This window comes from Pleurodeles waltl, chromosome 2_2 (assembly GCF_031143425.1).
Source record: "Pleurodeles waltl isolate 20211129_DDA chromosome 2_2, aPleWal1.hap1.20221129, whole genome shotgun sequence".
In the NCBI taxonomy this organism is placed as follows: Eukaryota; Metazoa; Chordata; class Amphibia; order Caudata; family Salamandridae; genus Pleurodeles; species Pleurodeles waltl.
In genome coordinates this window covers 1,120,416,045-1,120,637,251 of record NC_090439.1, presented here as the reverse complement: position 1 = coordinate 1,120,637,251, position 221,207 = coordinate 1,120,416,045, and the positions used below count along the sequence as shown (strand labels likewise).

General features: G+C 46.0%; 2 protein-coding genes across 3 annotated transcripts; one reads left to right on the top strand and one right to left on the bottom strand.

Moving 5' to 3' along the window:
• Positions 1 to 645: 645 nt before the first annotated feature.
• Positions 646 to 170,652, bottom strand: FAM83H (family with sequence similarity 83 member H). Of its 2 annotated transcripts, XM_069220934.1 has the most exons (6): positions 170,172 to 170,652; positions 72,718 to 73,205; positions 62,200 to 62,364; positions 37,864 to 37,988; positions 8,437 to 11,300; positions 646 to 1,326 (listed from the first exon to the last, which is right to left on the bottom strand). In XM_069220934.1, the coding sequence occupies exons 2-6, from the start codon at positions 73,171 to 73,173 to the stop codon at positions 1,316 to 1,318; spliced, it is 3,621 nt and encodes a 1,206-aa protein (XP_069077035.1). In that variant the 5' UTR covers positions 73,174 to 73,205; positions 170,172 to 170,652; the 3' UTR covers positions 646 to 1,315. The 2 variants fall into 2 exon arrangements, with proteins under 2 accessions (XP_069077035.1, XP_069077034.1); XM_069220933.1 differs by lacking the exon at positions 646 to 1,326 and having other exon boundaries at positions 8,217 to 11,300.
• LOC138278490 (uncharacterized) lies at positions 165,880 to 166,419 on the top strand. Its single transcript, XM_069219255.1, has one exon. It carries the CDS (start codon positions 165,880 to 165,882, stop codon positions 166,417 to 166,419), a length of 540 nt encoding a protein of 179 aa, XP_069075356.1.
• Positions 170,653 to 221,207: the final 50,555 nt, after the last annotated feature.

Below are 221,207 nucleotides of genomic sequence, written 5' to 3'. Positions count from 1 at the left end.
AAAATAGTCCCTCATGCATTGTAAGGCAAGCACCCAACGTGGGCGGAGTGAAACACCAAACAGCCAATGAGATGAGATAAATATATTGCTCTGAGCTTAGCCTGAACCAACTCTATATAAATAGGAAACACGTGGTAAATATGTAGCCAGGCCTAATAAAGACCAAAAGGAAAGAAGTCCTTCCAAGAAGGACTCAAGCATGGGGGCGCGGGATACCGAACATCCATTAACAACGCTATTTGAAAGGAAAAATAGTTGAAGGGGAGAAAATAAAGAATTGCCTTCATATGTATTTCAGAAACTTGAAGATTTTCTAGGGAAGATATCACAAATTAAAGCTTTGTTGTCTTGGACCCATAAGCAGCGAGTAAACAAATTTCAAACTTGCGATCCTAATTTTTTCAGTCTTATTGTTATCTTCAGTCAGAAACAGCTGTGTCAGTAATATCAAGGATATGCTACTTTGAATTTAGATCTCCATTTAATTCTACCATTCTTACCAAATATACAAAAATGAACAAACATATCAGGAGTCATCAAAACTAAGCACAAGAGCACCAGACTTCAGGCTCAGAACAAAATCCAAGGATAGATATGACAACGAACAAGGGTATTTTTTTTAAAAAATGTATCTTTATTCAGGAACAGTTTTAAAAATGCTTCTTTATTCAAGAACATGGTAATTGTGCAGTTTTGACAATGTACAGATTTAAAGCCACCCCTGCCCCCGCCTCGCTTCTGTTTTCCAAAGAACACATCTCTGGTTTGGTCCATGATACAAGGCCCACTTCCTCCAGGGCTGCTCCATAATGAGCACAGAAAGGATGCCAGCCGAGGCAGCAGGGAGCTTGCGGGGTTATGGTACGCCACGTAACACTGTAAGAATGGCTTGCGTGTCCCTTCCCAAGATCAAGTCATGCGTGCGCTCTCTGAAAAAAAATCCCAGGTAATTGCAACTCTTCTAACACCTTGCGGTTCCTCCCCGCCAGGGTAGCTGTAACAAAAGTGGTCCAGACCGACGAATATTCACACCTTTTTCTTTAGTCTTATGTTACAGGATACAGTTAAGCTAAGACTGGAGGCCATGTTTGCCTTGGATAACAAAGTACGTGTAGTGAAGAAAAAAGGAGACCAAAAAGAAGGATCAGGGGGTCAATGGAGTAATCATTAGTAGAGGAAGGAGGTGGAAAGAGTGATCTTCAGACACACTTTGACAGGCAAGAAGATGGAGCAGCAAAGGATGTAGTCCCAGGTGATCACAGGGAGGTAAGAGTTTGAGCCATACCGGAAAATCTTTAGGTTGAAGTTCTTTAGCTTAACTATACCCTGCAACATAAGAATAAAGAAATTATTTGTATCTGTATTTGTACCTGGACCAGCTTTATTACACAGTTCTTCAATAGCTCGTTCATGCAACCCCTTTAAACACGTGACAGCTCTGCAGTGCCACAATGTGCCCAGTCAAAGCTAGAGTAACCAAAGATTAACGCCAATTCCCTGAAACGTGCAGAACAATGGAGACGTGGGCAGACGGGAAGCAATATGAGCCGCCTTACGCCATGTTGTGCAGCAAGGAGATGCCCTCAAGTGCAACCACTGAAATTGAATTATGTTTTAAGGCAAGGTATCCCTGTATGCACAAACCTCGTTACGCCAAGATCGGTGTGTATACAACCTCAATGTTTGGAGCGATCACATAGATTGGTGTCACTTGAAAGTTTGGGATATCCTCTCTTACCACTTGAAAGTTTGGAAAGCCTTCCCTTACCCAAACCTCCAGCAAGCCTGTGCCTTGTCATGTCCATCTGGCCCCAGTGCACGTCCAAGACTACTGCTTCCCCAAACTACTTCACTGCGACGCAAAGACCTCCTCCCATGTGCTCCAATCCATGTCAATGGCTCTTCTGCCTGAATCCAAAACATGTTCTTGAGTTACATTTAAATGTAAAGTCTTCCCATTTCATACCCCCTTTCAGGTGGCCAAAGCCCATGGAATCATGAAACCAATCACAAGGTCCTCCGTGATGAAATCAAACTTATTTCTAACTTTCCTTCTTCTGCAGTCTGGTTACCTAAACACTCATTTTCACCTACAATATATCTATCCATTGGTATTTATCAATACATCTACCTACATAGCCATCTGCTTACCTACCTACCCTTCTAAGTGTGCGCCTATCTTACCAGGGGACTCTGTCTAACAGTAGAACTTCTACACACCTTTAAACGGGAATTCATCTAGGCATGGGTGAACACGGCCTCTTAAAAACTTTCTAGTGACTCCTGTCTTACAATGTCAGAAAAATCAGTGTCCAGAGTCTGAAGAAGAGGCGGGGTCAACTTATATTAGCGCTTCTGTGCACACTTCCATCACACACAATCTAGCCTGGAACTCGCAGCCGAGCCGTTTGTGGCGCATGAACTGATGCCAACTGGGTCATTTAGGGTTCACTACAGGCTGCAGCTGTGGGCCCTTTATTATTCTTAAACCTGCCCTTTACTAGCTAATTCAAAGGCTTGAACTCATTGGACAGTTTTAAACTTATTTGGGGACATTTTATCCAGCTATTTAACCCAGGTCATGGGCTGTGTAATGTCATTTTTTGTTGTTCCCTCATTAGAGTCAAAGGTCCTCTGGGGATCATGTGTAATGCCACTTCTTCAACCCCAATGATTCTACTTATATGCTGACAGTGAAAATTGGTCAATCGTGCTCTAGGAAGGCAAAATGACAGGAGTAACTTGTGATTATCAAGATTATAGGCTTGACAGAGTTCAATGGGCCTATCAACATCAACAAAATACGCATGAACTGGCGGCAGCAAGCACTTTAAACAGGAATATGGTTCAAGCCCGCAGGAACTTAATTCAATCCTGCTGAAGGCCAAGGAAGGACATTGTGGACCGAAACGCTATTTTTACTTTCACTTTTAGATGTTTTCCGAAACGTCACATGACGCTTCATCATTTTACGAAAGTGGTGTGTGTTTCATGTTTAATCCCTTAAAATGTCTTCTCTGATCGGTTTTCAAGAGGGCACATGTGACTCTCGCTCAACAGATGCTGTAAGTAATCTCTTGCTACCCAACCCTATATGAACTACTCCTTTTTAACTCCACCCCCACTGATGTCAGTTCCTTTCACAGGCAACTCTCCTGCAAGAAACCAGTGTTAATACGACAGCATTGTAGTGGCTGAACTGTCCTCCCCCTCCAACACAGTATGGGCCAGATGTAGCAAAGGTTTGTACCCATTCTGTGTCTATGGCAAAAAGTGTTCGTACATATGGCCCTATGTGCCTATTTACTTATAAACTGCATTCTTACCTAGGGAATTCTCCCAACACAATATCCCTTAAGCCTGCCAGGACTCCTCAGTAAATAAAACCGACAAACAATATACCCAGTACAATCCATTATGGCAGAAATTACTCACAGAGGACTCAATTCTGGGCTTTGGCACCAGTGCTGGGTTCGGAACCATCATTCTGAGGTTTACAGAAGCCTGGTGTATTTGCAGTCCTAGTGGCAGTCACCTCAAGGCCCTACCCACCCAAGTATCCCTGATGATGTCTGGAGAGGGATTCTGGATTTAAAAGACCTTCTCAAGAATGCTACAGAGCACTTAATGTCATTATTAAAATATCTGATTGTTTCTGAGTAAACGCTTTGCATGAGGTGCCTCCTTGGACCAGTTACTTGCGAATGGTGCCTTAAGTGAACCATGCAACCATCATGCCCTCCCCAAACCCTTTTTTAATTATTTTGCTTTTTTTTTTACTTAGTATCGTAGGGGACAGGCTAGTTTACCTTTAGGGATGAGCAAACTGTGCTTGGCATTTCAGCTCAGGTAAGTGATCTATAAAACAAAATGTGTACTTGCTACAAACATGCGAGCAACTAGGACTGGTAAAGATATACTCATAGCAGGCTCTTGTAGGCGCTCTGGTAATGGAGGTTCTCTGCAGCCTGACCAAGAAACACCCCGGAGAAGGAGTGATGTCAACTCAAGTCCACATGGAGAATTAAGAGGGCACGCCTTTTATGCCAACAAAAAGATAGCGCTTCGTGAATCAAGTGGGAAGAATCTGCATTTAGGAGACTGTTGAACAAAATTAAAAAATAGTCTGCGAGAGGGCCAACATTTCACATTGCACACCATATGTGGTCTTGTAAACAGAGTACATTAGAGCTATAGGGATGTGACAACATGCACATTTTGACTACCAAATCAAAGACAACTTTGGCCCCTTGTCCATCCTTGATCACTTAAGAGTCTCATGTTTGCTGCTGAGGTGCTATGGAAGGAGCAAAAACTGTGCATTAAAGAATTGACAACTCTGTTTACTTTCTGTTCTTGCAGCAGCTGTCAGGCCACCTGAGTCAAAGGGTAGCGAGGGTTGTGACAAGGGCAAGCAAGGGTTGGCATCTGCTAACACTGGCTCCCACTCATGAACCTCTACACCTGTAAAGAGGAAGCACCTTGGCCCTCTCCTTTTAGCAGGATGGGATTGTCTACTACAGATAGTAGCCACTTCAATGTCCCCTTTGGACATCATCCTGAATTTGGCTGCCAGAAAGAAATGTGTTTGGGGTCAGGAGGTCGGGCATAGGTCAGTTACTGTCTGGAGAAGCTTGCTAAATGTTCACTTCTTTTGAGTTTTTTGACCCTCCTGTATTGCATACCTCTTTCCTGGTTTGATGCCCAAATGTCTGTGAAGCAGCCCTTTTCTTTTTCTTTTTCTTTTAGCTCCTCCATGAAAAGATAACCTGCAAATATATATTTACAAAAATGCATCCACTCACAAATATAGACTGCCAATACCTTCACCTTACATGAGCATCTCACTACAAAAATATTGAGCCGGATTTCATGCCTAAATCAATCCAAACTCATTTTCTGTTTAAAATAGGATTGGATTAAATTACTGTTCTAATCTCAATCCTTGTGCCCCCGAAGAAGCTAGAGAATTATGCAGTGCATATGTTTACAAAAGATCTTTCTGCACTGTGGAATGCTTTCATGTTTAAGCCACCAGTCAGGACCTTGGGCTGCAATGTTCAGATGAAGGAAATCACTGGCCCACAAGAGCTCGTAGGATGTTTGATGTGGCTTGGGCAAATAAAACGTGACAACCCCAAGCAAAGATGGTAGCTGGCACGTTCTCTTAAACAGCAGGCCCCAGAAGAATAAAGGGGCACACACTCTTAAAATGTAGATTTTTCCTTCCAGTTTCTCCCAGAGTGTGGGTAATTTGTATTGATGGACACGCAGATTGCATTTACCTGGGAGGCAGGGATGTTGTCCAGGATTTAATAAATGTCGCACCCATCTCTCCGATGGCACAGCTGGCCGAGCCTCCCTGTTTTTCAACAGTAAAACAGGTTATCCGAGAAGGCCACAGTACGTCTCTTGTTTGGGCGTCCTTGGGTTGTGAAAGACAAAGATTTGGAGGCTACATTTTGGAAGCTGGTCTTACAAGAATATACCCACTGGGTGAAGAAAATCAGCAACCTGTTAAATTTACTGGAGTTGGAGATTCTGCTTGGCTACCAAGATGGTAAAAAATTCAATATATGCTCTTGGGCGTCGGTTTCATCTACCAAACCAGTAGGACGAGTGTCCAAGATCCAACCAGCTGGCCAGGCGCCTTTCCGCCAACCTCACTGGGCGAGCACTTCCCAACAAACAGCTGGTCCATGGCGGGAGTAGAGAACAGCGGCTACCGTTCCCCAAGGACTGGCAAGTCATCTCTTCTTCAGCCCACCATAACAGTCGCCTTTCTCTTTTATCTCTCAATAGCTCCAAGATTCCCATCGTGAGAGCTACTGAGAGACAGCAGACGTCTACTGTGATCCATCTTGGTGGGTCTCATGTTATTAACCTTGAATGGATGACAATGGATCCACCAGAATCCACCATGCGGGTCAAACACTGGTCCCTGCATTAGTTCACTGAGCTCCCAGACGGGGCATCTACACACCCACTGCTCATTTCCTAGAAAAATGGAATCCATTGATGGTAGAAGTTGGTAGTGCATTCAAACTGCCTTATAGGAATGCATGGGAGCGTTGGTTTCTCACCAGAGGCTAGTGCCTACATACTCAAGGCAGTTTCACAGATGCTGCCTTCGCAAACGACTGCGCTTTCTTTGAAAAACCGATGGTGGGCTCCAAAAACAGAGATATTTTATGGATCGGCAGGTTGGACCTTGCACTGTGCATTTACATATGCTGCAGTGCACTGTGCATTTGTATGTAGGGCTCTGCAATGTTGGATTTGCACACAGCACTGTACATATTTCCACGTGGTACTTATTTTTCTTTGATGGGACACCTTCAGACAGGAGATGGGCAACATATGCTTGACTGTATTTGTTGAAGACTCTCGTCCCCTATTACCAAATCCTATAGGATTTTATACAACTCTAACCTGTTGTCATCAAAGAGAATCCTGAAACTGGCACGAACCCCATACAGCCGAGACCACTGGATTCATGCAATTATGTGGCTGTGTCGTTTTACGCATTATTAAGGATTTGGCGCATTTGCCTCATAATTCATCATCTGCTGCATAATTTGAAGATTTTGCACAAAAAAAGAACTTGTAGCTCGAATGGATCAAAAGTTACTGTGCAGTGGAAGGCCTTTTTCTAAAGCTGACTGGTCAACTTTCAAGTACCTATTTCTGTGTTTGAGTGTTAAACTGTTACTAGTGAGGAGGGGCTTTGCCTAGACGGATCATTTGGCTGTTCTTCCCAAATAATTTAGACAACCGTGCAGCGTATTTTGGTCATCCCCTATCGCATAATTCCAGTGGCCCTGCATAAGCACAACATGTCGCAACGCCGTCACATCCTTCCTGCGCGTCAGGCTGTGGCTCTCGGTTGACTGGGATAGTGCAAGAACTGTGTTTAGCTTTGGCAACATTGTAGGACACCTGAGAATTATTCCTAAATGAATCTGCCTTAATTGTTTGTGGTCTGGGCAGGGGCTTAACACAGGCCCCCGCATAACTTGCGGTACAGGTGGCCCACATTATTCTAGGGCCCCCAATTCAGCCCGAGGTCAATGAATGTCTATGAGATATGGGAGTCTCAGGGGGCCCTCGACAGTTGTCCACCCCAATCTATTGAGTATGAGGCTTCTGCCAAGTCACCAGTCAAATGACAGAAGGCTTTGTGCCCCCTTCCACCTCACGACCCCCCAAATTGGGTGTAAACCTGGCCCTTACTCAGTGCATTAAGTGAGATCCCATGGCATAGCCCCAATGAAGACTGACTGAGCATCAGAGGGCGCTGGGTTACCCACTGCGTTGGTTTCTGCATCACTTTCTATCCTTGAATTCAATCTTTCTGTCCGGTTTTAAAATTAACATGAGGATAATACATTATACATCTCTATTGAACCTACCCATCTTTATATATTAATTTTTGAGTTTCATAAAGCGCTACACCTTGGTAAGTGCATTTAGCTCAACAGCTCTAGGTGACGTTTCGGTCCCATTGATTCACTGGGTGTTCATTACAAATGTCTGCATCAGCACATCTCATACAGTTAATGATTAATGCTATGTATGAATTCCATATTGGACAATATCTTCTAGACCTAGGCATTGCATAGTGTTGCGTCTTATGACATGAGTGACCAGGGGTTGTCCGGTGACTACAAGTATGTACCGCAAAGCATCATCATGATAGATGTCAGACTAGGAGTGATGGAGGACATTCTTCTGGGATCTACAGCGAAGCTTCAATTCTTCCATTGCGAACAAATTACAGCTTCTCTCAGAAAAAACACATATTATGATCATGGAGGTAGGCAAGGTAGCCTAAGCATCTCTTGGTGGCAAAACACAGCAATGTGGCAAACACGGGGAAAATCGCAAACCCAGACACAGAAAGGCAAGGGGATAAGCGCTTGGGATAAGGGTTTTGGACAAGGCAAAATATGTTTTCAATTACTTGTGGATTTCCCAGAAAGATTACCCATTTCCTAGAAGATATGTTCCTCACGCTCATGGAATACAAACAAGGCCCTGGTGGGCAGTCTCTCTTGAAGGTGGCCACTTGAGGTTCATTTACATATTCCCTTCCAAGTCACTTGACGTAAACATCAAAAGTGATCATGCGATATCATAAATAGCATTATGCTTCAAGTAGGCCTCCAGTGAAAAGCTGTGCGCCCGCGCTACCTGACTGGCCCGTTCGGCACTCGACAAGCCTCAGTAAGCCTGTCGTAACTATGGCTTTTTCAACAGAAGCACCTAAATACAATTATATCTAGCCAACCCACCCCCTTCCCATCATCCAATAAGATAGTTACGACCCTGGCGTTGTCAATGGACAAGGTCGCTTAGATCATTTTTTGTTTTTAAAGGTGCCTAGTAGCTTGGGCATAAATTTGCTAAGCCTCTTCTCTTTGTTGTCTGCCTCACCATCAGATTCTCCATTGTTTGGCTGCTCGTCTTTCTTGCAGAAAACCTCGAACCTGCTGTAGACCCGTTTCTCCTTGCGCATGCTTTCCATCTTCTTCAAGATGGTGTCCCGGTCCTCTGTCGATGTTTGCGGCCTCATGAATCGACTGCGACTTAGAAAGCTGTCAGTTCTAGCGAGGGGCTCCTCCTTTGGAGGAGCCTCTTCCATCTGCTTGTCCAGAGAACTGTTGCTGCTGGTCAGTTTGGACTTCTCATCATCGTTGTTGGCCGTGAGAGCCTGCTGTGCTTGTTTGGCCATCTCGGCACGGTTTTTCTGGCTGTGGGCAGAGATTTGCTCCAGGATCACCTTGGTATCGTCACGCAGGTTGCTGCTGTAAATTACATTGGATGCTGAAGAGGGAAATCGGCTTTGGGGAGACTGGCTGGTCTTTGGCGTTGGAGTTGGCGCTGGCACTAACGCTGGTGTTGGTGCTGGCACCGGTGTCGGTGCAGGTGGTGGTGATGCAGGTTTTTGGAACTTATCATTGTCTGTCACTGCTATAGACTCCTTAATATCTCCCTTTGAGTGGCGCTTATAAGCCAAGCCTTGCTTTTCTAACTTGGCGTTATCAGAAGACGACTCTTCCTCTGCTTTTTCTGCTTTTTTATCAATTTTTTGATTCAAGAACTGTTTGAACTTTAATGATCCTTGCCTCAAAAACTCCATCGGCGTCTGGTCCTGCTTATCCTCTTCAGACTTATTTCTAGCGTTTGATGAATCTGGATTTCTTGACAGACTTTCCAGCGCATTACCAAAAATCAATGCAGAATTTGGTCTGCTGGGTGGCTTCTTTAACTCAAGATTGGACTGTTTTGGAGGTTCCTCGATTTCTGCCAATGGGGTCCGACTTTCTCTAATCTCTGGGAGAGCAGGTTTGCTGTTGTCTGTGGTGAAGAGTTCAGAGGCAATCTTTTCAACTCTGCTGCTCGTGTTAATTACATGCTTGTCTGCATTTGGAAGATCTGTAGTATGGGAGCTCACTGAGGACATGCTGTACTGTGCATTCAGAAGTGTACGGCTAAAGGACTCCTTCGTGTCCAGCACCTTGGACTCAATGGTTTTGTACTGCATGGTTTCGGTGCTGAGGCTCTGTGTGCCCGGGGAGTCTTCTTCTTGAACCCGGGAGACTGTCGCCCCTTGGCTCACTGACATGCTTTCTGTGTCTTTACTGATGGATTTGTACTTCTCCAAAATTTGTGCTACTTTGGAGGACATGATTCCGGCTTCGGTTTCATTGGTGACCTCGCTGGCCGTTTCCTCCTTCTGGAAGCGGTGTACTTTGACAGATGCTGAGCTATGCTGTTCAACTTTGGAAGAGCTAAAGATCAGAGAAGACCTCAGCCTCGAGCTCCTTTGGATCATCGGGTTCATTCTGGATCTAAAGGAGTCGTGCCTTGATACTGAGGTTTCCTCCCCGTCTTTCTCCACCACGGCCACCTCTTTTGCTTTTTCTGTCTCCAAGGCTGTGGTGTTGAACATGCCGGTAGGTCGGTATGGTGGAATTGGGTCAATGGAGTACTTCGCCAGGGCTTCACTAGTATTCATTGTTCTCTCCATTGACACCATACCTCCAGAGTACTTTGCCAGTATTTCACTAGTGTTCAATTCTCTTTCTTTTGGCATCACAGATCCAGAGTACCTTGCCAGATTGTCACTAGGGTTCACTGCTCTCTCCATAGGCCCTGCTGCTCCGAACGTCTTGTAGGGGGGAATGTCATCCACTGAAAACTTGGCGAGTGTTTCACTACTAGGAACTGCTTTCTCCATAGGAACCAATGCATCGTCGTCATATTCTGGCTCTATTGCCATCTGGAGCCCCTCTTCTGTTTCATCAGGCTGGTAGGCACTCATGTAAGATGAAATTCTCCAGTTCCTGAGACCCTGCTTGTTGTCTTGAGGCTTCTTCTCCACATCTTGGTCTTGTAAGAATTGTCTTTGCTCCAGATTCTGCTTCTGAGTTGGAGAGGTCTGGCACATGTACTTCTGGCCCACATTTTGCCTCTTCTGCATCCTGTAACCCAGTATACCATCTGGTCCAAGGTTCACCTTGTCTGAGCCAAGTTGAGCTTCTCGAGAAGAGCTAGAGTGCACGTAATCGAGTCTCATTGGGTAACCTTCCTGTGCGTAATTTGGTTCAACTGGCAGAGGCTCCTGTTGGAAGCGCGGATCATTTCCATATTCGTCCAGCTCTGGGAAACCCTGACGGCCAGCTCGGATTTTCTCAAATAGACCCTGTGGCCGTGTGGGGCCCAAATGGCGCTCAGCTTGGTAGAACTGTTCTTTCTGGAAGTGACTAGACTGGAATCGATACTCGTCGTTGTTGTTGACAAACATCTGCCGGCTGTACTGTTTTGCAGCAGAATAGTTCTCGTAGGTGCCCTCTGCAAAGCTGTGCCTCTTCAAGCCTTCCACATCCAGCTGTCGGGTCCGTAGAAAAGCTCTGCTCTGCTCCATCTCCATCTTCTTCTGATCCATCCGCATAACGCTGCCCTCCATGGTGTGCCGCAGCATGTCGTCACGCCGAAAAGCTTGCAGGTAGTGCCGGTCCAGGTCGACCCTCTCTGCATATGCAGGAAGGGAGTTCATGGAGCTATCATCTCTTGGGAACATCATGTGAAGCTTCCTTTGATACAACGGCCGGGGTCCACCATAAGGTGTCATCGCAAATGGGTTATCTAGCTTTATAATGGGTGCGCCATCCGTAGGAACCAAGGGTTCTGACTGGGCAAAGAGTATCCGAAATTCCTCATCGAAACTGGAAACCAATTCGCCTTGGAAGACATGAGCAATGCTGCGGTGGATCTTCTCAAAGGACCACATGAAACTACAAAAGAGAAATAAAAGAGAAACTTAAAATGCTGCAGACCAAGCAGTTAATAGTTCCATTAGATCAACACACCAAATGCATAAAATCTTATATTTCATAAACCTAATTAGTTGCCTTCTTCATCAGTGCAGATATCAGATACAACTCAACCTTGGATTTGAAAAGAGATGGGGCAGAATCAGTTCAGCCATTCGGAGCTACCAGGATGTTGTAATGCTTATCAGTAACTCAAAAGTGGTTGAACCAACCCACCCACCTAAAAGAGACAGCGGAACTCAAATGCTTTTGAAGAACACCAAAAAAAAACAGATCTCCTTCTCTTGGAAAATTTCAGAGTTAAATTTCCCTATCTGCACAGCAACGTAAGCAACTTTGCATAGCCTTCTCTAAGTGCCAAGAAAGTTAAATTTAGAGATGGGGCATAAAGCGCTCTATTTGAGCTGCATTGTGTCTCCATCTACAGAAGCAGGGACTTCCCGAAGGGCAGTGAATTGCAAGGAAGACAGAGCAGGATGGTGGGTTCATGTGACTTGCACACCAGTCCACCATCATTACTGTTCTGGTGTTTACACGTGGTGGCTGGTGACATTTGAAAGTGGTGGGGCGTAAAAGTTGCTGGCGTTGGCTCATTATTTGATATATATGTATAAATATATATATACCGGCTTCTTTTTAATCACTGATGGTGCAGTCGGAAACGCAAGCTGATTCCTGTTTTATTGGTACAGGCAGCGATCAGCACAGGAGGCGTTTCAGGCATTTAAGTCTTTGTCACGCTGAAACAGCACCGCATTTAAAACAGTATATATTCTATGCATGTGACTGAAAATAAACATCATAGACTAAATGCTTCTGCATTCTTGTACCCACCCCATAAAACGTTAATTATTTTAAAAGAAATGCCGCATTGGGACTTGTGTGAGTGGCACCTTTAGTGCTTAATTTGAACTAGTGGTTTGCGGTGAGGGGCACCAGCACTTATATTTGAGAGCCGGGCTGGCACTCAGTCTTCTGCATCAGGCATTTACTGCGAGCAAAAGACACACAGGGAAAAGGCGAAGTAAGAGAAAAACGAAATAGCAACACAAAGGGAGAAAGCAGAAAGCTGCAAGAGTGAGCTGAAGGGGCAGGGAGTGGCTGTAGATGGATTATAGAGGCCAGAGACAGCTTTAGGATTACTGCCTCAGCAGCATTCAGTGCTCACACATTTAAATGCAGCAGCCGCAGGTTTCAAAGGAGAGCTTTGGGCACCGGTACGTTTTTATTTACAAATTAAGCACTGGGTACCTATACTGGAGAAATACCAAAACGCTGATTCCACTTAGAGGTACATAAAATCAGATAAACACATGATGTTGGCTAAGTTCAGAGGCCAATATATTTACATTATCAAGTCTGAGTTACAGTTTAAAATAAATATTGGCCACTAGCTTGTCTCTTAAACATTAACTAAAAGTAATGCAAACACTCTCAATCGATAGAGCAAAAGGAGGGTGAGATCAGATGTTAGCTGTAGGTGATTCCACTAAATCATGCGTCACACTTTGAGCGACAGTGCACCTCTCAAAAAAGTGCACAGCGCAAGCACAGGGGGTGCATGATCAGAATGGCAAGGTCATGCATCCTAGAACGGGGGTGTATTTATTTGTGCCCGCTAACTATAGTAAGGCCTAATGAAGTCCTCAAGGAAATGCTCGTTTGGAATGCACACTCCATGATGGCTTGGGGTTGATGAAATACTTGTAATTCCAGTAGGTAATAGAACACTGCCAACTACACCCCTCTGGACCGCTGTAAAGAAATGGCTCCCTGTTGCAGTTACCCCCCACTTTTTGCCTGATACTGATGCTGACTTGACTGAGAAGTGTGCTGGGACTCTGCTAACCAGGCCCCAGCACCAGTGTTCTTTCACCTAAAATGTATCATTGTCTCCACAATTGGCACAACCCTGGCACCCAGGTAAGTCCCTTGTAACTGGTACCCCTGGTACCAAGGGCCCTGATGCCAGGGAAGGTCTCTAAGGGCTGCAGCATATCTTATGCCACCCTAGGGACCCCGCACTCAGCACAGACACACTGCTTTCCAGCTTGTGTGTGCTGGTGGGGAGAAAATGACTAAGTCGACATGGCACTCCCCTCAGGGTGCCATGCCAACCTCACACTGCCTGTGGCATAGGTAAGTCACCCCTCTAGCAGGCCTTACAGCCCTAAGGCAGGGTGCACTATACCACAGGTGAGGGCATATATGCATGAGCACTATGCCCCTACAGTGGCTAAGCAAAACCTTAGACATTGTAAGTGCAGGGTAGCCATAAGAGTATATGGTCTGGGAGTCTGTCAAAAACAAACTCCACAGATCCATAATGGCTACACTGAATACTGGGAAGTCTGGTATCAAACTTCTCAGAATAATAAACCCACACTGATGCCAGTGTTGGATTTATTAAAAAATGCACGCAGAGGGCATCTTAGAGATGCCCCCTGTATTTTACCCAATTGTTCAGTGCAGGACTGACTGGTCTGTGCCAGCCTGCTGCTTAGAGACGAGTTTCTGACCCCATGTGGTGAGGGCCTTTGTGCTCTCTGGGGACAGAAACAAAAGCCTGCTCTGGGTGGAGGTGCTTCACACCTCCCCCGTGCAGGAACTGTAACACCTAGCAGTGAGCCTCAAAGGCTCAGGCTTCGTGTTACAAAGCCCCAGGGCATTCCAGCTAGTGGAGATGCCCGCCCCCTGGACATAGCCCCCACTTTTGGCAGCAAGTCCAGGAGAGATAATGAGAAAAACAAGGAGGAGTCACTGGCCAGTTAGGACAGCCCCTAAGGCAACCTGAGCTGAAGTGACTCTGACTTTTAGAAATCCTCCATCTTGCAGATGGAGGATTCCCCCAATAGGGATAGGAATGTGACCCCCTCCCCTTGGGAGGAGGCACAAAGAGGGTGTAGCCACCCTCAGGGCTAGTAGCCATTGGCTACTGCCCTCCCAGACCTAAACACACCCCTAAATTCAGTATTTAGGGGCTCCCCAGAACCTAGGAACTCAGATTCCTGCAACTTAAGAAGAAGAGGACTGCTGAGCTGAAAAACCCTGCAGAGAAGACGGAGACACCAAATGCTTTGGCCCCAGCCCTACCGGCCTGTCTCCCTCCTTCAGAAGAAAACTGCTCCAGCGACGCTTTCCCCTGGACCAGCGACCTCTGAATCCTCAGAGGACTGCCCTGCTTCAAAAAGACCAAGAAACTCCCGAGAACAGCGGCCCTGTTCAACAAAGACTGCAACTTTGTTTCCAGAGGAGCAGATTTAAAGACCCCTGCAATCACCGCCAGAAGCGTGAGACTTGCAACACTGCACCCGGCGACCCTGACTCGACTGGTGGAGAAACAACGCTACAGGGAGGACCCCCCGGCGACTCCAAGACTGTGAGTAACCAAAGTTGTCCCCCCCTGAGCCCCCACAGCGACGCCTGCAGAGGGAATCCCGAGCCTCCCCCTGACCGCGACTGTCTGAATCCAAAATCCCGACGCCTGGAAAAGACCCTGCACCCGCAGCCCCCAGGACCTGAAGGATCGGAACTCCAGTGCAGGAGTGACCCCCAGGAGGCCCTCTCCCTTGCCCAGGTGGTGGCTACCCCGAGGAGCGCCCCCCCCCTTGCCTGCCTGCATCGCTGAAGAGACCCCTTGGTCTCCCATTGAAACCTATTGAAAACCCGACGCGTGTTGGCACACTGCACCCGGCCGCCCCCGTGCTGCTGAGGGTGTACTTTCTGTGCTGACTTGTGTCCCTCCCGGTGCCCTACAAAACCCCCCTGGTCTGCCCTCCGAAGACGCGGGTACTTACCTGCTGGCAGACTGGAACCGGGGCACCCCCTTCTCCATTGAAGCCTATGTGTTTTGGGCACCACTTTGAACTCTGCACCTGATCGGCCCTGAGCTGCTGGTGTAGTAACTTTGGGGTTGCTCTGAACCCCCAACGGTGGGCTACCTTGGACCCCAATTTGAACCCCGTAGGTGGTTTACTTACCTGCAAGAACTAACATTAACTTACCTCCCCCAGGAACTGTGAAAATTGCAGTGTCCACTTTTAAAATAGCTATATGTGTTTTATGTGAAAAGTATATATGCTATTGTGATTATTCAAAGTTCCTAAAGTACTTACCTGCAATACCTTTCAAATTAGATATTACATGTAGAATTTGAACCTGTGGTTCTTAAAAAATACTAAGAAAATATATTTTTTTATACAAAAACCTATTGGCCTGGAATTGTCTTTGAGTGTGTGTTTCTCATTTATTGCCTGTGTGTATGTACAACAAATGCTTAACACTACTCCTTTGATAAGCCTACTGCTCGACCACACTACCACAAAATAGAGCATTAGTATTATCTCTTTTTGCCACTATCTTACCTCTAAGGGGAACCCTTGGACTCTGTGCATGCTATTCCTTACTTTGAAATAGCACATACAGAGCCAACTTCCTACAACCGCTAAGCGCTAACAACCAAAACACTGCCTGCAAAGCACACGATACGAGAGCAGAGTGGACAGTGGGACTCAACACAGGATACATATTATTTTAGGGTGCAATCAACGTTAGTTCCATAGTCGAACCATCAGGGTTTGATTAAAATCCATTGGTTCACTTGCTAACTACGGTATACGTGAACAGTGGCTGATTAAAACCTTGCTTAACTTTACTCATTTTATTTTGGCACGTGCCTTGAAGTTAACATTTTTATAATGAAGTTACTTGCAGCTCTGGGGGAAAACCATGGCTACCAACTTGGTAGCAGTGAACTCTGGTATGGAGATTATTAGATCGTGGAGAGCAGGGGTGAGGTCATCTAGCGCCAAAGACAAATTTAGGCCTATTAAGGGAAGGGCTCATTCTAAGCACTGAAAGATGCTAGGCAGCCCCATTGGGGAGCATGTACATTTAGAGTTACATCGTAGCACCTAAAAGCTTCACAAATGATCCTTGCCAAAGGAAGAAACTGTAAAATGGCCCTTTGCCTAGCATGCCCAAAATGTTTGCATCAGCCCAGTGAGCATCAGTCACTTAATTATTTGAAGTGTTTATGTAGCGCTTCTCTCCAATCAAGTCACTTCCAAAGTCCTTGACCTTTCCCTGCAACACTGCGAGCTTGTGATGTGCAGCAACGTTTACTCCGTCGTAGATGGATCAAGGGACCAGGGGCCGGTCCGTGGTAAAGAGACCTGAATACCTGTTTCTCCCTCTTCCCCCACTAAACACTCGCCAAGTCACCTTTGCTGCCGCTGTATACAGAATAAATAACAATATATTATTTATTTCACAGTTACACAATATATTGAGCCAAATACTGCCACCTACTTTTGCTCAGGGTAGGGTTCAAAGTGGTGGCGTTGCCTGCCTGTTCCATGGAATGTCCACTTGATGGAGCGCTTGGGAACTTCGTCATTGGTCACAGAAAGACGCTCACCTCCAATGCCACAGGAGGCAGCAGCATAAATTTTGGTCAAAGGTGTGGTGCGTCTGGCTCTGGTGCGCCAAGAGGAGGGGAAGGAGACACAGGGTGGCCGAGCACCCCAGCAATGGTAGAAATGGCCAATCACTGCACGGTTTGACATAAGCCATTGCAGTGACTGGTCATGCTCTGTGGACAAACCCTCCCACCCCATAATGACGTGTGCACAAGTCTGCACCCAAGGCGTAGACTGACTAGGCCCAGCAACTGCGTTGCTGAGTCAATCCAGGCGCTGCTCCCTTGCGGTAACACAGCATACGAGCAGTGCCAGGATTGGCTTGAGCGGGCCAATCCACTGCTCATTAGGAGACTGGGGCTCTGTGGTTTTGAGCAATCCCCACTCCATGATGTGCAGTAGAGAGAAGATCTAGTGCATGTCAGGCTGGCCGGAGAAAGGCAACCGTCCAACCCGACATGCGCACTTTGTGGCCTAGATGCCATGCACTGGCTGCTACTATGTTGTGTGTCTATCAAATGGAGGCCCCGCCCCCACCCACCCCCTTCAGAGTCACCACTGCACACACAACTGGAAGGCTGACTAAGTTGCGACTCGCGCATGAGTCGCGCTAATATGAATGATGATGGCTGCTGCTGTACTGATTTCAAAGAAATGTAGTGCATATAATTTCCATGTAATGGGGGGGAGGGGGCAGAATATCAGTGGGTCAACGCTCCAATGCCCTAAAGCAGGAACGGCCCCCGTGTTTACAGATGACACTGTGACATTCAGCGTCAAAGTGCACCCCCAGATATAATCGAGCAACTGACTCTTTACCCTTCCCCTATCAAACATGTTGCATCATCGATGAAAGTAAAAAATCAATACCGGTGAGACAAGCAGCTCAGAACTGGAAATAAGGTATAATGTGCCAAGCATATAAGAAAATTCTACAAAAAAATTGCCTTCACATCTGATATCTCCAACAAGGCCAAACCTTCAAGAGAATTATAAACGTTTATGTCAGCAAAGCCCAAAGGTGCTGAGGAATGAAAAAGTAACTTTGCAGCAACAACTGTTTCTCGGCTTGAGGTTATATTGATTCACCTGTTATGCCTTATTCTGCAATTTAGTGGTTTGCTGCATCTGTTATCCTTCGGTGCCAAAGTATTTCGTGTCCAGCCCCCGAACCCCAGCCAGCAGCAGGAGCTGCAAACCTTTAAAAATAAAACGAAAATAAACTATGTTCATTATCGTTTTATTTTTAAAGGGATGGGCCAAGGGGGTGAGGAGCACTGAGAGAAGTGCACTGAGCAATTGCGCATGTATGTTTGTCCGGCCGCCTCGGGATGGCCAAACACACATGTGCACAGGGCCCTCTACAACCCGGCACTGTGTTCCCGGGTTGGAGAGAGCAGGCCCAGGCTCCTAGTCTGCGTTGGAGCACCCAGCCAGGGTGATCCAGCCAATCATAACGCTGCTCTGAGCAGCATCATGATTAGCCGCAGGGCAGGCTGGGAGCCTGTGCCTGAAATGCAGTGGTAAGGTTCAGGTACGTTTTTTTTTTAAATACATTTTTTTACATTTTTGTTTTATTCCCCCGTCCCGCCACTTTGCCCAGTCACCAGCCACGACTGATTGAAAGTCGATGTCCTCACATGTCATGCAAACTGCGCCGAAAACCTAAAAGGTTTTACTTAGATGCTTTTTAGGGTCGAGCTCGCAAAATGCTCTGTTTTTCTTCTAATCTCTCTATGGGCTTTTAACCACACCTATATCGCACCCATCAGTTTGGTTGGTTTGTGGGCTTGCCTTTTAAAATTCGTGTCATTTAATTAGTGAAAGGCATGCATACGTTATGCCTTTTCCAGTGTTTAGCCCTCCATGAGTGCACCGGCCAACTACTGAAAACATAAGAGGCTCCATGTTTTCCATATGGTTTCTGGACTACTTTTTCTCTTTATTTCATAGGTAGCACGATCTCACTGGGCAGTAGTTGAGCGCTTTGCATGACATCAAACCTGTTACATGGATATTTGCACTTTTGCCAGTTACGTGGGTAGTTGCACTTTTGCTGATTCGTTTGACTATGAGCGAACTTCTGTTTCCTTTTGTGTGTCTGCTTCGCGCTCATGGCAGCCGTCGGCTTGCTTATGTGAAACTTTTACTTTTGATTTCCAGTTTATGTGGCAAGAAAAGTCCAGTTAGAAGTTTACAACGCCAAGTGGGACCGCTAGATGGCAGTGTAATGCACAGAATGTGAATACAGAACACCTCTCCCAGTATTACCTGGTAGCAGTGAAGAGGTATTGCTGGTCTATAAGCTAAACTCCTCTAAACAACCTCCACATAGCACCATTCCGTCAATCAACCCAGACACTGCCATTATTCTCTAACTTCAACCCAATGGAAACAAGCCCTGATAATGCCAAAAGGTCTGGCTTTCAGGGAGCACTTCCCTGATAGAGGTATCTTTCGTTGTGTATGTTGCTGAGGCTGTACAACCTAGAGCTACTGCACCGAATTCACATTGTCATAGGGCGTTGAGTTAAGGAAAAAAAAGAGATTTGCTTTCTCTCCAAACAGACAAAGAGTGTGTCCCGGTTTCTTCAATATCAAATGAAACCCTCCATGCATTGCATCACTACTGTCCTCCCCCCACCCCCAAAAACAAGACCCACCTTCCCTGGGCTTTGAGCTGTTTAACCTATTCTTGAGAAATGTTAAATAGTTCGCAGGTTAGCTTTTTTCAAAAAGCAAAATATTACGGGGACGCTCACGATGAAATTGTTAGCTACCTGTAGGTGTAGTTTTGCAGCTTGATGAATTTCCCTGGATTTATGTGCGCTGCATTATTCTGCCATCTAGTGGTTGGGTCCAGAATACTTCTCTTTTTGTCCTCTTACTCTCTCCATCTTTTTTGGTGTGTGCGTCGTTGTCACCATTTGGTGGCATGACTGCCCCATTGTGATTTCCGGCGTGCGCCCTGCTGCAGCCCTAGGTGCTATACTGCAAGCCTGACCACAATATAGCGAGCTGGAGGAGTTTCAGTAAGGCGCTATTATACAGAAAGTGCACCCGCGCTAAATGGGATGGCGGGTTCGGAACTTCAACAAAGCCGGAGGTGATATATTTCAGGGAAAGTGATCATCCATTAAGGTTCTTAAGCGAGATGAAGGCTGTGCAAAGATATTCCCCTATCTCCTGAGAGGCGTTAGGTTAAAAAGCACTACAGTAAAAAAAAACTATTCAAACAGATAGTCTTAATGGGTTACAACAGCGCCCCTCTGAGCCTCTGGAACAGGCAGACTTAAATTGGTTGTCTGTTAAGACTGCATTCTGGTCACTATGTCCTCGGCAAGGAGATTTGGGAGCATTGTTTTTTTTACCTTTCACTACTTGTAGTTCTTCCCAGGCAAGGTAGTTCTGAGACGGGAACCCAAATGTATCCTCAAAGTGAACTCCGCTTTTCATCTTTCACAGGAGATCACATTGCCTTTCTTAGCGCCAGCCAATAATTCAGAAATTCCATCTTCCCTGGACGCAGAGGACTTTGTCCCTCTATTTGGCCTGGACAAAGGAATTCGGGGTTTCTAAATCCCTCTTTGTGTCACGTGGTACAGCGAGCAAAGGCAAGAAGGCCACTTCTCGGACGATCAGTAGGTGGGTTCGCCGGGCGACCTCACAGTCATACAAAGTCCTGGATGAGTCCCCTCTGTCTATCATTGAAGGGGTGATCCACAAAGAGTGGGACCAGCAACCTGGGGTGAAGGAGGTGGTGGTCCCTACAGGAACTTTGCAGGGCTGCCACGCGGTCCTCACATCACACATAAAGCACTATAAACTACATTTTGCCGATCGTAATGAATGTAATTAAAATCGGCAATGAAGCAATTGTCTACTGAACAAATATGATTTATTGCATCACTTGTATGGTGCATATTTTTTTATGAAGCTTGGTATATCCTCATTACCTTTTCGTCCCCTTCCCTGTTCCTCGCATTACAAACTGAGGTCTTCATCCCTCCACAGACACTTTTCTAAGCCCAAATTCCTGTAAAAATTATACTTAACACAAACCCCACCCTCCCTCCTGGTACATATGGCTCTGGCCTACCTGGAAATAGCTTGTAATATGCCAACCTTCATAATCATTTGAATGAAGTACCTGAGGTGGGACGGAGGGATGTAATGATCAGAACTGGGAAGTCTGGACTCAGAGTAATGACATTACCAGTAAGTAATCTATGCATTCAGTTATGACTGGGCGAGATGAGAGGCTAATGTTCATTACCGTGATTCATAATCATTCCCTCCCTTCAGTACTTGAACCTCCAACTAGAGGTTGTGTAAGCTACAGGAGGAGGGGTGGAAATAAAGGAAGGACACAAGAAGTGGGATCGGAATCCCAGAGCGTGTTAGAGCTCTGCCTGGAGGCAGGGTCGCCGCATTCTGATACATCTGGGACAAGGCGGACTACGAATCCAGGTAATGAAGATTACTAGTAAGTAATTGGATCATTTCCATACACCCAGGTGCAGACTGATCGAATGCTGATCCCGCCCTCTCCTCCACGGGTCAGACTCATCACAGGTCCCATCGTTCCTGGTTAGCGAAAACCTCCATAGTAAGACTTGTAAACATTAGCCTACAAGACAAATGAAATGGCTTACGCACCTGCCATATAGGGATCTTGTGTGAGCAGTCCATCACAGGCCTGCCACAATCCCGCCAAGTACGTTAGTACCCGAGTAGGAGACACCTGTGAGTGTGGCCAGCTGGATCGAATTCCAGTGACACTGTTGTGTGTATGTGTAACCTGCCGATTACAACTCCGCCGGATGCCGATTACAACTCCGCCGAATGCCGATTACAACTCCCCCGAATGCCGATTACAACTCCGCCGAATGCCGATTACAACTCCCCCGAATGCCGATTACAACTCCGCCGAATGCCGATTACAACTCCCCCGAATGCCGATTACAACTCCCCCGAATGCCGATTACAACTCCGCCGAATGCCGATTACAACTCCGCCGAATGCCGATTACAACTCCCCCGAATGCCGATTACAACTCTGCCGAATGCCGATTACAACTCCCCCGAATGCCGATTACAACTCCGCCGGATGCCGATTACAACTCCGCCAAATGCCGATTACAACTCCGCCGAATGCCGATTACAACTCCCCCGAATGCCGATTACAACTCCGCCGAATGCCGATTACAACTCCCCCGAATCAGCTTTTTACCCCATTAAGAGTGAAAAGATAATTGCCACTCAGTCAGGTAACTGTAACAGCTATTAAGGAAATCACCAATAAACAACTGTATACTGTGCAGCAGGTGAACTGTGCAGAAGACGTCAGTTCTGAACGATGGCGATATTCTTGGCGCTTTACGCAGTCTGACCCCCATCTCGCCGATCCACATACTGCTGAATGATGGAACTGGACTATTTCCAGATGTTGCATAAAAAATATTATTTTAATACTTTTTTGTTTCTTTTCAGGATATGACAAACTTTGTTTTGATTTTGTAAGCAATACACTAAAAACAAATAAATCTCTCAAAGAACTTGTTGGTGGTTCTAAGACGGATGTTTATGCTGTTTACGACCGACAGATGCTGAACGTGTGGGTTCTGCTGGGTGCAGAAAGGTTGCCCGGCAGAGGAGCAGGAAGAGGATGGGTGCGGCCCGCCAATGGGGGGGACCAGCACGGAATCGCTGTTGGTGAGCCCCACCCTCTGCAGCCCACAATGGGGGTCCTGGGGTGAGGGGGTGAGCCGAAGCCAGTCTCCCCCTGTGTATCGTTGTGTAAATGGCACAGTCCGCAGGGACAAGGGACATGGGGATAGGTTAAGGATGGGGAGGGCGGGGTTAGGTGACACGTCTGTTTAAGGGTTGTGGGGCAGGTGTTCAGGCTTTTGCTGACTCCAGTACCCGGGGGCAGATAGAGCAAGTTTGGATCCACCCGTTATGTAGCCAAGGAGATCAAGTGTTTTTGTTGAAAGAGTATCAGTTATAGCCATAGACGTTTTTATGACTGAATAGGAATTTGATAGGTTATACCACAGAAGGACAGGTGTGGGACAGGACAATAGGACATGTGGGACAGGACAGTAGGACAGGTGCAGGACAGGACAATAGGACAGGACAGTAGGACAGGTGTAGGACAGGACAGTAGGACAGGTGTAAGACAGGACAATAGGACATGTGGGACAGGACAGTAGGACAGGTGTAGGACAGGACAAAAGGACATGTGGGACGGGACAGGTGCAGGACAGGACAGGACAGTAGGACAGGTGTAGGACAGGACAATAGGACATGTGGGACAGGACAGTAGGACAGGTGTAGGACAGGCCAATAGGACATGTGGGACAGGACAGTAGGACAGATGTAGAACTGGACAGTAAGGCAGGAGGAGGTCCTGCTACACAACCAAGGACCCACGTACATCAACCTCCACCACCCGTCGAGAAGACTACGCTCTACCTCCCTTTCACTTTCCCATATTTCCCGGATCTACTAAAGCAGAAGCGGAGGACGCTCCTTCTCTCACATCGCAGCAAAAACTTGAAAAGCCTGCTCACACACTTCCGAGCCATCACCTCACTTCCAGAATTACAAATGGCTCTCAAGACCTGGTTGTTCGAATAAGCCTCCAGAAACTGCAAGTACCTGGATACCCTATTGGGCTTTAGCCGGGCTTTATAAATCCCGATTGATTGACTGATTGAATAGGGCAGGAGTAGTGCAACAGAATGTTGGATGAGGCAGCGGGTGGGGGGCTGCTGAGTCAGGTACAAGTATATCCACCCATTGCGAGTTTGAAAGATGTTTGATGGGACGTGGGCAAGAGATTGCAGAATTCAAGGGAAGGAGGCAGAATGGAAGAAAAAGCAAGGATGTTTTGTGGGGTAAGGATGAGTTTTTTGGAGACTGTTCACATTGTGGGGAGGTTTAAGGTAGCGGGGGTGTCAGGAAAGTAATGTATTAGGAATGCTGGTTTATTCGTGTATTATGTTTAACGAAGCGGAGGAGCGTCGCCCCACTAAAAAATGCCCCAGAGCAGAAAAATAAAATGGTAATAAGGTTTATTACCATTTTACTTTTCAGCACCCCATCCTGAACCGAGTGTCAGGGCGTGGCGAGGACATTGATGCTGATGCTTTAGTTTAAAGTGCTCATGTCCCTTTGACCAGCCGTCTTGCGACGGCCAGCCAGACATGAGCACTTTAAACTTCTCTAACCCAGCTGTCTTAAGAGCGCTGAAAAAGGCTGCTCCTTCCAATCCTGATGCTTCTCTAATGCTCTTTAGCAGCATGACAGCAGCACCAGGATTGGTTAGTGCAGTTTCCTGGGTCCCGCATTGGAGCTTTCAATATAGACGAAGAGGACGCCGTGTGGCATGTCATTAAGGTAAGTGCCATTTTTAAAATTATATTACCACCCATATTTTTCCCACCCCATCACTATGAATACAAGCCAGCTGCTACTGCTTTTATGCTAACAAAATGGGTTTACAGTTCATGGTATTTTGCACGAATTCCTTATACAGCATCCCCTCCTGTGTGGTGAGGGAAGAAAAGAAAGATGACCGCTGACCTCTGTGATGTGTTGCCATTATAGTGCACTCTACTGCATCATAATGTCTCAATGTGGCGGCCATCTTAAGTGAGTGAACTCCGCTTTTATAGGAGTGTAATCAGCACTCTTTCAGCAGTAGCATACACATACTGTTCAATCAAATGGTGTACCCAGATGAAACAGCATATATATCGAAGGAACCCCCCCCCCCCCCCCCCCCGTCGTGCTGCTTAAAGCTTGTTTTTCTGATGAGTACATAAGGCCTGGGGACAGCTGTGCTGTTAAGCCAGTCCTAGAGAGAGGAGATGACAATACTGGCCTCAAAATCCGGTGGAACCTTTGCCTTGATGCTGGCTTGAAGAAGACGTGCCCTGCACTTGCTGCAGATGTGACTAGCCTGACAACCATTTCTATACGGTGCACTGCCAAGCCGGAGGAAACATGCAGTCCTAACGCTCTTCTAGGACCCAGATGGCAGAGCCAACATTATCCAAAATACTGGAGAGGCCGGAACAGGACAGCTGCAAGATTATTCCAGAGTTAAACCACCTTCTTAACACCTGCAAACTTAACTCGGACCGCCGAATCGGTGTGGAGTGGGGGCTGTAAGAACGTCCTCGGCCTAGTCGAAGGCCAGCAAGCTCTGACATCCATTTGGCACGGTGGACCAGTAAATCCAGCAGCCAAGACTCACGGGATGGGGAGCATTGAACAAAATGCACCAGAATGGATTTTACTGCTTACTCTCGGAAAAACAGCTTTGAGGTTTGCATAGGATCCAAAGAATGTCATTTGATTATTTTAATTATTCATGTATTTAGCACACCGTGAACAGGTTAGCTGTTTGGGAACATGAGTACTCCGAAAACACAATGGTGGCCCATGATGGTAGGAGCAGAATTCCAGTGGAAGGGTTAGAGCTAAAGATCAGACATGGTGTGCTTGATACTGGTCACACAAAACGGAATCAGTATCATTTGCTTGCCTAAATACTGTCAAATTGCCAGCTCAATCGAGAGTGAATGGAAAAGTATTTAAAATTACACATATTGAAGATCTGCATTCGGGCAGCAGAGGGCGCAGTTGAGCTTTGTAACCAATATTAGGCGCACAAAGCAAACCCACAATGTTTCATAAAGGGACCAGAGAACAGGCGGGGCTCTATAGCCTTCTTTGGCAAAGGCCCCAGGAGTTCCGAAACCAAATGGTACCATGTCAGGCAACCAAACAGGTTTAATGTTTTGATTTCCTATAAAATGTGTTTTATGTGTCGCGGAGTAAAAACACCGAATGTTTTTACAACAGCTGTTCCAAGTGGGAATTGCCACCTGCAGGTGGATCAGACCTGCCAGTCATGCACATTCAAAGAGTGTTGCAACCTCACAGGAAATTAGTCATTTAAATAGCTTAAGATGTGCTCCATCCACCGCCCTGAAAGTCTAAAACATAGGAATCATCTTTCACGTCCTCTAACACCCCCACCACCCAAATAATACCTGTTGTCTCCTCTGCTTGAAACCTCCCATTGCACTGAGATTACACGAAGCCAGATCATGGGGCGCACAGACACAGGCTTCCCAAAGAGGATATTTAGTAGTCTTCAAAGACGCTCAGGCCAAGCCATCCAGATGTGCCCAACGTGAGAACGTTCGAGGTTGCAAAACCAGCCTTGAAAGCAATACGCTGGGTCCCCTCGGAGGCTGTGAGGCAATATGGTCTGTTGCAGCACAGGGCCGCCATACCTACAGAAACTGGCCTCACTCTACATTCTCACCAGGAAACTCTGTTCCACCTTGAAAGATGTGACCACATGCCCCATTCAAGCGCCTAAATCCCGCGGGATGCTGTGGGCCATCAAACCACAGCTGAACCAAACCACTTCTAGTCAGTATCCTTAAAACTAAACTCTCCAAGAGACAGTCACCTTAATCAAGTCTTCTGAGTATCAGGCCACACAGTTAAATCAAGATAACAAACAAAGCTTTACAAAGCCCCCAAATAAACAAACGGGCTCCCATAAGATCCTGGTGTTACCTTGATAAGTTTGGGTGTTCAGTTTAGAGGGATTTTCCCGCCTCCTCTCATGACCTATGTTGTGGTTGGTGCTGAGCATTGCTGAGACAGAGAGAGGGAGCCCGCCTCATTTAGCGTTAGATGGGGTCTCGGTCTGGAAAACTCCTGAGCCACAGAATCCATCAACCTTTTTTATTGCTAAAGTTGCCACAAGTGGCCAGGGTATGCCCACATGTGAGTCCCCTGCTCACTCTGCCACCGGATTCAAGCTAGCCTGGCTGATGAGGGGTGATACCCCGAAACCGGTCCCGGGATGCTTGTCTCCAGTCCAGGGAGGACCTGGCCCTGAGGTTCGGGCTGGATTGTTCCCATGGGGAGCTGGGCCAAGATGTCTTTGCATATGGCTGGATCCAACCTGAGGTGATATGGTGAGCAACAAAAACTATGGATTTAACCCAGGTCTGTGACATGGGGTGAATGTTGGAAAATGTTCAGCATTTCGTCCATCATCTTTTTGTGTTGCCACAGAGTGAGAGCACCTGACCCCTTAAGTTCCAAGTGTGTCCTGGTCTGGGGAGCACCTGCTTCCTTGGGGCACAGGGGTGCCCAAATCTGGAGAACTTTGAAGTCAGAGGGAACCAAATTTTTTGCATATACCGTCACCTGCACCTGTGGCAAAAAATATGTGAGTTCTACTATAAGAATGCAGAGAGCGAGAGATGGATTCAATATTTACCAGCTCTACAGACTGGTGATGGGAGACATTCAGTGTCTGTACACTTACAAGAACAGCATACCAGAGAAAAATGGAAAATAATATGATTTTGTGGATTCCAGCAGCTCAATAAACCCCGCAGAATGGGGAATCAAGGTTATCCATTAAGACGCAATGAATGCTATTGGATCAGAGGGTTCCGCACAGCAGAAGTTGGTTTGAATATGGACTCTGAACCGCAAGTATTTTTAAAAGAATGAAGTCCCATTGATTTATAGAACTGGCAAACTATAAATGCGCTGCTGTGAGTTATATGGAATGTCAAATGTTCACAGTGCTGGAAGTGTACTTGACATGAGAAATGTGTCAATCATCTTCAGTGAGCTCTAGGGTAGAGTGACACATGCACAGAATTCTTCCCATCAATAAATCACGAGGGTGAACATAAATAAAAGACAAAACGTGCATTGAATATTGAGAGGACATTAGTCGTGAGTGAAGTCATGGTAATAAGGGCAGATAAACTGTTACATGATAGCAGTAAATATGTACTAAAGTACGTGACATTATCACAAATCTATTACCCGTTATCTTCACAAAGACGTAGGGTGGGGTGACACATATGGATAGTTTTCGTCTACGAGTAATAACTTACACTGAAAAATATAGTGGAAAGGCTACTGTTGTACCAATCGTTAGGGGAACTAGACTTACAAGACTATTTCCAAAGCAAGTTAATATAAACATATATAAGGATTGTAACAAAGTAAGCAAACAGGATTAAGAAAACTACAACCATAGAGTAGAAAGCTAGCAGTTTTGATTTTATGTGAACCATGGAGGCACAACCATAGAGTAGATATCATGGGCCTGATTTGTAGGTTTGCGGACGGGTTGTTGTGTCACAAACGTGACAGATATCCCGTCCGCCATATTAAGCTCTCCATAGGCTACGATGGGATCGTAATACGGCCGACGGGATATCCGTCACGTTTGTGGTGGAGTAACCCCTCCGTCAAGCTATAAATCAGGCTCCATGTTACGCTTTTTGCCACCAGCTGCCATTTTTATAAGTTCCCTGAAGTCAACTAAGGTAGCATGAGGAGAAAGACGCCGGTGCAGACCTGCACTAGAGGTGTAAGCAATTCTTCGGGATAATCGTAACAACTCTGACGTGGGTCTTTAAAAGCCCTGACAGTTATGTTTATTATTCAGGCGAAAGAACAGTGGCAACATAGGCGGACGCCATGCTAATAATGATTGGATGGGATACGAGATGGCGGTCCTGGGCCCATCAATGCCCATACGACGTATGAGCTACTTAACAGAGAGGTGAAGGTGTAATAATTTTTAATCAACTTCCTACTGGCTGGAATGGTGTTTTGAGATACATTGTGCGTGGACAGATTGTAATTTGGTTGTGAAAGCAACCGTGGTAATTCTTATAGAAACCCTTACGATTGTCTGCTAGAATTCGCGTTTATCATTGCGAGTTAGAAAGTGAGAACTATTGAGTTGTGATTATAAGAACGTTGTTATGTCATTGAGACAAATTCCAGTAGCCGTCTTTCCAAACAGCGTCCTAAAATACAAAGTAAAGGGGAATAGAAAAGGGATGAACACAGGTACGACTCATATTCGAGTAATACCCTACAATGACGTATATAGGTCTAAAGTTCGATGTCATAATAGAAAATGCCCGAATAGTTCATTACCCCAAATAAGGCTGCCCACTAAAAAGTAAACATGCCGGACCGATATATCCATGGGTTTACAAATGGTAGATAAGTAGAAGCCACCATGTACAAATTGGATGCCAATTTTATGATACTAAAGATCAATCATTCTGATAGATTTACAAAATGATGTATTAACATTATTGCACATGTACTAATGGAGGTTAAAACATAATTTGGATGAAAGAGATGAGAAGAGAAATGACTAAAATATGGGTTAAATAATCTTTATTACTAAATTAATGTACAAATAAAATGTGCATGTTATTTAGAAAAAAAAAACAAATAATAATGAGAATCTGAGTCCTATGGCACTGAGGAATGACGAAACATATTTTGCGATGATTACAAACACGGGGGTGACCCTCCCTTTAAAGGCCAGTACGGTGTGACAGAGCCTGCTGTTGCCTACTTTAGCTGTTTGTCTTTTTTCTGTTCCTTTACACTGTGTGTGACTACAGAGGACATCGTCCTATTCCCAGATCGGAAGCCCCTACCCCTAAAGTTTAGGATGAGGAGGTCGATTATCAAGTAGTTACTATATGGGTATAACACCCTTGGGCCAGACTACGATGGTCCATAGACCTATTAGTACGACCTGTCCTTAGCACAGGACGCATGAGTTGGTGATGATGGTTGCAACTATTCAGTCACTAGTGTTTGCAGTGTTTTCCAACGTGCATGTTCACAAAGTGTGTATGTCAGCATTATATATGTTATAAGGGAGATTTAATCCTGCAGTTTGTTTTGTTTTCTTGTTCCCTTCAGGTGCCTAATCGGCACACCAACTGCGATAACGCTTTTTTTCCTTACTACTGGACAGTTTTTATGATCACTTATCCACATTAGCCTTGAGAAAGTCAATGTGACGAAACACGTGTCAGCTGTAAGCTGTATACTGGACCTAATATATCTGGATAAGAATAAAACTATATCATCAACAACTAAGTGGCTTTGGACTTTAAGTGATTTCCCACTTGGACGAACTATGCTTAACTACTTATGGAGTGCCCTGGGCTATACTGACACTCAAACCCCACCTGTAAACACTGCTGTTTTTCTCCTTTCACCTTGTCGATGTTTCAAAATGTGTGCACCACCCTCGCCGATTTCCCACAGACTTGTAGTTACAATTAGCACACACGCGACCATCGCTGTGTGCACTCTCCAGAGAGGCCAAGCAATGGATGAGCATGTATTCTGAACACCTCTAATACCTAAATGACAGAAGAAGCCTCACACTCCCTTCATACTCCACTCCAGAGCTCTTGTGCGCCGCCATGAACACTCATCCACCTTGACTCGCCCAGACACCTCGAGGCGCCTCAGTTCATAGATTGAGGCCTAGAAGCCACATATGTTGCATGTATAAGAAAACTATAGAAACAGAAACTTATATGAAAAATGTCATCTCTTTAGGAACTAGAACACACATGCCATGCAACATGAAGTAAACTGTGCGAAAGGTAAACAGGGACTGCATTGCAGACTTTGACTACCTTATTAAGGGTTCTTACACTCACTGGCGAGAAATATCTACGTTTTTGCTGGAAAAGACAAATATATTAATATAGGCCCTGCAGGTACCCATTTCAGTCAGATCGAATTACTGCTTGTGCTGAGCACTGGCAGGACCCGCCTCACTTGAAGCCCTGGGCTCATATGACTATATAATATTTGTAGGTCTGGTGAGCCCATTTCCCAACCTTACTGGTTAGTCGCTCTTCCACCCACTGAAGTCCCGCTGGCCAGACGTCTCAAAAACCACAAGCTATGATTGGAATTCGCCCTTGAAGTTCCCATCCAATCGCATCCTCTGTAACAAATCTTGCACAGAGCTTCAACATTCGGGCCATTCACTTCCTCCAAGTGCTCAAACCGGCACTGAAAAGACATCTGTTGTAACTGAGAACGGGACTGGCGCACGGCCCACTGGGATGCAAATATGTACAGTTAGTGGCTTTAGGCTCAGTTAGCTAACAGACGTGTTTGTCTGATATAAAATATAGAGTGTAACGCCTTTAGGCGCTATTACGCTAACAGATATCCATTGGTCGCCTGCCAGTCATACTCATACAAAGGCTCAATTTATCCAGGCTTCACTGCTTCTCCAACTGCTTATTTTGAACATCCCGCCTTCCTGCGCTATGTTTCAGGTGCTGCTACTTAGTGGTATGAATGTTGTGAGGTCATAAGTGTTTCATTTTGGGTGCGATTTATGATTTGCATGTCTGTTGTGTGAGTTATGGTGTGTGGCCTCAACCAAAACTGGTGAATTTCAGTGTTTTTTTTGGTGATAATTTGTTTCTTGTACTTGAACTGGTTTGTTAAGTGAATTTCAGAGTTCTTTTTTGAACACATGTTGTGATCTTACACGTTTTCAGTGAATTTCTTGGTGGTGGTAGTGAGGGGAGGGGGGCTGGGAGAGGTTCATGATGTACTTCAACCCGCTTTATGCATAGTCTTTGGCCAGGTCCTGTGACCAACACACCCTGGGCGGCCAACACGCACTGCGCAAATCCCTGTGGTCCAAAGTGGCCACTGGGCCTGTCCGAAAGAAATCACACAGTGGGCGGCCAACCCCTGTTGTGCACATCCGTTAACAATGTGCAGCAGTTTGGCCGCATGGAAGGCCATGCGCCTTGCCTAGCCGTCCATGGGCAAACACTCGCCGCTATCCACGTCCTTCCGCCACGCGTAATGGCTATGGCTGTGTGCAGTGAGAGTTTGGCTGCAGTGCCTGGCCACAGGCCGAGCCCTGTGCCCTGCCCCAGTGGGCATCCCATCAGCATAGCGCACAGTGGTCGCTGGGCTTGGGCCCAGCCCACCACAATCAGCATTATAGGGCTCAGGAACCCATGGAGACTAGGCCTGATTTAGAGTTTGGCACAGGGGGTCACGAACGTGATGGATATCCTGTCCGCTATCCTATTATAGCCTATGGAACTTGTAATACGGTGGACGGGATATCTGTCACGTTTGTGACAGAGTAACCGCTCCACCAAACTCTAAATCAGGCCACAACTCTTTTACTGAACATTTTTGTTTATGGGGGACTACTTTTTTGTGTATTTCCTGGTTTTCTTACAACTGTGGCAGCAACCTGCAGCTTACAAACTTTTAACAATTGTTTTCCCCATTGGTGGAATTTCTAGTCATTGTCTTACACCTTCATTCCCAGTCCCCGGGAGTCTTCCCTCTGCACCAGATGTTGGTTTTGCGTGCCATCCAGTGAAGGGCAAAGATGCTGGGATGGGCACAGTTTTTTCCAGTTTCCTGAAGCACCTTGCCAGGAACGTTCCGTGGTTTATTCCTGGGAAGCTGGTGTTTCGGTTCTTCTAGGAACCTGACACAGTGTTGTCTACGTGTTGACTGCAGATGTTGAATCAACATTGAAGCCTCGTCTGATCCTCTCTGCCACCGGCTCAGTTTCTGCCCACACACTGTGCAGAAACTCACCTGGCACGACTGCTCTCCAGGTGGGTGTGTTCATTAAACCACCACACAATGGAGTGCTTTGAGGATTTTTCTCCTTCATTGTCTCACCAGTGCAGATGAGTTTGTCTTCCAGAGCTTTGCATGACCCTCGTCAGCTGGTTAATGTTTGAAGCAGCACCCCCTCTGTGAACTGCTCTTTACAAAATGGTGAAACTGCCCCTTTTGCTATGGCACAGAGACTTTTTTGTGTGTTGGAAGAAAATATGAACTCTCAACCAATGAAAACCGCGGAACGCTCATTAATTTGCTAAAAAAAAAAAATCTTCGGACCCTACTACAAGCCTTCAGGTCCGTGGACTTCCGAGGATGCCCGGCCCTGACTGCCAGGCATGTCGGGGCACAGACTCGGGTTCGAATCTTTGGAACTGAAAGAGTTTTAAACAGTTTGAGTTCACTAACAGCACAGCCTCTGGATCACAATCTGGTCTCAGGTGACTCCTAAACAAATAATTTAATGAAGATATAATGTATTTTTTTAAATATTTCAAGCGGTACCCAAATGTGTCAAAAGTTTTCAGACTTAAATTCAGTTCTGCTGACTCGACAAATCCAATTGGCGACTGTAGTTCTTAAACTCTGTGTACAGTCCACAGGGGACTTAGCGTGGTCCAGGAGTTTCCAAGTTGTGAGCTTCAGCCTTAGCTCGTGAACTACTGCAGGGCACACATTATGGGTTCAAGAAGCCAGGCACTAAAGATGGTTCCAGGATGCCTTAGCCCGTGAACTACGGCATGGAGTTAAATGTGTGCCAGCCCCGTCCACTTTATTTGGCTTTTAGATTTTTTTTTAGGGATTAAGAGACCATGACTCATGTCCTGTAAAGGTGGTCATAAAATTACATTTACAGCCAACTGCAGCCAACCAGAGATTCTGGCATGCAGGCTCAGGTTTGAGTCCTTCGATCAAAAGCTTTCTCGTCCAATTAGGTTTTATTTTTTTATTTTTATTATTTGGTTTAGGTTGGCGAACAGTTTTCATACTAACGGTCCAGCTAACTTTAACATTTATCCCATGGAAGCAGACAACACAATTTTGGAACACTAATTTCTGGAAAAGTACTGAATGGAAATACACCAAACCAAGTCTAAGTGAACTGGGCTCTTTGCAGGTGCCCCCCACTTTTTGCCCCATTTGAACTGCTAGATGCTGTGGTTTTTGATCTGAAAGTGCACTGGGACCTGCTAACCAGGCCCCAGGGCCAGTGCTCATTCCCTAAAACTGTAACTGTGACTTGGTAAACCCAATTGACAAGAACTTTACCACCCCTTTAAGGCCTTAGTAAATGGTACCAGTGGTACATAGGGCAGGGATGATAAAGGGGTCACCGGGCTGCAACACTGGTTCTGCCACCCTGCGTGACCCGAGTAAAAGCAAAGTCTGCAGGGCTGCGGTGTCAGCCCCATACGAGAACCTCACCTGCTCGGGTTCGACTCTCTCCACAAAATGTGTAGGCAGGGTCCCCTCGCTGCCATGAGATAACTCAGTCACCCCTAAGGAAGGCCTCCTATAATCCAGGAGGCAGGGTGCGTTATGTTATGAGTGTGAACATATATGTGCAAGCATATATGGCCCTGTGGTAGCATTTAAAAATTAATACTACCACAAGTGACCGGCGGTCCATAAGATAACATGCGCTGGCATCTGGGCAAAGCCCAGCTTCATAATGTCCCAGACTTATTCCATCATGTTTGGTATCAAACAGCGTGCTTTTTAACCCCAGAAACAATTCTCTTGTCCAGGTTAACCTAGCATGTGTCCAAGTGGCGTCCTTAGAGGGTGCCCACCAAGATACCAGCTTTTGCATGCCTTTGCAGGCTCCACCAGCGCTCCCTAGGACTAGAGGTGCTAGTCCCCTGATGGCAGCAGGACCAGACCACACATCCAGACAACTGAAGAACTGTCCACCGGGCTCTGAAGCGTGGCTGCCCAAAAGTAACCGGTCATGAGCCTTCAGAGAACTACAAACCTGATCCTCAGCAAGGGTCCCCCTGGTCCTCTCTAAGAAGATTTCTCCAAATGCTGTGGTTCCCAGCACCAAGGCTTGTTGGTGGTAAGCCCAACTACTACCTGCTTTACTCGATGCTCCAGGCCCAAGAATCCATTGTCACTGTTCAACTATCCACTTCAGTAGCTCCGCTGTCCAGTCTTTGCATCTCTTTTCAGCCTATGCTGACCCGCCTGGTAAAGTCAGCACCTGTAGATCCCATACAGTATCACGGATAGCCAGGAGCACCTCTGCACCCAAGACACCGAGTGTGGCCAAGCTGTTCTGCCTGGCGCTTCCTGGTCCGAGGCCAACGCCAAGCTTAAGTTCCGAAGGGTTTCACTGAACTCGACCTGCAAGGCATCTTTTGCTAAGGTGCCTATTCCAAGACCGCGAGTCCTGCTCAGCAACAAGCACAACCAGCACAGCTTTGCATCGCGATCCCGAGCCAGGTAATATTGTACTGACTGTTGAGGCTTGGTCTGTGGGCCTGCAAGGCCTTAACTCCAAGTGTGTTCCACGGAACTCACCCCATAAGTGACCGATTGCGTACCATGTTTTCTCCCATCTACTGCAATGATAGAGTTTGACAGTTCTGCAAAGCACTGATTTATTTAATGCTCTAAAATTGATAACTTCGGTTATCCTCTATGTTTCAACTTTGTTTTGGTGTCTAAAATTATATAGAAATCCCCATTATTTTTATTATAATTACTTATTGTCCACGTTGGTGCTGTGAAATACTTAACACATGTTCCTCTAAGTAGCCTGACTGCTCTTTGCCACTCTCCCAGGACTGATCTAAGGTTTACTAGTGTGAATTCTGCTTAAATTGGAATGCCCCAAAGAAATTGAAAACTCACAAATCTTCAGTTGCCTCAGAGCCATTGATCAGTGGATGACTTTTGAGCCATCTCAAACTAAATGCTTCCAAAACGGAAATACTCACATGTGGCGACTAGAAAAATTATGACCCACTGTGCGCCTGGCCTGATGATCTTGGACCACCTCCTCAATTATCTGAGGAAGTTAAAAACCTTGGAATTACCATGGACTCCAAGTTAACAATGAATGCCCAAGTGAACAAATTAGCACAAACAAGCTTCATTACCTTGAAGACTCTACGACGCATCTTCCCGCACCTCGGATTTCCACACAAGGTGCAAGCTACTATCTTGCTTGTACTATCCAAACTGGATTATGCCAATAGCCTCTACCATGGATCATCTCTATCTATTATGAAAAAACTACAACGTATTCAGAACCCCGCTGCCAGGCTACTATTACATGTAAAGCCACAAGCCCACATCTCCCTTGCCTTAAGAGCACTACAGTGGTTACCTGTTGCCAGAAGATGCACCTTCAAGCTGCTTTGTATCACCCACAAAGCTATACATGGAACAGGACCGCTTTTTATCAGAAAGAAAATAACCAAATACATTCAACAAAGAAACCTCCGCTCAAGATTGGCACCCCACCTTAGAACACTACCATACAATAAATGACTATAGGTGGCACATCATTCTCCGTTCAAGCAGCCAAACTATGGAATTCGTTACCCCCAACTATAAGAGCCACAGATAACTATCTTGTCTTCAGAAGATTACTCAAGAGTTTGCTCTTTCCTTCATAACTACCATATCCAAACAGCAATGGACTGCATATGCCTGTGTTGATAAATATTTTTAATCTGATTATGTATATATTCTAGATATGTATAGTTCTTTAGGAAATATGTATCGCTACTATGTCATAACAAATTACACACAATCTTTAAACCTGTTTAACAAATGTATATTTACTTACGGTTTTTTAAATATATATATATATATATATATATATATATATATGTGTGTGTGTGTGTGTGTGTGTATATATACATATATATGTGCATGTTATTCTATGCTTAACATATTCATAGGTCATTGCATAGCTCCTAGATAAGTTGTTATATTAGATACTTATGAATCCCTGCTCTCCTTTTTACATCACACTGATCAAATGTTTCATTATCATAAGCATTTCCCTATTCAAAATTGAGGAAAGATAAATAAATGTTGGACAAGTACACTTATTAATTAACTTTAAATATTACAACTCTTGAAAGTCTGTGTTTATACAATACTAATTTTCTTCTCATATTATTATACCCATTATTATATTCCCTCAACATATATTCCCTTACTATGTATTTACAAATCTATTTATTTATTACTCTAGTCCTACTGTACTAGAGAAACAATTTAATAAAAAATAAATAAAATAGAATCTATCAATAAAATTCAAATTATAAATAAGTAAATTAAAGTTAAAAACAAAAAAAATGATTAAACAATGTATGTATGTGTATATATCTCTCTCTCTCTATATATATATAAAAATAAGATTATAAATAAAAATTAATAATATAAATGTACTCTCTTGTGAGCTTTACTTTGTCTACCCATCACCATATGTCATGTCTCTATCAATCTAACCTCCATCCCCACTCTGACTCATCCCAAATCCATTCTACTACTTTCATCTCCTAAATAACCCTGCCTAAGCTCTTCCCTCCTCTTCTACATCTAGCTCACCCCAAACCTCAGTTTACTACCATGATCTCCCAAACAACCCTACTAAATTCTCCCTCATTTATCTCACCTTTAACTCATCCAAAACCCCTCCTGCTTCTATGATCTCCCTAACCCTTTCCTCAGACTCTTCCCTCCTCCATCCCCCCTTTACTCATCCCAACCCTAAATCCTATTACTATAAACTCCCAATTAATACTTCTCAATTCTTCCTTCCTCCACCCCTCCATTACTCTAGTCAATCCAACTAACAAACTCACATATCCGCGGCTCAAATGAATTCATAATACCACTAATACTGTATTCATATTTCCCTATGCTAATCCACCACTAATTCCTCTTGGGTTCCGGAGTAGCGTGCTACTCGCCGAAAGCACTTCAACACCTCCTCAGGGGTAGTAAGCGCTATATAAATACTATTACAATTACAATTCCAATTCCAAGGACCACTTTTGGGTATTGTGTTAGTATTACATGGTAAGACCCCCCAGTCATACGGTATAATACTGCCACCTGCTACAGAGAGGAAGAGAAAGAGAGCAGAAGAGAGAGAGAGGGGAAAAGAGAAAGAGAGAGAGTTAGGCAGAGAGAGAGACAATAGGAAGGGAGGAAAGAGAGCGAGAGAGAGAAAAAGAGAGGAAGAGAGAGAGAACAGAGTGAGAGAGAGAGAACACAGAGAGAGAGAGAGAGAGAACAGAGAGAGAGAGAGAACAGGGGGGGAGAGAGAGAGAACAGAGGGGGAAGAGAGAGAGAGAGAGAGAACAGAGGGGGGAGAGAGAGAGAGAGAGAGAGAACGGGGGGGGGGGAGAGAGAGAGAGAGAGAGAGAGAGAGAGAGAGTGAGGGAGGGTGAGAGAGAGAGAGAGAGAGAGAGAGAGAGAGAGAGAGAGAGAGAGAGAGAGAGAGAGAGAGAGAGAGAGAGAGAGATCTGACGATCTCTCTCTGGTAGTAACCCATCCGTCAAACTCTAAATCAGGCCCTGAGTGTTTTGTGCGCGGAGCACTGAGGACGCTCACCTGTAGCTCCCGCTCAGCACCACGTTGCAGTCCACCAGCAGAAACTTCTCCATCAGCTGACCCTTAAAGGACATCCCCGTCCGGCAGTAGTAGGTCGGCCCTGTCACCGTCCGCACCCTCAGGAACTGCGAAACAATGGAGGCAAGAACATTACTGCACGTCCTCCTACTACAGGGTGGACAAATAACGTGCTACGGCCTGTTCTTCACCGCAGAAAGGGAAACGGGACCTGCTCCCAACCAGCCCTTCACAGAAAATCAAAGACACTGAGCCCGGGCTGAGACATGGAAGAAAAGAAAAAACGACTGGCGTGAGACACAAAGGTAACTTACACTTTTGAGTAAGTTTAATATTTTTTGGCTGTTCAAAAAATGGGGGCGGGGGGGTAAATTTACTTCAAAAGTGTAACTTACACTCGGATTTTGTTAACAGCCAAGGAGTAATAGACTTCTATAAAAGTGTAAATTATTCAAAAAGAGTATGTTTCCTTCGTAAAGCAGGCCCAATGTCAAATAATTAGAAAGAAAACAAACATTCACTTTGTAAACTAAATGTTACAACCAATCTGTGAAGCAGTAAAATGGTTTTCCCAACATTAATTTCCTTTTATTGTGGTAATAAACTGTAAATTGATCTTTGCACTGTAGTAATAAATGTGTGTTAATCAGTACAGCTGGTATGATTGACTTATTATTCAACCACATTTATTTGTTGCCATGGTAATCCTTCAAAGGTTCAGCAAGATTTTGTGCAGATCCACCACACAGTGGCAATGTTATTAGCAAATTAACACTTTTTATTCCCCCCCGCCCAATTTTGCTCACCCCTCCCCCACCTTTGATGCACCTACACAAACGTAAGCATACAAAAGAAGACTAAATGCACTGTCAAATTGTATGCAGATCCATCAAATTGTTCCAAAGTTATTAGAGAGCCACAAGTATTGCTGATCCTACTTAAACACCCTCCCTCGATTTGATCTTCACAAAACCTGAAAGGCTTGCCCTGATTGTAACTTGCTAACTACTTGCCTCATTTGGCACAGATCATTCAAAATTGCGGCAAAGTTGTAAGCAAATCATATTTTAATACCCTCCTTCCCTCACTGTATCTTAGGCCCTCCTTGAACGATTGGCACAAAGCTTGACGCATAAAAAAGCAGTAGGAATTCCTACATATTCTATATCCGTGTGCAAAGAATTAATCCTCATTGAACACTGACCCAAAACTATCTTTAGTGAGATTATTTCATTCTATACAATTTATTGTTTTCTTTCTCTTTTAATTTGCAATATGAAAAACATCATTAGCAACTGTTTTTCTCTAACATTACATCATTCCTCATTACTTCAATAAAAACACATTACTCATTACAAACCCCACTCCCATCTACAGCCTCCAAGTCATTACAAGCACACATTCTCAACAGCCTCAAAACACGCATCCCGTCTCCCCCAGAATTGTCTTAAGAACCCAACATGAAGACCACTTTTTATCGTCTTCCGTCGCCATGTCTTAGCCAGTGGACCAAAGGACGGTCAGCATACATTTTGGTGGAATAGATAACTGTTGATCACCTTCTTCAGGGCCAGTAAGCAAATGTCTTGTTCGTTCCAACACATATATGTGTGGTTTCTTGGGCTCACATATTCCTCTTATCTCTAAAGATCACTTTTACATTCAGGTTCTTCATTTCTTCTTATTCAGTTAAAGGTGTGTGCCCATCAATTCCACAAATCGGATGCTGTGAAATTAATTAAATTGACCTCTCCGTGGAGTGGGTCCAGGCAGTGCTTAATTTGTGCTTGTTGATTCCGGTGCTGAGCACCGGCACTTGTTTTTGAGGGCCGGGGCTTAATCTTCTGCCTCAAGCATTTACTGCGAGCAAAAGACACATATGGGAAAGACGGAGGAAGATAAAAACGAAAAAGTGTCACAATGGGAGAAAGCAGAAAGCTGCAAGAGTGAGCTGAAGGGGCAGGGAGTGGCTTTATATGGATTGAAGAGGCCCGAGATGACGTCATGATTACGCCGCCTCAGTATTTCGTGCTCGCACATTTAAATACAGCAGCCGTGTGCTTCAGAGGAGGGCTTTGGGCACCCTCCCATTGTTATTTACAAATTAAGCACTGGTCCAAAGTACAGAAGCGGACGTCACTCACATCCCTCAGATACTCGGTATTCTCCTAGAAGACAGTGTACTTATTTCACTTCACAGCAGCCTACAAGTTTGTGCTGCTGTCCCTACTCCCCGATAATTGTCTTTACGTGTTCCTCTGTAGGGGCATCCCCAAAAAATTGACACAGCAACAGGAAACTAATCATTCCAAGCCTCTGCCCAGTTTTGTGCAGATTTACCACACAGTGCCAAATATTGAGGAAAATTAGCCCCCCTCCCCCGAATTGAACCCTTCTAGACGAGTCTGCATGAGTTTGAAAATGTCTAAAGTGATCTCTTCATACTAGGAGATTTCCAAATTTTATGAACATTCACCAAACCGTGCCAAAGTTATTAAAGATATGCAAAAGTGTTAACCCTTTAACCCTTTTTAATTTCAAGCCCACTCTGCACCTTTTTCAAATGATAATAACTCAAACACTAGTGAATGGATGTACACCAATCCAACAAAAGCACACTTTCTGAGTAATGTTTTACTTCCAAGGTAATCTTGGGGTAAATCTGTTCAGTGGTTTTGGCTGCAGGTGTAAGCAAAACGTCCTATGAGAGAGAAAAATGGAAAACGTATATTTTTTGACTCCCTTTCGTTTTACCTTTTTTTCAATGAACGGAACTGCACTGATTGTGGTGTGCTGAGCTCAAGAGTCTGCCAAATTTGGTGCAGATCCATTGATGGGGGTTATGTGGCAACGAAGCTCAAATTTTATTAAAGACATATAAAGGAAACTAAAATTGTAGGTACAACCAGTGCCCGATTGTAAGCTGCACTTACACTGTTTCTTTAACCAACTACCTTAAACTAAACATGAAATATAAAAAAAACATAACGAGTAACGTGTTTTATATTGTATTGTATCGTAATTGCATTTTTATATCGACTACTACCCGATGGGGCACTAAATAGCTTTGTTGTGAATAATAATCTACCCTAGAGCCCAATGTTAGTGGTTAATCTACTGGCTATTAGTTATTGGTAGTTACTGGGATTTGACTTCTGCTCTCAAGGAAACCATTCCATGCTTTTAGTCTAGTTTGTTCAATAGTAGATAATGTTAATAGGAGGTGGGGTGATTATTAGTATGGGGGATGCGAGTAAGGCGGATTGTCATCCAACTTAAAGTAGGCTCTGCTCACAGAGAGGAGGCATGCAGAGGATGGAAGGTACTGATAGGGCCATTTGGTAGACAGAGGAGGGAACAATCAATTAAGTCTAGGGCAATTATTGAAGCCAGTTTATAGAATATAGTGAGAGGATGTTTTTTGAGATAGCATGCAATCTGAGGATTTAAAACTGCAGAAAGAAACAACATTATTTGCATATGAGATAGTGTATTGTATTGAAGCATTTGTATAGGGCTTGTTACTTTTATGTGAGGCATTGAAGTGCTCACCCACACAGAGCACACTACACCATGTGAGCGTGGGGCTGGAAGTGTGTTGTTTTTGCTTTCAGCCTAAGTGGGAAGTGTTTTCATGTCATGCGTGATGTCCAGTGGTTATCACATTATAGGACACAGCACTTGGCTGTGTGAGGCAGGAGTAAAGTGTGATGTACACATGCATTTCTATAGTTTGTGGTATGCTAGTAGCACTGCTTAGCTCTAAAGTCCCTGTTAAATCAAGATGAAAAGGTGCAACAGGAACAAGCATTTGCAATGCAACGGGTCTCGCATTAGCTCGAGTTAGAGCAATTAGTGTTGTAAACTCCTAACCAGACTTTTCTTGACACATAAATTGAAAGGAAAAAAACCGAGCGCAATTGTGCTATGTAAAACCCAGCACGATCACGCAGAATTTAAAAACAACCGCAATCACGGTATGTAAAACCAAGCGCAATCACGCTGCGTGGAAAATAAAAAGATAGAGTAGTGCAGAAACCATGGAGCCTCGTATGTTTTCAGTAGTTGGCTGGTGGGCTCGAGGAGGGCTAAACACCAGAAAAGCCATGGCATATGTATGCCTTTCACTAATGAAATCAAGTGGATTTTGAAAGGCAGTGAACCAATGAAAGTGACAGACGTGACCTGGGTGTGGTCAAAAGCCCAAAGAGAGATTACAACAGGGACGGAGCTCTTGTACGCTCAACCCTAAAAAGGTGTATTGTGTAACTGTCTCCATAATATGTCAGCGACCAGATGCACAACTGGCAAGAAATTACCTGCCAACATCCTTTGAAATATATGGACCATTCTACTTAGGTTGTGCAGGCAGACCAGCTCGAGACGCTGAGGCACAAGGACACCAACATGAGATATGGACTTACAAAACCAGGAGATGCACAGACAACAAACAACACTTGTTCACATGGAGACACACAAAAGACGCTAAACTGTGCACAACACAGACCTACAAATGAGATCGCAACAGGGAAACAATAAAAGCACACAACGGAAAACATAATACAATTAAATCCACTGTATGAGAGTTAAAACTCCAAGTACATCGACTAGCGCAAGAGGAATCAAAATTACGAACAAAAACTATGCCTACATTCTCATAAGTTCTCATCTATAAACAACATTTTCTAAACCGGCCCACCTTACGAGCTTGACTGCAGGCAATGTAAAGCCGAACAACGGTTGAACAATTCCTGGAAGCACACTCGCTCTGAGGGCCATTGGACATAGACTCACAACTGGCAACATCAGGAAAACATTCAGGGGCAGAGAGAGCCACCAAAGACTTGTTCCACCATCTGCCAGCCTTCATCCATACATTAGACACTGACACCATTATTGCCTGCATTTCAGGGCCAAAATTGTGATCACTCTTTCTGACTCTGCAGGGTAGTTTGATTCTCACCTTGTCACCTACACAAAATTCCCTTCTATTAACACAGTGTAGTGCACTGTAACATGCTTGGGAAGTTCTCTATTTTGCCATCATTCTGCCTTTCAAAACCTTCACTCAGCATACTTCGCAGCTGTAAACCTTACTTTGACATTTGAGCCACTGGGACTTAACCCCAGTGTGAATGGTTTCTGCCTTGAAAGGGGTAACACCAGTGGTCAAGTGTGAGGGAGAAAGGTAAGACCCAAGAATCTCCTGAATGACCTTCTCAATTGGCAAACCTCCTGAGATAGCAAGACTGTTGCAACCAACAACTAACCTGTTTGCCCTCTCAACAAGCCCATTTCCTTGAGGATTATATAAACTTGTTCTAATGCGCTCAGCACCAATTTCTTTCAAAAACTTTCATTTCAGCAGAGGTAGACTGTACACCATTGTTGATTAGCAGAGCTGTGTGTAACCCCTGCCAAACAAAAACATCTCTCAAAAACTCACCTGCACTTCATGGCGGCTTAACAAACCTAACGTCAATATGTTTTGAATTTCTTAAACCAGCAAATGGTCCCAAAAATGCCAAAGCAACTTTCTCCCAAACATGATCAGGTAAGTTCACAGCCACTATTAGAGAATCCTTAACAACCAGATGTTTGTCAGATAGGACAAGCCTTCAGCAGAAACCTTGGCAAAAGATTGAAGGCCAGCAGTCAGATATTTTTCCATGGGCCAATTCTCAGTAAAAATTGCACACCTTCTTTTTTTAAAACAAAAACACATCCTCCAACCTGCCTTGTATCCATTATCCTTCAGAAAAGCACGACAGCTGTTCAAAATCCACAGAAACATTTAGACAACCAACATCCGCAGACTCCCTGTCTTTCGTACTTTTGTCTTTTATAAACAAACAGGACAATAAATCTGCTACATTTTAGCAGAACATGTTCAACAGGAAAGTTAATTTGCAATAATTTGGTAGGAATCTAGCAAACCTAGTGTAGGAGGCTGGCCTGGCTTGTAGTGGATACCAAGGGGTACTTACACTCTGTACCAGGTCCAGTTATCCCTTATTAGTGTAGAAGAGGTGTTTCTAGCAGCTTAGGCTGATAGAAGGTAGCTATAGCAGAGCAGCTTAGGCTGAACTAGGAGACATGCAAAGCTCCTACTATACCACTGGTGTCATATGCACAATATCATAAGAAAACACAATACACAGATATACTAAAAATAAAGGTACTTTATTTTTATGACAATATGCCAAAAGTATCTCAGTGAGTACCCTCAGTATGAGGATAGCAAATATACACAAGATGTATGTACACAATACCAAAAATATGCAGTAATAGCAAAAGGAAGTAATGCAAGCAGTGTAAAGTTACAATAGATTGCAATAGGAGCACATAGGTACAGGGGCAACACAAACCATATACTCCAAAAGTGGAATGCGAATAACATATGGACCCCAAACCTGTGTGAGCTTGTAGAGGGTTGCTGGGACTGTAAGAAAACAGTGAGGGTTAGAAAAATAGCCCACCCCAAGACCCTGAAAAGTAGGTGTAAAGTGCACCTATATTCCCCAGAGAGCACAGAAGTCGTGATAGGGGAATTCTGCAAGAAAGAACAACACCAGCAATGCAACCAAAGTGGATTTCCAGATGAGAGTACCTGTGGAACAAGGGGACCAAGTCCAAGTATCGCGACAAAGACGAGATTGGGCAGATGCCCAGGAAATGCCAGCTGAGGGTGCAAAGAGGCTGCCACCAGATGGTAGAAGCTGTGGATTCTGCAAGAACGAAGAGGACTAGGAACTTCCCCTTTGGAGGATGGATGTCCCACGTCGTGAAGACACTTGCTGAGGTGTTCCCACGCAGAAAGACCGCAAACAAGCCTTGCTAGCTGCAAGGGTCGCAGTTAGGGTTTTTGGATGCTGCTGTGGCCCAGGAGGAACCAGGATGTCGCCAATTGCGTGAGGAGCCAGAGGGGGCGCCCAGCAAGATAGGGAGCCCTCACAGAAGCAGGCAGCACCCGCAGAAGTGCCGGAACAGGCACTACGAAGAGGAGTAAACCGGAGCTCACCCGAAGTCACAAAAGAAGATCCCACGACGCCGGAGGACAACTCAGGAGGTTGTGCACTGCAGGTTAGAGTGTCGGGGACCCAGGCTTGGCTCTGCACAAAGGAAATCCTGGAAGAGTGCACAGGAGCTGGAGCAGCTGCAAATCACGCGGTACCCAGCTATGCAGTCTAGCGTGGGGAGGCAAGGACTTACCTCCACCAATTCTTGGACTGAAGAATCACTGGACTGTGGGAGTCACTTGGACAGAGTTGCTGAGTTCCAGGGACCACGCTCGTCGTGCTGAGAGGGGACCCAGAGGACCGGTGATGCAGTCTTTTGTTGCCTGCGGTTGCAGGTGGAAGATTCCGTCGACCCACAGGAGATTTCTTTGGAGCTTCTAGTGCAGAGAGGAGGCAGACTACCCCCACAGCATGCACCACCAGGAAAACAGTCGAGAAGGCGGCAGGATCAGCGCTACAAGGTTGCAGTAGTCGTCTTTGCTACTTTGTTGCGGTTTTGCAGGAGTCCTGAGCAGTCAGCGGTTGATTCCTTGGCAGAAGGTGAAGAGAGAGATGCAGAGGAACTCTGATGAGCTCTTGCATTCGTTATCTAAAGAATTCCCCAAAGCAGAGACCCTAAATAGCCAGAAAAGGAGGTTTGGCTACTTAGGAAGGAGGATAGGCTAGCAACACAGGTAAGAGCCTATCAGAAGGAGTCTCTGATGTCACCTGCTGGCACTGGCCACTCAGAGCAGTCCAGTGTGCCAGCAGCACCTCTGTTTCCAAGATGGCAGAGGTCTGGAGCACACTGGAGGAGCTCTGGGCACCTCCCCTGGGAGGTGCAGGTCAGGGGAGTGGTCACTCCCCTTTCCTTTGTCCAGTTTCGTGCCAGAGCAGGGCTGGGGGATCCCTGAACCGGTGTAGACTGGCTTATGCAGAGATGGTCACCATCTGTGCCCATCAAAGCATTTCCAGAGGCTGGGGGAGGCTCCTCCCCAGCCCTGACACCTTTTTCCAAAGGGAGAGGGTGTAACACCCTCTCTCTGAGGAAGTCCTTTGTTCTGCCTTCCTGGGCCAAGCCTGGCTGGACCCCAGGAGGGCAGAAACCTGTCGGAGGGGTTGGCAACAGTAGCTGCAGTGAAACCCCAGGAAAGGTAGTTTGGCAGTACCCGGGTCTGTGCTAGAGACTCGGGGGATCATGGAATTGTCTCCCCAATGCCAGGATGGCATTGGGGTGACAATTCCATGATCTTAGACATGTTACATGGCCATGTTCGGAGTTACCATTGTGACGCTGTACATAGGTAGTGACCTATGTACAGTGCACACGTGTAATGGTGTCCCCGCACTCACAAAGTCCGGGGAATTTGCCCTGAACGATGTGGGGGCACCTTGGCTAGTGCCAGGGTGGCCACACACTAAGTAACTTAGCACCCAACCTTTACCAGGTAAAGGTTAGACATATAGGTGACTTATAAATTACTTAAGTGCAGTGGTAAATGGCTGTGAAATAATGTGGACGTTATTTCACTCAGGCTGCAGTGGCAGGCCTGTGTAAGAATTGTCAGAGCTCCCTATGGGTGGCAAAAGAAATGCTGCAGCCCATAGGGATCTCGTGGCACCCCAATACCCTGGGTACCTCAGTACCATATACTAGGGAATTATAAGGGTGTTCCAGTATGCCAATATGAATGGGTGAAATTGGTCAATAGCCTGTTAGTGACAATTTGTACAGAGAGAGCATAACCACTGAGGTTCTGGTTAGCAGAGCCTCAGTGAGACAGTTAGGCATCACACAGGGAACACATACATATAGGTCACAAACTTATGAGCACTGGGGTCCTGGCTAGCAGGGTCCCAGTGACACACAACAAACATACTGAAAACATAGGGTTTTCACCATGAGCACTGGGCCCTGGCTAGCAGGATCCCAGTGAGACAGTGAAAACACCCTGACATACACTCACAAACAGGCCAAAAGTGGGGGTAACAAGGCTAGAAAGAGGCTACTTTCTCACACCTAGCAGTCAACCTTTCAGAGCATGCACATAGTCTTCACGAATGAAGACAAAGGGGCTTTTGATCCATCCTGATAGTGTAGAGGGTACCACGCAAACAGCTTCTGAATTTTTGCACTGCCCACATACAAGCTAACATCTCCTTTTCAATCACAGAGTAGGACTTCTCCACTTCCCCCAGCACACGAGAAGCAAATACTGTTGACACTTCAGCGTAATCACTGCACCAAAAGCCAAATTCATTTGAGGTCATGAAGACTGGAAATCCAAGGACAATAGGATGCAACAACAAAACATTCATCTAGGCTTGAGATGCCAGTGCATCAGGACACCAGCATGAGCCACAGACACACACAGCCAAGACATAACAGTCCCTTTCCTGTGCAGGTCACTTTTCATTTTCTCAATCCCAATTCTCCAGTGCTCTCTCAGAAGACCGCGACTGGTGCAATTCAACACCAGCACATAGGATACCAAGGCTGGGTATTCTTGAATTTACCTTGTGCCACTTTAATCCACTACCAGACACTGCTCTCCCTTTATCTCACTCTTGCTAGTCCCTGTTTTCTCCCTTTGTGTCTGTTTTTCTGTCTTTTGATTCCTCGTCCTTTCCAGTGTGTGTTTTTCCATCTCTTGCTCATGGTCAATATCTCATGTGGAAAAATAAATGCTGGTCCCCAATAATAAATGCCGGTGACCCCCACTGGCCCACATTAAGCACTGCAATTCCCATGCTAATTGTGGAAGGAGGTCTTCGCGTGGATAAGGGGTGATTAAGAGCCAGAGATCAGTCTGGGTAAGCTACAATACAGTTATTGTCATCTCATGGTTCTGCTGACATTTGCAAGCCATTCGCCCTTTGAACTTCTGATATATCAATATATACAAATGCACATCAAACACACGGATAGGGAGAGAGTTATATGATATTTCTTAACATTTCTGATTGTAGACAGAGACCATGGTCCAAGAAAGGCAATGCCTTTGCCCTCTCCCAGTGATGGATGATGGTAAAAATAGCATAATACAGTCAGCTGATTGACAAAGGCACAGACATATTTAAGAAATAATGAAAGATGAGCAGAGAGACAGAGAAATTCTGTATTAACAAAGGACACTAACAGAAGAAGGTGACTGATTACTCTGAAGGCACCATGAATTTGGGATTGTGGAAAGTGATGAAGCAAAGCTCACCTACTATGATTTGTTTGGCTTTATGGAGTGATTGAGGGATACAAGATAATATGTTCAAAGTTTGTTAGCACAATAAACTTGACAAGAGACTGAGACTGGGACATAGCTTGCTTGGTATGGCTCAAGAAACGGTTAAGTATCTGCAGGACACTTTACTTTTTTAATTCTGTTTATTTTGTGAGGCGTGCAAATGTTTAAAGGTGTTCTGGTGCCAACACATTAGACGAGAAAGTGGCATGCCCTGGATCTGGAAGAGCCTAGTTTCTCATGCCTCCTGAAACTTCATATAGCAGTAGATGGCACGGACCTCAGAAAGAATGGAGCTCCAGAAGGACACCAGTTTGAATGGAAAGGACCAGTCTTCTTGTCGAGAAGTTTGGATTTTCAGTATTCATAACAAGGATGCACCAGCAGGTCGAAGCGGGCAAGCAAGAAGATAATGAGTGAAGAGATGTTGAAATGCAATTGGGCCATTATTAGTCAGTGCTTTAAATCATGCAGAGGCTGTTGAACATAACAAGTTTAATGAGGGGAAGCCTGTGCAGATCTTTTAGGGGGCTCGATATTGGAGCGGAATGGAGAACATTAAGCGAAAGCTTTGCTGCTGTATCTTTGCCCAGTTGTAAGGGGTTGGGGTAGTAACTGCAGGAAAACTCAAATAACGAGCATTGGCATAGTCCAGTCTGGACCCGACCAGGGTCTATCTGACAGAAAAATTAGGCTCAGACACCAAAATAAAGTGGCCCGATTAGAGAAGCACATGACTGTAAAGTCGTAATATAAGGGAAGCTAACAGTAAAAACCAGCCCATCTACTCATAATACTGGCCCACAACTACTCAAATACCAGCCTACACACTGACCTGCCAGACCAGCTATCGGGAATGGTTTTGCTGTATAGCCATGTTTTTAGACACATTATTTTAGCAGCTAGGGCTGTAGCTTGTGCACTTTAGCCCAGTTACCTTTATTCAGCTTCATTTTAATTTTTTAGCATAGGCCACATTTGTGGTGCTGTTTTATTTTCTTTATCTAGTTGTTCTTTCGCCTAGGAAAGCATTGAGTCTTTCGCAAGACATTCTTTTCACTTTGTGCTTTCCTCAAGGCTGCAGTGATATAGAGTTGCCGGAAAAGTGGTACGCTGTGTCTCCAACATTCACAGAAACATTCACATCTTTGCGTGCGGACATTTTCTCAGAACATCAGCTGTTTTATTATAAAAACACTTCTCTGTCCCATACACATTAGAGGGAGATTCCAGCCAGATGAGCACGACCGCATGCTTATTGCTGATTGCCTTTGCTACAGCTGCTTGCTTAGACTGCCGGACCCCTGGCCTACATGGGGACGGTGTCTCTCTAGGCAACAGGCTTCCTTGCTCAGGTATGGGGAATGACGTCTTCCCAGTGGGGAAACCTGAAGGGCAGATTAGGGTTTATCATGCTGTGCGCTAACATAGCTTACGTAGGAACCACATGTATTATGCATAGTGGCAATATGGTGGGACTTTTCTTGTATTTCATTCTTCTTGTCACCATTTTGCTTTTAGCGTGTTTTATCATCCTCATTATTGCAATTCATGCCATTTTATCTAAGATGCAGTTAATTCAATAAACCCTATTGAATCATTCTCTGCCTCTGTTTGTCTTTGCATGTGTGAGACTGATGTCTGATCGACCACGATTTCCCTGAGGAGTCAGTTCTGTCATGTGCCCGGATGAGGTGCTGCTAGTTAGCCGGAAAACCGGATTAGGCCGACAGTTGTCACATGGTGGGGATTTGGACTTAGTTACCACAATTCAGTTGATTCTGCCGCCCGAATCCAGCAGCCTCATTAGGATAATGAGAGCCTATGCGACAGTTTGATTGCTGTATAGGCCAGCCTGACCCTGGAGCCGACAACTGACATAAATAATGTTAAAATGAGTGCGCTGAGGAAGGACCGAAAGCACGTTCATCTGGACTATAAAGTGACAGAAGACCATGGAGGCCGCCTTAGCATCCTGAGGTTTAAAAGACGGATTATCATTGAAATACACTACCAGGTTTTTAGCAGAAGTGGAAAGAGAAGGACAACGCCCCAGTGACTCCGGCTACAACGCAGCAGACCAGATCGTGAGTAGACCTCCCATAACGATCACCTCCGTCTTATCTCATTAAGTTTCATACATCTGTTGTTCTTCCAAGGTGCTACTTTGGTGAGGCAGGAGCAAAAGTTATGAATATAAACATCAGAGTTCCCATCCAATCTTAAAATCAGCTGAGTGTCGTCATAATAACACAGGACAGACAGGCAAAAGGAGTGAATCAATTTGGCCAGAGGAGTAACATAAATGTTAAAAAGTCTAAGCCTCAGAGATGAGCCCTGGGGTATCCCACATGAGTTGCACTGGAGAAGACTGATACGAAGCTAAGAGAACTTGTTGACTATGGTCACAGAGAAAATGGCAGCTGCAATCCAAGGCCTGGCCTCTAATGCCCACCACATGAAGTCTGGCAATCAATACACTGTGAGATTCAGTATCAAAAGTGGTGGACAAGGGCCGCTACTCTTTCATGGTCAATGATCATACAGAGCTCATTTTGCACTGGAATTGGTGCCATCTGCACACTTATGGGCTGGATGGAACCCTGCCTAGGTAGTATCTAAAACGGAATTTGAGGAGATGTGTGAGGAAAGTTGAGCAGATACCTCCTTCTCATGGCAATGAAGAGGGATAAAGAGATGGGACGATAGTTGCTCATTATATCTTTATCCAAGGAAGACTTTTCTAGCAGAGGGATACAAGATGGGCATTTTTCCATTCTACCGGAATCCAGGCAGCTGAAAAAGAACTGATCAACTACTGGACTTGAGGGGCCAATGAACAGGCAAATCGCTGAAAACATCTGGTGAGACAAGTGCGTCTGATTTGCTAAAGTTTCTGAGAAAGTCAGAAAAGAGGAACAGGAAGACATCCTAGGGCAGTTTAATGTGGGAAATGAGTTGTAAATGGCCTGAATCTTGGTTTTAGAGAACACCGACAGGGGATCATCCAACTCTAGAAGAGCAGTAAACATTCAGAGTGGGTAAATCACAAACTATTGTAAACAATTCCTGAGAAGGAATATTAGCCATTCATATCTGGGAGGCATAAAGATGTGTTCTAGCAGCTGCAATTTCTGTCTTATAGTTTCTCAGGGCAGCATTATATTGACCGTGGCCCAGATGAGCAGCCTTTGGACCAAATTTGTCTGAGACGCTTACATGCGTTTAGTCTCAGTGAGTGATTTATTGTACCAAGAGGCAGATCGCTTTGCTCCACATGAAGGCGCCTACCTGACTGGGGCCCACTGCGTCGGAGGCTGTAGTTAGCCTGCTGTACAACTTGTCAGAATTGGGTGGAGGGACACCATTCAAGAGAGGGTCTGAGGTAGATCATAGCTCCGCAAGAGTAAAGGCCTGGATGTTAAAGAAATGATGCTTACCACAAGGTCTTCTGCACCTGAGCGTGTAGCTCCAGGAGAGACTGACATGAGAGATGAAGGAAGGGGTCATCCAAACTCTTTACCAGATTAACCAAATTTAACCTAGCAATCAATGGGGGAGTTATAAATGTCACAACCAGATTCCCATCACAAAGTCATTGCTAGGCCTGCCTGACCAGGGATTGACCACAAATTCCAAAGAAAACTATACCCCCTTGTCTGACCACAGCACAGGGATGGATTTTAAATTAGTGATGAAGTCACTAATTGTGACAATTACATTTGGCATGTGACCTGCCTCGCTGTGGGGTCAGATACCAATTGGGTTAGACCTCAAGACTGCCCAGACCTCCTGTTTCACTATCCATCCCACCCAAACAATCAACACTCCCCACATTTCACTATAGAATGGAAAATCCGTTTCCAACAAAACACTCTGATGATCGCTTTGAGAAACCCTTGCCTTTACAACCACAGAAACACTTATTCAAATTCATGTGCACAATGGCCGCCTTGCACACCCATCACATAACACTTGTAGCACTGTCCATCAAGAAAAAGAGCCGACGTGGGACCTCTGGTCAACAAAGCACCCCCAACTACCCAAATTCAGACCTCTCACACTCATCCTTTACACAATTCTCCCCTTCTCCTGTAGCCCAACCTCATGTCCCATTATCCCGCTCTACGGCCTGGTCTATTCAGATTTTAATTGTTAATTTCACCTCCTTTTGTTGTCCTTTCCTCAACAGCACCCTTTAACCAGTTGACAACATCAACCAAAGCTTGAAGAATGGAACCATTAGTGACTCAACAGGCGCTGCTCACTTGGAACTGGCCCCTTCGAACCAGAATTACTTAAAGTTTTAGATAATAAGCACCAAGCGTTCAAAGATGAATCCTGTTGTTAGGGGCAGTTTGTAGGCACAGGCAGCTGTAGTCGCAGCAATCTCAGGACTCCAGACCCTCCCTACGTTTTGGATAAGTAAGATAAAGCATGAGAGACACAAATAAAAAAAATCTTACTAAAAAAGGCGCCTTAACACTGAACAGTAATGTCATACTATCATAGGAAAAGCTAGGATGAACTTGACAAGGTTTTGGATGTTCTCCCTCTTGAGGCTTCATTTGTGGTCTTTAGATGGAGAGAACACTGCTTCGCTCTGGTAGTATGAAGAATAACTTAGCTGACACAACACCGTGGGCATGGATTGTTCCCCGTGCATGCATAACCATGCTTGGTTGTTCACATTTGCCACATGCAACGACATCCATGATAAGGTCACGGACTTCCCCTTCAACTGAAAACTCTGCTTTTGCCTTCCATGAACGTGGTCTTGGAGAAAGGCAAGACCATAAATTGGATATGAGAGTCCTTAGGATTAATTCACACCCTACTAAAACAGGTTCTTATCCCCTTCACAAAGCTTAAAACATTCTAAAATTCGGATATCATCCACATCTAAAAAAAAGCAGATTTTGTTAAGGAAACCCCCCTAAGCCTCATGAGACATCCCAAAGACCTCAGCCTGACTTCTTCAAGAGGGTGTGAGAATCTCTTCTAGACATCTTGAAGCATGCAACCTCAGGGGAGGGTGGGTTGAAGGGAAAGATTCAGGTGTGAGTAGACCAGTGTTGTCCTTTTACCATCACTACTGAGGATGGGTAGGTTTTTAAAATAAAAAGGAAAGTTATGCTTTACCCATTTTTTGCTTGCTCAACCATCACCGACCAGACTAGACATCCTTGCTAGAGCTCCTATAACAGGCTTCTCCAACGAGTAGCTCACGAGCTACTGGTAACTCTCCAGCTACCCAGAAGTAGCTCTCAAGTGTGCAGCCCTACAGAAGCCAACTAGAAGCTTTTGCTCTGTTGCATTACTTTTTTATACTAACATTTAAAAGCGTCATTTTGAAAAGTAAATGTGTGTATTTTCAGAACTCATAAGCTGATGTTTGAAGCAAATGGTAAAATTTCAAAAATATATTTAATGCTAGTAATTGAGTGATTCAGTGCAGCTATGTTGTCTGGCATTCCACCTGGACAACACCTTTTTATAGCAGCACTGGCAACTGAGGTGATCACTGCTAGTTATCTTTGGTATGGTGGCCACTAATGTACTTTTGTCTTTTATGGTCATTGTTACAATACAGTAATAGTAATAATAGTAGCTCGTGATGGTTTTCATTGAACCCAAGTAGCTTCTATTACAAAAATGGTTGGAGACCCCTCTCCTAGACCATTAGAGAAGGCTCCAGAGAACAACAAGAGGTTAGACTTTTACTCCAGGTACTTTAATATCCTCCAAAAAATTCAGGGATATCAGGCAAAGTATGGACCTTTACCAATGGACCCAATACGCATCTTTCCACATGCAGACTTCGGCTATGTTCTATGGGATTGTACAGAGAAAAGACTAGATGATCCCAGTGGCCCTCCAGGATGCTGAGTTTCCCATGCAATCAAAGAGAAGCCTCATCATTATAGAGGGTTTACAACTGGAGCCCAACAGTATTATATCCGACCTTCCAGTCTAAACTCAGCCGCAGAGTGTTAAATATGCCACCAAGTGAGTGATGTTACTATTGATGTTACAGCTGAACCGGATATCATCAAACAAAGGGACCTTCCAGAACCCTCACTGTTGGGGATTGTTGATGATGTCAGATTAGGTAATAGGACAAGCTTTTTTATATTCACTTGATAGCCCCTTTAATAAAGGTTCTCTCCTTGATGGCTACACATCACCACCAACAAGGAGTTGACCTATTTTTCTGCACAGATGACTAGACTTTGGATCAATGTTTGCAGAGACTTTGCAACACTATGCACACCTGGGATCCCAATAGATTTGAAGAAATCCCACCTGATTTCCTCCCAAAAACTACAATTTATCGTGAAAGTGATAGAGTTCAAAAGTTGATTTGTTTTCATGTGGCGAGGGGTCTGATCTTGATGAGATCATTTCAATATTCCTACACATGTCCTCCAGTGTGGTTCTGGAAGCTCTAAGGCTGCATGACCTCTTGCATTCATGCCATCCCTTTGAAAGAGTACGGATGAAAACTCTTCACCAACTTCTGTCTCGAACCTGCAATCAGTCACCAAAGTCTTGTGTTCCGTGCATTGATGTGGGGTCTCTGGTATGGTGAACATGAGCTACACAGTAACACGAGAGTCACTGTGGTATGACTGGGAGCGCAGTATACCATCAAACACATGGGCTGTAGTTGGTTCAGGGCATGACTCCTCACATCAGCCTCCTACAACTCAAGGGGGACTTTCGTCTCCTCTGAGGGAAAGTTGTTAATCTTCCGCTGGTCTGTTTTGCCTTAACAAGAGGATGGCAGTGGTGAAAGATGCAGTTTAATTCTCTGGCATCAGCCAAACCAGCTCTGGAACCGGACTCTCCGGGACAATAGTTTAAAATGAAGTTTGCACATAGAGGCAAAAAGAAAATGGACGCATGTACTCTGAGCAGACTCCACCTGGGTCCCATTAACAGTAGTCCAATTACAATGAGCTACTGCCGTTTTTTACAGCCGGGGCACAGACTTTTTGCCAAAGAGATAAATCCATTGGACTTCAAATTTGAAGGGATTTGTGCAAGAAAATCAGATTTACATGGACCCACAGCTTCACGTACAAGTGCATAACAACTTGGAGAATTCAGAAAAAAATTGATTTGTCTCATTAAGGGATTTAATCCCACAGAGGTTTCTGTCTGAGTGTCTCTGTTCCTGTGATTTTGGAAGTTAGCTGGGAATTCCTGGAAAATTGTGAACACCCATAAACCTACACGTTTGGAGGTATTGGACAAACATCTTACAACCGCAATTGCAGGAGACTATTTCGGTGTGAGGGAGGGGGCTGTGAGGGGTTTTCTGCACTGGAGAAAAAGAGATAAAACTGTATCAAAGCATTTACACCTGTTGTTTTTTGCATGTTAATATACAGACACATAGGCACACTACTAAACTCCTTCCTGAATGGTGTATTTTCCTCCCAGGTGCAATTAAATGCCTTTTTGTAGATTGCAACTTCTTCATCCACTTCATTAACCACTGATTTGGTAAAAGAATTCCACTGATATTTATCCTACTTGGATATCCTGAAATTATGACATAGCTTTCACCGTTAGGGACCAACACTCCTGATCGATATATACTGAAGTCTGGACAAATGTAAGTAACCTTGTCTTTCAACAGATCCAAAAGTGTGATACTTCTGATCAGCCTCCCCTTAAACTTCAACCTTGCTCCGTCCCATTTTCTACTTTAAGCACAAAAGTAAAAACACAAAGTGGGAACTCTAGGCAAGACCTATCTTTCATACCTGAGGTTGGAGCCACCATTAGGAACACACAGTTTCAAGTAAGAACACCCCACGGTATCAGACTCCATCCAATTCAAAAAAAGAAAATAAAGCAAAACACAACCTACCGTGAATTACTCTTCCCCTTACTTTGTGTCTTTCCTATGAGAACTCAAACCACAGCGGGTACACAGGCAAACAGCCCATCTAACCCTCCATTCTGATTTTAAGGAGCACCTTGCGCTGCTCTCGAAAGAACTTTACTGGCTTCCTGCCAATCGCAGAATTTGTTCAACTCGGTGTGTCTCTTCAGGATGGATCCTGGAAATCTCTTACACGTTTTCTCTAATGCTGGATCCAGCATCATCTACCAACCAAACACCTGGGATCCAAACACAATACCCTTGACAAAGTTGGCAAGCTTTTCCCTTCTTGATGGTTGCAACGTTTACAAAGGTTTACATACATCCTCACAAAGTTCATGGTGGAAAGTTTTTTGTTGTTGTTGCAAGTGGCAAACAACGGCACTGTACTTGTGTTTTGTTATTGTAAGGCAAAAATCTCAATACAAAAAAACATCTCCACAAAGTTGTGAAGATAAGAACAACTTTACAGAACCCTATCCCAGTTTCCCTTCATCACCCACTTGTATCTTACTCCTTCACCCTGCTCCTTCGCCACCCGGCTTCATGGTGACCACTTTGTTCTGAAGGGCTTAGAAGTAACTTTTCAGCATCACAGAGCAGCATAGATATTAAAATACAAGCATAAAAAAGCCAATTGTAGGAAATGAGCAGATTCTGAACTACTGCCCTTGTTCCATCAGACACACTTCCACTTTTGGTTACCCGCTGTGATCTCAATCTGAGCTACACCTTCTGAGGCTGATGTGGCCGAGCAACCTTAGCCCAGTGGTGGTCAAAGTTGGTACAAGAGAGCAGGACCCGTCAGATGTCCAATATTTCGACTGGGGATCACTTTACCTGCAAAGGATCTAAACCAAGGTTCTTTCCATAGCAAGCGGTTATTTGAAAATGTGTCATGGATGTGGCTGCCAGACCTATTCTGGACACCCTTGTTCTACCTAGTTTACCTTGTGTTCCACGCCTACCCTCTCCTCTTCTTCCTCCTCCCACCATTAGTAAGCCACCATCCATCATGCCCTAACCCTAAGGCAGTGGTTCCCAAACTGTGGTCAAGGGACCCCTGGGGGCACACAAAGCGTCCTCAGGGGGCCCACGACTGCTTAGAAAATTCATTAATATTAACATTTTAATAAAGTGTATATAAATAAAGTTGCTAATTGTACAACTGAAAGTTTTAAAATGTACTGTAAATGTGAAGGAATTTGAAACTAGAGGCTAAAAATTAAATTTGTTGTATCCTCAGAATGATTCTTGGGAGCAGTGCAGATGCATCAGACAGAACATAGCATGCACAGTGTGTGGTTTAAATTGGTTTAAATTAAATTTAGATAGGCTCCAACCTTCCTATTAATTTTTTTATTTTATTTGCATATTAAATAAAATGTTATCATTTGTGTATGTGTTTGATAAATGCCTGTTTCTGTATTTTTTGTGTATTGTTTTGCGGTCCAAATCATCGATGATGTTTAGGCCTGGGTCCCTGGCTTCCAGTAATGAGTCAGTGGGGGGAGGGTCCCCGGATTCCAATAATGATTCAGTGGGGGTCCCCATGTTCCAATCATGATATAGTGGGGGTCCATTGCCCAAAGGTGTTATCTCTTCTCAATCATCTTCCTTTCAAGGCCAACTGCATCACATGAGAGTCCTTTAGAAACCCCCCCAGTCCCTCATACCAGGTAGAAAGGTTAAAAAAACTAACCACCTCAGGTGGTCAGCGCCAAGCCAGGAGGTCATCAGACTGGAGATTAAGAAATGCACAAAGGAAAAGTCCGGAAGGCAGACCTTTTCCACCTATGCAACCAAGAGGTTGACCAACATCCCTAGAAACTTCAGAAAGCCTTCTACCCTCCTGCAATTCACAAAGGAACCGAAAACCCATCTGTTTAAAAATCACCACCTACCTACACAATAGGAACCTATGCTAAACTCCTTCCTTCTAAACAAATACGAATCGCATTGTAGGCCTTGCGCGTTTGCTCATAGCTCCACTACTATTCACTATTCGCTATACAAATACTTTCACACACACATACAGGCTGTGTTGTAACTTGTAAATGACTTCTTGATGGACATGCAAGACATTCCTGACTCAAAGGGGTGCCTGTCAGCACTTATTTATCAGGTGTTCTCCAACATTACTCTCATTCCACACACCTCTATGCCTCCGCCCTGCCACACGCCCACTTGACCTGTTCTGGCAGGTTCCAATGGAGGCATTTTTCACATTTTTAATATAGTTTACCATTTAAAAAATGCTTGGCGTAACCCCTCCCTGGTCTCTGGCACCAACCCATGCAGGGGCTAAGGTTGACTGTGCCTTGAAATAAGCTAGTGTCCAGAATGTAGCCCTGGAGGATATAAAAACTGAACACCAGGTCCTTGAGGACATCATCACTTGCACACATTACGATCATCTTGCATGGCATATGCTTAACTATACTTTGCACTCAATGACCAGCTGCACAGCCCCAGCCAGAGTGTGCATTGGCACAACTATGCTTTGCAAAGACGTAAGTACCTCCTGAACAAACACAACTGTAATGGGCAATGGCACCAGGTCCTGTACATTCCTCCTGCAAACCTTCAGTCCAGCTCTATGCACTTTCAGGCACTCTTCTAGCACTTGCAACCACTCTCACACATGCACTTCACACTCTTAGCCACTCTCCCCTCATGTCCGTACAAGGCATCCCCTTGCAGACAAGGACATCACGATTCATCATTATTCTGAAGAAACTCAGCTCTACCTGGAAGTCTTCTCTGGCCACAACATAAATAGTTAATCTGAACCCCACAGAGGCAGACTTTGTTTTCATTGCCACCGACATCAACCACAAGAAGTGCAAGGCGGCTCCGTACAATGAATAGAGATAGCTTCCCCTCACCACTCACAGACAACGCCAAAATCCTTGGCATGGAACAGTTGTAGTTGGCAGGCAGGGTCTCCTAGCAGGAGTCTAGAGCCATTCAAGTAAGAAGTGAGATATCTATTCCATGTTGGCCCCTTGGGTTGCAGCACAGCAAGCAGGCCCTGCTAAGGCTCCATTTTTCCTCCAAAAATGATCAACCCCCAGACTTCACCCGGGACACAGACACCAACATTCCATGCATCGTGACGTTTTCAACGCATCCACGCTCAACATTCTACACAAAGCTTACTCCGCCCATAAATACACGGGCACATCATGCCACTACATCACCCCCTTTCTTCACACACAGGTCAACCCAGACATGCCACACCACTACAGGAACACAGACATCACGGTAAGCTTCAAGAACCAAAAGACCAAAACCACCTGCAGTCAACTCTCTTGGTTCTGCAAAATAAGGGCATTTCTACCGGAATCTGAATTCAGAACTGATGACCAAGCATCGGCCCTGTTCCCTCTTGACTGTGGCAACACTCTGGAGCAGGCATTCTCAAAACACACCTGACTCACTCCATGAGCACTCTCTTTGCCGAACATGTCACATCAAAGGTCATTGGACACATGACAATCCCCTGCTACTTTCAGAGAATTCCGCCAGCTCTCACTACCAACCCACATCACCTACAAAGCACATACAAGGCACACAATGCCACCTGCAAAGTGGTCAACTCAAGCACCCCATCATGCCTGGCGATCAAGAGCATGATCTCAGGTGGATCGTGCAACAGCAGCAGCACTGCCAAGCGCCAAACCATGAACCGCAGAATGGAGAAGATGAGACATCAAGCCTCTTGGAGGAGCTGTCAAAGGAGGTCATGTATCTGGAATGACATTGGCAAAGGTCTGGGTGTAATGCTTTAAAGCATGCAGCGTTAGCACATTAGAGTGAGACAGACAGGAGTGAGCCAGCAGGAAGGGCTATTGTTTTAAAGTAGTTCTTCATGCAGTTCAATGCAAACACTCTAGTGGAAGCGGAAGGATACACTCAAACGAGCAATAACATTAGGTGAGAGATGAACACTTCAGGTTGAGCAGTGGCATGACTGATAATGTCTTAAACCAATGGCTGAAAGAGGTGGTCGAAGAAAGCCAATGGTTGAAAGGGGCAGACCCAATTGACCTAATAAAGTGCTTATTCGACTCTGATACTCCTAGCTTCAAGACTACCTCTTGATTCAAAAACTGCTAATCGGAACCCCAAAATTGCCTTCTCTTGATTTCACATCATATCTATTAATTTTAAGAAAGCCTGAACAGCATTTCATATGTACTGTTTAGAAGGGTGACACCTGTACTTTGAGACTTCAGCGAGTCATGGTTACGGCAAAGGTCTGTTAGTTTAAGATTATATTTTTGACAGTGAAAATATTAGGAGTTGTGTACAGGGCAATGACTGTACATATCTAGCCACTCCCCTCCAATAACATAACAATTAATCAACGCATTGTAAAGACGTGACCCCCCTAGTGCCTGACCCACACGAGAGGACTAACTAGTCTATGAGAAGAAATATATTCAGATGATAATAGCAACATAATGATGTTTTTCCTATAACGCCTTATGCCGCAGTGTTGCCGCGTCTAAGCACTGTAAACAACAGGTATTACTACTATTTCCAGAATTACTGGTCATGAATGTATTGGGCTCTGAAACATGAAAGCTGAGTTGACCACGCTGGGGTTGAGGTCCCACCAGCTGTGTGCTTCACTCCTGCTTCTTGTCCAGCAACAAAAATCAACCCCACTCTTCCCACCAACTCTCAAACCCGCCACTGACTAACCCAAAACTACTTCATTCTCTGCCTTCCAGCTCACCAAGATTACTTCAGTCTCAGTCACTTCCAGGAAAGGTTTGACGCGTGCCACATGTTATTAGCCAAACTCTTATCACTGCAGTTGCATTCACATCTTCAACAAATCGGTGATAAGTGGGTACCCTCATCCTTCACAAAATGGGCTCAAATAAGCTGGTACAAGAAGCCCTCAAACATACCCTTCTGGGCCAAAATACTAGAAAAAGAAGCAACACCTTCTATCAAAGCAGCCACCTGGGAACTCCAAATCTAGCTTCTGATGCCTCCACAGCACCAAACCAGTACTCCTAACCATCACACATTAGAATGCTACTGGTAGGGGGTGTAGAATTGATCCAGTGTGGCCTATTGCTGGACTTGACTAAAACCTGGTTTGAGCCAGTCGCTCTGACATCGCTTCTACAGGAAAGCCCGGGTGGCTGAAGCAATGGTTTGGATAGACTTGTTCCTACAAAGCTAGACTGTAAGACTTTACCCTGAATGACACTGTCGTCAGAACCCAGAGGCCTCCTCCTGGCTCCAGGACTCGTCAATTAGTGTGGATCCCAGCTAGGAGGAATATCTGTAACTTGTGGTCAACCGGTCTCAAATAATGCCAAGGACCAACACCACGACTACAGTACAGGACATAGAAGACATGGGCTTTATAACTAGCCACCTAATGACCTCAAAACATGGAAGTCGTTGCATTCATAGGATGACTAGATTCACTGTAGCTAAGGAAGAACCCAATGGCAATGTCATCAAAGCCACGTCCAAAAAACACATGTGCCTCTATTTCATACGCACCAGGTTTCAGCTTGCAACCATATTTCTTGAAATTATTTTTGACACTACAGTTAATTCAAATCTCACAAAACGTCACAATCCTGTGTTTTGGCTCAGTAGGGCTGCCAAGAAAACCCTAAATATTGCAACTCAAAAAGTGCTTTGCAAGTCGACCACTGCAACTGTCTTTATTTGTGTATAAGACTTACAAGTGTTGCAGAGCTCGATGGCCAGACTCAGGCGGAATCAGGCATTGGGAACACATCACCCCAACACTATATCGAGAGCAATGAGTTTTGTACTCAGTTCATACATCTCTGCATTGTCCACAAGGCATTGCTAACAAGTTACATTCTTTCCACAAAACCCGAGCCACAAGGAAAGATACAAAAAGCCCACCGCTTTTTACACATCCATGTGCAGTCACTGGTCCTACTTTGAGAAGTTCATTTGAAAGATCTGGGGGCATTTCAAAGAAGGTTGCAAAGCCGTGTGTGGCAAAACGTATACCCCAGTGCTTCAATTGGTGAGCATCTATGCTGCAGAGTTCACTGATAGCACTTCTTGGCAATAGTATTGTTTAAAATGACCACACGTTGTCCACAAGCATCACAACACAATGACTGACTAGAAACAACTCTGCGAGTCCTTTGCAGAATGTGTCCCTTACCTCTGCGTAGTTAAGGTTGACCCGACACTTGGCAGCCATCTCCAAGAAGAGGTGTGAATTCATATGGTCCAGCAGGATGTAAACGGGGACTCGCCTGGCAACCACATCCAAGATGTCGCTGAAGAGGTCCACATCGGTGAAAATGTCCATCACCAAGGCAACCACCTGAAAAACAAGGAGACATGTTGTTGTAATTGGCCTTCTCGGTGACAAATGAAGAGTTGAGGTCATGACACTGGCCGTAGCACAGAAGAAACAATACCTTTGGAGTCAGGCCAGATGTGCTATATAGGGAAGTCCAGGGCTCTGGGCTGCATCCCTTTTGGGAGCCCATTATGTTGAAAAACATGCTGGAAAAATGGTTATCATTTTAATACAAGTCACTGGCAAGTGCAATCTAAATTTCTTGATCCCTTTCTAGCATGCACACACATATTTGTTTCTCTGATAAATAAAAATGACAAAATGTATTGTCTTCTCTGTTCCAGTGTCAGCTTGGTGTGACATCCCCTTTTGGGACAAGTAGAAAAGCGATGTGACGTCAGTAACAAGTTCTAATAAAAATATCTTTAAACAGTCTTAAATAGTAAAGAAAATGATGCGCTTCAGTGGCTAGATGTATAATTTATGTATTTGGCAAGTCAAGTTAAACTAGTGTAGCTGACATTGTGGACTAATGCATGTGTCATCTGTAAAGAGAAACAGGCGCCGCTTTCATCCAGATTAATCTCACATAAATGTAATCTTCCAGCGGTAGACAGGTCAAAGGCAGAGTCTGAGTCACTTGCAGGCCTGGCGGTGCTGCATACCTTCCAGAGGCCCAGGCCAGCCCAGAACTCAAGATCTCCTTAAGGGGCAATGCGGCTCAGCAGTCGTGCATTCCCATTCCAAAAACATGTGGATGTGAAAATGTCTGGTGGATTGCTTTTGTAGAGTTTCAAAGCAGTCAGCCAGTAGAGTCCTTTATAAATGCCATTAAAACAAACTATCAAAGGAAGTGGAGGGAAAGGAGCCAATGAGAGGGTGGGTATGTATAACTTTGTCCAGCCATCATTTTGTTGAATTGCTCTAGGTGGCACAAGTATGACTAGATGTGGCTCCTTATACCCCTCTCCCCTCAGGATTCAAGCTGCATCTCATGATGTGACCCAGAAAGGCCAAAACATTCGGGTTACACTTCAGAGGAGACATATCCTACTAGTGGGCAGGACTAGTACTTAGTACAACCAAGACTGATCTGCACATGCCTGTTCTGTGTCTGCAATGCTATAGTGAGCAACAAAACAGTGGAATGGGAAATTAGCCAGAGTCTTTAAGACTAATAAGGTATAGATGTTCATCACTTCAGTGTGGATCTCAACGCTGTCTCCCAGATGTCATATATTGATATGGCACCAGTTAAAGTCAGTGTTGCTTCAGTCCTGGGTGCAATGTGTTCTTGACATAGCTGTAAGGTGCAGCAAATGTGTACATAGTCACCAAAATGCTAGGGGTAGCGGAAGTGACATCATATGATCTTTGACCTTGAATCTTCCTAGGCAGTGATGTCACATGGCCTTTATCCTAATGACATCATAATAATTAACATTAGTGAAGTTCCATAACAATTTAATGATTAATGTAACACAAACAACTGTATATTTTTGCAAATCATATGTAAAGGTGTGGATATAATATGTCAAAGGAACAGTTACCTGAAATATAGTAACCAAGCAAAGTGAGTCTGATGTCTTTTTGAGGGGATTGAGGTGTTGGGTTTGGAAGTTCTCTTCCCTGGGAAAATTGTGGGGAAAAAAATTGAGTCTAATAGTGCATTTTAAGTCCGTTCATGGTGTGTCAAGCTATTGAAATCCAACAGTCCCAATGAGCCGAAGGATTACATACAATATGCCAGTGCCAGAATTTTGCTAATTGATATGCCCGTGTACTGTGGGAGGGCTACTATGTAAAAAGTTACATCTACTATGTCAAGGACCACATTTTGGCATGGATGGCCCCCTGACATATGCCACATTATCCTCCCATATATCAAGAATTTCCCCCACTGTGCCAGAGTAAACAATGTACACAGGTGTTAGCCCTGGCATCTTTTTGGCGTGTCTCCCCCGTCTTTTTGCCTTCTGACCTCCTGTTTTTATGGTACACTGGACTATGTTTTTGCTGGTTTATTGTCTCTGCACACTTTACCCCTGCTGATCAGTGCTAAAGTGCAAGTGCTCCCTGTGTAAACTGTATTGGTGATTGGTTTATCCATGATTTGGCATATTTGCTTTATTCACAAGTCCCTAGTAAAGTGCACCATGCGTGCACAGAGCCTGTAAATTAAATGCTACTAGTGGGCCTGCAGCACTGGTTGTGCCACCCACATGAGTAGCCCTGCAAACATGGCTCAGACCTGCCATTGCATTGTCTCTGGGTGCAGTTTTAACCTGCCAATTCGACTTGGCAAGTGTACCCACTTGCTAGCCTAAACCTTCCCTTTTTATACATGTAGGTCACCCCTAAGGTAGGCCCTAGAAAGCCGCATGGCAGGGTGCAGTGTATTTTAAAGGTAGGACATGTACTGGTGTGTTTTACATGTCCTAACAGTGAAATACTGCCAAATTCGAGTTTCACTGTTGCAAGGCCTATCTCTCGCATAGGGTAGCATGGGGGCTGCTTTTAAGTAATTTTAAAGCAAAGATTCCCTTTGAGAGCAGATAGAAATTTGGAGTTTAGGGTCTCTGAACTCACAATTTAAAAAGACATCTTTTAGTGAAGTTGGTTTTTGGATTGTGAGTTTGAAAATGTCACTTTTAGAAAGTAGGCATTTTCTTGCTTAAACCATTCTGTGTCTCTGCCTGTTTGTGGATTTCCCGTCTGGGTCAGTTTGACAGTTGGGCTGTTTACGCCTCTCCTCTAGACAGTGACACAAAGGGAACTGGGGTGCAGCCTGCATATCCTGATGACCCATCTGAGCTAGCGTGGAGGGAGGAAAGGGCTGTGCCTGCCTTCACACAATGCAGTCTCCAACCCCCTGGTGTGTGTCTGGGGCCTGGAATGGACAAGGAAGGATCTTACAAAGACTTGAGACTTTGCTTTGACGTTTGCCAACTTCGAAGGGAGAAAGGGGTATAAGTGTTGGGCCCAAAACCCCAGACTTTTAGAATCTTTCTGGAATCAAGCGGAACCTCTGCCCAGGAGAAGAGCTGAAGAGCTGGAGGGGGAGTACTGTCCCTTTGCTGTGTTGCTTTGCTGGACTGGCCTGCAGTTGCTGCTTCTGCCTGAAAAGAGTGCAAAGGGTAAACTTTGCTGTGTGTCCTGCTTGAGAAAGTTCTCCAAGGACTTGGAGTAGAGCTTGCCTCCTGTTGGAAGTTTCTGGGGCACCTTTAGTTTCCTCGACCTGCAGCACTGGGAACTGTGTGTTTTGTGCTGTTCAAGAGGAGAAACCACTGCGGTGCCGCCAATGATGGCCTGCACCATGACCTGCCGATGCTGCACTGCCCGCTTCGCACAGAGACCCTGGTCTCACCGATGCCATCATCAGACGACTTCACTGAGCCGCTGCTCACACTGCGACCTGGAGGCCCCGCACTCCGGCATCAACTTGCTCACACCGCAGCCCAGGCATCCCTGATGATGACGCTCGTGCTGACACCGGCACTGCTGCCTGCACCGTGGCCTGTAGACACCGCTCGTGAGGAGCACGAAGCACCATCCCGTCCCGCACTGCAGCCCCGGCCCACTGACGACAGCACCATCGACCTCAGTGTCATCACCAGGCATCCCTGCCTGCACCGTGGCCTGTGGACACAGCTCGTGCGGATCACAAAGCACCGTCCCGTCCTGCCGGCTTGGCCCACCGATGACAGCGCTTCAACAACAATGACACCGCTGCCTACACCGTGACGCCTCACATTACACCGCAGCCCTGGTCTCACCGAAGCCGCTGGATGCAGTCAGTGAGCCACTGCCTGCACCGTGACCTGTGGGCACCGCACGTTGCATCGTTCCACTTCGCACCGCAGCCCCGACGCTATCCACGGCAGCACTCCTGACTTCATCAGCCTGGAGTTCAATCTGCAATGCGTGTCACTTCAAGGACCTGATGACTCCTGCATCGACTCTAAAACCAACGCCACTCTCCAGAGCTCACCGCGAGGATCACAACGCCCTGCAATTCCAAAGGTACTGTTTGCGGGTCTTCCCAACACCGTAGCTGGCCCACGACCGGCCTGAACTGTTGGTTTTGTTGATCATAATGACATGTTAACCCCAGGTGGAGCTATCGACTTCAAGGAACTGTATTTTTTAGAACATTTTGCAGAATCCATATTAATGGATGTTGGATTTTTATCGTATTTGGTCTTGTTTTATATAGAAAATATTGGCTATTTTTCTAAAACTGGTGTGGTGTCCTTTTGTAGTGTTTTCACTGTGTTACTGTGTGTTATGTGCAAATGTTGTACACATTGCTTCTGAGATAAGCCTGACTGCTCGTGCCAAGCTACCAAGGGGGTGAGCAGAGGTAATCTGAGCGGGTATCTCCCTTATCCTGACTAGAGTGAGGGTCCCTACTTCAACAGGATGCAAACCGACTGCCATCTAGAGACCCCATTTCTAACAACAGGTGTCAACTATTCCAAGAATTTTCTCAAGTATATCAGCGCTGAAACTTTTCCACATGTCCTCCATACCAAAATTGACCTATAATGTGGCCAGCGTTAGCCTTTGCTGTGGATATCCAACATGCAAGTTTTGCCTCCAGTAGGTCAGTGCCAGCATTTTGCCAAAGGAGCTTCTACAAGCCAAGAAGCATGCCAGGCCCAACATCAGACTTGCAATCATAGCAGTTTCTCAGTCATGCACACTTACGTTCACTTACATTCATTCACTCACACTCAGTCTTGCTCACTCATTAGAGCTCACTTGTACTCCTTTATGTTCACTCTGTCTTAGGTACTCACTCTTACCTGACTCACTCATTCACCTTCTCTCAGTCACACTTACTCACTTGTATTTACTCACTCACACATGCACAGACATGATTCCACATACAAACATAAATGCTCACAGATATATAGACTCTCTCAGACAAATTCACTCTCATCATATATACAAACTTTCTCAGATAGATTTGCTCTCACCTCCATACAATCACGCAACATATATTTGAAGCCACTTTATTTTTCTTTTCCTAAATGCCAGTGAAAGTCCGTTCCACATCCTGCTGCTTCACTTTTCACTACACTAATAGTGACTAACATATTTTTCACTATCAGTGTAATAAAAATTAGCAGAAAAAGAGGTTGGAGTCAGACGTTAGGAATTTGAGATACCCCTGTACTCTTGGCAGTAATTTTGCCACTTCTGAGGCCAGGGGTTGCAAAGGCAGTGCCAGGGGTCGCAAGGGGCAAGCCAGGGGTCACAGCAGCGACCCCTGGCGACCCCTAAATAATGTCCATGGTCACCACTTTATTAGTGTTATGTTTTTTAAATACAAAGACTCTCCGTTATGCCATGCATTTGTTATTATTTGTGAAAGAAACAAGAATAAATCACCACTCAACCAAGCACTCAAATTGCAGACAGTTATAATGTCAGAGTGTCACTTAAGCACTTTATTACAGCACCTTTAAACAAGCATTTACAATAGGTCTCGCGTTTTCTTGAGTTAGAGCTATTGGCATTGAAAATTCAGAACTGGACTTTTCTTGCCACATAAATTGGTCAACCCTGTCTCATAATTTCATCTTTTCCTGCCATGTTTTTCTGGTCACTGGCGGCTACTGACATCAGAAAAATCTGAACAGATATTGGAAAATAAGGCTGGCACAGTATTTCCTTTTAATTTTACCAGAATGAAAAGTCTTGCAAGGTTCTTGCCTCCCATTTCAACAAAGCTCTAATGAAGTAAAGAATAGCAGAGCAGCTTGAGAAGATTTATGGCCCCAATAAAGGAGAAAAGCAATACCCTGTGCGCAATGTCCTAAGTGATCGCAGGGAGGGGCCCTGGAGAGAGAGACTCTGCAAGGCAAAGCAAGTTTCACATCATTGCTTCTAGGTTTAGCTATATTCTACCAGAACAGGCATTTTGTGGGCAAAAAGACCAGGTGTTTCTTTTGTAAAAATAAGTTATTTTAGGAGCCAGAGGTAAATGAGGAATGCACTGGAATGAAGCCAATACAAATGTCAGCAACATGGGAGAAGGTGGGAGGAATGGAATGCTGCAATAAAACAGGCACCTACCAGCCTAAAAAAAACAACAGTGAAAAGCCAGCAACAAAGACATAACAAAAAAAAGTCCATCACAGTAACAGATGAAGAAACCAAAGTGAAATAACACTAGCGAGCAAGGGCTTTCAAAGGACACTGCAACCAACAAATGAAATAGCTTTAAGCCATAAGAAGTAAACTAAAAGTATACACCAGGTCGAACGCTTAGGCTCAACCTAAAGGAGACTAAAAATAAATCACCATCTAACTGGGCATCCAAAGTGCAGACAAAATAAATGGTCGGTATTTGAAGTTATCATAAAATAATTCACACTTTGAACCAGCTTTGTCAATGAGGAGAAAGGAACTATTTTAGGTGGATGTGAACAATGTGCACAGGCTTTGTGTAGTCACTCACAGTGAAGGTGGACGATGGGTAAACTGGACTGACTCTGCCCTTTACAGCATGTTACAAGTGGGAAGAAGCAAAATGTGAATGACAATTTACCAGACCAATGGATGAAACCCGTTGACCAAAAGCCCCTTTAGGTTATGAATATTTTTTTTGAAAAACAATAGTCTGACGAGGAGGCATGACCTAAAAATATGGCGACATTGTCTGGCCAAAGAATGCCTCCCTCCAGTAAGTGCCTCCCTGAAACTAGGCGCCACCACGGCAGAGTTAATCCCCATCACCAACTGCTGCAAACAAGCCCAGCCTCCAGAAGAGTTTGTCCGACATACAACAACATAAAACAACATACAATAGAACGAGCTCAAACCACAGCTTTCTTCAACCACAAACTATCAACAACAAACTCTTCCTGAGAACTCACACTGCCATGAAAACTCTGAGTGTCTGGTACAAGTCACTCTTCTTCCGACAATAAAACTGTACATGCTCTAAAATCGTTCAGAACCGACTGACCAAAAGCCAAAGGAGGAAAGCGCACATCACCTCAATACCGACAGAACTCCACTGGCACAATCTACAGCTCCATAACAGCTTAAAGAGCAGACTCAATTAACAAACAAGCATTTGCAATGCAACGGGTCTCGCATTTCTCAGAGCTAGAGCTATTAGCAGTTGTAAACTCCCAACTGGGCTTTTCTTGCCTCATTAAATGGTAAAAAAGAGCGCTATTGCGCCGCTACAGTTCACTCGTAGTGAAACCTATCGGCAAAAGTGCAATTAGCTACATAACCGGCAAAAGCGCAATTAACTAAGTAACAGGGTCGATGTCATGCAAAGAGCTTGACTTCTGCCAAGCAAGATCGCGCTGCGAAAAAAAGAGAAAAAGTAGTCCACAAATCGGATGGAAAACAGCGAGCCTCGTATGTTTTCAGTACTTGGTTGCTGCGCTCGAGGAGGGCTAACCACGGGAAAAGGCATGACGTATGCGTGCCTTCCACTAATGAAAGCAAGCAGATTTTAAAAGGCAAGGCAACGAACCAATGAAAGACACTGACGTGACATGGACGCGGCTCCGAGCCCTTTTTTCTAACTACTACATCGTCTCGCAAGTGATATGCATGCGCAAGTGCATATTACGCAGGCTCAACCCTAAAAATACACAGTTCTCGTTATCTAGTCCTGTGTCTGTAATAATAACTAACAATAGGCCTTCTAGAATGTTGCTTTGTCTGCTTGGGTTTGGATACCTATTTTGACATCATTCACTGGACGGCCCCTTTAAAGATCTCCTCTGCCGTCTACAAGGCAACACCAACACTCCTTCATACCTAGATGAAAAAACAAATCACCGTCCCTGGAGGCCAGTGAAGCACACAAAGTCATGAAGAGAAAAGCAAGAGCAAAATGGAAGACCAGAAGACAAGCTCTCTGGAGCTTTGCAGTGAGGATTTGCAATAACACCCCCCCTCTCTAGTGTACTTCCCAAAGGACCAGAAACTGCATCTCATTCAGAACCATCTCCATCAATAAGTCTCTCGCAGGTCCTCTTGCAATGGGGGTGACCCTTGTAGCCAACATGTACACGATCCTGAGACCCTTCCCTCACCATCATCCCTGTAATCTGCCAACCATCTACTCCTCTCCACTTCCTCTCAAAGATGTTCACTGCACAGCCTCCCATACACTACTGGTCAGAACCATAGCAACACCATCTTTATGTATTTTATTTTTATAATTATTTGGTTTTGTATTTTATTTTTCTTTGGAAATAATGATCATTGACTCTCAAGGTTTTCACACACTATGGGTTGTTGCCCTCCTTTCTTGGGTATGCACTCTTCAAGTGCCTCATTTCCCATCGCTGGTAAATTTGGTACGGCTTAGAATGGGGCGGATGCTAGTGTGAAGCACTGCACACATAACCGGACAATGTTATAGAGGTACATGATTTATTGAAATGCCGCAAAACAAGCCACAGTGACCTCAACTGTGCACAGTAAGGATTTGGGAATGGAAAACACAGATCACAAGTACAACCACTGTTCACTCCGGGGCCTTCTTTCACCCGCTCTGGAGTTTCCAAGAGTGGGCGTGCAGCACATCTGACCATCGCATAAAGAACTCCAGACCCTTGCGGAAGCTGGGTGTCCAGAACGTTTCAGATGATGACCAACATACTTGATTTACTAAGGCTGACTGGAAGACGTTGCCAATCACATGGCTGGAAAGCCTCTTTTAGGCAATATCAATCTAACACGGACACATCTGGCCAGTTTCTGAGAATCATTTAGTCGAAGAATCCCTGATGAACATGTCATAATTCTACTACTGGCAGAATAATTTAAATTAAATCTAGTTAGCATATGCACCAGTGCAAATTCCTTTTTTACCATCACCTAAAGTACTTTCTTTCTGTCATGGGCGTACTCCACATATACAACTGCCCTGGATGAAGCTCTCTCACCACCTCAGCTGATCGCCACAAAATTGATCAACAATGAATTCCACCGCTTTCCAAACACTTGAGAAGATCTGATCAGGGAACGATTGTCAAACAGAAAGCAACTCACCCTCTCTCCAAGAACATGAAAAAACTCTTCATTCTTGACACTGACACTCTACTTCAAAAGATTATCGTGCCATGAAAGTCCAGACAGAATGAAACCATCTCTGAGGGCTGCAGAAAGTAATGTCTTCTCTCCCTGAATCAGATTTCATGCCCACTTAGATATTACTTTACCTAAAAGAACATTCCGGGTCACCCTTGAGAACTACCATTGTCTTCAAAATCTAGTATTTGACTGATGAGACACAAAGAGACACGTCATGTGCAGGAACGAAACAAAGAAAATACAAAAAGGAAACAAATCTGGAGACATGCCTTCTGTCTTTCTATGCCCCTAGGATAAGACAAAGCCTCACTCCACAGGTCAAGGATGCTACCCACTAGATTTGCCTCGACAAGGAGAAGCTCATCGGCCAGCCACAAGTCCCCTGAGAACTCCATCTCTCTCTAGATAGGTTTACACTGCATAAATAACAACACTTTATTGGTTTACACAACCAATCGCAATCACGTGGAGCAGATCTAATTGGATTGTATTTCTATAGGAGGCCTTCTTTATATTTTTATGAGTCAATGGTGAACCCAAAGAGGCCAAATCTTTTGTATCTGCCTACCTTTCTGGTAAACAGTGAGAAATGATATTGCCAAATTAGGTTAGTGGATTATGTTTGGTGAGGCCTGGTAGGGCAATATGGCTGTAGACTCGTAGAGGTACCCAGCCATCAATCTTTATGAGAAGACGGTATCCAGAACAAGAACTGGTGCTGAGAAGGTCCAGTATTGTTATCCCTGTACGACGTAGGCAGGAGACAATGTACTTTGGGAGTGGAGGAATGGACGGCGGGGGAAAGTAAGGTCAGATTTGTCCAGGATGGAGTTTAGCCAATATGGTTGGAAACTGAAGTAGTGAGTAGGTGAAACTAGGTGGGAGGTACTGAAACAAGCAATGTGGAAATGGGTAGAAATTACTGCATATGTTGGGAATACATGTGGAATCTGGGCCGAAAGGTGAGCTGGTGGTAGACTGTCGGCCCTCAGTAGGAGTGAGTAGGGTTGAGTGAGTGATACCAAATGGGCGTGTGAAGAAGAGAGAGTTCAAGGAAAGTGGAGCGAGATGAGTGCATGACCTTGTTGGACTCATTGTGGGGAGAAGGTAGGTCATGTGAGAGGTAGATAAGTTGGTAAATTCATAGACCTGAAATTGTTGGCATTCATAGTAGAGATTAGGAAGAAGCAAGCTGTATAAGGATTTGCACCCTGATCACCAATTATTTTTAACTAATCTTCCACAGAACTTTCCTCTGTCCTAAAAGCAATCCACTATCACTGTCAACCTTCATACCTGTTGAGCAGATCGGATAATTTTCCTTGCCTCCTCCTTAATGCTGGGATTGTCTGGCGGCGGTGGGTGGATGAGCGTTGTCACCTCCGTTCCCTGAAATCCATAGGTTGTTGGCCAGCCAAGGTCCAGTTCAGGGACCGCCATGTCCGAGTGCATGGGCCAGTAGGTGCCCGAAGATCCGTCCACATCCATGTCACTGTTGTACAAGGGGTCCGCAACAGAGGAGTCCTGTGATGCATACTGAGGTTTCTGCAAGTTTTTTGTGATGTGATCCACTTCTATGTCACACAGGAAGTCAGGAAGGCCCTCGTCCGTTATGAAGCCGGCATAGCTGTCCGGCCCCTCCTCGGCCAGCTTGTCGATGGCTATGCGGTAATACTCCTTGTAATGCGGTGGAAGATAGTTCGGATCCAGGGGGTTATCCCCCTGGGAGGAGCTCTGAGACCGGCGCGCCATGGCTCACCAGCAGACCGGGACACAGGTGGGACCTGGAGAGGGGGAAACAGACAAGAGATAGTTGTTAAGACTTTATCATCGAAAGAACGCTACAGCAACACTCATACTCAGAAACCAAGGCCTACACTCTTATCGAAGATTGGTAGGGGACATTCAGTAAAAAGACAGGGCTCCCTTACATATCTACCAAATTACCTGTGATTTGACACCCACCATAAAGGAGTTTCAAAGACCTGTTGGCAAGTTTGAGAAGACATTAAAAATGTCACCTCACATGCAACAAGGTAAAATGTGCCAAGTAAAATAGCTGACGTACAAAAACGGAAGGAGATTGAAGGTGAGGCTGGTAAGGGTCAATATTCTGCACAACGCTGTGCATTGCTAGTCACATGGAACAGTGAACTATTAATGACGCAAAGCCTCTAGCTATTATCACAGTGACCCAGTTGGAAATACCAAATGGTTGGTTAATAGGCAGGTTAACGGTTACCCAATGGTAAATAGGCATGTTGTAGGTTAGCCAATGGTTAACAGGCAGGTTATTGGTTTTCCAATGGTAACTAGACAGGTTACTGGTTACCTAATGGTTACTAAGCAAGCTGTTTGTGGCACACAGGCACCACCAAACAATGCTTGTTCATCATCGCCATCAAGGTTGAAGTCCCAGCATGAGGCGGTGCCAGCCTTGAAGTCTTAGGCTGGCATTTGATGCCGGTGGGTTTGCGCCAACAGCCACATGCTCAAAGAAGAGATACTCGGCTCGTCTGTCAGAGGTACATCTTACTAGAACTCACCAATGAACCCACAGGGACCAGAGGAGAGAGAGGCTGTGGGAGACCAGCTTGGGAGGAGATGGAAGATCTGTGGTCTGGGGGAAAGGAAAACATTGTACCATGGACAAGTCTTATATATCCAGCAAGACGCAGCGAGCCGAGGCCTCTAGAGAAAGGAAACTGGGATCTACCCCTGGAGAGCGGAAACTGGGATCCACCCCAAGAGACAGGAAAGTAGGATCTTCCCCTGGAAACAGGAAAGTACCACTGTACACAGGAAACCAGGATCTACCCTGGAGATGGGTAAGTACCTCCGTACACAGGAAACTGGGATCTACTCTTGGGGACAGGAAATTAGAAAGTACCATTGGAGACAGGAAAATGGAAACTATCCCTGGAGACATTCATTTGGGATCTACCACTGGGGACAGGAAACTACCACATGGCACAGGAAATTAGGATCTACTTCTGGAGACAGGAAACTAGCACCAGACACAGGAACCTGGGATCTACCCCTGGAGACAGGAAATGGAAACTACCCCTGGAGATAGGAAACTGGGATCTACCCCCCTAGAGACAGAAAACTGCCACCAAACACAAGACACCGGGATCTACCTCTGGAGACAGGCAGCACAATTATCCCTGGAGATAAGGAACTGGGTTCTACCCCTGGAGACAGGAAACTACCACCAGACACAGGAAACTGGGATCTACCCCCGGAGATAGGAAACTACCACCAGACACAGGAAACTGGGATCTACCCCCGGAGATAGGAAACTACCACCAGACACAGGAAACTGGGGTCTGCCGCAGAAGACAGGGAACTACTACAGGACAAAGGAAACTGGGATCTACCCCTAGAGACAGAAAATGTAAACTACCCCTGAAGATAGGAAACTGGGATCTACCCCCCAGAGACAGAAAAGTACCACCAAACACAAGAAACTGGGATCTACCCCCAGAGACAGAAAAGTACCACCAAACACAAGAAACTGGGATCTACCCCTGGAGACAGGAAAGTACCACCAAACACAAGAAACTGGGATCTACCCCCCAGAGACAGAAAAGTACCACCAAACACAAGAAACTGGGATCTACCCCCCAGAGACAGAAAAGTACCACCAAACACAAGAAACTGGGATCTACCCCCCAGAGACAGAAAAGTACCACCAAACACAAGAAACTGGGATCTACCCCTGGAGACAGGAAGCACATAATTAACCCTGGAGATAGGATACTGGGTTTTACCCCTGGAGTCAAGAAACTACCACCAGACACAGGAAACTGGGGTCTAATTTGGTGACAGGAAACTACAAATTATCTCTGGAGACAGGAAACTGGGAACTACACCCTGGAGACAGGAAACTACAAATTACTCCTGACGGCGGGAAACTGGGATCTAACTGTGGAGACAGAAAAATGGAAACTACCCATAGAAATAGGAAACTGGAATTATTCCTGGAGAGAGGCCACTGCCACTGAGTAGAGGAAAATGGGATCTACCTTTGGAGACAGCAGGCAGGAAACCGGATACTACCCCTGGAGATAGGAAACTGGGATAAACCCCTGGAGACAGGAAACCAGAAACGACCCCTGGAGACATGAAACTGGGATTTACCCCTGGAAACAGAAAACTGGTATTTACCCCTGAAGATAGGAAACTGGGGTCTTTCTTGCCTACTCAGCAGACTTTACACTTTCTAAACTCATTTCAGCATTTATTTATGACCATTGATTCCCCCCATCGTGCCTAAATGCATCTGTGACCCATCTCAATGGCCACGAAGCACTTTGAAGTAAATCCAAGGCCTCATGTTTGATGCTGTGTGAAAAGCTAAAAACATGGGATAAAGTGCACCTTATAGTGCATTTTATGAACCCTCTATTATAAGGTCAGAGACCTCTGCGGGATCCTTTTTTTGTACTAAGTGAGGGTATTTTAAATTCTTGGTATTCTGATCCTTCTAACCAAAATCACCTGGCTACACATAAAATATAATACATGCGGAAATAAACAATAACCACCTTGTAATTTATTGCAAACACCAACTCTTAAGCAGTTGAATGCAAGCCAGAATTAAAGCTACTTTTGCCTCTTAGAACAGGTGGGTAATACGCAAACAGATTCCTGCCCCTGAATTGAACAGTTAAATAAACATTATGCCATAAACAGTTGATTATTGCAAATTTCCGGGCAGAAGTTTTAGAAAAAATGGATCTGCAAAGCTGAAACATGTGTTTCCCATTAATTGTTCAACTGACGATTAAGTTTTCTTTTCAGTAAGCAGCTGTTCACATTGCTGGTGACAACAAATGCAGATGTCACTACTACACTGTAATAAAATATTACAGGTGAGTTATGATCTCACATAAACACATAGATACATGGAGCCTCCTGTGTCTTCATTCTATCCACATCTTCAGCGCTCTGGTTGGTCTAAACACAAAAAGATATCACTTCTACCCTGCAAGCCGGATGTGAAACAAACATGGTAGACTTAGGTATATATATATCTGTAAACATCTTGAACTATCGAGGAATGTGTGCGCTTTGCATACATTTTACCCACGGCACTTTTGAAGTAATTCACATATTTGTCACTCTCAATAGTTGGCTGTTGTCATCACGCTTTAATTATTGTCTCTTGCATACAATGGGCTCCAGGGGAGATTGTGCCTACGCAGGTGCAGTAAACATCCACCTATTACCATAAACGCGTCAGTTACTATGTACGTAACCTAGCTCCCTGAGGCCAAAAGTGTTTTCAAGGAAGAACCTCAAAGAGAGAGGCTGTGACAGACGTCACTGTTCATTTACGGTCCCACTAACGATGACATTGACTTTTACAGACAGACCCTTTGGTCTCACCCCGCGTAGAAGGCCCTAGGAGCGTGCAGCCACGTTCGATGAGTGTGGCCTTCTTTAATAACCACAGAACACTGGAAGTGGGGAGATTGAACTCTAGTGTGGAGTGTGAGGAGATTGGACCCTGGAGGAAGGTGGTGGGACATTGAACCCTAGGGGCATGTGTGGGGAGACTGAACCCTAGTGAAAATTGTGGGAGACTGAACCCCAGTGGAAGGTGTGGGGAGACTGAACCCTAGTGGAAAGTGTGGGGAGATTGAACCTCAGTGGAAGGTGTGGGTAGTTTGAACCCTAGCGGAATGTGTGGGGAGATTGAACCCTAGAGGAATGTCTGGGGAGATTGAACCGTAGTGGAAAGTGTGGTGAGATTGAACTCTAGTGGAAGGTGTGGGGAGACTGACCCCTAGTGGAAGGTGTGGGGAGATTGAACCCTAGTGGAAAGTGTGGGGAGACTGACCCCTAGTGGAAAGTGTGGGGAGACTGACCCCTAGTGGAAGGTGTAGGGAGATTGAACTCTAGTGGAAGGTGTGGGGAGACTGAACCCTAGTGGAAAGTGTGGGGAGACTGACCCCTAGTGGAAGGTGTGGGGAGACTGACTCCTAGTGGAAGGTGTGGGGAGACTGAACCCTAGTGGAAGGCACAGGCATTTTGACTGCGCCCCAGTAGAAGATGGAAGTCGTGCAGCACCCCAAGATGCACTTTCTAGGCTAGACACATCAATTGCTCTCCCGGGAACTGCCCCTGGCTCTAACTACTTCCCGCTAAATCCCAAACTAGAGGTCTTGTGTGATGTGTCCGCGCAGCTGCGGAGGGCAATGGATTGAATGCACACCAACAACTACCAGCAGTGGGACACTAGTCACCAGAGGTGGTGGGGATTGATATCTAAACACCCATCGGGGTATTTAATCTTTGGTTGCAGTGACGAGGACACAGGGTTTCTCGAAGACCAATAATTCACCTTCATGTACTAATACAAAATTATAGACTGCCACCAAGGGCATTAACGGTGTTGAAGGCCTTGAACCTGAGTAATAGGCCCAACATGCAGGCAGAATGGATAGAATGCGGTCACAGGCGTCCACCCACTGAGAGAGGAAGTTTTTAAATCCAATAGAGAGAAACAGAAAGGCAATCATTGGAAAACTGAGCCAAAGGTCTGTACCAGCCATAACTGCCCTGAGCCCCTCCACTGTCTTCAATGGAGCCCCCATCAATCCAATGTTCTAATATTTATTTGTAAGTAAGTGAAGCACAGAATCGGCACACGCCTTCAGAATATAAATAGGTTGTAGCGCCTAGAGGGTTCTCTCACAGGGTGTTTGGCTTGCAGTCTAGAGCGCTCAACCACCCACAGTAGCTTGTCTGAATACAGTAGCTACACTTTGAGGCCGAGATTAACATTTTTATTAAAGGGTTCGCGGACACAAGTTATATTTTTTTAATGAGGCACCTCAAGCCTCTCACCAAGATTCCTACCTTTCCAAAAGTCTCTAGAGTCAATCTTCAAGGTAGTCAGTTATTAGTCTCAAAGAGGGAACCTCAGAAATTCAATTTATTCTGTATCATGATTAGGGCTCCTGGTTTTACGGTGTTTAATTTTTTTTAACTTTTCAGTTTGTAATCCATATTTATTTTTTTACTTGTTTTATCCCCATCTATCCATATTTATTTTGTGAAATAGTAAACCTGCAGCTAGCATATTTCTACTTTTATTTAAGTAATAAGGGTACACTCGCACTTGGACGCCTGATGGGTATCGGTGCTATAAGAAGGCATATCCGAAGCATCACTCGTACGCAAAACGCTCATATGAAAATATTAACATTGCAGTTTAAACATCTGCACATCAGCAGCTGATTAATGCATCATTAGAAAACCTGTGGCCCTTTTTAAACCCCCTTTCCCCGTCTGTCACTTCAGGACTCCGCTGGCCTGACAGTCCTGATGGGCAGCACAGGGAATAACTCAAAAGAAGATTAAGGGTGTCATTATAAATATAGACCGCCAGCCCCCTTGAAACCCCGCCGACCGTATAAACAACATTCCACTGGGCCGGCGGACAGAAACAGTGACCTGCGCGACGGGGCTGTGCACGGGGGCCCCTGCACTGCCCATGCTAAGTGCAGGGGCACTGGAGCACCCCTTTCGCCAGCCTTTTTCTGGCGGGTGAAACTGCCAGGGAATGGCTGGCGGAACAAGGGTTCTTTATCCGCTGCTTGCAGCGCTGCCCTGTCGGATCAAGAATTCCACTATCGTCAGGTTGCCTGTTGGCGGTAGCCTGGCGGTGGTGAAGGGCACCCTGTGGTGGTCCCCACTATGTTCATTATGTGGCGTTCAAGACCGCCATACCAGTGGCGGACATCTCCGCTGCCGCCGGAATGGTGGTCTCGACCGCCAAGTTCATAATGAGGGCCTTAGTTTCCGTTTTCCCCACAAGTAAAAACAGAAAAAACAGAAGGTTTTCTGTTAGTATTTATCTGTAAAAATCAGTAAAAATGGAAAGCTGGGAGCCCCGTTTATAATGTGTGCTGCAGTCTGTGGGTCAGATGTAGTCACCACTCACCACCCTGACCTTTTAACCTTTAATGACCGGCTCCATCCTCTCACCAAGACAGCATATCACACCCCAAGTGGAAGATGAGACTGTGCCTAAATGACTAGTCTCATGAAGACTAACACAGGCAGAGGCATGGACCAAGAACGGTGCTGTCAGTTACATAAGGTGGGGAAGTGCCAATGTTATAACCGGTCCTGGTGGGTCAGTGAGCTAATGCACCCCGTCCAGGGATCTGTGTTCAACCTCATGTTCAAAGAAGTTTAAATCCCGGTAATTCCACTCAGTTTTTCATCCTTTATTCAAATATTGTGTCTGAGGTCCTGGCCCACTATTTGACACATATTTATAAACAAAAGACCCATTTTGTGTTGTATTTTGCATAGGGTGTTCGAGATACTCACCCAACATATTGAGTGCTAATCATAATTCCATAACCCTCCTTTCCTCACTATTTCAGGTCAGAAAAACATGAAAATTTGCTTTCTACAGATCCTGTCCTAGTTTGGGAAAAACACTGGAGGTGAAAGGCACTGCTCTCTGAAACTGGTTTCCTCCCTGGCTCATGACACAGCTAAGCCATCAGAAGACGGTCCAACCAATAGATTCTGGTACTATAGCAGTACAGCCCACGGCCGAGGGCTCAAATGGTTGTTAATGGCCCTCTGCCCCGGTTTTAAGTCCAAGCGTCAAGCGAGGGCCTATAGCAGGTGGGCCTTTAACGAGCACCACAGCACCAGCCATCAGGACTCTGAGGCTAATAGAGCAGTCCTCCCACTGGGGGTAGGATGTTGTCAATTAAACGAGGATGGGACAGATGCACCCTGTTGGAGCAGAAGGCCCATCCCAGCCATTATTGGCACTCTACCACGCCACTGTCTCCGGGGGGCTCCAGAATTCCATTGTTGTAATAATCCTGGTGTTTGTTTCTCGTAGATCTACGAGTTATCGTGTCTCCGAGGAGGCCCACGACCTGGGTTAACATAACCAAACGTCAGCAGTATCCCCACATCTCCTCTGTGTGTCTGCAGGACCCCCACAGACAGTCAAGCCTGCAGCTCAGCGTTCCCTGGCACCTTACAGAGACAGAGCCTGGTCAGCTCTCGCGTGAGCCAGACAGGCGCCTTCCCAGCACCCTTTAAGCTACAAGCGCTGAATGGAAGGAGCCAACAGGCCGGGCAGTCCCAAGTGAAAGGGGTTGGGAGTTCAGCTGGTGCAGTGGCTGATGGTTTTACAGGGACAGCTCGTTTGTTAGTTCTCGAGCTCGCCCACCTCTAGCTGATAGTAAGCTGAAAGTGAGGAATCTGGGCGCTGTGCATGGCGCCCACCTCTCGTCTGTGTATGCGTGACATCACCCTGCTCACTGCTGTACCCACGCAGCAACGGGCAGTGAATGTAACATGTATTTGCACACACATGTCAAGCGGCACCTTGTTTTGCAGGATGGGTTTAAAGGCTGACACAGGCACCCGCGTTTGTTTTTTTAGGTTCTCCCCTTTCAGTTGAGCACACTAAACCCTCAGTGAGTCTCATGTTCTGAAAGTATTATCGCCAGGACCACTGGAATTATGCGATTGTGCGGCCGCAACAATTTTCGCACAATTGTAGATTTGCCACATTTGCCACATAATTCATAATTTGCTGCAGAATCTGAAGATTTTAACCAAAAAATTTGCTTCTAGCTCAAATGGTTCAATAGTTACTAAAAATGCAGCAACACATGTTGCAGTACAGTGGAAGGCCCTTTCAAAGCTGAACTGGCCACCTTTCTGTTGCTTATTGCTATACTTGGGTGTTAAAATGGTACTAATAGCCAGACAGTGTTACTACTTTAAAAAAAGATGAAGTAATGAAATAATACTATTGCAAAATGTGCCACGGTATGCCCCATAATTTCCCTTTTCTTGCAGCATAATTTACTCAATCCTGCCGCATAATTTGGCCATCTTCTGCCACATAATTTATTACTCTACAAATCAGGAAAATAACATTCTTCTGAGGGACATTTTTTTCAAACTTAGAATTGTAACCACACAGTAAATTGCAGGCAGCAAGAACTGTAGGCCAGGGATTTGTTTGCATTTAGAGGGCGTTGTAAATATTCTCCTTGTTTTAAGATTTTATTCCAGTAGCTGTAACCACAACACTCTTTGCCAAAATGAAAACTGAAAACAGGTCAGCAAAACAGGAAAGATTTCCAGCCACGCACCTTACCTCACTAAACAAACCAGTTCAGACAGAAAGTTTCCGTCGCCAGCCTGAAAAAATGTAACAAGTACTGGCAGAAAACAACCCTTAGCTCCCAAAAAAACACAGCAAGGGGGTAACTGGGAAGGAATATTTACTACGTTTAGTGTGTCACTTTTTCAAGCTGCACAAAGAAGACCAGCACAGGTGAACAGGCAAGAAAAACATCAGCGATCAGACTTTAGTATTTAAAAGTGGTTCAAAGGCGAAGAATTAGACGTTTTCCTGTGATAATCTATTCTAAATTGTGACCTTCCAAGCCACAGCGCCATCTTGAGAGAATGAGCGGTGACTGCCCAGTCCTTTCTTGATGTCTATTATATTAGTCACATGACGCCCAGGAGCCTGACATTTTCTACATTGTCTCAAGTTCTTCCTACTTTTAATTTCCTTCACTGGTCTTCCCCTTGCTGTAATTAAGTGTGTATTTTTAGTTTTGCTTCAACATGACAGTTTGATATTGAGAAAGAATGCATAATTGCAGGTGTCCATTGTTGTTTTGAAATATACAATGGATTTTAAAAGGAATAGACACGCAATGAAGTTTGTGAGTCTGCAATACGCACTATTGTCCTTCAAATATGGTTATTTTGTCGACTTGAAAAAAACATTTAAAAAATCTGAGGTGAAGAAAGTGTTGGCTAAGAGTAGTGAACAGTGCACCTTTAAAACAATAACAATAAGTTATGATGACGATTTGCGTAATTTTAATCACTTAAGTCAACCTGTAAAATAGTACAGTTTTGGAAACTTGCGACTACACCTGGCACCTGCAGGAAAGCCTTAAGCACCCACACTCAGCCTGGGTCCTGAGTAGGTAGTTAAATACACTTTATAGACTTCTCACTGGTGATGTCCTTCAAAAGGGCAGGGCTGTCGGCAAAGAACTTTGTTTTCCAATAAACAAACATCATGTTTTGGGTTTAGCATCTCAGGCTTGGATTGTTCTTTACTGAGCCTTAACTCAGATTGGGGCGGCTGTGATTTATTGTAGCTTGAGACGTCCATTAGTCTGTGGTAACACTTCTGGGAGGGTCCGGTTCTTAGACGCATTGTTGACGGTATCTATTTGAACCCCGGTTCTGGCAGGTTTCGGCTCCTCTAAACCCGATCTTCAATTTAGTGACTGCACCACAACTGTCAGTGACTGCATTCTTCAGACCCTATCGATTCCCCCATTCTCCCATGCTCTCATAGACTTTAGTTCTGAGATCCTGTTTTTCTGTTTTTTTCTGTATCACTCTGTTATCCTGTTCTTCACTGGACTTTTACTATTGATTGTGGTGGGATCGGTTCTCGACACCTCCTTACTTCTTAGTCCTGATTATACCTAACTCGGTATTTTACAATAGGAAGCAAGGGGTGCAAGGTCCCAGAGTTATCTTAATTTATTTACTTAAGAAACTGGCATAGACGTTACAGTTTTGTTATTAGGATCTCCACTTAGCATCAATTGCCTTGAGAAAGCCCCAGACCTGCGAGTCTTGAGGGGGCGAAACACGTGTTGGCTGCTTTCTTTTACACTACGATCCCTCCTGGAGAAATCCCAGGAGAAATTGAAAGAATAAAGAGATATTTTTCTGTCAAACCTGGACTTTCTGTCTACATAGGAATCCCAATTGAAGTGTTACTCAGCTCTGTCCACTTTTTTATTTAACTACTCTTCGACTTGTACTGTTCCCGACTGTACCTGTATACAAGCTTCCAGTGGGGTCTGAGTCCTCCAAATGTACTCTTGCCTCCTGGCTTAGATTCCTCACTCAGCTGACATTGTTGGGAGTTGTCGCTTTTGACTTCTCAGACTGCCTTTACCAATTCTTGACTCTACCAACTCTCTCCACTGTGGTGGTCTCAGGTTTCTCAAACCCTGATCTTCTGGTTCCAGAATTTGTTGGACGACCCCCTACATCAGCGGAAGCCGGTTGTGTGCATGCAGATCAGACTGGTCCATGCTTTCAAGGAGGGGAGCTGGTGTGCTCACCCCACAGAGAGGCGTGATGGGAATTAAATCAGGCCATGCCCACTTGTGAACCAGGTAACCGGGAGAGGCAGGTGGGTCGCTGGAGGGCAAGATGGAGAGATCCAAGAAAAACACACCAAGTGTCACATCTTATGACCCACTTTCCCAACTCTGGGCACCTGTCCAAGACTCCTCCATGCGCTGGGTCACCGCCTGTGCAATGGATATCTGGGTGATTCCTCCTGATGACGTAGAGATCCAGTGACACTACGGTGAGTCACTTTCAGTGAGGGAGGAGTTGATCTTGACTTGTGGAGAAGGGCACAGGTAGATCATGATGTCTGCGTCTTTGGGGCACGTGCCTCCTATGTAATTCAGTGTCTTGCAATCTTACTTTTAAATCCAAGCTTGGTTGGAAACTTGTTGGACAAGGGACGTTTCCAGTGCTTAATTTGTAAAAATTTAAATTGAAGGCGCCCAAACTTTCTCTTCAGAGCTCTCCATTCAGAATGTTGGGGCTGCCGAATAGCAAGGATTCTTTGTCTTGATTTAATTTCATTCCTTTTCTTCCACAGTCCTATATTTCCTGTCACTCTCTCCAACATTCCTTTTTTTCCTCCTTTCTACTGTTTTTGCCTTTCTCCCTCAGACTTTGCAGCAAAGTCTGATGATGATGAAAAATAAGTCTTTGTTCCCAAAGATTAGTGCCGGTGCCCACTATATGCAATTACCAGCACAAATTAAGCACTAGCTAGATGTATATGAAGTCATACACAGACTGACAGAAAAGGAAGCCCCATGGACAGCTATAGATGAGTGTGAACAGACCGAATAGTTTGAGGCCTGCTGTAGGGCAGCCTGACAGAAAGGACACCTAACGCTACAGATAAGCTATTAAGCATTAGCAAAGCCAACAGACCTGGGTGTAATGTACTAAAGGAAGCAAGTGGCTTTAGCATTTCACCACACAACACATGGAAACCAGCAGGAGCAGAGAATGCTATAGTTCAGTGGTTCCCAACCTATTGACTTCTGTGGACCCCCGCTTTATCAATACTGGAACCCGGGGACCCCCGCTAAATCATTATTAGAATCCGGGCACCCCCTACTTAAAGCTGGGGTCCTAATCTGTTAATGTTATTTAATTTTCTCTGCAGTCACGGACCCCCTGAGGAGGCTTCGTGGACCCCCAGGAGTCCCCGGACCACAGGTTGGGAACCACTGCTATAGTTGACAAGGAGTCCCATGTGCAGTACAGTGCAAGAACTTGAGTGGAGACGGAAAGATATTCCCAAACAGCCTATAGTGTTAGGCGAGAAATGACTCAAGAGGTGATTGATAAACTCTCAAGTAAATGAAAGAGGGTGGTCAAAGAAACCAATGGCTGAAAGGAGCAGACCTAAAGCCAACTTTATGTATATTGTTAGCAATAGACCATGTTTGACAGGTGTGCTGTCACAGCCCGGAACTAACAAGGGCACTGATACTTCAGACACCCTGTCCCATGTCAAGAAATTCACTGGACTTCCAGTACTAACCATCTGTATCCTGGTGGCCACCAACATTTACAGCAAAGGACTGGGCCGAGCAGCTCATTGAAAACCACACCTCCTGTCTACTTGGGGCATAAATAAACCATCTGAGGATATGTTCAAGACAGTCCCCCTTGATGTATACCCCAAACATATGTCTTTAGTCACAAGGGCTGCAATCACCGAAAAACAAATACAACTGTTACCGACATGGCTGCCATAGAGCCTGTTGTATTATAATCAAGGCTCACAGTTTTCTGTTTTTAGTACTTTCTACAGATAAATACAGAGAGAAAACTATTTTTCAGTCTGTATTTATTTTTAAATAAGCATAAAAATGGACAGTAGGTTGCTTTTTGAGTGATTCTAAGTTCTGTCAGTCATAACTGTCTGGCCAATAGCTGTGCGGATTGATAAATGAGGGAGTCGAGAAAAGTTTCCTAATAATGCTTAAACGACCGTGAATGTACACGTTTTGGCACCAGTACGTTGGTTTGTCATTTACGGGCAGTCATGTCATTGAGACCGGTCACGTGTTTGTGTACGAGTGTACATTTATTGGTTAAATGTCGAAAAACAATAGCTTCCGCTTATTTTTTCACAAAACCTAAAAAAAATATGGATAAATACAGATAAAATTATTTAAAAAAAATAAATATGGATAAATACAGATAAAATTATTTAAAAAAAATAAATATGGATAAATACAGACGGAAATGACAAAAAACATAAATACCATATACACAGGGAGCCCTAGTTATAATTGCCCCTGAGGAGGAGGCCTCGAAACGCTTTATGCCACATCTCACCGACATCTCACCCTTCTGGGTCCGCAGCCTTAAGAGTGCTAAACAGCATGTTGACAAGTCCTGGGTGACAGCTGTAAAGCTCGGCCTCATATTGTCCCATGGAGGTCATTTAGGGGTCGCAGCTGCGACCCCTGGCTGGCTCCTCGAGGCCCCTGGCACTGCTTTGCGACCCCTGGCCTCGGAGGTGGCAAAATCAGGGCCAAGAGCACTGGGGCAGCTCCTCCTTATGGACGTTGCCTGGGTCTCCACTTTCCTTGTTTTCTGTCTGTTTTTATTTATTACACTAATAGTGAATGATACATTATTCACTATTAGTGTAATAAAAAATGGAGTACAGTTAGCTGGAATATGACCCTCCTTGGTGGCTGAGGTAAGTAAAAACCCCTTTTAAATGTATGTTGTGTGCGTGCTTGTGGGTAAGAGTGTGCTTATGTAAAAGTGTGTGTGTGTGTATGAGTGAATATGTGCATACATATGTGTGTGAGAGTGAAAGTAAAGATGAAACAGCGCGTGACGTCACTTCCGCTACCCCTGGCATTTTGGTGAATTGACGTCCATGCATTGTCCCTTCCTTTCCTGCTCAGCCATAAGTGACTGCACAGAAGGTGTTCCTTCCTCAGTCTGTCCTTGAAGACTGATTGCTCTGCAGCTGCTCTGGGAGCTGGGAGTTTACTTTTTGTTCACAGAGATGGCTTCCTACAGTCCACACATTAACCCCACGGAATATACAAACCGAGCCCCATAACATGGGCCTGTAGAGGAAGGGGTGAAAAAACTGAGGAGGCTGTGGGTGTTGGGGGACTGGCACTGATCTGGGGGGCACTGCGTTCTACAGGCTTGTCCTTACAGAAGAGGCGAGTGGAAGTTTCCACAAAGGGATCGCGCCGGATGGGGGAGGGGGGGGGGGGGGTGAAGGCGCCGGGGGTGGATTAGGTGAGTAAAGGTGATCTGAATTCCGTGGGACGCTAACAATGGACAGGAGGCTGGAGTAGATTTATGACCTCTCTCCTACCAGCCCCCTTCGCCCCCTCTACTCCCCACCCCGCCTCGGGACGTCTGTGTAAACTCCTCCACCTGGCCCGCGCGTGCTTGAGGGATGAGTCGGCGCTGCCCCTCCTCGCCCGGCAGCTCTTGGGCGCGCCTGGGCACTGCCGGTCTACTGGCACCCAGGGTCCGCCTCGGAGGCTGGAAAGGGCCTTGTGCTTGTACTGCCCGCATTGTATGCCTGGTAGTAAAAGGAACCCACAATATGGGTGCATCGGTTCCCTCACACCCCTGGGTTCTGGTGCCACTGCACCTGCTGCACCATTGGTAGCTGGCCACCGCGAAATAGGACAGACGTGTAAAAACTGTGAAAGCAAAACCCCCATTGTAGCGGGCCCCACCAGTCCTACCCCATATGCCTATGATATGCCCTGGAGTGCTCAAAGCAGGCTCCTGGGCACTTACGTAGAGGAGGATTTTGTAGTTCAACATTTGACAATGATTTGACCTCTAGGCGCTTTATGAAGTTATGACATTTCTCGAGTCGACGTGAGGGTACTTTATCCGGTCACGGTCTCTGCTTTGGGTTCTGGGATCTGTAGTCCTAATTGTGTACTGATGTAAACAGGACTACAAGTCACATAATCCAAAGCAGAAATTCGAGTTGAATCAGCCACCCATCCAGGGACCTCGGAAACTTGATAAATCTGACCCTGGGGCGTCGCAGGAGGACCTTGAGTACCACTGAATAACAGAACTATTGGGAGTTCAAAGTCAGTGGTGGAAAGATGGTATAGTCTGCTGGAAGTAGGGATCTAATCTGCAGTCATGTGAGCTACAATTGTACTCTACTTTCTACCGGTGTCGATGTGTGTTCTGCAGACACGCACATTAAAAGAAATAAACTGTGGCGGGCTCTAACTGGTGGAAGAGGCCCAGTGCCAGAGACACGAGGAAATGAGAGGAGAGATGGGTGAAAAGAGAGACAGGCAGAGGGGAAAGAGACAGACAATAATAAATCGAGTGGTGACGAGGGATGTCACTGGCGTGAGAGGGGCGGAGGCGAGTGAAAGAGGAGGGGTTGGGCGAGGTGGGAGGGAGCTAGACGGGATGGAGAGAGAGTGAACGGTCATTAAAAACAGCATGATAAAGAATCGGGGATGAGCACAAAACAAGGAATGAAAAGAGAATGAGAGAAATTCAGTGGAAGGTAGGGGGATTGAGGAGGAGAAAGAGAATCGGGGGGGATATAAGGGACCTACAGAGAGACAAAGCGACACAGAGAAAAGACCGCAGGAGAGAGACGAGGATAGGAAGAAACAATAAGATGGGACTTGGCTGCACGTCACAGTGGTCCTTTCAGCCAACATCGCTTTGCATGCTGGGAACTGGAGTCCATAATTTATAAAGTGACAGGGGAAACTACAGGCCAAAAATTCAAAGTGATTTTGGCTAAGAATTCAGGACTGGATTTCACACACGGCCTGGGGCCACCTGGCAGCAACAGAGATAAGTAACACTAGGAAAGAGATTGCAGACAGAAAGGCGGAGCGCTGACAAGATGAGGAAAAGAGACAAAGCAGAGGAGAAAAGTTGAACTTTTGGACAGCCACCAGAGAAGGTGACATTCCAGCTGGTATATCTACCCAGTGTTCCCGGCTGGCTTGTAAACAAGTGCCACCGTCTACGCCCTAGTGTCAAGTATCTATCAAGTGATACCTACCTTGAACCAGTGACTGACTCACTGACACTCTACACCCGCGCCCAGGGCCAAGGTCTGTCTCCCTGGGAAACGTCTGCCCTCCTAGAGTTCTGCCCAACACACCCAGGATCCGAACAAATGACCCCGAGCCCTGTCAGGTCCTAAAATTGGCACCCATAGTCATCTAAGCGACTGGCCGGCCAAACCTGTCGGTCAAAGGACAAAATTCATACTGCCAAAAGCAAGCATTGTGCCAGAGTTCATGTCTGAGTCCGGCACATGGTGGAAAGTCCAGAAAGACAACCCTTCACCCAACGGGAAGGCTTCAGATGGAGAACTCCTTCCTCTCTCTGTGTTCAATAAGCACATGATGTAAATAGGGCTCAAAATACTTATAAAGATAACAGAACTGACGTCTGGCCTAAGTTTCTCAGTTCTTGGCTGCAGACATCACTAGCTGCCTGCCAGGGCTCGAGTCAGACCGAAAGACAGAGCCTTAGCCTTGGGAGCGCCTGGGACCGCCCTTCAGCCCCTCAGGTGCTGTAGAGCCATTCGCACTTTGGATCAGTTCACGGCACAGCATGCATAAAACGTGAAAGAATAAAGTGTGAAGAGCAAATCAGCACAGAGCCAGCAGACCACACATCACCTAGATGGCTGATCATTGAAATGACCAACAGTGTTACCAGATTTTTAGAGCATTCTCTAGCCCAAAGCCAAAAAAAAAGTAGCCCAAAGTAGCCCAATCTTGCTACTTTAACAAAGATGGGGCAGTGGCAGGCAGTAGATGGAGCAGTAGATGGATATTTGTGGCTGGACAGTCTTACAGAAGTGGTAAGCGCAGAATTTCTGCTCTTGCGAACTGTATACCTTCTCTCATTCTTGCAGGGTTCAACCCGCACAAACTAATTTTTCCCGCACAACTGGAAGAAATATAGCCCAGTTGTGCGTGATGTAGCCCAGTCTGACAGCAAAGCCTATCTGGACTGTGAAAGAAATGCCCTTATCTAAGATGGCTGCCAACTTATCAAAATCAAGGAAAAACTTCGCAACACGAGAAGTAAAGAGAACCCGGTCCGTGCTAAGGAGACGACACATAAAATGTCGACTGGAGAGTGTGGCGGTTACCGCAGAGCATGCATTAAGCTTAAGGAAAAGAACGAGTTTGAGGCGCTCACAACTTAATAACAGCAATACAAGATATTAGGAAGAAAACAACCAATTTATAACCTGATAAGAATACTTTGACAATAGAAATACGTTTAAAATATGTTCAGGAGGTAAAATGTACATATCTGCGAGCAGCAAGAAAAGACGGCTGTTTGCAGTCAAGTTGGGAAATATGAAGGGTCGTTGGTTTCTATTGGCTGGGGAAGTTGTATTGCATGTTTTTTCCCATTGGTCACTTTAGATTCGGCCCACGGGAGTTGCAGTTTGTTATCTATACGGCTGCTATTTATTATAAAGCAATAATTGAAAGCATAATATGAGCATCCGTGTCTTTAATAAAATGAAGACTTTCCTTCATAAATTATTAGGAAATTCTACATTTTGGCCGGCGGCACTGTTTGGGAAGAAGGCAAGCTGTCCTTAGTGACTGCACACATGGTTCTGCCATGTGACTGCACACATGGTTCTGCCCAGCGACTGAGTGCAGGCTTCTGCCCAGTGAATGAGTGCATGCTTCTGCCACGTGACTGTGCACTTGGCAATGAGAACAAGAAGAACGCAGAGATGGCATTACACACATTAGTGCATCTTCTTCAGCTCTAAAGAAAAGAGGCGCGTCCCTGAGAGCTACACTTGGCTTGTCATCACCTGTTGACACAAGAGGGCATGTCGCTATGATGGGTACAGATTCCTCAGCGTTATCGTGGCTTCAACCACAGCTGGATAACACACCTCACAAATAAACACTGAGAAACAGGCTCCGACCGTAGGCCCAGGTTCTGTCCAGAGAGAGTCAAGTTTCTATCAAGAATCCTTCTCTGTACTGCCTGAAACTCAACATGGCGGGGTCTACATTGGCACCATGGCGAACCTGTGGCATGTGCTGCCCACCACATTCCACAGACCATCAGCCACATCAGGGTCCAGCCACTGAAAAGTGAGAAGCCTGTCATCTCACCTATTCATACATCATCAACCATCACACCCAATAAGGTCTCCGGAATGTCGCTATGTTTGATGACATCTGGTTTGATTTGCAAAACCTATAGTGAGGGCATTCACCAGAGGGCCAGAAGGAAGTGCAATTATAAAGGGAAACAACAAACTGGACCCAACAAAACCTTTTGACTGATTACTCAGTGTCAATCACCGCTTTTAGAAACACACATTGAGCAGTCACTAAAACTGCTTCAACAACATGTGGAGATTACATGAATGTGGCCTGCTAAGCTCCAGTTGCCTAGTTAGTTCTGCCTTTTAGATCAATTAAACAATCACATCTATTTGATAGACTATATACTAACGAGAAGAGGGTTCTAGCACTAACAGATGTGCTCATGTGAGAAATTTGCCACTTTTTACTGGATTCGGTTAATTCAGATTTTATTAGTTGGTTCTGGTACATTAAATCAGATTAACCACATGATGAGCAATGCTATATTGATTATGAGATGATTTTTGGTTTCGAAAACTGAGACTGATTGATCTGTCGAGAGATGTTTCTGTACCCAACAGTTGATATGCCTGTCATTAGGTACCCTGGTCCTGATGTACAATATAGACCAGAAACACGATGACTCTACCGGTACTAAAGATCTGCGGATGCTTGTGAAATGTTTTGAGTTTTATGTTTTGTGACACAAAAAACCACACATATATGTATTCACACAGGGGATTCGGGAAGCCCTCTAACTCCATCAAATCCATTTAATTCATCTACAATGACCCACAGGGTTTCTATCCCATACCCTGCTCTACTGTGCTGACTTTATTTGTGTTGTAAGTTAGCAGCCACACTACATGTTCCCTGCCTCTCCGCTGTGGACTGCAGCCAACCCCTGGGTCCCTTTCCAATTACGTGACATTTCCTACCACAATTACTGGATAAATTGCACTTTCTTGCCCGGCAGGTCTTTCAGTCTTTCTTCTGTTTCTAGTCTGCGGTGCCTCTGGCTATACTGACTGTACTTGCTTCCAACAACTATTCTTCTTTTACGTCTGTCATGGTCTTTCATAATTCCCACCCGCCTCCATGGTGCAGTATTACACCACTTCCTGCAAACTGTGCTAATTCTGATCCAAGGCCCACTTTTAGGAAAAGTCTTAAAATTATTTCTGTGATGTCCTCAATGTGCTGGACAAGAACCCGCCACCACACATAAATAGTAGACCTTCTACAACACATCAAGGATGTGACAAGTTTTCTCGGTTCCTAGGACCAGCAGTCAGTCGTTCAATTTTATTTTACTTCTTTTTTGGTCTCGCCAGACTCTTGTTTTTCCCCCAAGAATGAATCCATAATGTACATACCTAGCGGGCCTTTTCTCTGTGGGCGTCATCTACTCGTTGGTAAATTGTCATTCGCATTTAGCTTCCATCACAAGCTCATACAACAAGGGGCGATGGGTCAGCCCACAGTACGCGTTGGAACCCTTCACTTTCAGTGACTACACAAGTCCTGTGCACATTGTTCACAACTGTTTACAAATAGGACCTTTTTCCTACGTGACAAAGCTGGTTCAAGTAATGCTTTTTTATTTTTTTATAATAAGTTGAAGTACCTGCTGTTTATTTTGCTTGCACTTTGAGTGCCCAAGTAGCTAGGGATTTTTTTTACACCAGCTTGCAAGTTACTGTCATAACGTGTTTAAGACACATTGTAATGTTGTAGCTGCCATTGATTCTAGCGCTTTGTTAGCTTGTGATTTATTCTGGTCTCTTTCACATACACTTGAAGAGTAGCTTAATAAAAAGGAAAAAAGTAGTGCTTGGCAAGCGAGCACTGGAAGGACAAAAGTAATGTGTCTATGCTCCAGGGGAGGGACAAGTACAAGAAGCGGAAGAAAAACTCACACAAGCAGAAAAAGAAGCAAGCAAATGAGCATGATAAAGCCAACCAATGGTAAGCAGTGGGCAGGCTCTAATCCCACTGAAAGTTTACAGTAGGTTTTGCAACAAACAGTGCATGCTCTTTCTACAAGGTGAGACCTAAAAACAAATATTTCTCAAAGAAGGACCTTTGTCCAGGGTTTTTTTTTTTGTCAAACTGGTGGAAACTATTTATAAAGAAAAAACTGTCAATAATAGGTAGACTAAATACACTTGTCAGACCAGTTTCATGTTTGTTTTTCATGTAAAACACATACAACCTACATCATGACATCTATGGCCTAATGAGGGAATAGTTTAAACCTTATCTGACCAGACCAAGCGCTCGCATATTCTCACTATGAATTTACTGTCTACTTATGACCAAGATCACACCCTAGTTTAGGCCACAGACTTCAGCCCCATCCCTGATACGGTTGTACAACGTGGGCCTCAAAAGATACCGGTTTTCTTGCCCAACCGGTTCCCGGTGATGCTTTCGCTCCGAAAGCGCCCACTCCCCAGCCAGCAGGTTTCTATGCATCGCAAGTTTGACAGGCACACGTTTCCCAGGTTAGCACGTGCATCCGAAAGTGACGGTACTCAGCACAAGGCATTCATCGGTAGTGCAGAATTATGAAACACTAAATCATATAAATTAAGTTCATTGTCATCCATCGGCCCGTTTTTAATTTAAGTCTGGCTAAGAGGCAGCTTTTGCTGTATTGCCCGTCTCATGTTTTCCAAAAGTTCTTAATAAAAATACTTATAATACCGACGCACAGATGTTTCTGCCCTCTTTATCCCTGGTCTGTTTGAGTGCATTCACAGCTTGCTTCCGTCCACCATAGCAGAGCATGGGGCAATGGGACAGCACATTTGATCCGTTTGGTACCTTCCACTGCGAGTGACATTTTGTTTGATCACGTGTGCACAGCGGCTTTAAAAGGAGTGAACTTCAGTGACACAAATGGGATGCCTCGACTGCGGGGTCATTGCTTTATTTTTTATATTTTTGGCCAGTTTTCTATACATTGTTTATGATTACAAAAAAGAAAGAATACATTTAATGACAAAAATATAGTACGCTGCCACGGTCCGATCCATTGGACTTTCCAATGCTGGTTAAGTTTTTCAGCGGGTTTGCAAACTCGGGGGCAGCTGGGAAATGTCCTTTACAACACGGACCGAGCCACGCGTGCCGTTTACCCGCAAGTGGGACAACGCTTGCCTGAACCCCGACTCTGCCTTAAACACGTATATTCCTTAGCCACGCACATGCGTAGTGAAGGCAGATAGCGGTCTAGCTGTGCGGATGGGCAGATCAGGAACAGGAAGGATCAGGAGAGATAAGTGGGCCTGAGGCCGGGTTTGGGGGGGTGTTTTTAGAGGTGATTTGGTTTTAGGGCTCAGGGTGGGGGGGTAGGTGTAGTGTTAAGGGCAGGGTTTTAGGGCTCAGGGTAGTTTTAAGGGCTGTGGCCAGGTTTTAGGGTTCAGGGGTGGGGAGTCAGTTTTAGGGCTCAGGGCAGGGGGCTGGGGTAGTTTTTAGCAGGGGGCAGGGTTTTCGGGCTCAGGGTGGAAGGAGGGGAAGGGGTTGTTTTAATGGCAGAGCGGAGTTGGTTTTAGGGCTCAGGGTAGGGGGCTGGGGTAGTTTTTAGCAGGGGCAGGGTTTTCGGGTTCAAGATGGAAGGAGGGGAAGGGGTAATTTTAAGGGCAGAGTGGAGTTGGTTTTAGGGCTCAGGGCGGGGGAAGGGGCAGTTTTAAGGGCTGGGGCGGGGTGGATTGCGGGGCTGGTGTATCAGGTGTTAGAGTGCAGGGCGGGAGGAAATTTACCAAGCATATTCCTTTACCAATTATGCTTTTACAACAAAATTAGTTGTAAAGGCATGCGTGGTAAAGATGCGGTCGTGGTTCAGACTGCGTTGTTTAGGCATACGTGGTTCAGGCATGCATGGCTGTGTCATACAACCGGAGCAGCTTGTAAATTTAGGTGGAAATACTGCTTCCCATGGCTACTATAATCTTCTCAGACATAGTGAGAATGAATCAAAACATAATCAATTGTCAAAAGTATTAAAAAAAATATGAAAAATAAAGCAGTGACCCGGAGTCCAGGCGTACCGGTCGTGGCACTTCCTTTTAAAGCAGCTGTCATGTCAGCTGGCCTCTTTTTGTTTAGACAGAGCAAGGAGAGAAGTAGTCTGTTTTCGTGTTTAGTAACCTTCATTTATCAGATTTCTATCTAGAGAAGGCCTTTAACAGTAAAATCCATAGAAATATCTGCACTGTTCAAAACTATGCACCCAATTCTCAGAGCCATTTTGGAGAAGGTAAAGTAGTACTCCGGTAGTACTCTTTGGCATACTCTAAGATGCCTTTGTGAATTGGTGCCAAAATTTCTAAAATGAGAATAAAATTGGAATACTGAAGAGCTATTCATATACAATTAGTAAAAATAGGAAGGACTATGACATATTTTTTCTTTTACTAATAGGAAGTTGGATGTTCTGGGGTTGATTCACAAAGGCATGCAAGAGTACATAACAGAGTACTCCTGTACTATTCTGTGTCTTCAATTGGCTCTTGGAATGCCTTTCCCTATCCAAATTTAAAGGGGCATGTTCTAGAAGGCCTACGGTTGGTGACCGCTAGGGACACTGGAATAAGCACTGGATTGCCCCTTAAAATTAGATATCCAGTTCCCTTCACTGTCCAAATTTCTCTGCCACGAAATACACACAAAATGGGAAACAATTTTTTGTCCTCATCAAGGTAGCACTGTCAAACTTGCCATTCAGTTTAAATTTGGCTAAGATGTGGTCATAATCCTCAGATAAATAGCATCAAATAAACCACATCTGTTTGTACCCATCACTGGAAATAATGACATGATTTACAATTGTTACTGGGAATAGTCTTTTCCAAAGATACTATATAGCAAATTTCAATAACCACTCAGCAATATAAGAAAAGGGTGACCCTTGAGATCAATCTAGAAATCCAAGATTGTAATTAAAAGGTGACCATGTTCTTAAGTTAATTTCCTACCTCTCAGTTCAACTAACCCATTGAGAGTCTGCCAATCTCTCAACTAAATCTATTCTACATACCTAAAACCTTAACGCTTCCAATGTAAGGCAACTGATCTCTTAATATATCCTTAGCACACGCAGCCATCTTCAAGCTGACTAATCTCTTTCAACAAATAAGATGAAAGTTTACTATGTTCTCAGCAAACTTGCTTTGTACATGTACTGCTCTATCAACAAACCTTTTGTAAAAGTCCATCAATGAACCCGTTGTGAAATGACTAATGTTTTATCAACGCCTTTACACATTTCCTCAGATATGTTGACTGACAAATAGCATTTAAATATATCAACCTCCCAATGAATGAGTGTGTGCTTCAAATATTTCTCAGTAGGATAAGCTGTACATTACTGCGTCTTTCAATACATTCACTAGCAGGTTTGGGATCTCTGAGTAAACTAACTCCAAGGCATAGACTCGCTCCATTAAGCCAGGGTTTCGTTAATATATCAAACGTACACAATGAGTTATCGATCTTTCAATAGGTTGCCAGTGCTATTAAGACAATTATCATTGGTGATCTCACAGTAATGTTACTAATCTTAAGACTGTTGAAGAAGAAGTTTAGAAAAATAGTTTTTCTAGATTTTGATAGCACAGCTGTCATCAAACCTATTGCTCATAATATACATAGAGTGGGCTCTGTCTAACCCCACCCCCCAACATCATCACATCATTGGCTTTTTTTCCAACCAGGCTCTTGCAGCCATTGGCTGGAGACTTTTTCAATCATGTCTTGGCTCAGCCAGTGGAGAATCCATCTCTTACCTAATGCTATTGGCTGTTTGAGAGTATCCTTCCGCCTCAGTGTCTGCAGTGAAATACGCGAGGGACTACTTTACAACCATAGCGTCTGTGCTGGCTCCCTTCCCGCTATAATGTGCCAACATCACATGTTTTAACACATTCAACCACACCTAATGCTTGATAATGTTACGAATGAATGAATGAATGAAAAACTTTTTTTTAGAACGTGACTAACAACACTGAAAGGCATGCAGGACTTTTGAATACACATGGGGGGGCAGCAGTTAAAAATGCACAACGTGCGAGGCAGCAACGCAGCAGAAAAGTCAATGTATGGCAGTGTTTTTGTTTGAAAGTTTGTGGACTCTTGCCCCATCCACTCAGAATCGCGGAGCTCTGTTAAGCGCCCACCTAGCTCTAGAGTATGGCCCATCCCTGGGGATGTGGCAGGGAGGAATCTATTTTAAGATGGAGCAGAGAGTAAACTTTTCCTTTGCAGGAAGTGTAGCCGAGCAGACTAGGGCCTAAGTGATGAGGGTGGGCTACCAGGCAGAAAGTGAAACCCGGCCAATGAGTCCCGGGTGTCAAATTAGGCTCTGGTGGTGAGCAGACATTTTTCCGAGCAATAGGAGGGAACAGTGTGGTCTGACGCACTGTGCCAGTAACATTTTGCGAGACTTTAGAACTATCTCCTCTGAAGTTTCATTAGAATGAATGAATAAAGTGTTGCATTTTAATACACACTATCCGAGCAGACTTCACAGGACGTGGGGTTCTGGTTTCTATTCACTGGGACAAATGATGCCTTCAAAACTCGCTGGGTCGGTTGTGCTGGACTCAACCCAACAACACTCAACAAACCTAAAATTTACCAGAAGCAAAGATTTAAAAAAATGGACGCAAAGTTTCAAATTAAGCAGATTTTCACTTTTCATCTGTAAATGATGCAGCCAACTTTTGTATCTAGAGAAGACAATGTTGGAAGGTTTGTGCCTCTGAGTTCTGAGAACACGTGGAGAGCAGAGAAATGATGTGGAGGCCAGGAGTATTTAGGGGTCGTCCATTTATACATGAAATAAATATCTTTATAGCTCTGGTTGTCCTGTTCTTTAAAACAAATGGCGACGAGGATGGGATGTGTTCAAATTGGTAGAGAAGCAGAGGAACATATAGAGAACCCCGTTTCACCCACAACTCTTATGCAGCTTGCAGAACAAGAGGGACACCTCTTGCAATCTGGGAAGGATGCTTCCAGGCGCTACACGACACCTCCCATTCTGAAGTCCTTTCGAGTTATCAACCGTCGTTTCCACTTCTCCCTTACTCGCTTTGTTGTAACTATTGCCAGCTCCCTGACTGCTGCAGTAACCATCTAATGTGTGTTATGGTTTTATCTGTATGACCTTTGTGTCCCTGCTGTATTTTGTAAAGCGCTTTCATGCATGTCCTTGCTCGGCGCTATATAAAGCTGTTAAAATAAAAAAATAAAATTTAAGACAAAGAATGGTGAATTTCTCTGCCATGCTGCTAGATGGCACCCCGACATCCAAACCGTGCAACGTTGTAAACTGTGCTGTGCTGAGGGGCCCCCACAGCGTGAGAAAAGACTCACACTAGGGAGACGTGGGCGCAGGGACATCCATGGAGCACAGCAACAGAGCAGAGTGCGATTATCCATGATTCCCTCACAGCACATGCGCACAAACCCATGGGCACTGAAAGCAGGACGTCACAATGCACGTCACATCAACCCCCACCACTCTCACATCTAAGATTACTAATGTCACAAGACGTCATAAGAGGTTGCTGCTGTATGACGAAAGTAATCCTGCACTGGACTAATCCATTTTGAGATCAGAACTTTCAACAAACCTATTTGAAGGCTACCAAGATGTCATGTGATGTTAATTCTGTCAGAACTCTGACACATCCGCTGTAAGAGTACCCCAAAAATGACTGGTGTCTCCTCCCAGCATACAGCGGAGTGCAGTGGGTTAGACAGCTCATTAGGCTAAGTGCGTGCTGCAAGATCACATAAAAGGGCATTTGTAGCGTATTTTTGACCGAGAGTTATCCTGCTGCTTTTGACAGATAAGTGATGTCTTTTTTTTATTGTTACAAAGAGGGAAATAATGTGTGGACCAGCAAAGATTTGAGCCTGTGACCACGGGGACAAACACAGATTACAGCACTGGGCCAGCAGCCCGAATACTGATTCAGCATTTCATAATGACCTATGATTTCTATAGCGCTTCATACCACAGAACAGTCCTAATTGCTACATATAACGGGTGTTAATATCAGCTAGTTTCATAGCACATCATCCTTTCACACTTCTGAAGTCGATAAAAGGATTACAATTTCGTTGGGCCATAAACGACTACATAGAGTGCTATGAAGCAACACCGCTGCACAAGCGAGCACTAGATAAAACAAGTAATTGGCATATGACTTGTAATAGTTTGTCATTTCAAAAGCGAGCTATCAAAGATGTTATTCCTTAATTCTCACCCAGCAAAGCTGAACTCTTGTTACTGACACCTAAAGGATAAAGACTGAATCAGCCCTGTTTCGTTTAGTCACATATATAGAGTGGAGGCTGTGCTCGTGCCCGCTGAGATTAATGGGCACCGTTTTCTGTTTAGAGTTAGGCAGTCTCGGATCCATAAGTTAAAGACACCCACAACAGTCGTAGATTTTCACGAGCTGAGCGTAAAATTTCGAATTCAGAATCGCAATTTGGGATACAATCCCATAGGAGTAAATGGAAGACAAATATGAATGGAAATGCTTTTTATTTCTCCAAGTTGAAAATATTTTCTCATAGAGTAACCCTTCCTACCCTCCCTCCCAACCTCTAGGTATAATTGTGCTCACTCCTCATTCACACCCTGAAGTTACACTTACTCTTGATTCCTGACCTTTAACATGTTTCCGGGGGAGAAATATATGTCAAATGGTACGAGAAACCCACCAGCGTGTAAGTATGTGGGGTTTCACTCAGTTTGAGAAAACCACTACTGCTTCGAAAGTTTTTTTTGTGTTGAAAATATATTTATTGAGTTTTACATCGGAGTTGGGCGGTGAACTCTGCTCGGCTTGTGGAGTTTGCACAGTTTTTCCCGCTCCGCGCTCTGTTTAAAGGGTGGAGTTCCGAAAAGCTCAGGGGAGCGGAATTTTTTTCCTCATTCGAGCTCGCCAACGCTAAGTTAGCGAGCAAGAAAAATCTTACTCCGGACCACCTCCTGGCAAGATTTCTGAACGCGGGCGGTCGCAGATGGTCACCACCACTCGCATTGAGAAACCTTATGTTCGCGTTGAGGAAGCTGCCGCTCAAGTAGAAAATCTACTCGAGCTGCAGAAAAGAAGCAGCGCCCTCTTAGGCTGCGCGTGGTGACATTTGTGCTGATTTTACAGCTCCGGACAAACACTCAGTGTTGAAAATCGGCATGAACCGCGCAACCGAACATACTCTGCCACTTTGCAGAACTCCGTGTAGCGCGGCAGAGTTTTTGGTCACTTCGTGGAGTTCCGCAAACTCCACCCAGGCCTAGTTTTACGTTACATACAACAATTGCAATTGACAGATCCCACTGAAATGCTACCCATATTAATCACATAATAGGAACATATCGTCATGCAACAGAAAAAATGAATAAATGGACATTGTGTGTGGAACAACAATAATCGTGAAGGTCTAGTTATTGTGCACTAGTGGATTTCATCAGCGTACACCCGCAATGTTGTGCACTAGGGATTAAACCAGGAACTGGGGTGGGAGTTGGGCGAGTAGAGGAGGTGGCAGGCAGGAATGTTAGAAGAAGAGATGTGCCCTCATGGGTGGATGGGCATGCGGAACTGTGGTCAGGGTAGAAACAGTGGGCAGTGCAAGTGGAGGAATCCTCGTTGCACATGCACTAGTTAGCATTTAAAAGGGTGGAGAACCTGGACCACGTGAGATGATTGTTCCCCACCTCTGAGGAAGTTAGCCCTGTGGGGGGAGAGAGGTCCCTGTGCAAGTGCCGGACCTGCTCGTAGCCGAGGGCCTCTTCCCCAGCCTCCCCCCATTTGCACACCGCTCCGTGCCACGCCGCACCGGCAGAGCTGTCGGAGTGTGAGCACACGTTCGGCGAGGAGGAGCACCAGGTCCGCGAAGCGTGCATACACCCTGTGTACTTTCCTACGCTTAAAAAGGCCCAAGGCACACACCTCCCACGAGTGGGGGGCGGGTAGTTCCGTGACTTCTCTCAGGGTTGTGTGCACTGACTGCCAGTAACTCTGCAGGTCGGACAGGACCATAGCATATGTATAAGGTCCGCGTCAGGGGTGTGGCATTGCAGACAGTCAACTTGTGCATCAAGGAAGCAGCGATGCGACTCGGCTGCAGAAAGATACACTTTGTGACGTATAAAGGACTGAATATGTTTTTAACGTGAATTACAGGAGACGAGCTGGGGGAATTCTAATGCTTGTTCCCATTCCCTATCGTGCAGCACTCTCCCAAATTCGTCCTCCCACTTTTGCTGCAGCATTACAAGAGTGACAACTGCTAGTTCGCATGTGGCTTTATCCAGCCAGGCGATAAAGTGTCGGCCGTCGCCCATGGGAAGTATTGTTTGCATAACTGGGTGCGTAGTGGGTGCCCCCTCCGATGTGTCCCAGAGGGTTCGACCGTAATGCAAAGCTGCCTGCAAATAAGGAACTGCCCCGGTGGGAAGTCGTGACCCATGATCAATTGTTCAAGTGTGGGAGGTTGGCCATCAGAGAAAAGGTCCCCCAGGCTGAACAGCGAGTGCTCCATCCAAGATCTCAGGTCCCTAGGAGAATAAAAACTTTGGAAGCAGGGGAGACCGATAAAGGATAACGCCGGGGCCAACACCGGAGCCCCATGTATGAGGCGGTGTATTCAGACCATACATGATCAAGCCACCACCACTTGTACTCCTGCTTCTAAACTTGTCTACACATCATGGCTTGAGTAAATTGTATTTTAGCTTCTATGTATCGCGTCATACCCTGTAGTGGGGTGCCAAAGCACATCATGCCCCATACTAGTGTCATTTTTGCGTTCATTAAGTGCTACTTATTTAAAAAAAAGCCCAAAATTCTGTAAGTATGGAAGTTTATGTTTTGAAATTCTTTTCTTTGAGCAGTTGCATACCTTTATCAATTGGGTCCTTTCTGACTCCGATGAGTTTATGCTATAACAAACCTTTTAGCAATTACAAAATAAAAATGCTTGTTTATTCCTTTTAAATTTGTGACACTGCTCTAAGTTGCTGCATTATAATATTTCGGAGCACTTTTAGACACAGACCGGCATACAGAACTGAAATAATTGTAACAGACTGAAGCAAATCCTACCAGTCGTAGAAACAAAAGTGTTGTTAAACAGCAAAGCAATATCTGTTACATTTAGGGCCAGATGTATGAAAAACGTGGTTTGCGATTTGCTAATAACGAGTTTTTGTGTATCGCTATTAGGACATTGCAAACTGTGAAGTACTACAGTGTGTTTAACACTGTGATTCCCAAATGGGTTGCCAGGGGCCTGCCGCATCAGTATTCATGAGGCGGGTCGCAATTTGCAACCTATTGGGAATGGCTGCACTCACAGGGATGGTGGCCTGCAGTGGTCAGCAGACCACCATGTCTCTAACTGTGAAAAGCATTTTTTGGAATGCAGTCCGTTTTCCTTAAAGGAAACCGGGATGCATTTCAAAAATAAAAATGAAAAGTATTATTCTTCCTGTTTTAAGAGTGGGCAGTGGCCCGTGAGACCACTGCCTGCCCTTAAAAACTGTTGGCACCACCATTCACAAACTGGAAGTGGTCCCTTAGGTACCCCTTCCCGTTTGCGAATGGGTGACCACCTCCTTCACGGAGTCTGTTAAGTATGCATGTTTTTCAATCGCTTTCTGTTAGCAAAAACGTTCATACACGGCCTTGCGACTCGCTATTAGGAAAGGACGCCCTTTACACGCTCCTTCCATTAGCGACTTGCAAACCTGAATCACAAAATAGGGTTTGGTACATCAAAAAAAAAAAAAATTGTCGCAAAAGGCCCGATTCTGTGAATCAGGTCATTTGCGAACAGGAAAAAAGCTTTGTACGTCTGGTCCATAGTGCTTAGAAACAGGAGACTTGTTGCATTAAGCACTATATATTATCATCACTCACTGGAGCAAGGTCAGGGGGATCCGCAGCCCAATGTGGGTAAATGGTTCCTTAAAGAAGGCTGAATCATAGAAAGTGACAGCAGACAGAGGCCAACTGAGTCGGCCCCTTTTCCAATGTAGCACCAAGCAGCTTTATAAGGCCAGGAGAAAAAAAAACAATTTGGAGTTAAAAAACAGAAACCTGGTAGCCTGCCACTCGCCCCGACCGACAACACCCACCCATTCCTGACATAGGGTTTCAGAACCTACATTGTAATATTAGCTTCCAATGAAATCCTTAGACTAGGAGCTCACCTCCACACCCCGGAGTCTGAACGAAGAGGACAAAAACAAATCCATGTGAACCCAGTAATTGCCATATACATTTTTATTAACCACCATGTAGGCCATCAATGACTGGTGCCGCTGGGGAGGTGCCTAGCTTAGGGATATGATAAGCCAACCTGTAACACCAGTGGCGGTTTGCGGGGCGCAGAAGGGGCGGGGTGGAGCGCTGGGGGGTAAACATTAAATAAATAAATTACCTCCTCGCCATCGCGCCACTACCCTCTGCTCCTCTGTCTTCTCTTTGGCGCAGGCACAGTCTCCCACCCTGAATGTGGCCCATCCTGAGGCTGCTCAGAGCAGCGTCAGGATTGGCTGGGAGCGCGCTGGCTGGGCACTCCCAGGCAGACTGTGAGCCTGGGCAGGCTCTCTCCAGCCTAGTAACTGTGTTGCTGGGCTTGAGAGAGCCCTGTGCGCATGTGTGTTTGGTCGGCCCTAGATGACCGGCCAAACATACATGCGCAATGAGGGGAAGTGCTCTGCACTCCCCCCTCAGGGCACGCCACCCCCGTGGCCCTGCCCCTTTCAAAGAAAACGATAACAAAGTTCATTATCGTTTTCTTTGCAAGGTTTTGCAGCTGCCGCTGCTGGCAGGCAGACGACACATCTCTGCCCTTATGGAGGAGCAGCCCCTGTGTAACAAACCGCTCCCCGTCAAGCATGGTGCTGTGACGTGCCTCAAACATATGCACCAAACACAGTCATACAGGATGGTGCCTCCATGAATGGCATGCCTGGCCTGGCCTGTCCCGGCCTATATTAGCAGTAACATTACATATGTAATTGTAAAGCACACACTCCTAGCTGAGTGAAAGAACAAATGTTTATTGTTACCCAACTCACTAGTACTCATTTTACCAACCTCGGAAGGATGAAAGGCTGAGTGGACCTGCTGTGATTTGAACCTGTGAACATGTGGTCAAACAGAGATTCCTGCAGCAGATGCTTCAACCCACTGCACCATTGGACCTGGACCACATCTATCTACTCAGCCCTTGTTACACTCAACAACGTCACAAGTGCAGTTAATGGTCTTTCACAACCACCAGTTTCCAAATCACGGATAGGAAACCCATAAGTTACAGACTGTCAGACAATGGAAAGCCTAAAAAATAACAAAATTGTTTTTAACATATGTACTATATTTTAAGTTATGGTAACGTTTATTAAGATGTAATGATGACATCTGTAGATTCGAATGGTGTTTACATCTTTCCAGCTTTAGCCTCCTAAAGTTATGAGACTATATCATCTGTACATTGACCATCTATATCAACAATATGACATTCTAAATGATAACTTCCTTGGAGCTATTTTCAAACATCAAAAGTACATTCTTTTTATTAATCTGGGAAGGTTTGAAGAATGTACCTTCTGTGCCAGAAAATGAAGGGGCTGTCCAATGAATTACGTCACAATAGATCACAAAACCCCAGATGACATCATCAAAGCCATGGTCTAGAAGGCCAAGGGCTGGTGATTGGTAGAGATGCAGGACTAAGGCTGAATGCCCCTTTAAACCTGGGACCTACAGGATCCACAAAAAACTCCAACACAGGCGCTCAAACCACTCAGCTATCTTAGGTGCTTAGAATGCAACAAAAATCTACATATTGCTGGCAGAGAGGTGTGAATGAAACAGCCTCGGCGTGTACTACGTCCGCCACAATATAAGGGGTCTTTGGGGAGGAGGATCTCAAGAACCCCTTTTGCCTCCCCCCCCCACACACACGCACACACCACTACCACCACCATAGAAAGGTCACCTGCGGGTCCAGGTGTACGTCCGAAGTGAGGCATTTATTCAAGGCATGCATTCTGGTACCAGTAACCTCCTTTGTGAACGCATTTTTAAGATATAGTCGAATTCTGGTGTACTATCTGCCCGAGGTTTCTGGCCATCTCATAATGACAGCCTAACTAGAGCGGACGGGACATCCGGCACTTTTTGAGGGGACATTTTCATCCCACAAACTCCAAATCAGGCCCTACATAATTATTTTGTTCCTGGATTAAACAACACTTATTTACTTAATAAAGTCCACCAAATTTGGACGGCAAACCACATTTGACTCGGTACGGTTAGTAAATCGTGAAATTACATTTTGTTGTAGTTTTCCACAACTGAAGGAACCTGTCAGCAGAGGTGGGGAGGGTTTAGGAGGGAGGGGGGGGGGGGGGTGTGAGGAGGCAGCCCTACTCCGTCCGTTTTACCGAACCTGGCAGGAGAAATCGACCACAGCAAATTCTTCCCCGGAATGGGGTAAAATACCTGTGACCTGGAATTACAGAGTCAAACATCACAGGTTTTCAGCAATTCCAGGGGTCTTTTCTGCAAATCTTTTTATCCTGCTGTGGAAACCTCTGCGGATTTACCTTTGTGGTAATTCCAGGCGCAGGAACAATGGGCCCCTCAGGATCACGTGAGTGGTAATCTCAGATACCGCCCCTAATGAGGGCCCTAAAAGGTACGGACGCACTCAAGGCAGGGCTTTTTGACAGACGTCCGCATCCATCAAACTCTAAACTCACCCCACAGTCAATGCCGTGATGTGACTGGAAAAATACAGCTTTAGGGTTTTTCGAGCCCCCCTTTTTCCTCTTGGCCACGTATTTCCACAAAACTTTAAAAAAAAAAAAAAAACCTCTGGAAAATGTAAGTAAGTCTAGAGGAACCCAAGCTTTTACACTGAATAGGTCACGCCGGAGGCCCCAGGAGAGAGGGTTTCTTTGTGCAGCGGCCAGAAGCTGACGTCATCAGTTTATCCACATATGCATTTGCGGCTGGCCTCTTAGGCGCTATGTGCCTGAGGTCCGCCTCAGAGACGGGCCCGTCCACGGTTATTTTTACCGCGCGCGGCCAGGTCCAGCTTTACTTTACTAAAGTGAAGGGGCCGGTGTACACGGTTGCCATGGAGACAGCTCTGTATTTACATCCCGGCCCTCAGTGCGCTTTAGCCAGCGGCTCTCCAGCTGCCTGAGTGGATTAGCAGCGATGCCCGTGTGGAGGCGGCTGGTGTCGTTTCCATGACCCCCTGCCCACCTACGACAGACGAGGTAAAGGCGGGAATGAAGATTACCGAGAAGTAATCGAGTCAGTTCCTCGTTTTAGAGCCCGCAGCAGGGGCCTAGAGCAGGGTTCTGCAAAGTTGGTCCTAGAGAGCCGGGTCCATGCCAGATTTTTAGCATATCCACATTTAGAAAAATGTAGAATTCTGAAACATCTTGTTTCTAAACGTGGATATGCAAAAAATCTGGCATGGACCCGGCTCTCCAGGACCAACTTTGCAGAAGCCTGGCCTAGAGGGAGGGGACAGCTGTGCGCACAGAGGCGCAGTGCCTGACGGGTACAGGTCAGGCCAAGACGGGGCACTTTCACAAGGCAAAGTCCAGGCTGCTCCCCTCGGAGACATATCTACTTTAGGAACCACCCTCGGCCATTTACCAGCTGCTTAAGTATCCTGGTGCAGGAGGGCGTGGGCACACACACAAGCACACACATAAACACTCAAACAAAATCGCACAACTGTGTTTACATTTGCATAAATACGTGGGTATAAAACATACATAAGCACCCACTCACATGCATTCAGGCGAGCAAAATACATATGCAAAACGCATGCAAAACCACACTAATAAAGGTGAACAGGTGGCTAAAATATATACAAAAACTCACTGCACACAAGGGCACAAAAACACATATGGTACATTTGTTTCCCACACCCCACAAGCAGGTCACATACAATGCACACACCATGCTTACAGTGCACATTATTTGGCACCCACAATATACACAGATCATAGACACTAAGATCAAACACAATGCCCATGGATCATTCATCATACACAAGTAGATCCTAGCACTCTCTTAACCCTTGGGCAAACACACATGCACCTGTTCCTGAACGACTGCCTAGCAAGAGAATAGTACATTTTGCTAGAGCCACGGAACAATGGCTGAACGGTGATTGGCTTCAGACTTTGTCAATCATGTATTGGTTCAGCTCAGTGGAGCCCAGCGTAGCAGATGTTTGGCTGTATCCTTCCACCTCCACTCCAGTGCTTGCATTGAACTGCAGTAAGTAGTACTTTACAACTACAGCCCTCTCCTGCTGGCAGGGGCGTAGGAGACAATACATTTCTGGGGGGGACAGGGACAGCCTTGGGGACTTTCAATCAACCCTATACAAATCGCTCGTTGTTTACGAACTGCAGGCTCCAATAAATATACACAATCATATATATTGGAAGTGTAATAGGGAGAAAGGAAGGCATGTTTTCACAGTCTGAAAGTATATTTTATTGTTATTAACATTCACAAAGTAATTAGCTCAAATGTGAAAATAACATGTTGATTAACCCTGCATCTTCATGCACCAAGCAAATAAAGGTAGGAGGGTAAAAAGGAAGAACATACCCTTTGCGCCCCACACCCATCATGCCCTTCACCTCATACCAATTGGAACCTCACTGGAGATATCAAAAGCGATCAGGTACAACAGCTGTAAACTGTGCTCGGAAACCAGAGTTCTAATAACACTTCTACTCCTGTGTGTGATCTTGGGCAGCTCAGCTCCACATCAGTCATAACTAGAAGCAGTTCAACTGAAGACATTCTTGGAGTTACAGGCTATATAAACATGGATTCTCTAATCTCTGTATAAACTGCAGTCAGTTGTGATGCACCAAGTCACTGTGTATAAATAAAAGACATTCACTGATTATAAAGAAAATACATCAGAAAATGACTATGATAGGGTTATTGCAGTCGAGTTCTGACATTACAATGCCTTCTGCCAGAGCTAGCAGCCAAGGTAAAAGGCAGATCAGGTCACAGAGCATAATTAATGCACCTGTTTAAAGCAAAAAATGGAATGTTGCTTTTCTTTCTTCTGCTCTACTTTAATAGCTTGGAATGACAGAAGCTATGCACTAAGGTTTTAAGTGGTTTGTGGGAAAGTTGGTGGTGTGACCAGGTAAAATACCCCCTGCGTAAGGATATTGCAAGTCACCTTGAAGTTCATACCTTATAAACAAGCATTGGCAAAGCCAATAGGTCTCGCCTATGCAAGTTACAATTGCCTTTGCCAATGTGTTTTAGCCAAGCTGTACACTAGTGAGACTACTATTCAGCATGGCTCAAAGTTAATGGCATAAAGGAGAATGATATTAAAGTAGTATGCAAATGGAATGTTTCATGCATTTATTCAATCAAAATATAAAAGATCAAATGTAGTGGGAAAACATCAACAGGGGAAATCGAGAAAGACTGGTATTCGGGCATTACACAAGTTATCTGGATGACCCAATGTCACCAATTACAAGAAAAATGTAAAAAGTAACCTATATAGTACAGTGGTTTGCAGGAGGCTGGCCTGGTTTGTAGTGGGTAACTATGGTATGTACACCTTAAACCAGGTCCAGTTATCTCTTATTAGTGAAATGTTCGCAGTGTCTAGAAGCCAGGGTCTCTAGGGGTAGCTGTAGCCAAGGCTTATCTAGGAGACATGCAAAGCTCATGCAATACCACTGTAGTCACACAGCACTCACACACATGAAAGAAAATACTCAGTGTTACAAAAATAAAGGTACTTTATTTTAGTGACACAAATGCCAAAAATATCATAGAGACTATACTCCCTTAGGAGGTAAGTAATACACAAATTATATACACCTGTATGCAGAAATAGGCTTAAAACAGTTAGAAAACATTGCAAAATCACAATGGTTACAAATGGGCCTAGGGGAAACACAAACCATGTACTAAGAAAGTAGAATGCGAATGTCACCCCACCTAGGCAAGTGTGGTGTGTAGAGGGGCGCTGGGAGTATTAGAAAACACCAAAGGTAAGTAATAGAACCCACCTCAGAGCCCAGGAAAGCAGGAGTAAATCACAGTTACTTTCCTAGAACACGAGAAAGAAGATAATGCAAGAACCAGAAGATACTTCAAGACACAAAGGGTGGATTCCTGGACCTAAAGACCTGTGGAAGAATAGGACTAGGTCCAAGAAGCACAGAAGAGTCCAGGGAGGACAGGAGCCCCCGCTAACCCGAATCAAGGTGCAAAAGAAGAACCACTGGTGAAGAACAACAGTCAGTACTGCACCCAAGAAAATGGATGTGGGTTCCTGGTTGGTGCAGATGATATCCCACACCGGATGGATGATTGCAGTCTGGTTTGCATCGCTGGATTCCGCCAACAAGCCTTGGCACACGCAAAGCTCATGGTTAGCGAAAAACGGCAATGCCCGGGACCAGGAAGGACCTGGTGGACTCTACCCAGGAGGAGGAGTCAGAGGGGGCTCTCAGCAACTCAGAGAGCCCACAGAAGACCAGCCAGAGCACACAGGAGTCCCCCAGCACGGGGACAAAGGAGTTGCAAAAGGAGGTCCACACAGCACAAAAACAAAGGATCCCACACCGCCAGAGAAACACTCAGGAAGCTGTGCATCGCAGGAAGGAGTGCTGGGGGCCGGAGCTACATTGTGCACAAAGAATTTCATAGAAGGATGTCAACAAGCCTTGGCAACTGAAAAACACGTGGTGCACAGGGGTACTGTCTTACGTGGGAAGGCAAGCTCTTACCTCCACCAAAGTTGGACAGTAGGACGTCAGGACCGTCGGGACCACTTCAGTCCACCACCCGTGATGCAGGATCCATGCAACTCATCAGGAGAGGGGACCCACGCAAATGGTCGTCGTTGCAGAGAGGTGCCTGCTGAAGCAGGGGAATGACTCCTTCACTCCAAGGAAGATTCGTTCATTCTTCTGGTGCAGGCTGAAGACAGGCTGTCCTCTGAGGATGCACAACCGGGAAACAGTTGCATTTGCTGGCAAGAGCTGAAGATACAATGTTGCAGAAATCATCTTTTCTTCGTTGTTGCAGTTTGTGGAGTTCTTAGAGGGTCCAGATGCAGCTTCTTCGGTGAGAAGGTGAAGTAAAGGATGCAGAGGATTCCTGCTGGAGTCTTGCAATCTGAAGAACCTCCCAAAGGACAGACCCTAAATAGCCCTGAAAGGGGGATCGGTCAGCTAAACAGGTAAGCACTTATCAGGGGACGGCTCTGACACCACCTGCTGGCACTGGCCACTCCGATGCTCCCAGAGTTCGCTGCCAACTTGGAATCCAAGATGGCAAAACCCACGGACCCTCTGAAGGAGCTCTGAGCACCACACCTGGGGTGGTGATGGGCATGGGAGTGGTCACTCCTCTTTCCTTTGTCCAGTTTCGTGCCAGAGCAGGGCTGGGGTGGGGGTACCTGAACTGGTGTAGACTGGATTATGCAAGGAGGGCACCTAATGTGCCCTTCAAACATTTCCAATGGCCTGGGGAAGGAAGCTACCCCTCCTAAGCCTGTAACACCTATTTCCAAAGGGGGAGGGTGTAACACCCCTCTCCCAAAGGAAATCCTTTGTTCTGCCTTCCTGGGCTTGAGCTGCTCAACAACAGGAGGGCAGAAACTTGTCTGAGACATGACAGCAGCTGGGGCTGCCTGGAAAACCTCAGAAGGCTGGAATGGCAATACTGGGGGTGCTCTAAAGAGCCCCCAGAGTGCATGAAGTCATACAACCAATGTTTGCAAAAGCCTTGGGGTATGATTCCAACATGTGTGATACCAAACATTCCTATGTTCGGAGTTACCATTATGTAGCTGGGAATAGGTAGTGACCTATTTCCAGTACACGTGTAAAATGGCACCATGAAGTCTGGGAAAATGGTCCTGGAGGTCGTGGGGGCACCTCTGCTAGTGCAGGGGTGCCCTCACACACAGGTACTCTGCACCCTGCCCTCAGGGCTGGAGGGCCTGCCATAGGGGTGACTTATAAATGACCTGGTGCAGGGTAAATGGCAGTGAAAGGGTGCATGCACCATTTCACACAGGCTGCAATGGCAGTCCTGCAGAAGCCTTTGCATGGGCTCCCTATGAGTAGCAAAAGAAATGCTGCAGCCCATATGGATCTCCTGGAACCCCAATGCCCTGGGTACCTAAGTACCATTACTAGGGACTTATAAGGGGGCACCAATATGCCAATGTTGGGTGAAATACTGGGTTACCAGTATGCAAAAACCATAATTTAAGGGAGAGAGCATAACTACTGGGGTCCTGATTAGCAGGATCCCAGTAGACACACTCAAACACACTGGCAAACAGGCCAAATGTGGGGTAACCAAGCTAGAAAGAGGCTACGTTCCTACAAGGTTAGCATCCACAATAATGATTTACAAGCTTTTATACACCGACTTTTACATGAATGACTCAAATAGTGAATCAAGAAGTCATTAGCTCATAGTACCTATGCTTATGCCAACTTATGTACAATATTACAAATTCAAGTCAAGGTACTTTGGTCGACGATATTTCGATCCCCTAGACAAGTACCAGGATCATCCTAAGCCTTCGTTAAGCTTGAGTTAAAAGAGTTACAGAGTGCTTGTAACCAAAACGGCGAAAATAAATCTGAATCATGTCTCATATGAGTGAGAAGGCAATCAATGGAGATCGGAATCTCTAATCAAGCGCCAATGCCATAAAGTAGTGGTAGAGTGGAGTAGTGTCATAGTGTAATAGAGTGTCGTAGAGTGGAGTGGCAGAGTGTCGTAGAGTGGAAAGGCATAAAGAAGAGTGAACTGGAGTAGAGTGAAGTAAAGTAACATGAAGTGGCATAGAGAAAGTTGGGTAGAGTGTTGTTGAGCATAGTACATTGTTGTTTAGTGGAGTGGCATAGAGGGTTGTGCAGTGGCGTTGAGTAGAGTATCATAGATTGAAGTGGCATAGAGTGGGGTGGAGTGGCATAAAGTGGAGTACAGTAGAATGGAGTGGCATATAGGGAGTTGTGTAGGGAGTTACAGAGTGGAGAAAGTGTTAGAGTTGAATGGAATAGAGCAGTGGTTCCCAACCTTTTGACTTCTGTGGACCCCCACTTTACCATTACTGGAGCCTGGGGACCCCCACTGAATCTTTATAGGACTCTGGGGACCCCCTACTGAGTCATTACTGAAAGGTGAGGACCGAATCTGTTGATGTTATTTAGTTTTCTAAGCAGTCGCGGACCCCCTGAGGAGGCTTCGCGGACCCCCAGGGGTCCCCGGACCACAGGTTGGGAACCAGTGGAATAGAGTGTCAGAGTCTAGTATCATGGAGTGTAATGTCAGAGTGAAGTGTCATAGAGTGGAGTTGGGTGGTCTAGAGTGAAGTGGCATAGAGTACAGTGTTGCAAAGTAGATTGGTGTAGAGTGTAGTGGTGTAGAGTGCATTGGTTTTGAGTAAGATGGTATAGAGTGCATTGGTGAAGAGTGCACTGGTTTAGCGTACAGTGCAGTAGCATAGAGTGGTGAAGAGTAGAGGGGAGCAGAGTGGAGTGGCACAGCATAGATTGCAGTGGTTCAGAGTGCGGTGTCATAGAGTGATGCGGTGCATCGTAGAGTGGAGTGGTGCAAGGTAGAGTAGACTGGTGTAGAGTGCAGTGGTGGAGTGCAGTGATGCAGAGTGTAGTGGCATATAGTACATTGGTGTAGAGTGCAGTAGAGTGGCATATAGTAGAGCGGTGCAGAGTAGAGTCCTGTGGTGCAGAGTAGAGTGGCATATAGTAGAGCGGTGCAGAGTAGAGTCCTGTGGTGCAGAGTAGAGAGGAGTATAGTTCAGTGGCAGAGTGCAGTGTTGCAGAGAAGAGTGTCATAAAAGGCAGTGGTGTAGAGTAGAGTGGCATAGAATGCATTGGTGTAGAGTGCAGTGATGTAGAGTGATGCAGAGTAGAGAAGAGTGGCTTAGAGTACAGTGGCACAGAGTAGAATAGAGTTGCATAGAGTGCCATGGCATAGAGTAGATTGCTGCAGAGTACAGTATAGTGGTGAAGAGTAGATTGTTGCAGAGTGGAGCATAGTGATGTAGAGTGCAGTAGCATAGAGCGGTGCAGAGCAGATTGGAGTGGCGCAGGGTAGATTAGACTGGCATAGCATAGAGTGGAGTTGCATAGATTGCAGTGGCATAGAGGAGATGATTTCAAGGTAGAGAGAAGTGCCCTACAGTGGAGTGGTGTAGAGTAGATTAGAGTGGAGTGGTGCAGAAAAGTGTGCAGTGGGACAGAGAACAGTGGCATTGAATGCAGTGGTGCAGAGTAGAGTGGCGTGGAGTTCAGTGGCAGAGTGCAATGTTGCAAATTAGAGGGTCGCAGAGTACAGTGGTGTATTGTAGAGCAGCATAGAGTGCAGTGGCATAGAGTGCTGTGGTGCAGAGTAGAGTGGCATAAAGTGCAGTGACATAGAGTGCATTGGTTTTGAGTAAAGTGGTGAAGAATGCACTGGCAGAGTGCAGGGGTATAGTGTATAATGGTTAGAGTAGAAAAGCATAGATTGCAGTGGCTTAGTGTAGAGTGCTGCAGAGTAGAGTGGTGTAGAGTGGAGTGGTACAGCACAGATTGCAGTGGCGTAGAGTAGCACAGAGTGGAGAAAAGTGGTGTAGGGTGCAGTGGCATAGGGTAGATTGTTTCAGAGTAGAGTGAAGAAAAGATAAAGAAAAGATAATATACTTCAATATGCTTAAGTATGTAACGATAACAACAACATAAATAATAACGCTAGACATAACGGCCCAAAATGAAATATGGCTTCTCCCTGTTAGCCACGCTGTAATCAAGCCCTTCATTACCTAGATAAAAAAGCATTAAGCATAAATCTTAGAAAAATATACCCTTCTAATAGCTAAATTGTTGTCTGAAAAGGTAAAATCTGGGCTCAATCTCGACTTCACTGTTTCACCAACTGGTGTGATGTTAGGAAAATACAAATATTGTAGAGTGGGACTCTGTTCTCTCTTTAGATCTTCCTCATTGTCTTGTAGCTCCTCTTGAAGGCATCCTGCAGTGCTCCTCTTCAAGGCGGCAGCAGGTGATGCAGACAGTAATCATCCAAAACTCTTTTCTCCTCCTCGCGCCCTTTGTTTTTATGAGCACCCTTAATGCCCACAGTTGTGAACAGGACAAACAAAAGGGCAGAGAGCGCAGGGGGCCTCTGGACTCACCTTCATTCTGTTGTCATCAGATTGGAGGATGGTCTGTACAGGGCTATTATAAGTAGCGCTTTTGTGCGCTAATGGCCCTCTGAATAATAGATGTGAGAGGGGAAATGATGTTGTCCCCTTGTCCCCCCCACCTTCGTCCCCCGTGTCCCCGCCCTCCAAAATCTGGGGGGGGGATACATCCCCTGCGCCCCCCACACTTCCTACGCCCATGCCTGCTGGCTCCAATCCTTTGTGCCCCCATCTAAAGGCTAAAGCTGTATGCTTCAATAGATTAGGCCCAGACATGTTGGCTTTACCAATGCTTAGTTATCTTCTGGTGCCCCCTGAAAAAAAGCTGGAGTGACTGGATCTTTGGCTATGTAATTATGGTCATGTTCCAGAAAATATTAACACAATTCAGTTCAGATCTACTTTAGACTCCCGTCTAGGGTGACCACCTGTCCATAATGCGAGCCCAGTGTCCATTGCACATTGTCCACAGGCCTGAGTCACAATCTACAGTCAGCTGCTGTGACATCATCGGAACCGGCTTTGCACGTGCCAGAAAGGCATTAGAGCTGCTCCCGGTGCACTTGTTCCTTTTTACGGCGTTGCCCTCTCCTCGTGGTTAAACAGAGAACAGAGCCCCCCTCACAGGAGCCTTCAGCACCCCCGTTCCTCCATTCGCGCCATACTGAGCGAGGTTGGACGGGCTAGGAGCAGTGCCTGACGGGTTAGGGCCTGATGGACTAGAAGCAGTGCCTGACGCTAGGAGCAGTGCCTGATGGGCTTGAAGCAGTGACTGATCTGGCATCCCCCTCGCTCTGCAGGTAAGACAGGTTGCTGTGTTAAAGAACATGACTTCAGATTAATGAAGCTAAAATGCTGCAGAGGTCAAAGTTGGCGTTGGGCTTGCAATGGAATCCCATGAGGCCTGGGGGTGCTTGGAAAAGATCTGCAGAGTGGGCAGGACTCGCGGAAGGGGGAGTTCTGGAGTCCTTTTTGGAGTTTCTTGTGAACAGGGCGGCTGTCCTTGGGAGGTCCTCTGTTGGGCTGCAAGTCTGGGGGTTTGTAGAGTCTGGGGGTTTGTAGAGGTCGCTGGTCCTGCAGGATGCTGTGCCTTTTTGTAGCAGGGCTTCTGAAGCTGCAGACAGGCCAGTAGGGTTGGGGTCAAGTCAGTTGGTGTCTGAAGTCTTCTCTGCAGAGGTCAGCTTAGTAGTCCTTCGTCTTGCTTCTTTCATCTTTTCTTCCTGAAGCTGCCAGGAATCCGGTGAGTAAGGTCCGGGGTGCCCCTAAATACTAGATTTAGGGGATCTACAGGGGTCAGAAGGCAGTAGCCCATGGCTACTGTCCCTGAGGGTGGATACACCCTTCCTGTGCCCACTCCCTTTGGGGAGTGGGGCACATTCCTATACCTATTGGTCCCTCACCTCCAAACCAAGATGGAGAATTCTGCAAGGAGGGGATCACTTCAGCTCTGGGGGTGCTCCCAGCTGGAGTGGTCACTCCTCCTTGTTTTTCTTAATTTTCCTGCTGGTCCTGCTGCCAAAAGTGGGGTTTGGTCTGGGGGGCGGGCATCTCCACTAGTTTGGACCGGTCAGTCCTGCACTAAAGGGTTGGGTAAAATAAAGGGGGCATCTCTAAGATGCCTTCTGGGTGCATTTTACAATAAATCCAACACTGGCATCAGCGTGGGTTTACTGTGCTGAGAAGTTTGACACCAAACTTCCAAGTCTCCAGTGAAGCCATCATGGAGCTGTGAAGTTCATAATGACAAACTCCCAGCCCGTGGCCACACTGCACTTATAATGTCCAAGAATGGACCTAGACATTATAGAGGCATATTGCTCATGCAGCTATGCCCTCACCTGTGGTATATCGCACCCTGTCTTAGGGCTGTAAGGCCTGCTAGAGAGGTAACTTACTATGCCATGGGCAGTGGTTTGTGGGCATGGCATCCTGAGAGGGATGCCATGTTGACTTTACCTTTTTCTCCCCACCAGCACACACAATCTGCAATGGCAGTGTGCATGTGTTAGGTGAGGGGTACTTTATGGTGGCACAACACTTGCTGTAGCCTTTAGGGACCATGCTTGGCCACAGAGCCCTTGGTACCACTGGTACCTTTTATAAGGGGCTTATCTGTGTGTCAGGGGTGTGCCAATTGTGGAAAAAATGGTAAAGTTTGGGGAAAGAACACTGGTGCTGGGGCCTGGTTAGCAATATCCCAACACACATTCAGTCAAGTTAGCATCAGATATCAGGCAAAAAGTAGGGGGTACTGCAAAGAAGGGGGCATTTATGTATGGATGGATGGGTGAATGGAAAGATTGGTGCATGGATGGATGGGCAGGCTGATCTGTGTGGGTAGATTGATAAATGGTGGGTCCATGGATTAGCAGATGAATGGATGGATTCATGGAGTGTTGGATCTTGGTTGGTGACGGGATAGGTGGATGGGAGGATCTGGGTGGGTGCTACAATTAACCTCACGTCTGTTTTTATTGAAAGATTTATCACATCTGCATTTTGTATCTTTACTACAATGGTTTTATCAATATATAAAGACTTTCGATTGTAATGATCTTAAGTAATCATACAATAAAATAAACAAATCTAAAAAATCTGGGTGGGTATGTGCGTTCGGATAAATATAAACAAACTATTTTTATCAATAAACTTTAGTGGCTTTTCCAATAGAACATACATAGAATTAAGCAGATCTTGCATCATCTCGCAGCATATCTTCTCATTCTCAGTATACTGGTAGACAATGTAATGCCAAGAGTGGCACCACAAGGACAACAGGTGGTCACAAATATTATTCCATATGTTATCCTCTCAATAAGCTCTTACCACAAGTGTCTGTGCCCCCTATGTGTGTTACGGTACATTCCTCTGGAAGTCCAGGAATAATAATAATAATTCCCAGGAACATCATAAATTCTGGTGCTATTAAATGCAGCCCTGGGCATGTATACTGGGATCTCAAGTGTTATTTAGGGGTGAAGGTCTCATGCCAAGTTTCCTTGTCTAGAGGGAGTTGTTCTATGCCATGTGTGTGCAGTGTCTCTGATACCCTCTCTCACATTGATGTGTAGAAATGCTCTGCTTTACCCATTTGTTCCATTGTTAAGCAGAATGTTGATGGTGCCAGATTTGGGTGTGAGCCCAAGAGATCTCCCCAGCTCCTGCAACACTGAGTGTGTGGGTTACAATACACTATGGCCCTGATTACGACCCTGGCGGTCTTTAGTCTGCCAGAGTCATGGTGACGGCCAGACCGCCGGCAATGTGGTGGTCCGACAGCCACATTACGATTGCAGCAGTAGCACCGCAGTCAGACCGCCGGCACCACCACTCTTCCACACAGGATGGACTGGCGGTGCTGGCGGTCCTAATCTGCAAGCAGTGCTGCCCTGAGGATTACGACTCCCCTTTCCGCCAGCGGTTTCATGGCAGTAGCACCGCTATTAAATGGCTGGTGGAGACGAAGTGCAGGGGCCCCAGTGGGCCCCCTGCACTGCCCATGCATTTGGCATGAGCAGTGCAGGGGCCTCCCTGGCCAGCCCCGTCACCATGTTCTCTGTCTGCTTTGCAGGCAGTGAACATCGCAACGGGTGCTGGTACACCTACGCACTACAGCATTGCCGCCAGCTCTATTATGAGCCGGCGACAATGCTGTAGGCCTTTTCCCGCTGGGCCAGCGGGCAGAAACTCTGTTTTCACGTGCTGACCCGGCAGGAAACTCTCAATGGGGCCTGCAGGGAGGCGGCCGCACTGATGACAATCTAGCCGTTGGGACTTCAGCAGACGGTATAAACCATCCGCCAAAGTCATAATTACCCTCTATGTGTGTAGTTCATGCTATACTATATGTAGGACTATCAGGTTTTCATTTTTACTAATTTGTACAGATAAATATAAAAAAAATAACAATTTATTTCCCTGTCTGTATTTATTTTTAAATATGGAAAATAGGACTTCTTTGGATGATTTTTTTTCTACTGTCAGTCATGAGTGCCAAGAGTGAGAGTAGGGGAGATGAGAAAAAGACAATATATTTCCTAATTAAGCTTAATTAAGTGCAGATCTACAGTTATTGATGCTATTTTACAATGCAAGTGTATTCAGTTAACGCTATTGCCCTGTATACTGCTGAAACATTGTGACATTCAAATGTGAGTAAACATTTACCAGTTAAATAAATGTGGAAAATACCTATTGCAGCTTCATTTATATAGTGAACACAAAATACAAATGGATAAACACAGAAAAAATTAGCCAAAAATAAATATGGACAGAAATGTTGAAAAAATAAATACCATAAATCCGAGAGCCCTAACCATAAGTTCTGTATCTCAGGACTTAGTAAGTCATGTGGTGCAATAAGTCCTTCTCTGCATCATTGTACCTTAACAATCAAGGGGAGGAGTCACATCAGAAGCTCCGGAGCTTCTTGACTCCCAGGTAGATGTGGTTCAAGTACCTGCATTGGATTCATCTGAACTCAACACAGATTGTCACCTTTCTTGGGTCCACCACTGTGTCTCACGACTTTTCATTGACTGGGCCAATGTCTGACGTCTGACGTCTGACTGCCAAGCCTCGCACAGTGTGGAGAAAAGGAATTGGGCTGGTTGATTATGAGTGATCAGCAAAGGTGATGCTGCCCATTACACACATAAGTAGTTTGGCTTCTAGTGGGTTTAACCCTAAGACGGTGTCAATCGATTTCAGGTATGAGAGGGCATGGCAAAGAACTGATGTTTACGGAGGCCATATTCAGATTGTAGGTCAGTAAATGTGTGACTAGTGTGCATGGCACCCCCTAATTTAAAGATGGCTTTATGTCCCAACCCATATATCCTTATAGGTAATTGACTCCTTTTAATATTGTTCCCAGCTCTAGTGGAGTTTTACCTCCAAGTGCTTTATCTGACTTAATAGCCACAGTCTATCATTCCACAAACAAATTATCTTCGGGCTTGTGACAAGAGACTGGGGGTGGGGAGTTGCCCTTGTATAGAAGATGGAGTGGAGATTAATTATGCATGGCACCACCGGCTGCCTAAGTGGAATCTAAGGTGGGGTACATATCTGGAGCACTAGTTGGGTCAGCATGTCATCCAGACCCAAGCCTCCATCATACGGAGACTTCATGTATATACTCATGCCAATCCTGATAGCACCCATCACATATAAAATCTTCCACACAGCTTTGAGCCCTGTAAAAGAAAAAAAAAAAAGTCAAAGGCTTGGAGTGGGGCTAATTGTGGAGTTGGTACCATGTTTGAAGGGGTGACACCATTTACCAAGGCATCTAAAACCATCAGTCACAACCTTAAGGCCACAGCCCTGTGCATCACTGCCACGTCGCCCTCGATCAGGTAGAAAACTAATTTGACTGTATTAACCACGGACCTGGAAATGTACCCCCTATAATGCAACATTTGAAGGGCTCATGGGCCAGACAAGGCAGGATATTGGTGGTGAAAAATGAGGTCATGTGCATAGAGAGAAACTCTGTCCTTACCACTAGTGGCGGCCGATGCAAATATCAAAGGGAGGGGTGGGAGGATAGGAGGGGTGTCTGGAGACAGAGGGGGGAAAAAACCAAACCTCTCCGTCTCCTGCCACCTCGCGCTCCTCTTCCCTCCATGTGGTGTCCCAGCATTCACTGGGACACCAGCACAGGCTCCCCAGCAATCCTGGTGCGGCTTACAAGTTAACCATAGCATGTAAGCATTTTCAGGATTGGTCTGAGTGGCAGTCACTGCCGCTCAGACATAAGCCTGGGGTCTGTGCAGTTTCTCCAGCCCGGCTGTATAGACTGGTAAGAGAGACCTAAGTGTGCATGTGTTTGGCACACATGCACACTTAGTGCATTCTCCCCTCCTCCCACCTCCTGTGGCCCAGCCCTGCCCCTCCCCTGTACATCTGGCTGAGCCAGCAGATGAAAAATGAAACAATAGTGGAACTATTGTTTCATTCTTCATCTCCTGGCTCTTGGCCATAGCAAAGGAGCCACCCCTGCTTATCACTGGACCGAAGCTCGTAATTTCGCTGTCTCGGTGCAACCATTCTGCAGAGGTTCTATGACTAAGGCAAATGCAAGCAGGGATGAGTCCCTCCTTAATCCCACACCTCATACACTGCTTTATTGGGATGGGAGGGGAACAGTGATACATTAATACAGACGTCATTTGCAAGTTTGTGTACAGTAGATGGCCGTACCAGGTAAAGCTTGGGCCAAAGTTCATCATTTCAAAGATAGTGAAGGAAAGTCCCAGTTTACAGAGTCAACAGCTTCCTTGAAGTCTTTCTTGAGAAGAGCGAAGTAACCATTTGAGCAGTGTGCCAGTGACAATACATTAAGGAGTCTACAAATATTATGCCTTATGGACCAGTTTAGCATGAATTTTATTTAGATCTGGGTGCACCAAGGTGCTTTTCACCAGAGTACAGCAGTTTGCCAGGACCTTAGCAAGAATGTTATCTCTGTGTTTAGTAGTGAGATGGGTCTGTACGAGGCGCAAAACTCTGTTACCCTGCCTGGCTTTTGGATTACGGTGATCTCAGCCCCCTCATGTCAGATTACAGCCACAGTCGGTCAGAGAGATCTTGAAAAGTGCAAGCAAATGTGAGATTAATTTAACAAAGCCATCGGGACCCATTGGTTTCCCTGTTTGGAGAGGCTGGTCTCCTCATCGAGCTCTGTAAGGCCGACAGGGTGTCAGAATTGGCTGTGGCAAAGAAAAGCACTGCATGGAATAGTCGTAAACAAAGTCCTGCATCGCCTCCACGCGGGACGGCTGCCCACTGCCCAGAGGGTTTGGTAATAAGGAGATCACTGATACTCGGTGATTGGGCTATCCTCCAGGAATAGAAGTTGTCCAATGAGGTGACTGAGCCCAGCTCGTTAAGCGAACTGACAAAGGAGCTTTCCTATTTTGTTTCTCCAGTGGTAGATGTGGCGTTGTGTCCCCAGCCTGGATTCCCGATCTTCATTTAAAGGAGTCTGCCTTAGGGGATTTGTGGTGGGCTTTCTGTGAAAGTAGTTCAGGTGTGGGTGAAGTAGGAAATTATGTCTCCATGGTGAGGACCCCTGCCTCCATCCGCGCCACAGTTTCCTGTTGGAGACGGTTGCGGCTTGCTGTGCTACTAATCACAGAACCTCAGATCGTGGCCTTAAATGCTTCCCATAACATTAGCGGGTAGGGGATAATTCCATACATTAATTTGAAAGTGTCAATATCCGTCATTACCTGGGCTAAATTGTTTAGCATCACTCAGAAACTAAGACTCCACCCTGCCTGTTCCCAATGTTGACCAAGGTCAAGCCCGAGTGTCCATGTGGAATGGCTCGACAGGTCTCTGGCAGGTATATGTGCGTTCAAAAATAAATAAATAAAATAAATCCAGAATTTGTAAAGCACAGCAATGTTTATTATCGTTTTATAGTAAAAGGGGTGGAGCCATGGGCTATGACGGGGCGGGTGGGGAGTGCACAGCACTCCCCTCAGTATGCATGTATTGTTGGTTGGCCATCTGGGGCCGGCAAAACACACATGCGCACTGGGCTCTCTCCAACCTGGCACTGTGTTGCCGGGTTGGAGACAGCAGGCAGAGACTTCCACTCTGCCTCGGAGCGCCCTGGCTGGGCGCTCTGGCCAATCTGAACGCTGCTGTCATGCTGGCAACAGCATGACAGCAGCGTTCAGATTGGCTGCAAGCCAGGCTGGAAGCCTGTGCCTGCAGCAGAGGAGAGGCGTGGTGGCTGCGGCGGCGAGTTAAGGTAAGGGTTATTTTTAATTAATTATCCCCCCCCACCCTCACGCACCATCCCACTCCTTCAAAGCGCTGCAAGCCACTCCTGGTGTTAGGGGTGTACATCCACCCCGAATAAATGTATTCTGTACTACATAGCTGGGTGCAGGTGCTTTGATTGGGGTATAGAGAGGTGCTGTTCGATTTCACTTGCTATTTTTACTTGCACATGCAGACAAAAGCACACACACTCTTGTCTCTGTTTCAAATGTCTTAAAAATGATTCTTTTACAAAACATTGAGTTATAAGTAGCCCTCACAATCCGCACTCCTCTCCCCTCCACATGCTCCTTAAGGGTCCCTTCCTGCTTCTCATATAGTGTATTATAACTAGCGTGATTGGTGGGAAATTTGAAGCTCATACCCCTTCCCCCAATCTTACTGACCAAGCTACGCCCCTGCCTGTACCATGTCAAGCCTTCACCCCATGTCCCCTTCCTCAGTACCCACTCATGCAGGTAGATAGCAAGCCAGTGCTGTGTGGTCAGCCCCCAGTCCACATCACAGCCTTGGAACCCATTGCAGAGAGACTGAGACATTTAAATCAAGTGGGTCGCAGTATGGAAGGCCAGATTGCTTGTGCAACCTTCAGTATACCATCTACACGTTCATCAATGGGGCCGGGAGGCACAGCGCCCTCTAAAACCTTATCAATGGTAGCATGGAGGTGTAGCTGCCTCCGAACCTTCATCAATGGCTTGTAGGGAGGTGTAGACTCCTTTGAAACATGGTCAATGGGGTCACGAGCCTTAGCTATATCTCAGACCTTATCCATGGGGTTAGACGGCACAGCTACCCCAGAAACAAGGCATAGGTACCTCCAACGCCTTATCAATGAGGTCACTAGGCGAGTCCGCCTCCGAAATCCTATCAGCGGGCTCAGGAGCCTACCCCACCTGTAGAAACACCGGAAGACAGGTCCCCACCTCTACCCAACCATCTAGTTAGAACAAAAAAGTGACCCACCATATGAAGTAAGGCCCACCATTCTGCACCAACGACCTTCATGATGAGAGGGTTAGGGGACACGATGGTGATACAGGTAAAAGAGGGAGCGTGCACTCCCATCTGTTGATAAACTAAGCCAGACACTGAGAGGAAGGACCATTTTCAAATTCAGGCGAAGCGAAAAAAGGTTTACACATTTTGAACCAGCAGGCAATTGCATTTCACATCTAGATGACAGGCCACAATGATGCACAGAACAGGCACATGAATGTGCCAGGGGTGCACTGCGACGGGCGCACCAGTGCAACGCATGTGCCTGAGGTACAATAACCTTAAATTAGGTCTACCCCAGCACCGACGGGTAAGCAGCAATGCTAGCCTACCTAGTCTTGTCTGTAGGTTGCAAAGAGTTTGCAACTACAGTCCTCTTTTTGTTTCTTTGGGGCTCCAAGCTACTCCACTATTTCCTCAAGTTCTCTGCGTTACTCTGCTGGTCCAGGACCCTTTACTTCTCTGCTACAGGGCTCAAGGGTGTCCTGTATTTATAGTCCTTTGTCTGTCCTTTTACTGCATGTTTCTCTATCTGAGTCCCTGTCTCAGTTTCCGTTTTAGTCCCTTTTCTATTGCATGGCCAAGAACTGCAAGCAACGGTGCCAGGATAGTATTTCTACTAGTGTTTCTTCTCTTTTTATGATGACGTCTCCTCAGTGATGGAAAATGGAAATTCCTTCCATTCCAAGAGAAACCTGATTACAAGTAACCCCTAGACAACTGAGGACAGACAAGGAAAAGCTCAACTGTTTTTGCCAGATTTTTAATCTTTATCAATTTTCAATTTCCACCAAGAAAATAAATATAACGTCCTAAAAAGAGACATTAACAAAGTACGACATGAAATGTAAATAAAGACTTGTTATCAACAGTAATAACACAAAGGTTACAAACAATTACAATAACCCCGTCTCTTATGTTCAGATAAGGTAGAAGGGCAAGGCTGCCTATAAAAGACTGTTGGCACATGTTAGCAGTGCAAAGAGCAGGGCAAGATGCAGGTCTCTGAATTTTATTACCCAAGTTGCACCAACTTCAGCTCGTCCTCAGACCCTAACAAGCGTTGTCAAAGCCAATACGTCCAGCTTTAATATGTGAAAGGATGCAAACAGCATGCATGGCTGTGATGGCATGTTACAGCCAGACCTGTTGGCTCTGACACCGCGTGCTTATCCCGGAACATGGAGTGCTCCGACAAGCAAAATGCGAATCCTGAATGACACATAAAAACAAAAAAATCCTTTCTGTATATGCTGAATTTAAGACAAAAAATTTAATGTGTGATGATTATGATATGAGGTGAGAGAGAAATACTCCTTTGGGTGGAGCCATTGAACTGGTAACAATAGGTATACAGACAACTGCACCGTCAAGCCAGACGTAAAAACTAGTGCAAAGGTCTAGCTTTGATTATAGCAAAAAGCTTAATCTGATTGAAATAAGCATTGTTTGAAGTAAATTACAAAGATCAGTTTCATTAAACAGAATGTGTGCGTAGAAGAGGCAGAAGCCTGTAACATCTCTCCAGTTGTGTCATGCAAAATCTTGGAATTGTAGCCAGGACTTTGGTTTCCAAACCTTGACTCTGCATTCAGACTGTCGGAGCCAAGGTGCGGTTTCCAAGTAGTATCTATGGTGCTGCGTCAGGCGAGAACTCCAAAGAACTCATGAGTCAAGGGCCCTTATCTGCTGACAATGTCTATTCAGCTGCTTATCACTGTATATACAATTGCTTTCTTGCAACCATTACTTGGTTACTCTGTTATTAAGTAGACAAAGAAACCATTGTGTTCACACCTCTGTGCTCCCAAGTGTGGCCTTCCATTTTGAAGCTTACACCCCAGTCCAAATCTTTTCTGAGGGACAGACTGATTACTCAGCGTCCTCGTACTGTATTAGGATATGAAAAGGTATTTGAAGTCAGAGGCCTAATGCAGTTTTTTGGCTAGATCTGAACAGGGCATACAGCCATAACATAGGTCATAGGTCTTGGGGTAGTACAAACTATTTTTGCAGAGGCTCTTGTATATAAAGTCAAACTGACTTCTTAGAAAATTATAAGATTTTTAGGCGAAATTCAGTAAAGGTCGGTAGCGGCAGGATATCCCCATCCAGTTAGCCTTTTAAGGACGCGGTCTCCATTAGTAACTATTTGATTATAGGTTGTTTCAAATCCGGTCATAAAAGAAACACCCTCTTGGAGCCATTTGCATAAAAAGTTACCAGGAGTAGATCCTCTCCTTTGGGTACAACCTGTTGTCATGACCCCACGACAGCCCCAGCCCTGGGAATCTAGGCATCCTAGTAGAATCCCAGATCTTCGTCAACCCCCAAATCAATAGAGTAGTTAGAGGATGGAATTACCAGGTACACCTGCTCTGGGAGATCCTTCTTAGACCTAGGTGTGAATCTATTAAGGCCTGTATACTCCCATGAGTGGATTACTGCAACATCATCTACACTATGCTTCCCAAGAAGCACACTACAAACCTCACGAGGATACCTAACAAAGTAGCAAAGCTATGATGTAAACGTTGGAAAAGCAGCCATATAAAACCTGCTCAGAAAACACATCCCTGGCTCCCTCTAGAGTACAGAAACTGAATAAAAAATCCTGTGGCAATGAGCAATGCCTTCTCGATGAAAGATCTCCGACACCAGCTTCTCTCTATACCCCTGCCAAAGCTCTGAGGCCCATACAATCCACGTGCATCCTCCAACTAATAGACAGAAAAAACAACAAAGGAGGTCACCTAGAAGGAACTGGAGAACACATCTGGATGAAAATCGACTATGCGCTAATTGTGCAGGTAAGCTATGTGAGATCCAGGAAAGACTTGAGAGTCATACTTTAAGGAAAATCATTTGTGCAATATTCCTGATGATGGACTACCACGCCACAAAGGTCCAGGCCACCAGATGAAGCTGTGCAAAGATAAGCAGTTGACCAACCCAATGCTGGGTTATCCTCTTGAATCAAACATCAGCTGTCTGCTCACCTGCCATCAGCAGGGTCTTAAAGAAGCCACCCAGGGTAGGGACCAAAACAGTTCTTTTTGCCCAATCCTACATCACCAGCAATCACCAAAAACAGGCATTCCAGAATGTTCCTTTGTTTGATGACGTCAGCTGGGGGTTTGAGACCTATTGTGGCATCATTCACGCAACTGCCCCTTTAACATCCAGCCAATCGAGACCATGCACCTGACACTTTTACGCACCCAAAATTCCAATGAGGTCGCTCTCAGACATGGGTGATAGACTAAATACCCTAAAGAGAACTACAAATAAAGTGAAGAGTGAGCCATCTGGACCAGCCAGGTAAGGTGGCCCTGTAGAAGTGGGCCCTTGCTTCTACACATCAGCATACACAAGCATACTTTGCTAGAGCATCGGGCACCCGTGCCACATATGTTCCCAGGCGTGGTTCCCTTGCTCACTGTGTCACTGGAACCAAGATACTCCAGACATAAGAGCCCCAATTAGGGCAAATCCTGTCTTGGATTGCTTGCGTTCTGGTTTAGAGAGGACCAGGCTTGGCAGTTCCAGCTGAACTGTTGCTACTGAAGCTGGGTCAAGACTGATTTGCATATTGCTGGGTCCACACTGAGGTGGCATGGTGCTACCCTGAGCTATTGCCAGTGGTTAGACTTATTGCAATCACCCTCCCATCTCCTTTTGTGTGTTTGATGTGCCCATCTAACCATCCTAATCACTACTCACCCCCCCTTATTTAACACTCACCTCTCCGAACCCACATGTACCCTAGGTTTAGGGGCAGTGCAGTGACATTCCCCTCATTCGGGTGACCAGCTATAAAGAAGCTCAGATTAATATAACTTTCAGACCCATATTCAGCTTACTGCCTGCATATCCCATGGCAACAACAATCCCTGCTGCTTGCGCTAGGCCACTTTCATAAACCCTGCTTCTACTGTGCTCTCACTGAAGTCCAACCCCACAGTGTACCTTTACCAGGGCAGCTGTTGTCATGCAAAATATTTTGTAGTTTAATTTTTTATTGACAAATGTGTACAGAAAAGCATTGCACAGCTTGTCTTGAGCCGTGCTTTAAATAGAAATATGGAAGTGCTGGTACTCGCTGTCACATGTACATGTCTGCTCCTGAAAAGTGCCAGTACTCTCCCATTGAATGTATTGCAATAGTGCTGAGAAGTGCGGGGACCCTCCTTTTCAAAATAAAGAAGTGTGGATACTCAGTACCAGAGAGTACCTGCTCATTTAAAGTACTAGTCTTGAAAGAAAACATGCTACAGTTTTACCAGTGATTTCAAGCGGTTCTATGATTTTAACCCTTTTATTATGTGTATTTACATTTTGTTGTGTTACATAAAAACAGCATTAGATAGCCTTTCCTTTCACACTCCCTGTACCCCAGCAAGAATGTCACTTAATTTGCTGTACTTTTCTTTCTCTGACTGCAAAGTAAGAGGAGTTTGTAAACACCAACCCCGTGTTAAAAAAATAAGCAGTAATTTGTCAGAACAGATTTCCTGACACCTGCCCACTGACTTTGAATTGCAGCAAATGTGACAAGATAAATACAGAATTTAAAGGGATTGCTTGAACTTTCGCGACCCACTGAAAATCAGCTCCACACGAACCCACAGTTTGGGAAACTCTGCCATAGAAGGGTGAAAACGTAAGATACCGAAAACATCACTGTGGAATTAGCAAAAAGTAGCCCACAAAGCCAGGAGTTCTTAACTTCTATGGACAACTATTGAATCATTACTGGAATCCAGGGCCCCCCACAGAGCCATTAATGGAAGCCAAGACCCCCAGCCTGAGCAATTTCTATGAATTGAATCTCAAAACAATACAAAAACAAGTATACACCAAACAAATGCTTAAATATTGAAATAATTGTAATTCATGATTGACTGTAGAATTAGTTTTTCACAACGTTGCTTCTTTTTTTGTATATACTTTATTCATTTTTAAAAATATATATTTTTTTAAACAGTCACAGATCCCCTGAGTAAGCCTCTCAAGCCCTCAGGGGTCAGAGAACCACAGGTTAAGAACCACTGAGCTAAGCTATTTCACAGGCTGTTCGCATGGTATAAGTTTCATGAGAACGACAAAAAAGTACATATGATTTAGTAGTAATTGACACCTATTAATAACTTCCGAGAGGGCGTTAACAGTCATTAACGGTCCACCTCACGGTTATTGGCTAGTACGCTGAGGATGCATATTATCTGTTAACGTTCAGCGGCAGGTGCACAGTAAGGCCATTAGCATCCATCTCTCTGATATCATCTAACGCAGGCAGACAAACCAGTCAACTGTCTCTGCCTGCTTCATGCCCCCGATTCATACTTTCAATGAACCTAGAATGTGGCAAGACAAGAGTGGCTAGGGCCAAGATTCTAAGCATTCTGATTGGCTGAGACAGTTTCAGCATTCCACACAGGGTGCTACAGTGCCTTGAGTAAGCTGAAGGCAGGAATGCAGCAAACCTCACAGACAGTTTCAGTAAAGAGAAATGCAGTTTCAGTAAAGAGAAATGCAGTCTATGTTGCACGCGTGGTATAGTCTTTTCAGGGAACTAGATAAAGTGGAACACTTACACGTCAGAGCGATCATCAGTGACTTTCTACCAGAGAATTGTCTTGTGAGTTAAAAACGTCCTACATAGAAGCTATCCGGAAGAAGAAAGTATTCAACTCCAAAGACCAGACAAGCATTTGCAATGCAATAGGTCTCGCATATTTCGAACAAGTTAATTGTCATCTTTTGACAACAGCGCCCACGAGCAAAACAAAAGAAAACATGAGAAGAAACTAAGGAAGACAACTTAAAATAAAATAAAGGTAGCTTTAAAAAAGAAAACTTTGCAATTTTGTTTGCCCTGCTGGGCACGTTTTTGCCAGTCACAAGCCTTCTGTTTGTGGGCACTGGAAGTTAGAACAAAATAGTACCTCGATCGCGTCGGGAGCAGCGGACAGGCACTAATTAAGTTGTATCAATTAGTGCTTGATCCCTGATCCACACAGGGGAAGGGATTTGATGCCTGACATGTCTTGACAAATAAATTACGAGGCTGTAAAAAAGAGTGCTGGGAAAACCAACAAATGGAGAGTGAGAGGCGAGCTCCAAGACCGTTAATGAACACAACAGCGTCTCGCATACGAGATGCATGCGCTAGCGCATCCACTCGCAGGCTCAACCCTAGCAAATTGCAGACTGACTGAAAAACCATCATTTGTCAGCTCTGAGATGCTCTTGTGCAAGACAACTGCTGTCTAACAAGGACACAGGTCTTAGCCTAGAAGAGACGTCAAATCAGCAATCTGGGATGAGATCAAGGACACAGTATTCTCAGGATCATCAATGCACTCCTCTTGTCCGCTTCTTGAACTTCCACCGGCTTTGAGATACTGGGCCACCAACTACTACTGCAAAGGTTCACCAACACAGGAGTTGAATGAATTACTACTTCAGAGGTAGAACATAAATGGGCAGATTGCCTCCATTCCTCAGTACGCAAAAGGTAGGTGTCCCCCAAGTCTCAGCCATCACCCTTCTATTCCTCAATGTACACCTGTCCCCACTCAAGCTTAGCACTTGTAAGCTTACTTGTTACAACTGTGTGGCTGATACAAAGGATATAATAAAACTGGAAAAACAATCAGACCAAGGGAATTCTAGATTCCATGAATGTCTGCAAACAGCAGACATAGGAATGATACAAAATCACCTGAAACTAAAACTCTCAAAAACTGAGGTCCTCGCTGGTGCACTTGAAAACCTATGACCCCACGAAGGCCTAGTCTCTCGATACTGGATCTCCTGCGAGTATATCGACCCAAGTACAGAATCTAGATGTGGGTATAGACATCTCTCACTCCAAAGTCAGACCAACGATGTGACGAAAAGCACTTTCGTCACTATAAGGACACCATGATGCATCTTTCATTGGTTGGGTCACCTCAAGGGTCCAAACATTAACGGCCTCAGTGGTGGTCACACCTTGATTATGACAATGGACACTACATCTGAATTAGAAGTGCCTAAAAAACAAACCTCAACAAATCCAGAATGTTGCTGCCAGACAAGTACCTAGCCTGAACCAGTACAATACACCAGGCAAACCACAATACTGAACCAATTTTTATTCAGACCAAATTTAGGCTCTACACCCAAAGGACGAACCTCCGATTAACAACTACACCATTCCAGATCATCTCCTGTTTCAGTCAAACCCACGTAATTGAAAGCTCATCCTTTTTGTTACAAACCTCCAAACTGTGGAACACCCCACCCAAGAAAACGAGTAGAATCGCGAGTCAGCCATAATTCAAGAAAGCATTAAAACTTGTTTTTCCCCCAAAATGTGACTTAACTCACCCTGCTGCTTTAGGTACTCAGATCACTGTACTGCATAAAGCTATGATGTAAGCAGTAGAGCTGGCCATCTTGCTTCTCACTAGACTACTTATCCAACAGTCCAGAAAGTGATATGGAGCTTGCAAAGTAGAGGAGAGAGCTACATAAATGTCAAATACTAATCTATGCTATCTCTGCCTCATCCCTCTCATACACAACTTGAAAGGTGTAATACTGTACATTTCAAGTGTCAGTGAACATTTTGGCCCGTCTCGCACTCTGTAGTCAGAAAGACCCTGAGAAGTAACCAGAGGAGCGAAAAAATCCCTGAGCATCCAGAACTCTTCTCTGGCTCTGACAATGACAGTTTTGTATTATTTTACATATGAGGATATTTATTATTACTAATAACAATACATGAGAAAATGTATTATTACTAACATTAATAACCAAAAGAATAAAATACGGGGGTAACGAGTTTAATTTCAACAAAACATCAACAAAAATGTGTACAGTATTCTAGAGAAGTTTGAATTTTAAGTGTGGTTGAAAAGTTTTAAAAATATAATGAATTTCTTAATGGCATCGCCTGGAAAAAAAATGATTTGATTATGTCTGAAGGTTACACCTTCTCTGCCAATGACATGCAATTTCTAAAGCTCTGATCAGGCAACAACCTGCTGCTTCTAGCTATGGGTGGGATTTCCTGTATGGTGACTGAGAAGATGGATGTTCTGAATGAACTTCAACAAGGCTGTCAGAAGAGGTTTAGAGAACAAAGAAAGTGTAGAGCAGACAGCATCCTAGAGGTCTCCTAAGTTTTCATTTCTGCAATTGTCACAAAGCTCTGTGGAAAACTCTGAAACTTCAGAAAGGTTGCAGAGTATTTAGGTAGAGCGCGTAAGCACTTTGACCTGTTGTAAGTATTGTGGGCTTTTAACCACGCCCATCACGTTCACTCGCTCCTGGGCTTGCCTTTCAAAAATCCTTTGTTATGATTGGTAAATGCTTTACATGTCCCCCTCCTTGGGGAAGTTTTGTTACCACCTTGCAGACTGCCCCTGTTACATGGATAATTGCAGGATTGCCAATACGTCTGACTGCAAGCAAACTTCTTTTTCCTTTTGTGTCTCTCCTTTGTGCTCATGCTCATGGCGGCCATGGCACTTTGAATCAGCTTGCTGATGTCAACTGGTTTACTTTTAATTTTCAATTTAGGTGTCAAGAAAAGTCCAGTTAGGAATTTACAACGCTAATAGCTCTAACTCGAGCAAACGCGAGACCCATAGCACTGCAAATGCTTGTTTTTCTTTGCCGCTTGACGTGTGAAAACTTTGGTATGTGCATTATTATGCAGTTGCGCAACACCTACACTTATCTAACACTAACAAAACAGGGCTGCATGCCATACACTTTAGAGTAAACAGATACTGTTCTATTCTTTTTTGGGCAATAATACAGTGAACAGAAAAAACTTTGCAAAAGCTAACATTTCAGAGAACATACTGCACACATTTTTCCAGGTTGGCAGAGTGTGATTACAGTGAAAAGTATCTTAATATACAGTAAAAACCATCTGATAATGCAGAAAACCGTTACTCAAGCAAACCGGGAAACTCTGTGAAGGGCGAAATTTGGCGATGCTGCAAAATAGACAGCAAATGGATGCAAAGAGGGAAGATGGGGCTGTATCTGCTTGAAAAGCGTAGGAAAGGTCAGAAGAAGAAGCAGGGTTTGCTTGGGTCGGAGGGGACTGAAAAACAGAATACAAAGACCACAGTGTGGGGAAATGCAGAAGTGCGACTGGAGACAGGAAGAAACAGGAGCAACAACTTGATCCAATGACAGAGACTGGGGGGGATAACTGCAGAGCCGAACAATCAAGCGTGGTACCCAGAGAAAGCGAAGAGGACATATGATGGCAATAAAACATATAACACCTGACCAAACCAACATGGAAGGCATTGACCAAGAGCTGAGAAGATGGGTAGGGTGTTCTCCAATCTGTCAAAGGCATAGGTACAGAGCCACAAGACCCTCTGCCTGTCCTAGTTTCAGTACCATATTCAAAGTACCACTGTGCTTGTGACATGGTGTTAGGGTAAAGTCTCTTGATAACAGCCCACGGGTGGAGGACCACTATAGATGAACAGGGGAATGTTTCTAACAGAAGAAAATACTTTTAAACTTTGGGCCCACTGTTGATTGATGTCCTACCCCAACTATGTAAGTAGACAATCTCCCTAGATTTCAGAAGCCAAGGCCTGCTGAAAGCATAGGATGGCATTAGCCCGGGAGAGCACAAACGGGTATTGAGGCAATACGAATGGCCAACAGATTTAGAAAATCAAATGGTGACCTGACACAATGGGGAAGTAACATATATATTATGCGCTGTCATTCTGCATGGCAGAGAGGTTTCTAGGCACTGGGGGCAGACGCAATTTAGGGGGTTTAGAAGTACAAAATGGCACTTTAGAACTGGTGGAGTGGTGAAGATGATGTGGGAAGGTGTACTGTGTGGTTGGTGTATCGGCTGCCTCCCTTGGATGCAAGTGAAGCAATAGCTGGCCAAGGAGGCCGGAGACGTCCGTAAGGGGTAGAACCTCACCTCTGAAGGGGCCATTCAGGGAATGATGTCACAACAGGTCTTACAACCCAACAAGACATCATCAAACTAGAATATTCTGGAATCCTAATTGTTTGCGACTTATGAAGGTATAAGATTGGGTAAGAGGAGAAACTTTACACTTTTTGGTGGAGCGCCCCGTTAAGGAGGTATGAAGCTAGGATTTGGTGCCATCGACAAGTGAAACAGTTGCTGTGGAGGGAAGGTGATCTGGAGGGTACTGTAACGCCCTCTGTAAGATTTGGCTACAAATAAGCCAAACAGTGGCATTTTATGGCCCTGAAGCCACAGAAAGTCTCTGGCCAGGATAAACGTGTTGCTGTGTTTAATCTGCAGCCCTAAAGCCAGCCATGGCCGGCTTTGTTGGTCCGACAGAGGAGGGAAACCATCCTCTGGACCTTGCAGAAGCATCCTTTGATGGTGGAAACACAAGACAGGAAGGGGGACAGGATCACCTGAGTGCACACAGACTGTGACCTTATTTGACACGAGGATGCTGTTCAGATGTTATGACATGGTACATCACCCCTTACAGGAGGCGAGGATGTGTGGAAACAGAAGAAAGTACTGAGGCACAGTAGGGTTATGGTGTCATCTAGTGTCCTTCTGTAACTTCAGTTCACTTGTAAGCACATCATTCCCACCTCCCCTGCCAAGCCTGCAGCTGTGTGTTTACAAGATGTGTTCAGACCGAGTCTTGCCCTGTGCTATTAATGTACTACTTTATGAGAACATCTCACAGCTAAGTTAGTAACAGTAGTGAGTGCTTGGACGCTTTATTTGAAAACAGGTCATGTTAGATACCTCTTCGCTTTCTGTGTCTCTCGTAGGTAGCTTCCCCACCAAAAAAAGTACGAAATGATTGAAAAATACCTGGGTGACTTTTTTAAATGTGGGAGTCCTTAGGAAAAATCATGCAGTATAGCTACTTAATTCAAAGATGCATTAACAAATATACACTGAAGTGAAATTACTTATTACACGCTTGGAAACAGTAGGATATGTTCAAAATTTAGGACTTTCTACACACATAGACGGGCCCCGTTCAGGCTTGGTTCCATCAAGCAACACGGAAATTTGGCTTGGAACTTTTGGGCCTTGGTTATACAGACGACTCTTTAACTGAAAATTAGAAATTGTCAAATTGACTCAGATAGATTTAAGGCACCGAGGAAAAATGATCCATTACAATACATCGCCCATTGAGTGTGCTATTTGTGTATTCTACAGGTTATGAGAGAGAAACTCTGGTAGATGAACTGAATACACATATAAAGCATGTTACTGATCAGTTTGCTTTGCTCCGTCTAGTAAAGGCTGCAAAAGTCAAACTTGTTTAGGCTTTTTCAGCCCCACCTGGAACCTTTTCATGGGTAATTAAAATTTTATTTTTGGACGTTCCCTCAAAGAATCAACTGCTTGCTGTCTGCCAAGTGTCTTGTTGTTGGCATGAAACATAAACCAGTTATACCACAAATGTCACTTGGTTTCACGAGACAAGCGAGGTGGACTAAAATGGTGGATCTTGAAAACATTGACAATTTACTAAATTCTTTGATGTAACATCTACAAATAAAATTACATGCAGCCTGTTGTTCGGGTGACCCACTGCCACCAGATGGGATAGCCTTTATTGTTTCCAGTAATCGTTAATAACTAATTCAAGCAGAGTACCACGCCCACCAACCTTAAATGACCTTGAACGTAACACAAGATGTGCAAATGTTGGAAATTTTGCAAAGTGTAAGAAAAATTTCGCCTGGGCCTAGTAGCTATCATCGTGAGGCCTGTTACTTGTGTTCGCTTTATAATTGTCTTAACGTAAACACGGACTTATACTTATAGATTGCAAAAAAAATAGAATTCTCTGTTAAGACAGCTAAGCTCTGGAACGCTGCACCAATGAGAATGAGGAAACTGAGTCACCATGTTGCATATGGAGAAGTCTGAACACCTAGGTGTTCCCAGCTCTGATCCGAATTACCCTCCAGCATTAATTTCACGCCTTGGCAGGCTCCGTAGTGTGACTGGATGGAGGTTGAGCTGTTGTGACTTGTTTGCATGGAACCTACGCTTTGTCACACACAGCGTACAAAGTTACGCATTGTGCAGTCGTGCCCAGCAATTCCACACATGCAAGCTCTGCTTGCATCCTATCAGGCCTTCAAGCATGCAAGTCGGATAAGGCAACCATGCTCAGGAGAGTCGGCTTCAATCAGTTTCAAAGTGGCTACACAGTGCCACATGGCACAGAAACACATATCAAGCGAGGGTTTGGACCAAACCAGAAAAGAGTGCTTCTCTATGTACATCACTAATCCTAATGAAACAAGCTCGCTTTTGCAGAGCAGAGAGTTTAAAGCGCCTCTACGACTCTATAGACATAATGCACAGGACACACAATATGGGCACATTCGGCCAGCCATGCGCACTTTTCATGTGCACCAAAGATGGACAAGGCAAGTCTGCCCTCAAGCTGCAGTTTGCAGCAAAACTCATCAATGCAACCTGACACGTGAACTCCAGCTTATGCTATAATGGACAGGAGAACCAAACACTCAATCGACGACTTGCAAAGAACCGCAAACAGCACTACAGAGCAACACTTGTAGCACCAAAGCACTACACAGCTAGCATGCACCAATAAATACCTGCTAGTTGGTGAAGCTATCCCTTGAGAATCCCCAGATTTATATGTGAAGGTAGATAATAGAGATAAACAGGATTCATCTGTCAAAATTAGACAGGTGAAGCCAAAATGAAACAAAGATATTGTCTATTCTAAAAAAAAACTAATAACCTACTTGTTCATTTAATCGAAGTAGCTGCAGGCGAGTCCTATCATGTGTTGTGAGTCACTTTCTTGTACACCAATTTGCTGGTTTTAGAAAAACATAACTTAGATCTAATTAAAACCTCTACTGCAAAAGGACGCCTGCCTCTGGTAGAAAAAGTGGCATTCGATATTATTATTCCGATTCCTGCCTCAGGCCATTTTTAGCTAAAATGAAGGAGTTCCTCATTAACATTTTTACATCTTGACTACTAGACAGTACACAGGCTGTCTATTGTTAGATACATTGTTAGCTTGCAATTGGCTAAGAGCCCGCCCATTGCTTCCCATCGGCTGGCTTGTCATTTTTATTTGATTGCTTCTTATTTGCAAGACCGTGGGTTTTCCTTCCTTTTCTTGTTTTTGTCCCTCCCCTGGAGCACGGCTGCATTACTGTGCCCTTACACTGTACACTTTTTCATGCGCTACTTTGTCTTTTTATTTAAGTACCACAAAATAGTGCATGTGTTTTCCAGCTGTCAGCCTAGTGTGCGTCTCCTCTACTCACTGCATTACTCTCTCTCCCCCTATTCTTTGATGCGCTCGTCTTCGTATTGTCCCCTCCACCTGTGTTTCTTTTCTCGCCCATGTGTGTTTCCCCGACCAATTTCATGCTGAACTCTCTCTCGCCCATTTGCTTTCCCCAGTTTTCTGTGCTCCACGTTGCTCTATCTCCCTCTCACATCTCTCTGTTCCCCCCACGCTCCCTGCCTGTGTTTCCTTCTCCCACCCTATTTCCAATGGAAAAAAAAGGTTTTGTGCATTTAATCAGGAGCGTTCGCAGCGGTCTGTCGGGGCAGGGCGGCACATGCGGGGGGGGGGGGGTTTGATTAAAAAAAAAAAAAGTACCTTTATTGCAGCCACCGCACCGCTCCCCTGCCTGCACCTGCTCTCTCCAGCCCAGGACAGCACAGTGTGCACTAGACAGTACACAGGCTGTCCATTGTGAGATACATTGTTAGCTTGCAATTGGCTAAGAGCCCGCCCATTGCTTCCCATCGGCTGGCTTGTCATTTTTATTTGATTGCTTCTTATTTGCAAGACCGTGGGTTTTCCTTCCTTTTCTTGTTTTTGTCCCTCCCCTGGAGCACGGCTGCATTACTGTGCCCTTACACTGTACACTTTTTCATGCGCTACTTTGTCTTTTTATTTAAGTACCACAAAATAGTGCATGTGTTTTCCAGCTGTCAGCCTAGTGTGCGTCTCCTCTACTCACTGCATTACTCTCTCTCCCCCTATTCTTTGATGCGCTCGTCTTCGTATTGTCCCCTCCACCTGTGTTTCTTTTCTCGCCCATGTGTGTTTCCCCGACCAATTTCATGCTGAACTCTCTCTCGCCCATTTGCTTTCCCCAGTTTTCTGTGCTCCACGTTGCTCTATCTCCCTCTCACATCTCTCTGTTCCCCCCACGCTCCCTGCCTGTGTTTCCTTCTCCCACCCTATTTCCAATGGAAAAAAAAGGTTTTGTGCATTTAATCAGGAGCGTTCGCAGCGGTCTGTCGGGGCAGGGCGGCACATGCGGGGGGGGGGGTTGATTAAAAAAAAAAAAGTACCTTTATTGCAGCCACCGCACCGCTCCTCTGCCTGCACCTGCTCTCTCCAGCCCAGGACAGCACAGTGTGCATTTGGCCGGCCCAAGACGGACGGACAGACATACATGCGCTAGAGGGCGAAGTGCCGAGATCTCCGACCCTGTCAAAGCCCGTGGCCCCACTCCTTTTACTACACGACGATAACAAACACGGTTTATGATAGTTTTGTAGTAAAAGGTTTGCAGCTGCTGGTGTGCAACGCTACTCCGCCATAGCGGAGGAGCCGTGCCTGCATTTAAGTAAGCGGCAGCTTCATTTTTAAGCATGCGTTTGCTTTGTGCGTGTGCCTAAAAAAAAAAAAAATGCAATAGATTTTTTTTTCTTATTTAGTCATGCTCCACAGCACTGATGATCCTGTGTAGAATGACTAAAAAGTATTGGCACGGCCAGTGATCCAGAGGCACAATCAAATGGTTTTACCAATGCTTGTTTTTAATGTAAAACTTCTTCTGGCGGGTCTGCCCTAGGGCGTGCATTTCTAATTAATTAACAGCCACATACGTCTGGTTGTCGGCGGGACGAATAGGCTCTGCTGCAAACCCCTGTGGACTTTGAACCGAGTTAGATGCAAACACTACAGAGTGTGAGCGCCTCAGAGTACACCTCTGCCCTGGAGCCTTCGAGGCGCTCGCTGATTCAGTTATAACCCAGCACAATATTTGCGTTGCACGGTCCTGGGCTGAGCCGGGCATGAATGGAGCCGTCGCGCACCTGGAAACCTGTGCTACCGGTCCTCGGTGAGCTATCTGGGTAACACCCCAGGGCGGCACGCGGCCACGCCCACAGACTCCAGGCTCGTGCGTGTCTGGACAGCGTCCGCCGCGTGCCTCGGCCGCAGAGAAAGCACTGTGTCTAAGAGAACTTCCCCTAGCAAGAAATCTGTCCGAGTACCACGGAGCGGGCCATTAAACAAAGCATTAAGGCCCGACCCTGGCATGTGAACTTCACGAGGCAAGCTACACAGGAAAACACGCATGCTGCCTTCACAGTTTATCATGTTGTGCTTGGGACAGCACGAGCGAGGCTGCGCTTAATTTGTGCCGGTCACTGCTGGTGATGGGCACTAGTACTCATTTGGACGCCAAGCAAGTGAGATAGGGTGACCACCCGTCCGTAAATGTCACGGACTGTCCGTAATTTCGCCCTGCTGTCCGTGATGAAAGCTTTAATGGACGGCATTTGTCCGTAATTTTAGCCTTTCACCTAAAGGGCAACGGAGGCAGGGCGAAATTATGGGCAGAGGAGTTTCCCCAGCCGGGCTGGAAGGCAGGGGGTCTCCTGTGCTCTGAGGGAGGGAGGGGCAGACAGGTAAGAAAAGGCCTTCTTGCCAGGGGGTCTCCTTCCCTAAAGACATGCAAATGTACCCAACTGGTAAATCTGCAAATACAAAGGGGTTTGAAAACCTGCATTGACTTTACTTAAAGGAGTCACTTGAAGTTTTCTGGTGGCAAAGATATTTCTTTTAGAGAGGTATTGTAATGGTGTTCCAAGGTGAGCTGTGGAGTGTGTGGTTTTAATGGAGTGTTATAAAATGTTTTAGTACTAGGTATAAACCATATATTATTCAAATCTGTATTTGAGAAGCACTTTTTTTTTATTTAACCAAAATGTATTCGCGCATTTTGTAGCAGCCTTTATTATGATGTAATTGTATTTTTCACAGTTCTTTCAGGTACCTCGGTACCTCATATTACTAACAAACCTTGGCAAAGCAATAGGTCTCATCTACGAAAGAGTTATTGGCTTTGCTAGTGTGTTTTAGCCATTAGCCATGTTATACACCAAAGTAGCTGCTGTTCAGCATGGCTTAAAGCTAGTGGCATAGTGGTGTGGAGTGGAGTAGAGTAGCATAGGAGCAGTGGCGTAGAGCCCAGTGGTGCAAAGTACAGTGCAGTGGGGTACAGTGCAGTTGTTTAGAGTGTGTTAGCGTAGAGTGCAGTGGTTTAGAGTGCAGTGGCATGGAGTGGTGTGGGACAGAGTAGAGTGGCATAGAGTGCAGTGGAGTAGAGTGGCATACAATAGAGTGGCAGAGAGAGCAGTAGTGTAGAGTGGTGCAGTGGCATAGATTGCAGAGTAGACTCATGTTGCAGGGAGTGCAGTGGCGTAGTGTAGAGTGGTGCAGAGTAGAGCAAAGTGCTGTAGAGTGGAGTGATGCAGAGTAGAGTGGCATAGAGTGCAGTGGCATAGAATGCAGTAGTACATAGTACATTGGTGTATAGTACAGTAGCGGAGAGTGCAACGCTGCAGAGTAGTGTCAGTGCAGTGATGTAGAGTGGAGTAGAGTGGCACAGAGAGCAGTGGCGTAGAGTACAGTGGTACAGAGTAGAGGGCAGTGGCGTACAGTGCAGTTGTTTAGAGTGCATTGGCGCAGAGTGCAGTGGCATAGAGTGGCATGGGGTACAGTTACATAGAGTGCAGTGGAGTAGAGTGGCATACAATAGAGTAGCAGAGAGTGCAGTAATGCAGAGTGGTGCGGTGTCATAGAGTGCAGAGTAGAGTCATGTGGCATAGAGTGCAGTGGTGTAGAGTGGTGCAGAGTGGAGTATTGTAGAGTGGTGTAGAGTATAGTGCCTAGAGTGCAATGGCATAGAGTAGAGTGGTGTAGAGTGCAGAGTTGCAGAGTAGAGTGTCAGTGCAGTGGTGTAGAGTGGTACAGAGAACAGTGGCATAGAGTACAGTGGTGCAGAGTAAAGGGCAGTGGCATACAGTGCAGCTGTTTAGAGTGCACTGGTGTAGAGTGCAGTTGCATAGAGTGGTATTGGGCAGAGTAGAGTGGCATAGAATGCAGTGGAATAGAGTATATTGGTGCAAAATGCAGTAGTACAGAGCAGAGTGGTGTAGAGTATAGTTGCGGCCAGTGCAGTGTTGCAGAGTGTCAGCGTGCAGTGGTGTAGAGTGCATTGAACTAGAGTGCAGTGGTCAGAGTGGTATAGAGTACAGTGGCGTAGAATAGATTGTTTCAGAGTAGAGTGCAGTTGCATAGAGTGGAGAGTGCAGTGGAATAGAATGCAGTGGCACAGAGTAGAGTGGCATAAAGTAGATTATTTCACAGTAGAGTGAGGTGGCTTAGAGTGGAGAGGTGCAGGTTATAGTGGAGTTGCATAAAGTGGCATAGAGTGTGATGGCATAGAGTAAGGTAGTGTAGAGTGCCGTGGCATAGAGTGCAGAGGTGCAGAGTAGATTAGAATGATGTACAGTGTATTGATGTAGAGTGCAGGGGCATAGAGTTGAGTGTTACAGAGTAAAGTGCATCAGCATAGAGTGGATTAGCTTAGAGTGCAGTGGCGTACAGTGCAGCGTTGCAGAGTGGCAGAGAGTGGAGTTGTGCAGATTAGATTGGTGTTGCCTAGACTGGAGTGGTATGGCGTGCAGACGAGCAGAGCGCAGTGGTGTAGAGAGGCGTAAAGTGCAGTGGCATAGAGTAGAGTGGTACAGAGTAGAGTAGAGAGGCATAGTGTGAAGTAGTATAGAGTGCAGTGGCATAATGTGGAGTGGTTCCGAATGAAGAAGAGTGCAGTGGCATGGAGTGGAGTAAAGTAGAGTGATACAGAGTAGGGTGCAGTGGCGTGTAGTGGTGCAGAGCAGAGTGGAGTGCAGTATGGATGATATGCTAACACACTGCCATTACAGACAACACATTTTTGATTGAAATGACCATTACATTTGCCGAGATATTCAGTTTTTCAAATCAAACTATACTGTGCACTGACGATTATGTGTGGAAATTGCATCACCTAATGCAATGCATTGTTTTGATCATGTAAAGGTATTTGTTTCCAGCACAGTTCAGAATTAACAAAAATGTGCTTGATTTGTATTTCTAATTCTGTTATATTCTGAAGTTTATTTAAATGTTGTCATGTGATAGAAAAACTCTTTCCTAACCCCAGTATCCAGCAAGATTGTCGCATAAATCCTCTCACTTTGAAGTCAGAGAAAGGAAAGTAAACACTAAGTTCCCACCGAAGACAGAGCCTGACATTTGACTTTGTTCTTTGAATGCACAGCAAATATGATAAGAACAAGATTTACAGGCCTGTTCACAGAAAGGGAGCACTCAGCAGGGTACTGTAAATTAGGTTTTGGCAAGGGAAGGGACGAATTCAAGCTGCATAGCCTAAAACAAAGAAAGCCAGCAAATTGAAAGCAACAAATTGTGAGTTACAAACCACAAGGCCAATGGCAAACAACGGGCAGAATGCATTCACAAGGAAGCACTATGAATTTACTTAAAGTGACAGCTGTGGGATACTTTGTGGGGAAAGTCCAGTATTTTAGTCCATATCTTGCAGAGGTTTGGCTACATCAATCACTCAGGTAGTATGACAAGAAGACCTGGAGTGGTTTCCATGTTGCAGGAAAGGTCTGTACACTTATTCTATCAGTTTGCCACCATTTCCTATGGTACAGAGCTTCTGGCACACCTCTTGTATGGTTAGTGCTAGGTAGCAGACATGAAATAGGGCATTTAATGATTATTTAAGGTGGTTGTAAGTAAGGAGTTGACCGGGGTGAAGATGGTAGTCTGCCACAAGGGTTTGAAAATTTAGTAGCTCACTGTTCAGAAACAAAGTCCCCAATTTTAAGACACCTGCAACATGCCACTGATGGAGTTGCTCTGAGCACAGCCATCCTCTGCGAGTGGGAAGGCTTAGCAAAGGAATTAACGAGCATTTGCAATGCAATGGGTCTTGCGTTTGCTTGAGTTAGAGCTATTAGCGTTGTAAATTTCTAACTGGAATTTTCTTGCCACTTAAATTGAAAATGAAGTGTCAAACAGTTGACATTAGCGAGCCGATTCAAAGAGCTATGGCCGCCATGAGGGCAAAGGAGAGACACAGAAAGAAAAATAAGTTTGCTAGCAGTCAAACATATCGGCAATCGTGCAATTATCAATGTTACAGGGGCAGTCCGCAAGGCGGTAACAAAACCGACCCAAGGAGGGACAGATGTAAAGTATTTACCAAGGATAACAAAGGATTTTCGAAAGGCAAGCCCACAAACGAGTGAAAGTGATGGGCGTGGTTAAAAGCCCACACTATTTACAACAGGTCAAAACTCTTGCGCGCTCGATCTAATAACAGGACACAATACATCCGTCCTTCCAGCAAAACGAATAGTGCCCAGTCACAAAAGCACTTTCAGTACGTAAAGTAAAATTAATTTAGGACTGTTTTACGTAGTTTTACATTCCTTAAAAGATTGTTTTATGTACTCTTACATGCCTTTGTGAAGTGGTCCCAAAACATCTAAAATAGCAATAAAATGGGAATGAATATTCATAAACAATTATTATTAGTAGAAAGGACTGCCCTCCTCTCATTTTTAAGAATAGGGACCTGGATATTTTTGGGAGATTCACAAGGGTATGCACGAATATGTAGAATACTATTCCTACAATACTTCGCATACTCATAAATGCTTTTGTAAATCAGCCCTTTAATCTTTCACTTCAATGTTTACAAGTGAACACTCATGTAGGATTACACCCAAGAGCGAGGGCTCAAGCTTAAGAAGTGGGTATTCACAGTTTCAGTACTGTGTTTTAAAGTACTACTGTGCTTGTAACTTGGTGTTGGGGTACAATTTAATGATAAATGGCCATTGGGTGGAGGACTGTGGTAGATGAAGAGAGGAATGTTTCTATCCAACAGAACAAAAATACATTAAAACTTTGGGCCCGACTGGCTGTCGAATGATGTCATAGCCGAGCTATGTACGCAGACAATCTTCCTAGATTTCTGAAGTTTCTGAAGAATGTCATGCTTTCCTAGGATTGAGCCAAGAGTTTGGAACATCCCTAGTGGTTTATCCTGCTAAGGTTACTAGACAGACGACAGAGTCAACAGCTCCAATGCACCCTGAAGCAGTTTTCGAGCCACATGAATATTTAACATAGCAAGAAGGGGACCTAACGGCAACAATGTATGGCTCATTCACTGTAAAGTTTAGGAGGCAGGTAAAGGAGGCAAATATGCTGGGGACAACAAATGAAGAAACAAGCATTGGCAAAGTCAATAGCTTTTGCCCAACTGACCTATTGGCTTTGCCAATGCTTATTGGCAATGCTGTGCCGCATAGAGAAAAAGAAAAATATGTTCGACAATGGTGTGCACCATGGTACAAAAAAATGAAATAAGAAAGCTATAATGAGATTGGCACAAACATGCGTCATTAAGTACGCTCACCTAAGTCATCATAAGTGCGTGCGCATAATGGCATGCGTGGTATTTGCTTAGAGTTTGTTATTTATCAATCTAAGACTGCAGATGATGCTTCTGGATCATATATATATATATATATATATATACATATATATATATATATTTTTTTAATTTTTTTTTTTTAGGAAAAGCACTTCATGAACTGCCGAATGACCCTGCAGAAAATAGCAGTTGCCGGGCCATGCATTTTTTTTTTTTAAGTTAATAGGTTGGCAAGAGGTTAGGAGAGCCAAAGAGTAGGTGGTGGGGAGAAGAAACAGGGAGCAGGTGGGAGAAATTAAGTACAACTGAAGGAAGGTGAGCGAGAGTGGAAAAGGGGCAAGGAGAAAGGGAGAGACAAGAAGAGCTAGGTTAAAAGAAAACACAAAAGGGAGAGAAAAACACATGGGTTAGGCGAGAAGCACATGGGGAAGAGAGAACAATGAGAAGAGCAGGGGAAAGAGAGGCACACAAGAGAGACAGCTAGAAAACACATGCACTCTCATAAAGTGCTTAAGCAAAAAGAAAAAATAGTTCACTTAAAGTGAGCAGTGGAAGAATAGAAGCTAGCCAGTCATAGAGTTGGTAAAGTTCCCCAGGGGAGGGACTAACACAAGATGGACAAGCTGGGGCAAGGAAAGCAAATGAATAAGAAGCAAGCAAATGAGTGATAATAAAGCCAGCCAAAGGTAAGCAATTGGTGGGCTATAAGCAACCGTAAGTTCTTGGTTAGCTCACAATATGCTATTGCAACCAAATAGCTAGTGCTGTGTGGTACGCTTGTCCTAAAAAGGAAACAAACTCTGGCTAAGTAAATAAGTCTAGCTTTTTGTTACGGGTATTGGTGATGGCTGGTTGATTGTGTGTCTTAACCCACAGCAGCCCTTGAAAGAAAATGCCAAACTAAAGCAACATTTTCGCTATATAATATGGAAGCTGGAAGGCTCCTTTGCTCAACAGATGCAGTAGCAGAATTAGGCTCTATCCTCAAAAAATAGTGTTATGAAAAAGAATCTGAAGAGTAAGATTGCACTGAAAGTGCTACTTAAAATGCAAACAAGGCAACATTGCACCTTCAAGAAAGCTTCTGTGTGTGTGTACCTTTTTGTTTGGTGAGTAAAAAAAAGCAGTAAATACAACAAGAAGTTATGGCACCAAAGTAAAACAAATGATCATGCAAGATCAACAAGTGAATAGCACTGTGTCTTTATAGCAGGGTAAGGCATCTAATTAGCGAGCACTTCCTGAACAAAAACCTATAACCCAGCAGTTAACATGTCATTTTGTCATCAAAGTAAATACATCAAAGAGCAAACACTGTCTCCAAAGACTTACTTAATGTTCCATCACCACGATGTCATCATCCCCAAAATTACACAGTCTTGATGGAAAGCCATCCAGGTAATGGCAAACCATGAAAAACACATGCAAGCCAATGAGTGCATCGGGCAGACCAAAACCACCCTCTCTCTCGCTGTATGTTTTATCGAATTGATGGCAATGGAGCATCCAGACAGCTAAAGCGGTCTGCAGCAAGACATAACAAGCATTTGCAATGCAACGGGTCTCGCGTTTCCTCGAGTTAGAGCTATTAGCGTTGTAAATTCCTAACTGGACTTTTCTTGCCACATAAATGGAAAATGAAAAGTAAAACAGTTGACATAAGCGAGCCGATTCAAAGCGCCACGGCCGCTGTGAGCGTGAAGAAGAGACGCAAAAGAAAAAAGTTCTCTCGCAGTCAAACGTATCAGCAAACGTGCAATTATCAATCTAACAGGGTCGGTGTCCAAGGCGGTAACAAAACTGCCCCATGGAGGGGCAAACGTCAAGCATTTACCAATGATAAAGGATTTTTGAAAGGCGAGCCAATGATCGCGTGATTGTGATACGCGTGCAGTGGGTGTGGTTAAAAGCCCACAATATGTACAACAGGTCAAAGCGCTTGCTCGCTCGACCTAACAAGCTAACAGGCCCAGAAGTGATTTGATATTATCAGCAGATCTGATGACATGTTGGGGCACTTTTTCAAATATTCCTGACCCATCACTGATACATGGACCTAAAACTCGCCTATTGCTGTCAGTGTAATCTTCTCAGTTGGACTCTGGTAAAAATTTGCTTGTACAGAAAATAGTGCAATTATATAATTCAGGTGAATGCAGCACTCAACAAAATACAAATATGATGCAACAGCCAAAGCATTGCTTTCGCACACAGGAGCCTCTGCTATTGGCTTTCTAGTCCATTTTTTTCTGGATAACGTAATCCTTGTGCTATACCCTTTTTAGTAAACTGCCATCAAGAGACCTTTTCCAAAGTACAATTTGAACAGCCATCTTTAAGTGGTGATTTGGCTCTAATTGCGACTGACTGTGTTAGAGATCTTTGTGAATCACGTCAGTTAACTGTTGCATTCATTTTCCATTCCATAAATTAAGATCCGGTTAGTGTACGCATATTAAATACGTATGCAATGCAGATTAGCTTTCTACGTAGGAGCATTAGAAAAGTATTTCCAGGGAATGTTCTAAAGATCTGAGAAGCAATGCTGAATATTGTCTGCTCATCTCTGACTGCCATTATATGACATGCTGTAGTGTTGTTTTATAATGGATTCATCAGAACTACAATCCCCAGAATTCAAAGTAAAAATTTGACTGGGGCAGCACATCACGCGTGAACCTGGGAAACTTGGCAGGGCTGATGCGACCTTAGAAAAGTTGTATGGTATGCGCAGGGGCCCTCTTTCTGAGGGTTAAAGGAGACTGTGCCGTCCACGAGTACGTTTTTGCTTGTGCTAAGGGGATTGTTTTGCAGAGATAAATCTGCAATATGCACAAACTGCAACATGGCTAATGCACATCAAGAGGGTGCATATATTTTAATGGCCTCGCGCTCTCTTGCTCTCCTTTCATTGCACAAAAATTCACCGTGTGTGATTTATGGCGGAACTGGTAAGGTCACATGGCTTAAAAACATAGTTTACACAGAAAATGTGGTGCATTTGTGGAAGAGCCCCACCCACCAGCAGCGCCGCCTGGGGCACAGGCAGCAGGTAATATGACTGAGTTTGTTGGAGCAAAGCTGTAAAATACTAGGGCCTGTATTCGAGCAACGACAGTCAGTCAGAAAGTTCCATCACCTATTTCAGTGCGTAGCTTCCGGGGTGTGGTAGGTGTGTGCACTATGGCGTCCAGGCTGCACCTCCCCAGTGTTTGCGTCCAAAGGGCACTTACCGACCTCCTGCCCTGTCTTATCGGTGAGTGTTTCTTTTGTAACCCCATGAGCAGCACCAAGCCAGGCGATGGGGGCTCTTAACTTGGATGCATCAGCAGCTGTGGCATCCCTACGTCACTGAGCAGCAGGCCTCGTGGCACCAACACAGGCAGCAAGTTGCATTTCATTAACAAGTCACACTTTGGAGACTCCAGGAGGCTCAGGGACCAAGAACTCAGGTACAAGTTAGGTTCTGCCATGTCTTTCTAGAAAGTCCACCTACAGTATTACTGGGTCAGGCGGTGGAAGGAAGACCGTAGACTTGAATGCGGACGCAGAAAACAAGCATTGGAAAAGAGAAAAGTCTCGCCTATGTGAGAGCTATTGGCTTTGTCACTATCTTTTAGCCATGTTGTAGACCAGCGTGGCTGCTGTGCAGCAGGGCTACGAGTTATCAAGAAAAGCTCTATGAAAGTTATAAAGAAAAGCACTGTGACGCAGGAAGGTAAAAAAAGGTGCTTTTTTTGCTTATGGGAGGTGGGAAGCTTACACAGGTCACAGGAGGGTGAGAGAGAAGACGCAACACTGACAACAGGAGGTACGGGGTAAAGTGACAATACTGACACCAGGGGCTTGAGGTTGGAGGGAAGAAGCAACACAGAAAACAGGAGAGAGGGAGGCGGGGAGAAGCAACACAGAGAAGGTGGGGTGGGAGGGAAGAAGCAATGATGGAAAGAAGAAAATAAAAAAAGAAGCAAAATAACGGGTATAAGAAAAAAGGGAAAATAGTACCCCAATCACAGCACCAGCAACATAAGGGCCGTAACCAAGGTGAAGCAATTTGTACTTGGTCCGTGCTCCCAAGGAAAGAAGGGGAAGTGAAGCTGGCATGCGATGCCCGATTAGAAGGCAGAAAATAAGAGTAACAATTAGTAACAATGAGGCCAAGGAATGCAAAGCAATGGGGGGCTCCATGCCCCTTTCTGTATACAATATTTCTTGCAAGTGAGAGCACAAGCAGCGCATGCGGTGTCAAAGGTGAGATCTTAAATGTATGCCGTGCAATCGCCTCCAGGTCCAACCTTCGGGATGTTAGGTCCTAATGTGGTGTTTTGCATACCCTATATTTTAAAACATGTACAACTAAAACACAAAATCACATTTTCTGCTACCCCAATTCAACAAGACTCTGCTTGCGGTTTCAGTAGGAACGCCCAGAGCCAGGACACCATCAGACTTCAAACTAAGAAGTGCAAAAAAGAAAAAAAAAACATGACAGCTGGCATTTTGAGGTTGAGGCTAGACAGCGCTTGTGCTGTCGCTTAGTGACCTGTTGTAGATGGTTTGTGAGGTTCAGCTCCACCCAGTCATTGTGATTTGCGTATGCCAGTGTCCTTTAAAAATCATTGCTTGCTACTGGGTATTCGTACTCTTTGTCCCACCTTTTTTATTTTCTGTCTATTCCCAGGAGATCGGACCAACTACTACAGAAATACACTGCTCACCATTTTAAGATGTGTTCAGGGACTACTTTGATATTTCATCTGGAACACTTAAGAGGAGTGCTTGTCTTTCCGAGCTCTGCTGTAAACAGGGTTGTAAATCTTATACGGTCACATTTGCTGTGCATTCCAAGACTTTCCTTCCTCATCCATGCTGTCTTACTCCTTTGTTTTATTTCAATGTGTTAGAAACACCAAACTGCTCCATAGTGATTCCTCGCTACGTGTTAGCTAATTGCCTTTTCTTGCCACAAATTTTGTCCATCTAAAGACACATAATTCCAAATGCCACAAGCACTGTGTTGATATTAAAATAAAATAAGTGATTTGCACACTGTGGAGTTTACATTTGTTTCTCAATGACTCATTGATGTCTGTGGCTTGGAGCCTCAGACCTTAGAATTAGCATTATGTTGTTTAAACATTGACTTTTTGTCCATAACACTCATGTGCCAGGGCCACACTGACAATCTTTCTGTGTGTTGTACTAGGCACCCATACACAGTTTGAGCAAATCTTGGCAGCCTGTGACTGGGGTGAGCCACTGGCTCATCCCAACCTATCACGTCACAAGATGGCTGCTGGCCCGGCTCGGTTCCACCTCTCGTCCGCTCTCTTGGTGTGGCAGGTCTGTGCATATTCACAAATGTGAGACCTATTGCATTGCAAATGCTTGTTTATCTATGCACCCAGGATCTGAAACAATATCTCCACATTCATTTGGACCACCCCAACATTGCTCCAATTTAGGGAAGAGTTGAAGATGCACCGCTTTAAAAAAACACAACATCCTAGTGCAGTGGTTCCCAACCTTTTGACTTCTGTGGACCCCCATTTTATCAATCCTGGAGCTGGGGGACCCCCACTGAATCATTATTGGAACACGGGGACCCCCGAGGAGTCATTACTGATAGCTGTGACCTAATATTATTAAATGTTTTAAGCAGCCGCGGACCCCCAGGGGTCCCAGGCCCACAGGTTGGGAACCACTGTCCTAGTGCATTTCCAGTCCACAAACCAGCTTCCTCTCCTATCACTCATTGACTTTATGTTTGCCTTTTGACCCTGTTCACCATTCCTCTGCTTTTTGGCTAGGTTTGCGATACAGAAATAACATATACATAAATGCATACATACATACATGGTACATATATATACAAACACCATTTCTCTGCTTTTTGGCTAGGTTTGCACAATAGAAATAACATATACATACATATATACATACATACATACATACATACATACATACATACATACATACATATATGGTGGGAGAGTAAGTATACATTTCCAATGGAAGTCAGGAACTCTGTCCTGGAGGCTGAAGAAGCACATGCTCTATTTTGGGTGAGAGTGAGGTCAGGACAAACCAAATCTTCGTAGTCACAAAAGGACGAAATGAGAAATACAATGTTCTTTAGCTAGGGTAAGGGGCAAAACTAGGTACTTAAGATTTTGGGGAGGGAAACCATGCAGTCTTTGTGCAGAACTGTGTAGAGCTTTGTAAGTGGAGTAGCGTAATTTTGGCTTCATCTCTACATGTTACCGAAGCAATACAATTGCGTAACCAACATCATATGCTTTCTGTACCTTAACATTAACATTGTAAAGTGAAGCATCAAAATGTATTACTGAGGGTGTAGTCACTGTAGAAATTAGAATTTAGTATGTGTGTGTTCTAATGTTTAACTTTAACCTGAAGATTTGTAGTTCTCATTCACATTTACACTTGGATTTCGATATATTCCATTTATTGTAAAGTACACTGAATATGTAATTATAAATCAATTTATTCACGCTTGCATTCATCCTGACATTATGTGTGCACCTATAATTGTGTGTTGGAAGTGCACATCGACAATGTTTAACTAAAGTTAGCTTGACTAGGGCTTTATTTTAACATGAGATGTATTTTTCTGTGCCCGGCCTGTTTCTTCTTTTGCAGGTGCGCATTTGTGATTTCTTCGTTAGAGAAAGGAGTATTGTGTATTAGAGATAGGGATGCCTGAGAAGAGAACTTTTTAAAAGAATAGGAAAATTTAATGAGCAGAAGAAGCCTCCTAATCATCGTGTATCATGAACGAAGGTGCTCATGGTTAACTTGGTCATCCGTGCTCTATGGGATGGGAAAATCAACAAAAGTTGCTGATGCGCACTGTGCGAAAGAGAAATATTTGGGATTTTTGGGACACGTTTAGGGATGTGAATGCTCCTGAAACTTTCCTTTTTAAGTTACTGTTCACACTGTTAGAATTACAGCAGATTCCTTTGTACTCGGAGAGGTACAGACCACTCTGAATTTCCTTGCCCTTTGAGTGCATAGCTTTATGCTAACACAGGCTCCCCTTTTTAGAAGTCTTTTACTGGAGGTTTCATGATGTGGACACCCACTTTGCCTTGTACTCGAATTCTTTGAGTCTTTTATTCTGTACTTTCCCATTTTAGCTTAGAACGTGACTATGATGACCTTAGATTTGTTCATGTTCAGGACAAGTAATCCGACTTCCTTTAAGGAATTCCATTTTTTGTTTCTTAGTATCTACATTGCTGTGACAGTAATCTCTGTATACATTACGCTACTGAGATTACATTTATTCCGGTGTTTCAGCTTGCTGTTTCTGATATTGTACCTTTATAATTTGACTTTGATATGCACCTATATTGGATTGATTACCAATTTGTAATAAACCTACTGAACTTTCCATATTGGTTCCTGGTCCTCACTGTGTGGCCAAATGGGCTTCACAAAATTGAAATTGCAAATTTGTTGCTAGCTCTCTTGCTCCCGAGTCAGCTACAAAAATCCATTGATGGAGACTACCTTCTGCAAGAGGAGGTGCTCTCTGCCTGCGCAAGGAGAGGTGTGGTGAATGAAACCGGGGGTACAGGTGGCACCACTTACCAGAGTCTGCGAAAAGGAGGAGACTAGAATATGTGGGAATAAGGGAGACCAGACAGAAGAAACAAGGCTGCACTGATGCTACAGACTAGTCACGTGAGCGACCAGGAGTAAAGAACAAGGAAAGACTCACGGTCCAGCAGGTCAGACACTCAAGCAGAACAGGGGGTGCAAGTGAAACTGGAATCTAGGCCTGTCGGGGAATATCACTGAAACAACTGTGATGCATTTGTTGGTAATTGCTTATAAGACAATCACATATAACCTTCTTAATGTAATTTCATAGGTAGTAGTATCATAAATCTGGAATTCATCACAAAAACAGTCCAATAGTGGTATTCAGTACATTAGGATTTACTTATGGAAACTTCCAATTGTCCTGGGCAATAAACCTTAATCCGCAGTGTGTAGAAGAACAACTCGATGTATGTTTCAATACTCCATAAATTATCAGTAAATGGATGTAAAATTGTCGACATATGCAGTCATAAGCAGCCAGCAGCCAACACGTGTTTTGTCCTAGGGCATTCACCAAAACGACTTCTTTAGGGCTTCGATCCAGTAACGAACTGTATGTAAATCACATTCTTTCCGATGGAAAACGCAATGCCCAGAAATATCCAAATGCAAGAGAAATCCAAAACAAGTTGAACCAAATATTTTAGTTTCAAAACGACCGAGTGTATGCGATTGGAAATATCTAGTGGGAGTGCCCGAACGAGCTTCACGCTTATATGACATAAACACAGAAATGTTGAAAAAAGCTGTCGGGGAATAGCAAAGCCAGGTACTCGTTCGCCTGAGGATCCTAGGGGTGGTGGTAGAAATACCATACGCTCTCTCGAATGGGGGGGCTCAAGGAAACTGGCCACTTTCTTGGGAAGGTGCATTCGGAGTGTCCCCCGCTCCTGGTCATTATTGACATGGTCTCCAGGCCTCTACTTTCCACCTACAAATCACTGAGTTCAGGTGTTTTTGTCTAATAATAGTTCAATGGACGCAAAAGCAAGACTACAACAACCAGAATGCATTAGGTGGACATGAAAGTTCAGGACTGGAAACGGTGCCCATGGTGACCTGGAAGGAGATGTTCCCCCTGTTTTATAATAACAGATAATGAACAGTATGCCTCAGTCCTAAGTAATGTTTTGTCTGGTTCGTGTCTGGGTTAATTCGTGGAATTAACTAACCACGACTGACTCATGCACGGCCTTTCCTTAACTAAGGCCATACACATCTCCTAGTTCATTCTGTTTATTCATAATTTCTTGGCAATTTATTTAATGTCTCTGATTAATTAATGCTATGAGAAAATCACGCCTGTTTATTTTTGGTATGACCAAGTCACAATTACTTCACAGAATGCGCAAGCCCTGCCAAGTCACCCAGCGAGGCACGTCCAGTTCCCAGCCGATGCATGGCATGCATACATCAGAAGTGACAGCTAGTGTGTGTATAACCCGGCTGATGTATGGCGCGCACAGGTCACGGATAATTGACTGCATTCTGGCTCTACCGTGTTCAAATACCTTTAATGACGCCTGTTACTAGAAAGGTACCACTATGTCAAACGTCTGTCCGGTATTGGCCACGGGGAACACGGGCAGCACCGATGCCAGGTCACGGGACGTAATTAATAATACACGAGGAGAAACGAGCCGGGGATCTGGCTTGGCTTTAATAGCCCATGGACGAGCCAAGTCGTGAAAATGTGTGGCATGAAAAAATGGTGCAAAAATATCTGGTAAAATATGATAAAGTCTCTTACATTTAAAAAAAAAGAAAAAAAAAGTGAATTCATTTCATCTGCAAAACGTTTCATTTTAGTGGGTTCATTGGAATACATCAGTGAGGTGCATTTATAAACCGTGATAGTTTTTAAACATGAAGGTAAAACACTCTTGACCCCACTGCCCTGATGGCAAAGCCACTTGTGAACGTAGAGGCGAGTCAGTTGTCAGACATCTGTGAGGCCCAGACTCCTGTAGCACATGGAGCATAACTCTAGCCCATTAAATATTTAACGTGCTCGTATGTGATAATGAAGGACAATGAGGCTGGGTGTAATCAAAGAGTCACCTAGGATCACACAACTTGGTTAAGCGGAGAAGCTGGGATTTATCTCGTGTTCTGCTTTCACATTGTGCAATTCTGCAACTAGGCGGGTATTTATTTTTCCTTCTCTTGTTTCACATCACTCGTTAGCGCTTCCCCTTTCATTCTTACCCCCGGAGGCTAGAGCGTGGGTGGGAGGGAGGAACAAGACACATGAAAGCTCAGCTCCTTTCGAGCTTTCAGGAGCGCGCCCACCCCCAACCTTCACTGTGGCTGTTTGAAGTAAGCGCTAAAGGTGAATCTTTTTGTGAAGAGGACAAAGTTGAATACACAAACATTTCCTTTAATCTCAAAAAATTACAATGGAATTACACAGTTCCGCAGCCCCAGCATTTACTGCAGCGTTATGGATTTATTGGACCTGCCACACAGTTCACCGTCCACTGCACAATGTGCATATTTCAACAACACGATATGTTTTTATCTCAAATGGATAAAATGTTACTAAGATAGTGCCAAGTGGTGCAGCGCGATGGCAAGGGCTGATTGGCCACCTTTGTGTTGCTGATTGCTCTATTTAAGTATTAAACTATGAGGTGAAACGTTTTCCCAGACAGAGTTAATTTATATTAAATGGAGAAAATAGAAAAATAATAACGACAAATAACGTACTGCCTTGTGCCATATAATTTGCCTTGTATTACCGCATAATTTAGTCAATCTTGCTACATAATTAGGGTCTTTGTTGTTTCATAATTCCAGCTACCCAGCACTTAAATTGCACCTACAGCATGCCCACCAGGAGCAGGATGCACAAATGGATGACATTTAAGGGTCGCCAGGGGTTGCAGCTGCGACCCTGGCTTGCCCCTTGCGACCCCTGGACCTGCGTTTGCGACACCTGGCCTCAGAGGTGGCAAATTCAGTGCGGGGAACACAGGGCAGCTCCTCCTTATGGACATCCTATTTTGTCAATTTTTATTACAATAATACTGACTAATATTATATCATTCACTATTAGTGTAATAAAAATGGAATACAATTAACTGGAATATGACTCTCCCTAGCAGTTAAAGTAACTACAAAATGCTTTTAAATGTGTGTTGTGTGTAAGCGTACAGGTGAGAATGTGCTTATGTGAAAGAGTGTGTGTATGTGTGATTGGGTATGTACGTGTAAGAATGTGTGAGGGAGCGAATGTGAAGGTCAAATGGCGTGTGATGTCACTTCCGCTGGCCTTTTGGAGAATTGACGTTCCTGGATGCGCCCCATCCCCGGTACGGCCGCTTTCCACGTACAGCAACACATGGAGTTCACAGCACAACACATTACTGTGTACTAAGCCTGGCAGGGAGATGCAGTCACACACACACATACGAATACACAGCACAGGACACAGCACAGCTCGATTAGGTGATATGTTTGGTGCTCTGAGATGCCGCAGTTTCATGCACACAACTTCTACAGCACGAACTTGGGTTTTGGAGGACTTGAACTCTCAACCTTTCAAAGCTATGAGAAAAGCCCCAGTAAAAATCAAATAAAGGTCCTACTCGGAATTTCAATTAAAATGCCGTGGCAGGGCTGGGTATACATTTAGTACAGAAATGATAACGTTGTAATTGAAACATGGGGGGGAAAGGGCCGGATCTGAAGTGTGGGCCACTCCACGGCTTTGAAAAGGTGCCCTGCTAAGGGTGTCTCTCAATTTTTCAGGTATTGGGTGAGAGCCTCCGCTCCCACATGGGCAGGCATCTTGTGGGATGGACTGTCTTGAAGACAACTGGTGCCCATGAATACCTCCCAGCACATGGACACCCAAGTTTGCAAAAATAAAAAAAAATAAACCTCTTTACGAAAAAGAAGAACCCCGCTTATGGGGCATCATGAAATTTTCTACTCGTAGGGCAGTAGGCCTCTCCTGAGGGAGACAAAAGAAGGGGCAATGGCCAGCCCCTGCCCAGTCGGCTGAAAGAGCAAAAACGCACCATCAGTCACTAAAGTAGGAGATGCAGGCATGTGGAATATAACACAATATCTACTTGTCCCTTTTGTGCCATATAGTGCAGCGACAAACTATGGCAGCAATCTCATCATGTAAGATCTATAATAGCCTCTCTGATTATGCCTGCGCTAATACTCTAGTAGGATTTGAATACTTGCAATTTCAAGCCCTACTATAGCAATTTCTTTATTTTGCCCCCTTTCCACAGATCTACATACTGGGGCTGGAGGAAGCAGTAAGCAATAGTTCCAGGGCTGGAATAAGGTTTGAGTCTGCAAACCTACTAACTTGCATGTTTTAAGGATTTTCACCAGCTCTTCTCTAATCTTTCCCCCTACTGAGAAAGGATGAAAATGTACTCCTGACTAGGGCAAAAGCAGAAGTTCTTCCAGGATTGAGGAAAAAAGTGGTTGGAGGGAAAGTGACTTTATAAACGCTCAGTAGATTTTCAAATGAGAAAATCTATATTTGCACGTGGTAAAATACAGTTCACAAATACTTTCTAGGAGTACTATTTCCTGGTCTACTTCTGTAAATTCATGTCCATTGATGAAAGCCACTAATGCAAAGACATACACAATGGGTGTACCTTTGTGACTCTCTTGAATTGGGCCCCTAATTAGGTCTGGCATTAGCCAAGGCTCTTTGTTTTTATTAAAATGCTGTTTCTCTCTCTATCCATCAGCTGGCTGTACTGTGAATGATAGCAATCAGCTCTTCCACAAGGAGCATGCTGGCACACAAAGTAGTATTGTTCAGTTCCAGGAAGTACTGTGGAAAGGTGTGCTTTTTGAGACCAAAAGATTTCTTTTTGCCAATGTTTGTTACAATGGTGAGGGTCTGGCAGGTCCCACATCAATAAAGTGTTACAAAAGCCATGTCAAAACAAGACACGCGTTGACAAACCCAAAAGACTGACCACCAATTACAGATTGGTTGGTTTTGCAAGTGCTTATTTATTTTCATGTTTCCCATAATCTTGTTGAAAATGGTTACACTGATTTTCCATTATGAATATTTTTTGAAAATGCTAGCATGCATCAACACATTTTACTAAATGATACTTCAAAGAACAGTACCTAAAATTTTGCAATAATTTAGCAAAACGTTTTTTTCCCTCTTGTATTTTTTCCTGAACATTTTATTTTGAAAGAAAATATTCATAATTCTTGCTTACAAGCTTCTGCAAACATTTGCATCTAATCAGAGAGCAGGAGACACAGCCTCATATTGTTAAACTTTTAAACGTGTACACCTTTTTTGTTTTTTACTGGAACCACTGTCTGTAGTGCAGTGTGACCTTACAATGTTTAATAAGGGCGCTCACCCTAATAATAAGGGCTTTGCATAAATGAACCACAAATACAAGTCTGAACAACATTAACATGTAGACACAAATATTACCTGAACTGCAGACATTTTCCTTCCCTGTAAAGTGGCAGCCAAAGAGTTTGTGCTAAAGGGCGTTGAGCCTACTTGTCCCAAGGACAAAATAAACATGAACAATTGTTGCCCTTGACCCCAACAGTATGTCCTGGGCATCTGGCTATAGGAATTCCACATCCCTGAGATGTCAAGTTTAATGCGCAAATAGTTACAAAGCAGGCAAAAAAAGCAAAAAAGTTGCTAGCAGCGGAGGAACTTTGCCTGTTTATAATGCCTGCAGCAAATAGGTTCTGCCCATTTACTCCCCTAGGATTTTCCGCTTTTTACTACCCGTTTTCTGAACTTTTACTGTGCCTCTCTGCTGCCGGAGTCTCACTCGTGGTAAATTCACAGAAATTGGACTGAGCATGTCAGCCTTAGTCTGCCTTTAAGGACATGGCCACTGCTGCAACGCTTGTGTAAAAGGCTATGGGCCTGATTCTAACTTTGGAGGACGGTGTTAAACCGTCCCAAAAGTGGCGGATATACCACCTACCGTATTACGAGTCCATTATATCCTATGGAACTCGTAATACGGTAGGTGGTATATCCGCCACTTTTGGGACGGTTTAACACCGTCCTCCAAAGTTAGAATCAGGCCCTATGTGTTTCTACACGTGAACAAGTGTGCGCATTTGTGCAGGATCTGCACAAGGAGACAACCATCTTGCAGAACCCAGTATTTGCACACATGAAGTCAGACGCAGAAGAGACTCATCAGGGATAGTGCTGACCTGGAGTAGGCCTTATATTGTGAGTGGGCATTCATAGTGTAGGTCTGTGTTGCTTACATTGTGTACACATTTTTGGGGAAATCTGCACTAAAGTACAGTCCACTTTGACCTATAAGGGCCAGCAAGGTATCAAACGTGGGTAAAACATGCCCCAGAGTATGAATTTCAAGTCCTCAGCATCCATCAAAACATATTATGGCACTTTAAGGATTGTCATGATTCCCTTGCTCTGCTCAGAATCAGATCCCAGGACTGTGTTCCACCCACTGGGCCAAGTCAATTACTCTACACCAAGCAGAGGGAGCAAAGGCCCCCCACACAATAGAGGAATTAACTATGCTTGACCCAGATGCTGGGAAAGGAAGTGGTGGGGACGAAATCTACATCTGTAAATTAGATTATCACATTTCTTTTACACTCGCACACTGCTAAATACTACGCATTAAATTACAAATATATATATGGTATATGGAAATATCTTATGACATCCTAATTTCTTATTAGGGACATAGTGCACCCTGAACCCTATAATCAAAATACCCCCACCTATACTGATGCAACATCACAAAATAAGGAGGTGTCAGTATATATAAGGCAAGCCTACTTGCTTTTTCAGGGTGCCACAACCTTAATATCAACAACCACATATTATACTTTGTCAATGTGATACCACTGGAACTCAAGGGAACAATCTGAGTATTCACAAGCATTCATTATAAATGTAAACATTGCACTATTTCTCACCAGTACTGTCAATAAAGCATTTCAAGTGTGTCAGACATTTTTTCACATGCCATAGAGTACAGCTGTAGGATCAACCATCAGGGGTCCCCGTACTCAAGAGACCCAGAGCAAAACCCAGAGCTCTGCGAGTACTTGAATCAATGGTGAACCTCTCCCATGGGCATGCCTGTAGCTCGCTTATGAGACTTAGCGCAAGTCTGTAAGGGGCAATATTGGGGGGGTGCTGTCCACCCTCCACAACATACTTGACACATGTTGGTGGTGCCCCTGCCCACAAGCAAGCTAAGATGACATTTCCGCCCCCTCGCATGGCATTATAGTGTGCTCCCTGTCCAATTTAGAGAATATTTTATTACTACCTCTCCCCACTCTATCCACTTTTTTCTATTGTGGGGCTCCCAGGGCCCCCCGCGGGAGGCAGGAGGTAGTCGGGGGCTGCGTGGAAGGTCCAAGGCGCCCAGGGCTCCAGCCCGCTTCCCGCGCTGCAGGAGCCAGCATCCTCACTGTTCCGGTCCCACGGACACTGCCACCACTGAACGAGAGCAGGGTCCAGCCCGTGCTGGTCGCGGGACAGGAGGCGGGGTGGGTGAAGCACCCTACAGTCCCTCCTCCATGCCCTGGTCCTTCTGTGTCCGAGGGGATATGCTCTCCCCGGGAAATGCATTTGTCTGGGGGTCCAGGGAATGGGTTCCCCTGGACTGGAAGTTAGCTCATGGAAGGGGCTTCATGCACACACCCTGTTATTAAGAATTGAATAAAGGAACAATGCGCCACAGGCCCACAGGCCCTGGCCAAATCCAGGGATAAGCTAGAGAACTCTCAAGGGAGCGCTATGTGCCTAATTTTGTTATTTTTCTTCCTTCAAGGGCAAATCTTTAATTAGCCATTTCTTTAGTCTTGTAAGGCTGATTTGATGATCTCTAACTTGTTTTACCTGTGGTGGTCATCCTTAGCCACCAGGAGAATTTTCTTCATGCCTCTTGTCATCTAAAGGGGCATTTTTAAATCAATCGTCTGCCTGATTCCTGGAGCTCTTCTGCTGCTGGTGGAGACATCTTGCATCCTCCTTTCCACACTGCCTCGGTTCCAGAGACTCTTCTTGAAGGATACTGGTGTGTCAGCAAAGTCCAGGGCCAGTCCACAGAGGTCCTAGAGGAGCCATGCAAGGACCACCAGCAGGTCCTTTCACTCTACTGTTTCTTATGAGGCATACAGGGGCCAGTGCCGTACGCCCTGGAGAGACCTGTCCCAGTCCTGGGGGTCAACTGGAATCAAAGTCCTTCAGTCCATACTTTCAGGGTATAGAGTGGTTCCTCTCCTCCAGCTGGGCATTCTTCTGCCAATGTCGCTCTCAGGATCTGTCTCTTCTTTGTGTGGGTGTTAAGTGGGGATGGAAAATTTTAGGGACCAGGCACCGCTGGCCAATCTAATATTTTGAAGAACCAGTATTCAGTGTGCGACACCCAGGGTTGTACATAAAGACGACAAACAGAGGATTAAGTCTTAAAGAAAGTATAAATTAGAAGTGCAAAGGATTTCAAAATTCACTACACCATCCCTTCACCCTTGTTCATCCCTCCGAACAGAATTCTGGGGCAATTGAAAAAGGTGAAATTGTCTCTCACAAGAGCTCTATTTAGAGCCTCAACTCTACCCTTACCTGACAGAGCTGCCTGATCCCCTCCCGCCAAAACTTCAAAGGCGAGCCCCTCCTTTGTTAGTTCCGAGGTCTGGCCTCCTCTTCCTTTTTGCCAGGAAAAAGCACCAATTGTACAATAATTTATTGAGTGCTGTTGGATACCAGTGAACTGGGATTATTAGCCCACCCCACCTCCCCTGGGCAGGCCTGTGACTGCTCTGCTCTGCTACCCTGAGATTCAAGTGCTAAAATCGGGTACTTCTTTTTACTTGTGCAGTACTTACATCCTTCGCAACTAACAACCCAGTTGTTTACAATGTCACACATTGACTCATATAACCAAGCACTGGCAAAGCCAAGCATAAAAAAGAAAGAAATGAAGCACAATGACGCTAAGGGCTGCATAAGCATCTTACTGCTGTTGGCCGAGTCATTCTGTAGGTGCGTGCATGCGTCACCACATGTGCATGCCTGTGGAATGGCACATTTTATTTCTTTTAATTTATTGATCCAAAATGGCAGATGCCACTTGGAGTGGTAAATAAAAAAATTAACTTGATCTTGTGGAAAAAGAGCATTTTCAAAGCGGAGCAGCCAAAAGCAAATGGCGGCTGCCGGGCACTACAAAAAAAAATCTAAATATTATAGACCACGAGAGGTGGCGGGGCAAGACAGGAGTAGGTGGGAAGGAACCAACAGGGAATTGGTAGGGGGAGCGATGGAGGACAGCATGTTAGAGGGAACAAGAAAACACATGTATTCTCATGGAGAGCTTAAAGATAAATGAAAATATTAAAGTTGTTGAGTAAATATGCACAGTGGAAGGATGGAAGTCACCCAATAAAAAAAGATGGTAAAGCAGCTATGCTCCGGGAGAGGGACAAAGACGAGAAGAAGAAGGGAAGCCATTGAACAAGAAGCAAGCAAAACAAAGGCACGAAAGGGCCAACCAATGGTAACTGGGGGAGGGGTGGAGGGGGGGATTTAAGCTCAGTGTAAGTACATTTTTAGGTAACACAGTATTTCATTACTATTCCTAGTATCTTATCCCATGATGCCACCCACTCCAGATCCCCCTGTGAGGTCAGGGCCTCTGTTTTCATATCAAAGCCCCATTGTGATACGCCCTTGGACAACACCAAGTAATCCCTGCTGTAGGTACTAGAAGTAGTGACAATGTAGTGAATCCTAAAAAAAACATGTGATCCTGTACAAGATCTGGTGGATTCAGTGGTTTGACGACCACCTGTTTCAAAAGGAATCTGTCTCACATTCAGTGATAACAAATTTTCACATCTAAATTGAAGAATGGCAATAAAATCCACAAAAATATTTAAGTGAAATTTAAGTAAACGAAACATGCATCCGATTTGAATAAGGGAAATCCCTGTTCCAGGTCACATTAGATGAAAGGATTCTCAGAGGGGAAAAGAAGCCAAGCACCCCAGGATCTACAGATAACCATATAGTCCAGACTAAGCGAAGGACATTTAGAACAAAGGTACAAGCTGAGGCAATGGGTGTTCATTTAAAACAACCCAACTTTGTGAGGATGAGAGCATCAATGTGCAAAGAGCAGAGGAGGCTAGGGTAAAGACGAAACGGGTAATTCAAACAGCATCACTTTAGGTGACACCTAAAGAAAGTACATAGGAAAGGCATGATGGTGAGCAAATGACGTGAAGTAAGAAGGACGAACATGGACCTTCTACGGGAGTAGGTCAGGCATTTGTTTCTGTAAAAGCAAAATGGTGCAGGAGGAAGATGGGTGAGCAGATGCCAAGCGGATTAATAAAGGCTACATCAGTGCTTAATTTGTAGAATAATAAGTGCCGGTGCTCAAAGCAGCGCTCAGAAACCACTGGCGCGCCAAGTACCACGCTGCTTGGTCTTACATCCACCTCAGGACACTTTAATACACCGCCACACAAAGGGGGGCACAGCCGACTGCGAGTGCTCTGAACTCACCATGAAATGCAGACAATGCCTGTGGGTTGCAGAACAGGTATATGAACTGAAGGAGGAGGACAGGACATGGTAGGTATTAAATGTGTAATATTTACTGGGCCCATCGCATAGGGGAGAAAAATTCAATAGGCCCCGCCCTGTTAAATAAGGGCAGGTGCTAAGCACCGGAAACTACCAGCACAAATTAAGCACTGCTACAGATAGTCAATCAAGGAGGGAATGTGATGTTTAGGTGTAGAGGTCACAGGACAGAAGGACAAGCAAGGGTAGGATTATAAAACTGAAAATAGAAGAAGGAAGGTAAAAGCTTTTTAGATCAGGCGCTAACAAAGGCCTTTTGCTATTACTAAAATGATGCAGAGTTAATGCTCTTGCTTATATGGGGTTTCAGGCAGACCTCTTCATTCAGTGGTCTGTTGTTGTGTCATTCACATTTTATTCCGCCTACTACTGCATACAGTGTGGGGCTAGGGGTTGCCCCACTTGAACCATTGGCTAACTTCCCTATGAGTGACAGCATTCTGCCTTTTCACAAGGAACACATTCACACACAATGTAGTTCCCTTCAGAGCCAGGGACTACTATGGCAATGTGTGCTTTCGAGAATATATTTTTACCTTTATCCAATGTATGTATTTTTTTAGATTGACAAGGGCCTGGCAGCTTCCCCAACAATAAAGTTTTGCAAAAACCATGACAAAACAAAAGAAGTGTTGACAAAGCCAAAAGGCGGGCAGACAATACAAGAACAGACGTCATTGCTAATGATAGTCATTCAATATGTCTGCCCACGGTTTAACAACAGACGTACCACTCCCAGGAGGTGCTGTCAATCCACTTGAATCATAGGGACGGTCTAGGGTCACTACGTGAGCGAACAAATCCAAGACTGGGAACATAGCGAGGGGGAGGCAGGGAGATTGGGGAACACACCTCTAAGAATATTTTAAGGATAAGAGAACTTTGTAGTGCAGTTTAAACATCATTTCACAGAATACGTGACTAAAATGCTTCAGAGACACTTTGATGGGAGTTCTCAAAACAATAAAACATATTTATACATCAGTTGTAGTGCAGTGACGTGCCATGATAAGCACTGCATTCTGAGTTCTGCTAAAACAATGGATCGCATCAGAATGCTGTGTGCACCACAGACACCACTGCACTAAAACTGCCCATCATATTTTGTGCCAAAACATATAGGGTATGCCCAATTAGCCCCACAATACCTGGGCTGCAAACATTCAAAACAAAAACCTGCAAACTAAGTTTGGCCGAAACGCGTCGACAATATTAACAGGAGAATGTTTTTGTTAAATATAAAGAGCAAAGGAATTATACGGACTTTAAAATAAAGAATAGGGCATGACTGCACATAAATGTGATTTTTCGATCGTTCCCTCCATAGGAACTGGACATGGCATGAAATGTGTTACCATGTTTTTTGTAATACAAGGAAGAAAGCAAACATCTTGAGAAGAATTTGGGATTTGATTAGGTGCTTTGTTTTATATATATATATATATATATATATATATATATATATATATATATATATATATATATATATATATATGTTGAATGGTGATGGGGTCGGTGATATATATGTATTTGTTTTTAACTTTGCTCCAGGGGCCCGGTTGTGAAGTGGAAACTCTACCTGGGAAATCATATAAAAATAATTGAGTACATTGCTTGATCCGATTGATTCCAAGGACACAATGCTAAGTTGATTCATTTCACTGTGGCAAAAGTTACTACGGTGATTGATCCCTGCAGGGTCCCATGTTTTCATCCTATTTTATGCGCCAGAAGAAATAACGACCCTTGACAGTCTTAAGGCAGAAGAAGTATTGCTCCCAATCCTCTCTAAGCTAGGAGAAATAACTGGTAAGAGAAGAAATAAAACCCATTCCCTGGGCCAGGAGAGGTAACAACCCTGCTACTAAGTAAGTAGAAAAACACATCCAAATAATGTCTGTACCCGGGCACAGGAAGCCAACGACAGGTTCCTGCCAGAAGACATGTCTATGAAAGATGCTGTGTCACTGACAGCTGCACCAGAGGACATCCTCACTGCAGCTGAAGAAGAATACGTCATCCTTACATAAAACTAGATGGAACATTTACATTAACTAACCAGACCCACCATGGTCACTGTCTCTAGCAAACTTTTATAGGAAAGAAACTCTACGTAGTAGTCAGGAACTTACACACCACCGGGATGCCTGCCCTTGAGCCACTGTGTAACAGAATACCAGCCACTGAGTTACTATGTCACAGGATAGCATCCCATCATTTACTGTGCTACAAAATACCAGCCAATCAGCTACTTTGTCACAGAATAACAGCCAATCAGTTACTGTGTCACAGGACAGCACCCCTTCATTTACTGTGCTACAGAATACCAGCCAATCAGTTACTGTGTCACAGAATAACAGCCAATCAGTTACTATACCACAGAATACCAGGCCGAGTTCCTGTGCTACAGAATACCAGCCACTGAGTTACTGTGTCACAGAATAACACCCCATCATTTACTGTGCTACAGAATACCAGCCAATCAGCTACTTTGTCACAGAATATCACCCCTTCATTTACTGTGCTACAGAATACCAGCCAATCAGTTACTGTGTCACAGAATAAAAGCCAATCAGTTACTGTGCTACAGAATAACAGCCAATCATTTACTGTGTCACAGAATAACAGCCAGATACTATACCACAGAATACCAGTCCGAGTTACTGTGCTACAGAATACCAGCAACTGAGTTAACATGCCACAGAATAACACCCCATCATTTACTGTGCTACAGAATACCAGCAAATCAGTTACTGTGCTACAGAATACCAGCCAATCAGTTACAATGCCACCGAATACTAGCCAACCAGTTACAATGCTACAGAATATCAACCAATAAGATACTATACCACATAACACCAATCCGAATTACTGTACCACAGAATACCAGCCACTGAGTTACTATGTCACATAATACCACCCCATCATTTATTGTGCGACAGAATAACAGCCAATCAGTGTCAATGCCACAGAATCAGCCAATCCGTTACTGTCACAGCAAACCAGTCCATGAGTTACTGTGCCGCAGAATACCACTCCATCAGTTACAGTGCCATGGAATGGCTTCCCGTGTTACTATGCTGCTCACTGGAGTGGAGAGACCTGGGGACTGTCAGACTTTTTAAAAAAAAGTGAAACCATGGAGGAGGCTGCAACGCCAGGGGCCTGAGTCCGTGAGAAAAACATACATGTTTCTGTGCACCAAATAAAGATTGCCCGACTATCTTGAAACTGTGGAATAAAGGGGTTCAGAGTAGCTTTGTCTAAAAAGCAGGTTTCAGGTTCTTTTCACTGGGTGACTAAGGAATTTAGTCAGTGAAAGAGCAGTACTTCGAAGAAATTCGCATTTCATTGCAAAGCACATTTTTTCTTGTGCGTCTGCAATTTTGACTCATCAGGGTGACTTCCCTAAGGAAAAATGTCTTCTTCTAGATGGAGTTTGGCTGCGTTTTGCCTAAGTTCTGTATAGAAATACCACATAAATACATTTATTAAGCATTAGTGGTAGCATCTCACGGGTTTAGGTTTCACACAGTGAAGTCACCTGAAAGCTGCGTAACTCCTATATCTACCACCCATTCGTGTCTCCCAGACCTGGCCTCTGCACCTGGTAGTTTCAGAGTGTCGCTCTGGCGCAGCAGGGATAGAGCTGTGTGAACCACGGGTGACCGTGTGCACACTTCTGCCAATCTGGTGAGCACAAGCAGGAGCCACACAGGTCTCTGTGACTGGCAGTGAATTCCTGGCACTTTGCAGACTGCACCAATCTTTTCTGTCCCTCTGAGGACGCCGTAGCTTAGTAAGTCCTCCATCCTCCCGCCTGTCCTTAAGATCCCATCCTGCTTGGCTGGTGGCGGACCAGATCTGGAGGGATCTGTCCCCGTCAATGATGCTGCGCCCTGGAGCCCTCAATTCTTCCACTTGACTTGACAGGATATGATTATGTGCCCAGAACAAACACAAGGCACCACCAGGGACATCAATCAGTCCAGTTTCCTTTGGTTCTCTTGTTCATGTTGCTGATGCTCAGCACTAGCACCGAGGCACAGCCTGGCTACAGCACCGAGGCACAGCATGGCTACAGCACCGGCACCGAGGCACAGCCTGCTACAGCACCAGCACAGAGGCACAGCCTGCCACAGCACAAGCACTGAGGCACAGCCTGCTAAAGCACCGAGGCACAGCATGGCTACAGCACCAGACCAGCACAGAGGCACAGCCTGCCACAGCACAAGCACTGAGGCACAGCCTGGCTACAGCACCGGGGCACAGCCTGACTACAGCACCGAGGCACAGCCTAGCTACAGCACCGGGGCACAGCCTGACTACAGCACCGGCACCGAGACGCAGCCTGGCTACAGCACCACCACCGAGGCACAGCCTGGCTACAGCACTGAGGCACAGCCTGACTACAGCACCGGCACCGAGACACAGCCTGGCTACAGCACCACCACTGAGGCACAGCCTGGCTACAGCACTGAGGCACAGCCTGGCTACAGCAACGAGGCACAGCCTGGCTACAGCACCGGCACCGAGACACAGCCTGGCTACAGCACCACCACTGAGGCACAGCCTAGCTACAGCACCAGCACCGAGACACAGCCTGGCTACAGCACCAGCACCGAGACACAGCCTGGCTACAGCACTGAGGCACAGCCTGGCTACAGCACTGAGGCACAGCCTGGCTACAGCACCAAGTCACAGCCTGATACAGCACAGCACTGAGGCACAGCCTTCTACAGCACCAGTACAGAGGCACAGCCTGGTACAGTACAGCACCGAGGCACAGCCTGGTACAGTACAGCACCGAGGCACAGCCTGGTACAGTACAGCACCGAGGCACAGCCTGGCTACAGCACCAGCACCGAGACACAGCCTGGCTACAGCACCAGCACCGAGGCACAGCCTGGCTACAGCACCAGCACTGAGGCACAGCCTGGCTACAGCACCAGCAGTACCGGGGCACAGCCTGGCTACAGCACCAGCACCGCCAGCACCGAGGCACAGCCTGCTACAGCACTGAGGCACAGCCTGCTACAGCCCAGCACTGAGGCACAGCCTGGCTACAGCACCAGCACCGAGGCACAGCCTGCTACAGCACCAATACCGAGGCACAGCCTGGCTACAGCACCAACACCGAGGCACAGCCTAGCTACAGCACCAACACCGAGGCACAACCTGACTACAGCACCAGCACCAAGGCACAGCCTGCCACAACACCAGCACCGAGGCACAGCCTGCTACAGCAAAGCACCGAAGCACAGCCTGCTACAGCACCAGCACCGAGGCACAGCCTGGCTACAGCACCAGCAGTACCGGGGCACAGCCTGGCTACAACACCAGCAGTACTGGGGCACAGCCTGGCTACAGCACCAGCAGTACCGGGGCACAGCCTGGCTACAGCACCAGCACCGAGGCACAGCCTGTCTACGGCACCAGCAGTACCAGGGCACAGCATGGCTACAGCACCAGCAGTACTGGGGCACAGCCTGGCTACAGCACCAGCAGTACCGGGGCACAGCCTGGCTACAGCACCAGCACCGCCAGCACCAAGGCACAGCCTGCTACAGCACCAGCACCGAGGCACAGCCTGGCTACAGCACCAGCACCGAGGCACAGCCTGGTACAGCACCGAGACAAAGCCTGCCACAGCACCGAGGCACAGCCTGCTACAGCACCAGCACCAAGGCACAGCCTGCTACAGCCCAGCACTGAGGCACAGCCTGGCTACAGCACCGAGGCACAGCCTGCTGCAGCACCAATACCGAGGCACAGCCTGACTACAGCACCAAGGCACAGCCTGCCACAGCACCAGCACCGAGGCACAGCCTGCTACAGCACCGAGACAAAGCCTGCCACAGCACCGAGGCACAGCCTGTCACAGCACCGAGGCATGCCAAGTTGCAGCAGCAGAGCAAGGACAGTCACACACCAGCTCCAAGTCATGGCCGTCACAATCCTGCATGCAGTTTTTGGTATATTGATAACTTTTGTTATGTAACTAAAGCCCTCCCTGTAAAACATTCCCCGTTGAATCTCCACGCACCAGTTTTGCTGCTCTCTTTACGAGAGAGAGAGAGAGAGAGGGAGAGAGAGAGACGATCCAGGGTATTCACATCACTCCAGGTGTTGCGACAAAGTGGGGGGATGAAAGTGAAGATGAACACTTCAGTGTTCCAAGCCCCCGGGGATCTCGCTAAATCTTTTCACACAACCCCTGGCACACAGGATCTCACTCACGGCTTTCACCCCCACAAGGACCAGACGATCTCTTGACTCGTCTCCAACCCAAAACCCAGGGGGTCCGGAGAGAGAAATACTAGTGTTCATATTTAGAATGTAATTGATTTTCACCAGACAGATGTCTTATAGTTAATGTGTGAGACATCGAGTAACTCTCTTGCAAAATTTTGTGAAATTGTATACAAATGTTAATAAAATTGCATAACATTTTTCTTTTTGAATGGAATGTATTTTGCTGTATCTTACCGGACGGACATTGGTTTGAGGGGCAAACATATCTCACAACACATTTTATGCACAAACCAGTCTCCATATTTAAAAATTAAACACAATTGCACAATGCTATCTTTTGAGAAAATTGCAAACATTTTCAGAAATTTGTAAAATTATGCAAAATTTAGAAATTAGGCAAATTCTGAAATTCACATTTCTACCAGGCCTACTCAAAGGTAGTACACTTTTTGCTTTTTAACTATACCCTGCTCACCCTCGGAACAGACCTGAAAACTGATATTTTCAGAGCCTGTCATAGTGACCTCAGGGCCTCCCACCACCTGTGACCCGACTGATGCAAATAACAAGTTCTGACAGTTTGCCCGAATTTCAGGTAACTGGTGAAAAAGGCCTTTTCAAGCAACGAATTCTTCCTGGGTTGAGATCTTGCACAGTGGTGGGGTAAAGGCTTGACGTCTCACAGAAAGAAGGCAGCAGGAGGACTGGTTCTCCAGAGATGGGCCAAGAGGTCTCACAAAGCGCCTAGAGGTCTCACAAAGCGCGGAGTAGTCTCATACTGTAGAAAGACGGTGTGTCATATCTGGCGCAGCAGGTCAGTCTTAAGGTGCAAAGGAGAGAGGTCTCAGCTTGCACAATACTGAAATGCCTGACACAGCAGTGTCGAGAGTCCAGGCACTGTGAAGAGAGATTACACAGAGGCCGAAAGTTGTCCTGCAAGGAGGTGGAAAAGTGGGTTTCGTGCGTAGGTGAGAGGTCAGGCACTGCAAAGAGACACATTTATCTTGCAAAGTGAGAGGTCTCGTACAGCTGGGATGGTTCTGGCACTGCGGATTGGCACAAGAGGTCTCACCAAGTGAGAAGTCTCACAAACTAGTGAAAGGCCTGCAGCTTGAATGTGGCACAACAGATCCTTCAGCGTGTGAGGGGGTCGCGCACAGCGAAGACAGGTCTGGCACTGCGAAGAGGCATGAGAGGTTTAGGACAGCAAATGCCTGGCACCAATCAATCAATCAATCAAAGGCATTTGTATAGCGCACTGCTCACCCGGAGGGTCTCAAGGCGCTGGGGGGGGGGGAACGCTACTGCTCGAACAGCCAGGTCTTGAGTTGCCTCCTGAAGGCGAGATGGTCTTGCGTTGTCCGGAGGTGGATGGGGAGGGAGTTCCATGTCTTGGCTGCCAGGTAGGAGAAGGATCTTCCTCCGGCGGTGGCTCTGCGGATGCGGGGGACGGTGGCGAGAGCGAGGCTGGCGGAGCGGAGCTGGCGGGTGGGCTTGTGGAAGGTCAGGCGGCTGTTGAGGAACTTGGGGCCCACGTCGTGGAGGGCCTTGTGTGCGTGGGTGAGGAGTCGGAACGTGATTCTTTTGTTGACGGGGAGCCAGTGCAGGTCTCTCAGGTGTTCGGAGATGTGGCTGTGTCGGGGGATGTCCAGGATGAGTCGTGCTGAGGCGTTCTGGATCCGTTGGAGTTTCTTCTGGAGTTCGGCGGCGGTGCCGGCGTAGAGGGCGTTCCCGTAGGGGGTCTCACAGAGTTACAAGCACCCTAGAACTGTGAAGATGCTCTGACAGGCCTCAGACACCCGGCCTTCCCCGGCAGATCGCAGTTTGCGGTAGAGACAACACATAACCCAAGTCCTGGCAAGTTTCTTTAAAAAGTAAAATCGACAAAAAAGCAAAACGACTTAAGTTTCACAGAAGTTGGGATAAAAACAGAATAACTTCTGAAAAAAAGATTCCTGGAGGCCACGTTGCAAAGAAAAGGGTGCAACTTCACCACCCCAGATCAACAGTCCCCCTGAGGCGCTGCCCGGGCACCCCCTAGTGTCAAGAAGTTCTCGAACACTTAACAGCGCCCGCCATTAGCGCCTAGAAGCCAATCAGCGGGGGCTGAGCGCTACATAAACTTCTCTCTGATGAAAAGTGTTGAGCTCGCGAGACACAGCAACAAGTGTCCCCCACCTCCGGCTCCCAGTCCTCCCGCCCCTAGCGCCTAGATCCCTCACCTGGGCTCTCGTCCGTCCTCGCAGGGCCCGGCCTCAGCCCGCTCGGTACACGCAGCGCCCCGGAGCTGGGCTCATCCTCCTCCAGGTGTGGCGGCGGCCGACGGCCTGGCGCTTCCTGGTTCCCTTTTCCCTCTCCCTCCCTCCTGCCCGGAGTCAGGTTTCTGAGTCCCTGGCACCTCGGCGGGCGAGGCTCCGCCCCGAGGAGGCCGGGAGGGCAGGGCCTGAGCAGGGCCCGGGAAGATGAGTGCACATTCCAGAGGCGGCACTCCCTGCGCCTCCCCCGGGCCGGGCACACGGGAGTCCTCCCTGGCAGACGCGGGCTCTGGCCCTGCTCACAACTGGCACAGCACCGGGGATATCTCACACACTCACAAGGGCAGCGGTGGCACTGTAGGGCTGCGCCGGGACTGGTAGAAAAAGGGCACACTGTAGAGCCAGGCAGCGCACAAGGGAACTCCCGGTCCAGACTCCTCCCTGGCACAGAACTGGCACAGTCCCAGGGCTCTCTCACACACTTACAAGGGCAGGGGTGGCACTGTAGGCCTGGGCCGGGACTGGTAGAAAAGGGCACACTGTAGAGCCAGGCAGCGCACAAGGGATTTCCCGGCCCAGACTCCTCCCTGGCACAGAATGCCCCTGCTCACAACTGGCACAGCACCAGGGTTCTCTCACACACTTACAAGGGCAGGGGTGGTGGCACTGTAGGCCTGTGGCGGGACTGGAAGAAAAGTGCACACTGTAGAGCCAGGCTGCACAAGGGAACGCCCTGCACAGGATCCTCCCTGGCACGGACGGCCCCTGCTCACAACTGGCACAGCACCAGGGCTCTCTCACACACTTACAAGGGCAGGGGAGGCAGAGTATGCCTGCGCCAGGACTTTAGGCACAGTACATACTATAGGACCAAGATGCGCACACGGAAAGAACCGGCACCGATTCCTTCCTGGCACAGACGGTCCCTGCTCACACCTGGCACAGCACCAGGGCTCTCTCCCTCACACTTACAAGGCCAGGGGTGGCACTGTAGGCCTGTGCCGGGACTGGTAGGAAAAGGGCACACTGTAGAGCCAGGCAGCGCACAAGGGATTTCCCGGCCCAGACTCCTCCCTGGCACAGAATGCCCCTGCTCACAACTGGCACAGCACCAGGGTTCTCTCACACACTTACAAGGGCAGGGGTGGTGGCACTGTAGGCCTGTGGCGGGACTGGAAGAAAAGTGCACACTGTAGAGCCAAGCTGCGCACAAGGGAACTCCCGGTCCAGACTCCTCCCTGGCACAGAATGCCCCTGCTCACAACTGGCACATCATCAGGCCTCTCTCCCTCACACTTACAAGGCCAGGGGTGGCACGGCAGACCTGCTCGGGACTGGAAGAAAAGTGCACACTGTAGAGCCAGGCAGCGCACAAGGGGACGCCCCGCGCAGACTCCTCCCTGGCACACAAAGCCCCTGCTCACAACCGACACAGCGCCTCGTCTCCATCACACACTTACAAGGGCCGGGGTGACAGCCTATGCCTGCTCCAGGACAGGAAGACAAGTGCACACTGTAGAGCCAGGATGCACAAGGGAACTCCCAGTCCAGACTCCTCCCTGGCACAGACGGCCCCTGCTCAGAACTGGCACAGCACCAGGGCTCTCTCACACACTTACAAGGGCAGGGGTGGCACTGTAGGGCTGCGCCGGAACTTTAGGCACAGTACATACTATAGGACCAAGATGCGCACACGGAAAGAACCGGCACAGATTCCTTCCTGGCACAGAAGGTCCCTGCTTACAACTGGCACAGCACCAGGGCTCTCTCCCTCACACTTGCAAGGGCAGGGGTGGCACAGTAGGCCTGCTCTGAAACTGGGTGAAAAGTACATACTGTAGAGCCAGGCTGCACAAGGGAACGCCCGCCGCAGAGTCCTTTGTGGCACATAAGGGCACTGCTCACAGCTGGCACAACTCATCATTTATACGCATTCACAGGGTAGCAGCTCAAAGCACACAATCAACTCTCTCACGTGAAGGGTGGCAGTGCAAGAAAGATCTGGAATGCAGTGCATACTCTTGGTACTCCCCGTGTCCTACCCAGACCTGCACCTGCGTGAACTCCTTCCTTGGCACACAAGGTTCCTCACTAGTGCACAAAACCAGCGGTCCCTCACATGCAGGGTGGCAACGCCACACAGGATTGAGACAGAAGTCCAGACTGCACAGATGGACACTCCCCTGATCTGCACAACCATAGGCCACCCCATCCCTGAGCATCCTCTCTGGGGGACATGGTCCCTCCATCCCAGTGCTTAATTTGAGAGGTGGTTTCCAGTGCCTGGCACCTGCACTTAATTATCAACACCGTTACTTGACAGCCACCCACATGGTGGCGCTGTTTGTCTAATTTTGTGATGATGGCAACAACAGTTGTTTAATAATTCTATATACATTAAAAATGGCTGATACATGCCATTCAAAGCATAAAAGAATAGCTTGGGTGGCAGGTATTAGTCATTTTTATTGGATAAAAAGTCTGAATTGTCATTGGTAGCACTGCCATTGGCAACAGGTGGTGCAAAGTACAGTGATGTCCTGTCAAGGGCCCTGGCACTTATTTCATTACAAATTAAGTACTTCTCCACACCTCGGGGGAGGGTAGTGATCTGGCTGGACCCAAACCCAAATTGACTCAAAACAGTAAGCATCGTCCAAACGGTAATTGAACCAGTGGAGCAAGAGAGATCAAAATGGCAGCTGATCCCTCAAAGAAGGTAAAAGCCAAATTAGCAACGTGCTAGAGGGCCACATAAAGTCCTGATTCCTCCACTGCCTTGTCCAGTGAACCCCTTGGCAAACACAAGCACTTGTCCCCATGGTAGAGGAGTGCTTTCAGAACACAAAGATTAAAGAAACAAACTTTCATATTGTGGATGTAAGAACCCGTCCCATCATAAGCCCAGGGTTTCCCGATTATTACATATTTATTTTTTGCAGTCTTATGTTGTGAGAGGGAAAATTACATGAAGTATCGAACTCCGGTGAAATGAACTTTTGGACCCCTGCTACAGTGAAACTGTTGAACTCTTGCCTGAACTTTTGGTACTGTGGCCTATTGAACCTTTGACTACATGTGTATGTGCGCACACCTGCTTCTGCTCTCTGCCTGCCTTGTGCCCTGGGAGACCAAAGGGCTCGGCAGGTGAAGGACTGCTTGGAATGTGGTTTGAGTCAGATAAGACAAACAGCAGGCTCTGGGGTCTCCTAACAGTCACAGGAAAATGATAGAGCCCATCTTTCTATTACTCGCCACATGATTTATGATCCGAACTGTCTTCTTGAACCTTCCTGCCCACATATGTGACCTGCAAAAAGTGTATTACTATGTGTTTGATGAAGAACAGTGTGACAAGCTCTCAGACCTCTACTGAGTGTGTTACGCCGCATTGTACAATGCACTAAACTATGATGCTTTTTGACTAAGACACCTTGCCTGTGATTGATTGGCCTGCGGCCAGGTTGAACTGGCAAGACTCTCATTACAGTCAGGGTCAGTTCCGTGACAATTCACTGGTGTCAGAAGTGGGCTTGCCTGGTGGACTGTCTGCGGGGGCCACCGTGATGGGAACAGACAAAGGCCGGCAAGTCCACAGTTTGTGCAGGGTTTCTTTCTGCCCACTGACCCGCTAAGGACAGCAGTAATCAACAGAAGGGTGGGTGTTGTAAAAGAGGGGCAGAACAGAGGGCGAAATAATGGTGGGAAGCTTTCTAGTCCCACTAGCAACACTCCAGTGGCATACATGTGTAAGCATTTTTCTGAGTTTTTGGGAGCAGAGGGATTGTCACAGAAAAAGCTGGCATCATTGTGTCATGTTTGGAATGGGTGTACTGCTGATAAGCCAGGGCTACAATTTCCTGACAATGGTACTTTTGATCTCGACAAGATGAGATATTTGCATGGTTTTCTAGAAGTGCCCCATCCAGAGAAATGGGCTATTTTTATTTGTGGTATAATGAGATTTCCCGCAGACATGATAAATCTGTTATTGCTAGCTTGCAGGACACTAACAAAAAACTTGAAGCAAAATTGCAGGACTGCAAACAAGAGACTAAGGGGTGTGTGGGGAATGTCAGCTCACCTTCACGGTTTGCACTGCAGTCCCCTGTTAAAGAGAGGGAAACACGACCACCCCCTTACAGTGAGGATGTACTGAACTTCTGCATTGGAATTCACCCTCACCCTCCCCAAATTCAGGCACAGGCGATAGGGGGCCAACAAACTTTTCCGACAGCAACCAACCCAGTAACCAAGGGGGGACCCTCAGAGTAAGATGCAGTATATTATGAGGGCAAGGAGGAAAGGGAAGACGGAGAGACCCTGGATACCGGACATGAGGGAATGACTTTGAGGAAGAGGACATTACAGGTAAAAGGGAAAGGCTCATTGGAAAGTGGGGTCAAGCCAGTAAATCTCTCACCCCTTAGGGCATATCCACTGGCAGCTGAGGGGGTGCGCACCATGCTAGTTCATGTTCCATAGACCACTTCAGACCTCATCCACTGGCCGCAGTCTTTCCCAAAGTTTCATTAAGACTCCTGTGATTTCATTAGGTGATTTCAAACAATTTGCAACACACACAACCCAAATTGGGCAGATGTTGTAATGATGGTAGACACCTTTCTTACCCTAGCTGAGAAGCAAGGAGTAGTTGCCCAAACAGTTAAGGCTCACAACACTGACAATACTGCACAGGCGTGGCCTGCACAGAAACCCCTATAGAACATACAAGCAACAGACAGTGTCTAGTTGGTCACCTTAGGGAATGCGAGAAGGGCCCTCATACAGGCAGTGGAAGAGGTGGGAAAGCCATAAGTAAATTGGGCCAGAATTGAGTCATGCATGCAGGGGGTAGATGAGCACACAGTTGATTTTACTTCTAGAGTACTGGATACTATTAAAGCACACGGGGGAGTAAATCCAGATTCCATGGACTCTGCCCCCTTAGTGGTCGGAGTCTGTATCAGAAATTCACTTCCCTGCATTAGCGGGTACATTGAGGAACATAGTGTTGGGTGGCAGGGTATGGGGCTTCCGCAGCTCATTGCAATAGTAGCTCATCTGTGTCAGAGAAAGCCGAGAGATAAGTTGAAGGAGGATAAAAAGGATAAGGTCCTTGCACTTCAACTTCAAAACCTTCAAGCCACAGTACACAGAAGTGGGGCTCAGCTGGTAGAGGTAGGCCAAGTGGTCCGAGACAGTGGGATGCCCGGCCAGAGGATGAGTGTAGGGATTATCATGGGAAGAAACACTGGGTGTGGTCCTGCCACAATAGAAGAAAAAGGAACAATAGATCTGATGCACCCTATTTCCAGCATGACGAACCTCAGGGTGAACAGGCCAGACTGAACCAGTTTGCAGGCTCCCATTTCCCTCACCCCGGAAATTCCAAAGCCATGTACCCCTTAAGCTCCTGACGTTGTTCCATGTCCCCTCAGGTACCTAGCACCATGATTCCCTGTTATGTGTTGGACCCTAAGGACACTCAGGTTACCATCACTACTGATGGACGTCACTATGAAATGCTGGTCAACACTGCGACATTGCTGAGCTGTTTGGGGAAAGGGCAAATACCACCTTCAGATGTTAACACCATTGTCCAGGGTTTTGCTGGTGCCCTCATAAGTCTCCCACTATCTGAACTTCTTTCTGTCTCTTTTGGCCCCCTCAAAGATCCACACGTTCCTACTCAGCCCACAAGCCTCAGATAACCTGTTGGGCCATGATTTCCTCTGTAAAATGAGAGTCACAATTTATTGTGACCCTAAAGGAATATACCTTTTTCTCCCAAGTGATAAGGTGCATAGCCTTTGGTCCATACTGGTGGTCAAGTCACCTGAAGATAATGGACTTAACATACCTTCCTATTTGGAGAGTGTGCCTATTTATTTATAGTATACCCATCCAAATGAATTTGGATTACTGAAATCTGCCCATCCTGTCCAGATTACTTACCGTACTGATAGCCCATTCCTTTGAAAACTACAGTACCCTCTCCCCATGAAGGCCATTAAAGGCATACGCCATGTCATCGAGTCTCTCCTGCAACAGGGTGTTTTGGTACACTCCTATACTTCCTGTGAAAAACCTTTACCAGACGGTACCCCTCAGTACCGGTTTGTCCAAGACCTTAAGACAGTGAACAAATTTCTCATCCGCCGCACTCCAGTGGTTCTCAATCCGGCTACCATTCATACCACTATTCCTGCAAATGCTACCCACTTTACTGTGGTGGACCTTTGTTGTGCGTTATTTTCCATCCCAGTCCACCCTGATTCTCAGTTCTTATTTGCATTTACCTTTGAGGGCCGTCAGCTTTGTGAGGAAAGGCTCTCCATGGGGTATTCCGAGAGTTCAACCATCTTTTCCCAGATATTGAAAGAAGATTTGCAAGATATTGACATCCCAGGGGGGCTCTCTCCTAACACAGTACGTGGACGATCTGTTGTTGTCTAGTGTCTCTGCTGAAGTCTGCCATTCTGATACCCTTGCAGACCTTACTGAGCTTGCTGACTAGGGCCACAAAGCGTCACTCTCCAAGCTTCAGTTTTGCTTTCCCGAGGTCACATATCTAGGTCATGTCATCTCCTATGCTTCCACCTCCATGATCCCTGACCGCGTGCAAGCAGTGCTCACCATTCCCAAGCCTGTCAGCAAGCGGCAAGTGCACCAATTTATAGGTGCTGTTGGATATTGTCGGTTGTGGATTCCAAATTTCACTCTGATTACTAAACCACCATTTGCGCTGGTTGCTGACAGTGCCCCAGACCCACTACGGTGGACCCCTTATGGGGAAGAGGCCTTTATGGCTCTTAAGCAATTCCTGGCCTCTTCCCCTGCTCTGGGTCAACCTGATTAGAAAAAGCCATTTACATTGTACTGCCATGAGTGCCAGGGAGTGGCCTCTGGTGTGCTTAACAAAACAATGGGTACACTGTTCCAAAAAAGCATAAGGGGAAACCTATATGTTTAGGAGCAAGAGCCCTCACACATCCTATCGGATGTCATGCTTCATCATCGGGGGTGCACCTCGTCAGACCGGCGCTGCAATGTCTGACCGGCTCCCAGTGAGGGGGCTCTTTGCCAGAGATCTTTTTTTAGTGACTGCCGTGGTAGAGTGTGCTAGTGGATGATGCATACGAGCAGACACTAATTGAGCAGGAGAGGAAAAATCAAAATTGGTTGTAAACCTCAACGAGCATCACTATTTAATTAATCAGCAAACGAAAGGATTAGACCAAGGTTAAAAACAATATGAAAGTGATAATTGAGAGATCATGCTCAATCACTTTCCTAATAGGTAATTAAATGGAAATTATCACATGTCCTCTGATGAAGCATGACATCCTATAGGATGTGTGAGGGCTCTTGCTCCTAAACATATAGGTTTCCCCTTATGTTTTTTTGGAACAGTGTACCCATTGTTTTGTTAGTAATATATTAGGGAGACTGTACACTGGACCATTAACCTCCCTGTCCCTCCTCTTTGATGTTGATACTCTGGTGTCCTTACACAGCCCTTTTTGGATAAACAAAGACCAGTGGGCTATTAGTCTGCCCTCCTGGACCCTTTGGCCCAGGGCATGCCACCGTGTCTCCGGGCAGTCGCTTTGGCAGCCATCCTTGTGGAGCGAGTGGCTGATATTGTCGTGGCACATCCATTGACTCTTGCAGTGCCACATGCAGTTGCTGCACTGCTTCTCCACTCTAGCACCCAGCATCTTTCAGTCCAGCGCCAAACCCACTATGAACAGGCTCATCTTGGAGACACATACCTCATGATAGTTAAATGTACCACCCTCAAACCGGCCACTCTTCTCCCCACTGCAGAGGATGGAGAGTCGCATGATTGCATTCAAGTCGTGGCCATCACTACTATTTTACGTCCAGACCTCACTGACACACTGCTGCCCGATGCAGACTCTATTCTCTACTGTAATGTTCTGCTTTGTTGGACAATAATGGTGCTCTATGTGTTCGCTATGTGGTATGTTCACAATCTGCTACACTAAAAGCCAGTTGCCCTCCTACAAGCCCACAGTGCTCAAGTTGCAGAACTGGTTGCTCTTAATAGAGCGTGTGAGTTGTCTGATGCAACTTGGGTCACTATTTACACTGATTCACGCTATGCTTTTAATGTCGGTCATGCTACTGGTCAGCTATGGAAGATGAGAGAGTTTCTCACATCCTCTGGTTCCACTATTTCTCATGCTGTGCTTATTAAAGATTTGCTTGATGCTATTCACCTGCCCACAGAAATTGCAGTTGTCCACTGTGGTGCCCACACTAGAGAACAGTCAGATGTAGCTTGTGGTAATGCCCGAGCAGATGTCACTGTACGCCTTGCTGCATTGAATGGGACTGCTGCACTTTGCCTTACTTAGGTGCTTTGCTGAAACCCCTGTATCATTCAGTCTCTGACCTGCTTGCAATGCAACAGAAGGACACTAGTGAACTTATAGCATTTTGGACTTCTCAGGGCTGCACCCTAGAGCGTGCTTTGCAATTGTATGTTTCTCATGGTGACAGGCTAGCCATTGGTCTTGTGTTTCAATGACAGCGGGCACATGCTTTTCATTTAATGTGCAAGGGGGGAATTGCAAATGAGATAATAAGAGATTGGTATGTGATACTCCAGACAGCAAAGGAAGTGACCCACAACTGCATCATATGTAGGAGGAATAACCCAGGAGCAGCATTAAGACAGAAAGGTGAGGGTGCAAGGCAGTGGGCAGAATGGCCAATGCAACATCTTCAGATTGACTTCATGGACTTACCACCCTCGCAAGGCTACAATTATGTGCTAGTGATGGTGGATAAAATGTCGGGATGGCTGGAGGCCTTCCCATGCAGGAAAGAGGATGCAATAACTATGGCAAAAAAGCCCATGTTTGATGTCATCCCCCGTTTTGGGGTACCAGAATCCATAGACTCAGATAACGGTCCCCATTTTGTAGCTCAAGTGTTTAAATACATTCTTAAGTGTCTAGAGATCTCTCGGACTCTGCACACTCCTTGTCACCCCTAATCTTTGAGGGTGGTTGAGAAGATGAACGGGCAGATCAAGAATAAACTGGCCAAATTGTATCAAGAGAAGGGATTCAAATGACCAGAATCTCTACCTGTGGTCCTTATGAACATTAGACTCAGCCACAGTAAGAAGCACAGGTTAACTCCTTATGAAATTATTTTCAGAAGATCATTTCCACACCAGAGCACTTTAGACTGCCATATGTTTTTCTCATGGGGTGGGGGACCTGGTGCAGTATTGCAAAAGGATGAAAAGGGCTCTGACCAAATATCATGATCTTGCTAAAAGTGCCCAACCTTTCTCTCTTGCAGTCTCTGCCCATGATCTACAGCCAGGGGACTGGGGCTGCGTAAGAGAGTTCAGATGGAAAGGCTGCCTCGAGCCAAGGTGGAGTGCATTCTGCCAGGTTCTACTAACCTCCCACACTGCGATCAAAGTGGATGCACATCCAACCTGGATTCATCTAACACATGTTAAAAGGAGCCAGCGCCACCAGATGCTGTTGAGTGAAGTTTAGACAACAAAATCTCGAAGAGGGGTGTTGTTCTGCACCTGCCGAAAACTAGACTGAAGGGAATAGGGCAAGTCTGGGAAGCCACCCCAGAAACAGACGGAAAGGACACTGCAGGGTAGGCCTGGGAAGCCGTCCCAGAAAAAGACGGAAAGGACACAGCAGGGCAGGTCTGGGAAACCAACTCAGAAACAGGTGACTATGGACTAGGACAAGAAGTAGATGACAGCAAATTGATTGCAAATCTACTCCACCGGTACCCATTGTAGTAAAGACTGAACATTCAATAGAACTTGCTATAGTAGGACATATAAGAATTGAGTGTTTGCATATCCATATTTACGTGTATAACAAAATATAATAAAAAAATGAAATGGCAGGAATTGTAGGAAAGTACCATCTTGCCTGGCATGTTACCCCCATATTTCACTGTATATATGTTGTTTTAGTGTATATGTCACTGGGACCCTGCCAGCCAGGGCCCCAGTGCTCACACGTGTGCCCTGTATGTGTTCCCTGTGTGATGACTAACTGTCTCACTGAGGCTCTGCTAACCAGAACCTCAGTGGTTATGCTCTCTCTGCTTTCTAAATTGTCACTAACAGGCTAGTGACTAATTTCACCAATTCACATTGGCATACTGGAACACCCTTATAATTCCCTAGTATATGGTACTGAGGTACCCAGGGTATTGGGGTTCCAGGAGATCCCTATGAGCTGCAGCATTTCTTTTGCCACCCATAGGGAGATCTGACAATTCTTACACAGGCCTGCCAGTGCAGCCTGAGTGAAATAACGTCCACGTTATTTCACAGCCATTTACCACTGCACTTAAGTAACTTATAAGTCACCTATATGTCTAACCTTCACCTGGTGAAGGTTGGGTGCTAAGTTACTTAGTGTGTGGGCACCCTGGCACTAGCCAAGGTGCCCCCACATAGTTCAGGGCAAATTCCCCAGACTTTGTGAGTGCGGGGACACCATTTCACGTGTGCACTATACATAGGTCACTACCTATGTATGGCGTCACAATGGTAACTCCAAACATGGCCATGTAACATGTCTAAGATCATGGAATTGATCCCCCGAGTCTCTAGCACAGACCCTTCCATGATCCCCTGAGTCTCTAGCACAGACCCGGGTACTGCCAAACTGCCTTTCCCGGGGTTTCACTGCAGCTGCTGCTGCTGCCAACCCCTCAGACAGGTTTCTGCCCTCCTGGGGTCCAGCCAGGCCTGGCCCAGGAAGGCAGAACAAAGGACTTCCTCAGAGAGAGGGTGTTACACCCTCTCCCTTTGGAAAAAGGTGTCAGGGCTGGGGAGGAGTAGCCTCCCCCAGCCTCTGGAAATGCTTTGATGGGCACAGATGGTGCCCATCTCTGCATAAGCCAGTCTACACCGGTTCAGGGATCCCCCAGCCCTGCTCTGGTGCGAAACTGGACAAAGGAAAGGTGAGTGACCACTCCCCTGACCTGCACCTCCCAGGGTAGGTGCCCAGAGCTCCTCCAGTGTGCTCCAGACCTCTGCCATCTTGGAAACAGAGGTGCTGCTGGCACACTGGACTGCTCTGAGTGGCCAGTGCCAGCAGGTGACGTCAGAGACTCCTTCTGATAGGCTCTTACCTGTGTTACTAGCCTATCCTCCTTCCTAGGTAGCCAAACCTCCTTTTCTGGCTATTTTGGGTCTCTGCTTTGGGGAATTCTTTAGATAATGAATGCAAGTGCTCATCAGAGTTCCTCTGCATCTCTCTCTTCACCTTCTGCCAAAGGATTGACTGCTGACTGCTCAGGACGCCTGCAAAACTGCAATAAAGTAGCAAAGACGACTACTGCAACCTTGTATTGCTGATCCTGCCGCTTTCTTGCCTGTTTCCTGGTGGTGCATGCTCTGGGGGTAGCCTGCCTCCTTCTTGCACCAGGAGCTCTGAAGAAATCTCCCGTGGGACGACGGAATCCTCCCCCTGCAACCGCAGGCAACAAAAGACTGCATCACCGGTCCTCTGGGTCCCCTCTCAGCATGACGAGCATGGTCCCTGGAACTCAGCAACTCTGTCCAAGTGACTCCCACAGTCCAGTGACTCTTCAGTCCAAGTTTGGTGGAGGTAAGTCCTTGCATCCCCACACTAGACTGCATTGCTGGGTACCACGTGATTTCCAGCTGCTCCGGTTCCTGTGCACTCTTCCAGGATTTCCTTCGTGCACAGCCAAGCATGGGTCCCCGACACTCTAACCTGCAGTGCACAACCTTCTGAGTTGTCCTCCGGCGTCGTGGGACTCCCTTTTGTGTCTTCGGGTAAGCTCCGGTTCACTCCTCTTCCAAGTGCCTGTTCCGGTACTTCTGCGGGTGCTGCCTGCTTCTGTGAGGGCTCCCTGTCTTGCTGGGCACCCCCTCTGTCTCCTCACGCAATTGGCGACATCCTGGTCCCTCCTGGGCCACAGCAGCATCCAAAAACCCTAACCGCGACCCTTGCTGCTAGCAAGGCTTGTTTGCGGTCTTTCTGCGTGGGAACACCTCTGCAAGCTTCTACAGGACGTGGGACATCCATCCTCCAAAGGGGAAGTTTCTAGCCCTCTTCGTTCTTGCAGAATCCACAGCTTCTACCATCCGGTGGCAGCTCCTTTGCACCTTCAGCTGGCATTTCCTGGGCATCTGCCCTCTCTCGACATTGTCGCGACTCTTGGACTTGGTCCCCTTGTTTCACAGGTACTCAGGTCCAGAAATCCACTTTGGTTACATTGCTGGTGTTGGTCTTCCTTGCAGAATTCCCCTATCACGACTTCTGTGCTCTCTGGGGAATATAGGTGCACTTTACACCTACTTTTCAGGGTCTTGGGGTGGGCTATTTTTCTAACCCTCACTGTTTTCTTACAGTCCCAGTGACTCTCTACAAGCTCACATAGGTTTGGGGTCCATCCGTGATTCGCATTCCACTTTTGGAGTATATGGTTTGTGTTGCCCCTATACCTATGTGCTCCTATTGCAATATACTGTAACTTTACATTGCTTGCATTACTTCCTTTTGCTATTACTGCATATTTTTGGTATTGTGTATATATATCTTGTGTATATTTGGCATCCTCATACTAAGGGTACTCACTGAGATACTTTTGGCATATTGTCATAAAAATAAAGTACCTTTATTTTTAGTATATCTGTGTATTGTGTTTTCTTATGATATTGTGCATATAACACCAGTGGTATAGTAGGAGCTTTGCATGTCTCCTAGTTCAGCCTAAGCTGCTCTGCTATAGCTACCTTCTATCAGCCTAAGCTGCTAGAAACACCTCTTCTACACTAATAAGGGATAACTGGACCTGGTACAGAGTGTAAGTACCTCTTGGTACCCACTACAAGCCAGGCCAGCCTTCTACACTGCCTCAGGGAGATCCTGTCCCGTCTCAAGACCTTGGACAGCTCTTTCTTGATCTTCGTGATCTTCGTGCCCGGGAGACTGAGGGAGGCTGCCTGGGAGTCGACGAGGAACCCTAGAAAGGTCATGGAAAGCGAGGGGAGCAGTTCCGACTTCTGTGAATTGATCACGAACCCCAGGTCTTGCAGAAGTTGAATAGCTATGTTCACATTGGATATGAGCTGCAAGTTCGACTGGTCCATCAGGGGGATGTCGTTGAGATAAATAATCAAGCGAATCACCCGAGCCCGCAGGTACTCCACTACCGGTTTGAGTAGCTTCGTGAAGCACCACGGGGCCGACGACAGGCCAAACGGCAGGGACGAAAATTCTAATGCCTGTCCTCTCCAAATGAATTGCAGAAACCGACGATGAGGATGAAAGATGGGAACCGTAAGATAGGCATCCTTGAGGTCTAATCGCACCATCCAATCCCCGAGAAGCAGGAGATCTCTGAGCATGTGGATGCCCTCCATTTTGAAGTGGCGATAAACCACCCACTCGTTGAAGGACTTGAAATTGATAACGGGTCGGAAACCCTTGTCCTTCTTTTCTACAAGGAACAGATTGCTCACAAAACCCCTGGGATGGATTGTCGCCGGGTAAATAGCTTCCTTCTGAAGAAGCCCCTGAACCTCCATATCTATCAGTGCCGCGTCCGCATCTGAGAAGATCAAGGGTCGTGGAGGAGAGTCCTGAACTGGAGTCCCCCAAAATTCTATGCGGAACCCCGTGACCGTCTGCAACACCCAAGCGTCTGACGTTATGGTGGCCCACTTGTGGGCAAAGAACCGCAGCCTCCCTCCTAGAACGCGAGGGGAAAAAAGGGTAACACTCACCGTTAACGCCTCCGGGGGCATTAGCTCCACCGCGGGCAGTCCTCTTGGTCTTCCCTCTACCCCGGTTGGGGAAGAAGGTACCCTGACGGCCATCCCTCCATCCGTTATTACGCAGTGGGTAGGGGTTGGGGCCTTGCTGGAACGCTAGGCCGGAAGAGCAGCCCCTGCCTCGTCCGGCCCCGCCGAAAACCTTTCCCGGAAAGATTTTCTTGATGTAGCTCTGCCCCTTATCGAGCGCAGAAAAGGTCGCCACAAACTTGCTCAATTCCTTTAAAAGGATCTCCAAACAAGTTCCCCTGGGCCACAGCCCCCGCCTCTGAGTTGGAGAGTTCTCCTAACTTAGGGTCTATTTTAATAAGCAGGGATCGTCTCCTCTCTCCAGAGAGAATGCAATTTGCGTTCCCTAGCAAGCAGACCGCCCTCTAGGCCCATCCAGCCACAATATCTGTGGGCATGGGAGAGTTGGACCGTTTAGCCCGTTCGGCAAGTTGGATGATCTGTGTGAGGGGACCCAGGACATCCAATAACTTATCCTGGCATCCCCTCCAGGAACGATCAATACCTTTCTTCGTATCCTTGACGTACTTCCCAAAGAAAGTACACATCTTGGGATCCAGGTCAGAGGTTGCTGCCACTCGATCTGGCAGAGTCGGGCGCGGGCATTCTGCCCGTAACCTGGCCGGAGCCTCTTTCTCCAGAGGCTGGCGGATTTTGCTGGCCACATAATCCGCCACTTTCTTGTCCGGATGCCACTCCGAAGAGCGGGGTGATATAAGTCCTCTGGTTGGAACATTTCTGAATCTGAGTCTTCAGCATCGGGCGGGACTGATAAATTAGAAGACAGGTGCCAAGGACGCCACGTTTCCTGATCTTCCTCAGAGGAAGAATCCCCATCTGTGTCCCTCACGACCCGCTTAGGGGAAACCTGATCCGGGTCCGATCTGGTGTGAACCACTTCACAGGTCTCTCCGGGTCCGGACCCCTCCCGGAAGGGTGGCTGCTTTAGCATGCGTGCACTCTTACGGAAGGCCTCAGCCAGACTACCGAAGCCTTCCAGGTGCCCCGCGACACGCTTGCGACATTTCTTGGGGACTGCCTCTCCCTGTAGGTCAGTCCCCGTCACCCCAGTCACTCCTGTCCCCTTAAACACGTGATCTGATAGTCTGGCCATGCTGTCTTTCAAGGGCCCCAAGGCCCTACTAATGGCCTGCGTGAGCAAGTGGTCCACATCAGGGGCCAGGGCCCTCTGAGATGAGCCCTCCCACAGTGACAGGGCGGGGAAAGCATCATGTTCATGTGGAGTCTGCATGAGGGCACAGAGGGTGAGACTGCAGGAAAAAAACACCCTTCGCTTTACAGGGCAGCCCCCCCGCACTCCTGCAGTGAACAGAAAATTGCCCTGAAGGCAAGGGCCTCAATGCTCGTGACGCGCGTTCACAAAGGGGGCCCCAGGTAAACATACACCGCCACGCAGTGTCTGCGGGGGTTGGCAGGGCTTAAAGTGAGCAGGGACTCACTTTTAGCCCAAACGTGTTTATCCAAAGGCATCCGAGCACAAGCGCGACTCGAAACGCTGAGGAGAAACGCTTGGGAACACTAGAGCGCGCAAAAGAGCGCCCTCTGGTGGACCTGACCGGTATAAAATATTGATCGCGCTCGGGCTGAAAAAGCCTACCGCGCGTCTAGTTGCCAAGCAACTAATCACAACACACACATGCATGCGATCAATACAGTTTAGCAAAAAATAAATCAACAGTAAATCGTCAAAAGACACTTCTTTAGCAACTCTACAACTCAGGGACAGAGAAGGAGACTTATCTGAATCAGAGAGCAGTGAAGAAAGAGGGGATATTTATACATGCAGTCGTATGGCAGTGTGATTGGACATTGGTTGCCATGGGAATGGGTCTCATGGGCATTGTAGTTTTTCTTTGTTGAACTTTGAACCTGCTATTAATAAAAAGTGAAAAAAGATTGTGCATAATCCTCGCCTCCGGTCCTGACATAGAATGAGAAATTTCCTAGCTAATGAGAAGGAAAGTTTCTTGCCTATTAAGGGCATGGAGGCGAGGATTATGCATCATCTTTCTTCACTTTTTATTAGTAGCAGGTTAAAAGTTCAACAATAAAAAACGAACTACAACACCCATGGGACCACATCCCCATGGTAACCAATGTCCAATCACACTGTTATCCGACAGTCCGTATAAATATCCCTTCGTGACGACGTCCGTCCTTGACTTCACTGCGATATGAAGTTAGGTTGTCGTTAGGTTGGTGCAGCCTCCGTTCCTAGGAAGAAATGTGAACAATGAGATTGGAAACCCATGTTTTTTCAAGTATAAACAGGTGAGGTAAGCAACCATTCGGAGATCCCACTCTCCTCAATGGAATGAACTACAATGTATGCAACATCATAAATCGTTTAGACCTTACAACGTTAGAAGACCACAGTCTCAACTCAAGAAAATATGAATACCACCTCCAAATCCGGTGAATTCATCCTAGGTGGGCGACATGCCCGTGATGTTGGGTGGGAGAATCGCCTCTGTGTCCTTAATAGAATTGAAACTTTCCTTCTCGATAGCGCGGAAAGTTCTCATTCTATGTCAGGACCGGAGGCGAGGATTATGCACGTTTAAAGCTTACTTACCACTACTGAAGCGGCTTCGTGAATAGGTTTAAAATAGAACTTTTTAAACGTAGATTCTGACGACCAGTCAGCCGCGTTCATGATGTCCTCCAGCCTTCCCCCTAACTGGACTGCTTTGGAAGTCGTAGCCCCCCAGGTGGAGTGAGCTCCAAAGACCTGAACATTAATGCCCGCTTCCATCAAGACTCACTTGACCCACCGGGCAATGGAGGGGGAGGAGATTGCCCTGAAGGGCTTCTTAATTGAAATCAGCAATAGTCTTTCCCCCGGTGGGCGGAGTTCGGCTGTCACGTCCTCATATGTCTTTAGACATCTTACCACACACAACTTGAGTGTATGCTCAAACGCTGGATGAGTTACCGACCTGGTATTACACTTTGTCCTTCTGGATATCGTGAATGTCACCCCCTCTGGAGAAAAAACCCTAGCGGATATATCTAGAGCTCCCACATCTGAGACTCGTTTGCACAAGATGAGGCATAGCAGAGTAGCTAGCTTAGCTGATAACTCCTTCGTGAGAGATACGGGTTATCCGGCCCGGAGGTCAAAAGGCACAGAACTTGGTTAACATCCCATAGCGTCGAATACCTGGATTCAGGAGGTCTGGTCAATCTAATGCCTTTCAGCAGTTTGCATGCCCACGGGTGTTCCCCCACCGGGCAATTGTAAATCGGGGGTGTCCTGCCGATATCGCGGATCAAACCGAGTTAATTGAGCAATAAGACTGACCGGATTCCGCTAGATCGGCTAAGAAGTGCAGGATATCTGTAATTTGGGGCCCCATGGGATTGACATGCCTTCCCATGCACCAACGAGCCCAGCGGCTCCAGGCTGATCTGTACCTCTTACAGGTGCCTGGGGCCCAGGCTTGGCTGATGAATTTCTCAGCCTCCTGTGAAAGTCTGTGGTCCGTCCAACGGCACCGGAAATCCTCCAAGCCACCAGAGAGAGATGGCCCTGAAGGACCAGTGGGTGAGGTTGTCCCTCTGGATTCAACAGAATGGTCGGGCTGACCAGAAGTGGGACTGGAAGATTGCAGGAGAGTTCCAGGAGGGAAGGGAACCATGCCTGTGACCTCCACAGCGGGGTGATCAAGATCACTGTTGCCCCTTGGCGATAATTCTGCGCTGTCACTCTCGGGATCAAGAGGAAAGGGGGCAATGCTTAATTCTGATCCCGACCCTAATCCTGAAGAAAAGCATCCACTGACGTCGCACCGGGATCCGGACACCAGCTGAAATACTGAGGTAGCTGAGCATTCCACCTGGACGCAAATAGGTCCACTGAACAGGGGCCCCACCGCTCCATAAGTGCGAGGAACACCGCTCTGTCCAGTCGCCAATCGCTGGGATCCTCCAGATATCTGGAGTTCCAGTCCACCAGGGTATTCTGGGACCCCGGAAGCTACTCCGCTGTCACTGATATTTGTCGTTGGAGGCAGAAGTGCCAGAAGTCCTTTGCCAACTCCGCCAGGGCCTTCAAGCGGGTGCCCCCCAAGCCGTTGATATACTGTACCGCCGAAATGTTGTCCATTCTCAGGAGAATGCAACAGGAGACCTTGTCCCACGTCAGGGATCTGATCGTGAAGGAGCCCGCTAGGAGTTCCAGGCAGTTGATGTGGAGGCTGACTTCCCGGTGAGTCCAGCGTCCCCCGAATGAGACATCCCCACATTGAGCCCCCCAGCCGTAGCGTCTGGCGTCTGACTCTATCACAAGGTCCGGCGAGGCACCAAAGATCGCCCTGCTGTTCCATGCCTCAATATGATCCAGCCACCACTGGATCTCAGTCCGCGCCTCCTGTGAAAGAGCTATCAGCTCGGAGTAAGAGAGGCCACGCCGCAGGTGATGAGCTTTGAGGCGTTGGAGGGCCCTGTAGTGGAGCAGGCCCGGGAAGATGGCCTGAATCGAGGATGAGAGGAGTCCCACCACTCTGGCCAACTGCCATAGGGAGATCCTGTCCCGCCTCAAGACTTTGGACAACTCCTTCTTGATCTTTGTAATCTTCGAGACCGGGAGACTGAGGGAGGCCACCTGGGAGTCAATGAGGAACCCCAGAAAGGTCATGGACTGCAAGGGAAGAAGGTCCGACTTCTGTGGGTTTATCACGAACCCCAAGTCCTGGAGGAGCTGAATAGTTGTGTTTGCATTGGATATAAGCTGCATGCGAGACTGGTCCATCAGGAGGATGTCGTCGAGGTAAATGATCAAGCGGATCTCTCAAGACATTAGGTACTTCACTACTGGTTTGAGCAGTTTCGTGAAGCACCACGGTGCTGACGACAGACCGAACGGCAGGAACGTAAACTCGAACACCTGATTCTTCTATATGAACTGAAGGAACTGACGGTGAGGGGGAAAGATTGGGACCGTAAGGTAGGCATCCTTGAGGTCCAGTCGAATCATCCAATCCCCGTGCAGCAGGAGATCCCAGAGGAATGCCCTCTCTTTTGAAGTGCCGATAAACGACCCACTCGTTGAAGGCTCTGAGGTTGATGACTGGTCGGAAGCCCTTGTCTTTTTTCTCTACGAGAAAGAGATTGCTCACGAAACCTCTGGGATGATGGGCAGTTAGGCAAATTGCTTCCTTTTGTAGGAGCCACTGGACTTCCATGTCTATCAGTGCTGTGTCCGACTCCGAGAAGACCAAGGGACGCCGTGGAAGTTCCTGAACCGGAGTCCCCCAGAACTCTATGTGGAATCCCGACACCGTCTGAAGAACCCAGGCGTCCGATGGTAACTGGGCCCACTTGTGAGCAAATAACCGCAGCCTCCCCCCGAGAATTCGAGGGGAAAAAAGGGTAATACTCACCGTTGGCACCTCCGGGGGCATTGGCTCCACCCCGGGTGCCCCTTCTGTTCTTTCCTCTACTCCGATTGGGGAAGAAGGCGCCCTGTCGGCCGTCCCTCCATCCGTTGTTCCTTGAGGGGTAGGAACTGGGGCCTTGCTGGTACGCGCGGCCGCAGGAGTGACTCCTGCCTCTTCCAGCCCCGCCAAAAACCTTCCCCGGGAAGATCTTCTTAATGGAACTTTGTGCCTTATCGAGTGCTGAAAAAGTGGCTACAAATTTGCTCAACTCCTTCACGAAGGGGTTTCCAAACAAATTCCCTTGGGCAATAGCCCCAGCCTCTGAGTTGGCGAGTTCTCCTAACTTGGGGTCGGTTTTTATGAGGAGGGGCCTTCTCCTCTCCGCCGATAGGGCGCAGTTGGCATTTCCTAAAAGGCATACCGCCCTCTGGGCCCATCCCGCCACAATATCCGTGGGCATGGGAGTATTGTTGCGCTTCGCGTGCTCAGCGAGCTGAATGATCTGAGTTAGGGGTCCCAGGACGTCCAGCAACTTGTCCTGGCACCCCCTACAGGAGCGGTCAATGCCCTTCTTGGGATCCCTCATGTATTTCCCTAAGAATGTGCACATCTTCGGGTCTATTTCGGGAGTTGCCGCTACCTTGTCTGGCAGCGAAGGGTCGAGGGCATTCGGCTCGCAACCGGGCTCTAACCTCCTTATCGAGAGGCTGCCGGATTTTGCTGGCAACATAGTCTGCCACTCTCTTGTCTGGATGCCATTCACAGGACCTAGGATGGTATATATCCTCTGGCTGAAACCTTTCTGACTCGGAGTCCTCAGCTCCTTGCAGGTCAGACAAATTAGAGGTTGGACGCCATGGACGTCCTGCATCTTGGTCCTCTGAGGAGGAGGAATCCCCTTCTGTGTCCCCCTCGACCCGCTTGGGAGACCCCGGGTCAGGGTCCGGTATGAGGTGAACCACTTCACCGGTCTCTCTGGGCTCAGAACCCTCCCGGAAGGCTGGACGCTTGAGCGTGCGCGCTCTTTTATGGAACGCTTCAGTAAAGATACCAAAGCCCTCCAGGTGCCCCGCGTCACGCTTGCGAAATTTCTTGGGTCCACCGTACCCTTATGGTCAGCCCCCGTCCCCCCAAACGTGCCTGTCCCTTTAAACACATGATCCGACAGCTTGGCCACACTATCGTTTAAGGTGGCCAAGGCCCTACTGATGGCCTGTGTGAGGAGGAGGTCCATCTCAGGGGGCAGCGACTGCTGAGAGGAGCCCTCCCCAGGGGACAGGGTGGGGTAATTATTGTGGTCCTGTGAGGACTGCATAGGGGAACACAGGGAGGGGACGACAGGAGAAAAAACTCCCTTATAAAATACACAGGGAAGCCCCCCCCGCACTCCTGTCAGTACAATCAGCAACAGCAAGGTCTCCACTCGCAATCCACGATCATCGCGTTGCTGTCAGAAGGAGAATACAATCAACCGCAAGCGTAGTGTAATGCGGGGGTTGGAGGGTTGAAAGTGAGCAGGGACTCACTGAAAACCCTTACGTGTTGCCCTGCGGCGGTTGAGCGCTTTACGCGGCTCAAATCGCTTGAGGAAACGCTTCGGGAGCCAGGGCGCGCGAAAGAGCGCCCTCTGGTGGACCCGACGCAGATTAAATTCAAACCGCGCTCGGGCAAGCTAAATGCCTACTGCGCGTCTCGTTGCCAAGCAGCAAGCCTAAAACAGCACACGCGCGGCGAGCGCTAGTAAAGACTACAATCAAAAGGCAAAAAGTCATTAATAATAGCAATGAAGCACTCTTCCAACTCAGAGACAGTAAGGAATGGCACTTAACTGACGAATGAGCAGTGAAGAAAGAGGACGGAAGTCGTCACAAAGGGATATTTATACGGACTGTTGGATAACAGTGTGATTGGACATTGGTTACCATGGGGATCTGGTCCCATGGGTGTTGTAGTTCGTTTTTTATTGTTGAACTTTGAACCTGCTATTAATAAAAAGTGAAGAAAGATGATGCATAATCCTCGCCTCCGGTCCTGACATAGAATTTTCAATTCTATTAAGGACATAAAGACGATGATTATGTTTCTCTTTCTTTTACTACTCAAACACAGCAGCCAATTAAAAACAGTAAACACAAACTACATATCCAAAAATACTCAGTCCATAAGTCCACTAATCACTGCCCACAAGCCAAAACTAATGCAGTCAGCACCATCTTGGCAGCCTCTTTCTTTGCTCGTCTGAAGTCTCCCAGAACTTTGCAATCAATGAAATGAAACTGTATCCTGAATGAACTCCATAAGAAATGCTCCGTCCATGAGCAACAGCTCAACCGCCAATAGAAGCGCAAAGTGCCAACTTCAGAAATGAATAACCATCATCTTCATTCTGCTTTCTGTTCCGTACCTAAAAAGGTAAAGATAAGGCACCATAATCTCTATCATCTTTGAAAACACTACAGTGGGTAACATTTGCAATAGACAATTACATTTCAGAAACATGGCACATTCAAACCAATAACAATTGATATGCCTGGGTAGGATAATCCTCGCCTCGGTGCCCATAATAGAATTCAAAATTCTTGGCACGAATGCTAACAAATTTTTTATTATTTGTCAGGACCGAAGGCTCTTGTTATGCCAGCTTAAAGCTGACTGAACACCACAGAGGCAATATCACCCACAGATTTATGATACATTTGTTAACGAATTGACTCAGAAGACCAGTCAGCAGATTTCCTGATATCTGAATCATATAGCCTAACTCAAAAGTCCTGGATGCCATCGCACCCTGAACTGAATGAGCACCAAACATCTGAACATCAATGTCAGCCTTGACCATTACCGATTTTAACCATCTTGCAATGGTTGTTGCTGAAACAGGTTTGAAAGGCTTTTGCAAAGAAGTCAATAATTGCCCGGACGTATCAGATCTCAGTGAATTAGTCTAATCCTCATATGCCTTTAAACATTTAACCACGCAATTTATCATTAAGTGGAAAAGCATGATTGTTAATACATTCTGAAAAGGTTTTTGTTCTTTTTGCAATATGAAAAGAAACTCCTTCAGGAGTAAAACCTCTACCTGCTTGATCCAGAGCTTTCACATCCGAAATCCGTCTACATGCAGGCCTAACAACATGGCAAGCCGACAATTTCTTTCTGGTCAACTACGCATTATTGGGTCATCTTTCAAAAAGATCCAGGACCAAGTTGCATCCCACAAGAAAGCATATTTTGGCTTGGGAGGGTTAGAAACTCGGATGCCTTTAAGAAGTTGACAGATTACAGGATGCATGCCCACTGGATTAAAATTAACCTATGTATGTCCCGCAGAAATGGCAGATCAAAAATTGTATACCAACCTGTAATGAAGTCCTTTAGCCACTTTCTGAGACAGAAAGTTTACTATATTAGACACCTCTTCTGCCACGGGATCCACATGCCGTGACAGGCACCAACTCCGTTAAAATCTCCACGCCAAGGAATATTGCTTCCAGGTGGAAGGGGCCCATGCCTGTTTAATGAGGTTTGAAGCTGCATCCAAAATGCCTGGCAAACACCACTTTTGCTGGAAAGTCTCCTGGCCATCAGTGTCAACTGACCCAATACCACTAGTGGATGTAATTCCCCCTGAGGGCCCAGGAGCATCCTCTGTGATGACGGGAGAAGGAGAAGGGGTCTCAAGTAAATTTTATGAGTAGTGGAAACCAAGGTTGCACTTTCCATACTGGGGTGACTAACACCACTTCCACTACCTGTTTCTTATTCTGGGTCGCTACTCTGGGGACCATGGAGAAGGTGGCAAACGCATAGTTCAGGTCCCCGACCAGTCCTGAGAAAAGGCATCCGTTGCCTTTGCTAGCGGGTCCGGCCTCCAACTGAAGAATTCATCCAACTGTTGATTCAGCCTGATGGCAAATAGATCTATCTTGCAAGGATCCCACACATTCTGGATCAATCTGAATATCTGTGGTAGGAGCTTCCAGTAGCTGTGGTATATCAGGTACCTGGAGTTCCAGTCCGCCAAGACATTGGATTGCCCCCGAATCTATTACTGATACTCTGTGGGTCAGGCAATAATGCCAAAGTCCTTGATTATCTCCACTAACAGGGACAATCTGGTAACCCCCAATATGTTGATGTAAAAGACCACCAATATATTGTCCATTCTGAGCAGAATGCAGCAAGATATCTTCCTGGGAGAGAGGGTCTTGATGGTAAAAGACCCCACCAGCAACTCCAGACAATTGATGTATAGTTGTAAATCTTGCGCGGACCACCTTCCTCCTGTTGAGCCATCTCTGCAATGAGCTCCCCAACGGCTGGTGCAGGACTCTATCACCACCTCTGGTTGGGAACAGAAGATGCTCTGCCACTCCAAGCATCTAGGTGTCGCAAACCCCATTGGAGCTCTGATATTACCTCATCTGTCAGAGGAATTTGTTCTGAATAGGAAGGCTCTTCCTCAGATGCTAAATCTTTAGCATCTGCAGGCCCCTGTAGTGCAGCGGACTCTATGTATGGAGGAGGCTAATAGGCCCACTATGCGCGCGATCATTCTGAGGGACGAGATAGAACTGACTTCAGTTCCTTCTTGATATCTCGCAGTTTGGTCTCGGGTAACAACAATTAAGATGTCTCCGAACTGATTACAAATCTCAGGAATTCTATAGATCAGGAGGGACAAAGGATCGAATTGGTCCTATTGATTATAAACCCTAAGTCCTGACGCAGAGTAAGAGTCATCTGAAGATGTTGTAGGAGTAACTGTTGAGACTGTGCCATGATTAGAACATTGTCTAAGTAAATGATCATGCAAATTCCTTTTTCCCTGAGGTGGGGTCTCACTGGTTTGAGCATCTTGGTGATGCACCAAGGCGCTAAAGAGAGCCCGAAAGGAAGGACCAAATATTCCAGCCACCTGTCCTTCCACCTGAATTGGAGGAATCATCTGTGAGGCTGAAAAATTGGTATAATTAGGTATGCATCCTCCAGGTCTAGGCAGACCATCCAGTCCGCTTCTTGAAGCAAGTCTGCTAAAAGATGGATGCGTTTCATCTGGAAGTGTGGATATACCAAGTAATAATTGAACTCTCTCAGATTTAATACCATACAGTGTCCTCCCCCTCGTTTTTGGACTAAAAGGATGTTGCTGCAGAAACCCGCGGTATGAAGGTTGCAGAAAGCCACAGTATGTTTTTGCAGCAAATCTTGTATTGTGGCATCTATAAAGTTGGATTCTCGTAGGGAAAATGCAGGTGGGTAGGCAACGCCTGTTGTTGAGGTGTTTTCTAGAATTCCAAGTTGAAACCCTGAACAGTTTGTAACACCCATGCACCTCGCGTCAACCGACTCCAATTGAGAAGGAAATATTGAAGAAAATATTGAACTCGACCACCCAATTGTACCTGGGAGGGGTTGTGAACCCTTACCTAAAGGGATGGAAGGTTGGTGGTTGTTCCTGGGACCTCCTCAATGAAGTCACTATCTGAGGAAACGGTTCTGGGAAGGGAAGAAGGTTCCTCCCTTGGTGGAATCCTGCCAGTCTTCTTATCTGTAGGAGCCTCTCTGAGGGCCCTGCAAGTACTGGCGGCCTAACGAGTGGCCCCTGCCTCGCCGGCCCACCTAAAAAGGCCAGAGTGGAAAATCTTCTTCAGGTTGGATTGTGCTTTGTCCAGTGTAGTGAATGTAGTGACGTATGTAGCAATGTGTTTTACAAATTTGTTCCAAAGTGATGACTATCGGCCATTGAACCTGCATCAGGAGCCGATGGCTCAGTCAGTTTAGAGTCTACGTATCCAAAGGGACTTCTGCCTCTCTGATGACATGGCACAATTAGCTTTCCCTAGGAGGCATATGGCCCATTGGGTCCATTCAGCCAGTACATCTGGGTTAACTGGAACGTCCCCTTCTTTGGCCGCTAAGGCCATCTCAAGAATTTTTGCCAGGGGACCTGTAAGGTCTAACATTTTATCTTACCATGCGCACCAAGCACGGTCAATCCAATTTATTCAGGTCCTTTGCAAACTTTTTCAGAAAAGTCAGCATGCTGCAATCAATTTCTGGGATCTCAACAACCTTATCTGGAAGATCCGGTCTGGGGCACTCGCCCTAAGCCTGCTGCGCACCTCGTTGTCGAACCTTTTGCACAATTTATTGTGAAGGTAGTCCACAACCGCCGGAGCGGGAACCCATTCAGACAATCTGGGGTGTATAATGTTCTCTTGGTTGATATTAAAGTGGGTGGAGGGTGACCGGGAAGAAGCTGGAGGTTTGCGAGAGGAAGACTTCTTAGATTTCTTGCGTTTAGAGATGATATCCTGGTCCGAGTGTGAAAAATCACTATTTGTGGGATCTGAATCTGTGCATGCTGTGGACTTTAAATAGGACCCTTTGGAAGTGGAGGGGACTGAGGAGTACTGATGATCTCCCATGGGATCTTGGGATAGGGCGGGTAAGGTGTCAGGTGAGGCCAATGAGTGGACTTGGCTGGTGCTTTGTGAGGTTGGTTGGAACCTCCTCCCACTGATTTAGGGTCAGCCGGTTGATTGTACCCTTGCCATTTGGTGAGTAATTCAAGTTGGGCCATGGTAAGCTTTAAATGCCACCGCCAAGGCCTGGTTAACAGAAAGGGGGACAGAAGTCTCCAGTTCCCTGTTAACGGACTGCTGTACTGATGCATCCATCGCCTCAGCCAGACCATCCTCCAGGAGATGACCTTGAGAATTGTCCTCAAAATATTGCCCATAATTTTCCTCCTCAAATGGCACCCAATCGGTCATCTTTGGTTGATAATGTTGTGTGTGTGTGTGTGTGCGTGTGAGTGAATTGGTCCTGCAAACATGCCTTTGATTATTAGTGGAATTATTTTTTGCAATGTGATCATCCAGAATGAGGTGCAAAGGACAAATTTGTTCAAGCTTTTTTAGTCCAGGAATGTAGAATATATCCCAAGTCGTCTCTGCGAGTGTTGCGCTGGGAGTATGGTATCTGCAACAGAGACAGCACCCCTTGCAACATGGCTTCTCTTTTTAACTCCGACCTGGGTAACTGATTCATTTTGAAAAGTGATACGGATGGTGAAGTTGCACATTTTGTCACATAAACATCCTTTACAACCAATAAAGCCCAATTGTCCATCACCAGATCCTGCCACTGGTGCAAAAAACCTTTGATATTCCCACTAACTGCTCCGACCATATAGTCATTGCTTTTGAATATTTGGCTATTATTTCGCTGTAGTTGGGACTTGTCTCACAATCAAACTTCTCATTCTCAGACCCAGTCTCAAAAGAGGTATCAACCCTCTTGGACACCTTGGGATGGCTTTCTCTGGAGAAAGGAGTTTCTCCTTTGTGGTGCTCAGAGTTACTGAAGAATCTTACTTTCTCCTACTGACCTCTGTACTAAATCATTAAGGGCCTGATGTAGATTTCAATTGAGGCATTACTCTGTCACAACGGTGATGGATAGCCTGTCCGCTGAAATATAAACCCCATTATATCCTATGGATTTACATTTCGGCGGACTGGCTGTCGGCGTTGTGAAGGAGTAATCCCTCCGCCAATATCAAAATCAGGCCCTTAGTTCAGGAACAACTTGGATCCGAGGATCTCTGGTAGGCTTCAACTTCCATGACCTTACCCAACCTCCTGCTGCTGCTGCAGAGGACCATAAGGAGCCAAAGGTGATGTCTGTGAGAAATTCACCCAAATGTTCCATATTCCCAAAGTTGGGAGTTGGGTCTACCCCTTCCTGTAGGAAGTAGAACAGTGATTAGAAGTCTTTCAGTAAAGATCCAGAGTCATAAGTGGAGTATGCACTAGTTCCTAAAGAAACATTAGCCTCTGCATAAGGGCTTTTAAATGAGGCATCCACTTTTCTGTCCTCTGCATCAGGAAGTGAGGATTCTTCCCTTGTCAGAGAAGACGAAGGCACATGCTTGCCAATATAAAGTTAACTTTGGATCTCTGTGCACGTTCATCTTCAAGGTTTTCCAAGGGAATTTTCTTACATCTTTCCATTCTCTGAGAATAATATGTTTGAGACCATCATGGTTAGGCACATTCTCCACTCCTGAGGTAGTATATTGGGAGGAAAGTTCACCAACCTCCTGTACAGGTCTGGCCTGGAAATTCAGAACTTCCCCTATGTGCTTTAGAAGATCACTCATGCTCCTGAACATACTTTCCTTGGGGCCCCTCTGTTTGGTCTTCATCCATATCAGTGGAAACGTTTTGTCTTTGGGTCCTCTTAGGGTGCATTAGGTGCTCTTTAATCATGGTTTCCAGATCAGTCGTGGGGAGTGAGACCATTTCCTCAATCTCTGAACCAGCATCCATATGATGCCTCTTCCTGGAGCACTTAGGTTGCTCGGCTGTAGCCAAATAACTGCTACGAGCTGTATTTATCTGTGACTTGGCAGCAAACTCTCTTTTCAGTACTTAATTTGTAGTGAAATAAGTGCCAGGGCCCTTGTCAGGAGACCACTGCAGCTGGCACCACCCGTTGCCAATGGCAGTGCTACCAGTGACAATTCTGAAATGTTATACTTTAAAAATGACTAATAGCAGCCACCCAAGCTATTCTTTTATGCTTTGGATGGCAGGTATTAGTCATTTTTAATGTATATAGAATTATTAAACTACTGTTGTTGTCTTCATCACAAAATTAGATAACAGCACCACCATGTGGCCTGCTGTCAAGTGCTGGTGTTGATAATTAAGTGCCAGTGCGAAGCACTGGAAACCACTGTCTCAAATTAAGCACTGTCTCTCTTAGACTTAGAGGGGTGCACACAAGGTTGACCCTGCAATCAGGTTTATGATCACCTCCAGGCTGGCTATAATATCTTAATTTATTTACTTTTCTTAGCCTCCTTTGCATTCTGTTTCTGCCTCTGTCCCAACCTTCCCCCTCTCACAGTCGCCCCTTCAATGGACTCTCATCTCCACTTCAGCAACTTAGGTGTTTCAGTGGGGAACAAGAGGCAAATGTGTGTTCACCGGTCACTGATCCTAAATATTCAGCCAGAAGTGACCTGGGGGCAAAAAAGCCCTCTCCCTGCCCCCCACTAAGATGACCAATGGGAGGGGTGGATGTGGAAGGAATGGATGAGGATAATTTAGTTGTGCTTATGCTGCTGTCTAAGGAAAGGCTGGTCCTGGTTACAATGAAAATGTATGTAAAGGGCAGAGACGTTTTAAGGCATGGACAAAGTGGGCAATTGCCCAGGGACCCCACAAGCCCCCTGGGAAAATGTATCGTCTCTCTAGCTCACTTCTGTGTATTTCTGTACCCCCAAATTCAACATGTAATTCAATATAGTTAGACAACATAGGGCTTGAATTAGCATAAAGTGGACAATAAAATTGAAGGTTGTGCCAAACAGGGGTCCCTGAACATAATTCTTGCCCGAGGCCCCCAGAATCTTAAGATGACACTAGGAAAAGGGCTGTGGTGGGGCAAGGCCATTTCAATATGTTCATACTGGGACGGAGGGGCAACTTGAGTAATGAGTGGGAAGCCATTAAGGGGTGATATGAGGGGAGGCTGAGGCTCCATTGAAGGGTGATGTGAGGAGTGAGTGAGGCTCCGTTGAGGGGAGATTTGAGGAGTGAGTGAGGCTCCACTGAAGGGTGATGTGAGGGGTGGCAGAGGCTCAGTTGAAGGGTGATGTGAGGAGTGAGTGGGTCTCTGTTGAAAGATGATGCGAGGGGTGAGTAAGGCTCCATTGAAGGGTGATGTGAAGAGTGGGTGAGGCTCAGTTGAAGGGTAATGTGAGGAGTGATTATGGCTCCGCTGAAGGGTGATGAGAGGACTGGGGCTCCATTGAAAGGGTGGGGGGGAGTGTGAGGAGTAAGTAAGGCTCCACTGAAGGGTGATGTTAGGACTGAGTGAGGCTCCACTGAAGGGTGATGTGAGGAGTGACTGAGGCTTCATTAAAGGGTGATGTGAGGAGTGACTGAGGCACCATTGAGGGTGACATGAAGAGTGAGGCTCCATTGAGGGTGACATGAGGAGTGAGTGAGGCCCCATTCAGGGTGATATGAGGAGTGGGGCTCCATTGAAGGGTGATCTGGGGAATGCGTGGGGTTCCACTGAAGGGTGATGTGAGGAGTGAGTGGGGCTTCACTGAGGGATGGTGTGAGGAGTGACTGAGGCTCCATTGAGAGCGATATGAGGAGTGAGTGAGGCTTCACTGAGGGTGATATGGGGAATGAGGCTCCATTGCAGGGTTTGTAGCCAGATATGTGAGGAATGAGTGAGACCGATGCCAGCGGTGCGTGTGAGCGAGGCCCCAGCATTCAGCGATGCGAAAGTAGATCATACAGGAATGAGTAATGCCGGCCGGGTGGCGCCTGCACTTGTGCTGGGATGTTTTGCAGGTAAGTAATACACCTGAGATGAGCTGACTCAGGAGTGAAATGAATACAGTGGGCGTGGCTGAGACGCTCCTCGTTTCATCTGCCGTCCCCTCAGCCTCTTCCTCCATTCCTGGGGTGAGGCCTGTGCGGGGCCCTGCTCTGTGAGGCCTCAGCCAGCCGGGCTCCTCGAGGCCCTCAGTCACGGCCTAGGGTTGCCTCAGTCCTGCTCTGTGAGGCCTCAGCCAGCCGGGCTCCTCGAGGCCCTCAGTCACGACCTAGGATTGCCTCAGTTCTGGTCTGTGAGGCCTCAGCCAGTCGGGCTCCTCGAGGCCCTCAGTCACGGCCTACGATTGCCTCAGTGCTGCTCTCTGAAGCCTCAGTCACCTGTGCTCCTCTAGGCCCTCAGTCACGACCTAGGATTGCCTCAGTGCTGTTCTGGGAGGCCCTGAGCCAAAGTCTATGAGGGCATCTGATCTACTCCCTGAGGGCCTCAGTCACCCTCAGCCCCAGGTTATGAGGACCTCTACCCTGCTCTACGAGGACCTCAGTCCGGAGTGTCACTTATCTTCTGAGGCCTGTGAGGGTCCCGGTCAATGAGTGCCCCTGTCCTTCTCTGTAAAGGCCTCAATCGGGGCGGTGAGGGCCTCCATCCCTGTCTGAGTGCCTCAGTCTGCCCTGGCCTATGAGGACCTTTGCCCACAACGTAAGAGCCTGAGCCAGGTATGTTAGGCCTCAGCATTGGCCTCTGGGGACTCTGCCCAGCCCTGTGAGCTCCTGGCTCCATGAAGGCCCTTGTCCTGCCCTGTGACGGCCTCTGCCCGGGCCAGGGACCTGCTCTGTGAGGGTCTCAGCCGACCCTAGTCTATGAGCGCTACTCTTTGCAGGCCTCAGCCAACCCCAGGGACGAACGGGGACACAAATATAGGCCCGGGCACCAAAATAAAAGTGGCTCCTATTACCGAGCCAGACAGCTAAAAAGGTGCCACATAAAAAAATAAAAAAATAGGACAAGTTCTGAGCGTGTGAAGACATGCGGTAGGGAAGTTTTGCATGGCAAGGGAGACTGGATCCATCTCCGCGTGCTGCAGGCAATGTTTGTGGCAATGTGCCGGAAATTAACAGTTAAATCTGGCACATCAGACCATAAAAAATGCCCACAAACAGTCACAAAACCGGCCTGCCCACTGACTTGTCAGACCAGTTCTTCGGGCAATGCACGACTGCCCTGCAGGCCAGTCCGACCGTGGCCGACCGTGGTCTATGTGGACCTAGCTGTGACCTGCTGTGAGGGCCTCAGCCCCTGCTCTGCGAGGGCCCTCATTCGTCCCTGGATTAAAAGAGCCTAGCAGCGCCTTGCTCTTTGAGGGCCTCCGCACACCATCTTCTGTGAGGGGGGGCTGCCCTCAGTTCCAGTCTAGGAAGTCTCTGACTAGCCCTGCTCAGTGAGGGCATATGCCTTGCTCTGTAGAGGCCTCGGTCAGCACTGGCTGTGTGGGCCCAGCTGTGGCTACTGTGTGAGGGTCACGGTGTCTGCATTGTGAGGGCCTCTGTCAGCATGATCTATGCTGGTTTATCTGTGTGAGGACTTTCCTGCCCTGCAGAGCCCTCAGTCAGGCCTGGCTGTGTGGGCCCAGCTGTGCCTACTGTGTGAGGGTCACTGCCTCTGGTTTCTGAAGGCCTCAGCCCTGGCTGTGAGGGTCACTCTGCCGTGCTGTGTGAGGGTCTATCCTGCCCTGCAGGGCCCTCAGTCAGGCCTGGCTGTGTGGGCCCAGCTGTGCCTACTGTGTGAGGGTCACTGCCTCTGGTTTCTGAAGGCCTCAGCCCTGGCTGTGAGGGTCACTCTGCCCTGCTGTGTGAGGGTCTATCCTGCCCTGCAGGGCCCTCAGTCAGGCCTGGCTGTGTGGGCCCAGCTGTTCCTACTGTGTGAGGGTCACTGCCTCTGGTTTCTGAAGGCCTCAGCCCTGGCTGTGAGGGTCACTCTGCCCTGCTGTGTGAGGGTCTATCCTGCCCTGCAGGGCCCTCAGTCAGGCCTGGCTGTGTGGGCCCAGCTGTTCCTACTGTGTGAGGGTCACTGCCTCTGGTTTCTGAAGGCCTCAGCCCTGGCTGTGAGGGTCACTCTGCCCTGCTGTGTGAGGGTCTATCCTGCCCTGCAGGGCCCTCAGTCAGGCCTGGCTGTGTGGGCCCAGCTGTGCCTACTGTGTGAGGGTCACTGCGTCTGCTTTCTGAAGGCCTCTGCCATGTAGGGGCCTCAGTCAGCCATGACCGTGAGGGTCACTCTGCTCTGCTGTGTGAGGGTCTCTGCCCCTTTCCAGGAGGGCCTGCCCTCAGCCCCGGTCTATGAGGCCTCTGCTCTGCGAGGGCCTCCACTTTGCCCCGCCTCCTGCTGGCAGCAGAGGGTTACACGTGACACGGAGGGTGCGGCCTTCCCTCTCCTCCCATGGGGCGCTTTGTTATTAAACATGGCAACGGCCCCCGGGGCCCGCGCGCAGGGTGCGGTCGGGGGGAGGCGGCTGAGCCAGGGGTACAGGTGCCCGAGGCAGGTGAGCAGAGGAGGCGGGTGGGATAGGCGGCAGGTACAGCCAATGGGAGAGCTCCTGGCCGGCCAGGCAATGGCTGTGTTAATGCCTGCCCAAGAGAACACATTTCACAGCTTCCTGAGAGCGCCCCGAGAGCACACTGCCTGCTGCCGTCAGGAGTGAGAGAGTCTGAGGTGCAGGAAAGGGGAACAGTGCAGAGCCCTGGAAGCACTGTATTAATAATCAACCAGCATCATTACAAAAAAATAATTATAACATTTGTAAATGTACATCCGTACATGGAAGCAGATGTACACACTGTTTTGAAGTCGCAAATCTTCGAGTACAAATACAATACACAGTCCCCTAAACCTGCAACAATGACTGGTTTCCGGGAAAGCTGCTCGACAAGTTTTATGAGAGAGGCGCTACCCAAGGCCTAATTGTACACACTCAACGCCGGCGTCTTTAGCGTGATTATTCCTGTGGAGAACTCATTCACTGCCCCGGTAGAAGATTTACAAATCTGTAATATTAACCCATCATGACGTAATATTTTTAATAGACAACTCACTTTTTGTAAATCACAAGGTGATTTGCACACGTAAGTTCGATATATGTGCTCATGGATTTGTGAATTGGGACCTGACACACGATTATCGTGTTACTCTTTTAGTGCATACAGCTGGTACAGAGAGCCACATACTATACCATACCGTACCGTACAATACCATTTAATAGTGATTTCATAAAATGAAGTGCCACCCTGGTGGACTAGCACTTAAAAAATGTGCAAAGGCAAGCTCAGAATTTCTCAGGGCACCAATCTTACGGTGTGACAACTTACAAAAATATGCATACGTGTATAAATGGCAACATTTCATTTTATAGCACACAACATCAACACACTTCTTCACACCAGCTGTTACAAGTTTTATGTGTATTTCTTGGCTGTAGCAACCTTTGCTCACTTTCCGGTCTCCCTTTGCATTGTGGACCTTGTAGTTATATACTAGTTAAGCTGGCCATATTATTTTAATTCGTTGCTTAGCATGTTTGCAGCTAGAGCATCTGTACCAACACAAAAGGATCATGGACGGAGTGCTGAAACTTTTCAACCACTCACCTCCCAGTCACAGATCTGGGTTTAATCCATCATTTTGTTTGCTCACCATGCCACCCCAGTTTGGACACAGCCATATGCAAATCAGTTTTGACCCTGCTCCCCATGGGAACAGTCCAGCCTGAGCTACCAGGCCAGGTCCTGCCTGGACCGAAAACAGACTGGTTTCAGGGTATCACCCTTCATCATCCAGGCTACCTTGAATCCAGGGGCACAGTGAGCACGGGACCCACGTCTGGGCATACCCTTCCCACGTAGGGCAACTTTAATAACACAAAAGGATGATGGACGGAGCGCTGAACAATGCAAACACTCACCACCAGTAAATCCATTGTTCTTTTGCTCACCATGCCACCCCAGTTTGGACCCAGCCATATGAAATCAGTCTTGACACTGTTCCTCATGGGAACAGTCTCCAAACTGCCAGGCCAGGTCCTTCCTGGACCGGAAACAAGCATCCTGGGACTGGTTTCAGGCTATCACCCTTCATCAGCCAGGCTAGCTTGAATCCAGTGACACAGCATGGGACCCACGTCTGGCCATGGGGAGCGAGGTAAAGACTGATTTGCATATAACTGGGTCAGAACTGGGGTGACGTGGCAAGCAAAATAACGATGGATTAAACCCAGATCTGTGACTGGGAGTGAGTGTTTGAAAAGTTTCAGCACTCTGTCCATCATTTTATTTTGTGATAATGCTTTGTGCACCCTAAGTGTCTAGGGTATGCCCAGATGTGGTTCCCTTGCTTGCTGCACCACTGGATTCAAGCTAGCCTGGCTGATGAAGGGTGATACCCTGGAACCGGTCTAGGGATGCTTGGATCTTGTCCAGGGAGGTTCTGCCTTGCCAGTTTGGGATGGACTGCTCCTATAGGGAACAGGGTGACGTGGCAAGCAAAATAGCGATGGATTAAACCCAGATCTGTGACTGGGGTTGAGTGTTTGAAATGTTTCAATACTCCTTCCATCATTTTATTTTGTGATATAGCTAGAGCATCTGAGATATAGCAATCACACAATGCGCTCTGCAAGTAAGCCGGGAAGAGAGCACAGGTTTATCCAGTAAACTACACCTTTATCCAGTAAACTACACCTTCCATCTATAGGCCTCGTTCTGATTGAGTCTGTAATTATGAAAACAGTGGTAATTCTGTATATCTGGTGTCTGTCACCTGGTGTCCAATATCCTCACGACCCTTAGGGGCCCTGACATAGTATCCGGTAACTCTGCTCTACTGGAGTTAACAATGTCCCTGATTTCCCAGGCCCACCTCAGAGGCACTTTGAATGAGACCCTATGAGTTATACGTAGTCACAACATCCCTCCCTAGCACAGAGGGAGATTAGTCAGTGTCAGTACTGATGAAGATGTATAGGTCTCAGGCTCACAGACCTCCCAGGGTTCTTGACCAGTTGATCAATGGGAAGAAAAGCACCAAAAACAGTCTGGGGTTAGAAGGGTTAAAAATGGCACTTAAGTAAGGCGCTGTGTTATGTTAAAATTTGTTACTTAGCACACATCTGACATTTACTTGGATTTAGGGCCAGATTTAGAACTCAGCAGATGGGTTACTCCATCACAACGGTGACGGATATCCTCTCCACCGAAATTGAAATCCCATTATGTCCTGTGGAGGAGAACAGCTTATACTGGTAGGGATAAGAAGCCGAGGCTGCCCACTATTGAGGTGATCCTTTGGAATGACACAATCGTCCAAGCGATATAGTCAAGAGAATCCGTGTAGGTGACAGGTCCTCAGTGGCTTGCATGAGCAGGACTAAGCTGGCATCCATCAGCATGGACCACTTTGCCAGGACATGACTCAATCCAACTTAATGGGTACCTTGAAGACGATTTCCTTTGTGATGGTCCAGCCCTCTAAGTAATAAAAATGTGGAAATTCCATTGATCAGTTCCAACTTCGATACAAAGTTAAGGCCGTCTGGTTTTGCAAAGTGTCCATAAACGTTCCATATTTTGCCTTATTAACAGGGGTGCAGCCAGCATCCTTCACTGAGCAGAACATACCTCTGGATTAAACAAAAACTGCACACCCCTAAAAAATAAAATCAGTAGATTTATTCATTCAGGTCTTAGGGCGAATTGTATAAATGAATGGCATTGATAATACAATGTGAGTATGCACTGTTACACACTGGTGACAGTGCTTGATAACCTAAATTAAATTACATACCGAGTTGCAATAAAAAAGGACCAGACTCTCTTATGAGTCCAGATGGAATTTTTTTATTAGTTTATAAATTTTGAGGAAATTAGAAACATAGTCCCCTCAGCCTGGGGCAATGCTTCTGAGCCATCTTCTTGTCTAGGAGCCTAGCACTCAAGGGTCACTTACAGTGGCTTGGGGGTGGGTGCAGGCGTGTCCTCTGAATCCCTTGCCACATGTGCCATTCATGTGAGAGTTTTCTCCTGTTCTAATACCCATCCCTTTGTGACTCACTGGTTAAGTTGGTCTGTGAGAGGGGAGTACAGATTTTTGTACCTATAAATAAACAACTTTGGGGATATGTGGTTCATGCCTGCCCTCCCATCTCTATGTGTTTAGGAGATTAGAAATGACAAAACCTAGCAAGGCCAAAGGAAACAGTGAATACAAATTTATGGTCAGATGTGTAATCAGATATCAGGGCATCTTGTCTGGATAGTTCTTAAGACAGTCATCTTGTAAAATCAGGTCATCAATTATCAAAGGGGCAGATACATTTTTATTACAGAATTAAATAAATTACATATTGATTGAGGACTTCAATTCTTTTCATATAGGATTGCAATTGAGAAGCAAACATATTCCATAGGCAGGGAGGATTCAGAAGGAATATACTTCCAAGAATTGAATGAACATGATCCACATCTCCTTAGTCAGGTGGGTCTTAGATAAACATCGAGTAAATCCATTAAAGTGGAATGAGGAGCTCCCTTTGAAACAACAGCAGCTCTGAATGTTGAGGATAGGCCTCGTCACTTTCCGTAAATCTTCTGGCTGCTTTGACAGTTTAATGATATGATGGGATCGCTATACCACATAACGATAGCAGGCTAGCAAGAGGAAAACATGAAGGTAGATCTTGGGAATAGTCAGTGCTATTAGATATTACTAAGCGTAATCACTGCTTGAGTGCCTTGTAGGCACAGAAAGGCTATGATAGTGATCAAAGTGACAGATGGAGTGATAATATCTGGGTCAATTGACCAAATAACCTTCTTCTTCTCTTCTCTTTCCATTCTCTTTTTTCCTTCTTTCTTCACCTTGATACCCCTTAGTTCATCTCTGAAAAAATCGATCGACTTATCTTCAAGCGTTGTGGTAACACAGAAAGTATATGTCCTGTGTTGTTTATTGGATAAGTATATGAACCGTCACTCCACACAAGGCACCTGCCTCCCCGGCTTCAGCTATGTTGTATTTCACAGTGTTTACAACATCTGCCAGCAAGACATTTACTTGGATGCAGGTGCTTGTGGAGTTGGTGTTAGGATAGATGGACCAGACACAGCACAATATTTGCTGTTGGTTTGGGTTTTTGCTGTGGTTCAGTTCACAAAGAAGGTGCCTTTTGCAACCTGCTGGTCAAACCTATGCGGGCTTGAAGTGTTATGAGTTGCTTGTCTTGGTGCAGTGTATCAGAGTGGTTACTTCTCAATTGCAGATTTATTGATAAATAGGATCTTCATCAAGATTTTTCATATCAAAATAAGGATCCCTGAATAGATACAGATTGAAAAATATGTGAAATAGCACATGGAGCTTGTAGGGTTTAATTGGGTTCACATAGGGCCACTTTTAACTAACAAACAGCCCTGCAGCATAATATGTTACATTTCATCTTTATTTTGAACATGGGTCACCAAGAGAAACTTTATGATTCAAGACATCGGACCTTAAAAAGAGATGAAACAAATGAGATTCCTCGAAATCTCTGTAAACTCTAGAAATAGCTGCTGTTCTCAGAACATTGTATGAAGTAAATGCTTCTTTGGGAAGTGTCTGTGACTTTCTGTGAATAACGAAACAAAACATTTTCTTGGCAAATAGGAAACATTCTTTCCACCATGTTTGAACTGCTCTTGTCTTTTTAAGGTTTGTGTTTGATTTGAAGACGAAGGGTCTTCCCTCAGTCCATCAATTTAGAATGTTACTTTATCTGGGTAAAAATGTCAATTATTTAAATATCTGACTAGAGCACCCCGCAGCCGTGAGGGGACCTGATAACTTTTGGAGAGTGCGTTGCACCCGCTGTGAAACAGTTTTGACAATTTTGGATTCGTTTGAGTTAGAAACAAAGTTCTTTTTTTAGTTAAAATGGACACACTTTCAGCAGATAGATTAAATAGTGCATCTGGCACAAAGATACTGACGCAGAACAGGCCTCGGATGCAAATTCACATTTTTCAGTGTTTGTGGCTATGATTCCTCTGCCCTAGTTTGCAATATTTAGGGGAGCCATGGGTTTCATAAGGTTGTCTTTCTATGCTCTGCTTGTCAAATATCTGCTGTAATTCCCACTAGATTTTTCAATTTTCAAAGTTTGGGCGTGGACCAGACACGTGAAGGGATCAGGGTGATGTATACGAAGTCCACGGTGCCCGAATGTACAGAGCGTGCGTTATTAGAGTCATCAGATTAGGGTGATTGAAACTGAAACACAATAGAAGGCAGGTGCATTATGGGTACAGGAAGTAGGAGCTAAAGCAGCATATTCCCAGGGGCAAAGTGCAAAGGTAAATTTACAGAGAAGTGAGACTACTGACAGAGAAGAGGGACGAGTGAAAATAGATTCAGGGTCAATGGCACAAAAGATACATTTACAATGAATTACCTAATTAGAGGAAAAAAACATAGGGCCCTGAGAAGTATCCCTGAGGAATCTTTAGTTCCCTCTTGAAAGTACTTTGGTAGTTTTCTTTCCATCTTTCTTTCTCTCTTTCTCACTCACACTATTATCTTTCTTTCTCTTTCTTTCCTCTTTTATTTTCTTTTCTTTTCTTTCTTTCTTTCTTTCTTTCTTTCTTTCTTTCTTTCTTTCTTTCTTTCTTTCTTTCTTTCTCCTTCTTTCCTCTCTTTCCCCTTGTTTCTCTCTTTTTCTTTCTCTCACTCACCCTCTTGCTCTCCCTTCCTGTTGCTTGTGATGGTCGTCAGGCGCAGGATGTTTCAGCAGGATTCTGTACCTTGGTTTCTGAGATCAGTGGAGTTGGAAAGTCCACCACCTCTGGTGAAGCCCACTGATCCCAGCTAACACAATTTCTACTCCTGGCTGGTCTGTGTGCGTCCTAAATACAAATACCCGCAGAGAGGTGCAGACTGCCAGAAGCACAAATAGTACCCGAGGGTGGTTCTGTTCATTTAAATGAAAATAGGACACACAGGCCCACATTATGAGTGGTTGTTATAATTAAACATTATTGCCTACTACTTTTTAGGGTGCAGTCTACCGACAGGCTCAATACATTTTTGGGACATTCAGAAAGTTGACCTAGAAATGCAATCCGTCCGTTGCTTACCATTGGCTTTGTGGGTTGTAACTCACATTTTCTGGCTTTCTATTTGTTGGCTTTATTTGCTTTAGGCTTTCCAGCTTGAGTTTGCCCCTCTTGTTGCCTAAACTATGTTTACTGTATTCTTCCACTAACTCACTTTCTGTAAACAGGCCTTTAAATCTTGTTCTTATCTTGTCATATTTGCAGTGCATTCAACAACAGAGGTCAAATGTCAGGCTGTGTTTTCTAAGGCATTTATAGGAAAAAGGAATGCAGATTACTCTCCCCGTGAAGCCCACTTGTGCCCCTCCTATGATCCATTTACAACGCTGTAAAATAATCTCTAATTAGCACATCATGTAACATGCGATGACATATTTTTATTTTGGCTAGATAGGTAAGTGGGTTACTGCTTTTAACACAGAGATTATTTTGTTACTTGCATTTAATAAATTGTAATCCTTCTAATGTAGCACAGTGAGCTAGGAAGGGTATGTGACTCCTACACCTTGTAATCCTCACTGTTTCATGCAACAAACATCTTGCATATTGGGTTACATATTTACATGATTTATTGACAGTGTATAATATGTATGTTGTGTAAAGTGCTCCGACACCCTTCACTGCGATGAGTAGCGATATAAAGTAAATACATTTGTGATATTTACATTGTTATTTGTGCAAATACCGGGGCTGACCACCACGTCTGACATTCTTACAGTGCGTGCATTTCTCTAATAAACATGGACTGAACACAGTCAAAAGCATACCCCTCTGAAGCACCTGTGAAGTGATAACAAGCTGTAAGCCATTCTCCCCCTCCTTACCATTCACATCTAAGTGTGAGCCTCCAGACCGCACCCAGACAGAATTAGATTGGAACATAAGGAGGCCTAATGGCCCCTTAACTTCGGCCTTTATCTTTGGCCCAGCTGGAAGTGAAAATTAAAAATCCCCCCCTCTACCTGGATGTTGCTGCTTAGAATGAAAGCAGAGAGCAGTGCAGGAGCTGCTAAACATGTCTTATTGCCTGGAAATGACTCCAGGACAAGTTCAGCATAGGCAAAAAGGCAAATTTGTTCTTCACAAACAACCCCCCCCCCATCACTGCTCTTCTAAGCACCTCAGACTCCCCCTTCCTTCCCTAGCCTTTAAACATGCACTTCCAGGAGCTTACTTTATTTTCAAACAGTAAGTGCAGTGGCACCAGGACAATAAGAACTCATGGAAACATTAAACCTCGACTAATGTTTCAGTGTACATTCTAAACAGACAAAAAGGACACAATGCCTTTACTTACGCTAGGAGATATCATACAATGCCTACACCAGAATATACACTTTGGTCCAAGCTCCAAGTTAAAAGTGTGGCTATCGTTTACTAGCCCCGCAACCTATCACCCTGCTTAGCACCCACAACACACCTCTCTCTTTATTGGTCATTCTGAACTACACTTACCAGGCCGGACATTACATTTGTGCAGTAGGTACAGTGGCACCATGCCCAACACAAACACAATGAACATAAATCCACATACTCCTCTTCTGTCCTTAGACTCACCGCACCCCTCCGCACTCCCTCGTGTTTTTATACAGTCCTAACGTCCACTCAGGCAGCAAGTCTACAGGACGGTAATTTCAGTCCTTTGTGCTTTAATGCACAAATGCGCAAGTTGTAACATTAACCTTCCTGCTACTTGTAAACAAAGACACACCACAGTCTTAAAGCCATTCTGAGAATCTCTCCTCCACCCACCCACAGGTCTAAGCATCCCCAGCCTCCTCTGTGTTTCCAACTTCAAAGCTCACAATCTGCCTTTAGGTTCTTTTAACACTTTGCCCGACACTGTGTCTACATACACCTCACCACGCGCGGTAACAACAATTACACTGCATCCTTCATGCCGGTTCACCACGGACAACAATTAAAAAAGTATGTGCCTTCAGGCCCTGTCTCTCACTTATTAAATCTCATATGCAACTCAAACAGGCCTCTCGCATTTTATCATTTTTCCAGCCGCAGCCTATACAACTTAATTAGTGCTTCTAAATGTATTACATGTCCTAAGTGCAGGAACACCGTATGCCAAAAATATGATCATTATACAATAATAATGTGTTGTGTCCCGATAAAATACATCTGCATATTTAATTAATACCACTACAACCCAGGACACACTACCTCTGCCACTGAGCACTTTTGTACTACAGTAGATATGACTGATTTGCATTATCACCTTTAACCTACGCCAATGTGATCTTTCGAGACAACAAAAAATCCTCATCAGTAATATTTCATAACAGTTTAGCAGGCGTCTATTTCTCCCGTCCCTACCTTTTGCACACACATTTATGTCACTCTATTTATGCGACAGGTGCATCAAGGACATATTAAAAATAGCTGCTTCCCTTAGATTTTTTTTTTACAGGACACAAGGATATAATTTCCTCTATCTCTATGCCTTTATACTCTAAGCCACTGCTCTCTACGACACTTTACTCTACGCCACTGCACTCTATGACACTCTACTCTAAATCAGTGCACTCTACTCTGCAACGCTGTACGCTACACCACTGAACTTTCCACGCTCTACTGTGTGTCACTCTACTCTGTTCCACTGCACTCTATGTCACTGTACCACTCTACTCAATACCACTGTATGACACTGAACTCTACACCAGTCTTATCTACTGTGAACCACTACTCTCTATGTCAGTGCACTCTACACCACTTTACTCTACACCTCTGTACTCTACTCTGCACTACTGAACTCTATGCCAATGCATTTTACTTTACTATGCACCACTGCACTTTTTACCTCTGCAGTCTAGGTTACTCCACTCTACCCTGCACCACTTCACCTACTCTGAAACAATCTACTCAACACCACTGCACTCTATGCCACTCTGCTCTATTCTGCTTCACTCTACACCACTCTACTCTATGCCAAGGTGCTCTACATCAGTTTATACATCAGTCTACTCTAAACCACTGCACTCGAGTCAATGAACTCCACTCAACACCATTGTGCTCTATGTGACTGCACTCTACACCACTCTATTCTACTCTACACCACTGTACTGTATGCCGCTGTCTCTACATCACTCTACACCAATGCACACTGTGCCAATGCTCTTTACACCACTGCACACTAAGACATTCTACTCTGCAAGACTGCACTCTCGCCACTGAACTCTCACCACTACCACTACACTCTATGCCACTGAACTCTACTGTGCACCACTTGTGTCTACGCCAATGCACCCTGTGCCATTCTACTCCACACCTCTGCACTCCATCCTGTACAACTCTGCTTCACCTTGCATAACTTCACTACACTCTGAAACATCTACTTTGCGCCACTGCATGTTATGCTACTCTACTCCACCCTCCACCACTCCACCCTGCACCACTCCGCTCTACACCATGGCACTCTCTGCCACTGCAATTTATGCTGCACCACTCTACTCTGTACCACTACTCTATTCCACTCTACTCTATGCAACTTCACTCTACACCACTTTACTCAAAATCAATGCACTCAAAGCCACAGCACTCTACGCCAACTACGCTGCACCACTGTACTTTATGCCACTTCACTTTAGGCCACTCCACTCCACAACACTCAACTCTATGGCTCCCTACTCCATTGACCCCTACTCCACTCCATGACACTCTACTCTACTCCACTCTACAATGCTCTACACATCTCCTTCAACACTACTCATGCCACTTTACTCCACTCTGCTCTATGATACGCTACATCACTCTACTACTCCACTCTAAACCATTCCATGCCACTCCACTCTGACACTCTGTGCCACTCCACCCCACAACACTCTAAACCACTCTTATCCACTCCATCTACTACACTATACACCACTTTACTCTCCAGCACTCGAAGGAAGCTGACTATCTATGCAGTGTTCCAAATTTAGGGGTACACTATACAGATAGTACAGGCAACTTTAGAGAGTCAATGAATGAGACAAACACTCAAGAAGAAACTCAAGACCAATTTAGAAAAATAACATAGATTTTCATCCTTATTCAGACAACAAGATGTTCCGGATCAGGTGAGTACTTTTTGAGTTAGCAATATTGCAACACTTATAAAATACATCTGTCGGATTTGAGACACGAGCCTCGAACGTGGTAATGTTAACCTATGGGGAGAACATACACTGCACAGGGTCACTTGTCAATGACTTACAGGACTGTTCTTCTGGACTTCAGGTGAGTAGGGCCACAGGTGCTGAGAACCACCAGCAGTTTTGGGTTACCTTCCCTGGTGTACCTGGGTGCAGCAGTGGTAGCCTCGGATGCTACGTGCTGAAGTCAATGGGAGCAGTACCTGTAAGAAAAGGGCTGCAAGTGGGGTCTGTGTGACCAGTCTGACTGAACCCAAAGTAGGGCTTGGCAATTGAGGGTCTCTGGGACAAGGGGGCACCGTCGGTTGGCTCAGACTTGGGCTGTGGGGCTCAGGTGCAGAGGTGTTTTGTATGACAGATCACTGGCATTAGAGGCTCTCTCTTCTTGGGGTCGACCAGGTGATGGGGGAAAACAAGACAACAGGGACACTCTTTGTGCTGGCCTCAGTGATGCTGACTTCCCTCATTGGTAGATTGGTCTTGGTGTCTGGTCTGGACACTAAACAAGCCTTGGTGCTTGCAAATGGCTGGAGTACTCTGGGCATTGGTGCAGGGAGGCTCTAGACAGGCTCAGCATCTCAAAGACAGGCTAGTTGAGGGAGCTGCACTCCTGGACACTTGGGATTCTCTTCCTGGTGAGATGCTCCCTTGGTGGACCTGGTGGTCAGCAAAACGGAGAACTGGACAGTTGAGGCTGGTGCCTGCTGGTGCAGGAAAGTGGCTCCTCCACTTCTAGAGAGATGCTGACTGGGAGGTAAAGTGGTGCTGTCCTCCAAGACTTTGGGTGGATGCACAGCTGCAGGACAAGCCGAGTCTTTGCAATTGTCGGGACAAAAGCAGACAGGCAGGGTTTTGCGCCAAGTCTTCAACTAGTCCAGGGTTCTTTAATCTTTGGCTCTTTTTTGTGCTTCTTCTGTTTGTAGTCAAGCAAATCTGTGTTTCAGGTGTCAGGGGGGCACCTAAATACTCAATTTAGAGGCGTTTATGGAAGTGTATGATAGTAGCCAATGGGCTACTTACCACTGGGATGACTACACCCCCTATGTAAACACTTCATGTGGGGAGAGGGCATAACTTCGTGGAGCACATCGGACAGCCCACTTTAGGGGGTGTGACTAGCCAGGTAGTGCAATATGCCTACTTGCATAGCTAATTTCTCACTTGTCCTGATGCCAAATGGGTCTAAGGACAGGGGGTGGCATCTCCCAGGTCTGGGGAAAGCTAGGTTTGCATATCAGATGCAGCAAGGACTTTGAAGTCCCTGCCCTTGGTATGCATATTTACTAGCCATCCTGCTGGAGGAGGTGATAACACCTTCCTCTGGAGCAGGCATTGTTTCTGACCTCTGAGAGTGCGGACTTTCATCTCCAGGGGGGCACAAACCCATCTGTGGGGCCAGGCTGGTTGATAACAGTCAGCCAGCACACTGGAAGACAAGTAGGTTTTCAGGGGGCACCTCTAAGGTAATGATAAATAAATCCAATACTGGCATCAATATGGATTTATTCAGAGGAGGTGTTTGATACCAAACACCATAGGTTTTAGTGAAGCCATTATGAAGCTGGGTAACTCATAATGACAGTGCCTAGTACATACCTTAAAATGGCTTCCCTGTTCACTTGTAATATCTAGTAATAGAACTAGACATCAGAGGGGCATATCTGCTCATGCAGCTACGTCCTCACATGAAACATAATGTATCCTGCCTTGGGGCTTCACGGCCTGCTGTAGGGTGGCTTACATATACTGCATGCAGTGACTTTGGCATGGCACACAATGAGCGTGCCATGTCATGTTTTCACTCATGGTTTGCACTATGACACACAGCCTGCAGTGAGAGTCTGCATGTAATTTGTATGGGGGTTCCTTAGGGTGCCATAATACATGCTACAGCCCTTAGGGGACCCTCTTTAGTACCTATGCTCTAGGTACCAAGGGTAACATTTACTAGGGACTTAGGGGGGGGCTAAAGTGTGTGCCAGTTGTAAACAATTGGGTATTTTGTTTTTAGAGGGAAAAACACTGGCACTGGAGTCTGGTTAGCAGGCTTCAGTGCACTGTCAAAGTAAAAAACTAGCCTCTAGCAGTTCAATGGGGGCAATAAATGGGGGGACAACCTGAAAAAAGCCTGGCTTCCTACAGCACTCTACTCTGCACAACATTCTCTGCGCCACTCCATTCTGCTCTATACCACTCCACAACACTCTATGCCACACCACTCTTCTCTACTGTGACTCTACCCCACTCTACAACATTCTACCCCACTCTGACCTCTAACACACTACTTCACTCTAAACCACTCAACTCGACTACACTCGACTTCACCCTACACCCTTCCACTCTGATACTGTACTCCAGTCCGACCTCTGACACTCTACTCCACTCAACTCTACAACACTGTACTTCACTCTAGACCCTTCCACTCTACACCACTCTACTCCCTCCACAACACTCTACAGCACTATGCCATTCCACTTTATGCCACTCCATGATACTCCACCCCACTCCTCGCTACTCCACGCTACTCAACTCTACTCTACACCATTCCACGACTCTCTTGTCCACTCCATAACACCCACTCTACTCCAGGACACTCAACTTTATGGCACACCACTCCACAGCACTGTTCTTTACACCACTTTTAGTAGTTCTGAACAGCTGCCAAGCTGGTGTACAACAGGGCTAACTCATATTGGGAAAGCCAATAGCGCTTGCGAAGAAGAGACCTATTGGATCTGCCAATACTTGTCCTTCCTTCTGAGCATTATTACTACACTGGGTCCACTCACCCTCTTGTGAAGATGCCATGGTTTATAAAGAGACCCTTAAATAGAGAGGTAGGAAAGTACCCCCTTTTTGGCATGGTTACCCCCCACTTTTTGCCTGCTGTCAGCCTGTTTTGACTGTGTTCACTGGGATTCTGCTCACCAGGACCCCAGTAGCTGTACTCTCTCCCTCTAAAATTGGCTGCTTAGGACTTAGCACACCCCACAATTGGCATACTGGTGGTTCCCCATGGGCTGCAGCATGTTTTGTGCCACCCATGTGAGCCCATGCAAAATGTGTCAGCAGGCCAGCCATTGCAGCCTGCGTGAAAAAGAGCATGCACCCTTTCACTACAGGTCACTGCGCCAGGTCACTGTAAGTCACTCCTATAGCAGGCCCTCCTAGCCCAGAGGGCAGGGTGCAGGTACCTGTGTGTGAGGGCACCCCTGCAGGAGCAGAAGTGCCCCTACGAACTCCAGCATTATTTTCCTGGACTTCATAAGTGGGGGGGAAGCCATTTTACCCACCACTGGACACAGATCACTACCTGTGTCCAGCTACATAATGGTAACTCCGAACCTGGGCATGTTTGGTATCAAACATGTCGGAATCATACCCCAATACTGTTACTGAGGCAACACCTTTTCCCTTTGAAAATAGGTGTCACATGGCTTGAGAGCCACCACTATGCTTTGAAGGGCACATTTGATGCTCTCCTTCCATAAACCGGTTTGCACCAGTCCAAGGACCTCTGGGCCCTGCTCTGGTGCAAAACTGGACAATGGAAAGGGGAGTAACCACTCCCCTGTCCATCACCACCCCAGGGTGGTGCCCAGAGGTCCTCCAGGTGGCAACTTGATTCTACCATCTTGAATCCAAGGTGGGCAGAGGCCCCTCGGAGCATCTGAGTGGCCAGGTCAGGCAGGTGAAGTCACAGCCCCATCCTGATAGGTGGTCACCCTGATAGGTGACCAATCCCGCTTTGTGAGCTATTTAGGGTCTCTCTCCAGGGTGTTTCTTCAGATTCAACATGCAAGATTCCAGCAGGACTTCTCTGCATTGTTTCCTGCATCTTCTGGCCACAGGGACTGCAACTGGACCCTCCAGGAGCTGACAATCTGCAACTCCAATGACAACTCAGCTCTGCAACATTGTTTCTCCAGCTCCTTCCAGCTTCTGCAACATTTTCCTGGCTGTGCATCCTCTGAGGGCAACAAGTCTTCAGCCTGCATAAGAAGCAAGAAGGAATCTCCCTTGGAGTGAAGGAGCCACTCTCCTGCATCCGCAGGCACCAACTGCAATGACGACCGGCTGCGTGGATCCTCTCTCCTCTGGAATTGCATCACAAGTGTGGTCTGGAGTGGTCCCCTTGATCCTCTCTACCAGTTGTTCAACTTGGGAGATTGTAAGCCCTTGCCTCTCCTTGCAGGAAGGTACCCCTGTGAACCGCGACTCTTGCAGCTACCAAGGCTTGTTTGTTCCTCCTCCAAGGGATCTTCAGGTTCCGTGTAGCCCTAGCCAACAACACTCTTCCCTACAAAGCACAGTCTCCTGCTCCAAGTGACGTGGGACTCCTCTCCAGGTGTGCTGAGTGGGCCTCACTGCAACTCCTATGCCTGATGCCTGTGAGTTGCCTGTGGAGGCTGCATCCTCGACTTCCAACTTTCCTCACTGAAATGGGTCACCAAGGACTCCACTCCTTGGGTTGAGTCCCCCTGGGCCTTGCTGGTCCCCGGCAGCTCTGCAACTCTTCATCTGCAACTTTTGCCTTTGCCAAGGCTTGTTGGTGGTTTCCCAAAACAACTGATCGACTGTAACTCTTCTTCCATCGTGGGACATCGCTTGCATCACTTCTGGAACACCTCTCCTGCTCCAAGGGTTCCATAACTGACTGCTTGTCTCCACCGTCGACCTGGTCCTGCATCTCCAGAAGGGTGGCTCCTGCCACTACCAGACACTACAACTCGAACTGGACTTGGTCCCCTTCTTTTGCAGGTTCTCCTCTGTCAGGATTCACCTTTGGTTTCTTCCAGTCTTGCTTGGGGCTTGCACAGTCCTTTTTCAAAGTTTACCTGTGGGTTTGGGAAAAAAACTCATACTTACCTCTTCTCTATTGGTCGCTGGGGGGCACCCTGGTACTTACCTTTTGGGGCTCCTAGTCCCTCCAGCACCCTTCTACAGATTCCACTTCCCTGGGTGGGGGACTGACTTTCACATTCCACTTAGTATATATGGCTTGGTCTACCCCTAGTGCGTTCACTGTTTCCTGTTATTTTACTATTTGCTATTGCTTTCAATGCCAATCATCACTGACTTCTAATGTGTATATATTAGTGTGTTTACTCACCTCCTAGTGGAGTATTGCATATACAGTAATTGAGTATTTGTGTTACTAGAATAAAGTACCTTTATTTTTGTAACACTGTGTGGTTCTTCCATGTGTGTAAGTGCTGTGTGACCACAGTGGTATTGCATGAGCTTTGCATGTCTCCTAGATAAGCCTTGGCTGCTCATCCACAGCTACCTGTAGAGAGCCTGGCTTCCTAGACACTGCCTACACTACACTAGTAGGGGATACCTGGACCTGGAATAAGGTGATAATACCATAGGTGCTCCCCACACATCAGGACAGCTTCCTACAAGGAGTGAAAGGGGTGAGAAGAGGGAGGAAGTGTTGCACATCCCTGCAGGTTGATTATCACAATATCCAGAGTGGATTGGCCATGGCACTGTATTTTTGATCACAGTTAAGGGCTGATAAGTCTCTACCTATTGGCGAGAAAACATAAGTCAGTGAAGAACCCAAAACAAAGGTGAGACGAATATAAAGATACTGTTGGCGGAAGTCAGGACTTGCCTGGTGCCAGCAGAAAGAAGGCTGTATCTGGTCCCTTGGAGAACCAGGAGTCCTTCTCAGGAACTGATCTAAGATGGAAAACCACTGCAGCACTGGGATGGGGAGAGCATGGGAGATGGGAGACAAACAATGAACAGGGCACGTAACAGGAGGAAGGGGGGATCAAGGGGACAGAGGATGGAGAAAACAACAAAGTTGAGGGAGCAGAATATGCTGGGTGAGAACCACAGTGACAAACCAGAGAGACACAACTTCATAGTTGTCACGTTTCCCAGGCCCATGCGTGATGTGCTGCTCCAGTTCAGTTTTTTTCCCTTTGAATTGTGGTTCTTGTAGTCTTATTTTATAATACAATAAGCAAGACTACAAGTCCCAGAATTCAAAGAATAAAACAGGACTGGAGCAGCACATTACACATGGACCCGGGAAACTTGGAAGGGCTGCGCAACAACCGATGTTACCATAAAACTTGTAATTGCACAGGTCAGCGCTTATATACCCTGTCTGCCCCTAATGATCCAACATTATAATGGCCCTGAACCGTTAGTGACAGCCTTATTGTGGCCCAGGCAGTGTAGCTGACTCAGAAAGCTTATGTTCTGTTTATGTAGTTCTGAATTCTCTATTGCCCTGTTTTCCCCATTCTGTGCTTTCTGTTTTCGAGATCTTTTATGTCCTAACCTGTCCTGACAGACATGCCAGCATCAAAGAATAAGAAATTGCATGATTTCGCATAATTAGAAAGCTGACAATGGTGCAGTATGTAGGTCGTGCTCCTAGGAAGTCTTGTGTATTCCATGATGTCAAATATATACAACCATATGCGGTCGTACACCTATAGGTGTATATTTGCAACTTTGTTTGTAAACCATACTCACAGGGTTCTTCATTCCTTGATTACACCTCTCGCAGCACCCTTTGGGGCTCTGCTAGGTCCTTTTCGATGTGTTCTAAGGAAGCCTTTGAAGGTTTTAATTACAGCACCACTATGGTACCCAGTACACCAACAGTGGATGTATGGGAAAGCGCTAGGGTTAGTCCACCCCCACAAAGGGCCAATAGCTTACTTTTGCCTTCCTGGAGAATTCCTCTGCACCCAAAATATTTACCAGTTTTATCCAGCACCAAGATGAACATTTAATGTTCTGTAAAGTGCCTCAATCACTCCCTCTCCGGAAGTGAATCAAACATTCTTGACAACATCGATACAAGATAGCCCTGTATCCTTTTACCTTTTACTGTTACTAATTTGTCTTCGTCCATGGGCTCCTCTTGCAGGTCACCTTGTAGTTTCTGGGGAACAGCAGAACATTGTTAGATGCACCTCCAGGGCTCTCCAGAAGGCCAGTGGCCGGCTTCGGTCGATGTTTCTTTGTTTCCGGCCATCAAATGATTTCTGGCCCCTCATCAGGTCCTCAGTGTAAGTGCATCCATATACGAGATGGAAGGTTCTTTTGTCTGTGGTGCATCCCCTTGAGCAGGACCTCTAATTTGCAGTAAAGTTCTCAGTAAGGTTACCTTGGAATGACGATGTCCTAGTGCTTTGTTGGTCAGTCTTCGTGAGGTGATATTATTCCACATATGGTCTGCTGTTGCCAAGGGCAGGTCGCCGTTCTTTTTGCTGAAGTCCTTCACTCGTACCTGTGCATGGATGACCTTCGGAGTGCACTTGTCTGTGGCAGCTACTTCCAGTATGAACACCTTCACCAACGTCTCCACTTCTATGTATCACCAGTTGTCGGGGACAGTGCTCACCCATTATGCCCATCCCAGGCATCTACACTTAGGTTACAGGAAGACACAGGCCATCAGCTACCGGTCTTGTTCAGCCGGGTGCTCCTCACATCGTGGCACAAGAAGACTGATGAAGTTGGCACTCCTTTGCCTCCTTTCTCACAGCATTTAACCCTCTGTCTTCACTCTCTCCAGCTTGGAGCTACAAGTGAAGTAGAAGATCATCTGTGTGATGGTGTTGGCTGTTCTTGGTTGCACCGACCAACACTGAGTTCCGTACTCAAATACTGGCCCTCTGGTACCAGTATATCATTTTAAGACTTTTGTCTGACATAAAGGCTGTGCCCTAAATATAGTTTACAACTACATAGTTCCTTAGGAGTTAATAAAAGAAAATCTGCACTCAATGGGATGATATTTTTGTAAACTATATATTTAGGACACAATATTTACTTCAGGTAATACTTCTGGCAGATGACATTCCAACATAACATTCTACTGGCACATCTCATTCGTCAGGATCACCGCCTTCCCCTTCTCTGTCAGCTTCCTGGGGCTCGAGGCCCAGCGTCCGTTTCATGTTTGTCAGACATCTGTCCCTCACAAAGACGTAGGGTTGAAAGTGAGCGTGCTGTGCGGCGCATCTCAGCGTTAAAAAGTCCTGCAAGGACACGCGGAAGGACATCTGACATCACTTCCTTCCTATAGGCCTATTAGTTGCAGGAAGTGGTACGGGGTGTGT

Excerpts from the sequence above, each read along its gene's own strand:
- FAM83H (XM_069220933.1), bottom strand. The coding sequence starts at position 73,173 with ATGGCGCGCCGGTCTCAGAGCTCCTCCCAGGGGGATAACCCCCTGGAT. Across the intron at positions 62,365-72,717 it reads TTATCCGATCTGCTCAACAG|GTGGTTGCCTTGGTGATGGA; the intron begins GTATGAAGGTTG and ends CTTGTTTTTCAG. Across the intron at positions 37,989-62,199 it reads TCAACCTTAACTACGCAGAG|TTCCTGAGGGTGCGGACGGT; the intron begins GTAAGGGACACA and ends ATTGTTTCGCAG.
- LOC138278490 (XM_069219255.1), top strand. The coding sequence starts at position 165,880 with ATGGCTACAGCACCAGACCAGCACAGAGGCACAGCCTGCCACAGCACA.